The sequence below is a fragment of the Eulemur rufifrons genome, chromosome 30 (assembly GCF_041146395.1).
Source record: "Eulemur rufifrons isolate Redbay chromosome 30, OSU_ERuf_1, whole genome shotgun sequence".
Taxonomy (NCBI): Eukaryota; Metazoa; Chordata; class Mammalia; order Primates; family Lemuridae; genus Eulemur; species Eulemur rufifrons.
The window spans coordinates 134000018-134288375 of NC_091012.1; the positions used below are offsets into that span (position 1 = coordinate 134000018).

A 288358-nucleotide genomic window follows, 5' to 3' on the forward strand; every position below is an offset into this window, starting at 1 on the left:
AAATTGGACTTTATGAAAATTAAAAACTTTTGAACTGTAATACAAAGGACACCATTAAGAAAGTGAACAGACAACCCACAGAATGGAAGAAAATATTTAAAAATCATGTCTAAGGGACTTGCATCCAAGATATATTTTTTAAAAAACTTACAACTCAATAATAAAAAGATAACCCAAAATACAAAGATAAAGGATTTAATAGGCATTTCTCCAAGAAAGGTATACAAATGTCCAATAAGCACATGAAAAGATGTTTAACATCATTGGCCATTAGGGGAATGCAAATCAAAACCACAGTGAGATACTACTTCATAACCCCTAGGGTGACTAGAATCACAAAGACAGAAAATAAATGTTAGTGAGGATGTGGAGAAATCAAAACCCTCACATGCTACTGGTGGAATGTAAAATAATATAGCTTCTTTGGAAAACAGTATGGCAGTTCCTCAAATGGTTAAACATAGGATTACCATATGACCTAGCAAATCTGCTCTTAGGTATGTACCCAAGACAAATGAAAACTTATGTCCACACAAAAACTTGTACATGAATGTTCATAGTAGTAGTAGTAGTCATAGTAGCCCAAAACTGGAAACAACCCAAATGGCCATCAACTGATGAGTGGATAAAAAAAATGTGCCACATCCTACAATGTAATGTGATTCAGCAATAACAGGAAAGGAAATATGCTACAGCATGGATGGCCCCTAAAAATATTATGCTAAGTAAAAAGATTCCAGTCACAAAGGGCTACATATTGATATGTCCAGAAAAGGCAGATTTATAGAGAAAGTAGATTAGAGGTTGCTTATGACCAGAGTTGGGGGGTGAGGTAGGGTAGGGAGGAATGGGGGTTGACTGCTTTCTTATAGGGGGACCAAAATGTTCAAAATTAAATTGTGTTAACAGTTGCAACCACATAATTTGGACAAGTTGAAGGGGAGGATATACTAAAAAAAATTGAATTGTCTACTTTAAATGGGTGAATTATATGGTATGTCAATGATATCTCAAAGCTTTTTTAAAAAAAAATGTGTTCAGCTTTATCATATTTCATAACCACTGAAGGAAATATGTTGAGTAAATGTTAATACATTATTTTATGCTGTGTCCATTGACTCATATTTTAGTCTGGGAATTATGCACCTCCAGTTACTGCCATTGTGTGCCTAAGGCTGATGTGTTCGGGTAGATCTTTTTGCCCATGGAAATAGTTGTTCTTTAATCGGGTCAATAAAACAATTACTGCTGGCAGATGAATGTGCCTCCTGTTCAACATCGAGGTCATTTTGGGCCTGTAGGCTTCACAAGCCATAGGTAGAAAATTAAAACTGCTTAGTGTTTGCATGCATTGGGCCCTACCAATGTGTAGTGTATTAGATGTGTAAATTTGCATTTCATCATATACTTTGCCAAATTTTCCCTCCCCGGTAATGAAGTGCTGTTTCCTTAACAATTTCTTCAAAGAGATCGTACTATATGATCCATTTTTATTTATGATCGAAAAATTATACCCTTATTTTAGAAGCCAAAGGCCATAAGCATTGCAGATGTTCTAGTAATTAGGTTTTGTGAAAAGTCAGTTTTCCCTGAATGTGAGCACATTTTTCTTGACCTAGGCTGGTTGCTATGGCATGGCACCAGAGAAGTAACATATATGGTTCCTTCTTATCACAGATCAAAGTCTTTTTGGAATGTAAGACTTAGACACATGGATGTTTTGCAGAAAAACATAGAATGTCAAACTGTGGTAAACTGGGGGGACCTAGACCTGAGATGTGAGAATGAAATCATTGGGAGAGTTTCCCACAAGCTGTAGCCCTTGAGTTGTGCCTTGAAAATGAATAGAATGAGGACAAGTGGGAAGGGAGGAAGGGGAGAAGGAAACTGGTGGAAGAAGCAGAGGCAAGATGGTACACGGGGGTAGCTGAGAGGAGTGTCGTGGGCGAACATGGCCCTTGGCTTGGCGGAGAGCAGGGTGACCTAGTAGGCAGGGGTTCCATGGTAGGCTGAGGAGCAACTCTATGAAAGTGCTAATTTTAGACACATGAGCTTTGGCTTGAGATTTGAGAAGGGAGAATGTAGAGGTAGGAAACCAGGTGCCACCCAAGCCTGAGGCCGGGTGAGGTTGAGAAAAGGGGCAAGGATGGATTCGACCTACTAAGCCCCACCACACACACATGTGTTAATATTTGGTGACTAATCAAATGTGGGGAAGTCATAGCTAGCTAGTATGTATTTTATAGCAAGAGAGCATGTGTACAGTGTATAGAAAGGGGTTTTGTACACTGAATGGCTGTTCCAGACTATATAGTGATGTTGGGATATATTATTGTGACCATTATACAGATGTCTGGAGGGGTAGAACTTAGATCACTTCCCATAGTGAGATAGCTGGCCAATGGCAGGGCTGGAATTCCAAAGTCCAGAAACAAAGAAGCTGGAAGGGTAGTAATGCCTTTGACAGGAAGGGGAGCCTTGGGAAGAATGAAGGAGACATCTCATGGAGACCGGGAAGATGAATTCAATTTAGCAGATTGAGTTTAGAAAGACGTGAGATACTTAAGTGAAAGTATGTGTATGTATGGATACGTGTGTATGTGTGTGTATACATATATACATGCATGCACCCCTGTATGTGTACTACATATTTGTGCAGGTGTGGGTGCATGTGTGTGTGCTCATGTATGTGTATGTTTATCTGTATATGAATATATGAACATATATATTAAGTATGTTTATGTATGCATATATGTATTTATGAGACATGCAAGTACACAAATGCATGCATATAAACATCTGCATACTTTCACTTAAATATTTTACATCCTCCTAAATTCAAAATATTCTAACTGAATTCATCATCCCTGTCTGCATCAGATATCTCCTTCATCCTTCCCTCCATGTGTATATGTACATATGTGTGAATGTCTGTGTACACATATATACATGCACACAGACACATATGGAAATGAGCCACTGGAACTTAGAAAGGAAATTGTGGCCTTAAATTTAGAATTGAGAGTTTTGGACCAGGAGGAATCATCTGCATGTATTAGAAAGGGTGACTTCCTGAGAGAAGAGCGTTTTAACCATTCACAGCTGGATCACAGGGAGACTAGGAGGTGTGGAAGACGGGCCAGGGAGGTAGAATTCCTTCTTACTTGGGTGATTGCTCTAAGCAGTGCTTGACTCCAAGTAGGAGCCCAACAAATGTCATCTCAACATTTGTCAATTTTTTTTTTTAATATTAATGCTATGCACCAGGCAATAAGTGAGGGCATAGGGACAGCAGGAAATCCCAGGCATGGTGCCAGCCCTCCCAGAGCCCTCAGGCAGGTGGGGAGATCATGTCTAAACCACTAGCTTAACACACTGAGCTGAGGGGGAGAGGAAGTGCTATGGCCATCCAGTGCAGGGCTGCTCAGGTGACCGTGGGTGGCCAGCTGGCAAGAGGGGACATCAGCGCTGAGCAGAGGGTTGGGTGGCACAATGCTAAGCCAGGTATTCCTCCCAGAAGGCAGTACTCCAGCCCTTCTTTGGCCTTGTCCAGAATGTGGTATTTCACATAAATTCCTTAGCTAAATGAAACAGATGTCTTTAAAACTTTTAAACCAAATATTACATGCCTTCTTAAGCTATCATTTTGAATAAGGTCCGCCTTAGCAATTGTTTTCATGTGTGGATTGTGCTTTTGGTGTTGTAGCTAAACACTCACCACCAAACCCAAGGTCTCTCAGATTTTCTCCGACATTTTCCTCTAGGAATTTTATAGTTTTGCATTTTATATTTCAATCTACGATCTGTCTCATTGATATTTGTGTGAGGTTTGTGTCTAAGTTCTTTTTTTGCATATGGACATACAATTCTAGCATCATTTGTCAGAAAGACTAACCTTTCTCCAACAAATGACCTCTGTCAAAAGTCAGCTGTATTTACGTGGGTCTATTTCAGGGCTCTCTTCTGTTCTATAAATCCACGTGTGTCCTTCCGTCAATACTGCACTGCCTTGATTAACACAGCTTTATAGTGAATCTTGAAATCTGGTAATGTGAGTCCTCCAGCTGCTGTTTTTTTGGAATAATTGTGGCTATCCTACTTCCTTTGCTTTTCTCTAAGAACTTTAGAATCGGCTTGTCAATATCTACAAAAAGATTTGCCAGGATTTTGACTTCATTGCATTGAATCTAGATGAAGTTAGGGAGAATGAAATCATTGTTTTGAACAGCAGTTTTTAAGTTGGGTTTTAATACCTAGAAGACCTGGAATTAGGAGAGGCCCAAACTGAGAGATGATCCAGGCCAGTGAAACATCAATTAACAGGGAAAGAGGGGCCGAGTGTGTGCTGTAGATGAGAAAGCAAGGTGGAGGTTGGAACCTAGGGTTTGGGGGTAAATTAGAAAAAACAGAAAGGTAGGGGCTGAGCCAGGATCAGTAACTGGAGACTGGATTCCACAGAGATGGACGTTGGTCCCAATGTGGTGGCCGGGCAGAGCTGAGCACCTGGCCTGGGGAGGGGAGACAATGTCTAGGCATCCAGTAAAGGCAGGAGGCTATACGACAGCTCTGCTAGGGCATGGGTAGGCTGCAGACCCTTCACTGTCACATTCAGCTTCCTCCTCCTCTTCCTCCCTTTGGGCCAGGGGGAAGGCAGGAGTGCATGGGCCTTCCAGAGCCAAGCTTAGCCCCAGCTGGTGCCTGGCTCCATCTTGGCCCCTAGGAGAGCTGTGACACTGAACCTCCCTGGCCTTGTCTCAGGAGCCTTGCAAACCATTGAGCCTGGGTGATAATTAAGGAACTGGAGCTTGTGTGAAGGGAAGGTGCCATTTTGAGTGTCCTTGGTGGTTCTGAGTTGCCATTAAAGGGCTCAGAGCCCTTTCAAAGAATTCATTATGAGCCAGGTAAATCTTGATTTCTCCCCCCTTGAATTGAGGTGGAATCCTTTGGAGAATTAATATTTAGTGGCATGGAACACAAATCATTTCTTTTGCCAGCCTCTTAGAGATTTACTAGATTGATGTTGTTTTTATGACCTTTCAAATGTTCCAATGTGGTTTGCTAGCCCGAGCCTGTTGCAGTTTTGGGACTCTCCTTTAGCAAAGACAAAGGTGTGACAGGCACAGCCTTTGAGAAAGGTGAGCACGAAGTCATTGCCCGCAGCCCGTAGTCTCAGGATTATCAAAGCGTCCTTGTTGCTTTTCACTCTTTTATCCCCCCTTTTTATTAGTGGTGATGGGAAACATAAATAAGCATGGCAGGGGTGTCCCCTGAGGATTGCCACTTAAAAGGATTTACAATAACTAGATTTCCTCATTTTGTCAATTTCTCCAGGAGGAAGGGAGATGTCATGCTCCATAGCAGCATGGGAGGAAGGGTTTAGGGTTTGTAATTATTTTGTTAATCAAAGAATTTCATTGCAACTTAATGACAAGAGGGAGGATGTTTATTACATGGTGGTCCAATAAATACTTTCTAATAAGTTTTTAAACCCATTTGAGAGGAGGCTTGCTTGAAGAAAATTGAAAAACAGGCAAGCGGCTTTGAGGGAGGCAAATCCTTGAATTTCAGACACTGTTGCTAAGAGCAGCCTCGCTTGCCCCTCCCCCCCCTTGCTTTTAAAAAGCAGAAGCTTAAAAGCCTCTATTGTGCGGAGGGGGGAAATATGCTAATTCGCAGCACATTTCCCATCAGAGCCTTTTTTAGGCCTGTCATAGCTGAGATATGAATGATGATAAAGAGAGGAGAAGGCGACATTATGAGAGTTCTGCGGTTTGTTATTGTGCAGGGAGAAAAGGGATGAATAGGGTGGCAGCTCCAGTCACCCGTGAAGCCCCTCGGGTCTGTGGGCTGTCCGGAGTTGAGTGGGTTCTCATGGGTATGCTCTGCCCTGCCCCCAGGCGCTGCCTCTTGTCATCTTCGCCAGACAGCCACATTCTACCAGGGACTCTGCTCGACCCCTGAAGAAGGCTGTGTGCTTAAAAGGAATAAATGCGCCAGGGTGGGGGAGTTCTGCAAGGGACTGCAGAGGACTGGGGAAGGGGGACTTCACCTCCTAGACAAAAAGAAATCAGTGTTTTGACATGGCAGTAACAACTTTATGATGCTAAAGTCGTGATTGAAGGGATGTCTAGACACATGTCCCTTCAAAGCCATGTCCTGTCATGGTTTAATGCAATTCAGATTGTGTTGATTTCCATCAAGTCTTCAGCTTATTCAGTTGGCTCTCACTGGATAACTAGTTATGTTGCTAAATTTTTATGTTTTAAACTTTGATTTTTATGAAGCAGATTTAGCCAGGATTTCTGTACAATGAGATGACACTATTGGATTCATACCCCTATGTTCAACAATAGGGAAAACATGTTTTCCTTCCTGCTCCAAGTGGCTGATTTTTATGCAGGAAAGTGCATTGATTTAATTCCTTGTGGGCACATTTTAGCTCAGTTAGTTTTTCAAATGTGTGAATTTTATAACTGAAGAATAATGTACGCATTAGTAAACAGCCACTAAGACCTGCAAAAGTGCCTCCAAATTGAAATTTCACATGACTCATTGGAGGCAACTTGTATATTAATATTTGTCATGTACGCATGTACAGTATTCTATGTAGTTCATGAAAGTGAATCATTTGAAGCTGGAAAAGGATGTTAATTGAATTCTAGGTTTGTGTTGAGTGCTTAGTTGTTACTGATTGGGAGTATGCTTTAGGTGTGAAACAAAAATATACGATGTCTTTATTGCAGTCATCTCTAATGTTTTGATTTCTTAAAAAATTAAACATTGCATCTTTTGCTTCCCTTGATTATAAATTCTGAACAGCTAAAGCATAATTAATCTGTGCCGTAAACATGGGACATTATACCCATGGAACGTCATTGGTTAGAGACCAGGGTTAAACTCATTCATTCACCTCTACAAAGAAAAGTAGCTCAGGTATCTGGATGCTCGAAGGGATTAAATGATTGAGCCTGAGTAGGTTCATTTCTTCCTTAAGTGAAGGTCTGGAATCTTCTCTTTGATGGGTCTGTTCACTGGTAAGCATGCTTTAGCATTAGAATCACACAGCCTGTTAACAGCTACCGTTGTTTTTTGATTGCAATTCTAGCAGGTCAACAGCGTCATAGTGAAGAAGCAGATCAGCCACCAGTGTTAGTCATTAACGCGTCAACTGCTGCTGGTTGCAAGCCCAAGACTTGTCTCATTTAAACTCTCAGAGATCACAAAGCTACGGTTTAATACACATTTTGTTTGTTAACCTCAACAGGTGATGTGAGGTCAGAGTTTAAGAGCCACATTGTTCTCAGTACCACCTTGCATCGGTTCCGAGTCAGCCTTGGCACACAAGCTGCTGGCCCTATTCATATCTCCAGAAGCTGGAAGCTAATACCTCATCCTGGGGAGCACATTTCACACCTAGCACTGATGGTGTGCGACATTGGACTATAAAATGCAAAAGTTGAATGAAGTTGGGAGTTAAGCAAACTCTGAAAATGAAACTTCTTGCCACTGATTTGAAACTCAGTGACGTTCTAGGTGCTTGTAGAGTTCTTGGTATTTTAGGCTGACCACTGATGGTGTTGTGACTGGAGAATATCTTGTTCAGTGACAGCTTTTAAAAAGGCTCATGGAAATGACTAGCTTTTATCTACACTCACACGTATTAAATACTTTACATAGCCAGGAACTCTTCTCACCTCTTTACTACATTTCCATTTAATCTTCCCAATCACTCTAAGGTGGGCAGACTAAATAGCCCCGCTCCACAGGTGAGGCTCTGAGGCATAGAGGAGTTAAGTAACTTGCTCCAGTGGTAGAGTTGGGGAAAATCTTAAACTCTTAGCTTTTACACTGGGGTCTAGAACTCCCAATAAAACTGTGTGAAATTCCTAAAAGTATCAGAGAGAGAGAGAGAGAGAGAGAGAGAGAGAGAGAACTCCTGCCCCATATGTCTCAAGTACCCATTCAAATAGTCTTTCTCCTATGAAGCCTTCTTGCCACACATCCTCTCCACCCCCCTTCCAGCCCCTGTCTGCCCTTCTTGCCGGCAGAGTTAAGCTTTGGGACATACTTGCCCCCCTGGCTCCACTCATCCTTCCATGGGCTCTGTGAGTTCTGGGAGGCTGAGGACCAGACGGCTCCTCCTGGCCATTCAGCAACACCAATTCCAGTTGCCCTGGGCTAGATGCATGGACCCAGCACTCGGGGACTGTCTAATCTGCTGAGATCCTCTGTGATCCCAGCTGCCATGCCAGTGCCCCCGGCCCTCCAACAAGGAAATAGGTAAACATCTGCCGAATAATAACTAAATGTTTGTGTCCTTCTGCTCCCATGAGCCCTTTAGCTCGGCCAATGAGAAATAATCTCCACTCTTTTCATACCCGCAGTACCAGCACATGGCTGGTACTTGATAAATATGCATTAAACAAGCAGATTAGTTATTAATAGTTGAAATGTTTAGGAGTGGTACATCTTAACAAGATGACAAGTATGCGTTTATTCCCATCATACACCTCTGTCAGTGCCTTGCACTTTGATATGCATTTCTGAGTGGGCAAGAATGAGTGGGATCTCATCTTGGGAGCTGGGAACTGCCCCTAATCCAAGGTTCTCTGCTGAGAGTGGGTGGAGCAGGTGACCATTATCCATCCATTATACTCTGGCCGGGCATGTTGACAAGCTCCATCCCAGAGCTTTATTGCCTTCGTGAAAAAGCCTTTCAAACCCCACTCTGGCCTCGCCTATTAATCATCACAACTGCTTTTTATTGAGTGTTCCTAGGTCTTGTGCAAAGCCCATGGCATGTATTAGCTCGCTTAATCCTATGGCGTGGTTTATCAGTGGCTTTTCATTAGAAAGATAAATTGACGTTAACAAGCATTGATTTCCAAAGATTTATGTTGTCTTCTCTGTTGTGCTTTGTCTTGGTCCAATAAGATTTTACTTTTAAAAGATATTTTGTAAAAATACATGAACATGTTTTTCCAAAGATATAGTGTATATTTTTAGGAGGAATTATCCCTGCCTAGCGTATACATTGTAGATTTGGCATTTGGGCCTTATCCTAACAGAATATTTCCTTTGCTAACGATGCACCAGGTGAAAACAAGAGCGTGTTTGGCTGTGAGTCAAGACAGTTGAATTCTTTAGTCCTGTCTTTCCCAATTACCGCCTGGAAAAGGAGAGAAGAACTAGATGGTTTTAAAATTTCCCTTCTGTTTTAGAATTCTGTGCACATAACATTTATTTTAAACAAAACCAGAAAATCAGAAGAATTAAACAAAATTCTTCTTGTTGTAGTTTCTGTGAAGAAATCCTAGGTTTTTTGATTCCAGTACCTTCATCTTAAATGCTTAGGTGGTAAAATGAAGGTACCTAGCCTGCCCTCTCAGGGACCTGGGTGACATTGCCATCTTCAGGGCGTGAATCAAGGATAAAGCCCAATGGCAGAGTACTAGAAACCTCCTCCTTTGAATTGACAGCCATCATTTAGACAGCCACTTTGAAAGCACATTAGCCCATTCTGATTGCACTTGAGTGCATGGCTAAGTGACCTCAAGTTTGTTGATTGAAAGCACAGAATGAATACAATTTTTAAAGTATACTGGTATATTGCCAGCATCTCTCTATCTTATCCCCAGATATATGGAGAGGGATTTTATCAAATGGCTTGTGAGGCCAATGTAGACAATAGCATTCACCTGATCTAGTAATCACACCCAAAAAAAAAAAATTTGTTTTAGCAAATCATTGATGTAGAAATTATGAATGTACAGTTACAGGAGAAACTATTAATAAAACTACCCAGCCCATCTGAAGTTACTGAGTTATTTGAGCGGGTACTTGTCATCTGCTGTACAAATCTCAGCATCATACACAGATTTTCAGGAAATGCTGAATGTCAGCTTAGAAAGAAGCAAAGATAATGGGCTCTGAGAAGCTGTTAGATGACTCAAAATGGTGCTCTAGAGATGACAAAGATTCTGATTAGTTAAATGAACAATGTCAAAGATGCAGAAGAATTCGAATAAAATTGATCTATAAATGCTCATGGGGAGAAAGCAATTTTTCTAATTTACTGTTATTTAAACATGTTAAGTTTACAAATTAAGTATTTAAATAGAAAAGGAATGCAGGTTAGTTTGGTGTTACTTATTACTAAAGAACCTATGCTGGCTTCTAGCTGTAAGTGTTCAGGAAGTTGTCTGTTGAAGAAAATCTCTCCTAGAGTTTTTCAGTGATCAGAGTTAGAAATTTAGGACTTTTTTTTTTTTTTTTATCTCGGTTCCCAGCATCACAGTTCCCGTCATTTTGTCTGGCCTCACAGTCATTGTAACAGCTGTGCAGTCACAGCTAAAAGTTCTTTCAGGATCCTGCTATATGTTGTTTTCCAGCAAAATCATAAACTTTCACATTTAGCCATGGCTAACATAACTACAGTCACAGACACAGCCGTGTGCACCCAGTAGGTGGTTGGCCTCGTTTCCCACATTCATTCCTGAGGTTGCAGACTCTACAGAGATCATTCCTTAGATTTTGACCTTTCCTGTGAGATGCACTGAATCTGCAGATTCTCCCACAGGAAGACATTGTGTGCGACTTAATGACTCACTCCAGTGAGATCACTAAGATTTACTCTTCATTGGTTGCCCTTTCTACCCAATAGGATGTTTTATGTCTGACTTGGCAGGGATTATTTTTTCAAGTTGTCCCAGTGGTTCCCAGTTTGCAAAGCCCACTGACTATTTCAGTGGAATGAAGGACCCTAAATTCCCTCATCCTGCTTCTCCTAATTTCCATCCCAGAAGACAAACAGATGAGACAATTTAACAAAAGATTGTATTTGAATAACGTGAATATATTTAAAAATGTGTGGTTGTATCTTTTTTAGTGTGGATTCTCATCAGCAATGGACCGAATGAAATAGCTCACGGTTTTGTGCAATTTGTGTTTTATACCAACCCTGGACCACCCAGTGGCTGACCCAACAAGGCCCTGGTTTTCTGTAGACTTTCATCTGAGGGCTGTTGAATTATGTATCTACAAATCCTGGGTGCTTTCCTGAACTAGCAAAAGCAAGCATTCTAACGTCAGAAAGTAAATTTCAAATGCTTCATCAAGCTACGTATTGGTAAATTACAAGTATTCTGTCTAACTGCATGTTGGATAATCACGTTCTTCTGTAAATCAGTGGTTTTTAGGCTTTGGTGTGTTTCAGAATCACCTGCCATGAGATTGCTCGGTCTGGGATGTTCATCTTCCTTCATCTGAGTAGGTAGCTTCAGGAAGGTCACACTCAGAGTAGAGGCAGAGAAAGGTGACAGCTACATGCTCACTCAGATCACCTGAATCCACCCTGGCAGTTAGAGGGCTGGCAAATACCATAGTCTTCCTAGCCTATCAATATCCTATTTTGCTTTAACTGTAAAAAGTACATAGATATATTGTTTCAATTGTATCTAAAATTATCCCCAGTCCATGAAAAGATCTTAATCAATCTTAAACTAAAACTCTAACGGATTCCAGTTTGGGGGAGAAGGGATACATTAGAATATAAAGTTTAATTTTTGAATTTTTATATATTCTATTGGATAGCACTAAATTTTATCCATTTTGTTTCTAAAATATATTTCTAAGCAGGTAACGGGGCCTAAGTTTGATTATAAAATCTCTTTGTAATGGTTTTACTGGCTTCCATGTTCTTTTTTGCTCTTAGCAATCTGAACATAACTGCAGTGTAACTGCTTTGAGAGATTAAAAAGCACAGGCTACTGAGGTCAAAGCTGAGAAAAATTTAATTGTACCACACACCTCCAAAGAAAGAGGTTCTGGCATCTTGCACCAAAGAATACCAGGAGCCTGGAGCTATTTATCCCAGCTTCGTTTACAGCCGTTGCAGAAACACAGCATAAACCTGTGGTCCCCAAGCCCTGGTCTATGGGTCCCCAGCCTGTTAGGGACTCGGCTGCAGAGCTCCACCCGCCGCCCTGCCAGGATACACCCCCCACCCCGACCATGGAAAGGCATGAAACCGGTCCCTGGTGCCAAAAAGGTTGGGGACTGCTGCTTAAGCCATTTCTCTCTCTCTCTCTCTCTCTCTCTCTCTCTCTCTCTCTCATCTCTCTGTGTTTTGTATTTTGTAGCTGGTATGTACATATGTATTTTATTCTAACCAGAACAGTGGAAATGCTGCACCAAACTAACTCAAGTGTTTTGGTTTTACTTCTTGACTTGTGCACCTTGTACCACCATTCCCTCCCTTTGGCTTGCTGATGAGTGAGAATTCCATCGCCTTCTTTCTGCATTTGAAGCAAGTTGTGGTTGGAACAAAGAGCATGACCTTTAGTACTGCCAGTGCTTACTCGATCATACATGGGAACATGCTTACCTTGTACTGACCTGGAGCCTTACTGACCTCCCCGTGCATCGTGAATGCACCGGAATTCTGGGCTTGTGGGGCACCGTGCAGCATTGTCCCATTGGACTTCACTTGCAAAACACAGGTTCAAAGATAAAATTATTGAGAATTTCAAGACAGTGGCACCAGAGGATCAAAGCAAGCTGAGGCCCTTCTGAGGGCAGGGCTCTGTGCACATCTGATGCCCGTGAAGCTGACTTCGCTTGCTCAATTCTCTGACATGAAGAAAGAAATCCCATTGCGATTTCTTTTTTTTTTTTAAATAAAAAAAAATTTTTTTAAATAAAAATCAGAGGCAAATCTAATTTGGTCTTGAATACCCAGGTGTTAGTAATATCCTCCAGATCCTAGAAACCAACTGTGTCCATTCGTGAAAGGGCAGCCTTGGAGGCACGTCTGTCTTCATCCCACTGCCTTACTCGTCTCAGTTCCATCTATTTTTTGCGACTTAGTGAAGCTCAGACATCACTTCCAAGCCAGACAGCCTCAGGGAGGGCTCTGGGACAATTTGAGAACAGAACACAGGGAGGTTTGGGGCGGGGTGGGAGTGGGGAGTGCCCTTAGAAATCCGGTCAGGCCAGGCGAGGGCACAGAAGTGAACCTCTCAGGGACAGGGAAAGATCTGGAAGGACATGAAATCACCAGCTAGTCCTTCCTCTCTCTCCCTCTCCCTCGGGCCTACATGAGGGTGGTGGGCACATGCAGAGCTTACAGAATAGAAAGAGCATTTTGTCAGCGCCGTGCGGGAGGCCTTGTGCCCAGCTGCGTGTGCAGTATTGCACGACCTGACGGCAGCCTGATGAGGGATGCTCGCTCCTGAGTCCTTTCAGTAGATGGGGAAGCGAGGGTAAGAAAATACTCCAGCCTCCGTGATTTCTGGTGAACCGCTCTGGAGACATGACCAGGATCCCAATAGCTGCAGTTTAGCAGCTAACAAAGAGAAGGGTTTGCAAGGCCGGCCCTTGCTGGTGTTGGCTGGTACATGCTGGGCAGACGAGTTAATTGGGAGCCCTCACAGGGAGAGCTCATTGATGATGTGCCACTCTTAATGAGAGGATCGGCGCTCCCCACGGGCCGTGATAATGACTCAGGAAGCGTGTTGTCAGTAGATCAGCTGTCTCCTGATGTATGCCTTGCATGCACAGGAAGAAGTGGAAACTTTCCTTTTTTAACCAAAACCACTTTAGAAACCCATCGCCTGGGCCTTGTGTCTCTTTCTAGCTTTGTTTGTTCAGTGCGGCCCCGTCATGTTGGGGTCCACCCCCGTGTGATGAGACATACGGTAAAGGTAGCGTTTGTCGTCTTCGCTCCACCTGCCCGGGGTCCCCGAACCACTGAAAGTTCAGCCCCACTCAGGTCCCCAAGCAGTCCCAGACTCCAGGCAATCTGCCTCCCTGGCTGAGACCAAGACCATCACACCTTCCACTCTGTCACCCATCCAGTGGGGCTGGTGACCTGATGCGCTCCCCCTCTGAGGGCTGTGACATGGACTAAATCAAGACACAAATGTACCCTGCTCAGTGCCGAATGGTTGCCCTTTTGACCTCCCTGTCACCACCACCTCTTCTAAGATGCAATTCCTTAAATCTTGGAGTTTGATAGACTCTTCCCTTTCCCTCTATTTCCTCTTTCCTCCCATTTCAGAGGGAGAAGTGTCCCATCTGGCCACCCACAGCTGGACCTCTGCCCCTCCTGTGATCACCAGTCATCGTTTGTCCACCTTCACCTGCCTCTTCTTAAATCTCTCTCTTTCAGTCGCCACTGCTACCGCCTTTTCAGCATGAGACGTTTTGGGGACTCTTCCTGTTTTTTTCCTTAAGCTGCCTGCATCCTTCTCTGGCCCTTCCCCTCACCACCAAATTTGTTTCTTGTTTTGTTTTACATTTAGAGATGGGATCTCGCTGTGTTGCCCAGGCTGGAGTGCAGTGGCTATTCGCAGGCATGATCATAGCTCACTGCAGCCTTGAAGTCCTGGGCCCAAGCGATCCTCCCACCTCAGCCTCCTGAGTAGCTGGGACTGCAGATGCTCACCACCATGCCTGGCTTCCTCACTACCAAATTTATTTAGAAAGCGGGCTGCCCCTGCCGCCGCCTCTTCACTTCCCAGTCCTCCCCTAACCCCTCTAAAAATTGATTTCCAGTCCAGTCTTTGTGCTGACACTAGCGAGGCAATTGGAATTTTCCATTTCAGCAGCCTTTGCCAAGTTTTCGCCTTCTGGCTGCCTTGCCTGTGGAACACCCTCTCCTTCTTAAAATTTCCTCCTCCTCTGTGACAGGGCCCTGTCCTGGATCTTCTCCAATGTCCTCTGCATCCTTTGAGGGTGGCTCTCCCGCTAGAGACCTCCTGAATTCGGTGGCACCTGCAAGGCTTTCTCCTCTGTAGTTTCCCCCTTGGCATCTCACCCGCCCCCAGGATGATAATCGGTTCCTCTCTGCTGATGACGCCCAAGTCTTCACTTCCAAACGCTGCTCACACTGAGCAGCTGCTCAGACACCGCCCACGTGGCTTCCAAACTTGATAGTCTCTTACTTTCCTCACCTGCTGTGGGTGGAAGTATGTCCCCCGCCCCACCAAATATGTTGAAATCCCAACCCCCGTACCTGTGGATGTGACCTTGTTTGGAAATAGGGCCTTTGTAGAGATAATCAAGTTAAGGTAAGGTCACAGTTGATTAGGATGGTCCCTAGTCCTTACAGGAAGAGACACAGACATACAGCACTATGTGCTGACAAAGGCAGAGATTGGCTGATGCAGTTACACGCCGAGAAATGTCAAGGATTCTTGGCCACCACCAGAAGCTGGAAGAGGTAAGGAAGGATGCTCCCCTAGAGCCTTCAGAGAAAACGTGTCCCTGCCCACACCTTGATTTCAGACTTCTGGCCTCCAGAACTGTGGGAGAATAACTTCTGTTGTTTAAAGCCACTCAGTTTGTGGTTCTGTTACAGCAGCCCCAGGAAACCGATACATCACCTGATCTCAGTTCCCTATGGCACTCGCCATCCGTTTAGGGATCTCAGCTGGGAGTCTCGGGATCAGCCCCCAGTGTCCCCCCCACCTTGATGGCCACTTTCTCATTTGTGCCTCAGCTGAGTGCAGAGTCTCCACCTCCTCCCCGGTCAAGTGCGGTCGCCCTGACTCCTGGCCTCTCCGGACTCCTATCCATCCATCCAACTGCCCTCTGGATAATTTTCCTAACACAGCTCCGATTGTGTGGCGGTCATGGTAGCACACATTGTGTGTGTCCCGCCTGCCTCCAGCAGTTGGCTGCGTATTGGAATTCCCTGGGAAGATTTGAAAGCTCTCATGCCCACCACACAGCCCCGACTGTCAAATCAGAATCTGGGGGTGGCGCCTGGCATCAGATTTTCTAAAATTCCCAGATGATTCTAGGGTTCAGCCAGGCCTGAGAACCATTTGCTGATAGAATATCACAATAGCCACAGGAAACTCAGGGGAGAGAAGATAGATCTAAGGCAGTGGTTCTCCACTGGGGGTGATTGTACCCTCCAGGAGACATTTGGCAGTGTTCAGAAACATTTTTGGTCATGAAAGCTGGGGCAGTGACACTGGCATCTAGTGGGTAGAGACCAAGGATGCTGCTCCGCATCCACAATACCCAGGGCAGCTCCCAAGGCAAAGAATGCTCCTGTCCCAATTGTCACTAGTGCTCAGGTGAAGCAACCCTGATTTAAGAGATAGGAGAGAAGCAGCAATGACGACCTTGACTTTGAGACAGACAGATGCAGTGGACACCAGAGAGGAGAATGCACGCGCACCGCCTTGTGCTGCAGTACTGCCTATGCTGTGCCCATTCGGCAGCCCGCTATGTTGAGACTTTTCATGCCACGCCTGTTTGCCTCATGTAAAACCTCAGCCTGCTGCTGCCAAACTTATTCTCTTGCTCGCCCTTTAAAAATGATGCGTGGTGGAATTTTTCTCCAGGAAAGAGAGGCTCATTGTACCCCAAGTTGGCTTTTGCCAAACACAGCAATCACTATTTCGGTGGCTCCCGAGGGTCTTAATGAGAGCACTGCCTGTCGTTAAATAAACGCCTGATTAGGTTGAGAAGAGATTGGCTCACAGAGGCTCCTGGTGTGCTAGTCGCCATCAGCATTAGTTTTCCGATGGTGGCCTGTCTGGGCACCAACTCTGCGGTTAAAGAGAAGCCCTACCCACGATGGCTTATACTTACTGAGCTTTACAATTTATAATCATCTTCCCATACATCATCCCATTTGATTTGTCATTTCAGCTCTTAGCTTTATGCAGTGTCATTTCCTATAAAGGAAAGTATAGCAAATATATAGGAGGTACTGAAGAAACACATGAGAAACGAGAATAATAAGAGTAAGGAATCAAAAGGCATTTTTTTAAAACCCACATTGGATGAAAAATTAGAAATTTAATCCTGGTAATGGAGGACAGAGGCCTTGCCAAACTGATACAGCTTTGCAAAAGTCTAATTATAGAAAGGACTCAGATCTAGACAATCGTATTCTAAATCTCTGGCTCTACACGACATGTCTAGCTTCTGTGGTTTTTAATTTATGTAGCACTTTAAACACAGCACAGAATTATCAATATTTTAAATATTATTACTACTTTATATAAAAGTATCTTTTCTGCCCGAAATTACTATGTAAGAATTCTTGCTGTATTTATAATTCTAGTCTCTCCAAGTACAGAGAAGGCCCAGATATTTGCCACTAGAACACATCTTTGATTTTTATCATGGGGAGTAATGTGAAAAATAGGAGTCACTTAACAAAAATTTCTTTTCAAACACAATTTATTTAAAATCCATTCAAGCAGGTGTGAGGGATTTTCGTACTAGAATGTGAAGTGGGGTTCCTTGGTTCTGGGATTGTTGCTCTGGGTATTGATTTCCTTCGAGTGACAATCAGGAAGGGGTATGTCTTGTGTACCATAAATGTTCCACGAAACACTGGGCTGGGCGCAGTGGCTCATGCCTATAATCCCAGCACTTTGGAAGGCTAGGGCGGGAGGATTGTTTGAGACCAGCCTGGCAACATAGCGAGACCCCATCTCTACTAAAAATAAGAAAATTAGCTGGGCCTGGTGGCACATGCCTGTAGTCCCAGCTACTTGGGAGGCTGAGGCAGGAGGATGGCTGGAGCCCAGGAGTTCGAGGTTGCAGTGAGCTATGATGATGCCACTGCACTCTAGCTTGGGTGACAGCGTGAAACCCTGTCTCAAAAAGAAAGAAAGAACAACAACAACAACAACAACCGATGAAACATGGCAGAGGAATAAGGAGAAGGAATTTAGAAACATTTTTGTTTTTTCCCATTTTTTAGATTTTTTTTATTTTTAATTATGGGTATATGATAGCTGTATATCTTTATAGGGTATGTGTAATGTTTTGATACAGGCATACAGTGTGGATTAATCAAATCATAGTAATAGGGGTTTCCATCACCTCAGGCATTTATCATTTCTTTGTATTAGGAACATTCCAATGTTCTTTTTTTTTTTTCTTTTTTTCTTACATCACTGAGTCAGGAACATCCAATGTTATTCTTTTAGTTATTTTAAAGTATATCCTAACTTATTGTTGATTATAGTCACTTTGTTGTGCTATCAAATATTATTCTACCTGAATATATTTTTGCACCAATTAACCATCCCCACTTTATTCCCTCTTCCCCACTGCCCTTCCCAGCCTCTGGTAACCACCATTCTACTCTGTTTCCATGAAATCAATATAAACATCCCTTCTTGGTGATTAATGACTACCCACTAAGCAGTCATTCTGAGGCCAGAAGAAACCTAAAATATAATTCCAGAAATTTGGAAGAAATAGGCATTTGACAAAATCGTTGATAGCTATGTGACTAGGATAAACATCTATAGGTAGATCATTGTGCGACTTAAAGAATTCTCCATTGGCTGAATGATCATATTTATATAGCATATAATGGTGATTCGATTTCTGGCATACAATAGGTGCTTAATGAATCTTGGTTGAATAAATGAATGAATGAGCAAATGAACAAATGAAACAGCTGACCAGGATGATGTCCATACTGGTCTACACTAGATTCTTTCACCTCGGTCTTATTGTGTTCAACATTTCTATCAATGATTTCAACCCAGACATATAAGATACATAAAGCATGTTTACTGCACTTGGAGAAAAAAACAAACCTAGCAAGATCATTAATAGGTCACAGGAGAAAAATTCAAAACTATCTTGCCAGGTTGGAAACTGGACCGGCATGTATAGCAAAAGGCATGAAGTCCCCTATGTATCAGCTTAAAATTTTAACTGGACCATGGAGGCTCCTGTTTTGAGGGCAATGATCATGAAAGAGACTTGGAAGTGTCACCTCTGTCCCCATCATCCAACCAAAATTCTTCTCAAGGAAGTTCCAATGGCTATTCAGTGGCAAAAGCTACTCTCTGCTTGTCACTCCTCATCATTTTTGCTCCTTTTACAGCATTTGACGCCATTTTACTTAACTCTATGCCCTTCACAGAACGTTTTTCTAATTCTGTAATCTCACTTTGGCCTTATTTCCCTGCTTTTCTAATTTTTCCTTCTTAGACTCCCTTACTCTCCTTTACCTTTATATTTAAAAGTCAATGTTCCCTAAGTTCTAGTCTTGGTGTGTTTGGAATCTGCATCTTTCCCTGGTCATTTGTTTACCATTCATTTAAAACATATTTGTAAAAGACCTACTATGTGCCAAGAACTGTTGTAGGAGCTGGTGATACAACAGAGAACACAGACAACAATGTCTGCCTTTAAGGCAGAGACAGTCAACAAGTAAGTGACCAGACAGAGCAGAGTTGGGTCATGACTAATGCTGTGATGACAAGCCCCGGTAAGGGACCCTGGAATGTCAGGTGTTATTTCAGACAAGAGAGTCAGGGAGAGTCTCCTGAGAAGGTGGCATTTGAGCAGAACTGGACTTCTCGTGCTCACAAGGCTGCCTCCACACTGAAGACTCCCAGGTGCTCATCTGTGGCTGGCCCCTCTCCTTCGGAGCCTCCTGGGTAGCACCTTAAACCACACTTGCTCCTCGCCCTGCCAGATGTCTCCCTCCTCTTTGCTTCACAGCGTGCCCATCTCCTCACTCATCCGAGCTAGAAACTCTAGATGCCATTTCAAGTCCTCCTCCCCTCCCCATGTATATACGTCCAATCAGATGGCATCGGGTCCTCACCCCTCCCGTGACATGGTTCAGGCCTGCACTGTCTCTTGCTTGTACTGTCTTGGGAGACTCCTGACTAGTTTGCCAGCCTCTGGGTTCACCCTGCCCCCCAACCCTGTCTTCCACACTACCAACAGAAGGACCTTTGTAAAGCACGGAGCAGATCTGCTTTCCCACCTTCCATCTCTACCCACTGCCTCCAGGATTAGCAAGGGCTTCAGCCTACCTGTTTCCCAGCCTACTGGTTCAGCCGTCTCCCAGCAGTCCCTTCTACACCCACCACATACACCCTCTGTTAGAAAAATCATTTTCCCTACCCTTTCACAACACCCTCCTTTTCCTTTCATGTGCTCTTCAATTTTTTCTGGAACACTCCTCCCCTTTCCTACCCTACCCTACCCAGCAGGTTTCTAACCGTACTGCAATAGCCAACTAACTCGATTCTGCAAAGCTTTTCCCAAATTGTCTTCCCCTCCACCCATTTTCTTTGTTGCGATGTCATAGTGCTTATAGCAGGTAGGAGCACCCTGGTTTCGAAGGTTCTCTAGTCTGTGGGTTACCTGGAGACAGGCACCATTGCGTGGGCACGTCTGTGCTGCTTGTAGATATTAGCACTTGAAGGGTTATTCCCTGCGTGGTTACTGAGCTAGCTGGAATTCTACAGAAAGGCTTTCAAATATGTAAGTTGAACCGTGTGAAACTGCTGTTCTTCTTCATATCAGCAATTTCATGTGGTTCAGTCTAATATCTCCATTTTGTGTCAGTATTTGTTATTCCTGTTTTGGCTTTCAGTATTCTTCCCTTCACCCAGACTGCCTGAGAGCATGGGGCTCAAAGAAATGTTTCCAGCTCATGGCCAAAAATAGGCTGCATACCTCAGAAAGGTTACAAGTATCTACTCTGTTTTCTCTCCTGCTGTTGGCAATTTTTCCATCATTTCTTTCCTGATTCAAGTGGTTTATCATGAACATCAGTGAGATTTTGAGGCTGTTTATAAAGTGGTACGATGGTAATTTCTAGAATTGCCATACATTGTCATCTGAATGAGAAGAAAATGATGAAGTTGTGAATAAGGCGAAAGCAATGAATTGTTCATTTACATGTAGTTTTTCGGGGTGAAAATAGATAATATCAACTGGAAGGTGTGAATGTTTTGTCTAATTTTGATTTCTGTCACTATGATACAGAATTAGAGTTGTCCTTACATCAAGAATGCCTTTCATACTCTGCCTTCCCACCTGTATCACTGTTAAACTAATATTCTTAAGCAACTGCCAAAAAATTATTCTACTCTGCCAGTTCTATAATTGAATGACTTTGTTAAACACATTTTAAAAACCAATAACATAGCTAATCACAATGTCCTCTTTTGTGCTGAATTAGATTTGGTTTTGGTTTTAATTCTCATTGGAACTGCTGAGGAGAAGCAGCTTGTCACACACCACTTGCCACCTTTCTGTCTGAATGTACCTAAGTAGTCTTTACAAGAAATGTTTAAGACTGTCTCAGTAGGACATGTCATAGGGTTTCCCATGGAGGTAGTTATGTCACGAACGGATCTTTTTTCCAAAGTCTATAGTTTTAGGCTTCCATGCTTCTAGGTCCCCTCAGCAGGAGACCATAAAATGGGCTGGGGCCTTAATTTAAGGGAATATGCATTTGATTGTGGGCGTGGTCTTCTAGGACAATGGGTAAAGGGAGAAGTGAGAAAGTAAGACATAAAATTAAAAGAATATGTTGAAACAGGCTAAACTGGTTTTCAAAATCTTTCCTAGTTTAACATGTTCAGAGGTATTAAATGTAAGAAGGTAAATGTAAGAAGGTTTGGGGGATTATTTAAAACCAAGGCATTAAAAGATCAGGTTGTTTGTTAGAGGATTTTGATTCAGGATCTTACAAAAAAATTTTTAAGGAGTTGAACAACAAACCTTCAAAACTTAGGAGAGTGTTTTTAGGAGGGGGTGGTCTCCAACCTGTCTTTGTTTGCTTCCAAGATGAGTGTTACAACTGGCAGACTGTTTCTAGTCAGGGGCTCCTTCACCCCGCGGTTATCAGTGGTCATGCCTGTATTTGACTGAATTTCTGTAATTTTGTTATAGGGACATCGAAGGTTAGTGGGTCAGCCAAATTTGTTAAAAAAAAAAAAAAAGGTGCAGAAATTAGCCATGCTTGGAAACATGTGGCTCACAATCATGATAAAGGCTTAAATGCTGAGATGGGTTGAGAACGTCAGCCCCATGTTATCTGGGTTTGCAAGACGACTTGTGAAACCAGCAATCAAAATCATTATTGGTCTCCTAGCCTTTATGCTAAATATTTGCTCTTGAAAACACCCCCTTTGACTTGGAGTGAGGGGTTCTAACAAATAAAACTTCATCTAGAAATGATCACATCCAATTTAAAAAAAAAGCCATTCTATTTTGATTTTCAAGAAACCCCCAAAATGTCAGCTAGATATACTTGTAAATGTGTTATGTTTATTTTTAAATAAGGAAGGGTGCCTTTTTATAAATTAGGCTTGGGATGAAGTTTCTTTTAACTATCCGATGCATTAACTATTGACAAGGGAGTGGGTTCTAATACCAAATTGCTACATTGCTATTGTTAAATCCATCTTTGGGTTTTCTTCTTATGCATTTTTCTCCCCTCTTTAATTTATATTTTTAAAGATCAGTCTATATATCTAGAAATTGTACGAAAGACAAATATTAAAGAGAGTAAAAAAAACAGAGACCGTGAGCACATGCTTTGCCAGGGTCAAGGAGGCAGATGAAATAAAACTGTAATGTGCTATACAGGGGCTGCATGAGAAAGAAAGCGTCATGCTTATGTGAAGACACGCGTCCACACACGTCCTCCTGAGAGACAACATATATTGTGGCCGAACAACTAGGTCACGTGGTGGGAGGGGGCTCTTTTCTTTCTCCTCCATGTCCCCTCCTCTGATGTCACAAATCTATTCTTTCCTGGGAGAATTAATTAGCATTCATTGGGTGTAGTTGGCTAGAAGAAAGGGGAGAGAGAGAGATCTCGAGAGATCAAGATCTTAAGAAAGACAGCAAGGAGGAAGAGCCAGTGGGGAGCAGGTCCTTCCCCCTGGAGCCGCATTGAGACTGGAGGTGCAATCGGGCACAGAATGGCTGTTTTATAACTGGGATCCTCGGTGACGTATGGCTGCCTGCTCCCTGGCAGCTGTCTTTATGGACCAGTAGGCAGAGCGAAATTGACGTTGACAAGACTTTTGCATCTTGGAAGGGACTGTGATCTACTGTAGCGCAGAACAGAGCCTCTCAATCAGACGGGTGTGAATAGGAGACGGAGGGGAGTCCAAAAGAAAAGGAAGAGGAGGAAAAAAAAAAAGCGTGTGTTGGGGGGAGCAGGGGAAAAGGCATTTTTGGTGGATGGTGTGAAGCCAGCCATGGAAACTGCAGCCGAGGAAAATACTGAACAAAGCCACGAGAGAAAAGGTACCCAGCCCTCCGACAATAGCCTGTTTAAAGCTTTTCACTGGGGGGTGCTTAAAAAGGGTTAGCTCAGTTTTGTCTCTCTTTTAAAACGGTGAGACAATCCTTATGGCACAGTCTTGTTTTTTCCTGTGGCTGATGTTAAATTAATAGAGCAGCCTCTCTTCATTCCTGTTCCAAATCTTCCTACCGAACACGATATTTCATAGAGGGATGTCCGTAGTTTGTTGCCTTGGGCAGATGGATGGGGGGAACTGTCTTTTTTTTTTTTATTAATATAATTAATCATAATTTATGTCCTATGTTCTGCATGTTATATTCTAGGGAAATGGAATGTGTTGTTTTTTTGCTTAATGCTAGCTAACGCTAATGCTAGAGGGGCATGCATATTGATTATGCTTTAGTTTCCGCTAATGCCATAGTGATTTGGACATTCTTAATGTTCTTACTCTAATATGATTGCTCTGTCCGTGTATCAGGCCCTGGCTACGACATTTAATAATCATTTCCAGTTGCAGCTTCAGAAAGGGGATGTCAGTTCTGTCACCTAGTGCTGATGGGAAGAGGGGGTCTCCTGCTAATTACGACTGGGAGACTCTGGGGAGAAAAATTGATAAAGGGTCCTGTTCCTTAAAGGGAACATACCATGATTTTGATATGCAGAATGGCCTTTTGGAGGAATAATTGTTTTTTGCAGTAAGAAAATGGCAGAAAATAGAAACTGAAATTAATCTTTTCCCTAAATAATGACTGATCTTGAGTTTGATGCCCCATCGGCTCAGCTCAGCCACAGTTAGTTTAATGGTATCTCACTGCATCGTGATTTATCTCCTTCACTCGAAGTTAAAGGCGCTGTCATAAATGCACAAAAACATATTCTGTAACTGCAGTGGCTCTAATATCAAAAGCCCTCACGCTGGGGTTATTTCTCACGGCCCTTGCATCCACTGACGGTCACTAAACAATAGTAATTCTCCAGGATGGAGGCACAACTTTGTTTTACTTATAAATATGTAGGTTGAACCATACGAAATTGCTGATAGTCAACCATTTTAAACCTTCAAAAACGGCAATTATATGTACTTCAACTTAACAGTATGCGGGCGTAAAGGCTGCTTGCTTTTATATACAATTTCATTTGTACACAATAACATTTTATCCTAAACAGAGAAATTTTGTTTTTTAAATCAATTTTCCTTAAGTATGATAAAATACACATAAAATTTGCCATTTTAACCATTTTTAAGTATGCAATTCAGTGACATTAAGTGCACAGCAATTTAATTTTAAAATTGGTAGTTTAATCTTTGCATCAAACCTACCTCCCCCCACCAAATACCCACCCCATCTTTTCCTGTATGCGTCTTTTTAAAAAAAAATCTTCATGAATGAACAATTAGCAATTAGAGAAGCTCTTGGGAATGTTCATCCAGTTGAGGAAGTGAGGTACAAGTTTAAAGATTCATTGCCATGGTGATTAGACACTAAGCTGATTGCGTGTTTTGAGGGGTATAGTAATATAATAGCATTGTCCCGAGGAAGCCCATCACTGTTTATAGCAGTTTTTCCCTAAAATAGATGATTTTGTTTAGTACATGCTTTTATTTTTATTAACGTGGTGTTTGCCTGTGGGAGATAAAACTGTTTTGGTCTCTGCGAGACATTTTAATCTCCGCAAAAACATACCTTTTGTTTTTTTCTCCAAAAGCAAGCAAGGGACGTACGACCAATATAAAACTCTTACTACACAATTGTGTATCTCATCATCTTTTAGTCTTACAAACTATTTTACATCAATTAAATATTATTTAATAACAGATCTACAGGTTGCCACTGCATCCCTGACAACTTGAATACAAAAGCTCATTAGCTATGGTTTTAGAGACGAAATTAGGAGCCAAGATAATTCCTGGTGGGACTTTTAAAATTACCTAAATTTAGAAACACTAGCTACTTGGTAAATAATTCAAAAATACCAAGCTACTGAAAGCTAGAGTCACACATATAGGACATGCTCGAATAAGAATATCGGCCAGGGAATTTATTTTTCCTGATCCGCAGCAACAGGGGTTGTGATCGTTATATGACCCACCATAAATGCTGATCTGGAAGGTGGCTTATCTACTAATCTGCATTTAGATGAACAAGTTCATATGCCAGCTGCACAAAGTCAAAACTCACACGACTGTCTTCTTTGTAGTTGCCCAGTTTGCTCGCCCGTGGTCATTAAGATACACGTAGACATAAAACGATAGCCACAAATGATTATGCGTGCTTGTCGCTCCACTGTGCCTTCAGATTGGATTTTAAGTTTATAACATAAATGTTTATTTCATTGAAATTAACATTTAGAAATTTGACCTAATTACTTATAGAATGTGTTATGTAATTCTTGAGCTGGTAGATGTGTTTTTCTTTCTTTTTAAGCCTTTCAGCAAGGGATTTTATTTACTAAATTTAATCCTATACATTTATCACTTTACACAGAGTTTTTTATGCACATATATTTTTTGCCCTCTGTTTCTCTTTTCCTATCTGTTTTCAATTATTGGTAATGGGGCAATGCCTGTCTCTTAATCTGGGGTATTATAACCCAATGGCTAGTACCCAATAGCTTTGAATGAATAACTGTGGATAATTATTAGAATGTCTATTAAAAATGTAAATTAAACTTAGATTTATAAATTGAACTCCATTTTCTAGTTGGGGTCTTTCCTAGGAGTTTCGACAGGACAACACATCCCAGCTACTGTGTTTCACTGACTCCTACAAAGACAGCTTTCTTTCAAATAAATCAAAATGACTTTGTTCCTACTTTTGACAAAAATAATCCATGTCCATGAAATAGGAAATCATTTGCGTTTTGGAAACAGTCTTAAAGCTTTTATCACAGAATACCAATATCATGGATGACCAAAATTCACCAGAATTGTTTAATAGATATTTAAGGATTTTTAAGGAAAGCAAGCAGGTTTTCCTAGACAGATATAAGAAATGCCAAATTATTCCAAATAACAGCTTTTAAATTAAAAGCATTAAATTAAATCAAAGTGTGAGGATTGAATAAGCAGATTCACTGAAATGGGATAAGTGGAGGAAATGAATAAGACAGAATCAGAGGAAATAGATCATGAGACCCAATAATAAAAAGATGGAGAGCAGGTTTCCATTGATTTCGGTGGAGTATTACTTGATGTCATTTCATTTGTGGAAACAAATGCATCTGGAATTGCTGGGCGCACTTAATCACTGGGTAGAAAAACAATTGAATCATAATAATTTTGTATGCTCTATTATGTGTAAAAAGTCTAAGTATGTGTTATGAAAATTTTTTTATATGTAGGAAATTGAAATCTGAAACAATTATCCAGAACTCCAGGGATCCTGACCACATAGGAAGAAAAATATAGTAAATGGGAACAAGGTGTAATTTAAAATAAATTATAGGATATAGTCAAAGTAAGAACTGAATTCAAATTATTGACTTTGTTTAAAAAATTAACACATCCATTTAAATCTTTTTGATCAAATAGATATGTCTTTTTTTTTTAATTTAGCAAAATGTGTGCTGCTTTGGCTCTCCTTTTTTGTTTAGGAAGAAAAGCACTCTTCTTTAATATAGTCGTAGAATATACGACTTATCTGCTAAAAACCCAAAGGGACACATTTAATAGGTTATACTATTCCTGATGATCTACAAATTATTGGATTTTGAGATTTTTTTATTGAAATTTTCTAACTTGATTACATGAATGTGGTGCAGAGAAAGTCTTAGATGCTGTTAATCTCTAAGAATTTGCCAAGGTAGACATCTGAAGAGATGGTGTCTGGGGAATAGGCTGTGGAGAAAAGTGCCTGGCCAGATGGTGCAGGACATATGTGGTAGGTATGATATGGCTTCCTTTGAATTTCTTTCTTTTTTTGGGGGGGGAGGGGAATTTAAGTGTGGAAAAAATCTCAGTGAGCCTTGATACCTCTTCCACTTTTACATTATCAATTCCATTAGGATGTTTTTCAAGATTTGGCCTTGCTATTTCATTAGAAAAAAAAAATTCTGGCCCATTTTTGGAAATTTAGATTTGCCTGCCTTGAAACTGAGTGTAAATCCTGAATTAAGATTATAATTTTTAAGATCACGTTTCTCTGTTGAAGTACAGGGTCAATTTGGAGTAAATGATCTTAATAAAATGACTGTCGGTCTTGATGTATCTAAGAACATGCAAAATAGCCAGTGTCCCCATGACTTAAGGTTACCCTTGCTGGGACTGGTGATGAATTAGATTGGTCCAAAGGTACTCTCTTGCTTTTTTCTCCTTTGGACCAAATATACATACATATGAAGTAGTTGGCCAGGAATAGGGATGGCTATAGGATAGAGGAAGAACATGACCATGCTGGCTTTTAAGACAGGGAGGTTATAATGCTAGCTTCGCAAATATGCTTTGTTGTTTATTCATTTGTCCATTTATTTAATAATGTTCTCCTTTGAAAGGTCATCCTTCCTCTATCCTCTCAGCTCACGTTATAGGAGTAGAAGGGCACTAAGTCATCTTAGGGACCATTAGGAATAGTATAATCTTGATTTTAATCATAATTTTGCTGATTGGTGGCAGATTAAATGCAGACAACAATTGTATAGAAGAGAATTTTGATCCTTAGCCAGCCCAGTGATAATTCTCTTCAGAGAGGGTATAAGAAGAGAAAATAATTTCCTATTTTATAGATTGATTTTTATTAATTGCATTAACTTCTTTATGTATTCAAGCCTTACTATACTATATTCGAAATCAGGGGTCAACATACTTTTTCCATAAGGGTCAGATAGTAAATATTTTAGGCTTTGTGGGCCACACGATCTCCATTGTAACTGCTCAGATCTGCCATTGTAGCATGAAAGCAGCCGTAGATAGTATGTAAAGAAATGGTAGATGTGACTATGTTCCAGTAAAACTTTATTTACAAAAACAGATGGCCATTATTTGCCAACCTTTACTATATTCTATAGTATTGTTGTGGCTTTCCTTTAATATTTAAATAATAGCTAAAAATGAAGGATGAAAAATATAGCCCTGAAAGACATTGCCCAGTGAATAGGGTCTGTCCAGGAAGCTCAGTATTTGTCACTCAGTTGCTTCTAGTAATAATTTCCTAGATGCTAAAAAGCATACCCGTCTGCAGTTCAGTTGTTCAGCCTTGTCACTAAATTACATTATCTAAGTAAATGGGGGAAAAGAAAGGAAAGAAGACATTGTTTTGCTTTCCTTTTTGCAGTTTCCCATTGTTTGTTTCCTGCCCACCTTGGGTGATGACTACTCACAGTCCTGTCTGTCTCCATGATCTGTCACCGTTCACCCCATCTCTGTCTCTACTCTCTAAGGGGGAACATTTTACAGTCTGCCCTCTGTAGGGCGTCAACCATTTTCCCATTTCTTGCTAGACACCCAGAATCAACAGGATGTTTAATATACCTTTTGAGCTGAGGCATCCTCTAGGAATCCTGTGACTCCCTTCTAGGTGTTGGGACCCTAACCTTGGGATTAAAATGTATACTGTGCTCTTTGAAATTTTATGAATAACTTGATATTTAATGCCTTTATTTAAATTTGGCTCAAAAATATAAAATAGGAGTGATTTTCTTTTCCTTCACATGTAAAGATTTGCTGTTAAGTATTAGTCTAGGGGGTTGGAAAACATCCATCTAGTTGCAGATCCCAGCTCCGCATCTGCTAGATTTAGTCATATTTTTATGCAGAATTAAGGGTCTCAGGCATGGCTGCCATGTTCTTCTTGGAAAACATATTAGCATTGGATAGTCCATGGTTTTGCATTGTTGTTGCCTGGCAGCCTGTGCCTGCTTGCCCGGATGTCTGAAGACTTCCCCATGCATGCGAGGTGGTGAGCACAGAGCATGGCTGAACCTCAGCAGAGATTCCCTGAATTGCGTGGCCTGTCTTGGGTGGGGGACCTTGAGGTCCCTTGCTTTCAACCACATATTTATTTAGCAAACATTTATTGGGAACCTACTGTGTTCTGGGCATATAGAGGTAAATTTTTTTAAAGGAGGATGAAAAATTTCAGATCCAAAGTGACAGAGCTGCTTAGGCTCCCTCCAGCAGGGGGTCTATGTGGAGGGCTCACAGCCACTTTGCCAAGAGGAAATCAGATCACACCATGAGGCGGCTTGACTGCCTTCTGGTTCTTTCCATCAGCCCCACTGAGTTTCCTTGTCTTCAGGGAATGTAACACACCTGTGTCTGAGAGAGAATCTCCTGATCAGTAAAGCTAAAATCTCAATCCAGGGAAGGCTGAGAGTTAAGAACTTTAAGAACCTTGAAATAACAGCAGCAGCTCAGGGCCTGAACCATTTCTTTAGGAGACGCAGAAACATAACTCGCTTCCAAATGGACCTCAGAAAAATGCTTGTTGAGCTAACTGCTGCTGGCAGAAGAGGAGAAAATTGCAGCAAATGCACAGGCCACAGGAGGATAATATGGTGGTTTCAAAAGTGTGTCCTCTGCAGTCAAATTGTCCCGGTTCACACGCAGGCTCCTCCACCCCTGGCTGAGCAATCCTGGGCAAGTGGTCATTACCTTCTCATTGCCCTCGGGTGCTTCATTTGTAAAGATGGAGTAATAATAGTATCTGTTTCATAGGGTGGTCGTGACAGATATAACTGGGCCCATGTGCTGAGCACGCTGACTAGCACATCATAAGCACTCCATAAATTAAAGCTATCATCATCTTTCCTGACAACAAAAACAGCAGCAAAAATGGTTTCATTGTGCAGTTCTGGTCTTATCCTGGCATCTTTTTCCCCCTTTAAACAAGACATTTTTACCTTACCTTGAAGTCAAAAGGGTTGGTTTTTTTTTTTTTTCTAAAATACCACCTAGAAAAGTATGTCTCTGCTTCCCAATCTGAAATATCTTGAGAATTTTCAGAGGTAGTGGAGAGTGCAGTTGGTTTTTTGTAAAAGCCTGTGAGGTTTGAGATGTCCCCGGTCAGAGCACGTGCTCGGCTGCCTCGCCACGCGGATCACATGCTGTGCTGCGTCCTTCTCCACAGTGGTCTGAGCTGCCAACTGGAGAATTAGAACATGATTTTTTGATGGAATAATTACCCCACATCAATGCCAGGATCATTATTTTAATCCTCAAGTATCAGTGATATCCCAGAGAATATGACCCCTTAGTGGGTTTTATGGGGTTCTCAGACATAAACTGGCCGTAGCTACCTTCTAGTCTCTTAGGGATTTCAAGATTCTAATTCAGCTAACAGTTTCCCAAAGCCTACTCCGTGCCAGGCAAATTGGTAGATATTTTTCTCTCCAATCCCCTAAGAAGTGGGAAATGTAGTCATATTACCAGATAGAGACTTGAGTCCTCCAGGGACTAGTTGTCACCCTGCATGTGAGTAGTGGTTTGAGTCCCCCAAGACCAGGAGCCCTTTCTCAATAACATGCTGGGAGATAAGTGGAACAGAATTTAATCCAGAACATTCTAGACTCTGACATGCTGAGTTTAAGATAAGGTGACAGAGAATACTGCAGATGTCAGGGGGAGGACAGGCATTTCATCTAAGATTCAGCAGGCCACGGGATTATTTGCCCGGTTTTCAGGACCAGAACTGGGTGCCATTATGGAGAGGGAGCCTGTGTTCACCTTTGCTTGTGCAGCTGGCAATAATTATAGTGCTCTGTTGGTCTGAAAAGGAAATGAACAGAAAGAAAAATATTATTGTGAGAAGCCAAATTTTCACTATAAATAGTATCTTCCCCAAATGAGCATTTTGGGGGGGGGGGGGCAGAGTAGAGAAGAGATAGAGAAAATAAAAAAAAAATAATTTGGGTGATTTGTGTAAACTTAAATTCAAAAATGGAGGAGGAGACTCCAACATTCTCAATTTATCACGCTGCATTGATAAGCTGGTACTGAAGGGTTGCATTTCCATAGCATATTTTTTAAACTCCCCATTTCTTTTATATGGTAAAAGAATACATTAAAATGCTGATATAGAATCTTTGCTGGAGATAGAGACACTGACTCTTTGCCACCTGAAATTGGCAGTGAACAGCAGAGCTGAAATGGAAATTGGCAGGTACCACTGGATGTACCCAGGCTCAAAGAACCACCAGTACCGTCCTGTGCCAACCCTGGGGGACAGGGCTAGCCACTTGAGCAGTCCAGGTAAATACAGCCTCGGGGTGAATTCTAATAGCAAGTCAACTGTTACCTGTGATATTACTTGTAATGGCTATTTCAGTTTGGTCATATTTTATGTTTTGCTTGATGCATTAATTTGTTCACATGGGCATGGGTGGAATTGGCCCTTTAAAGATTTTTAATCATCTTTCTTTTTCTCTCCCCCTCCCCATTCCACTCCATCTTTCTCTGCTTTCTTTTCCCTCTGTCCTCACTCTAACCTCCTCTTCCCAAAGGAAGCAGCGTACAGGGAGATATACCTTTGGGTTAACCATGAAATTTACAGTGTCTGAACTGATGATGGAGGAGGGGGCCCCCCCACGTGTCCCCCCCAGGGGGTCAACAACTGGGCCAGGGCCCTCCCTCGAGGAGCTTTGACTCTGAGTCCGACAAGTGTCCCCAAATGTCTTCCCAGCCCCACTGCTCGCACCACGCTGCCCTAACATCAATTAATGCTTTTGAGAAAGAAAAATTAAAGCCTGTGAATTAGGATCGTGTAACTGTGTCCCCAATTCCCGTCAGGTAGGTCCATGGGGTCTAGTTTCCATTATCCTTGCTGGTGAGGAACACTGGCCACTCAAAGCCCTAGGTGCTGGGCCTGGGTGAGATTTGGGGACCCAGGTGAGGGAGAATGCTGAGCAACGTGAGCATCCACCCTCACACATCCCCAAAGTCTGCACGTGTCTTAATGCTCAGCTCAGTTAGTACAAGCTTTGTGAGTCTGTCAATGTGGAACTGTAATTCAGACTACGTGAGACGTGGGCGTGAAGGGCTTGCGGTGGGTCAGATCAAGACAACAACGGGCTTAAAGTATCGCTGCCATTTTGCGTCAACCCATAACATCATTTCTGCCAAATGGTGGCTTACTTTTTCAGGAGTACGTGTAGCACGTACAACTCCAGAAAGAGCAATCCTGAGATACAATGTGAGATACCCATTAAATTACAAAGTCATAAAATCTATAATTAATTTACTGAAACTTTTTCTTTTTCCTTTAAAATCTAAATTGTGGTGTCACATTGATGAACATGAAATCTGACTTTGGATTTAGTTCTACATCTTGGGTTGTGCATTCCTTCATCCGACGTGTAGCTATCACTTGCTGGTTAGAAAAGGGTGGACATGGGGTGACATCAGGCATCCACTCTCACAGCTCCTGTAAAGACTACGGGGGGTTCTGGAATCCTGATAAAAACCTGCCCTTAGACATGATCCATCCATACAGTGGGATAGTAGTCAGCAATAAAAAGCAATGAGGTACTGCTATAAGCTACAACACAGCCAAACCTCAAAAACGTTATGCTAAGTAAAAGAAGCCGGACACAGGAGACCAAACGTTGTATGATTCCTTTTATATTAAATTTCCAAAATTGGCAAGTCCATAGAGACAGAAAGTAGATTAGTGGTTGCCAGAGGCTGGTGGGGGGGGGTGACTGCAGATGGGCACGAGGGAGCTTTTATGAGGTGATGAAAATGTTCTAAAATTAGATTGTGGTGGTGATCACTCTAAATTTACTCAAAACCATTGAATTGTACACTTAAAACAGGTGATACAATTTATGATATATAAATTGTAGCTCAATAAAGGTGTTTTTTTAAAAAGCCCCCCAACAAAACCGTTAGATGTGCACAATTCAAGGGCGGGGGAAGGTATTTGTTAACGTGACGAGAAACCCCCCAAGTTATCCATAAGTACTACTTGAGGGAGGATGGTCTTCGTTTTAGTAAGTGTTGGATGATACCAGGCCAGTCGAAAACCCAGAAAAAATTTGGTCTTTCCTGGATTTTAGTTTATTAAACTGTGTGGTAAAGAGTATTAGTAAAACTAACATCTTATTAGGGGGAAAAAAGACTTCTATCAATTGCTCTTGAAGAGTTTTCTCCACTTGTCGAGCAGTTCCCCATAAAAGCATTGGAATAAGACTTGTGTGCTTTTGGGCCGGGCGTGGTGGCTCATGCCTGTAATCCTAGCACTCTCGGAGGCCGAGGTGGGAGGATCGCTCGAGGTCAGGAGTTCGAGACCAGCCTGAGCAAGAGCGAGACCCCGTCTCTACTAAAAATAGAAAGAAATTATATGGACAGCTAAAAATATATATATAGAAAAAATTAGCTGGGCATGGTGGTGCATGCCTGTAGTCCCAGCTACTCGGGAGGCTGAGGCAGGAGGATCGCTTCAGCCGAGGAGTTTGAGGTTGCTGTGAGCTAGGCTGGCGCCACGGCACTCTAGGCTGGGCAACAGAGTGGGACTCTATCTCAAAAAATAAAAAAAAAAAAAAAAAAGGACTTGTGTGCTTTTGATTCTACAACCAGACACCGGAATTATGGGTATTCTAAGCAGAAGTAGCAGCTGAGAAAGAAGATACAATGCTTCCATTTCTTTTCTGAAGCAGATTTCTTCCAGAATTCCAAAGAGTTTGGATTTTCGAAAGGTCACAGTGCATACACCATATACTGCACCACACCACCAGCAAGGTCTGGGTGCTCCTGTGAATGCAACCCGTCAATCTTTCTGGAGAGCCCAAGTCAGATATAAGCAGCCCCTTGTCCATTCGGGTAGGTTTTGGCACCCAGGAAAGTGAAGTCAGAACAGGTCTTGCTGCCAGAGGAGTTAGAAAGAAAAAAAAAAAATCCTCAGTTTTGAGGTTTTTGGAATTCTGGAAGGGTGTGATAAAAGGCTGTGGAACTCTAATAGTATCAGGTTGCTGGGGATACTATACTGCAAGAGAGGATTCCACGAACTAGCAGGTCCTCACCTGAGAGGGAGAAAAAAACAAAATCACTGAACCAGATTTAAAGAACTATCTTTCAACCCAGATCCTAAAATGTCTACCCACACATAGTTTTAACCTTCTGTGTGCATTGACTGCAAGCATCAGAAGAAAAATGCTGCCGCCGTGGCACAAAACTTAGGGACCATTTGTGCCTGGAGCAGGCCGTAGAGTGAAGGGACCTAATTCAGCTATGTCATCACCTTCCCAGTTGCTTAGAGGTTTTTGTTGGCTCCTAATTTAATGCAGTTCCCATTCTGTACTTAGATCCCCAACCAGATGGTGTGAGGGGAAAAAATAGAGAATTCCATATGGCGCTCATGTCTTCCCCCCACCCCATCCCACCCCCGAGTTCTCAGCTTCTTTCCACGGGGAGAAGAGAGGTTTTGGTACAGGCTGACCAAGAAATCTTTGCTAAAGGGAAATGCCTCTCCCTCTCCCACCCGTGCAGTTGCCATAGTGGGGAATAAGGAAGTTGCAGGAAGAAGGTGGTCTCTCCTCTTTGGGAAGGCTGAGGTGGTTCCAGGGTGTCCTTTACCTTGACCTTTATGTGGGGTTTTTGGGGTTTTTTTGTTGGTGGTTTTTTTTTGTTTGTTTTTTTGTTTTGTTTGTTTGTTTTGTTTGTTTGTTTGTTTTTTTGCTGTAACTTCCCAGGTAGAATTACATTTTTAGGACTTGGATAGTTACTGTTTCACCACATTTCTTTTTTCTTTTCATTATTTAGCTTCTTTGTGTAGGTAGCGTGTACATCTTCTCTAGGTCTACAGGAGATCAAAGGAGGGATGGCCTCAGTGCCACCTTGGGGGCCCAGGCCTGAGACGAAGGTCTGAGATGTGGCAAATAGTGCAACTAGGAATAGTGAATGCTAAATCCGCATTCGATGGAGTATTGTGCTTGATGGGTAGGGAATATTTCCAGGCTGCCGTAGATTGTGTTACACAGGCTTCAGAGCATAGTCTGAGCACAAAGGGAGAAGACAGGAAGGAACCGAAGAAGTGAATTTACCCTCAAGAGATCTAAAAATCTTTATCTTTGGAAAAGCCAGAGAATCGCTGAAGGTAGTCATGCTTTTTTCTTTCCCTCTCTATTTACGGAGAGGAACGTTGTTACCAAGGGAGTCAATAATGTGCTGAGTCCTCGTTGGTTTGAAGGGCAGCGACCTTTGATTCTCTTACCTCCTCATCCGATGTAAGGGGTTGGGGAAGGGCAGTGAAGGTGGGAAAGGTTTGTTTCTTTGTGGCAAGGAGATAGAGAACAAAGTAGTTGATAGGAGCTTGAGAAAATCTCAAATGTCTCTCGTCTCCCTCTTTAATGTAATCCAATGACATGCCAGATGCTGTTACTTAATATAGGCTACACACTAATGGACCAAGAATGACCATTTGTACACTGATAAATCTGTAATTCACAATTCAATCTCAAGGAAGGAGTAGAATAACCACCTACTTTACCAATCACCAATTTCCCTCCTCCAAACTCCAAACTGCTCTGACGCTTGGGTTAAGATGGCCATAGAGAATGCCAGAAGTCCGAAGAACACACCCCTCACATGTGGACTATGGCAGAGAGCCGGGAGAAATGTTGGTGTTTCGCAAGAAGCCCAAGTGTTGGGATTTGCATTTCTGGGAATAGATCTCTGAGCAGCCATGGAGGGTGGAGGACTGAGAGGAGAGGACAAGCACTGCTGGGACTCAGGTCACACTGTTCCCATCTGTGCATCTGCCCAGGTGCAACCTCAGGCGGGCCCCGGGAACTATAGCATTTGTCCCCTGGGTCCTGCTAGGGCTGAGGCTGGGACTTGTCTCATGGATCCACTTTGTAAAGGGACACCTGTGGGTATGAGAGTCCTGGGAAATGCTACTGGATTTTTGTCATTTTTCTTCAATGTCACTCTTCCCTAACGTAAGGTTGTAACGCCACCAAGTTTGAGGTCTTTTCGAAGAATGCTTGAAATGTATATAAAGGGGGGAAAAAACCTTCAACTTTCTGCACGTGCTGTCTCTGGTAGGGTGTTGGCCATAACCACTGGGCCGGTCATGTGCAGGTTGTGATGGTGGTGCCCTCTGTTCCCAGAGTCTGGTTGCAGGAGCTTTCTTAGCTCATACGGCCTGAGCCACACGAAGCTGTCGGTCTGTCTGGTGGCTTCCAGTTAGTCAGGGTGTTTCTGGTTAAATGGAAGTATATGGTGAACACAGTGTATGCGGCTTGTAGCTCTGGTTCATGCTGTAAAGTTCCTGAGGTTTTTAAAGTTCTTCGCATTTTGTTTTCTGCTATGTACCAATGATTTCATTTTCAAATCACCTGCAGTTTTCACGAAAATGTGCCATGTTAGAGCACTTAACTATCTTATAGCTTATTTCCCAAAGACGACTATGTCAACCATGATATATACATATAAAGAATTTCTGGATTGTTTACAAACGTTGAATTTTTTTATCTGCTATGTTAGTGTATGATTAGCACTTGATTACGTAACAGTGACTTCCTGTGTCTTCGGTCTCATGTCTGTTCCCCGTCTGAGAGTAGGCAGACAAAGCAGAGATGAAAAGCAGACCGGTCAGTATTGAGTGCTAATCTAGAGCTTGCTGGCAGGCACGACATCTGCTTTTAGGGACACCCACTTGGATTATTCAAGACTGAGTACTTCTCGGTCTTCTAGAAGCAGTGACATCTGGTCTTTGCTGCCTTTAATATGTCCCTTGCATTGTATGTTTTCAGTTAGAGTCCTTTAAAATTAATATTTTTTTGAAATCTTTTGCTACCCTTAAATATACCTGGAGAGTTACTCTGAAGTAGCTGGAGTTGGCTCCTTGGGGCTTCCCACCTCCTCAGGCTATGTCCTTTTGGGTGCCGGAGCTCACTCTCAAATGAGCCACACACACCCAGAGTGTTTCCCTGTCTATGAAAATCTTATATACACTGGCTTTGGTACTGAGCGGAATGCTCTGGTTGTCAGTCACTTAGATGGGATGAGGTTTTCTCTAAAGATCATCATGCTTGCATTTTATCTGGAAATTTCCGCAAACTGTGTTTTCATCACAAGGAATGACTCTGGGGATAAAATGTCAGGCCGGTAGGTGAGATAATGGGATTGAAACAGGCCTTTCCATGTCTTGAAACAACCTTGTTTACGTTCATGTGTTGTTTAGCTAGGGGTAATAAATGGAGATTCCTGTGAGGACTTGACTTAGATCAATCAGGCTGGTCATGCCACCCACTGTGTTTCTGTGAATAAAGTCTTATTGGAAGCAGCCGTGCCCATTCGTTTGTCTGTGGCCGGTTTCATGCTCCAACAGCAGAGTTGAGAAGCTGCAACCATACACCCTGCAAAGCCAAATGTATTTACTATCTGGCCCTTTACAGAAAACAATTGCCAACCCCTGACTTAGAGTATTGCATTTTAGCACACTGCAATTTTTTTTTTTTTACACTTTGCAATTCTATCTATTTATGTTAGGCAACACCTGAAAACTTTGTTAGTCACTCACTTTCCTAAAATCTTCTCCATCAAACATCCTTCCCCGTCTGCCCTCTAGGCTGCAGAATCCTTGCTCCCTGTGGGCTATGGGGAGTCCTGCTCACGGGCTCTTAACTAAGACTCAGCCCTTCTTCAGAGGATCCCTTGGTTCCTTCTGGAAGCTCAGCCCCTCTGGCCTCTTCCAGGTCCTTCCCTGAGTTCCTATAAATAAATCAAGTCCTGTTAAACGGATGACATGAGCTACTTTCATCTAGTGTTCTCTTTAGTGTACTTTAGCAAGTTTTATTTTCTGTAATATATAAAAAATCATTTATGTTTCATTAAATGTAGTATTGGGGGTCATTTCTTTAATACATTAACTGCCATGTGAGTTGTATTTAACTCACGCTAGTTTTGAGCCCGGGGCCTCGTGAAGCAAAACCCTGCAGTTGGGTCGTGAAAATCTTACTTGATATGCTTATTTTCTTACAATTGATATTGACAAATTAATTCTAGAAACATGGATTAAATGAATAGAAGTCAATAAATTTCATTTTTCATTAAATTAGAAAGGATCTTTTTTTTAAGTTTTTATTCTATTTTAATAATAAAACACCATGGCCCCAAGGGAAAAAAATTTTTTTTTCTAGTGTGCCAATGTATTAAGTGATTTTTTTTTCTTTCTTTCTTTTTTTTTTTTTTTTGTAAAGTATGAGGCTCCAGTGCCCAGAATCAGAAAAATTTAGATTCCAGGTAGACACAGTGGCACACGCTACTCACTTGGGAGATCAAGGTGTGAGGATCGCCTGAGCCCAGGAGTTTGAGTCCAGCCAGGGCAACATAGTGAGACTCTGTCTCTGTTTAAAACATTCATATTCCCAGGCTTCACCCACCTTCTCTGGGATGGGTCCCAGGAATTTGGCCCATTTGAATAAGCCCCCCCCAGGCAATTCAGATGCATGCTAAAGTTTGACCACCACTGCTATATATATAGAGGATCATAACCTTGGTTAAGAAAGTAGCCCCTCATAACGTCTTTGGTAAAATGTGATTTCAATTCAAGATACCTTTCCAAACAATATACATTTGAAAGTCAAAGGCAACCTGTATATGCATTTATTATCAAGACACCTCTAGCCAAATGCCCACATCTTTGGCAAACAGTACTATTGAATTTGAAGCAAACTCCTCTTAACGTGATGTTTTTATATTGTCAGTGCATCTTTGTATATAAAAACAAATGCAAAAACATTCTATTGTAGAGCTGAGGTGGTGTGTTAGTTATCAATCATTGCATAACAAATTCTTCCAAATTTAGTGACTAGAAAAACACCACCCTATGTTATCTCGGTTTCCGTAGGTCAGGAGTCTGGGCTCAGACTGGCCATCTCGAGATCTCTAATGAGGTTGCAGTGAAAGTGTTGGCTGAGGCTGCAGTCTCATCTGAAGGCCTGACTGGGGAGAGATCCATTTCCAAACTCACTGATGTGGTTGTTAGCAGGACTTGGTTGCTCGGGGCTGACTGGACTCAGGGCCTCAATTCCTTATGAACTGTTGACCCGAAACCTCCCTTGATTCCTTGCCATGTGGGCCCTCCATAGCTATTTCATGACAAAGCAGCTGGCTTCATCAGAGCAAGTGAGCAGGTAAGGGAGCATGTTAGCCAGAGAGATAATGCTAGCAGGACAGAAGTCATGGTCTTTTGAAACCTAATCAGGGAAATGACATCCCACTACTTTTGCCATTTTCTAGTCCTAGAATAGACCCTCGTGAGGCATTAGACTCTAAGCTCTCTGTGAGCAGAAGTCCTCGTACCTTACTCTCTGCTTTGGCCTAGCTCAGTGCCTGGGACCATGAAAGCACTCATTCGTAGTGTGATCACTTTATTTTTAGCACTCAGGACATATGTGGCTTTATATGACATTGTACAAGTTTAGTGTCCATTGTGTACATGGCTGGTCTCCAGGGCCAGGCTGGTTAAGACCTTGCTCTCTGCAAGTTGCACAGGAGCTCAATAAGTATTTAAGTAAATTAAGACTGGACTGGCCGGGCACGGTGGCTCATGCCTGTTATCCTAGCACTCTGGGAGGCTGAGGCGGGAGGATCATTTGAGCTCAAGAGTTCGAGACCAGCCCGAGCAAGAGCGAGACCCCATCTCTACTAAAAATAGAAATAAATGATCTGGACAGCTAAAAATATATATAGAAAAAAAATTAGCCGAGCATGCTGGCACATGCCTGTAGTCCCAGCTACTCGGGAGGCTGAGGCAGAAGGATTGCTTAAGCCCAGGAGTTTGAGGTTGCTGTGAGCTTGATGCCACGGCACTCTAGCCCAGGCAACAGAGTGAGACTCTGTCTCAAAAACAAAAAAAAAAAAAAAAAAAAAAAGGACTGGACTGGCCAGTGATTCTAAATTAGGAAAAAGCACATAAAGAGGGTTAACTCTGTTGAATGAATGAATTTTCTCCAGTAAGAAGTTCTCAGCCTGGGCTTCACAGTAGAACCCCCTGGGGGAGGGGGTCTTTTTAAAATCCTGAGGCCACATCCAGACCAAGTCCTTCAGAATCTTGGGGCTGAGGCCCAGGCATCAGCATTCTTGAAAGCCCTCCCGGTCATCCCACGTGCAGCCAACGTTGAGAACCACTGCACTGGACCAGCGTTTCCCAATCAGGGGAGTTTTGCCTTTCAGGGGATATGCTCGGGATGTGCACGACTGAGGATGTGTTACAGGCATCTAGTGGGGAGAGGCCAGGGATGCTGCTCCCGTGCAAACGACAGCCCTCTCCACCAGCAAAGAATGATCCATGCCAACAGTGCCAAGAGTTGAGAAGCCCTGGGCTAGACCTACACTTGGAGTCAAGAAAGTGGCTCTCTAAGTGAAGTAGCAGATACTCCAGTGGAGTAGCTGTGTCCCAGATGTTAAGCTTATTGCAGGCACAGAGAGCTTGATCAGCCTGGAATATTATATACAATCTACTTATCAGTGCTTTCTAAAGAGAAGTACGTGCTTTTAAAAGACACAAGCACATAAATCAATACATTTAAACCTACAGATACATATTTATGCAACATATACCCCACACACCACACAGACACACGCATACATATAAGCATGTGCTCTGAACACCCTATGTGCATAGGCACATACAGGGGGCGTATGAGTGTGTTGCTGTGCTTAGAGGAACAGGTATGTTTTCATCATGCCCTTCACCTTTCTTTCCCTCGCTCGAGCCTCCTGTGCTCTGCTGCTTATCTAGTAGAGGTCCTCAGCCCTCGGTGCAGAGGATGCCTCTGCCTTGCCTTGCCTTGCTGCCTTCCGAAGGGCTTCTGTCACCCAGTGTGGGCAGCTGCAACCGCAGGATGTGTCCCCCAGCCCACCCAACCAGGCTAAGGTGGCTCCTGCCTTTCACCACCAATCCTTAGTTTCCCAAATGGCTTCACAACCCTTTTAAACTACTAGTGTCTTGTGTGAAAATCAAATTTAACAAACAAGTCTTTTCTTTCTTTCTTTCTTTCTTTTTTTTTTTTTTTTTTTGAGACAGAGTCTCGCTCTGTTGCCCAGGCTACAGTGAGTGCCGTGGCTTCAGCCTAGCTCACAGCAACCTCAAACTCCTGGGCTTAAGCAATCCTACTGCCTCCACCTCCTAAGTGGCTGGGACTACAGGCATGCGCCACCATGCCCAGCTAATTTTTTCTATATATATTTTTAGTTGTCCAGATAATTTCTTTCTATTTTTAGTAGAGACGGGGTCTCGCTCTTGCTCAGGCTGGTCTCGAACTCCTGATCTTGAGCGATCCACCCGCCTCGGCCTCCCAGAGTGCTAGGATTACAGGCGTGAGCCACCATGCCCGCCCTACAAACAAGTCTTTTCAAAAAACTTTCTTGAAGTATAATCAACATGCATACACTGCATCTCTTCAAAGTGTCTATGTGGTAAGTCTTAACGAACGAGTGTGCTCATGAGAACAGCACCACGCCAGGGTGGTGATGTGGCCGTCACTCCCTGCAGTTCCTGAGGCCCCTTGATAATCCCTCCCCACCCAAACTCATCTCTCTGGATTGGTTGGCATTTTCTAGAAGGGCCCTTATGAAGATTTGTTCACATAAATTCTCCCACCCTAGAAAAGGTTGTGTGATTGATTAATAGCTCCATGGCTTTGTACGATTCTTATCCTTCCTGTTTCCATTGAAGACACCCTGTCCCCCTTGAATAAAACTCAGAAAGACCCACTCTGCTACCACCTACGGCTGGAGAGTTGAGTTTGCACCCACTCCAATCCAGCCTACGCACTGGTGGCACGTTCATCCCTTGCAAGCACATCTCGGATCACATCACTCGCCTGCTCACAAGCCTTCCCTCTCTCCCCACAAAATGACGCGCGGAGGCTGCAGGCTGGCTTGGATGCCTCCCGTGGGTGGACGGGGAAACCTGCCTCTCTGGCTTCTCCCGACACAGCCCTGGCATCCTTGATAAACTCAGCCACCCCCCGGATCTCCCCACATCCCCCGCACCATGTTGGTCCTGCTCTCCTTCCCTCATGCTTTTCACGGGAACCCTTCTGTTCTTCAAGGCCTGTCCACCTCCTACCATCCGTAAACCCTTTCCTTGGCAACCCACGCTAACTGAGGAGACCTGCCCCTACCTCACTTCCCGTGTCCCTGTGTCACCTCTCTCTTTATTCTACTTTAGGGATATTTACGTGTCTATGTCTTGCCGTTCCCTCACCCACCCCAAGGATCAAAGCCAGGAGGGCACACCTGCGGCCCTCAGCACAGTGCCTCGCACGTGTGGCAGCCATTCCACAGACACTCATCGAATTGAATGGAATCCAGGAAAGCAGAGGTGCCGTCTGCTTCCAGATGGCCAAGGAAGCTCAGTGCTGCGAAAGTGCAACACTACAGATAGTTCTAGTTCTCAAATTTCTGGAGTATTCTCCAGATCTCCCTGCTCTTAAAATCTGTCGTCTGGACTTCGCGTGAGCTTCCTCTACTCCCCATCAACCCCTTCCATTCCTTGCTCCTCCACTTCACCAGGCTAAGAGCACACACGCAGCCTGTGGGAAAACCAAAGCCATTTCCCACAAAAGGCAAAGGCAGAGACTAACAAGTATCTGTTTCTTGAATTTGTTTATTCCCAGTCATGTAAGTGCATCTTTTTATATAATCATTTATCTTCTGCTCATGCCATATTGCAAATGTTGGAAGCCAATCTATTTTAAGACTTTCACGGTGTGCCACAAAAATGAAAATCCCTTATTAAATAGATCTTAGGACAAGCTTTTAAAAGGATCTCCCGAAAAGCAATTCCATTTCTATCATTAGAAATAGGTTCTGCATTCTTAGCATTGCATAGTTGAACTTTTATGTCTAGGACTGTAAGAAAGTCAAGAGAGAACTGAGAAGCAACCTATCATTTAAGTGATCTTGCACTTTGCTGTTGAATAGGGAGTCTCCTGTGAATTGACTTCATGATATCTTCTTAATGCACTGTATTAGTGGTTCACAGACTTTTGGGTATTTTTTTTTTTTTTTTTTGAGACAGAGTCTCACTCTGTTGCCCAGGCTAGAGTGAGTGCCGTGGCGTCAGCCTAGCTCACAGCAACCTCAAACTCCTGAGCTCAAGGGATCCTCCTGCCTCAGCCTCCCGAGTAGCTGGGAGTACAGGCATGCGCCACCATGCCCGGCTAATTTTTTCTATATATATTTTTAGCTGTCCATATAATTTCTTTCTGTTTTTAGTAGAGATGGGGTCTCGCTCTTGCTCAGGCTGGTCTTGAACTCCTGAGCTCAAACGATCCGCCCGCCTCGGCCTCCCAGAGTGCTAGGATTACAGGCGTGAGCCACCGCACCCGGCCTTTGGTGTTAAAAAGTCTTAAAAACAATTGAGGACCCCAGAAAGCTTTTGCTTTGGGTTATAGCTATAAATGTTTTATACATTAGAAATTATAACTGAGAAATTTATCATTTAATAATAAACTTATTTATTAAAAATAATAAACCCATTATATGTCAACCTAAATAATGTTTAGGAAAGATAACTATTTTCCAAAACAAAATACTTTAGTGAGAAGAGTAGTACTGTTTTATGTTTTTGCAAATCTCTTTGATATCTGGCTTAATATTAGACAGCTGGATTCTCACATCTGCATTCATTCAGAGGCATCTTGGAGTATCTTTCTTTGGTTGAAGTATATGAAGAAAACTTAGTCTATCACAGGTATGTAGTGGGAGAAGGGAGAGTATTTTAATGGCCTTCTCAGATAATTATAGAATTCTTGACACTACACCAAAATTCAGTACGTGATGGTTTCTTACAGACTACTTATAATGTGGAATCTGAAACTATATCGATCTTTTCGTACTCTGTTCCGTTAAAATTCATTACTCTGTCTCGCACTTTGGCTCTCATATTCAAGAATGATTTTATAACATTCCATATTAGTCATTTAGAAAATATTGGTCCTCTGAGTTGTGCAAATCTTTCAAATATTGACACATTTCATTAAACCACATCAAAAAATCCCACTTGTTAGTATCACCACCGATTTCATCGTGAAGTCTAAGATTGGGAAGCTGTCAGTCTCACTATGGCAGGTACAAGTTTTCCAAGTTGATTGGCAACAGATACTATCAGTTGTTTTCTTTGAAGTGACAGGCTGCTCACTTGGTTCATTTTTGAGAAAATTTCTGCCAAACACCCAAGTCTGAAAAACTATAGCTCATCAGGCATTCTTCCAAGGAAAAATGGTGTTCCACACACACACAAAAAAATGTGCTAGTTTGGCTCGTAACTCAATCATGCAAGAGCTCTTCTTCCAGACCACCGGCGTGTGTTGGTGTGCGGCAGAAGGCCTTTCCTTCCTCCCATTTCATCGCAAAATATTCAAAAGACATATACTTAGGGGTTGAGATTTAATACAGTTAATGATTTTTTTTTACTGCATCAAGGACCTTTTTAAGTGAAACTGGCTTTTTCTTTTTATTTCCTGCCCTGCGAGTGCGTGGTGGTGAAGAATGTGCTGCCTCTCAGTACACTGCGCTGCCACCGCCCGATTCGCGCTAAGGCATCAGCAGTTTCACTGTGCAAATGTCAACGCGGTGAAAAAAGTAAATAACATCTTGACTCTGTTATAAAAAGAGTTCTGACTTTGCAGACCTCCTGAAAGGGTCTCCCAGGGCTGCACAGACCATCTTTGAGAGCCCACTCCTGGCTCAGACTGGGGCTGGTGGTCGCAGGATAAAATCACACGGGGAGCTGGTGGGCAAAGCAGACCTGCCTATACAAAATCTGCATTTTAACAGGATTCCCCAGGGGATTGATATGCATGTTAAAGTTTGAGAACAACTGCCCTTCAAGGGGTCTACAATGAGCCTTTCCTGTAAAGGGCCTGATGGTAAATATCTGTGGCAACTATTCAATACTGCATGTGTGGCTTGAAAGTAGCCATAGCCCAGATATGAATGTATGCACGTGGCTGTGTGCCAATAAAACTTTATCGACACAAAAATTTGAATTTCATATACTTCTCAGATGTCACAAAATGTATTTCTTGATTTTTTTTAGAAATGTCAAAATCATTCTGAGTCTACAGGCCACACGGAGAGACGGATTTGGCCTGTGGGCCACAGTTTGCTGACCCCTGTGTTAGAACGTTGGTTCTCAAACTTCAGTGCTTATTGGAATCAGCTGGGGATCTTTAAAAAAAAAATAAGACAAAACTTTCTAATTCCTGAGTCCCACCCTTGGACATTCTGATGTAATTGGTGTGGGGTGAAGCATTAGGATTTTTAGATACTCTCCGGATGATTCTACTGTACAGGAAAAAATTGAGAACTTCTGTTCTATAATTTTTTTAAACAAAATTAATTTTTTAAAGGATTTCTTTTAAAATTTTAGAGCTTGGCAGTGTCACCAGATGTCTGAGACCGGAATTGTACATTGTAACCTTAGAGCAGGGTTTCTCACCTTGGCAGTATTGACATTTTGGGTCTGATCATTCTTTGTTGGGGGAGGTTGTCCTGTGCATTGTAGGATATTTTACAGCTTCCCTGGCTTCTCCCTACCACACAACCTCTGAGTTGTGTGACCAAAAATGTCTCCAGACATTGCCAAATGTCCCTGGCAGGCCAAATTGCCCTGGTTGAGAACCACTGGTCTAAACAATGTATACATTTTTTGCTTATGCTATCTCAGGGATTTTCCACCTTGATACTGTCGACATCTGGGGACAGATAATTTTTTGTTGTGGGGGATTGTCTTGTGCACTCTGGGATGTTTAGCAGCATCTCTGGCCTCCACTCACTAGATGCTGGAAGCATCTAATCCCCCAGCTGTGACAACCCAAAGTATCTCCAGACATTGCCATATGTCCCCTGAGGGGCACAGTCACCCCCTGTTGAGAACTGCTACTTAGCCAGCTCAGAATCTGGGAGGCTTCTGTCGTTGACATTCGCTTCTGCTTCTCTTAAGCAGGATTATATCTGCCTCCATTTTCCTGTTGCTTGAAAGTTGTGAAGCTTGGTTCCTGCGCCTTTTTAATTTTGTGATTCATTAGGAATCAGTAAGTAGCGAGGAAAGCCCTGAGTAGAGGGGTACGTGGGGTGGGGATGGGGCTGGGGGGCTGTGTGTGTGTGGTGTACATGTGTCTGTGGGTAGTGTGTATGCAACATTCATTCCCTGGGGAAGAATCCAAGTCCTTGTTCCTGCCGGCCCCCCCTCTGAGCTAGCATTAAATCTGCAGCCAAGATCACAGACAACTTGGGCCAATCACTTGGCCATTATGAACTCACAGCCATGGCAACGGCCATCCACAAGCCTGAGGACAAAAGGTGTTTTATTCTGTTGTTCCGCACAAAAGGTTCTAGGGTTCTATTTGGAGACAAAATAGCCATTGAGAGTTAGAAGCATTGATGTGTATTTTTTTTCCTCCCTACTATGTGGTGTCTATTTAAACTGTCTTAGGCCAATACACCCTGGAGTTTTTGTGTGAATCAAAACCTAAAATTCTTTTTAGCCAGAGACCAGCGAGGTGAAGGCTTACAATATTAGTCCAACAGAGGTTTCAGGGGTTTGGTGAGAGGTATTGAGAATTACTAGTAAAGTGTGCTAGAAAGCCTGACATTGATTTTTTTGCATGAGTAGATCAGTCCAAAAAAATGCTTCCCTTGCTTTTTCTGGTTCACGTTAACCAACGTTGTCATTGCTGGTTTGAAGTTTGGGAAAATTCAGTCTGTGGATTTATAGGGTGTCCAAGAAAAGCACTGGTCTTCCTTAGCTAGCATAAACTTTTACAGCGTGGGGCTCTGCTGGTACTTGGCACGACCTCCACATTTACAAACTTCAGTTTGCCTATGACCACTGGGGACAGCCTAAACCACAGATCCACCTCCTTTGTCTGTAGGCACTCCCGGCCCCATGGGGGCGGTGGGAGAGGGGTGTTTGAAAGTCTGCTCTCTCAGGTGACTATACACCTGTCTACTCAGGCCCTGTCTACGGCATGGCATTGCACTAAAGCATCCTTGAGGCAAAAAATTCCAAGGTTAACAGTACTTGCTTGGCTTAGAAAAAAGGCACTCTAGTTGCACCCTTTTCAGGACAGCTGGACGACTTGGAACATTTTGTTTTTCTTCATTGCAGCCCCTGGAACTTGCCATTTGATTTGCAAGTGGCTAGAGTGTTATGGCCAAACCTAGCGGGCCATGTCCTAGGGAGAAAGCACCACACACCATTTAACATGAAAGCAGGCATGTCACAGGGAACTCAGGATGCCACATCTAAGACTGGGAAGATGAGACTAGTGGCTAAAAATGGGCTTCTCAAACTTTCGTGTGCACACACATCACGCTGGGGGGTTGTTAAAATGCAGATTCTGATTCAGCTGGTCTGGTGTGGTGCCCAAGATTCCGCATTTCTCACAAGCTCCAAACTTCAAACCTTCCCTGTAATCTGGCTGTTCCCACCCCTGCCAGGGCTGACACCCTCACCCACGACTCTGCTTCTCTGACAACGTCAACTGCACAGACCTCTGGGAGACGCCAACACCAGAGATGATGGGAACAGCCAGGTTACAGGGAAGGTTTTCTTTTGTTTGAGGGCTGAGCTGTGCCTTCAAATGAACCTACGCTGACAGTCTTCTTAGTGAATCACAAATCATCTTACTTTGGTTCTTTGGTTCTGTTGAGTATTTCATAATTAACTGGATAGTTCTTCATAGCCCAATGTCTAATATCTTGAAGTTCATCGTTTCATATATTTCGCCTACTGTTATTTGAGATAGGAAGGTAAATCCGGTTTCTGTTCCTCCATCTTGGCCAGAAGCCGGGAATGGTTTTATGAGTTAGATTTTTACTGTAGTGCAGTTTGGCTGGCAGTGAAAGAAAACAGATGGAGCTGACATATTAAAGAGCTTGCATGATTCTTTAGGACGGTAGTTCTCAAATTTGACCATACACGAGAAGCACCCAACAGACCTCTTAAAACACAGATTACTGGGTCCACGCCCAGAGTTTCTGATTCAGTTGTTCTGGGGTGGAGGGGAGGCTAAAATTTGCATTTTTAATATGTTCCTACATGATGCTGATGCCGCTGGTCCAGGGACCACACTCTTGAGCACCAGCCAGTGCTTCCAGATATGGGTCTGCAAATGTTTTCTGTAAATAGTTATTAGATAAAGTAAATATATCCGACTTGTCAAGCCATGTAGTCTATTATAGCTACTCAGCTCTATCCTTGTAGGGCAAAAGACACAGACAATTTGTAAATGAATGGGTGTGGCCGTGTTCCAATAAAACTTTATTTACAAAAATACAGGCCATAGTTTGCCGACCTGTGGTTTAGGAGAGCTTTGAGCATTGACTATATGATGGATACTATGGTGGGGTAACTGCTACTCCCTTTCAGAGTGAAGGGGAAGTCATCAGTTCTCCTGTGGACACGTCTAGTTCCTTGACACAGAGTTTGATGGATTTTGCACTCAGAACAACATGGTAGACGAGGCCATGTCTACCTTTCTAGGCTGTGTTTCTATCCAACATTAGGAAATAAAACAGAATGCTGCTGTGTACATGTGAAGGGAAAAGACCCCCTCCCACATAAATATGCCCAAGACTAGTGACATAATTTTCAGCCTGGTATAAAATGAAAATGATGGCATCCTTGTTCAGAAATGATTAAGAATTTCAGGATGGCAATAGCAGAGCATTAAACCAAGCCCAGAGCCCTGTGTGACAGCGTAGATCGCACACCCATGAAGCAGGCCTGGAGACGTCACCATCATGGCCTCTGCCACATACAGATCTTATATGGATTTCAAGTCAGAAATGCTGTTTATGTGAAGGCACTGATAGCATCGATACCACTTTAGAAAACACATTTACCTTTTTCTTACTAACTTTGTGCAGCACTTTTGGTTCCTTTGGGATGAGTATGTGCTATGTAACCAAACTGCCCCGTATTTAAAGATATCTTGAACACTGTGGTTAGAGGTGGCTTCTAGACTGACATAGAAGGTATAGTGGAGAGTGATCCATTTATAGATGACTGGCTATCCACCACACATGCAGTTTTTACCCTGATGATAACTGGTCAGCCAAGCTTTAGGATAAGCTCTACATCCAGCTGTATTATTTCCTATACATTTTCCTCATGCCATATGTCACAAGCTTCTAGTCACATTGGCTGGCAGGATCTGTAAGAGTTTTATCTGTGTGAGGGGAACAAAGATGAGTAATATGGTGATTTTGGTTCTGAAGGAGCCAGGGTTCCTACAGCCACAAATAAAATCATCTACAAATGTAAGATCATTGGTATCTGCTGAAAGAGTACAATTTGTCGAGGTGATCCCCTAAGTTCTTGAATCCCTGGTTTTCTCTGCTATTAGAAAACTACATCCGCAGCATGGAATATATGGAGTCCTTGAGGGATATAAATTGGAGGGAAACTTTACCTTGATCTAGTGTTGAATTTAGGACTGGACAGCATCATTCTTCTAACCCCACTTGTCTTTTTGAGCCTGGGAGCAGTTGTGCTATTTCTTTTCAATGCTCTAACCCTTTGGATGAAAGATCGTTTGAAGTGGCAACTGTGGATTTGGAAGGATGAGTTCTGTCATTAACGGGCGAGTGAGTACACTACACTGTAACACCTAACCCTAACTCCAAATGATGAGAAAGGATGTGGGTTTGGTAAAAGTATATACACCAAAAATATTCAGAAATGAATGAGCATTTTGTCAGGTTACATATCAGTGTCACCATGTCCACTGTTGAAGTCTTCTGCATACTAGGCCTTTCTATAGAAAGCCTTTCCTGACCCCTCTCCAGTGTGAATCATGCTCCCTTCTGTCCTTCCCTCTCCCTCCCTTTCCACCCTCCATCCACTGGCTCTCTGGAGGTCTGGATCTTCAGCCTCATCATGCTGTACTAGAATAATTGTGTTACTTGTCTGCCTGCAGTATTTGATTTATCTTGAAGGCAAAAAAAAATGTCTCACTTCATATTATATTTGTATCCCCAGTGCCAAGCACTGTGCTTGGCGCCAGTAGGTCTTCAAAAAGTACTGAATTAATGAAACTCAAAGCAATCTATTATAGAAAATCAAATACCTGGTGAGTCAAAATATATCTTCCAAAGCAGTGTTGTGTGATGATGAAATGTCCCATATCTGTGCTGTCCAATATGGTAGCCACTAGTACACGTGGCTGTTGAGCATATGAAATGTGGTTAGTGCAACTGATGCCCTGAATTTTTCATTTTATCTAATTTTAAATAATTTATATAGCCACTATATTGAACCACACAGTTCCAAGGCTACACATCTCTGTTCGATGAGGATAAGACATAACTTTGTCAGCCAGGAAAGCTGTCTTGTTCTTAACATTGTCACAGAGACTGAGAATGGGGGGAGAGCATGAATGATCCAACACAACCAGGTCTGCTTTCTCTTTATATAATCGGACACATCAAAGCCAAGGATTTTGGTTTCTCTTGGTTTGGGAACCTGCAGAGAATTAGGACTTCTAGTTGCATTCCTCTCACCTCCGTCCCCAGAAAGTCATATGAGAAAATAAGATGGGGCTCTAACATCCCTGTTCACAAATCTCAAGTGTTTGAGAGATTACAGGACTGAATTGCTAGTGAACTTGAACCCTATTAGGCACTGGATTCCCATTTTATGTAGTTTATCAGCCTGTTTCAGGGAGGTTAGTCTTCCTGAAAACAGCTAGTCATTTTTTGAAATAGAAGGAAGCACAGCTTTCTTATGAGGCCCTCACATTTTTTATTTTCCCATGAACTATGGAGAGATCTGGTAATGAGGGTTCATAGTCACTTTCCGTGGTAGGTTTAAGCAAATGCTAGCGTTCAGTGGGATGCTCATCAAAATGGAAAAGTTCACCTCTGGTGTTTTATGCTGGGTTGTCAGTCCCTGACTAGTATGAAGATCATTTGGGGGAAAGAATTTAGCTGGCTTAATGTGCTTGCCCTGAAGTAATGGACTGGTCTTGATTGCTGTTAAACACCATAATGCAGTTAAAGTTCAATTTGCCCGATGAGCCATTTACTTAAGGGTCTGGATAATATAAACTGGGATGGGAGGTCAGGAGAGGTACTGACATTATCCTGAGGCCAACACTGCTTTAACTAAAGCATGAATGTCTCTGAACTGAAAATGTCACCTAGTTCTGCCCATTGGGGAGGTCTCTATGGACATCCCAAGTAAAAGCTTATTTAAAGAAAAGGAATAAAATCTAATCTTTTCAAGATTAAGAGTGACTTATGGTTCTCTCTCCTTCATTCCACCTCATAGATGCTCATTTTGTCTTTTTTTTTCCCCCTTCTGTTCCTTTTCCCCTCAACTACTTAAATCTCACACACCAGCCCTGGGTTCTGACTCTGAACATCAGGGGAAGGGGGCAGATGGAAGCTGGGGAGGAGGAGGAGGAGGAGGAGGACTGTGTATGAACTGCTTGTACTGCCTGGGCTGGCATTTTTATTAAAAGGTTGAGGTAATTTGGATATTGACTTAAATGAAACTTGAGTGGACCCACTTGAGTGGATCTCGGTGACTTTGTACTTCACTGAATTAGGGATCAAAATACCCATGACCTTTCCAAAATGATCACATTGATATTTTTCCAAACCTGGAGATAGCATACTTACTGTATTAGACTCTTCCAGTTGACCAGGAGGTCAAGGGCTCGGGGAAAGTCATTGGCTGCTACGGCAGTAGATGTACTTGAAACCTCAGAAGGTGGAGGTTGGAGAAAACCTATTGCTTTTCTTCATGGACCTGCAGCTTCACTGCTGTGCTCTTGTGACTTTGTTAGTGGAATGAGTGCTGCTTCTCATCACTTTAGCCAGGGGTCCCCCCACTGCCAGTCTTGCTCTAGAATTGGGACATACTCCATGATTATTTATCAGGTCACTGATCTGCCAATCACTACCCTTCCATACTTTGAGCAGATTAAGTTACATTCCCTTTTGGAGCCTCAGGGTCCTCACCACAGAATGTGAGACCCTGGTTACTACCCTACTGGCCCCTGGGATGTTGAAGTGTTACCATAGAGCATGATAGGGAAGAGGGAAAAGTAGAACCTTCTCTGCTAATATGTGGTATTCATGAAGACCAGAAGGTAGTCTTGCCCATAACGGCTGCATTTTCTCTCTTTTGGGTCTAGGCTGCTTCGAGTGTTGCATCAAGTGTCTGGGAGGAGTCCCCTATGCCTCCCTGGTGGCCACCATCCTCTGCTTCTCTGGAGTCGCCTTGTTCTGCGGCTGTGGACATGTGGCTCTCGCGGGCACCGTGGCGATTCTTGAGCAACACTTCTCCACCAACACCAGTGACCACGCCTTGCTGAGTGAAGTGTAAGTATCTGCTTCCCTTAAAAAATGTATTTAAGATGCAGCCACCTCACGACCTTTTCAGAAAGACTACAGTGTGCCCTCCTGGTAGAAAACTGCTGCTTTTAATAAGAGCTCACTATAGGCAGAGGGAAAAAGGTCCATGAGAGAAGGAAAAAAGAAAGGACCATGAATATGGTGGGTGTTTGGGCCCTGGGGTGGGATTTCACCTGGGAATGGCAAGGTGCACACATAGGACATTCCGTACATGGAGACTGTGACAAGGTGGTAGGTGGTAGGTGGTGATCTATCTGTCTCACCAGAGAGAATTAGCCTTGTTCCCCAGTAACAGACACTACTAGCTTTCTCCCAGGAAATGACCATCCCTAGAATGATAGGAACCCTGTTGAAGACTGACCCCAACTCAAAAAGTCTACAAGAGCAGCATTTTAATGTTAACTCTTCCGGCAGAAGAAATCTTTTTCTTTCCTTGAATCCCAAAGTTTCACAGTGTTTAGGTGTCTTGTGATTGTAAGAAACTTTTCCACCAGACTGAAAAAGGCATGGATGAATTTTTACAGAATAGTAATGGAATCATGTTGGAAGAGTCCTTAGGGAATGTTATTCTTTTTTGTCCCTTCATGCATGACATCCAAAAGAATGAGCAGAGGAGGTGCAGGAGGTTATAAGGAGGGATGGAGCAGGACAAGGAACTCAGTGAGTGCCAACTATGTAAAGAAGAACTGTTTCCCAGGATGGACCCTGGGAAAGCTGTACTGAGTTAATTAGCTAGTGATCTCAATCTCTGGCTCTCAAGCTTCTGAGAAGCTTTAAAACTCCCCAGGCCTAACCCCATACCAATTAAGTCATCATCTCTGGGGAAGGGATCCTGGTACCACCAGTATTTCCTAGCGCTTCCCAGGTGATTCCAATGGACAAAGGCCGAGGACCAGTCATCTGGGTCTTTGTCAGCTTTTGTAGGACAAATTTAGTTGTGAATTAACTTTCTGTACCCTAAACCTGCTTGACCTACTATCACTTGTGTGTTGGGACCCTCAATGCAAAGAACATCTGCCCAAGTTACTCCTCAAAGCAGCCCTGAGTGCTTACTTAGGGGTTTTATCAGAATAACATGAAGCACGAGGCCTGGCTGGGAGGCATTCTGATATGGCGGAAAGAACATGATGTCCATTGGACCAGGGTTCAAATGCTTGCTCTGCCACTAACTGTGTATCCTCGGATGAGTAGCATAACTCCCTGATGCCTGCGTTTACTTACATGCAAAATGAAGATTCTAACCCTCACCACACAGGACTTGGGTAAGTATTAAAAGATTACAACTAGGCCCGGCCCCTGACCAAAGGAAATTTTTCCCTTGCCTGGGAAGGTTGTCCATCTCAACTGCAACTGCGGGCCCACCTTGGAAGAGAGGCCCAGATTGCTGGGGGTTGGGCAGGGGTGTCTGTCCAGGACGCCTACCTAAGCCATCCATGGGGTGGGAGATGCCATCACAAGAATGTCTTCCTCAAGTCCTCTCTCCAGAGTCCAGAAACGTAGTCACCACCGCAGGGTGAATCGAACAGTTCGGGATCTCTTCTTTTCATAGGATACAACTGATGCAGTATGTCATCTATGGAATTGCATCCTTTTTCTTCTTGTATGGGATCATTCTGCTGGCAGAAGGCTTTTACACCACCAGTGCAGTGAAAGAACTGCACGGTGAGTTTAAGACAACCGCCTGTGGCCGCTGCATCAGTGGAATGGTGAGTGCGAACCTCTGGTAACTGATCGTCTGATAAACAGAGCCAAGCCCTTGTGTATTTCCTTGTATTGGGTAAGAACTAGCAGCTCTTTGAGAGTAGACAGTGGGTCGGGGACACAAGTATTGGTCTTACCAATTCAGAGTTAGGACTATGGATACCTTTAACATGATATTGATAATAAAATATATGGCTGGTAGACTTAAACGTTTCCCTTATCAGTGTACAGGTAATAAGGGTACTGAAGAGTTTTCAAATGTCAAGTTCCTACTATAGATAACTTTCATATTGTATCAATGCTCCCCTTTGTTTATCTTTAAAATATAGATCACAGCCATAAAAACATACATGTAATGTACTATGAGAAACAGTCGCAGTCCTGTCAATATTATACCAGCACCCTACGGTACCAAGTACCTAGCTGGACTCTGCTAACCAATAGAGGTGCAAAGATTAAAACACAGGCTCCTTCTTTAAGGACCTCATAGTCTTAAGATGGTGGTTAGCAAACTACGGCCTATGGGCCAAATTTGGCCTACTACATGATTTTGTACAGCTCAAGTGGTAAGAATGGTTTTTATATTTTTAAGTGGTTGGAAAAAAACAAATGAATAGTATTTCATGACACATGAAAATTATATAAAATTCAAGTTTTGAGGATCATAAAGTTTTATTGGCATATAGCCACACCTATTCTTTTGCATGCTGTCTATGGCAGCTTTCATGCTAGAAAGCATGAAGCAGAGTTGAGTAGTTGCAACATGTGGCCCGCAAAGTCTAAACCGTTTGCTAGCTGGCCCTTTATAGTAAGACAACATTGCTGGCCTCTGGTCTAGAAGATAACAAATCTTAAAAATAGCTGATTAAAAGCCAGAGTTAAAAATTGCTGCATCACAAAAGGAAACTCCATGGTTGAATTTGAGTGTATAAATTGAGTTTATGACAGCACATTGAAGTGGAAATGTCTCAGAGGCAGCTGGCTGCATTGGTCTAGCGTTTGAAAGAAAACAACTTGGGCATCAAGAGAAGCGCTAATGCTGAGGAGGAAACCCCAGGCTTTCCGATGAAGGCTGTTGGCCTCTCCCGAGGAAAACACACACTGCGCGGCAGGGGCCCAGGCTTGCTGGGCGCTGGCTGAGGTTTCTGCTCTGGCGAGGAAAGGACTCGGGGTCTGGCTTAAAGCACCAGGAGAGCCCACTGGTCAGAAAAATCCTCCTCAGAGAGGCATATGGATTGTCGTGGAATTCTCTGTGACCCAGGGACCAGAGCCTGTGTATGAAGGGTCTGTAGGGGTTTTATCAGAATAACATTAAGCACGAGGCCGTAAGTGTCTCAAGGAAAGTGTGACCCTACCTTGGGCAGATGTGCCACTGGCAGCTGCTGGTCCCAGGAGGAACCCTTGGGGCCTGGGGGGAGACTGTGCTGATGCTTGCTGGCCCTGCTGCTTGCGTGGCCGGCCCTTGGCTTCCATGTCCTTGGCTAAATGCCGGGGCTGAGCCCTGGAGATACGCGCACGCATGACCCGCAGCTGCACATGCGCTCAGGAAGGGCTTCGCGGCATGGAGTGGGGGAAACTGCTCACACGAGGCCTGGGGAAGAGGAAGCAGCATAAGCAGGGCAGGGGGGCCCAGAAAAGAGGGGGCTCCAGGCAGCCAGCTGTGTGCCCCGGCTGGGAGGGAAGGGCTGGGCGAGGCCAGTTAGAAACGACGCTGCTTGGAAGGGGACCAGGGACCAGATCTGGAAAGGCCCTGGATGCCAGGCTGGGAATAAAATCAACAAAGACTAGCAGCGACGCCTCCATGTGGGAGTAGTGTGGAGGATGGATCTGAGAGGGGAAGGTCAGCTTGTGGCGAGTGATGGTGCAGATGGGAGGTGGGCATGGCAGCGGGGTGGAGGACAGGGACAGGTCCAGACACTGGCAGGGGTGGGCTCTGGGCTGGGTGTGTAGGCATCAGGGTGAGAGGAGGGCTGAGCACCACGTCTCTGGCCTGGGTGACATGCCGAGGAGGCTGTGGAGAAGGGGAGAGGATGAGGAGGGTGGATGCAGCGGGACGACATTGATGTGACTTATGGAGTGCCACGTGGGGTTATCCACAGCGTCACATGGAGGCTTGGGGCTGGGGTGGCTGGAATTATCTGAGCAAGAGTGGTGGGCACGAGCCAGTTCACGCTGACAAGCTGTGTGGAAGGAGAGAGCCGCGGGGCGCACCAGCACCTCCTGGATAGGCCAAGGAAAAGGAGCCTTCACGGGGAACCAAGGGAGAATGGTGGCCAGAGACGAGGGTAGTGTCTTGGATGGAGCTCAAGGAGGGAGGAAGTGGCCAAGGAGATACCCCAAGGAGTCCAGATAATTTGATGTAACCTCAGGTCCCATCTGTGTGTCGCTCCTCCTGTCATGCCCACCTCACAGTCATCTGAGCCCATGCCCTGAAGGCCGGAGGGCAAGGGGCCCCTGGGCCGGGCTCTCTTCCCCAGGAATCTCTGCAGGTGGCCCCGCCCCTCAGGCAGCCTGCCTCCTGCTGTCTTGCGCCACCTCTGCCACCGCTGCGCCTCACGCCATTGCTCTCTCCTGTACCACTGTCCTGCACCAGGGGCTCAGCCAGTCCTTAGTCCCCCTAGCACAACTAAGACCAGGCCACAGATGTCAGGGTCTTTCTGAGGGCAGTGGGAAGGGCAGTGGGACTGCGAGAAGGGGACTGCGACGTGGACACCACTCCTGTTGGAGTCCACAGGCCCTGTTGCTCTCATGTCAGCAGAGGGCCCAACTCTCGTCTCTGCGTCCCATGCCACGTCCGCTCCTTTCAGGAGAAACAGCACCCACAGGGAGCAGACCAGCAGAACGTGACAAGCTTCAGGTTCTTCTGGAATGACACCATTTGTGGGATTTCAGAGGGGTCCAGCTGGGCTCAGGCTGTCTGGTGGGCCCCTTCCGGATCTCTGTTTACCTAATCTCCTGTGCACAGATGCTTGAGTAAGAACAGGCACGCACACCCCTCCCACAGACAGATAACAGTCGCCACAGATAGCGTCACTGGGTGATATTTCAGAAAACCATGTTCCTAAAAGAAACTACCTACTAGGATGAAACCCACCTTTCAGTTGCTGAACGATTTAATTCTTTGCTGATATGAACTCCCTCAATCCCCAATGTCAGGATTTGGGGTTTCACATTGGCTTTTTGAGGTTAAGTTCATAGAACAACAGAGTGAATGACTTTTAAAACTCTCAGGAATAAACCGTATCTCAATAAAGCTGTTATTTAAAAAAATACAAGGAAGAGACTGTGTAAGTCAGGGGAATGGTTACTTTTGGTGGGGAGGAGACAGCTGAAAAAAATGGGGAGCAGAAGGAAAATAGCCACAGAAAGTGGGAACTCCCCACAAAAACCTCCTGGTGGCTTTTAAATGACAGCTTTCCCCCTCACTTCTACCCATCAGATTTCAGAAATAAAGGGGTATGGGTTCTGCCAGGGAACAGCATTAAGTCAGCAATTGCCTGATGTTTAAGGTCTTTGGATCCTTCCAGCATTTGTCTGTATGTAGTAGGTGGAGAGTGCCAAGAGCTTGTACTTGAGCCAGTGGCACTTCACCCAGAGCCAGGGACACCACTGTTCTCATTGAGGAAGCCCGCTGCCCACGGCCCACCCAGCACAGCCTGCTTTTAGCTCTTGCGTGTGTCAGATTTTGTTTGAGAAAGATCTGTTGTAAGGATTTGTGCACTCAGTCCCTGGCCACTGGTGCCTCGTGTGCTCTGGTTTCCTCCGTCTGCTCAAGGGATCACAATGCTGACCTGCCTTGGAGCGTGTTAGGAAGACACAGGTGACAGGGCAGGGATCAGGACGGAAAGTTGTGTGAGGTGAAGGCAGATGAGCTCTGCCCACCAGCAGCCTTCCTGTCCTCTACCCTTTGTGGGAGGTTGTGCCCAGGAGCTGACTGGGGAAGCCGCCGGAATGCTGGGGGCCACCAAGACAGGGCTGGCCCCTAGGGCGGTCTCTCTTGGGGGTACTGGCCTCCCAGGGAGGGAAGGCTCACCAAAGCCAAGGACCCCCCCAGCCCCTTCCTGCTCAGGTCATTGTGGTGGTATTAGAAAGAAGGTAAAGTTTTGTTTCGAAGGGAAAAAAAGAAACCCTAGCCTGGTGCAGCTGGATCATAAGCACTGGGGAGGAAGGGGGGAGGTGACACTGCTGAAATCTGCTTTGAATATTTTTAGAAATGCAAATGTTCCTTGAAATAAAAGGAAGTGCCTTGTGTCTGCAGTTTCCTGGGGTGACCATCAAGAGGCGGCCTCACACCGCCCAGGTAGCTGCTGCCATGTGCAAACTTAGGAGGAGTCCGGGTCTCCATCATCAGCCAAAAAAAAAAATAAAAGCCAAATTAGGAGAACTCCAAATCCTTGCCCACTTGCTCTGTGGGTACACTTGAGAATAGAAATCCCACAACGTCTTTGAGGCAGCCTTTCAAAGCCCTCTGAAATTGGTCGGCAAGGCAGAAGGTTATGCAGAAAGTCAAGTGCTAGGATCATGTTCTTGCTGGAATCGCCCGTGGCAACGTGTGGGTGAACGTCAGGTAGCTTTTTCCCTAAGCCATTGCTCTGCTTGCAAAGCTGCTGTGAATCTTAGAGACCAATGAAAACTAGAGGAAAATGAGAATTTTATCAGAGTCACTGTGCATTAAGCTTGTGCTCATGACTATTTGAAACTTTTGATAAAGGTTCAAGGATCTGATGCTTTTAGTAATTTCACAGGATCAGGAAACTAGCAAAGTTCTTTTTGAGAGAGGCTTCCCTTTAGCAACTGCTATTCTACCAGCCCTCTGTTACATAAAAAAAAAATAATAATAATAATTTATGAGGAATTCCTATGAAGTTATAATTCAGTGGCCTATGAAAGCACCCTGAGAGTATCCCATGTTAAGTAGGATGGTGAGTTTTCAGAACTGATGTTTAGAAAGAATGTCTCATTGGGAGGCCCTGTCTATAGCTCTGGGGACCGTGGCCAGCTCTCGCTTCCCCTGCTCCCCCGGGGCCAAGCCTTTCCTTTCTGGCTGCCACAGCTGAGAGGTCCAAAGGCATCCCGCAGGCCCGTCAGGCCTTCCTCTCGGGATGTTCCTGCCCGTTTCAGTGCTGATTCTCCTTCCTCTTGTTTCGGCCTAGTTCGTTTTCCTCACCTACGTGCTTGGAGTGGCCTGGCTGGGCGTGTTTGGTTTCTCGGCGGTGCCCGTGTTTATGTTCTACAACATATGGTCAACTTGTGAAGTCATCAAGTCACCGCAGACCAACGGGACCACGGGTGTGGAGCAGATCTGTGTGGATATCCGGCAATATGGTACTTCCTTTTAACCCCCCTTTAATTCTTTATCCCCTCCTGCATTCGTCTGGACCTTAATTATTACATGGGTGTTTAATGTGATCTGTTCCATACTCTTGTGTTGGAATAGTTCATACTCTTTCCCTCAATATGCTCAGTTTTCTGGATGGAAACATCACTTGAGGGTTTTACTTCCTTGAAAAAGTCAATCAAGATTTTGTGATATTTTACAGTTAAATATGAACAAAAGATGCTTTTTATAATGTGAAAATACTTCATAATTCAGTTCAATCAAAGACTTCTGGATTAGCCACGATAAAAAGATTATCTATTTTTTCTTTAATTTCTTTTCAGTTTTATAACATCCAGCTTTCCATCCAAAATAATATTGAACACGCTATAATTCAACTAATTTATACATCCAGCTCTTCAAATCAAGTTTTTTAAGTGATCACTTGCTTAAACTTCATCTGTACTGAAAAATGTAACATAAAATCCAGATGTATTTTAAAGTCATTAGAATGTACTCTATAAAAGTATCGTCGGGACCAGCCTGAGCAAGAGCGAGACCCCGTCTCTATCAAAAAAATAGAAAGAAATTATCTGGACAACTAAAAATATATAGAAAAAATTAGCCGGGCATGGTGGCACGTCCCCGTAGTCCCAGCTACTTGGGAGGCTGAGGTAGTAGGATCGCTTGAGCCCAGGGGTTTTTGAGGCTGCTGTGAGCTAGGCTGACGCCACGGCACTCTAGCCCGGGCAACAGAGTGAGACTCTGTCTCAAAAAAAAAAAATAAAAATAAAAAAGTTTCATCCACGTCTGGAAGCTAGTTCAAACATATTGTCCTAATGAATGGGATCTTCACAATAGGGAACTGAGGTTGCTTGGTTGTGACAAGCCACAGAAGGGGCCATCGGCTTCTCCTGTCAGTTAATCTGGGGCTCAACTTAGAAGGCGGCATCCTAAGGAAGATGTCTAATTACTACTTCCAGCTAGGATGGTAGAAAATCTGTTCTTGGCAGAAACAACCAGCGAGGGAAAAGAGATTTCATTAGAATCAAAGGGGAAATACCTGTTCTAAAGCTTTTCTGGAGAAAGATAATTATTTCATTTTTGCTTCTCGTTTTTCTCACGTGGCTTATTCTCAACATCTTATCTTACAACATAATTTGAAACTTGCCTAAAACTGCCCATCAGGCTAATTTCTCCTCTCAAAGACCAGGGGCTCAACAACACTGTTCTCTTTATGATGGATTTGAAAACAGAGCCTAAAGTTGGTTTTTAAAGTATTCGTAAATGAGTATCTAAATGTGTATTGTTCCCCTCTTCTTTAAAAATAAGTATTTTTGCCACAAATTTTTGGTAATCTGTAATCATCTTTTTACATCCTCTGTATTTGCCCAACTAGTTATTCTCAAATTCACTGGTTTCGCTGACAATTTGGGGACTGGTCATTTCCCATTCTTCTGAGGCATAAAGATTTACTCTTGGCCCATCTCAAGGATGGAGAGAATAAGGACTTTTTCTTTTTCTTTTTTTAGATACTCTTTCCTTACCTCCTAGGAGAAGTGTAAACTGAGCTGTGTTTAATATTTAAGCACAAACCTATGCATCAAAGGGGAAGAAGAACAGTAGCCTAATGGACAGCTGTCACTGCAGAGGGGACTCAGGGTTACAGTGAGAGAGAATCCAAAGACTGTGCTTGACCCCGCCTCTGGTACTGGACTTCAGCATGATAAAATGCTTTACGAGGGGGTCATCCTGTGCTTGTCTACCTATAGTTAATAAATGCACTGTAGGGAAAGCTTACCTTGGAAAAATCAATTTTTACAAATATCAACTTCACTGAACAAAGCATAATTTATAGGGGAAAAAAATATCTGACTGTTTAAATCTTTTAAAAACTAGTTGACTTTGCTCTTGCCCTACTGTCCAAATGGGGCTTACTATTCCAAAATGCCTATTGTGCAGACAGCAGCTACATCAACTGTTGGTGAAGAACAAAGCCTACAATTACACTGTTACCGTCATCCAAAATGGTAAGGTCTAATAAGAACATGAGGCACTGTAGTTTGCACTAACGTTCCCTTGGGGTTCATTTTACAGGTATTATTCCTTGGAATGCTTTCCCAGGAAAAATATGTGGCTCTGCTCTAGAGAACATCTGCAACACCAATGAGGTAAACCTGGCATAGTTCAGTGGGCTCACATGGTCACCTTTTGTAATATTAGGCAGCTAGAAAGAGCAAGAGAGATGGTTAAAATGCTACTAAGGAAAGCTCTTTTTTGTAGACTCTTTAAGATTGAACTGTGTGTAACCATCAGTATTCAGCCAGTTTTGACCTACAAAAATAGCCACTTCATATGGTCCAACCCATTCGGTGAGGATCCTTAGGAGTTGGAGAACTTTTCCTTTGGGCAATAATTTAGGAATGATCCCAAACCTGTAAATCTGAAAATATACCTAGATTCTTCTCTTTCTCCTTTAGAAAGTTTTTCAAAGTATAACACTTGTCACAGAACAAATGTAAGTTAATTTTCATAGAAAAGATTCCACTGGGCTGGGCGCGGTGGCTCACGCCTGTAATCCTAGTACTCTGGGAGGCCGAGGCGGGTGGATCGCTCGAGGTCAGGAGTTCAAGACCAGCCTGAGCAAGAGCGAGACCCCGTCTCTACTAAAAAAAATAGAAAGAAATCATCTGGCCAACTAAAAATATGTATAGAAAAAATTAGCCGGGCATGGTGGCGCATGCCTGTAGTCCCAGCTACCCGGGAGGCTGAGGCGGTAGGATCACTTAAGCCCAGGAGTTTGAGGTTGCTGTGAGCTAGACTGATGCCACGGCACTCACTCTAGCCAGGGCAACAAAGCGAGACTCTGTCTCAAAAAAAAAAAAAAAAAAAAAATTCCACTGAATTTGTGTATATACCAAATTTTTAACAGATGATGCCATATTCAATCATTTATATTTCCAGAATGACTTGATATTATTTCTCTATCTCTCATTGATTCTTAATTGGCAGTATATCATAACACTTTGGTTTTAAACTCTCTCAGCCCTAGAATATTCTTCAGTCATTGGCCAACTGTTGATAAGGCAAAATTCTTAAATGCACTGGTGGAAGTTTGCATATTTAAGAACATCCTAACGTGCTGTTGAGTTACAGAAATAATCAGCCCTCACCCGATCTGGCTTGTCAACTTGTACATCCATAACAGGAAATGTCTCAAAGCAGGGGCTCCCAACCTTGGCTGCACATTGCAGTCCTCAAGGGAGCATTACAGTATCCTGATGGCTGAGACCCAGCCCCCAGCATTCGGATTTAATTGGTCTGGGGTGGGCAGCCTGGGCATCAGAAAGTTTTTAAAGCTCCCCAGGTGATTCCCATGTGCAGGCAGAGCTTGAAGGCAGCGCAGGCCTGCACTCAGCCTTGCAGAGAACAGCCGCAAGGAGAAAGATGAAGCCGCACCCCACAATGGTGTGGGCCATTTCATCCCACATCAAATGCTTACGTTGGTGCCCTGTTCTTTCCTAGTTCTACATGTCCTATCACCTGTTCATTGTGGCCTGTGCGGGAGCTGGCGCCACCGTCATTGCTCTGGTGAGTAACGGCCCCAGGACCACCCTAGTCTAGCCCCTCCCTCCAGCCCCTAAACGACAGATTTCCCTTCCAGTTTTTACCAGCCTACCAAAGCCAACGATGCTGGCAGTCAATCTTGGTAACTGGCACCTGTGGAAACCAACCACATGTCTAGTTTGCAGGAAGCACTAGTTGGCTGCCTTGGCACCAATTGTAGGTGATGCAATTTGGACTCTGGAAAGAGGCAAGGGTACCAACACCTGTTGACTAGGCCTAACATATTGCCTTGTTGCATTCAGCACTTAGCTTCATGACTTTAGACGCGGACAAATGCTCATGTGAGGCATTACCCATTTCTTTGCCAAGAAATCTTAACTTCCAAATGGAAATACGCACATATACATACATGAGTGTGTACATATTGAGCTCATCATACGTAGTAGTTATGTTCTATAAAGTCTCCTCAAACACTGAATTAGCGAATACTAAACCATTGCTCTTAGGGGAAATACAGGGTAGGGTTCCTGTGAGCCTCTGGTCACATCATTTTCATCAGCCTGTCAATATATAACCTTGTTTTATGTGTGTTTCTGTGTAAAGACACCTTATTCCATATACAGTTGATTCATTAATATTGAATTACAGACAACACTATCACTCATACCTGAACAGAGCTTATTGTAACACATTTTCTCCAGTAAGGCACATCGAAGCCTTCCTGTGTTAGGGACACTAGACGGTACTGCAACACTACGTTTGGGAACCATTTTAAGCAGCAGAATCACCAATAAAAATCATAAAAATGTGAAAAACATGGCCCTAAATATACTTTGAGAAGGACACCTGTTTACAGTCTGAGAGCAGAAACAAGGTAGTGGAGTGTCGTCATGTTCGACCTCAGTTGAGAATGTGTGCACTGGGTGACAGCTGTTTTACTGCTTTGTGCGCGTTCCCTAATAACTGAAGGTGCTTCAAATATCAATTTGGGGATTATAAATAAATTTTAGCAATTAGGCAAATTCTCAGAAATGGAATCTGTGAATTACGAAAATCAATACACACGTGTATGTATGTGTGTGTGTATATATGTGATTTTGGAGGGCTTGATTTATGATTTGAAGAAAACCAACTAAGATTGGTAGAACAAGGGGAAAAATCTCAGCTGCTCGAAAAAGGAGTCATTCCCAGTTTACCCATTAAGTCATTCCTTCCCATTATCAGCCCATGAAAGAAAGCCGGGGAGTCACGGTGGTGACCTGTGCTCCTGGCTGAGCAATAGGCGCAGGACAAGGACTAATTGCTGCTGAGAGGCAGCTGGGGAAGATGAGGGGGAAATGAGCATTTAGCTTCATCCTTCTCGTGCTGCTGACCCAGCTCCCTGTTATTCTTAAAACATGTCCAAGTCCTTTGAATAAATGTACTGAGGGCCGAACAAAGGACTATGAGAAAACGTTTATGTGTGCCAGATATGAAAATCATCTGTTGTGATTATAAGGGGGGGAAAAAGAAGCACCTTAGGCTAGGAGCGCGGGCACCATGCCCGCCCAAGTTTAGAAGTGTCATGGCATCGGCCTCACTGCCTGTATCTTACTGTCCTGTTTTGTTCTCTTCCACCAGCTGATCTACATGATGGCTACTACATATAACTATGCGGTTTTGAAGTTTAAGAGTCGGGAAGATTGCTGCACTAAATTCTAATTGCATAAGGCCAATAAGGAGCTTTAGAGAGCTATGCTCTGTAGCGTGAAATATCACTGACACTCCAGACTAAAGCAGAGTCTAGGTTTCTGCAGTTCTGTTACAGTAATTTGTAAATAGCTTTATGTAGTAAACTCATTTTGCATGGTAGATTAATAAGATGACTTACTGTACCTGAATTACAAAATAATGAGATCTGGCTATTTCCACATTTTGAAAAGGATTCAGTTATTTACTGACATTGGTGAGCATCCTTTGAAAAATAATTTTCTTGAACTTAAACTTTGAGCAGTATCTCTAAATGAAGTATTAACACTTTGGAATACCCACATTTTCCACTATTTGTTTGATAACCAATTTTAATGATGAAAACAAAAACAAATGTTGATGAAATGGAAGAGAACCAGTTTAATCTGGATTTTGTTTTGTCAGATCCTTTCTGGAAAATGTTACAAATATGTTCTAAATTTGATTTAAAACTTTTTTTCCTGATCACATGGTTCACTACCAAATGCCCCTCAAATAAGCCAGATAAAAATTTGAAGAAAAAAGTCACCCAATTGTTTTCTCTGATAAAAAGAATTTACATGTGGGTTTTTTTTTTTTTTTTTGCAAACACAATCATTCCTGTAGAGCCCACAAAACTGGTAACCTTAAATTGTTGTGTTTTGTTGAGTAATAACTGTTTCCTCATAGCTAGTTCTCAAACTGCACATAAGATTTTAACAGGAAGAGAAACTAGGCTGGATCTAAAGGTCTCAAATATGTTGAGAAGGAAGTATGAACTATAAGAACTTGAGATGTAGATTTACTTTGCAGGAGAAATGAGGAAAATAAACAGGAAAGAAGTGTTTGCCACATCAACTGTAAAGAATAATAAGGATTTTTACATTTTGTGAAATGAAATATTGGTATTTACAAAATGAAAAATGTAGTTTCTCTACTAAGAGTTTGTTAACACAGAGACTGCATGCTTTGCCTATAGTTCTTAATTTTGTTTTGACATTCATTTAATTTTTTCCATGTTAAATATGTAGTTTTTTAATTACTCAAAATAAACATTATTCACACTTTTAGGCCTTTGGGGGAATTGATTTTTATCCACAGGTAGAAAAGATCTTTGCGATACACTTAAAACAAATACGTGTGTTTCTGCCCTGCATTAGTCTTTAAAATTACTATCAGAATGGTAAAAAAGCACCCTCTTATATTTCATTTTTGCTTTTTCTTAACAATACCTTTGGCCATTTTTTTTCCAGTTCATTGTATACTAACTTTTCTTCAGCCTTTTAATGCGAAACCAATTAGAGTATGCTTTCAGTATCTGATAGCTCTGCTAGCAGAACAAGTATTAATACAGAATAACCCTCGCCCCCTTTAAAGTCAAGTCTGTCTAATCTGACTAGCACCTCGCTTTGCCTTCTCACATGCTCACTAGCCATCATGCTCACCCTTCTCTTCCAGATCCACTTCCTCATGATACTGTCTTCTAACTGGGCTTACTTAAAGGATGCGAGCAAAATGCAGGCTTACCAAGATATCAAAGCAAAGGAGGAACAGGAACTGCAAGATATCCAGTCTCGGTCAAAAGAGCAACTCAATTCTTACACATAAATGTTTGCCAGAGTGTTTCGGCCGACGCATTCACAGTTCTGACAAATCATCAGACAGCTGCTCTGCAGTACAGATGTGTATCCCACCAAACAAACTAACGTAGACATGTAAACACTTCACTGTTTCAAGCTGCTGGGATGTATCGCTAGGAAAACCTTCCAGTGGGTAAATCTTTTTTCTTTAGAACAAATATTGGAGGTTTCATGTTAGCCATTTTAAAAGGCAACACTTTGACAAAATGATTGTTCATTCTTTTGAAATTTGTGGCACGTTCACACTTACTGCTAGAGCAATTTTATCACGAAAAGCAGTGGAATACTTCTTACTTTTTCATAGGGACAAAGGATGTGACCATAAATTCACATATGACATCTGTCCTCAAATGTTATCTAAGGAGGAAATAAAATGGAATTGGTGTGAAGTTCTGTTTCTGAAAGCTGACATTTATTAAACTTTGGCTCAAAGGTAATGTGATTCTTACAACTGACTTTTTAAATTAGCTCTGCCCCAAGTCCAGGACCCATTAATTTCCTGAGCCAATCAAATTTTTCAATAATGCTAAAATGAGCTCTTGCAATTCTGCTTACCCTACTACTGAAGAAGCCGGATTCTGACTCATTGACGAGCTTTCCAGAATCAATTTATCATAGATTTCATTTTAACAAAATGATACTGATCCAGTTGTTATCATTCTTGGGAAATTTCGGCTCTGCCTTAATGAGTATTTGCTTTAAATTTCTAAGAATTTATAACCACAGACCCAAAAATCCTTCACAGAATTTGTTCCTTGTTTTTCTTAATTAGGAAGTGTTACCTTATTAAAATGACCACCATTCTAAACTATTTAAGTGGTCTGGATAGTGAGTTTACAGTTTCATACCAACTATCTAAAATCTAATTACAAACTGACCACAGACCTCTAGCCTCCTACTTTTATAGACTTGAATACTTAAGTAATTTAAATTAGGGTTGGTATTTCATTTTTTCTTATCTAAATCTGTTTCCTGGAATAATAAAGTTTGATGTTCAGCAAGAAAACTGCTTGAGTTTAAGCCATTTTCAAAAGAAACTTGCCTTCTAACATCATTGTGTTCCAGAACATTAAGTGACTATAGGTACTGGGTATTAGTGATGGTAAACTTTGTGTTGTTCTTTATGAAATAAATGATCCATATAACTGTTGGGTGCATCAGTGCTTTTCAAAGGGGCTGCTTACTATAGGGTTAACTATGTATATTCATGTTAAGAGTTAACTTGTGGTTTGGCTGTTTCCTGGATTTTAAAACATATACATGTGCAGAAATGTATTCAAATGAAAGGAAGCATACCTTTATCAAGATGCTATTAAAATTGAACAGCAAGTATATTTCATTTGGATTTTTTTTTTTTTGGTTAATGCCTAAAAATGCCTATTTGGATTTTTTTTTTTTTAATTGGGAGAAGCTCTCGTCTGTGTAGAACAGTTGTTCTGAAATAGCTTAGTGTTTTGTTTTCCTGTTGCATGACAGACTTAACTATTCTTTCCAGCAGTGGAGGTGCTGTCAGAGTCCAGTGTTCTAGAAAAGGCAGTGTCTAAAGCCTAATTTTACTTTTCTAATTCTGGTAGCTATTACCAGGAATTTTCAAAAGTTTTGTTTAAGTAGTCTAATATTTTTTATGTAAAGAGCATTAAATTTTGCTATGTATAAATTTTTGTAACCTAACAGTGAATCAATATTTTCTATCAGTGCCAAGGGCTTCCTGTAGTTCTATTCAAGTGTTACAATAAATATTTGTAGATAATAGTTAATACTTGTGTATGCTTATTTTAAATATCTATTTAGGTAGAAATAGTTGTGGATGTACTAAGAGTAATTAAATAAAATTATAGCTTCATTCACTTGCCTTTTTTACCATACATAAATCCTATCATCTTTCTTTGTCCTCAGTATGGTGTCAATTTTAAATAATATGCATAATCAAGATTTCACATTTGTATGGACATCAAGTCTGTGAGACTGCTACTTATTTCTGACAAAAATCTTTCAGCGAGAGCAATTTGAGAAAATACTGTAACAAACAAACAGGGCTGTATTTGACATAAAGTGCCACTAGCACTTTATACAGTTCTCTGTGAAAAGAATTTTTCTAACTAGCTTCAACAAATAAAGCTGTCAACCTATGGGATTAACACAAGGCTTAAGCTTGGACAAAGCAGAAACAATGGGGAGCCTTAATAAGGGTCCAGGTACCGTTCGCTGTTTTTAAAACCCAAGGCATAACAGTCTATTGAAAGATTTATTCAGGAATATAAAAAAAAAATCTAGTTCTAACAGTTATTCTCTAAAGCAGAACTAAATTTGTTACTTAGGATTTCATTTTATAATCTGTTTAAACTACTTATCTGTCAACATGATTATACATTTGGATTTTCTACATCTGACCTTTCTTAGTGAGGACTAGCCTTTGTCATTATTGACACACTGACATTTCTAAATGTGGAGCTGACTCTGGATCACCAACCTTCATTCACTCATGGCAGGATAACAATCAGGAGCCCAATTAGTGTGCTATTTGTCACACTACTTAGTATCTTCTGTTTAAATAGCTTTTTGTGCAATTAAGTCCCATGAGTCAACCGAGTAAACTAAATAATGGTTAGATCACAAGCAATATCTTAATTATCGACCATAATCCTGCCACAAAACATAGGACCTTCTAGACAGTAGAGATTTTTCCAATTATACCTTGTAAACTTTGACTTTTAAGAGATGAAAATGAAGTCAAACTTACAGGGGAGGGGCCTATTCATTTACAAACCACCAAACACTTTAAGTCCATTCATTAAATTATGAGTACCAAAGATTCTACAATAAAGATGTTATCTCAGTCTGTTCCTGCTGCTATAACAAAATACCTTAAAGCAGGTAATTTATAAAGAACAGAAATGTGTTTCTTACAGTTCTGGAGGCTGACAAGTTCAAGGTGCTGGCAGGTTTGGTGTCTGCTTCCAAAATGTTGCCTTGTTGCTGTGTCCTCAAATGGTGGAAAGGCAAAAAAGGGCCCTGCTAGTTCCCATGAGCCCTTTTATAAAGTTGGTAATCCCATTCATGAGGGCTCCACCCCCATGACTTAATCACCTCCTAAAGGCCCCACCTCTTAATACTATCACCCTGGGGTTTAAGTTCTAACATGAATTTGGGAGGGACATATACATTCAAACCATAGCTGATGTCAAAAGTAAAGACCAGAAGTGATTATCATACTATTTCTGGTGCCTAGAATGGAAAATAAGTTCAGACAGAGAGCAAGAGAGCATTAGAGAAGATGGCTTCCTGTTTTACAGGTGGTAGCCCAACTCTAGAGAGGGAGGAACACAGCTTAAACCTCCAAAATCTAGGCCTGTGGTTGATTGATAAGATAGGTTATACTCATTTAAAAATTTAAAACAAAAATAAAGAAGGAAAAAAAACCCAGTTCATTTTCGTGTAATGAATGAGAAATTCTATGGCTAGAGAAGGGGTTTCACTTGACTAAGATTATTCTTGGTTCATATACTACAGTACCAAATATAATTACAGAAAAATCAAATTGGATTATACAAACTTTTTATTGAGAATTTTGTCTGATTTCAGAGAAACACTTAGAAAGCACTCAATGTTGTATGACTTCTCATTGTACGTAAGAATCTGCACGGCAAACACAATTACCACGACTCTTCTGGGCCTTCAGGAGATAAGTGTGTGGAACTAAATTAGAGAAGACAAAAATTAAAAATATAAAAATTTAAAAATTCATGTCAAGTTTATTTGGGATCTTCATACTGTTCTCACTCCTTCCCTGTGGGGTTTCTACCCTTGTTTACAATTTGTATCAGGACCAATTTCACAAGTTAAAAAACAAGTGATTTATTTTTTTTAAGTCAGTCATTTTGACTGATTCAGTAATTTCTTACAGGCAACCTAAAATACCTGACCGTCTCCTTTGGCTGACAAAATGAGCAATAATGGTTCACGTATGGAACACAGTGTTCAGAGAAACCATACCTTTCCTCTTTTTCACTAGGTGGCAGCGTGTCCACTAGGGAGCCTTCTCCAACCATCTGTTTTGAACCCTTATACGAAGAGGAGGAAAGAAGAAATTTGAAATTAGATATGCATTAATTTTATGAAACATTTTGGTTACTCTAAGAACTGTTTTTGAAATATATGTTATTTAAGAGTCTAAAAAGTGACCTTTAAACATGAAATTTAGCAAGCACATCAAAATAAAACTATACAGCATGCATTTTCAATACCTATAATACTTCAGACTTAAATAATAAAAGGTCTATCATAATAAATGCATCAATACTGAGACATTATTTCTTGTTCTTAAAACAGTAAGAGATATCCCAACCTTTACAAACTCTGACAAATCAAAATCTCTTAAGTCTTTCACCTAAGCAAAAACTATGACATTTTGTCAGGAGTATAATGTATTTAAAAGACTTGAGGTTCCATTTGAACTCTGGATTTTGTATGCTTTTAATCTCTTTGTCCTTAGTGGAGAAGACAGATTCCTGTCCCAAGATGTTAAAAAAAAAAACCCACAAAAGCCTCGGGTGTCCCCACCCACAGACTGCCCTGTCCATGGCATCAGCACCTCATCTGCCAACTGCTGGTCTTGCCCCTGCTGGATGATTTTCATGTATTTCTCTAAAGTGCCCTCCTCAGGAACAGATGTGTCTTTTGTTTCTTGAATACTTATTTCTTTTTCCATTTCAATCTTCAATGATTCTTCAATCATTCTCTATAAAATAGATGGGCACCAAAATAGGAAAAACACAAATATGTTTTTAAAACTTTAAAGTATTTATAAAATGTACAATATAATCTTGATCCTTTAAGTACAGCCTGCATGCCAGAGAACTATATATATGAGCGCTGTCCGGAAAGTAACTGGACAACGCGCGCGCATGCGTGTGTGTGCATGTGTGCGTGTGTGTGTGTGTGTGTATTTAAAATTGAAGTCATTGCTACCAAAGGGAGACAGACATGTTATTTCAATGAAGGAAGGGATTAATTTGCCTAAAGTGTCCTGTGCTTTAGACCCAAATTAACCAGGAATCCAAGGAACGTTCATATGGAAGATTAAGTTAAGCAACACTTAGCAGTACTGTTAAGTGGCCAGAGTAATCCATCTGTTTAGGACCTGAATCAGGACACAGAAAGCAAGAAGAGAATTAGAAGAAGGAGAAAGGCCATTTTGTGCCTCTAGAAGCAACAGTGAACTTGGCTGCCACCCCCTCTCCCTTAGGTTTTTCTAGTCCCAGCTAGCTGACATTGGGAGCTGCCTCTTTAAACCCCGTTACCAAAGCAAAGTTCTGCAGGAAAGCATAGTACAGTCTACCTCCTTTATGGGCTTATTTTAAGGATCATATAAGAATACATGAATAGTGGTTTCAAAAACTATCCTTTACTATGAAATTCATAAGGTGTATATTCTGTGCAGCCTTTCTCACTTCGTGGAAGACAAGGAGAGGACAGGGATGCCTTTTAAGTCACTTGTCACTCCTCTGACTTCAGACACTGCTGACTCCCCTCCCTGAGCTCAAGGTACTTCCGGTGTAGGTGTACGATGGAGAAACTAGTACAGAGTTGAGTTGTACGCATTACCCTTTCTTGATCCAGTTTTTCCAGTTCTCTTCGTTCCCTTTCTAAAGCTTCCTGTCGGTCAATCTGCCTTCTTTCTTCTCTCTGCCTTCGTTCTTTTACTTGCTGTGCCCATATTTTATCTTCTTCCTTTTGTTCTTTAATTTGTTTCTGATCTACACCTAATAAGACAGAAAAACAAAGAGTGAGTAGCTTCCAGCATCAGATTGTTCAAACGAAGGCAAGACCAGTTTGCAGGAGCCCTTGCCAAGACTCAAGAAGATGCTGCTTGGTTTTGGGATGACTCCATCGACCTGCTTCAAGTCGCTGCTCCATTTCCATTGACTGCAAGCCCCAATCCCACTCCTTGCACCACACCCCAACCTTTCACTTCACTGAGACAAATACAAGTCATCCTTACCACGACTGACTCCATGTCATATTTTCTCTTCCTCTTCACCCATCTTCTCCCTTCTCACCAAGGAAAACCCTGTATTTCTGCCCCTCCCTCTGATTACAATCCCTCCCCCATCCTTAGGACCCTAACTGAGCCATGAGTCCTATTTCTGTACATAGCAGTTTCAGAACTTTCTTACTCCCATAAAAATGCTCAAGTCTCTCTCACCCTGAACAGACCCATGCTACCGCCCTCCCCTGGCAGCTCCAGCTATCTCGCCATTCATTCATTCCCCACATCCTTCGGGCTGATGGCGGCCTCTATATATACAGATCCTTCCCACATCTTTTCCTATATCCTGCTCTCTCCCCCTAGCCTCACATCCACATTGCTGGCGGTTCCCTGCCATAAGCACGTGGAAACTCCATGGCCCGCCTCATCCCCGCAGCGATTGTTTGGGCCTTGACATGCTGTTTCTATGCTCGTGCACTTGTCACCATGGTTTGTAGGTTTGCACTGCCCTCCTGCAGTTGCAGCAAGGGTCCTTCTCACCATCTCCCTGGACTACAGAATATTCGAGGCAAGGCCCTCCCTGCCCTCAATCTCTGCCTTCCAGCAACCTGTCCTCGTCGGCACCAGGCATTCCCTGAGGGGAAGATGTGGATTTGCTGTGCAAGGTCTCTGCTCTGGGCTCTGACAATCTGCCCTTTTCTTTCCAGATTCATTTCCTACAATCACCGCTAACTTCATACTGGAAATACTCTATCTGTACCAAGCCACTCACTGGGACCCGACCACAACTATACTGTCCTTGCTCTGTGTCTTTGCCTTCACTGTCTCCTCAGCCTGCGGCACTCCCTTCCTCGCACAGGGCCCCAAATGCTGAAATGTCATGTCCTCTGTGAGGCCCTCCTTATTCCTAACGTGACAACCACTTTAGCATCTATCTTACTTGCACGGTATCTTGTACTTGCTTTACCAGAAACCACATGTACTGTTTCTTCCACTTCTATTCCTTCTTCCGGGCAAGGCCTATGTTTTAATTACTTGACTGTTTCCTCTAGCTTTTGGTACAGGTTCCTATACCTCAAAGGTTTAATTAAATCTCAATCCCACAGACAATTATGTTGACCTTTCTCTTCCAGCTCTGACCCATAACCTACATTTTTCTTTTTTTACTCAAGCAATGCTAATAAGCAGAAAAATTCATAGTTTCACAAGAGGACTTTGAACCTTTTTGTTGTGCGCTGTTCTAAAGTCATCAGGAGGAACCGAGTTAGTTTTACTAATACGAGAAAAGTAACACAGTCTTCCCTCTCTCTTTCTCATGAAATTAAAATACCAGAGTAGGCAGTTAATCACTTCCAGAGGCAGAAATGCAACTTCCTCCTTGCAAAAGAAGGGTTACTCCTAAATAATATTGCTTTCTTATATAAAACAGCAATCTCAAAATAGGAGTATTGTTTAGGTGCCAATTTAAAAAAAAGAAAAAAGAGCTACTTCTCTGGTCAGGTATATTTTATAGCTGCAGGGTGGCATACAGAAACCTTTGGACATGACAGCAAAGAAAAGAAGCATGTCCACTGAGCACCTCAGAGATACTAAGTTTCAGCCTTTTTCCATTTTCCTCTCTGCCCAGATGAACAGGTGAAATGATGAATATAAGAGAATTTCTCAATAACCAAAATATTAACCATGCCGCTTAATAATTATTTGAAAAGCCATTATTATAATCTACATTCCATCTCAGAGGCAGAACACCTAGGTACTCAGTTGATTTCCCTTATCCTATCCTGTTATTTTTATTCCCTGATTCACTCAGGTCTGTGCCAAATGGCTGCCTATCAGATACTCTCGACCTGCAGCCACGGCCCCTACTCACCTACTCAGCTGTCGTAGCACCTCCCAGCTGGGAGAGCTTGCTAACCTCTGTGACAGCTTGCTAACCATGCGACTCCCCCACTAGAAGCTCCAGGAAGGTAGAGGGAGGCTTGGTTTGGTTCCCTGCTGTATGCTCAGTCCCTAGGAAAGTATCCAGCAGAGAGAAGGCTCCAGATTAAGTCTTATTCAGTGAGTGCTTTCCAAAGCAGATTTACTCTGGAATCCGCAAAATCAACCCTCTCAGAACCTCTTGCTTCCTTCAGTAATTTTTCATATTCCTGAGTACCATGACTTAAACCAAGAAATTGCTAACAAGAGGCTCTGGATGTGTTTTGGGGATGTTTCCCTAATGTTGGGAGGGACTAGGAGATAGCTTTACTTGAGAAATTTCCTTTCAAATTTGAGGATGAAACACTTTGGTCCAAGAAGAAAAGGACCTGGCCATGGGCCGAACCCTGCAATGAAGCACAAATCGCCCCAGAGCTCTCTTCCCTCTCCCTCCACCCCCAGCGAGGGAAGTGGCTGATCTGGAGGGAAGAGAAAGTGGCCAGACAAGAAAAGTCTGATGACCAGTTTTCCTCCAGTGATAAGTTAACAATGTTGTCAGCTTTTCTGAAGCTTGAAATACAAGGTTTTTCTGTCCTAATTTAAGACACAAAGGAAGCATGTAGGTGGAGGCAGGGGGACAAAAAAAAAAAAAAAAGCAAGTAGTTAGAAAAAGAAATAGTATTAAAATATTACAATCACATTAAAGATATATAATGGGAGTTAATCATTATTTCAATTTTTAACCATGATTTCCCAGGATGACAAGGCTCTCGTGGAATGGCTTTTGCAGAAGAGTCTTAGGGAAAAGCATAATTTCTCTGCCAGACTCTGAACAGTTAAAGAAAAAATTTTTTAAAAAGCAACTGGCCTGGGAAGACTAAATGAGAAGCCGTTCCTTCACAGTCTTCTCCTCAGCACTGTCTTTACATGTTCACACTGGGAGTCACTTTGGAAATGTCATTAACAATGATAATGCCCCAACCCCAAGACTTTGAAAAATCCACACCTACAGAAAGTCCTCTAATGATTCGTAAAATAATTTACAGAGCACGCAGATGGGTATTTGGTATGTGGCCATGCTGACCGTTAGTTAACAAAAAGACAGACTTACTGGGGCTGTGATACGAGATGGGTCTGGTGGGCACAGCAGCTGCGGCAGCGTCCACATGAGGCATATCACCAGCAGGATGAGGCCCAGCCACTTCAAACTGCCTTGGCACATTCCCTGCATCTGCACGAGGCACAAACAATTGTCCCATGAGGCCTCAATAATAACAGCAAGAGGAGGGCAGGGCAGGGTGGGGGTGATGACGGTAGAGCACGGGGACTGCAGCCAAAGCAGCTGGGCACACCCTTCCTTCACAGGATTCTAAGATGCTCACAACATAACCCCGTGCCAACAGAGTCGCTTCTCAAAGTGTTTTTATTTTTTTCCCCTCTCTCCCTGAGACAGGGTCTTGCTCTTTTGCCCTGGGCTAGAGTGCAGTGGCGTCATCATAGCTCACTGTCACCTCAAACTCCTGGGTTCAAATGATCCTCCTGCCTCAGCCTCCTGAGTAGCTGGAACTATAGGCGCATACCACTACGTCCAGCTTATTTTTTTTTATTTTTTGTAGAGATGGGGTCTTGCTCTTGCTCATGCTGGTCTCAGACTCCTGGCTTCAAGCAATCCTCGTGCCTTGGCCTCCCAAAGTGCTAGGATTACAGGCATGAGCCACTGTGCCTGGCCCTCAAAGTGAACGTTCTTATACTTGAAAGAATTAAATCTGTTTACAAAATTGTATTCATTACTCAACAGGAAAATCAATCCAGTGACAGGGAAGAATTCATTTGGTTTGCTGATAATCATGTGAATTCTATTTAAATATCAATGAATCAATAATTTAACTGACAAGTTTAAAACACTTCACAAAGTTTACTAGGCCTCTCATTTAACTGTTCAAAATATCACACTTTCAGATCTGAAGATGAAGTTTACAAGGCTAAACAATAGGTTATAAAAAGAACATCCAGATTTTTCAAGCTGGAAAGAACCTTAGAGATGATCAGCTCTCCATCCCTATTCTATTCTTATAAAGTGGGCTACAAAGTGACTCAGGCTAAGGCAAGGCCACACTGTCTGGACTCTTAATACTCTTTCACCTCATCCTTTCACTAAGAACAGTTTTCTAAATCCGAGGCAATCAACAGATTCAGTATAATTTAAACAAAAATAACATTTTTGTATTCCATAAAAAGGAAAAAAATAAATTGAGGAAGATCACTTATTTTAAATCTGATAAATTAAGAATTCATTTATGGGCTTTGCTCTAACTCTGAAATTATTAATCTAAAATTATTATTAGTTCAATAACTGAAATTATTAAAGAGGGAACTCAGATATACCCCTAAAAATCTTCACAATAGAAAAATCAGGTGACATATCTGTATTTGTAGTCATGTCACAAAATAAAAATGTCCCAATTTGTAACTGCTTTGCTTTTTACACCAATGGGTATGTTTTACCAAAACTAAGCTTTCTACGTTTTCAACTTATAAAAACTGGTACTTATATTTGAACTTACATTCAAAAGATTCAAATTCCTCATTATCCTTAAAAGGAAGCTTGTCCATATTTGAAGATTCACTTCTGTCTTGAAGTTCAGTTTGTCTCTGATAAAGACTGGATTAGAAGAATAAAATACATGAATGTGAAGTTTTAATAACGTAAAACCCAAGAGCACAGGGTGACAAAAAGCCTTTTGTGACCCAAGAAAATGTTCTACTAAGTTCCTTTTTCTTTGGCTTGTAAAGGATAGCTCCAACTCACTACACTCCAGGCACCATTCTCAGCAATGAGTACATGTTTGCTCATTTACTCCTCAGTAACCACCTCATGCTGGGAGGCAGGCACTATTATTGTTAACAAAGAATAATGTTGTCCTCTCAATGCCATTCCTAGGAGTTAAGTTTTTCAATTGCCACAAAACATTTTTGAAAAATCCAAATTCTGTGCACTGCCAGTATAAACCAGCTGACAACATGATACCATAACCGTGAGAGCACATCAAAATGCCCTAACTGGGCGGATGTGCGTGTCTGGTCTTTCCTTTTGCCTTTATCACAAGAGAGTACAATATAAAAAAAATTAAATGCTTTAGGACCATGACAGGTACATGTGGCAGTTTTCAACTCTGCACAAGAGAACTACATCAACATGCAGATGCCCAGGCTTGAGCCCAGAGCTAAGAGGTCAGTCATCTCTGCCGTGGAGCCCAGGTATGGGCAGGAGTCCACCCACGACTGGAATTGTAGCCCAGCTGACCCACTGGCCTAGTTTCTAAAAACATCCACTCCATACTGCTTCAATGATCATACTCTAAAGCTGCGGTCCCCAACCCCCAGGCCAGACTGGTACTGGTGTGTGGCCTGTTAGGAACTGGGCCGCAGAGCTCTGCCTGGCCCTACCCCGGCCCACTTCGCCCCTTTCATGGAAAAATTGTCTTACATGAAACTTAAGAAGTGGGGGAGAGTCACGCAGTAGTGGGCGATTGAGTGATCGAAATGTCATCTGTATTTACAGCCACTCCCCATCGCTTGCATAACCGCCTGAGCTCCGCCTCCAATTCCCCACCCAGTCAGTGGAAAAATTAGCCTCCATGAAACCTGTCCCTGGTGCCAAAAAGGTTGGGAACCGCTGCTCTAGCGCCCATTATCACTTTGGAATTTATTTCATTGGTACACACATCAGAACCATATCTGTTTATTTAAATGCCAAAGTAGTTTTTAAAAATGACTTTTTAATGATGTGTGAAATTGTTCCAACTTTTAAAATAACCTCAATTTGTTTGCTTTCACAGATTTTGCACATTTGTTTATCTTTACAAACTGAGTCTACTCAACAGAACTATGAAAATGCTTATTAATACCATATCATGTATTCTATATATCAAGTTTAGCAAATAGGTAGAAATTACTTATTTGCTAAAAGCAATCTTTTTTCCCTCAGGTAATTCAGATGATTCTCAAAGAAAACACATCATCTTGCAATCTGATTGCAAATTCTATACTGCCACATGATCTTTAATAACATCTAAAAAAAAAAAAAAAAAAACCAAACGAATGAGTCAAGGCTGAGAGCACAGCAGGTAACATGATTCAGTGTAGCTGACCAGAATGTGGTACTTACCCCACCTTCTGCTTGGGAGGGCTGGGAAAGGAAGGGTTGGAGGGGCTGTGCCTAGATTGGGCAGGTGATGGCTGGCACATTCTGTCAGAACAAGAACTGGGGGAAGCAATCTGTGATCTGCTCAAACCTAAGGGGCAGAAGGAACCAGGACAAAACTATTACAAATTGCATGGTTTCTAAACAACATGGTTTCTAAAGAGATCTACTAGTTTGAAAATAAACTGTTATCCTTGCAAATAGTCAGTGATGATGCATAAGATCTATAAACTTAACAATTTAAGCATGTAAATTAAATTGCAGTGGCAATAATAAAATGTATAAAACCAACCAGCTGCAAAGGAAAGGCCGTTGTTGCTCCCTGAACACCTCTGCGTGCCAAGCAAACACTAGACCTTTATGCTCTTTGTCCCACTGCCTCTCACAGCAACCCTGTGTGGTGGAGGAAACATCACCAGGAGCCCGCAGGCTTGGGGGAGGACACATCGCTCCAGCTGGGGCTCCCCAAGGCCTGACTACTGCACACTCTGCCCACCACTGCCTGTGGGCTTGGGCTGTGCTAACTCCAGTAAGAGGTCCTACAAGGCCCAGGGCTACCCACTCCAGAGCATCACACAAGCCTTTGTGTGGTGGCTTACCTTCCAGGTGCATTTCACTTTCAAGGCTTCTTTTTGCTTTTGGAAGGGGTGTGGAAGAGAGACGTCTGGAGGGAGCACCCCTGCGTAGTCGTGAGGCTGAGCTGCCCGTAAGCATTAAAGAGGCTTCGCTCTTTTCCTCTTTAAACGTGCCCACCTGAGGCTTCTCAGAGATAATTCTGTCCTCTGCAAAAATACATCTTTCCGGGGAACTGGAAGTGATGTTTTTGAGAGTTCCCGGCAAGTGCAGAGATGGCGGGCTCTTTGGTGGGAGTGGACTTTTGGAAGGGCTTTGAATGACTCTCTGACGGTAACTTCTAAAAGCATTTTCCAAGCGTTCGGCTTCTTGCTCCAGATCTTTGACCCTTGCTTTAGTACTGGCTACAAATTCAATGTCAGAATCGGATGAACTACCCTTCACCCCTGCATTTAGATACCTTGTGATCCTTGGTACAACTACATTTGCTATAATTTTTTCCTCATGAAGAGGACTGTTCAAGAAATGCCGGCTTATATCACCAATGTGAGGCACCATCTTGCCACCTATAAACCTGCTGACGGAACGATCAATCGTGGACTGCTTTGGATTGCGGAACACTTCATTCTCTAGGGCTGCAGATTACAAAAAGATAATTTGAGAAATGAGGGGAACGAGGCAGAGAATAAAACTAATATATTAGAGAATATTTTTTTGAACAATGAAAGTAAGAATAAGGACAAACTTGTACATTAAACAGTTTCTGAAGCCATGTAATAATAACCATTAACATTTATTGAGAACTTATATGTATCAGCTACAGCTTCATACATCTTTCTTTTGTAACACCATGATTTCAGAATTTCAGAATCTATTACATACAATTTTGAAATCCAAAAAGCTCTGAGAACTGAAAATTTATTCATAATTTATTTAGTAGCAAAGCCTAACCAGACTTGAACTCATTTGGTTGAAAGCTTGACATGAACTGCTGTGAAACCATTTACAATCTTTATTTATTCCAGCATGAATATTCATACATGTGACTGCAAAATAATTAATGTGTTTCACTATAGGATAACTTCCTAGAAGTCCCAGGGCTGTTGCAAAATGCACAGGGTATGGCCCGAGTTTCAGATAAGGAAATGAGGACCTGACATCACAACAACACCGTGGCCTAACAACTCTCACTGCTCCCATTTCACAGATGGGGGACTGAGGTTTACTGAGGCTGGGTCACACAGTGGCAGGTCCTAGAGCTACTGAGATTTCCTAATGCAAGGCCAGTGCACGTGCCCACTGCCCCTCTGCAGTGCCTCCTTGTGATGCTACAAGTCAGAAGCTTGCCATGGGCAGTGCAAATGTTCACAAGACTCCCATCCTTGTTGATCTATTTTTCATGATCAACGAGACTATGATTTCAGCTCTGGGCAGTTTGGCAAACAGAATTGTTGAGAGAAAATAAGGAATGGGAAAGAGTAGAAATGAGTAAACAGATAAAAATAAAACTAGTGCTGGTAAAAGGGAACAAGGAAAGAGCGCAAGTGGGAACTGAGGAAGGCACAGAACAAGAAAGTGCGAGAAACTAGTTGAACTGGTAACACATACACACTTCTTCAGCTTGAAAGCAGCTGAAGAAGAAAGTACCTGAGCTTCAATATCCTCAGGAAGTAGGAAGGGACAGATATGCATACACACTGAAGACACAGTTAATGAAACAAAGTCATCACTTCCCGAGTGTCTTTTATGTCCCAGGTGCTGGACTGAAATCCACCTCATTTCATAATACCCAGCAGGTACTATTATCCCCACTACAAATGAAGAAACTGAGGCCCAAGAAAGTTAAAGTGATGTATGCAAGGTCAAACTAACTTCAAAATTGAGGTCTAAAACAAAAACAGTTCCCTGATTCCAAGGGCAATGGTCTTTTCGCTAAGCCACCCTGCTTTCCCCATGTATTTATATATCTATCAAGGAATATGTAAATCTAATGAATAACCAATCAGTCTTATCAGAGTAACAAATAAAAAAGGAAAGCCCAGGATGAATTTGGGGACTTCTGTGTCACCACCATTCTTTCCTATTTGGGGCATGAGGCTCTCCCAAGCCACAGACTGGTTCACAGGTCATCTTGATGACCCAGTTGGTATTCCCAAAATGGATAGGGAGTTTTATTTCTAAGATGATATATATTTCTATGGCTTTTCCCCTAACATGAGAATTACTAAATATTCAATAAATTACAATTATATTTTCACAAACATCAGAAACTACACATACAAAGATATTTATGGGTTAAAAATATCTCTAACCTCTCTGAGTTTGCTTCAGTTGTAATTTTAAATCAGCAACTTGAATAGTTAACCTCTTTACAGAAGCATCGTAATCCAGTATTTGGGCCTTCAGCTTTGCAGACTGCTCAATCTGAAAAGATTCAGAGAAAGAAATCAATGCAAAACAAATCACAGCTCGCTTCAAGAAGAAAAATGCTCTTATTGCGCTTATTCTCTTTTTCTGTTTTGCCAATTCTGAGAAGCTTCACACCAATAAACGAGGTCCCTATTAAAAAAACAACAAACAGAACGCAGAAACAAGTTTTTCACTACCTTTTTCAGTCATATAAAAGAACAGCTACTCTAGGCCATGCAGGCAGAAATCAGGAAGTCACAGTGAATGTGTGTACTATTTCTCAGGGTGGGACTCAAGAGATAACAGTGGGAATTATTAGTCACTCAGAAAATTTTATGCTTAGGTGAGTTTGCTTTCCTCTCAATTTTATTACTATTATGAGCATAAAGTCATATAATCACTGGAGAATTTTCTCAGATGAGAAAGGAGTAATTTTTGTTAAAAGAAATGTGATTTACACTGGTGTGACTTGTGCCAAGTTTACATATCTACAAAGTAGACTGGTATAATACTGGAACCAGCGAAGAGCAATACTCACTTCAGTTTGCAGCTGTTTTTGCAGAGCTTGCCTGTGGCTTTCGAACTCCTTATGCTCAAACGCTATAGCAGTTTCTGCTTTCTTTAATTCTTTCTGAAAAACCACAAGCTCTGGAGCTGGCAGAGCTAAGCCTTAGGAGGTAAAAAAAAAAAAAAAAAAAAAAAATCCTGGTCATTATTAACCTTAACAAAAGCAGTTAAAGACATTTTAAATTGCTCCTTTTCTTTGTACCCATGTAATTAACATTATATTAATCCTATTAAATAAACTAAAAGCAATCCTGATTCACAAATTTCAGAACAAAAGAATTTAATGCATGTTATTATCAACTTCATTACTCTTGGAGTCCTACTCCAAGTAAAAGAACTCCTTCAGATCCTCAAATTTACTTGAAAGGCTGTCTCTCTCCTCTACCATGCACAGAGGGCGTAGAAGGAGCTTTCTACATGGTCTGCCTGTCCATGTCTGCCCTAAGATCCAATCTGATCTACGCAACTGTCAGCAGCAGTTGGGGTGCAGGCAGAAAGCAGATGGCATCATCAATGTGGGTCATATGAGGACCCTTTAATAAAGGGCAACTTATTCGGGGTACCCACAAAGGATGATGGACCATGCTAGTAGTACCCCTTGGGCCTAAAGGATCAAGGGAGGGAGAAATTCCCAGCAGAGAGAGGGAGCTGGTGCAGAGCACTGGTGAGAGGCACTGTGACCTCGCTTGGCTGAGAGACGCAGTGGCCTGTCTAGGGTCACTATATGTGGAGGCTGGGTTGGGGTGGGGATGACAGCAACCTCGACCTCCCTCTCCCCTTTCACGTGTTTGCTGGTGTCTCCCCTGGCCAAACCCAACGGGCAGTCAGAGGGCAAGGGGAGCCCAGATACATCCGCAGATGTACATTTAGAAAAATATTTCTTCTTTCTAAAGAGATGGGAAAAAGAATTTCTTACAGTGATACTATTAATTATGCAACAGCAAGCAAAAAGGAAGTAATTTCAATCCAAGAATCTTAATTTTTTTTTTTTTTTTTTGAGACAGAGTCTCACTCTGTTGCCCAGGCTAGAGTGAGTGCCGTGGCGTCAGCCTAGCTCACAGCAACCTCAAACTCCTGGGCTCAAGCGATCCTCCTGTCTCAGCCTCCCGAGTAGCTGGGACTACAGGCATGCACCACCATGCCCGGCTAATTTTTTCTATATATATTTTTAGCTGTCCATATAATTTCTTTCTATTTTTAGTAGAGATGGGGTCTTGCTCTTGCTCAGGCTGGTCTCGAACTCCTGAGCTCAAACGATCCGCCCACCTCGGCCTCCCAGAGTGCTAGGATTACAGGCGTGAGCCACCGCGCCCGGCCCAAGAATCTTAATTTTATAAAATCTTCCCAGTTTAAACCTCCTTTACAGGTACGGTTTTATAATACTGACTTAATATGAATTACTAGAACATGCAAATAAAAAAAAAAAAGACATACGGTTTAGGAGACGCCAGTTTTCATTTCTAGTTTCTTCCAGCTGTTGTTTAAGTAATTTGTTTTGTGCCTGAAGCTCCACTTTCTCTTCTTTTAGTAGTGAATAATCACTCATCTCTTTAACTTTTTCATTCAGCATGTGGTTTTGTTTTGTCATTGCCAAAGACTGGGCTTTGACAGACTCTAACTCAAGCTGAAATTGAAAAAGGAAAACTTACTTGTGAATGATGACTTTACAGTACTGCAAAAGTCAAAGGTGGCAAGCTGCTTTAAGCAGGAGTCATGATTTACTTACAGAATTTAGGTTCTTACTACAGCAATGAAAATTATCTTTTGCCCTCAAGTTGGGGCAGAAGTAGTTCTTCTAACTTGAATTCTATAGGCACCTGTCCTCTGAAGAAAGTATTTCTGATTAATCAACCCCATCTTCCAGATGCAATGAAAGACCCAGTAACAATCACACATTGTAGCAATATATGTTTTTAAAACAGAGAAAGGGTGAGATAGAAATGATCTCTGAAGTGCTTCCCTTTTCTTAATATATCTCATATTTGGGTACAGAAGCCTACAAAGTTCTCAAATAAGTCCTCACAGTTGCAAAAATAAATCTTACATATAAAAAATATTTTAAGTAGCTAAAGTTCCAGCTCTCTCCTTCAGACAACAAGCACACTAATAAACAGAAGTAACAGTGGCATGTGAAAAATGCATCTCATTTTGTTCTAATCTGTACGATAACAATATAATAGGAATTTTTACCTGCTGCTGATGGGAGGAGAGAAAATACTGAGGTAAAAATGTATTGGCTACCTGCTGTAAGTCAGCTCACTGAATTCCCTCAACGACCATATGATGTGGAAAATATCCCAGAGATTACAGATCAGGAATCCGTAGTCACAGAGCTCGCCCAAAGGCAAACAATCAGTAAGAGAGATGGACAGAATTCAAGCAGGACTCCAGGACCAAAGCTCTATCCACCCTTCCAACTACGTGACTTTGATAGAAATGAAGAAGTAATGCTCACGCCTGTAATCCTAGCACTCTGGGAGGCCGAGGTGGGCGGATCGTTTGAGCTCAGGAGTTCGAGACCAGCCTGAGCAAGAGCGAGACCCCATCTCTACTAAAAATAGAAAGAAATTATATGGACAGCTAAATATATATATATAGAAAAAAAATTAGCCGGGCATGGTGGTGCATGCCTGTAGTCCCAGCTACTTGGGAGGCTGAGACAGGAGGATCGCTTGAGCTCAGGAGTTTGAGGTTGCTGTGAGCTAGGCTGACGCCACGGCACTCACTCTAGCCTGGGCAACAGAGTGAGACTCTGTCTCAAAAAAAAAAAAAAAAGAAGTAATGAACTAACCTCAGCCACCACCTTCTTAGCCATATAATACAGTCTAAACATATCGAAAGAACGACTTAAGATAAATTATGTATGACTAAAATGGAAATTTCATATATTGCCTAAAATCTACTTCAAAAAACAACAAGATTAACAATTACCTCAAGTTCTTTCATACGATTTACAGATTGATTAAGTTCCTCCTGTTTTGAATTAATAGCTATGAGCTCCTCTTGCAAACGAATAGCTTTTTCTGAAAGAAAGAACCCACCAATTATAACCATTGTGTTTTTCTAGTGAATAAAAAAGCCATTTAATATTTATAGCCAGTATGTCAGTCCTAATGACCACTATTTCATAGTCTAAATAGCAGACGTAGGGGTCAAAAATTTCAGGGGCAAGTAAGGAATAAACACTATTACCCAACAAGTGATGTGAAGCTATAATTATCATATATGTGGTGAAATTCCACCTGCTGCACATACTAACCAGAGTTATACCATCTGCTCAGAGCACAGGGCCCTGATGCTAACAGCTCTTAACTTCCTTAAAGACAAAGATCTGTCTGTTATTATTTCATAGTTTCCACTTCAGCTACCACAAGCCTAACATAATTTGTTAAACACATGATGTATTAATCCATAAAAGAAGTATGAGTCTCCACAATATAGTAGCAAAAGGAACAGTCACACATTGGGTATCTGGTCAATGTCAAATATCCAGCCCTGGTTTACTCTCATAAATCTGATTGAAATTTCCACCAAAAGTTCAACTTCTTGTTACAGGTAATTTCCTAGAAATATATTGAAATGTAAAATATCTGAAGAATAAAAAATTATTCAACTTCTGTAGTCTCAAGCCAATGTATAAAAGAGTTTAGGAGGTTATATGTCAAGTAGAAATATTATGTAAAGCATAAAAATATATTAGAAGTAAGGCTGGATGTGGTGGCTCACACCGGTAATCCTAGCATTCTGAGAGGCCAAAGCAGGAGGATTGCTTGAGCTCAGGAGTTCGAGACCAGCCTGAGCAAGAGCGAGACCACATCTCTACTAAACACAGAAAAATTAGCTGAATGTTGTGGCTCACACCTGTAGTCCCAGCTACTTGGAAAGCTGAGGCAGGAGCACTTGAGCCAGGAGTTTGAGGTTACTGTGAGCTACAATGACGCCACTGCACCCTACTCTGGGTGACAGAGCGAGACTCTGTCTCAAATACACACACACACACACACACACACACACGCGCGCGCGCGCACACACAAAAAATAAGAAACTAGGTCACAGGAGACAGAGAAGTTAAAATTTTCCATAAGTAAAAAAAAGTCTCTCATGGTTAGGAGTAATATGTACCTGATGCCAATAAGTTACTGCACCTTCTTGACAACCACAGACTTATTTATCAAAATATATTGAAATAAAGTTGGGTAAAATACTGACAATAAAGCACTGGCTTTTATGACTATACAAAGTTTTAAACATGAAGGTCTCCAAAAAGGTAGTAAAAGACAATGATTATTTTAATTTTGTAAAATTGAAGTCACAAAAAATGTGTTACTTTGTAAGAATAATGAAGTGTAAGCTACATATTTTTTAATATATAGAACACACCAAACATCAGAACTGAAAAACATAGCTTTTTGTTTCCGCCCCTGAAGAATCACCTTTATTCTTCCTTTCATCTTCAATCAGTCTAGTGGTTCTAACGATATAGTCATCCTTCAGTTCCAGTTGATACCTAAGAATCAGAATAACTAAAAATGAGTTTTTCAGTTATTAAATATCTTCCTGGAAAGACTGCTACTAACACAGGAGTTTGGTACAGCACAGGGGCGCCTGAGGGCACTGAAAATGACAATGTGTAAACTTTCAAGTCTCTCAGTACTAAGGCCAGGGATTAGAATTCTAAACAGGAAAGGTCCAGTAAAATCCTGCCTCAATCCTGTACATTGGGTCCCAAAAACTCAGTCACACAAAATGAAGAGTCATGTTATCATGAGGTTACTGAAAGCAATCACTTTTCAGTTAGTCTCCACTGACAAAAAGGGGAAAGAGACAAATTAAGTTAAACTTAACACAGCACACAATAGACTAAATCCCAAATGATAACTTGGCAGTCACTTCCAGTCCACCTGTACCATCACCCCACTTGCAACCAAGATAAGTACTTTTGCCCTCAGGGGCTAAGCACAGTCTTGAGAACCAACTGCCAAGAGCATTATATCTGGATTAGCGATACCAAAAGGCACGTTTTCATGGAGTTTTACTTTCTCCTCCCCAGCTGTTACCAATTGCCCTTTTGGTTCTGAGATGGGAGAAAGGAAAGAGAAGTCTCCTGTAGTGAACATCCTCCCAGCTCCAACACTTGCCAAAGTCATATGAGGATCCCCAAAGGCAGACAGATGTCTTCTAGGATGTAGAAAATGTCACAATGATACCCAAAAAGTCCACTATCTCCATAACCATGTAAAATTAACATACACATTTTTATTCATTTACTCCTAAAATTTTAGCAACTATAGATACTTCAGTGTTTGCTACTTTAGTATAGGAGCTGACATAAAATGTGGCTAAAATGCATCATTTCAAAATCAATAGATGAAAAAGCTGCTGTATTTCTTTTTTTAATAGATTCGCTTAAAGAATAAACCCCAAGAAACCTTTGCTAAGTACTATATAACGGAGTATCAATGACAAATTATGGCCAAGGCAATAAAAAGGGGCCAAATAAAAAATGCCCAGAATACCTTAGTTGAGTCACCTCCTCATATGTATTTACTTAGCAAACATTAACTGAGCACTTTCATGTACCAGATGCTATACCACCCACTGAAGAGAAAAGTTGCTATATGGGCGTAATGTCTTTGCACTAGAATATTATTCACTGGGACACAAAACTCAACTACAGAAAAGCCAAAGTAACCATAGTTGTCCTTATTTTCCTTTCCTTATATTACTGCTTCACATAGTTAATTTTAGTTCTTTTCTTTTGATTCTGGCTTTGCAGAACCTTGAAGGAATACAAGGCACATGTTCATTGACAAATGGCATGACCACTAAGTATGATAATTTCTAAATTGTTAGATATCCCCATCTTAGTGGCAATATGAGTGGGGTGGGGTAGAGGAAAAGAGAAGTGATTATAATTCCAATTACAGCTTATCAACTGTGCAAGCTGAGCTTACAAGGTGCCCTAAAAATTAAAGTAAATCACAGGCCCTCAATAAATATTAGTGAAGCTATGAGTAAGAAGAGCAGAGGATGCAATTCTTTATGCAGTATCTTTTAAAAACTATCCTAATTCAAATAGTCATGGTGAAGGATTGACTTGATGAAAATATATATTTTTTTCAGACACTAAATTTTGCCATAAAATGTGAGTCAGAAAACTACTTCATCAGTTTTTGTCATGTTTCCACCAACTTAATTCAAACATATTACTTCTTTAAAAATGCCAAGCAATTACTTTAGAAGTTCATTCTTGAGCTTTTGGTCATAGGTCTCCTCAATACTCTTTAAATTCTGTTCCCGTCTCTTCAGTGCCTCAGTCATACTTTGATTTTTTTCTTCTTGGAGCTTCTGGGTCCTGAAATTAGCAAACATATACAGAGCAAATAAACTACAATATCTGAGGTAACAAACTTAGGAAAAAAATACCATGTGTTTTTAGTTCAATAGACTGAAACTGTTATGTGACTGTCACTACAAGGAAGTTAAAGGGAAGAACCCAAAGTCCTCCATGTGTTTTATGAACTGATCCAGGCACAGTGTATGGGCTCTAGCAGAGGGAGCCTGTGGTGGCAGCACCTGGCTGGGCGTGGTGGGAAAGAGGACCAAAGTGGTTTCTCCCAGAAGATAAATAACACTTCATGGTTGCAGGAGACAAATGGCCATAATCAATTCAGGGGTGAAACAGTAGTCACAATGTTATAAACAAAAGTTATTGTACCCATATGCTTGTCTCTTCTATAATACTGCTTCTAACTGCAGGATCTAATCGATTAGCCTACAGATATTAAGATTTGTTGTCATTTAATAATCTATCGATTGAATACTGAAGAGAATGCTAAAAGAGAGAACAAAAGATAGATGGCTCGACCAGCACTTCCAAATACCAAAGAATTGGCCAGGCACAGTGGCTCACGCCTATAATGCTAGCACTCTGGGAGGCTGAGGCAGAAGGATCGCTTGAGCCCAGCAGTTTGAAGTTGCTATGAGCTAGGCTGATGAAACGGCACTCTACTCAAGGCAACAGAGTGAGACTCTGTCTCAAGAAAAAAAAAACGAAAAAAAAAACAAAAACACCAAAGAACGGAATGGTCTTCACAGTGAGACTTTAAATCAACCACAGCACCAATTCCCAAGCCAAAGAGTCAGGTCACAGGTGCTGAGATCCTGCCAACCTGAGAAGCGCTGCAGAACTCTGACTAGTCCAAGAACAGGTAAAGGTGCTATGTATTAGCTCCCTCTGCTGGCTAATCTGGAAAGCCAGTAGCAGTAAGCCACATTTATTTCGCTTATGTGCTTAGAAGGCAGGAAGAGGAATAAAGGAAATGGAGGTAAAGAAGTGATTATATAATCACGAATTCTCTCTGCCCAAACTCTGTTCCTTTTCTTTTCTCTCTTGATCAATTTACCTCTTCAATATTGCCAAAAAGAGAGTACATAGAAGAAATCAAATGAATCTAGACAATAGAAGTGAGAAAACATTAATGAAGATGGAGACAAATTTTTTAATGAACTAAGTAAGATTCATGGAGTATCTCTGGGTGTCAATTAATAGCAAATTCCAAATGAGAAAGAAGGCTTATTGCACAAACTACACATGGGTGAGCTTGCTATCAATCCCAGGTAAGATTTGAAGGATGAAATATTTGTCAGCATTAAGAGTGAGTAACACACACACACACACACACACACCATGAGAAATGGTAAATGCTGCAGACCTGGATATATGTAATTCGGTTACTATACAATACACACCTGAAACTATCAGATCTGAATGAATGTAACTGCAAAACATACAATCTGTTCAAGCATTATTAACTTCTCCAAATTATCTGTCTGGTCTCACTGTGGCCTGATGATGGTATCTCATGCTGCTTTTCATCTTAAATGTCTAATATTTCAAAAGCAAAAGCCTAGTGTTTGTTTCTCTTAAGTTGTATCTTCTAATGCTAGGTCATACCACCTTTACAACCAAGAATTCTACATGGCAATTTAACATAAGAATATTTAGACATATATTTAGTAATTCTTTTTACTCTCATTCATTCTATATACAATATGAATATGTATTACTTACAATTCAAAAGCTTCAACTCTTTGCTTCAGCTCTGCTTCTCTGCGTCTTAGCAAATCCATATCTTTCAGTAGAAGCTGCCTTTGAGCATAAATTTCTTTTGTTTCAATCTGTATAGGAAATCATTAATTTTTAGCAAGTAAGCTAAAGAAAATAAAAACAGATTTGAACTGATACACTGCTTCCTAAATTCCAGAAAACAATCAAAGTACAGACATCTAGGGTAACAGTTTCACCTTCAAGAGATTCCAATTCAAGGTATACTTTTTGCCTATTCTAGTTGCACAAAAATTTCCTCCCTTGCGTAAAAAAATTACTCCTCCAACGACTGTTAAACTATATTACCCTATATTCCTACCACCCTTTGTCTAATTATTCTACTTAGTAAAATCTCTTAGTCCCTCAATTAAAATTTTAAGTTCTTTGGCAAGAAAAATTAAGCAATATGTGCATTCAGCAATAAAACTCCCAAAGACTAGAATCCCCAGTAGTACTGGTACTGGTAGTGTGTGAATGTTCCAGTTCATGGGTCATTCTGACTGAGTGTTAGCAAGCTCATATGAACTCCTAAACAAACAGGCCATCCTTCCATGTATGTGTTCCCTTCACAAAGAGTTACCCATCACATGTCAAGCAGCACATTAGGAGCAGGATATAAAAAGGCAGACAGTCCCCATCTTTAAGGCTCTCATAATTTAGTCAGGGAGAGAGAAACAATCACACTAGAATGTGATGATTTCATCACTAAAGTATATAAATACCACATGCAGGAATGAGGCCTGAATGAGTCACTCAAGGGGAGTCAGGGAAGGCATTACCGAGGTGATATTCAAGCTGAGTCTTGAAGGACAGAATAGTTTTGAGGGAGAAAAGGGGATGGACATTCCAGGTCAAGGAATAAAGACATGATGCTTTTTATGAGGATGACAATGCTTCTTCAAAGCCTTCAGATAATCAAAGTAAATGGGGTTCTAGGCAGCCACTTATCTTGAAAATAAAGTTGTTAGTCTAATGATCAAATCATCTCAAAGATCTGTGCTTCCAGCATTTTATTCCTATAGCTGAAATGAGCCCAATTCCCAGAAATGCTACACAAAATTGTAGAGGGAGTGCACTTAGCATTAAACAACCAGGTGTTATTGAGAAGGTGGACAATAGGAGGAAGTCCTCCTACTTTCAACATCTCCTGACAGCAGTAGTTCTCGAGGTACATTGGAAATAGTGCCACAAATCCAGTCTGATTTAAGACATGCCCTTAGGAAAGGAATATGTTTTCCCAAAGGAGCCCATTCAATCCCTCCTGCCAACATGGACTCCCTGCCACCTGTCCAGTCATCTTTCTGAGTGACAAGATCAAACGGCCATGTGGATGACACTCGCACCCCTAGGATCCTCTACCCCAGGGACCTTCACCCTTGCTCACTTCTGCAGCTTCCCCCAACGGCAGCACACTGCATTTTGTTTCCAGTCTCCACTTGAAGCCTCACCCTGCAACTCTGTACTCTTGGTTCCTATTTCCACCTGCCAATCTCTTCAGACCTCCTTGATCACTGAGACTGCCACATAACCCTCCCTTTTCCCCTAGATTAGGAGCCACCTGCCCTATCCTCTGGGACCCTTCACCACCCAGCAGAGGCCCAGCATCTCCAATTAAATAGGCTGCCTTTCTCAAGGCAAATAAATTAAGCTCTGCAAAGCTGTACTCCCCAAGCACCTCTATCTTTCTGCCCTCACTGAAAGGGGCCAAAAGAGCCACAAATTACAAATCCTCCCTAGAGCTAGAACAGAAAACTTACCTACAAGCAAATGGTTTATATTCCAGGCTCCCTCCATCACCTGGGCCCTCAACACAGTCCTCTCTGCCTTAAGGAGCTATTCTTCCCTGAGCACAGAAGCTGTTCCACACCTCCGAGCCACTCCTAAAACCCACTACCTGATCCTCTAATCTGCCTGAGAAGATGGAGCTTATTTAGTGTGAATTTCTTACAATTCCGCAGTGCACGTTCACCTCCACAGTTCTTTCCTTTCCACCAGTCTCAGGAAGGAAGTCTGCGTATCCTTTCCAAGGCCCACCCTTCCATTTGCACTCTTGGCCCAGTCCCTATTGCTCCTCTAGGGCCTTGTTCCATCATTTGTCCCACCTGTTCCTGGATCTTGAGCGAACCCACTAACAGCTGCAGGAAATAGCCACTCAATAAATTATCATACCTCCCGGTGCTTTTGAAGTCTCTCAAGGGTATTCTTTTCCCGAGAAATGAGGGCTTCAGATTTTACTTGACAAGCTTTCTCAAACTCATTCCGAAACTCAGCTAATTCCTTCTCATACTTTCTTTTCTCTTCCATTTTAATTTTTGCTATTTCAGTGTCTTTAAAATACTTCAGCTGCAAATAGATACCAAAAAATTCACCAATTACTAAAGAAATAGTAACAGCTGGGCATGGTGGCTCACGCCTGTAATCCTAGCACTCTGGGAGGCTGAGGCGGGCAGATTGAGCTCAGGAGTTCGAGACCAGCCTGAGTGAGATCCCTGTCTCTACTAAAAATAGAAAGAAATTATATGGACAGGCCGGGCGCGGTGGCTCACGCCTGTAATCCTAGCACTCTGGGAGGCCGAGGTGGGCGGATCGTTTGAGCTCAGGAGTTCGAGACCAGCCTGAGCAAGAGCGAGACCCTACCTCTACTAAAAATAGAAAGAAATTATATGGACAGCTAAAAATATATATAGAAAAAATTAGCCGGGCATGGTGGCGCATGCCTGTAGTCCCAGCTACTCGGGAGGCTGAGACAGGAGGATCGCTTGAGCTCAGGAGTTTGAGGTTGCTGTGAGCTAGGCTGACGCCACGGCACTCACTCTAGCCTGGGCAACAGAGTGAGACTCTGTCTCAAAAAAAAAAAAAAAAAAAAGAAATTATATGGACAGCTAAAAATATATATATATATATAGAAAAAATTAGCCGGGCATGGTGGCACACGCCTGTAGTCCCAGCTACTCGGGAGGCTGAGGCAGGAGGATTGCTCGAGCCCAGGAGTTTGAGGTTGCTGTGAGCTAGGCTGACCCCACGGCACTCTAGCCCGGGCAACAGAGTGATACTCTGTCTCAAAAAAAAAAAAAAGAAAGAAACAGTAACAAACTTCTCTCCATGGTTAGGTTTAATATTAATGTTCTGCCCAAACATGTTACATTTAGTTTAGTTCACCTTTAGTTTTATGTCATTCACTGTACCTGTAGGATTCATTCAAAGGCACAAACAAATGACATAATTGGAAATAAAAATAACATGCACACAGTACAGTATCCCATTCTTTAATAAAGGTTCTAGATATTTCCCATATACCTAAGATTAAGACATTAGAAGACAAGCAAAAATATCACTCTTGTTAACAGCAACAAGATAAAGCTTACCTTTTGACACATTTCATCCTGAAGTTGCTGTTCTATTTCTCTCTTATATTCATTTAACTTTATTTCTAAAGACTCTAACTTGGGACGCTGAGGGTAAGCACCCGCAAACTGATCATCAATAAGCTGAAGCTTCTCAGCTATTAAAAAAATAACAGATCAAATCAGGATATATAAACATAGTCAAGTGCACAAGAGGCCAGACCTCTGAACAAAAGAAAAGAGTATACTTAAGGGAAAGCATAAGGATGTCACAGTTTAAGTCAGAAAATACTGGAGTCCCCTCCCAGTCTCTAAGTGCCAAGGCAGAGAGTTCTTTCATTGAACTTTGATTAAAATTGACTTACATGTTCAAAACAATGACTTTAAAAGAATCAAAGACCATGTGTTTCAACCTCTCCACTTTGCAGATAAAAAAGTAAATGCTCATATAGTTTAAGTAACTGCCAGAGGATTAAGCAACTACGTAACAGCACAACTGGGACTAAAGTGAGATCTACTGACTCTCTTTCATGCCAGTGCTTTTTCCACCAGGCCAATGGCCCTTGAACCAACTGCGGGTCTGACTCAATCACGTAGTAGAGTGCAAATCTGAACCCGGAATACAATCTCAGCCACATGTAATATCCACCAAAAAAGTACGTGCAAGGAAAAAAAAAATCTGGCAGAAATAGATTAAAATATTGACAGTGTTTGTCTCTGGTAGGCATTACTTCAGATATGTTTTCCCATCTATTTTTCTGTATTTCCAAATGCTCTATAATTATGCTGTCCAATACAAGACTCTCTAGCCACTTGTGGCTATTGAGTGCTTGAAATATAGCCAGTCTGCATTGAGATGTGCTCTAAGTGCAAAAAACACAACAGATTTCAAAGACTTAGTACAAAAAATAAATATAAAATATCTCATTAATATTTTTTATATTGAGCACATGTTGAAATGATATTTTGGGTGTATTGGGTTAAATAAAATATATTATTAAAACAAATTTCACTTCTTTGAACTTTTTGTGGCTATTAGAAAATTTAAAATTACATATGTGGCTCACACTATTGCACAGCACTGCTTTATAATAAGCATGTAACATGTTTCTAATGCAATTAAACTTAAAGGCCTAGTCATACAATATAGTTTTTTACAAATTATGAACATATCTTCTTACAAGTTAAAAGCACTATTACTATTTAAGAGTAAGGGCTGCTGGACACAGTGGCTCATGTCTGTAATCCTAGGACTTTGGGAGGATTGCTTGAGGCCAGGAGTTCTAGACCAGCCTGAGCAAGAGCTAGACCCCCATCTCTACAAAAAACAGAAAAATTAGCCATGCATGGTGGCACATGCCTGTAGTCCCAGCTATTCAGGAGGCTGATGCAGGAGAATCACTTGAGCCTAGGAGTTTGAGGTTGCAATGAGCTACGATGATGCCACTACACTCACTCTACCTGGGGCAACAAAGCGAGACTGTCTCAAAAAATAAAAATAAAAAAGAGTAAGGGAAGTCCAAGAAATAGGTTAAGAACATCATTTTAAATAGCTGTTTCCCATCTCTACTGAGTACAAAACTAAAGGGCAGGATGATATTGTACAAAGGCTGCATAATGCAAAAAGCTCTAGATCATAGAACGGAAAACTTGAACTCTTAGTTCAGACCCAGATTGGGTGTTTCCAAGTTGCTCTTCTGTTCTTTGTGAAATTGCTGTCAAAAAGAAAAAAAAAAAAATGCAAGTTGCTCTTCCTCTGAGGACCTTGGCTTCCTCAACTATAAAACAGAGTCATGGGCCAATGACTTCTCTAGCTCTCCAAAAGCAAATAGTCTATAATCTTCCACTTAGTGGCTGTAAAATAAAGTTAGACGAGACACCAGGAAGAATCTCCCAGTTAAAAGAGGTCAAACCCAACCAACAAAGAAGAATGTGGGCCTTTGGATCTCTGCATAATGTGACCAACATAGCCCTGGCATCCTTGAAGATAGGGAATGACACTGGAGAGCAATTCCTGGTCCCTTCTAACAACATGATTCCAGAAGAAATGAATTCCCTTGCCACCTTCAGGTTACATATCTCCAGTTCAAGGAACCACCACATGATACGGTAAATCAGGTAATTTCCTTCATTCAAAAAGAAAATAGCAGAACTGGAATTAAGAAAGAAGGATATAATTACCAAGGGAGTCTTGGCCAGGAAATGTTGAACTTGTCTGAGTTTCTGTATCACAACTCTCTTTAGCCTGATGATGTTCTGCCAACTCTTTTAAAAAATACATAAGAAAACCTAAAAAACACAATAGTCATAGTTTTGTTTCAGAACTTTCATTCCACCATTGCTCAGTCACTGCTTATATAACCTTGGTTATATAATAATATCATTTTTACATTGTATCTTTTCTTTTAAGAATAATTTGAGGAAAGGCCTTTCCAAGTATGATACAAAGCCTGGAAGGAATAAGAAGAACTATTTATCAATCTAACCACATAAAAATTAAAAACATATAGGGCATAAAATAAAACCAAATGAAAAATGATACACTGGAAAAAAATGTTTATAATAATATGGAAACACGACCAATTTTCATAATATCAAAGAGCTCTTACAAATCAGTAAAATAGAAAAATGAGGAGAGACAGGGACAGTTCACAGAAAAAAGTCAAATTTCAAATATACATGAATTTTAAAACGTTGAATAAACATAAAATCATAAATAAAGCAAATACAATAGAGAGACCATATTTTCCCTATAATATCGCTTAGATTAAAACTTTGATAATACTAAGTGTTGGCAAGGGAGTGGAGATATGGTCATGTTCATTCACTTGGGAGGGAAAGCTGTCAGCATTCATGTGTATTCAAAATGCACATGCCCTTTAACCTAGTCATTCCACTTCTATGAATAAACACAGCTAAACTTTCACAAGGGCACAAAGGGTACACACGGCACACTGACTGCCTCTAATGATAAAAAGCAAACAATAAAACAACTAAATCTCCATCCACAGGGGCTTAAATACATTCTTTAAAAATAATGTCTAAACATACTGCTATAGAAAGATATACTGGTAGATAAAAAAACTACAAAACAGCATCTATATGATCCCATTTATGACTGTGTGCATGTTACTAATAATTACAAATACACAGACTCATACTCAAACAGAAAATCTAGAAGAACAAGAAACTATTAATTCTAGTTATCAGTGGAGAGCAAGACTAGAGAACATGGGCAGAAATTACTACCTTTCTTTCACTTCATACTCTTCTGAGTAGTTAAATCATGAGCATAAATTATTTTAGAAGTTTTTGGTTTCTTGAAATGTCTAAAATTAGTTAGGTTGGCACCTTTTTTCCCCACCTCCTTCGGTGAGGGGACTAGAGTTGGATTGTTTTGTCACAGTCTGCGTTCCATCCTACACCTGACCTCCTAATTTGCATACATTAAGGTTCTTTGTGCTGTAAAGTTCTATGGCTTTTGACAAATATATAGTGCCACATATCCACCATTGCAGTACCATACAAAGTACTCTCACCACCCTAAAACATTTCCTGTGCTGCTTCACCTATTCAACCTGCCCACTCTTTCTCTCCAAATCCCTAGCAACCACTGATTTATCATCTCTATAGGTTGCCTTTTCAGAATGTCATATATATGGAATCATATAATATGTAGCCTTTTCAGACTGGCTTCTTTCATGAACAATATGCATTTAAGATTCATTTATATTTTTGCATGGCTTGATAGTTCATTCCTGTGGGATGAATAGTATTCCACTGTTCGGATGTACCAGTTTATTTATCCATTCAACCTACTGAAGGATATCTTGGTCACTTCCAATTTGTGAAAGCTGCTAAAACATTCATGTGCAAGTGTCTGTGTGGACAAAAGTTTTCAGATCAGCTGGGAGCACGACTGCTGGAACATATGGTACAACTGTTTACCTTTGTATAAGAAACTACCAAACTGTCTCCCAAAGTGGTGGCACCATTTTGAAGCCTGATCAGCAATGAATGAGAGTTCCTCTTGCTCCACAGTCTCACCAGCATTTGGTATCGTGTTTAGGATGTTAACCATTCTAACAAGTGTGTAGTAGTATCTCACTGTTGTCTTATTTGCATTTTCCTAGTGACAAATGATAAAGAGCATCTTTTCTATGCTTACCTGCCATCTGTATACCTTCTTTAGTAAGATGTCTGTGCAGATCCCTTGTCTATTTTTTAGTTGGGTAATCTTTTTAGCGCTGAGTTTTGAGAGTTCTTTGTACATTGTGGATACAAGTCCTTTATCAGATATGTGTTTTGCAAATTTTTCTCCCAGTCTGTAATTTGTGTTTTCATCCTCTTAAGAGTGTCTTAACACAGAGATGTTTTTAATTTTAATAAAGTCTAACTGATCTTTTTTTTCTTTCATGTATCATGCTTTTAGTGTTATACCTCACCACGAAACCCCAAGGTCACATAGATTTTCTCCTATGCTTTCATCTAAAAGTTTTATAGTTTTGCATTTTACATTTAGGTCTATGGTTCATTTTGAATTAGTTTTTGTATAAGGTACAAGGTCTGTGTCTAGATTCATTTTTTATTTAAGTCACAGACTAATGGCTGGCAGAAAGGTCTCAAATGTTTGCTGAAAAAGTTCTGAATGAATGAATGTCCTAGTGGGGATGGCAGCAGTGCTGGCAACAGAAGAAATCCAAGAGGGTACCAACACAAGAGGACTGTTGTATAATGCCAAAGATTATTTAAAAGACCTAAAGAGTAACTATGCATCAAAGGCAAGTTGCTAGCTTATGTTCATGCTACAAAGCCCATCGTTAAGTCTAACTAATGGTCAGGCACCCATGATAGTTATAGACTCTATGAAAGGTTATTATCAAGGTCAAAATTAAGACAATTTATCAAGTCTACATAAACACTTAATAAGAAAATACATAACACATTACTGAACAGATATCTGATTCTTTAAGAAAATATTAATACTCTACACATTGTACTTGAGGGAGACACCTAGTATACAAAGACATCTGGCCTAAAAGTTATTAGTTTGTTGGGGGTTTTTGGGCAGAAATGTTCCAAACAGTGGGTATTTTTACAAAGAGTATCTTTCAGTCTATTTGTAGGGCCCTTGATACTATCTGAGGTTATTTTTTTTTTTAGTACCTAAGAGCTAATACAAGAATGGAGATATGGGGGAAATGACCTGCATTTGTCAGAACAACAGATGAACTGTTGTTTATTTAAAAGGGAAGGTATGGTCAGCAAGGAAAATCAAATGATTTAATGCAAATTAAATTTCCTACTCTTCCCCCTAAAAATTATTAGCTTCTTACTTTTATAGGAAAAAGTACATACAAAAATGCTGTATTCTCTACAAACATGAAGGCTCCTCCTACCTTTTTGGTTTTCTTTATCAAATCGTGTAATCTGTTAAAAGAAAATATTTAACCTTTATTCAACTATTCAGTTATAATTAACAAACCAAAGCAGGTTATAAAAACTAAGCAATCCTACCAGTGATTTGTAGAGACTGGAGGAAGGGTTGATTTTAATGAGTTGCAATAGATCCTGCATAGTAAATACCTTAAAAAAAAAAAAAGGTTACTAATTAGACACATTTTTACATCCATGTTTAAATGATAAATTAGGATATGTTTCTGAATATGAATATGAGATTAAGAAACATGCTTCAGATTAAATAAAAATAAGGTAACTATGCTAATGTAAAATTGAAACTCTTTCTCATACTTGTAAATAAGTTACAATAAACATGTTGAGGTCAAAAGCATAAAGTATCTTTCCCGATCATGTAATTAACCTCCAAGTAGTTCACATCAAAAATATATGCCTAACAGAAATGGCTAATGCCTTACAGATGACACTCAAATATCTGATGAACCAATGAATAAATGAGTTCCAGAGTCTTTCAATTATAGTTCATTTTTTAATATATTCATTGTTTAAAAATGTAAATAAACTAAATTTTTACTGTCTTTACTACTACAAATGACTAAAATATTCCTAAAATATTTTTAAACAGACATTTTGAGTAAGTATATATTTTTATTATAGTATACATCATTTTCTATGTCTACCCTGAGAACATTGATATAATTTGTTTTCAATTGGTTTTCCTTTAAAGAAAGTATTCTGGAGTCCACTTGCTCAAGGCTTCTTGGGCATAGCTCCATGTAAAAAAGAAAACAACAACAAGAAAATAAATCAAAAAAAAAAAAGAAAATATTCTCCATGGCATTTTATATTAGAAACCTTTAAGCGTATCAACTGGATTAATTCCTGTTATAATAATTATATAATTGACTGTTATTCACACAATAAGCAAAATTGTGAAATGTATTAGAAAGCTAGAGAATCGTGGACCAAAACTGAATTCCTAATATTGATAAAGAAAATTTCATTCAAATACTGTACTAACATTCTTACATCCTTAATACTTTGGAATATGAAACTTTGGGATAATTTTAGATAAAATAGGGTAAAAACATAGGAATATCACCAAGAGTAAACCCTAATGTAAACTATGGACTTTGGGTGATAATGACATGTCAATGTAGGTTCATCAATTATAGCAAATGCTCCACCTTGCGAAATGTTGATATTGGGGGAAGCTATACATGTGGGGGGGGGAGTATGGGAACTCTGTACTTTTCACTCAATTTTGCTGTGAACCCAAAACTGATCTGAAGAAATGAATATTAAACACACACACACAGGAAAAGTTTGCTATATCTGCCTTTAAAATAAAGTGGGACTATCATGTTCAATGGTAATGGTGAAGAATATATAGTTAAAATAATTAGAAGAGTGGTAAAACATAAGACATGTTTTAATATTTGAGAACTTTAGATTTGTAAAAAAATCACATATTCTCACTTCTCTTACGTTATCACAAAGAGAAATACCTGAAGAGACCATAACATAGTAAAAAGAGCACATTTTGGAGATCTAGATTTACGGCCCTGCATTGCCACTTACAAATTACATGACCTTGGACAAATCACTTCACCTCTCCTCATCTGTAACACATGAAACACCTGTAGTGTGCCTAACACAGTACCAAGCTCATAGCAGACATTCAACAGAAATGGCAGAGTTTCATCAGACTACACGGATAGTAAGATCAATTCTAGCTCCAAAACATTTAGTGATTCTACCTATCACTATTTTATAAATGACTGAGATACCAAGGAATTAAGAACAATCAAATTTAGCAGCCATTTGTTATATAACAAACACATTATGTGCAGATACGATATGATAAATGAGAAATGGACCAAGCTACTCAAGGAGCACTTAACTAACAAGCAGCACAACAAGCAGAGGAAGAAACTGTCAATAGAAAAATCAAAAACAAAAAAGGAAAGACTTTACCTTTTCTTTTGCCAAACCACTTTCTGGAAAGAAAACAGAAAGTGAATATTCATAGCCACATCTTTGTAAATAATCTGCCACCAGAGAGTGAGAGGCGCCTATTAAGAGCGAGCTTCCTTCTACTGAAACAGACCGAGGTTGCTGTTCTCCGCTCAGTACAGGGTGCATCAATTCATGAATTAGCTGGTTTCTGAGCTGCGTCTAGATCAACACAAGGGGAAAAAGTTTCAGCAGGATTGTTTCACTACAGATATACACAAATTTGTCACATTCACTGGAATCTTTCATTTCCAGAATAGTTCTAGATCCATGGCCGAAAGACGAGAGAGCAGCCCAGTGGGTTCTGGAAAAATCTTTATTTCCCCAGCTTCCAAGTGAACTGGCGGTGGTTAGCCAGACCGCTTAAGGACTCTTCACTTCACTTCCCTAGAAGCCCATTTCAGCTGCTTATGATCAGGATATCAAGGACAGGAAAAAATTTCACCACTTCCTCATAACTCTGTGGATTGCTGGAGGTATAACCTAAACATTCAACAACAGGGGACTGCTATATATATTATCCATACATCCAAAAATGTGCCTGCTGCCACTAAAAATGAGGATTTCAAGAAGCTTTTAAGGGGCCAGGCGAGGTGGCTCACGCCTGTAATCCTAGCACTATGGGAGGCCGAGGTGGGAGGATCGCTTGAGCTCAGGAGTTTGACACCAGCCTGAGCAAGAGCGAGACCCCGTCTCTATTAAAAATAGAAAGAAAGTATATGGACAGCTAAAAATATATATAGAAAAAATTAGCCAGGCATGGTGGCATGCGCCTGTAGTCCAGCTATCCATGAGGCTGAGGCAGGAGGATTGCTTGAACCCAGGAGTTTGAGGTTGCAGTGAGCTATGATGATGCCACTGTACTCTACCTGGCGCGAATGAGCGAGACTCTGTCTTGGGGGAAAAAAAGAAAGAAACTTTAAAGGCAACAGGGAAATGCTCATCATTATAATTTAAATTTAAAAAGGATATACACACACATACATTATTTCACTTAATGGCTGCATTAGAGATGATTTTTCTCTTGTACACTTTATCTGTATTTTCCAGAGGAGTTTGAAGTATTTTTATGAAGCTACAAAAGCAATGAGGAAGGGGCAGAGAAAAATCTAGCTCATTCTCCTTAATTTCCCATTTTAAATGTAAAATATGTTTTTGAAATGTATACCATAATGAAAACACGTTGAGCTAATCTGACTCCTGGCAGTTAATCCAAAGTATACTAATAAATATTTGCTGCCCAAATTAAATATTCATACGTCTCAATATATCTTAAAGAAGAAATTTTACATTCCCCAAACTAGTCTACATTAACCTTAATATTTTCTATGTGGTGTCGATGTCCTTCATCCAAACTTATTACAAAAGCACTTATTAATTTAGGAACCTATAAGCCAAATTTATAAAAAAGCCTAGTCTAACTAAAATGTGTTGTTCGTTATATAAATGTCACCCACTATCTTAATGTTAGTTCAATTAATTAAACATGCTCTTTTAAGAGGACTCAAACTCAACATTTTCTCGAACATTTTCCATAGATTATTTCAAGATAAAGAGTTACATAGGGATATAAAAATGTAATTCACCAACACAATCTATATATCATACTATTATTAAAACCCAAGCCCTTAATTAATTTAAATGTGGACCACTTGTTCCAGGTTCCAGTTGTAAAAGTTATGACACAGATATGCCAAAATCTGATACCTTGAGTGTGTCCAGTATACCCCGATCCTTAAATGTCTGGTATAGCTTTCTGCGCAGGTCATCTTGACTTAACACATCGCATTTGGGGGCCATGGTGGACTGGAAGACAAAACGGTTTACAAGTTAACTGGCCGGCAGAGGGGACGTAAATTTCTGAAAACAGACCGGTGGCCTCCGGGAAAGCCCTAAGAGGCCTAGCGGGGAAAGGAGCTTTAACGAACACAAACAAGAGACTTCATTTCCAGCAGTCCCCGAGGAGGCGCAGGTGTATCTACCTGAGCCATCGTCAGGCGTCAGCTTCCTTCCGAGCCCGCCCGGCCCTCCCCACTGTGGCTCGAGTTCGAGGCCCAGCTCGGGCTGCAGGCCCAAAACGACGGGGAATCCTTGCTCTCAGAGCCCTGCCGCTGTCCCGGGGGGTCGGGAGGAACAAGGGTGCTGAACTATTTGCCTCGAACTCCGAACTAGAAACTCTGGCAAGGAAGCGCAGTTACTTTCCCCGCGGTTCAGAGGGGTGGGCGGGGCCGTGACCCACGCGCGACACTCAACCGTGGCTGGACGGCGGAGACCGGCAGAGATACGGAACTAGAAGGCAAGGGAAGACCGCGTGTTTTCACCGCTGAGAACTCACCCCGCCCTTCCCGGAGGCCCGCCGAGCCGAGCAACCCGCGTCCCGAGCGTTACAGCGCATGCGCCCGGTTGCGCAGCGCCAAGCGGAAGCTTCACCTACATCTCGCGGGAGTGCATCCGCGAGGTCTCGCGAGGACTGCTTCGTAAGTCGCAGCTGAAGCTGCGGAGCCCGCGCTGGTCTCCGCCGTGGTTACGGACTGGGCGTTTCCGTCGTCGGAATCTTGCGGCAGGTAGGGGATGGAGCGAGTTGGGGGGGAGGCGGGGGGCGGCCGCTCCAGGTCCCTGGGGGATGTCCCAGCCGCTGCGTGACGTGGATGTTGGCCCTGTACCTCCACCCCTCCGCGGCGCTGGGACAGCCCGGCGGGACCCGGACAGCCCCAGCTAGCTAATCCACACTGCGTTTCGACCTGCAAACGCCCAGTGTCTCGGGGACTTTGCCTCTTTCGCCTTTCACTGGGCCATTCAGCTAACTCAGGGTTTCTTAACCACGGCACTAATGCCATTCGGAGCGGGAAGGTTCTTTGTTGTGGGAGGCGGTCTTGTGCGTCGTAGGAGGTTTAGCAGCATCCCTGGTCTCTACCAAGTGTCAGTAGCACACCCTTCCCCCAGGTGTGACACCAAAGATGTCTCCAGACACTGCCATATGCTCTCTGGGAGGCAAAAATCGCCCCTGGTTGAGAACCATAGAGCTAAACTTTATTTTAGAGTACCTACCATTGTGTGCTCTGGGGAAAGGTGAGCCGGCACCCGAGATGCTTAAGTCTAATTAGAAAGAAAAGGCACCAAATCTTTCAGAAGCAATAGTGAAAACATTACAGCCAAAGAATTGAACAAGAACTAAGATGCTTTGTAGACTGCGGAAAGAGTTTAGGTAAAGGAGAGGTGGTTGAAGATGGAAGTGATCAAGGTTATCTCTGTGGAAAAAGTGTGACTTTATCAGGGGCTTCACGGGTAGGATTTGGATGATGAGCAAAAAGGAGAACATCACAGGAGGGGGAAAAAATGAGCAAAAGAATTTTTAAAAAAAAGTCAGGACCCTCTTGGGGGCAATGAGGAATCTGACCTGACTCCGGAGTTGGGCGCTGGGGGTATAAGGTATCTAAGTACTATGAGGACAAAATTGGATCAGTGTCAGCTTCTGCACAGCACTAAAGAAGAGTGCAATGAGTAAGTATTTTAGAGGCAGCAAGAGTGACAGGATTATCATAGGAGGTGGAGAGCCTATAGGTTTTTGTTGGAAATCACTGTGGAGGAGGAGGGACTTAGTTGACTATAAAGGATGGGTAAGGGTTGCACACAGAATCAGGGGGAACATTCCAAGCATAAAGAGAAAAGTAAGAACAGTAACTCTGGAGTGGGTACAATCAAAGTGAGTTTGGGAGAAAAAAGTAAACCAGTCAACTCCAGCAGAAGTGGAAAAGGTTGAGAAAAGACATGTGGAGCAATGTGGGAATCATTTTGAATAGTAGTACATGGTCTGTTGCTGAGAAGCATTAAGGATTTTGAGCAGAAGAGTGAAATGATGCAGTGTTTAAGAAGATGTTGATATGTTGTAAATGCTGTTTAAAAGCAGAAGCATTTGACCACTGTTAAAAGAAAGCGTCTATGCCTGAAGACCCCCTCACTACTGCTCCCACCTTTGGTCCCGAAGTTGAATAGAATTAGATAAAATGTTCTCCAAAAGCCAACATAACCTCATTTAGGGGTAGGGGAATTACTTCTAATATTATTGGGAAAATGTCACATTAGAGACCTATCGATGGTATTCATACTCCTCCTCATTGCAATAGACATGTCCCATGCCACACCAGTTTACTCTTTCTTGCAGCCCCAGGTCTGTCGAACAACTGAAACCACTGCCGTTGGGAGCAAAAGGCAGCTTATCTAGAAGTTCCTCTGTAGAGGCTGTAAAAAGGTTTGCCAAAAAATGGGTGGCTTTGGAACTGGAGTCCTTGAGTGTTGTCTTTCATTTGACTACAACTTAAGATTCCATAGTTGGAAGGAACTTCTAAGTTCATTGAGTTCATCCTCCCACTCTGGCACTGGTGGTTTCTAGCTGCCCCTTACACATTTCTAGTTTCCTCCTAACTGCAAATGAGCAGCCCTGGGCTTGACCTATGGAGCAGTTTGGAATAAGTCTGTCTAGTCCAGAGTTAGCAAATTGGCCCTCATGTAGGCACTGCACTCCCCCAAACCCATATAGCCAACAGGGACAGTTGATCGCAGCATTCTTTCTTGCTGACAGCAGTTAGTCTGAGAATCTTTCTCAGCACCAGTTCCTGGCAGTCACTAACAGTTGATTGGAATTCACTGAGGAGAGGAAGCCTGTTTGCTACCCCTAGCCAAATCCCTTTTCCATTAGACAGCTTAGATAGTATTTTGCCAGACCCACTCCCTTTCCCCATCCCACCCCCTCAGTTTAAACATCCTCAGTTCTTTCAGTTGCTTTTATCATTTCCAGAACACTCCCTAGCCTAGAGCCTGCTCTTCCCCCAACACAAACACTTCAGTTATTGATCCTTTTACAATGTGATTCCCAGAACTGAGTACCTTCCCCAGAGATATTATCAGTAAAGAGGACATTGACATTTTTCTCGACCTTGCTTGGACATTGTCTTTCTCTTAATGCAGCCTAGAATTGCATTAACTTTTTTGACCATCATATCAGACTGCTGCCTCTTATTGAGTTTGCAGTAAATTAAAACTTTAGGGTTCATGTAGATGAACTGCTCTTAATCTAGGTTTCCTTTGTCTTATTGTTGTATAGTTAGGGTTTTTTTGTGTGTGTGAGAGACAGGGTCTTACTCTGTCACCCAGGCTGGAGTGCAGTGGTACAATCATAACTCACTGCAACCTCGGCACTCCTGGGCTCAGGCAATCCTCCTGCCTCAGCCTCCCAAGTAGCTGAGATACAGTCGCATGCCACCATGCCTGGCTTTTTTTTTTTTTTTTTTAATTTTTATTTTGTGTTAAGATGGGGTCTGGCTATGTTGCCCAGGCTGGTCTCACACTCCTGGCCTCAAGTGATCCTCCAGCCTCAGCCTCCCAAAGTTCTGGAATTACAGGTGAGAGCCACTATCCCCAGCCCAGAGAAGCTCCTCATATCACCAAGTTGATTTCTTTAGTTGTCTCCCTCTCAGAAAAAGCCAAGTTGCCCTAATCACCAGGGACAGCTGCTATTTTCACCACAAATGAGAGTCCTAGCTCCCTCTCATTAGCCACCAAGTCCAGTCCCTTGTCATGTCATAGGTGCCTTAACAGACTTCAGCAAATTCTCACAAAGGTGCTATGGACCACCTGAACACGGACTTCACAGGCCTCTAGGGCCTCAGGCACTGGAGCTTTCAGAAGATTCTCTGCAGTGTTGAGGCTGCTTAACACTGAAATCCTACCATGTCTCATCCTTGCATTCCAGCATCACCTGACAACACTTTCCAACCTACAACCTCCCTCCTTATTGTAGTTCCATTTGGTAATTATTGAGCACTTTCTGTGTATCAGGCTTTGTTGGGGATGCATGCTGGAAAAAACAGAGCCCCTGTTCTTTTCCACACTATCAGCCCCACATTGCTCCAGATATCTTCACCTTGACCGTCATTGTCTCCCTGCAACACCTTTTCCACAGTGCCTTGACCCCCATGCCCTGGGGTAAGTGAACTCCCTTTTGTCCTCAGTCTCTTCCTAGAATGCACCTTCTGCTCATTTGCTGGCTCTTCCTTGAGTATTTCCTTCCTTTTCTCTCATACCTGGGGGTTTTCCAGCTTTGACATGTGTGTTAGTTTCCTACTGCTGCTGTAACAAATTTGCTGCTACAAATTTAGTGGCTTAACACAACACAGATTTATCATCTTACGGTTCTGTAGCGTAGAAGTCCGACACAGGTCTCGCTGGGCTAAGATCAAGGTGTCTGTAGGGCTGCATTCCTTTTGGAGGCTGTAGGGGAGAATCTGTTTCCATGTGCTTTCCAGCTTTTAGAGGCTTCCTGCATTCCTTTGCTATGGCCCCTTCCTCCATTTTCAAAACCATCAACATCACCTCTCTCTGACCATCCTTCCATAGTTACACTTCCCCTGACTTTCCTCCTTTAATGTCCTTCTGCTTTTAAGGACCCTTGTAATTACATCAGGCCCACCTGGATGATCCAGGCTCATCTTCTATCTTAAGGTCAGCTGATGAGCAGCTTTATTCCATCTGCAACCTTAATTCCCCTTTGCCAATGAACCCTGATATATTCACAGGTTCCAGAGATTAGGGTGTGGACATCTTGGGAGAGGGGCCACTTATTCTGCTTGTTCACCCAGCCAGACATCTGGAAACCATCTTAGATTCTTCTCTTGTCCAAATTTCCTAGTTTAACCTATTCCAAATTCTGTGGCGCTACCTCCTGACCACCTCTAGACCAAGCCTTCTTTGGAGATACTTCAAGGGCGCCTATTTAAGGTAACAGGAAAATTGAGCAGACACATACACACTCAAACCAACACAGGCACTTCAATCACAGCGGTTGTTTTATTTGTATTATTTGTATTTGAATTCTAAGTAATTTATGGGTGGGGAGAAGGTGGAGGGGGTCCCAAACTTTTATAAAAAATTCGGAAACACTGATCTACAGCTTCACTGTCCAATACTATAACCACTAGCCGCATGTGTCTATTTATGTTTAAATTAATTAAAATTAAAAATCCAGTTCACGCTAGCCACATTTCAAATGCTCACTGGTTCCCATGTTGGACAGCACAGGTATAGAACATTTCCATCCTCACAGAAAGTTCCATATCTTGCACAAGGTGGAATTCTAGAGTTTGCCTCACCTTTGCCCATATCAAATATTTGCTAAGTGATTGCAGCCATTCCCTTCCTGAGACAATGGGGTCATTTTCTCCCAGGGTTTTCAGTTCCTCCACTTCACCTGTCAGTTTTTCCTTGGCAGAATTGAATGAAGAGTTATAGCCCGTCTTGCTTCTTCAGCTGTTTACCAAGTCAAGTCATTGGCAGCTCGAGTCAAGGACACAATGTATATAAAGAAAGCTCTGTCTCATCCTCTGCCCAGCTGGATAGTTTGTAACAGCACCGTTGTGCCGGCCGGTGGTTCTTTCAGTTCCCTTTCTGTCTGTCTGCCTGCAGCGCTTAGCACCGTGCTGCTCCCAATCATGGAGTTCAGGGTGGGGGGTGCAGTGCAGGTTATCTTCCTTATGCATATTCTTCCTTCTGCTGGTGCTTAAATGTTTGTGCTGAAGAAAGTAAGCCCTTCCCTTGGCACACTCCAGCTCTGAAAGCTAGTCCAGCAAGAATTCATGATATCATTGTTTACTTTGTTCAGATTTCCAGTCTCCATCTCTCATCCCCTCGGTTTCCCTGGAGAATTATTGCCAATTCTCCTAGTTTGCACAGTTTTTTTTTTTTTTTTTTTTAATCATTCCTGCTGGTCTTTGTTATCCACTTTTACTATTTGGGCCTTTTTCTCATCTTTCCCCTAAAACAGAGGCAAACTTTTTCTGTAAAGGGCCAGATAGTAAATATTTTTGGCTTTGTGGGCCACATGGTCTCTGTCGCAGCTGCTCAGCTGTGCCACTGAAGGGTGAAAGCAGCCTTAGATAGTAGTAAGAGAACGGGCCAGGCTGGATTTGGCCTGCAGTCTGTAGTATGCCATCCCCTGCCCCAAATAACATTTTAAAAAATCCTACTTCATTACACCGAGAATCTCCTATCTGCCTTTTCTTCCACGGTCACAGCCTTCCAGTTCCAGAGTTAAAAGTGCCAGCTATGCCCCAATTTCCTTTACAAAATGTGTCGTTCATTAGGAAATACATTTCAGATTTCTTCTGATTTCATTGCATATTCTGTGTGAATCAGCGGAGGCCCAGTGAGGCTTGATGAGTCTTGGGCTCTAACACACCTCAGATGTGTATTCCAGGGGACTGACCATACACTCCCGGTTAACTAGATTTCCACCCCACCTTGCAAAGTTTCTAGTCACCACATGCCAGTATGCGTGTGTTGATCTTCCACATCATTCTAGATAACATTTGTTGAGCACTTACTGTGAGCCAGACACTATGCCAGGTGCTTTACATGCATTAGATTGTATAATCCTCATAAGTACAACATAAGGAGCTACAGTGTTATCTCTGTTTCACAGATGAGAAAACCAACATCTGACTGCCTGTGGTCACATTTCCCGTAAGTGGCAGAGCTAGGCTTGAACCTAGCTTTGTCAGACTCCAAAGCCCTTGTGCTAAATAATACATACATGTGTAAATCCACCCGTCCCCCACCCATCTGTCATCCATTCTTCCGGATGTCTGTCCATCCATCCAGATTTCAATTATCTGTGCTAAAGCCATGGAATCACTGATACTTTCCCCCAGTTTCTCATTTCTTTAGCCAAACTATTAACCTTAGTTCCAAGACCTCTCACTTTCTCAGAACGTCTTCCTTTTGGGATTATTTCTTCCATCTTTTCTAGAATACAAAACTGTTTCTTCCTTTCTTAGAAGCTGATGTATAAGGAGGCATTTGTAGAGACCTGTATTTATAGCACACAGGTAGAAAGAGGACATATACAGCACACAGTCTGCAGATAAATGCAAGTTTCTCTCCTTTCGGTGTAGATGACATGAGGTAGAGTTGTTTTGAGCTTCCTCTGAAGGATGCCTCCTGGAAATTTCTAAGGCATTCACTTCCTTTGCCTTCTCACCACTGTCTATTATAGTTAACTTACAGGTATTCTCTATTAACTTTTCCTGGTGTCGGTGCTGGTGCTAACTGGTCCAGTCTAAGTTAAGCTCAACTTACTCCGCCAGACACACAGGAACCTTTGAGCTAAATGTTCCAAACTTTCAGATGGTGAGGATGTTGTCTTTATGGTTTCATCTTAAAGGTCTTCCAGTTTCCCTATGAAAATATAGTACATTAGATTCTACAGGACATACCACAGATATATAATTTATTTAGTCCAAAAGCCATATATCTATGGTAGTATACTGGAAAGCATGACAAGTTTAGTGGCATCCTCCTCTATAATGTCAGGTTTAAGTAAAAAAAAAAAAAAATTAATTCTAGACTTCCTGTTAGCCATTTTTGAATTTCAATGTTGAGTACTAAAAGTATATGTTATTTTTCATTTAACTAATTAGGAGCCGTATATTGAAGACAATGTCTGGAAGCTTCTATTTTGTAATTGTTGGCCACCATGATAATCCAGTTTTTGAAATGGAGTTTTTGCCAGCTGGGAAAGCAGAATCCAAAGTGCGTATGGAACCTTAAATTCTGTAAGAATTTTTTATGCTATCGTGATGATATGGTATAATATGATTTTAGCACTGGAAGAGATCTGGACAGATAAGGTCATTGAAATCTACCACAATTAAATGAGACTTGCTCTAGAGTCCCACAAACTGCTAAAAGCCATCCAGGGAATGTCCTTGGAGTTGTTTATTCATCCTTTAATTCAGCAGACACTTAGCACAGACTGGCCTGATGCTCTGGGTCTCTTTCCCATGATATTTTACTGTGTTACCCACCATGAAATGCTGCTTAAGCACATAGAAACATAGTCCATCTGTAGTGGGTCCGGAAGAACAGTCATGTTTCAGTGAATCACATTTTTCATCAGGACATACATAGTAGATCAATTATTACCGGAGAGGTTAAAAGAGACCCTTATTTCTGTATCCCTCTGCTGCCACTGGGTCTGCAGAACTTCCTGGTTGGGTGATGCCTGCGTGCTCTCCTCCCCAGTGACACCCTGGCTGCATGCAGGAAACGCTAAAGCAGCACCAGAGGCGATGCCACCTAGTTTCTTGTCAAGAAGAGTTCTAAAAACCAGGCTTGGTTCAAGAACATGTTGCCATTCAGAGTAAACAGACCTGTAGAGTCTTGAGATGAGAACAGCCCAGTCCCTTCCATCTTTTTGTACTAGTCCACGTAATAAATTGCTGACAGTTAATGCTATGTTTCTCCCGTGCTCCAAAAGTGGACTTTAATGTCCTTTAAGACAAGGAATTAATTTTTTAAATTAATTCTAATGCATAATGTTCAATATATGATGCTTTTCAACTATTCAGATCTTGCCACCAAAATATGATAGAAATTTAAGGTATTATCTACCAGGTGATGTTCCCACATGATTTTCCTACATTCTTACGAGAACAGTGCTCATTAAAACTTTGTTTTGAGGTAGTAATAGGTGCCCTGTGGGACACAGTTACTTACATAGAGTTTCTGTGTACTCCAGTGGCCTTGTGCAAATAAAAATACTTTGTCACACAACTTCATTTTAGTTCTTTCTCCTGCTAGCACTCACCTTCTTAAAGCATTTCTACAGTTTGCTCCTAATGTCTCAAGATTGATCATCAGTGTAAAGTAATGGAAAACACTACTGTGAGCCAGACACAAAATACATCCATTTCTCAAGGATTCAGTTAGTTTCGTCATGGCAACAGGAACGAAGTAAACATGATTTAGCTGTGCAAGGGATTCCAGGGCAACTGGCCTCCTTCCTCCAGCCCAGTTACGGGAACAACCTCCTCAGAAAGGAGGCTGTATTAGTTTCCTGTGGCTGTCGTAACAAAGTACCAAGAACTAAGTGGCTTAGAACAACAGATAATTTTATCTCATCGTTCTGGGAGCCAGAAGTCCAAGATCAAAATGTCTGCAGGGCCTTGCTCCCTCTGAAGGCTGTAGGGGAGGATCTGTCCAGGTCTCTCTCCTAGCTTCTGGGAGTTCTTTGGCTCGTGGCAGCGTTAACTCCAGTCTTCACATTGCATTCTCCGTGTGTGTGTGTGTGTGTGTGTGTGTGTGTGTGTGTCTCCAAATCTTCCCTTTTTATAAATTTACCAGTCACACTGGATTAGGGGCCCACTCTACTCTGGTATGACCTCATCTTAACTAACTACATCTGCAACTACCCTCTTTCCAAATAAGGCTGCATTCTGAGGTACTGGGGCTTAGGGACTTCAGCATAGGGATTTTGAGGGGATACAATCCAACAGAAGTATTCTTTGAAAAAATGTATTTTGAAAGAATTACATTGGAGTAAGACTGCATTCCAGGCTGTGAATTCCCTCTCCACATAATCATAGGACAGTTCCCCCTTCTCTCCAGTTAAGCCATTTCAGCCCACAAAAGGGACACTCCTAGCTCTGACAAGACCATCTCCTCCTGCTGGCACAGGTGACTTTTCACAGCTGGGGCTGAGCGTGGCCTCCCACCACTCCTGGGTCCCCCTGCCATGCAAACTCTGTCCACCTGAAAGAGGCCTATGGTGGCCATTATGAGTGTCACCTCCTGAGCCATCTCCCCTGCTCACCTGGTGCCACTGTGCAGGTAGCCCGGCCCTCCCAGCCTCCTCCCGGCCCTCAAGGCCTGGTGGAAATGGCACCCCTTCTACACCGCTCTCCTCCCGCCCGCTCAGACCCAGCCTACCGCAGGTGCTCTCCTTCAGGCACATCCATTTCCGTGCTTTTTGTATGTCTTTTTCCTCTGCTATGTGAGCTGCTTAAAAGCAGGATCTACCTTTTTTAAAACATAGCATCCTTTTGTCACATGCTTAAATGGTTATAGAATTTGGCAACTTCCTTCTTGCAACATTAAAAAAATAATTTTCTATAAAAAATAAGATTTTCAATAAAAATAATTTTGTATAAATAATTTCAGTTAGGTATAAGTAATAAAGGTACCTTACTAAATAATATATATAAACATGTCATTTATTACGTAATTAGCCGTTTCTGTGCTTTCTGTTGACACTGAGATTACAAATTTTAAAATAGAACATTATGTGAAAACACAGATCTTTTATAAGTCTCATGATAACAATAAGCAGCTTGCAGTTTGTTTTTCCCCCCAAGAAAACCATCTATAGAATTTACAGAATGAAATGTCAGTATTCTTGATGCCATAGGGAAATGTTAATCTGTCGCTGTTCACACTCTCATCTAGGACGACCACCGGCATCTGAACCAGTTCATAGCTCATGCTGCTCTCGACCTGGTAGATGAGAACATGTGGCTGTCAAACAACATGTACTTGAAAACTGTGGACAAGTTCAATGAGTGGTTTGTGTCAGCATTTGTCACCGCGGGGCATATCCTTATTTTTAGCAGATACCTAACTAAAGCTTGAGTTAACAAACTAGAACATGGAACATAGATGCCAGGCTCTGAGCGAGTAGACTTCAGAGTCAGTAAACATGTAAAAATTTCCATTTATGGGGCTACCTTTATTTTTTTAGGGAAGAAACATTTTGTTTATAGCTAATTTTAAAGCTAAGTCTCATACATAAAACTGAGGTTTATCTGAACCTATCAGAGGTGATTTTACTTTATTTTATAGTTATTTAAAAATTATCTTCTCTAAGATAAAACTAAGCTAACTTTAAACCCAGGTTATGTAATTCAACTTTTCCATTGCAAAACGAGCATGTGACTAATTTGGAGAATATTGTATCAACTGACTGCTTTCTGTTTTTCATTTCTAAGAAAGATTATACCTTAATTATTTCACATATGAGATTTATAATGCTTCATGACATAAGGCAAGAAGATGGAATAAAGAACTTCTTTACTGATGTCTATGATTTATATATAAAGGTATGGTATGTTCTGTAATTTTTAAAATCCGATTATAAAAAAGGATTCAAACCTTGACAGGAAACTGACCTGTTGAAATAACTCCCTTATGCTGCAGTTTTCCTTTCAGACTAGCTTTCCCCCAGTCAGAACTATCTCTGGCAACTCCCTCGGCAGGCAAGGTCACAGCCAAGTTAGTATGTATTAAGGAAAACAACTCATGGTAGCTATTTTCAAATGATTGTGAAAGTAAACTGGTTTCATTTTTTCCCCTTTTGGTGCATATTGTTGATTTTTTTTTTTTAGAGAACCCCAAAGAGAGCAAGGAAGCAGCCTACTTAAGGGAAAATTGCTTAATAATTTAAAATGTTTTCCATCTACTGTACAAATAAGTTACAGTGCAATGAATAGAGATCATAAACTGGCAGGAAATGATTCTTATATTATCAAATAGTCACTCAAGAAGAATGGTGCCATTCTTGATATTGAATTGAAAAATAAAATAGTAAGTAATAGGATGTCGTGGTTAAACTGCAGTTCTAACAAGAGTATGTTCTTAACAATTTCAGTATGTTCTGTATTCAGATAGGATTTCTTGCATATCAGCACAATAATAAAATTTAACAATATTCCTACTCAGAGGTAGCAAATAATATTTAACCCTTTTATAAAGATGGGTGCTACCAAGTGATTAAGGTATAAAAATTGGTAACACCTGCCCTCATTAGTGATTCCATTTAATATTAATAATTTTCTCTCACATTATATTTATTACTTAAGCTGAGAAGCTGATCATTTAGCCTTGTGTTAAAGGAGATTATTAAAAACATGATTGTTAGAAAATTACCACACAAGAGTAACTTTTAATAGTAGTGTGGTGTAACTTTTTAACTCTTGAGCATATGGTAGATTTTTCTTATTTTGTGCAGCCAAAGGGCTTTACAGATTAATCCATTTATTTATAATGAAAACAAGTATTTCACACATAGGGTGAGTCCCGAAAGTCAATTTAACTTACACGGGCAACATTTATCATACTGCTATTAGTTTTGTTCCAGGTTCTTCTCAAAACTAAAACACCAAAATAAAAATTTCCTTAGGGGGATGATTAGTATTTAACAATGCAGTGTTTTCAAGGAAACTTAAAAATGTGGTCCTCATGGCCAGATGAGGTGGCTCATCCCTGTCATCCTAGCACTCTGGGAGGCCGAGGCGGGAAGATCGCTTGAGGTCAGGAGTTCGAGACCAGCTTTGAGCAAGAGGGAGACCCCTTCTCTACTGAAAATAGGAAAAATTAGCTGGGTGTGGTGGTGTGCACCTGTAGTCCCAGCTGCTCGGGAGGCTAAGGCAGGAGGATTGCTTGAGCCCAGGAGTTGGAGGTTGCTGTGAGCTAGGCTGATGCTATGGCACTCTAGCCCGGGCAACAGAGCGAGACGACTCTGTGTTTAAAAAAAAAAAAAGTGGTCTTCAGACTTTTGAATGTCTTTGATGATTTTTAATTGAAAACTTTAATTTCCTTTTAGAGACCTATGATTTGTCAGCCTTTTTGCTTTGACAAGCTCACTAATACTTTTCTTCTTTCCTAGTTTGCAATGAATCCATTTTATGAACCCAATTCTCCTATTCGATCGAGCGCATTTGACAGAAAAGTTCAATTTCTTGGGAAGAAACACCTTTTAAGCTGAATGCAGAAAAATTCTGAAATAAACAGTGTTACAACAATGGGGTATACTCAGGAATGTGTACATTGTAAGTAACGTGATTAAATAGCCTGGAAGACTTTTACTTGTAGTCTCAATGTATCTAAACCTAATGAAATTTCTGTATATTTAAAAACAGTACATTCTGTTTCATGTCACTTATCAACAGATTAATATTTGCTTATAAACAATGGTATTGATAAAGAGCTCCTTATCAGCAATCTTGAAACATTTTTATTTTAAAAATTGAGAATAAGGTTTTGACTTTCTTAATTCAGACAGCTTGATCTTGATGTAACAGTCCAAAAACAAATGTCGTAATCAAGATTTGATAGATTTAAAACTAAAAAGATTCTGCAGTAAGGCATGAAATCGATGGCACATACATTGATTTATTTATCCATTTAGAGTCCTGGATCCATGTTTGGGAGACTGGGTCCAGTTACAGGCCACAGTGAACTGTCCCTCAGACAGTAAACTAAAGATTAAGTGAACCTGTTGGTATCTGTACTTGTAAAAAGTTGTAAGGCAATTTTATAATTGCTATCAAAGAAAAGCTTGGAGCACTCTTAGCCTTTTAGGCTGTACACCAGAGTGGGCTGGGAGTGGTCTCTTTAGTACTATGGTAAGTGTGATTTTCTAGCAAAATAGCAAATGTCCATTGAAAAACAAGTAATCAGGTATTTTCTTAATTGTGATAACTTGATGGATTTTGTTCCATTCTGAATTTGAGCAAGTAATTCTAAGCTTGGTCATGTATACTTGTGTGAAGTTGCTACCATCAGTTTTTACCTTATTTATTTGATTTCTTAAATAAAGATGTTTGTCCAAGATTGTGGTACTTTAATATTCAATTTTAAATTGCTGCCCACCACCACCACTGTTTTAGTCCTGTTTCCCTTATCGAGAGCTTGCAAACTAATATATCTTAACCCATTATACAGAGCTCACATTGACTAGGTGCCAGAGGTTTGGGAGCAGAAAAAAAGTACGTACTCATTTAGAAGTCTGGGAGTTGGCCGGGCGCGGTGGCTCACGCCTGTAATCCCAGCACTCTGGGAGGCCGAGGCGGGTGGATCGCTCGAGGTCAGGAGTTCGAGACCAGCCTGAGCAAGAGCGAGACCCCGTCTCTACAAAAAATAGAAAGAAATTATATGGACAACTAAAAATCTATATAGAAAAAATTAGCCGGGCATAGTGGCGCATGCCTGTAGTCCCAGCTACTCGGGAGACTGAGGCAGTAGGATCGCTTAAGCCCAGGAGTCTGAGGTTGCTGTGAGCTAAGCTGACGCCACGGCACTCACTCTAGCCTGGGCAACAAAGTGAGACTCTGTCTCAACAAAAAAAAAAAAAAGAAAGAAGTCTGGGAGTAACTTCAGCCATGCTAATAGGAGATACCCAAGCAGGTATTCATTGCATATGGTTTGCCCTGCCTTCAGTGAGCATATAATCCAGAAGGCTATAATGCAAGCCAGCCAGGAACTGCAGCATGATGGGGAACAGCAGGAAGTTGTGGCAGTGGGAAGACTTGAGTTCAGGCTCTGGCTCAGCTGTACAACACTGCTACCCTAACAAATAGCCATCCGTTTCTCCAGGATTTTGAGGGTGAGATGGAAACTGGTAACACATCCCGTGTGAGTATATTACCAAAGGAAAATGGCAAATTTCACATCTGACTGCTACTTCACACAAGTATACATGACTGCGTCTTTGAAGGAGCTCCAAGGGAAGTAGAGCAACAAGTGGGACCCCTGAGGTGGGCCGCACAGTAGAGCATCTCAGGCATGAAGGTGTGGAAAAGAGCACTGGGGCACTTGGGTAGGTAGGACAGGCAGCTGATAGGACGGAACCAGGACTGGCATCAGCAGAAAGCTGATCATTAGGAAAGCTAAGCTGGTAAAGCTTGGATCTGGCAGGTGATGTCCCTGTGTGTTCTGGAACACAAGAGCAATGGGGTGAAATCAGTCTTAAGAAAATCAGGTTTCACTGAGCACACAGATGTCAACACTAAGTTGGTTATTTATGTTAGTGCTCATCCAGATAAAATATACAAATCTAGTTTTGTCCTCTTTCTATATCTGGAAATTTCTGAGGATGCTTCATTAGGTGTCTGTGTTTCCCATGTACATAGATAATCTCTGCTCTGCCCATGCTACACCTGTGTTCTTTAACTTTTTGGTCACTTACCTACTTCCTGGTTGACAGTCCAGACTCCACCTCCACTGGGTACCCACACTGGTCCGTTTTTCTGTTTAACACTTTAATGCCCTACAAGACACTGACATTGTGAGAGAACTTGCATCATGTCATAATTTTAAAGGGAAACCTGAAGTTTGTATAGAAATGTAAAAAGGTTTTCTTTTAAGACAAGAAACATTTTGTGTGTTTTAACTTCATCTAGGGAACTTCAAAAGGGTGAAGAAAGTGACAAAAATATTAAGTAGTCCATTAATGGAATTGTAATTTTCTAGCTTCCACACAGCACATTGTAATTGCTGCATCAGATGTCAAATGCACGTTTTTCTGTCCTCCAAGTTCAGTAGTTTACCTTTTTCTTAAAACCGTATTGAACTCTTATCTCAAAAGGCCTTGTGTTCATAGATAGGCTTGAACCTAGCTGGAGGTATGACCATTACGACAGTAGTCAGATGCACACCATGTGGCGGGCAAGTCCGTACCGCCAGGGACCCTCCCTCCTGCGACTGTGGAGCATGATCTGTGTTGCTGCTTCTCTTCTGCTTTCTTCCCGGGAGGCTCAGCAGCTGTTTCTCATCACTGCTGCTGCCACAGTCACCACCTGCTTTGTTCCTCATCCATCTTCTATTTTTCCATAAAATTTTCCCATATGGCAAAATTGTCCCTTATGTTAGGAAATCGGACTTTCAAAAGCTCAACTTACTGTAATGTTTTCAGTGGTTCCCAATGGGTGGGGCCAGGGAGAGAAACGTATCAATCTAATTTTTTTAAATCTCCCCTCACCCAGCATGTCTCCTGATAACCCTGTTGCTCCACAGTTGAGGGTCTTGTCCACACCAACTGCAGTCTAGATTTTCGTTTGCCTCCGTATGATCAGATCACCATCAATGGCACAGCATATGAATTTGACCCATGAGAGACCACAGTTTGCCTTATCAAGTCTGGTCATTGCAGCAAGTCTTCTTTTTAGAACAAAAAAATCCCCTTGCGAGCAAATCACTAAACAACGTTCAGTGATAAAGACACTAAATACATGACCAAATAAAGATGTCTTCATTTACCCTCACAAAGTACAATTGTTCCTAGTATTTCCTCCAAGAGTGATAAAGTTAGCTTTTGTCTTGGGGGGGCGGGTTGGGGATGCATGTGTGGCACACAAATGACAAATAATTACTAGTGAGGTCAATTCTAATGATATGTGGAAAGAAAATATGAACAGTTAAATCATTTTAAAGAGAATGAAGTAATCAAGTAACAATGCATTGCAAATGCATTAGATTTTAATCTTTAATATCTAACATTGCTTTAGGAAAAGTTTTCCCCTGAACCAAGAATACAATGCTAATTACATAAAAATATACACACATAAAAAGTAGTTCTCCAATTTCCCACGAAAAAATCCAAGTATAACTTCTAGAATAGTCAAGTTTTTTGTTTTAATTATAATTAAAGTCTCGGTCATCTCATTTATTAGCTCTGTAACTTACATATTTAAATTAAAGAAACGTTATTAGACAACCATTACAATTTATAAATGTAAGGTGCCATTATTGAGTAAATAGATCCCTCCATGAGTGGATGTGTCCCTTCTCCCACCAACTAATGAAGCAGCAATATACGTTAGTTTAACTTTATTAGGTGATACACTGCTGCAAATGCTAATTCTCTCTCCTCCCCCATGTTTATCTTGTGTATACGTGTGAGTGGGTTAGAATGCCTCGACATTATCTGTAATAATCAACAACAAGATGAGCTAGGCTTGGGCTTTCGGTGAAGACTGATGGTGTCTGTCTGAATCAAGTGATCTGACCTATCTTCGGTAGCAAGAACTCTCCGAACCGCTTCCTCAAAGGCTGCTGCGACATTTGTGGCATCTTTTGCACTTGTTTCAAAATAAGGATAGTCACCGTTGTCCCTGCACCAGGCCTGGGCTTCTTCTGTAGACACCTGCCGTTCGCTTATGTCAATCTTGTTACCCAAAATCACAAAAGGAAAGCTTTCGGGCTCTTTCACATCTGCATAATATATGAATTCTTTCTTCCAGTTACTCAAGTTCTGGAAGCTTTGCGAATCATCGACACTAAAAGTAAGCAGGCAACAGTCAGAACCTCTGTAAAACGGTGTCCTCAGGCTTCGGAATCGCTCTTGACCCGCTGTGTCCCAAATCTGCATGGTAACGAAATGTCCATCCACCTCCAAATCTTTATTTAAAAATTCCACACCTATTGTATGGAAGAGCTGGGTATCAAACTTATTAGTTACATATCTGTTCATAAGAGAACTCTTCCCAACTCCACCATCTCCAAGGAGAATTACTTTAAAAAGCGATGATTTTCCTGCCATCATTAATCTCAAGAGCTTTGACTTCAGAACCCTGTAAAATAAAAAGGTACCATTACATTCTTTTATACCTGTGCGTTCTGCTACATGATTCTAGGAATATCAACATTTAAATGAAATAAAACATACAGCCCCAATTCCTTTTTGCAAAGGGAATACCTAATAACAAAAATTGTCATTTACTGAGCACTTAACCGATGTGCCAGCCACTACCCTACCATTATTCCCTAAAACAGCTGATAAGCGCTCCTTCTTCCTCTTTCTCAGGCCACAGCTGACTGCCAGGCTGACACTCGGAACCATCACTCTAGATAAGCCCCTCTCTGCTCACAACAAGCCCCACTACCATTTGTTAAAGATGCAGTTAGAGACCCAAGCCTGCAAGTTTCTTTCACAACTTCAAACAGCCCTTCAGTGCACAGCAATGGTGTTCACTGATGGCATCCCTCGTGCTGAGGATGTTCTGTCTTCAGATATAGGTGCTGTTAGCCAGGAAAGCCAAAGATAGAAGCTGAATGATCTGGCTGTGAAATAAAATAAACCAACTACTGTATAAATGGACTTTATTCTTGTCATTAGGAACACTATTTTGAGTTTTCGAAAATTAATGTCACCAGCAATGGAATTTTTACTTTAAAATCATAATCTAGTACATTCTACCCACAAGACTCATTTGTGCAGCTCCAACTCTTAGCAAATATGAGCCCGTGCTGTCACTTATGTGTTTTGAGATGGAATGAAATAAACCTTAAACAAAAAAGTGGTACTATACATGCTCTTTAGGAGAAGTCCTGCGGCAGGATTAAAAGTTTTCCAACACTGCAAGAGTCAGCCTATGGAGGGTAAGAGCTTCTGTTTTAATTTTCTTTTTTTTAAGAGATAAGGTCTCACTCTGTCACCCAGGCTGGAGTGCAGTGGCACAATCATAGCTCATTGTAGCCTGGAACTGGGCTCAAGCAATCCTGCTTCAGCGTCCCGAGTAGCTGGGACTACAGGCACACGCCACCATACCTGGCTAATTTTTAAATTTTTTTGTTGTCCAACAAAGAACTCCTTGCTTGATAAAAAAGAAAACAAAATTTTTTTATAGAGGTGGGGGGCCTCTCTATGTTGCCCAAGATGGTCTCAAACTCCTGGCCTCAAGTGATCCTCTCATCTCAGCCTCCCAAAGTGCTGGGATTATAGGCATGAGCTACCTCGACTGGCCTTGTTTTAATTTTTTATTATGGAAAATGTCAAACATACACAAAATTTCTGAATGAGAATAATACAATCAACTTCCAAGGACCCTAAACCCAGCTCTACCCATTATCAACTTATGGCAAATCCTATTTCCTCCTTTACCCCCCACTCTCCCTTCTCCCAGTTATTTTTTTGTTGTTTCTTTTTTTTTTTTTTTTTTTTTTTTGAGACACAGTCTCACTCTGTTGCTCAGGCTAGAGTGCCATGGTGTCAGCCTAGCTCACAGCAACCTCAAACTCCTGGGCTCAAGCAATCCTCCTGCCTCAGCCTCCCAAGTAGCTGGGACTAAGGCATGTGCCACCATGCCCGACTAATTTTTTTTTCTACATATATTTTTAGTTGTCCATATAATTTCTTTCTATTTTTAGTAGAGATGGGGTCTCGCTCTTGCTCAGGCTGGTCTCAAACTCCTGAGCTCAAACGATCCACCTGCCTCGGCCTCCCAGAGTGCTAGGATTACAGGCGTGAGCCACCGCGCCTAGCCTCCCCAGTTATTTTGAATCACATATCAACTGGTAAACATTTTGGTATTAAATGGCTTTTAAGTATATTAAGCTTTATAAGAAGATAATCTTAAGAGCAGCACTGTCCAACAGAATTTTATACAATGATGGAAATGTCCAGTATGGCAGCCACTAGCCTAATTTGGCTGCTGAGCACTTGACATGTGGCTGACGGGAGTGAGGAACTGAATTTTAAATTTTATTTAATTTGAACTAAATAGCCACATTTAAAGAATCAATAGCTGTATTGGACAGCACAGCTCTACAGCAAAACTAGCCATTAACCTTAACATGAAAGCAGGTATTGTGAATCGCTCAATGGGAAGGTAAGAAAGATATGAACAATAATTTTTATATTGACGGGGATGAACTGTAAAATCACTGCAGTAAACATTCTCTGGCTATCTCTTGGTCATATGCAAATGTGACCCATTATGATGTAATTGAACATATCCTATAACCTCTTAAGAATTCTGCATTTCTAACTACATGCTCTACTATTCTGGTAAAAACCTGTAGTAGTAAGCAATCAAGTTAATGGGAAAATATGATTAAAAAGTAAAGGAACATACCTTAGTTCCTACCTCTTACTGGTTCTTCAAATCACTATTATAGAAATTACTACTACAATTAATACAATTTAAACTGTCCAACAAAAGTATGAGGCAGTTAAGGTGTCCCTTGGGAGACCTATTAAATTTCAAAAGTATGGCTCTGTTCAATGCCCAGTCTAAATTAAAGTTAGAGAGGAGACCCAAATACCCTCAAGCCCATTACTTTCATGACTTAGGTAACAATGCGCTAAATCTGTTGTTTTAATTCTTGGAATCTTGCTTAAACAACTTTAACTTAAAAAGACTGACAAAACAAAACAAAAAAAGTAAACCAACTATTTTGACATAGGGGGAGCATCTATCTAATGTCCTCTCAGAATCCTTCAGTGGGTTGTTTCCAAGACTAAGGCCAACTCCTAAGACAAGATACCTGGCCCCTGCTCACCTGGCCAGCCTCCCTCTGGCCACCTCCCCCACCAACATTCTCTGCTTCAGACATTCTGAAAAGCACTGTCACGTGGAACTGAAATTCAATTCCACTCGCTCAGTGCACTGCACAATCTTGCCTTCGCCCTGGCATACACTGCTTCCTCTGCTCATGACCCCCCAACAAACACGGTGCCTTCAGACTGTTCAGCATGGTTGTCACTTCCACTGGCAAGCCCCCTCAATGCTGTTCCTTTAACACAATTTCCATGTTGTGTTATCAGAGTGTAGCAGACATAGTCTATCATTTATTCCAGTATTTTTTATTAAGTCTCTACAGATTTAACTGCCTTACCAGACACAAAGTTTTATTATATAGTGCTAAATTTTCAGAATCTTTAAAATCAAATTATAAGCTAGGTCATATAATCAAACAACCCCTACCAAATACCAGACTACTGGTTACACACATCTACCAAATTAAGTTTTATAAATTCCTTGAGATTTGTAATTTATAATTTTATCAGGTCACTTTCATAGTTCTTTTCTTTTCTCATAATAATGTGAGATTTCCTAGTTTGTGTCATTATTCTGACCAAGCAAATTTGGGGTATGCTAGACCCACACACCAGGAAATAGGGTACAATTTTTCATATTTCCCATCTACAGTTTCAGGCCTCCTAGGTATTCCTACTTGGGAATATATTGGCATTTGCTTAAATAACTAATATACACATGAACATCTCTCTAACTGTAGGGCTGTATATAAACATACATGGTGATATAAATAATTATTACAGACCATCTTATTTCCTGTTGACATCTAACAAAAGCCAGCTTCATTCAACATAATCTCAATCAGCTTATGGACATTAAAAATGTTCCTTTTCTCTTCTCTAAAAACAGTAACATCCTTTGAAACTTCTTTAGTATAAGTTAAATGAATAATGGTATCCCACTATACTATTTTCAAAATTTACCTAAAAATGTAATGTGGAATCTCTCATACTCCGGTTTGGAATCATGGTCCAAAGGCAATAACTTTCACCAAGGTTAAAACATTGCTTTAGTAATTCTGCTAAATTCAGCAAAGAAATCTGAATAAGAAAAGCACAGTACATAGGTTATAAATCTTACCTTAATTGTTCAATTCAAGCATCATTATCTGCAAAGAAAAAAATAGCTCATCTTAACATTTGTCTTCATAATTAAGAGTAAAAACAAGAATTAAAATGTGAAAGAAGTATAGTATCTGACTGCTACTGGCAGCCAGATTCTTAACTTAAAAGGAAAACCACACCTTAAAGATGCCCATCTTTCTCAGCCTAAAAAGACCTTGCAATCAAATATTCCACTTTAATCACTGTTTTTTCAAAAAGTTTTTCATCTGCCCCTCCTTCTTTTCTAAGTTTCACAGAGACAGCTATTAAGACAAAACATATTTCATTCATTCTTCACAACTTGTCCAAATTTGGAGTGGCTTAGAATACGTCATACTCCAGAGAATAAAATAAAGATAACACAAACAAGGAAAACAGAGGGCCATGCAAGGGAGGGGCACCAATATGCCACAGGAAAAGTCGGGCTAAAGCTAAAGGTAGCACAGTGTCTGAAGCTCTAAGCAGCCAAGGCAAAAATGAAAACTCTCTTGTTTCTGTGCGAATAAAAGCACACTGTCAGAAAGGAAAACTTGTTCCTGGTACCAAATGCCAGGAGCACAGTCCCATGAGTGAGCTAGTTAACATCCTGAAGCCTCATGGGAACAATGGTGACAACGGTACCTACCTCCTAGGGTTGTTGAGAAGATTCACTCAGACGATGAGGGAAAGTGTCTCATCACAATGCCAGGCTCCTTCCTTACAGAAGTACAGGAAGTTTCTGTGAATGAAAACATGAGGAAGTCTTTACTGGCAGTTTTACACACAAGTTCATTTTATGGCCATTTCTTACATCAAACTTTGGTAAGAACTATGGGCAGAACAAATCACAGGATTTTGCAGGCCTACATTAGGAAGCCAAAGGATGCTAGTCCTAAAGATCAAATTCAATTAGGTTTCCCAGCAATGACTATGTGGGACTGTGCTAAAGTACTAGCCTCTCTTGGTCTAAACCAATGGTTTCAAACCGCGCCCCCCTCTTTTTTTTAAAAGCAAAGGGCATTTTTGTGGGACTTAGCAGTCCTTAACCTATAAATTCAATCAATGAAAAAAAAAGACTCTTTAAAATCCCAACATTTGGGGTAAAGGATAAAACAACAACAATAACAATAGCAGCCAACATTGATTGAGCCCTGTATACGACTCACTCTGCGACACTGCTGTCTACTCCTCACAAGTCTCCTATTACCTTTGCATTACAGATGAGGATACTGACTCAGAGAGGTTCCACACCTAGTAAAAGGTGTGAGTAAGAGATGAATGTGGCAGACTGGCTCTACAGCCCAGGCACTTAACCCACTAGGCTACGTCAATCTCCACTGCCTTTGCATTTGTTTCTGAGGGTTTTCCTGTTGTTACAGGTGAAACGAAAATAAGCAGTTGCAAACAGTAACAATCTTTCACCTCCTTGCTTTATTTTAAGATCTGCACAAGAACAAGTTAACCCGACAGAACTCGTAGTCTCCAATCTGTTGATATGTGGTATAAAGCACCTTTGAATGTGCCTATGTTTAATTAGTTTTTTAAAACATGATTTAAATGTCAAATGTCTGCAGAACTCTGAAGCATCTCCACAGAAGCCTAGTGTTCCCGAGCACAAGTGGGAGTGCACTTTTTCAACAAGCATTTTTTGAGTGTCTACTATGTGCCAGACATTGAGGGTGCAAATCACACACACACACACACACACACACACACACAGTCCCTGCCTTATGGAGCTTGTCTTGGGTGAGAGTGACATCCACACAAACCCGTTTAAGTTATAACTGTGGCAAGTCCTACAAAATGAGAGGCAAATGGTACAGAGTACGACTATTCACACTCAGCCAAAACGCAAAGAAAAACCTAGAATAGTGCAGGGGATTCTGCCCCAATCTCCCTCAGTGAGTGAGAGGCACAATGTGTAAACCCTTATCTCATGGAGCTGCAGGGCGATCTGGCCGTCAGGGGGACTTAATTTGCATACAACATGATACTGTAACACAAGCCCACTATTTCACTTGCCCAGCTGCAGTTAAGGAAATAGCAGTAACTTCCAACACAGGAGGGAAACTGGGCTACACAGTGTTACACTGTGTTAATGAGACACTGTATGTGGGTTTCCAGTGTGGTCTGTTCTAAAGTAATGTCTCAATGATCATTTTAGCCACATGCTGGCCTTGCAACGCAACCCTCACCAAAGTCTGACTCCACTGAAGGGGGATATGACCAAGGGAAAGGAGATTTAACCTCAGGCTAAGCTCAGCAGGAGAAGGAAAAGACTAGGAGAAAAAAGAGGGAGCCAGAACTAGAAAGTGGGACCAACCCATGCCAAGGCTCTGCCAAGGAAGCCTGGCCTAGCAAGGCCTGGGAGAGCTCAAAGGAGGCCTGAGCCCCTCTGGAGGCTGGAGAGCAGACAGTGTGCTAGAAAGGTGGGGCTGCACGGAGAGGCCCTGCAGTGGACAGGGCTGTAGAAGCCAGGGGAAGAATTTCTGCCTGTACCCTAGGAATGATGGGGAGAAACTGAAATAGCTTCAGTAGTGGGTGACCCAATCAGATATACCCAATCAGACACGCAGTCCAGAAAGGCAACTGGCTGCAATGGAAGAACGGCTGCAGGAGAGCGGAGGAGGAAGGCCTCGGGTAGAGCCGGGATGGATGCAGTTATGATCCCTCTCTCCACTACCAATGGTGTCAGCTGGGCTTACGATTGAAAATTGAGGTGGTTGTGCCTCACATTTGATCCTCCAGTAAGATACGTACTATGTGACCTCATGCTTCACCTTGCCCCCCCTTATATCCCTCCTGTTACCTGGCTAACTCCTACTCACCCTTGTAGATGCAGCTAGACCTCATCTCCTCCCCAACACCTACCAGACATCTCTGACTGAACCCCCTCCTAACACACCCCGTGCATGCCTCTAGCATTTACCATCATGAATTCTATAATTGACAGGCCTACTACAGCTAATATTATAAAAATGAAACATGCTCTCTATAAAGATTCATATTACACAGGCACATATTATAGTTATAAAAATGCCCATACTTTTCTCCCGAGTTGTTAATTTTTTAGACTATACCAAAATATACATGCCCATACTATTCTAAAACCACCTCCCCCAAAAAAGAAAGAAAGTGAAGTTTTACAAAAATGTTCAGTTGGGCAAATGAAAATGATTTATTTGCCCAACTGGGGGATGCTGTGAACAACCTGAGAAGACATGGAAACATGGAACTGTAGAAATATACCATTAAGTGATAAAACCAAACAGCATGCACATTAGAATCACATCACATAAAAGCGTATAGATTTATGTTAAAGTCTGCAAGAAAACCTAGAATAATCAATATTGAGTTCAATCATCAAAGTTCTGATTTGGTTATGAAGTTATACTTTAATATCAAAAGTGTTTTTTAAAGTTTCATTTTAACTAAAAGCCTAGCTTTACCTAGTGCTACAATTAAAATGAAATGGAAATCATTTTCTTTTAAATTTTTAAATACTGGTACCAACCAGATCTCAAGGATAATCACTTTCTAAATTTTTCAGTAATTCAGATCATATTAAAAGTCAGATTCAATATGATACCAAAAGCACAAGCAACAAAAAATAGATTGAACTTCATCAAAATTAAAAATTTATGTGGGCCAGGCGTGGTGGCTCACGAGCTGGGGCGAGAGGATTGCTCAAGGTCAGGAGTTCGAGACCAGCCTGAGCAAGAGTGAGACCCCTATCTTTATTAAAAATAGAAAGAAATTAGCTGGACAACTAAAAATATATAGAAAAAATTAGCCGGGCATAGTGGCACATGCTTGTAGTCCCAGCTACTCGGGAGGCTGAGGCAGAAGGATTGTTTGAGCCCAGGAGTTTGAGGGTGCTGTGAGCTAGGCTGATGCCATGGCACTCTAGCCCAGGCAACAGAGAGAGACTCTGTCTCAAAAAAAAAAAAACAAAAAAACAAACAAAAAAAAAACTTATATGCTTTCAAAGGACACTGTCAAAAAAGTGTAAAGACAACCCACAAAATGGGAGAAAGCATTTGTAAATTGTGTGTTTGATAAGGGACTTATATCCAGAATATACAGTTGACTCTTGAACAACACAGATTTACACTGCACAGGTATGCTTATACATGGATTTTTTTTCCAACACATAAATTAGAAATTTTTTGAGATCTGCAACAATTTGAAAAAACTCACAAACTTCATGACTTAGAAATATTGAAAAAATTAAGAAAAAGGTATGTCATGAATGCATAAATATATGTATATACTAGTCTATTGTATTATTTGCTATCATAAAATATATACAAATCTATTATAAAAAGTTAGAATTTGTCAAAACTTACACATACAGACCGTACATGGCCCCATTTGCAGTTGAAAGAAACAAAGATGCAGTATTAAATCATAACTGCCCAAAATTAACTGTAGTACATACTATACTCAATAATTTTGTAGCCACCTCCTGTCACTACTGTGATGAGCTCGTGTTGCAAGTATGCCCTGTGACACTAATCATCTCTTCATGAATAGTTCATCACTCTGGTAAATTGCCTATTGCAGTAAAAATGATCTCTCTCATTATTTTTCATCATATTTAGTACAATACCATAAACTTTGATGAACACCATGGGACCCATACAAAGTGCCACTAATGATGCTGGAAGTGCTCACAAGAAGTAGAGAAAAGTCATGACATTACAAGAAAAAGTTGAATTGCTTGGTATGTACTATAGACTGAGGTCTGCAGCTGCAGTTGCCTGCCATTTCAGACAGATGATTCATCTTGTAAAGAGACGACATAAACTTACTGTATTGATAAATATGGTACAATACTGTAAATGCATTTTCTCTTCCATGATTTTCTTAATAACATTTTCTTTAGCTTACTTTATTGTAAGAATATAGTACATAATACACATAACATACAAAATACATGTTAATCAACTACTCATGTTATCATTATGGCTTGTCGTCAACAGTAGGCTATTTGTAATTAAGTTTCTTGGGAGGGGGGTCAAAAGTTATATGATTTTTTTTTTTACTGTGCAGGGGGTCCCCTCACCCCTGTGTTATTCGAGGGTCAACTGTATAAATAACTCTTACAACTAACTCATCAGTTTAAAAAAACCAACCTCAAATAACCCAATTTAAAAAATGGCCAAAAATGCTTAACATCATTAGCTGGTAGTAAAATGCAAATCAAAACTACAATGAAATACTACTTCATACCCTCTAGGATGGCTAGAATCAAAAAGACAGACAATAACAAGCATTGACAAGGATGGAGACAGTGGAATCCTCATACACTACTGATGGAATTACAAAATGGTGCAATGATAACAGAAAACAGTCTGGCAGTTCCTCAAAAAGGTAAACAGAGTTACCATATGGCCCAGCAATTCCTCTCCTAGGTATATACCCAAGAGAAACGAAAACATACATCCACGAAAAACTTGTACATGACTGTTCATAGATGCATTATTCATAATAATCAAAACATAGAAACCCAAATGTGTACCAACTGATGAACAAATAAACAAAATGTGGCATAGCCATACAATGCTCCAAGTGGATAAACCTCAAAAACATGCTTAGTGAAAGAAGCCAAACACAAAAGGCCACCTATTGTATGATTCCATTTATACAAAATGTTCAGAATAGGCACATCCATACAGACAGAAAGTAAGATTCCTGGTTGCCAGGAGCTGTGACAGGGGGAGGTAAATGAGGAATGACTGCAAATGAGTACAGAGTTTCTTTTTGGGGTGATGAAAATATTCTGGAATTAGATAGTGATTACAGCTGTACAACTTTGTGAATACACTAAAACCCACTGAATTGTATACTTTAAAAGAGTGAATTTTTTTTTTTTTTTTTTTTGAGACAGAGTCTCACTCTGTTGCCCAGGCTAGAGTGAGTGCCGTGGCGTCAGCCTAGCTCACAGCAACCTCAAACTCCTGAGCTCAAGCGATCCTCCTGTCTCAGCCTCCCAAGTAGCTGGGACTACAGGCATGCACCACCATGCCCGGCTAATTTTTTTTTTTTTCTATATATATTTTTAGCTGTCCATATAATTTCTTTCTATTTTTAGTAGAGATGGGGTCTTGCTCTTGCTCAGGCTGGTCTCGAACTCCTGAGCTCAAACAATCCGCCCACCTCGGCCTCCCAGAGTGCTAGGATTACAGGCGTGAGCCACCACGCCTGGCCTAAAAGAGTGAATTTTACAGTATGTGAAAAAATATATGTACCTCCTGAGAATTAGAAATATGACCCTAGAATTGTATTTATTAATACAACCAGTGCTGCAAATGATCTCCTCGTCCCTTCAGCAGCATCCCTTTAAATAAATCAGTTACACGCATACAATAGATACTGCTGCAGGATACAACAGCCCGTGCTGGCACCAACACATGCCATAGATGGCACACTGTAATCTGAACGAGAAGTTGGAGAAGCAGGTCACTGGCAGGAAAGAAAATGGGTTACATTTTCAGCACATACCTCAAAATTCAAAAGACAAAAGAAGAGCATTTCATATCAATCCTCTCCTTCCTATAACACTATTTTCTCAACTTTTCTATTGTATACTTTTATCTTGCACTATTGATTGTTTATGAACAGTTTATCAATAGTGTACCCTTTCCTCTGGCCTTCTCCAACCCCTTGCTGGCTTCCAAAGCTGTACACTGAACCAAGGGGGAGACTATAAAGCATCAAGATCCAAGCAAAGAATATAAATCTCTAATATGAAAGTCTGCATGGATTAGACATTTTTTTATTGGTCATGGATCTAATTGCCTCCATTCTTACAGATAACTAATCCCATTTATTTCTTCATTATTTTTATAAGATATTGAGCATGGCATGCAAAGAGCTACCCAACCTCACTTACAAGCCTGTCCCAATTATTAATATATCCCTACAACTCACTACCCCCAAATCTACCACTGGCATTTCCTGTCCACATCTTTGCTCAGCCTGTTACCTTGGCCTGGGTGGCGCCTCCCTACCTCCAAAGCTGTGAAAATCCTAGTCAACAGAGGCCTAGCTCAGATCACCTCATGCAAGAAGCCTTCTAAGGCCACCCTGCAAACTATTCTTTCTCTTATCTTTGCTCTCATCGTCCATCATTTACACCTCCATTACGGCTCTCATTTGCTTATGCTCTAATCACCTGTGGTGTATGTGTCTGATTCCGAATTACAATGTCAACTCCCTGGGAGGGATGCACAACACCCAGTGCCATTCATTCCTTTGTCCTTTGGGTCTGCCTCTTCCTGAATAATGTGCTACATGCAGTGAGGTGCAAATAAATGCTAAATTAAGAACAAAGAGTAAATTACTTCCTCCTTTATTCTTTTTATTCTATTATTATTCTACTTGTTGTTTTCTGTACTTACAATTCTTTGTTTCTCTGTCAGTTCTTCCCCCATTCTATTTTTGATGTCTATTAAAATATGTGGAACAGAACAAAAAAATTGATTCTTACTTGCAAGTCTGATGAGAAACCCACTTTAAAATAAGTACTATTGATTGACTGCAATAGAGAGCTGGCAAATGTTGAAAAACTACTATATTCCTTAATAAGCTTGCCAAAGGGAGAGTAGGCTCCATTTTGTAAACTGCCTTTCTCAAAACTACAGATTTTGAAACACATACTCTATAACCCCTTGACCAGTTCTCACTTCCAAAAACTTAAGTTGCATTTATCACACTTGGTTTAAATTTAGAAACATTTTTTTTTCTTGTCAAATTCACAAGTTCCCTGTGCATTCACCCTGCATGTCCTAGTTAGAGGCATACATACCACTTACCACTTCATTTCATTTCACAGCTTAGGAAACTGAAGTTCAAAGAAATTAACCAGGGAACCAAAGCATAGATAATCTCAAAAATTATTTCTATTTTCACTTGAGCTATATTTATTTCCTTATATCTTAATTTAGGTGTGTCTCACTTAACAGCCTAATTGGTTCCACTGTTTGTTTTTAAAGACTTCCTTGGTTGTCATGCTGAAATGTATAAGCAAGAAGCAAGTCAAGGAAAGTCATTAAGTCTAAATGGGTGTTAGCTCTATAGTAAGAAGTTGACCAAAAAAAAAAAAAAAAAAAAAAAGAATTAAGCAAAATATTGTGGGAAAATACCATAGGAATAGACCAACATGGAGGCAAGACTCGCCAGATGAAATAAATTACCTAGTCATATCTGGTCAACCACTGATTATTACCTCTGGGACAGAGGCAGCTAGAGAAGGAAAAGAACTGTGTAAATCAAACTACCCTATCACTATGTCAGAGTACCTCCCCTATTAAAGAACCCATTTTAATAAGTACTCTTTTTTAAAGATGAATCACCTAATTTAACTTTTAAGAAATATGTTAACATTTTTCTTAAAACAAGGCACCTCTGTAGTTAGGTATGCTAACTAATCATGAATAGTGGTAGGAGGAGTAGGAATGGGAAGGGAGGAAGTGGGGAGGGCAAAAAAAAAAAAAGACTTAGTCAAGGAACTAAATTTTCTTAAACCATCCTGAAAGCGTAACGCAGCAGGATCCAGCGGAGCTTTCTGTAATGATGGAAATGTTCTACTATCTGCACTGTCCAATACAGTGGCCACTAACCACATGTGGCTACTGAGCACTTGAAAGTATTAATAGATCACCTGGGGGACTGAATTTTCCATTTTATTTAATTTTAATTCGTTCAAATTAAAACTGCTACATGAGGCTAGCAATTAAACAATTAAAAATTGTTTGGACAGTGCTACTGTGGACAGTGCAGGCCTAGAGTGTAGCTAATTGGGAGTCCATGAATGAACTGCAGGGACAAAATGCACCCCTTAGAATCACATGTGAAATAAGAGTGAGAGTATGGACGGACGCTTGTGTGCTTGAGCTTTTTTCTGGGAAGAGTAAAAAAGGTTTCATCAGATTCTTCAAGGAGTTCAGACCCCAAGAAATGATCACTATATGTCTGTACCATCCATATATTACATGTGATCCATCTGTATAGCTCATAACACCTTCAAGACTTTTTGTCTTTACTTGGCATCACTATTTCCCCTTTCCCTCCCTCAACCATGAGACTTTATAAATATTACACTGTAACCATAAACTGTGATTGCTCAGTGAATAGCCTTACTCATGGGAAACTGCTAATCCTGGGAAGTGAGGATAATGTTTTGTTCTTTATCTAACTTTGTTTTGTTTAATTTTTAAGGACTAAGCACAAATCTTCCTGTAATAAGGCACTTATCTGGAAAAGGCACTTAAAATGCTTCTTGACAATTAAAAAAAGAGCGGAGACAGTTTAAGATTGCACTTTGAAGGACAGAATTAAAACACAAAGAAATGGATAATAGTCACAAGATAAGAATACTAGGAATTACAGCTGGGTATTTCAGGAAGATAAACTGTGAAAAGAATGAATTTGAGTATGTATGTTAGAAAAATATGTTAAAGCAGCAAAACACAAACCAAATATGATCTGCAATGTCCGGATGCCGCTCTTCCAGTCAGATAAGAAACCAGGTGTTTAATTTAGAGCAGACAGGGCTAGAGGCTGGTGAACAACTCCTACACAAACTCAGGGAAGGGCTAGTATACAAACACTGTCCACAAGGCTCAAAGCCACAGCAAATAACTTCAAGACTGTTAGAGAAGTTAAGTTAGAGTAGTGGGGATTTCCCAAGAAGACATATTTAAAGAGGGCAACTATAATGTCTGGTATATAGGACTCAACTTAGAGTCTCCCAAATACCATTCTGCAGGGAAGTTGTCACCAGCTCAAAATCAGAAAAAACCTTAAGAGCACTATAGGCAACTTTCATAAAGTTCAGTTTATCCCATGGAACTGTCACTTCTCTGTCAATGCCCCAGTTTGCCCTTACCAAAGTGTTGAAACTGACTCTTCTCGTGAAACGCTTTCCAAGCCCAGACTTCCTCTGCCCCTCACTACCCATGTCCCCATCTGCCTCCAAGCCCGATTAACCCTCCACTCAGCTTTTATTACACACACAGTCCCCAACCCCTCCACTTTTCTGAATGTCAGCAAAGTCACCAGAGACCTCTTAATGGCCAATCCAATGGCTTCTTCTCAGTCCTCATCTGAATGCCCTAAGGCACATGCAGCCCTAAAGTGAATACAGAGAAAAGTGCTTCTCTTAGGACTTCATTGTGTATGTTTCTAGAAAATACCCTCAAGTTTGACCCATATCTCCCCCTGAGGCCCAGCTAGTAGATATTGAATTCTCTAGGTGTAGCCATCTTTCTGGACACACATGACCTAAAATCTTAGAAGGTGACTCAGTCTTGAGAAGCCCAATTGGGAAGGTGTCTTCTATAGTATCACACATTTAGCAAGAGGCACTGGTGGGACCTTCAAGTCTCACTGCCCATTACCACCTCTATTCCGTCTAAAGAGCCTGACAGTGACTCTCCTGAAAATGTTTCTTACTTAATCATCCATAAAACGACTCTGACAATAGGTTCTGCTTTCTCTCCCCTCACCCCCTTATCTTTCTTCAACCTAGACAGCTCCCTTTCCTGACAAGCTCTTTTTTTTTTTTTTAAGACAGAGTCTCTCTCTGTTGCCTGTGCTAGAGTGCTGTGGCGTCAGCCTAGCTCACAGTAACCTCAAACTCCTGGGCTCAAGCAATCTTTCTGCCTCAGCCTCCCGAGTAGCTGGGACTACAGGCATGTGCCACCATGCCCGGCTAATTTTTTCTATTTTTAGTTGTTTGGCTAATTTCTTTCTATTTATAGTAGAGGTGGGGGGGGGGGTCTCGCCGCTCTTGCTCAAGTAATCTTCCTGCCTTGGCCTCCCAGAGGGCTAGGATTACAGGCGTGAGCCACCAGACCGGCCCTTGACAAGCTCTTAATGAAGGTATTTCACAAGGTTGAAGCCCTTACTTCTTCCCAAACAACATCTTCCTGGGCTATAAAAACCAGTAATTCCTAAAGTAAAGTCCACCTTCACCCTCTCACATGCTGGAGCCAGACAGTAAAATTACTTGTATAATATGTCCATCTGGTATCCTGATGGTAGTTCAAATTCAAATATCTAAAAACAAGCTAATTATTTTCCCCATTTCCAAAATCTCTTTCTTCTTTTCTCTTACCCACTTCATTTATCCACACAAGAAATGTGTCCACTTCCCTCCCTACCTATTGTCATTGTATTGTTTGCTCAAATAACAAATGCTGTCGCTGTAATAACATTAGCAGCCACTATTTACTGAATATCTAGTAGGTACCAGGCATATAACACCTTAAAAATCACCTGCAATTTGGACACCATCACCCATGTTTTTTATAGATCAATAAATGGAAGTTCACCAAGATTAAATAACTTCCCCGGGTCTAATTAAACAGGGCTGGTCAAACATGTGTTACCTTCATTACCACCATATGACAGAAAAAGACTAAGAAATGTACAAATCCAATAAAGGCACCAAGAAGGAACAATTGTAGATGCAAGACAGCAAGAAAATTTAGAAGACAGAAAGCAAATGGTCCAGTAGTGACAGGGTGGAGACAACAAAGCCCAATGCGGGGAGAAGCAGCCAATGATGAGAAAGCCAATTCCCACCACAGAGCTGAAAAAGAACTGAACAGCACATGGGCATTTCTGAGGCTTCTCGAGACAGCAGGGGCTGAAAGCTCGAGGGGGTCTCCAAAAGGCTATGGACCCCATGACCACCCACTTTTGCCACCAGAGTAGTAAACAGGGAGCAAACATTAAGAAAAGCCGGGATGGAGGGACAGAGTGCCTAGGAAACCTGAATTGTGGCTTCCTTCCTCTGCCCGTCCCTCCCCTCAGCGACCAAAAAGGTAGATCCCCAAACTGCAAGATTAGCTCTGGGGGAAATGAGGGGGCCAAGGGCAAAGCTTACAGGTACTGGAAGGGAGTAGAAAATTAAAAACTGACTTTGCGGCTGGGCGCGGTGGCTCACGCCTGTAAGCCTAGCACTCTGGGAGGCCGAGGTGGGTGGATCGCTCAAGGTCAGGAGTTCGAGACCAGCCTGAGCAAGAGCGAGACCCCGTTTCTACAAAAAATAGAAAGAAATTATCTGGCGAACTAAAATATATATATACAAAAAATTAGCCGGGCATGGTGGCACATGCCTGTAGTCCCAGCTACTCGGGAGGCTGAGGCAGTAGGATCGCTTAAGCCCAGGAGTTTGAGGTTGCTGTGAGCTAGGCTGACGCCAGGGCACTCACTCTAGCCTGGGCAACAAAGCGAGACTCTGTCTCAAAAAAAAAAAAAAAAAAAAACTGACTTTGATGTTTTGTCTCCTTACAGCTAACCCTTGCATTCCATAAACTGTTACCAAAAGCACCCATTTCTAATCCTGAGATTCCCAAACTGTGTGCTGAGGTGCCCCAGAGAATCATGGCAAATTCACAGGGCCAGGGCAGGCTATTTTCAATTTTTTAGAGAAACACAGATACTCAATATTTGTAGGGTACTACTGCCTGAGGGAGTTCACGGTTGCAACATTAGATCACACCACACGTACCACATTCCTTTCGATGACATCACATCTTTGTGAAGCTGGGTTTTCCAGGACTGCTGTGATAAAAATCAAGTACTGGACACAAATTAATGTGAATTATGAGGGTGGCAGCCATTTGCTTGGCAACAACTATTTTTAAAATTTTATTTAAGAATACTAGAACTCATTCCAAAGAACCCTGCATTCACCGACCTACCTATGGTCCTCAAGCAGCTCTACTCCGACTTCCAACTACATTACGTATGCGTTTTCAGGTATTTCATCCAAGCAAATACACAAGTGTGAAAGTACACAGACTAGAGCAGTCACCGAGCTGCATAAGTAGCCTAGTTGGTGATTTCTAACTTTTCCTGAACCTGTTAGAATCATTTAAACACTCCTATCTGTTACAGTTCTGCATAACAAGTTCCAGAAACAGAAGTCTATACGGCTTTTTTTCCTGGCTTCTCTAGCACTGATAACACAGCCACGCTTATGGGGACTAACCTTCTGGAAATTACCCTAGCTTCTAAACCCCAAAACCTAATCCAATTCACAATAACTGGGAATTAAAATACAGTAGTTAGTTCAGCTCCTTCATACTGTCCTGCTATCCCTCCCGCTTGGATAAAGAATGCAGGAATGGAATGAATGTATCAAGTTGTTCTACACCCTTTCTCCATCCCATCAAACAACAGCATACATTTGTGGCCCATCAGGCCTAAGACAAAAGTGGAGCCTGCATCCACAGACTCCAGAGATGGCAATGAGCTGGGTTCAGTGCAGCCCGACTGTGAAGCCTGGACTGCCTGCTTTACTTCTCTGTTTTTTCCAGAATACACACCCAGTCTCTCTGCACGCCATATGGATCTAGCTGTTACCGTACATTCATTTACATCCAGTGGTCTCTCTATGTCCATGATAAGCAACAGCATTCTAAAGCCTGAACTCATCATGGTCAAAAATTAACAAAAAGTAATGGGAAAATCCAGAATGTGGAACTACCCAGACCACACTTCACAACATGTACAGTATCAAAAGTCACGTGAGAAACAGAGATATCTCCTCTAAGTTATCTAACTAGCCTGGGCACCCCCAGGCTCCGGGGTGCTCCCTGGGACTGCCCCCGGCCTCACCTCCCTTCACCTACATACCTACATGGCTCCAGGTCTCCTCCCTCAGGTGTCCTGGCCTTCCATTTGCATCATAACTTTCCACCAAACTCCCGGAGGCATTTTGTGAGTTCATCCCCAAACCCCCCCCCCCAAAAAATTCCTTAATAAACACTCTCTGTTGATGACCTACTTAGTCATGAGTCCTATTTTCTTATGCTTGCTTCTGCCTAACAAATTTATTATCTAGATAGCTTTCAAGTTAGACGTGCTGCCTAAACACATACACTTCCATTTGGCTTATTTCCTCCTGCTGCTTAACCAACAAATTGGGCAGAACTACTTGGAAGCTAATAATTTGCTGTCTCTTCTTGGTATCATATAATCTCCTAGAGATTATAAAGTACAACCGTCTCATTTTACCAAGAAACAAATGTAGTGACCTAACTTGGCCAGAGGAGCGAGATGACTCTGGCACCAATTTCTATGGACCCTTCCCAGAATAAAACACATCATTTTTTGTTAGATCCCATGCACTAGCAATCATTTTGAGATACGCAATTCAGCATTCCCCTTACCCCATAGACAACTCCTCATAAGAGGCAGAGAAATCTATTCACACTAAGCATTGGCATGAGTCAAGAACCAAAGCTACCAACAAAAAGATGCCATGTTGACTGCATGAATAACACTTACACGGTGATGCCTAATAGAGATCCAGCCCATTTTGACTGCTCCTCTCAATCAGTCACACTCCCAGAGTTCACCTAACAGTTAATTCCGCCACCAGAATGAAGCAGCACATATTTTGAAAGGCCTGGTCTGAGACAGGCAAGGAGAAAACAGGCTGGAAAACACCAGAAAGAAAACTGTGCAAAAGCCATTTTTAAAAATTTCACCATTTCTCTGTTTCAATGACAAAATGCATGCATAACTATTGCCTAGTGAGGCTAAATTTAAGAAAGAATTTTATGCTCAACAAGAATGACTTCTCAATTTGATTCTTGTAAATATTCACACATAGTTAACCACACAAAACTACAAAGAACTCATCAAGTTTTCCCTATTTCATCTAAGTCTGCCCACAGTAATGCCATGACACTGATACTTCTGTGCGGGGTGCAGAGCTGTTCTGTTTTTTTAATGAACACCTCACCTGTCTTGGAGTAGCTCAGGCAATAAATTCTGTTCTAGGCTGATGTCAGAACCTGATCTTATGATTATGATTAAACTGTAAGCTTCAGGAAGATCGGGACTCCCTAGTGCCCTTCTCACCAGTACCTTTGTATCAGTGCTTGACAGGCTGCTCAGAGGACTGCAATATTTTTCTTTTCTTTTCTTTTCTTTTTTTTTTTTAGACAGAGTCTCACTCTGTTGCCTGGGCTAGAGTGCCGTGGCGTTAGCCTAGCTCACAGCAACCTCAAACTCCTGGGCTCAAGCAATCCTCCTGCCTCAGCCTCCCGAGTAGCTGGGACTACACGTGTGGGCCACCACGCCTGCCTAATTTTTTCTGTTTTTAGTAGAGATGGGGTTTTGCTCTTGCTCAGGCTGGTCTCGAACTCCTGACCTCAAGCCATCCTCCCGCCTCGCCTCAGCCTCCCGGAATGCTAGGATTACAGGCATGAGCCACCTTGCCTGGCCAGAGGATTAGAATAATGCAGAAACTAAACTCACTAAGTCCACTCCAATGGCTCTCAATAGGTCTCATGTTCTTTTTGTCATTTTTGCCTCACTCCTTAATCTTTCAAATGAATATATGCCTCTTAGTCAAGAGAATTTTCCCCCTGCTCACTCTTAAAATGATGAGATATCCTAAATAGGAAAACAACATTGTATTTAAAGAACTATAGAAGTAGTTCAAACATAAGCTCTGGAGTTACACAGACTGCTCTAATGCAAAGCTTCTCAATCATGACACTAGTGACATTTTGGGCCAGACAACTCTTTGTTGTGGGGGGCTGTCCTGTACATTATGGGATGTTTAGCAGCATCCCTGGCCTCTACCCACTAGATGCCAGCAGCACCACCCCTGTCCCCAGGTGTGAACCAAAAATGCCTCCAGATATTGTCAAATGTCCCTAGGAGGACAAAATTGTCCCCCAGTTGAGAACTATTCTAACATTACAGACTTGCTTTGAATCCAGGCTCCGCCTCCTCACTACCTGTGTGACCTTGGGAAAGAGACCCAACCTTCCTCTGCCCCAGCAAATTCCCTGCAGAAATGCTGAAAATTAAATGAAATGATGTATGCGCAGGATATAGACCCACAGAACATTCACTGTCAGAGTTAGTGCCCAATAAATGGTAAGAAATGAGGGCAGGTTAAAATAAAATAATTTCTAAAACCAAAGGAACTTATTTTCAGGCCCCCAGAGTACTCTAGATGGAAGAAGTGGTTGAGATAGATGAAAGAAACAAAAAAAAAAAAAAAAAAGGAGAGGGAGAGAGAGAGAGAGAAGTTGGAAAAGAGGGAATAGCATTAAGGTATTTCCCTTGTCTCCAAGAACCTGGTTTCTCAACCCCGAGTACTTACGACAAAAAAGAAAAAAAAAAAACAAAAACCTAGTTTGGAGTCAAGGCCAATAATGGTCTACTTAGCTTTTGCCCCTCTACTCTAACATTCCAAATAAACCGAAAATATCCCCAAATCACAAAAGTCTCCAAAATAAATAAGCCACCAAACCGGAAACATTTTAGTATAAGCACCAAGAATTTACTAAAATGTACACGAGAATACGGAAAATACCAGTCTGCCAGACCATTGTCTTAAATTTGGGAAATCTAAATAACATACTAAAGTCCTAGGCAAATAGTGATGATATAAGCTTCTAAAAGTAAGTTTCTAACTGAATAGTTCTGAGTTTCCTTCATTTCTAGTTTTGCTCCACTGGACAGCTTTTGAGATTACAGGCAATGTAGGGATTTTCCATTACAATGGTGCCAGAGAAGGAAAGACAAACACATTAAAAAAAAAAAAAAAAGCAATCAAATTCTGCCCAAAGATTTTATAAGGACGCAAAAACTCCATGAAAAGATTGCAGTCACGTGCCGATTTGGAAACCAGCAGAAGAGTTATTCCTCAAAAGAACTGTGGTCACGGGATGTGTCATTGCTTTAAAAAAAAAAAAGCCAAAAACAGGGCCGGGTGCGGGGGCTCACGCCTGTAACCCTACCACTCTGGGAGGCCGAGGTGGGAGGATCGCTTGAATTCCTGAGTTGGAGACCAGCCTGAGCAAGAGCGAGACCCCGTCTCTACTAAAAATAGAAAGATTAGTTGGGCTTCATGGCCGGCGCCCGTAGTCCCGTAGTCCCAGCTACTCGGGAGGCTGAGGCAGAAGGATCCCTTGAACCCAGGAGTTTGAGGTTGCTGTAAGCTATGATCACACTCTACCGGGGTCGACAGAGAGAGAGTCTGTCTCAACACACACGCACACGCACGCAACACAGTACTTCCACCAACTATTTGGTCAGCACTTAAAATACTCATCTTGCCTTTTTACTTAATAAGTTGGAAGAAAGGGCACGATTCTGAAACCCTAGCTAGTGTCTGAATCAGATAACGCCTCCAAACTGCCCGCAGCCCCTAGGATTGGCTTTACAGTCCAAACGCCTCACCGGAGTGGTCATAAGACTTTAAGCAAACGTTCAGCTAGCTAGGTAGAACTTCAGAGGGTCTTTGCTGTTCCTCCATTAATTATTCGCATATAGGGTCTGGTTTGGGATATGTGGACGTGGGTGTCCCCGAGTGGTTGGGGGAAAGTCTGGTGAATTATGTGTGTTCCCAGGTGACCGGGTGTATTTCTCCGTGTGTGCGTCTATGCGCGCGCGTGCTCTCTCCATCTCTCCCCCGAGTATCTCGGATTTTTTAATAACCCTCCCGGGGTGTTTTACGTATCTCTCTGCCCCCGATGTGTGTGTGTTTCTCCCGAGTGTTTGGGTGTGTGTCTGTCCCTCTCCCCGAGTCTGTGGGTGTGGGAACCCGTCTTTCTTCCTGCGTCAGTCAGTAGAAGGCAGGGGAAGAACAATCCGACCCCTCTCCCCGGGCGGCCCTGTGACCCGCGCTAGCCTGGCACGCAACCGGCCCCAGTGGCCGGAGGCCCGGGCCGCCCCGCATCAGACCCTGACGCCCGTGCACCCCGGCCCAGCCCTCGCCCGGCCCTGGCGAAAGTCCCGAGCCCCGCTCACCTCGTGGCCACACGGAAGACGCCCCGGGGACTCCGGGCTGGCCTATATGGGTGCAATGAGGACAGAAAGAGGGTCGCGGACCTGGCGGGCAGGAGGCGGCAGCGGTGGCGCTGCCGCGCTTCAGCTCCAGCTCCAGCTGCTCACATCCAGCGCAGAGGAAACAACATGGCGACGGGCCGGGGCGGGGCCCAGGGAGGCGGGGCGGGGCCTGGGACGAGACCCCGGGAGCAGAACCCGGGGGAGGCGGGGCCCGCGGGGCCGGTGCGCCGCCCTCACCCGTACCCTGACTGACGGTCCTGGCTGAGTCGCGGTTTGCCCTCGGGTCGGCGGCTTCTCGTGTCCAAGCACAACGTAATAGTTATTTTGAAAAGTTTGGGTAAGGTGGAAATAAACAGATCTCATGACCATGATCACAGGATGTCGTGATTACGGTGATGAAAAAAATGAATGTTCAACCGGACAAAGAACAAACAGGTAGATAAAAACGAAAACAGCTGTGACGTCGTGGAATAACGAGAATTTATAAATTAAGCTTTTAAAATTTCCTTTCAGTCTTGTTAAAATACTTCCTCTGTCCTCTCTAAATATAAAGCAGTAGTGGCTAGAGGTGATATTGGAGAAATTCTTAATTCCTCGCTTTATATATGCAGTTGGGCGCATGCGTCCTATGATATAGGCCTCTGGAGGCAGCAAGGACTCTAAGTGACCTTTCAGTACATCTGGTGGGGTAGATTTAGTTTGTTTATTTTCCAAGAGAAAGATCTCACTTTTATGATTTTGGGGCCCACAATAATTTTAATAATCTCTGGCTCTTTGGGGAGTCATTTTCAGGTAATGACTTTTCATTTAGCACTAGAAAGGTTATATTTGAGAGATTGTCTCACAAGTTACAAAAGACAATTTTAGAATACTTGTGAAAATAAGACACGTAATAAAGATTGCGTTCTAGTTGGAGCTTAAATGAATTTTCCTTATAAAAAGAAATCTATTAATATGTTTTACCTGCAGGTTATTTCCCCAAGGAAATATGGGTGAAGATTTATAAAATATAAATTGTTGAAAATAGGCAGGAGGAAGAGAGATTCATTATCTTGTTTTAAAACACATAATAGGTTTCTCTTCAGGTCATATAAATCTTTCACCTTTTAAAACACATAATAATTAAAACTACCCAATAAAGCATATATGAACATTACAGTTAATTTTCCAATAGAAAAAAATGGTGTCATGTACATTGGGCCAAATTACAACAAGCAATCCACAGCGTCATTAATGAAATGCCATCGGAAAAACTTGTCATAATCATAGTCAAGCACTGATGGAAAAAAAAAGAAAGAGAAATTTTTTAAAAAAGGAGTGATGGAACAGGAAGCTAGTACCAACCAGCTATTAACAAGTGCTCTTATGGAATTATTGTATCTTTTTTTGTTTACTCTTTTTTTAAATAAATTAAATACTTACAATTTCTTTTTACAGATTTAGAAGTGGTAGAATTACTGTATCTTAAAGTAAGCCTTGAGAAATCCAAGAGCTTTCAAAAAAAAAAGCTCTAAGAAGGTCCTGTAAGTGATTCTAGGCTGTTCCAAAATGTAAGGAGGCATTCGGAACATATTTGAATGTAGTTCACAGCACCTGAAGAAAGAATAGGAAAGTATTAATAACTTTTTCTGAAATAACTGTTACTTGGATACTAGCCAACCAACATTTAAGAATGCTAACATGTTCTGATCTCTTCCACTATTCACTTTTTCACCTAATTTATTTTTCAGTGCAAGAGTAGAGTGGGTCAAAAGATTTTTCTCTGCAGGGCAAGATTGGGGAATTTTTGTTGTTAGATGTGTGTGCATATCAAGCTGACATAAGTTGGATAAATGCTCTCTATCTCTCTTGCTCCATAAACGTGTTTATTGATGAAAACATTCAAGAACTGACCTAGTTTGACTCCCTTCATCTAATTAAGATTTTCATCTTTTTATTCTGTAAACACCAATGCATCACTCATGGAAAAGAAAAAGGTCAAGGTTGCTACACATTAATGATTCTTTTCTTTAAATCACAGCTACTTATTATGAGCACTAGAAGTTAATATCCCATTTCAGGCTGGAGTCTGAAAGAAACCACCTCTGGCACCTCTGATGAAAAGCTACACATAAGTGGCCCCCAGACTTGGGTACAACAAATACTGGTTATAATTGAATTGCTTATACTTTTCACATATAAGAAAAAATACAGAACTCAATGGTAGGCAATTTGACCATTAAATCACATATTTAAATAATCAAAAATTTGATATTTTTCCCAAGTCATTGGCCAAAATAACAGATTTGTTCACAATATCATATAGATGTTCTTATACTAAGGAGGGGGAGAAAAGCATAAAATATGTACAAAAGCAACTCAAAATCCATTATATTTGGCTTTAAAGAGTGAAAATAGATAACAACATATAATGTTAAGTGAAAAAGAATATTACCAAATAGTATATGGAAGAAAAGTCCCAATTTGGTTGAGGAAACATTTTTTATAATATAACTTTTGAATATATATTGAAATATTTAATAATGCATTTATTTAATATACTTACATATTTATATAATATATACATTTTTCAATATTTCAAACCAATGTCACACTTGTCTGGTTTGCCTAGAAACTAACTTCAGCATGTTTCTTGCACTAATATACACTAATATAGAACTTCTGATACTGATCCTTAAGTCAGATAAAATTTTAATATATGAGGAAATACCAGAAATCTGATTTCTTCACTGCTTGGCTTAAAAGGAGTTCCAAAGCAAAAAATGAATGGAAGCATCATCCTTAATCTACGTATCATCAGTGAGCAAAGTTCAGAATTTCCAGTCTCAGGTTGATGTGATCAAATGAAAATTCTGACCCTCAACCATGATAGACCATATATTCTTTCATGGGGCCCATGAATTCTATCCAATGGTTGATGTTGAATGGCAATCTGGGAGTCAAAAGCCACTGACATGCTTCCTTCCCTCAGCCTACCCACTGTCAGAAGGGAGGGGACACGGGAGTTAGGAGGTAACTAACACAACTCACACCTCCCAAACTTGTGAGTAACCACCACACACCAACCCAAACCCCTCCAATGCCTGTAGCATAGGCACACACTTACTCTCTTCCCTTGGGTGATTTTAAGATTTGCACGAAATGAAAAGTCAATTCATGTTAATGTTTATTCAGCAAAATCATAGAGTGTACACACTGTGCTAGGTACTGAGAAAACAGTGGTAAACAAGACACAGGAGGAATCCCTCTTCTCTGAGGACTACCACACTCCTCCACATTTTTGGTCCCATCTACCAGCTTTTTGTATATCATATGACCTTATATTGGTGAATAAAATAGATTCAGTCCGTTTCCTAAGGGAGCTTAGAGAAGAGTAGAGGAGACATTCAATAAGCAATGAAATGAACGTGTAGTTACAAACTGGATTCAAACCTGGAAGAAAACAAACAAGGTGCAGTAGGTGAGAAGACGGGGTGATGATACCAGAGAAAGAATGAGGAAGTAATGTGTGCTGAGCCCTAAGGATGATCAGGCAGCAATGGGGAGGGTTGTGGGAAGAGTGGTGTGAGATGAGTGAACAGAAGTTCACTAAGAATCTAGCACATAGCAGCTTTCAAGAAATCTTTCTAGGTAGAAAATGTGCAAACTAATACTAAATCTTCATAATTGGTGGAAAAACTGAAATTGTAATGGTTCTCTAGCCATAAGTAGATCTAACATATTCTCTTAAAAATAATATGTGCATGTTGAATAGTGCTACTTTTTCTCTGCCACACTCTAAACATAGCTTAACTCTGTTAATTAAAAATAGCAAAATGGGCCGGGCGCGGTGGCTCACGCCTGTAATCCTAGCTCTCTGGGAGGCCGAGGTGGGCGGATCGTTTGAGCTCAGGAGTTCGAGACCAGCCTGAGCAAGAGCGAGACCCCATCTCTACTAAAAATAGAAAGAAATTATATGGACAGCTAAAAATATATATAGAAAAAATTAGCCGGGCATGGTGGTGCATGCCTGTAGTCCCAGCTACTCGGGAGGCTGAGACAGGAGGATCGCTTGAGCTCAGGAGTTTGAGGTTGCTGTGAGCTAGGCTGACGCCACGGCACTCACTCTAGCCTGGGCAACAGAGTGAGACTCTGTCTCAAAAAAAAAAAAAAAAAAAAATAGCAAAATGGAACAAGCATTAAAATTCAGGAATGAAGTGAGGAATTTAATCCCTTTACTGATTTGTTGATGAATGTAAGTGATAAACAGAACTTAACTTTTTTTTTTTTTTTTTTTTTTTTGAGACAGAGTCTCACTTTGTTGCCCAGGCTAGAGTGAGTGCCGTGGCATCAGCCTAGCTCACAGCAACCTCAAACTCCTGGGCTTAAGCGATCCTACTGCCTCAGCCTCCCGAGTAGCTGGGACTACAGGAATGCACCACTATGCCCAGCTAATTTTTTCTATATATATTTTTAGTTGGCCAGATAATTTCTTTCTATTTTTAGTAGAGACGGGGTCTCCCTCTTGCTCAGGCCAGAACTTAACTTTTAAAGGCAATGGAAGGAAAATCACATACACGCTATGGTTACAGTTATGTAAAAGGTATATTTGTGTTTGTATGAGCATTTGTGCATATGAGTGTTTATAAACAAAAGAATGGAAAGCAGCAAGGAAAATCAAAACAATTGAATTATAGCAGTAGGATTCTGGGTAATTTTTATTTAAATTTTGAGTTCCTTGTTATAATATTCTTTTGAGCAATAAGTGTAAATTTTTTAATGAAGCAATTTTAAACAACTTTTAAAAGTCCTTCATAAGATCTCCCAATGTAATCTTTGCCTTAGGCTACAATGGTTAGTGCAAGACAAAAATCCAGTTCTCTTGGTAACTATTTCCTTCAGACATAAACCCTCCCTAATCCATACAGATACATTCAAAACCTTTGTGCGGCTCCTAGAAGTCAGGATAGTAATGCTGAGGTGTTCCTCTTCCAGCCTTCCCCTTGTCATGTGTCTGAATACCCAATGCCCATTCGCGGCTTTCTTTACTTTTTTGGTGGAAGAGCTGAGACCACTATTGCCCTCACATAACCAACTTCTTACCCTCTCATCTCACCCACCCTTCCCCCTGCCCCCCTCCACATAGGCATAAATAATCCAAGCTAGTGCAGGATCCTGGCCACAGCTGCAGCCAGACTCAGCCAAAACGAAATCTCTGATTGAATTAAAGTAATAAATCCTTCATCCTATCTCCCTAGTAGAGAAAAGGGGAACCCTCATTGGTGGAAGACATTATCTGAAGCATTTCTGTTTCATTTATATACAGTAAAAAATTGTTAGACATGCAAAAAGGCAGGAAAAAGTGACTAATAAGAGAAAACAAAACAAAACGATTTCATTTGTTGTTGGCAGATAAAGGTATGAAAGATTTCAGGCGTTTTGCAGGGCTTTGCCTTGAAGGAATATGTGAACCTGTTAGTTCAGAGATCAAAAGCTGCCTTGCCTCAGGAAGGCATCTCTCTGATCAGGAGCGTTTCGCAGGGCGATGCTCTCTCAGACCTGAAGGCTTGTGCCTGATGCTTCTGTAAAACAAGGCTCGGTATGGGGCCACAGGTTGAGAACTGATCAAAGAATGCCCACCTGGCAGTCACCTGCAGCTAGAGACAATTGGCCTCGGGGACCACTTGTCTCAACAAACAAGAAACTAGATAAGTAAATATATAGCCTGTATATTTGTATTTAGCCTTTCTGCTAATTGATAATTTTATCTTAGGACTTAGAAGTTTATCTTAGAAAAATTTTGTAACCGTTTGCTCAGGTAGATAGAATTAATTAAGGGATCTCTAGAAGCTTTTGGGGAGACTTAAAACCTAAACGATCTATTATTATGTAAATCTGTAACCACTGGCAACTAATCGCTGCACCAGTAAATACTGATGCGGGACTTCACTCAGGGCCTCACAGCTCATGGGAATGCTGGAGGACCCATCTTTTAAAACTATACTTTTGTCTCTGTGTCTCTTATTTCTCTATTCTCTATTATTTCTCTATTCCTATTATTTCCAAATCTCTTGCGACGATCCTGCCTAGGGACCTGTTTTTGCTGGGAGTGTAGCTAACTCCCAGCAATTTGTTATGAATAATTTGGATGTATCTCAGGAATGCAAGGCAGTTTAACATTAACAGTTTAAAGGAAAAAAAAAATGCAATGAACTCCACAGATGAAAAAAATGCATTCAGTTAAATTCAGCACCCATTCATGATAAGTAATCTCTTAGCAAACCAGGAATAGAAGGGAAGTTCCTTAATTTCATAAGGAATATCTACTAAAAACATATACCAAACATCATTCTTAATGGTTTTTTAAAAAAAAATTTTTAAACACTTTTTTTGAGATAGGGTCTGACTATGTTGCCCAGGCTGGTCTCAAACTCCTGGCTTCATACAATCCTCCCACTTTGGCTTCCCAAAATGCTGGGATTACAGGTGTGAGGCCACCACGCCCAATTTAAAGGTTAAAACCTATAAGTGTGCCCTTTAAAACAGGAAAAAGATCCAAATAACTCTATCAAAAATTTATGATTAAAAGAGTTTAACAAGGTAGCTAGATAAAGTGTTTCCAAAAATAAATTCCATTTATATAACCAACAAAACACAGGCAATTATCAATAAAAAGATACCAATTTTAGTAACACAATTATAAAATACTTAGGAATAAATCTAACACAAAAAATGTGAAGACCTTCATGGAGAAAATTAGGTACAGTGCCTGAATGGACTAGAACTGTGCTGTCCTATATGGTAGCCACTAGGCTCATGTGGCTATTTAAATTTCGATGTAAACCAATTAAAAGTAAATTGCATTCAGAATTCAGTTCCTTAGTCATTATTGGCCTCATTTCCACTGCTCAATAGGCACATGTGGCTAGTGGCTAACCTATTGGACAGTGTATAGACTATGTCCATCATCACAGAAAATTCTGTTGGACAGCACTGGACTAGTGTCACATAAACTTTCCATTAGAATGCAATCATTTATACTACACTGCTTATGTTATACCCTCATAAAGGGAAGCATGACTTAGTAAACAGTTATAAAGTTTGTTTATCTTCTAAGAGTTTGTAGGGGATATTTGTCTTTTTTAGGGGGCAGTGTTTGCTTAGCATCTGAAGATCCTTCTGATGTTTGGGGAATCAACTATTTTGTGAGTCTTTTGATTATAAAAGCCCCAAAGGACAAATACTTGCTTTTCCAGTATGCTGGCAACAAAAATAAAGACCCAAGACCCAAGACTAGCCAATCAGATACTCCCTTTGAAGATCTGAGTCTTGGACAAGCAACACAGAGATGCTGGATTAGCTCAGAGTTCATTCTGGCACAGGTAGTTGTGGCCTCTAGTATTTAGTGACCACCAATGGTGCCAATAGCAGTATCCAGTACCTAACAGTGACAGCATCTCGGGCCATTCATGGTCCAGCCTTGCCTTCTGGGTTCCCCTTGGTTCCCACCCACCATTCAAACTCAATACTCCAGGCTTGCCTCTAAGAGATACCCATTATCTCCCCAATAAATTCATTTTCTAAATTAGAATGAGTTGATGTCTTTATTCACAACTACAAACCCTGAATAATACAAGGTTAGAATGCATCTTATAGATTATCTAGTCCAAGCTTATTGTGATTGGACTAGATAATATAAATGCAGGTAAGTGGAATCACATCTCTCTTAACACAACATATCTGTCAGCTTAGGCTAAGCTACACTGTGGTAAAAAAAAAAAAAAAATCTAAGTGGCTTCAAAAACAAAGATTTATTTCTCACCTGGGTATCCAATATGGATCAACTGTGATTCCATTCCATGTCACCTTCCCTCTGGACCCAAGCTGATGAAGCTGAGCCTCTGTCTGGATCAGCCTCTGTCTGATATATTGTGAATCTCATATATTGAGAGAAAAGGAACCAAAATAAAACCCGTGCTGGCTCTTAAAGCTACCACACAGAAGTGACGTTCATTATTCCCTCTCATATGTCATTAACCAAAGGAAGTCACACATTGGGATGTATAATCCTATCGGGAGGGACACTGCAAATCATATGGCAAAGCCTGATCTGAGCGGTGTGGTGTCCTAGAATCCACCCACTGGGAGGGCATCTAATATTTGAACAATAAGTGATACAATCTAACACAACTCTTATGACTCAAGACTTTGTTTTATTAATCTGGTAAGTTTCAAATTCTATAGCATGAATGAAATACATTTATTTTGAATAAATTAATTTTCTGAAGATTGGGTTTGATCCCATTTATTAAGGGTAGATACAGTGCTTCTAAAGTGTGGGGTAGCTATGATAACGAAAATCCCCATCTATTAGCACAGCAGCCACCTGAGACCCCCACTCCTCACGGCAGACCCGCATCAGCATAATACTAACCTAACACCTGGCCCATCAACTAATCTATTACCTGGCGCATCAGCATAACACTAAACCTATTACCTGGCCCATCAACTAATCTATTACCTGGCACATCAGCATAACACTAAACCTGTTACCTGGTACATCAACATAATACTAACCTATTATCTGACACATCAACTAACCTATTACCTGACACACATTAGTCACCTGAGACCCCACCCCTTAGATCACCCCAACTGAATAAAAGTGGGAAAAATTGGGTAGACGGAGCTCAAAATTTGGTAACAAGACCCCTCTGAGCCCGCCAACAAATAAACCTTAATTCTCCGACTCTCCGTATGCCACTCGGTTTGTCCTCGGGACCACTCACTGTAACACTTGCTGTAACAGCTATACACACAGCTGAAACATGCTCATATTGAAATTCCACTCTAATTTTAAGTAAAAATCTATTTTGCAAAATTGGATTAAGCATCTACCAACCCCAGAGTTAAACCTTGGGGCTTTGAGGGATACAAACATAACTAGGACCTGCACAGGAACTTGATGGACAATTAAAGGGAAAAACATGTCCACAAATAATATAAAGCAGTGATAAGATAGAGGAGAGATAGAATAGAGACAGTTCATAGGATGGGCTAAGTATGGAATTCCCTAGCCTAGAGATATAACGGAATTGTGTAAGGAAGGAACTATTTTTCAACAAGCCATACAATTCAAATAATTTTATACCACATATTTTATACAATAATTTTATACCACCAGTATGTGTGTTTGGGAGGAGACATATAAGGGAGAAAAAATTGATCCAACTTGCTAAAAATTCCTAACTTTCGTCCTTATTAAACATGATGGCTTTAGTGATGAAATTTGATTGAACTCTTCTTTGTTAAATAAATTAAGAAACTAGGGGAAAATATTCTTACTTCCTTTTTCTTAAAAATAAAAATCTTGTGACCTTTTTATCTTGTAGCTATCAATGAGTATTTTGCTTCCAAAATGTCAAGCTTTGCATGTGATTAATCAAAAATAATTTTTGACACAAATGTTTGAAGGAGTATAATTGTGACAAGTATAAATGTCAAGTTATTTATGCAAATTCAGTTAAAGATGCACTTTAACTAAAGGTCAGTACAGTTTCTTTGGTTAGTAAAATATGCTTTACTTCTTGAGTTTAAAAAAAACAGTTCATGTGAAAGAAGCCAGACACAAAAGGCCACATACTGTATGATTCCATTTCTATGAAATGTCCAGGATAGGCAAATCCATAGGGACAGAAGGATTAGTGGATGGTAAGGGCTGGAGGGAGGGGGGAATGGAGAGTGACTGCTAACTGGTACCTGGTTTCTTCTTGGGGTAATGACAAATTCTAGAATTAGATAATGATAATAATTGAACAACTTCGTGAAAATACTAAAACCACTGAATTGTAACACAAAATAAATTCACATAAACTTGCAAGGAACAACTTGTAAGTTGCAAATAGTGTTTATGTATATGATTTGGGGGAAATTATTTCCAAAGGGCCACTTCTAGAATTACTGACATATAGGCAAGTACAGTCTGTAATACATGCTAATGGATAATTAAGTCAACAACAACAAAAACAATTTTAATAACCTCTTCTAACTGTATTTCTTATTAAATACTTGCAGGCTCTTCTGGCAAGTAAAACAATGAACAAATCGAATTTTATTTTTGATCTCTTTTTCTTTTTTTTCTTTATTTCTGTGACAATGCTATAGAACACTAAAATAGAAAATGACCCACAAGAAAGGGAAAGATTATAAGACAACTAGACAATTATCTTTATATTAGATTTGAGCATACATGGCCTAAGACTTTATAGTATATGTGACATTTACTCAAAGATACTGTGGATTATACATGAAGAAGAAAAGCTCCAAAATATTCTGGGAAAAAAATGCTCTCTTCTTTCCAATTCTCCATTCTTTCCACTCTCAAACTGTTGTGGTTGGTTTATTTGTTTGTTTGTTTGTTTGGGTTTTTTTGAGACAGAGTCTCACTCTGTTGCCCAGGCTAGAGTGCCATGGCGTCAGCCTAGCTCACAGCAACCTCAAACTCCTGGGTTCAAGCAATCCTTCTGCCTCAGCCTCCCGAGTAGCTGGGACTACAGGCATGTGCCACCATGCCCGGCTATTTTTTTTCTATATATATTTTTAGTTGTCCAGCTAATTTCTTTCTATTTTTAGTAGAGACGGGGTCTCGCTCTTGCTCAGGCTGGTCTCGAACTCCTGAGCTCAAGCAATCCTCCTGCCTCAGCCTCCCAGAGTGCTAGGATTACAGGCAAGAGCCACCGCGCCCGGCCTTCTCAAACTGTTTTGTCTGTCATAAACTACAATCACTTCCTCCAAACTTATTTTTTAATACTTTACATAAATATATGTGTGTATTGATATGTCAGATTCCTGGCTCTTCCAGTTTTCTTGGGTTCATTCATTCGAAAAATATTTGTTGAGGGCTTTCTGTGTGCCAGAAACTATTCTGGGGGTTGGAGATAAGCTGTTAACCAAAAAGACAAAAAAAATCTCTGACCCCGTGGAGTTTACATTTCAGTGAGAAGAGACAGACAACAAACAATATAAAAAAGCCATGCATTGTATTTCAGTGGTGAATAAGCTCTATTAAAAAAAAAACAAAACCAAACCAGAAAGGGTGCTTGGGAATGTAGGAAGTGGCTAGGGAAAGCCTCACTGCCCAAGGTGACATTTGAGCTAGGGCTGGAGGAGGTAAGTTAAGTCACTGGGAATCTGGGGTAAGAACATTCCAAGCAGAAGCAACAGCCAGTGCAAGGGCCCTGTGGCAGGAGTGTGCCTGGCATGGTCAAAGAGCAGCAAGGAGAACAGTGTGACTGAGCACAGTCTCTAGCAAGGGGGGACGTAATAGGCCAAGAGCTCAGAAAGGTAAGGCAGGGAGCAGATTAATGAGGCTTTAATGGCCACTGTAAGAACTTTGCCTTTCTCTGGGAGACAGGAGCCAACAGGGTTTTGAGCAGAGGGATGATGATCTTATTTGCATATTTCCCAGGATCACTCTGGCTGTTGTGTTGGAAATAGGAGGCAAGAGTGGAAGTCAGGCAACCACTTAGCAGTGGTATGTGTATGACAAATAGTCATCCAAGTGACAATTAGCTATCCAGGTAGGGATGCTGGCTTAGAACCAGGATGGTGGCAGAGAACATAATATGTGGTCTGATTCTGGATACTTTTGAACATTGTTATTGAGGTAGAGTTTACATACAGTAAAATTCACTTGTTTTAAGGGCACAATTCAATGATTTTTGAGATTTACAGAGTTGTTCTGCCATCATCACAATCCAATTTTAGAACATTTCCATCACCCCAATAGGATCTTCTCTTGTCCCCATCTGTAGTCGCTCCACTTTCCCACCACCAGCTCCATGTAACCATAAATCTACTTTCTGTCTCTATGGATTTGCCTATTCTGGACATTTTATATAAGTGGAGTCATACAATACGTGGTCTTTTATGACTGGCTTCTTTCAATTAGCAAATGTTTCCAAAGTTCATCCATGTTGTAACGTGTATCAGTACTTCATTCCTTTTTATTATGGAATAGTATTTTTTTGAATGGCTATACCATATCTTGTTTATCTATTCACCAGTTGATGGACATTTGGGTTGTTTCCATTTTTTGGCTATTATGAATAGGGTTGTTATGGATTTTCACATATGAGTCTGTGTGGACATACATTTTCATTTCTCTTGTGTACATACCAAGGTGTGGAATTGCTGAGTTGTATGGTAAATTTATGCTTAACTTCTTAATGACCTGCCAAACTGTTCCCCAAAGTCGCAGTGTTTTACATTCACACCAGTAATGTACAAAGACTGTAATTTCTGCACATCCTCACCAACACTCGTTATTTTCCATATTTTTTATTACTGCCATTCAAGTGGGCGTGACGTGGTATCTCGCAGTGGTTTTTTTTTTTTAATTTCAGAGTATTATGGGGTACAAACGTTTTGGTTACATAAATTGCTCTTGTACAGTTTGAGTCAAAGTTATAAGTGTGCTCATCACCCAGATAATGTGCATTGTACCTGTTAGGTGTGAATTTACTCATCCTCTCTTCCTCCCTCCCACCTGATTGGTTTCCAATGAGTTTTATTTCCATATATGCACAAAAGTGTTGTTCGATTAGTTCCAATTTATTTTTTTTTATTTTTTATTTTTTTTTTTTTTATTTATTTTTTTTTGTTGTTGAGACAGAGTCTCACTTTGTTGCCCAGGCTAGAGTGAGTGCCATGGCGTCAGCTTAGCTCACAGCAACCTCAAACTCCTGGGCTCAAGCGATCCTACTGCCTCAGCCTCCCGAGTAGCTGGGACTACAGGCATGTGCCACTATGCCCGGCTAATTTTTTCTATATAGATTTTTAGGTGTCCATATAATGTCTTTCTATTTTTAGTAGAGACGGGGTCTCGCTCAGGCTGGTCTCGAACTCCTGACCTTGAGCAATGCACCCGCCTCGGCCTCCCAGAGTGCTAGGATTACAGGCGTGAGCCACCGCGCCTGGCCGATTAGTTCCAATTTAATAGTGATCATGGCGGTTTTGATTTGCATTTCCCTAAGGACTAACCATGTTGAGCATCTTTTCATGTGCATGTTTCTGTGTCTTCTTTGGTGAAGTGTCTAATCAAATCTTTTGCCCATTTTTAAATTGCGCTTCTGGAAATATATTTGAAATAGAGCCAATAGGATTTGCTGATTGATTGGAAATGTGATGTGAGAGAAAGAGAGGAGTCAATGATAACTCCAAGGTTTTTAGCTTAAGGTACACAAATATGCAGTTCCCATTAAGTGGAGAAGCAGGTATTGGAGAGAAGATCGGGAGTTTGATTTTGAACATGTTAAATTTGGCCGGGCGTGGTGGCTCACGCCTGTAATCCCAGCACTCTGGGAGGCCGAGGCGGGAGGATCACTCGAGGTCAGGAGTTTGAGACCAGCCTGAGCAAGACCAAGACCCCGTCTCTACTAAAAAATAGAAAGAAATTAACCAGACAACTAATAACATATAGAAAAAGTTAGCCGGGCATGGTGGCACATGCCTGTAGTCCCAGCTACTCAGGAGGCTGAGGCAGAAGGATTGCTTGAGCCCAGGAGTTTGAGATTGCTGTGACCTAGGCTGACACCACGGCACCGTAGCCTGGGCGACAGAGTGAGACTCTGTCTCAAAAAATAAAACAAACAAAAAAAAAAACGTGTTTGAGACGCTTGTTAGACATCCAAGTAAGTTGTCAAGTTGGCTGTTAGATTTCTGGGTCTGGAATTCAGAGGAGAGTTTTAAGTCTCAAGATAAACAGGGGGGAGTCATTGGCATATAGATGGTGTAGAAAGCCATGGAACTAGAGACCACCGAAAGAGCAAGTATAGATAGATGGGGTCCAAGGACTACATTGTGGGACACTCCACAGTTAAAAGGTCAGGAAAGTAAAGAGGACCCAGCAAATAATACTGCGACAGAGTGGCCAGTAAGAGGGAAAACCAGGGTGAATGTAACCTACTGCGAGCCACGTGGAAAAGTGTTCTCAAGAAGGAAGCAAGCGTGTCAAATGCTGCAGATAGGGTTTGAGGCTGAGAATTGTTTCCTGAATTTAGCCATGTGGAGGGTGGAGGTCCTTGGTGAATGACACAAGTGGAGAGACAAATGTTAGCTAAAAACTTGGGCATTTCCTCACAGGTCCAGCTGCTGTGGACAGCATTTCCCAAACGTTAATATGCATAGGAATCACTGAGGACTTTGTGAAAATGTAGATTAGGATTCAATAGATCTGGGGTGGGGCCTGTGTTTCTATATTTGCTCCCAGGTGATGCTGATGCCACTGACTCGAGGGCCTCACTATGAGGAGCGACAGTGTAGGCTGATTTCATCCGCAGTTATTACAATTCTTTTCTGATTATAGATCTAACCGGGAACGTAAATGTCAACTGCTTGGGCTTGATTCTAGAGGATTTTCTATTTTCCTCTAGGTTTAGTATCATTGATAGTTCAGCTCAGATCTGTGGCTTGAGAAATGGGGAAGAAACATAAGGAACAATGATTGGGGATCCCTGCTTAGCCCTGTAAGCTGTGTGAATGCACGTTCTACGCAGAACCGCAAACGCCAGGGCCCAGGAAACTGCCCTGACAGCTTCAAAGGCACTGGGAGACTCCCTCTTTACCTGCTGGTGATCTGGCTGGGGCCTCCCCAAAGCCGCCTTTGAGGAAGACTGCCACTGTATGTATGAGTAAACTGGAACACTAAAGATTCAGAATGACTCACCAGGATAAATAACCACTAGAGGTCCTGTCTCCAATTGCCTCCCCCAGTTTGATAACTTAAATAATGAGTGACGGAAACAGAGAGTCATGCTCAAAGGAGGTTTATTAAGCCAAAGTCTAAGGACAAACCCAGGATAAGCACAGGTCACAAATGTGTCTGTGGCCTGAGGTCTCCTCTAGGGATTTGGAAACGGGGTATACAAAGGAGAAGGCTGTCCAGAAGACAAAGAGATGGGAGGGGTAGGCAATGAGGCACATAGTTACATTCTTGTGAGGCTTTAATTAGTGCTCAGTAAATCTACATTTTACATAAGATAAGGTGAACATTCCAAAAGGGAGTAGGGGAAAGAGAATCCATTATGTAGTCTTCTTCAGAGTAGGCAGAGGAGTGGCTGATCTCATCTGTCCTGGGTTCACATATGTGGAGATAAACTTGCAATTGACATCTCAGTGTGAAACTTCACAGAACTCAGGATCAAGGATTTATTTAGGTTGTAGCTCTAAGGTTATAATTGTCATGTGCATGTTTTATAAGGGCCTTAGACCCTTATAAAGGTTTAGGGCTAACTAGGCAATTCCTGTAAGCAATCTGTCAGGAGAGCCAACTGGACAGGCAAAGGACCTTTGTTGTTATGGGAACCTGGCTTCTGCATAAATCACAGCTGTTTGTTTTGGCGATAGGATGGCAGTGCTGTGGGATTCAGTTCTCGGGCTCAGTCTCCCTTCTGGCATTAGAGTTTTGGGGATCCCAAGATTTTATTTTTCCTTTATAAGTTCAATTTTCTGGTAACAGCTTTCTTGAGCTATAATTCACGTGCCATACAATTCACCCATTTAAAGTGTACAATTCAGTGGTGTTTAGCATATTCATACAGATGTGCATCCATCACCACCATCAATTTTAGAACATTTTTATCACCCCGTGCCCTTGAGCTGCTGTCTCATTTTTAAATGTTCGTAGACATCCACTAAATTGGAAACTTTCTGCTCAGCAATTTGTGAGATTTCACAAAGCTGGGGGACAAAAGTCCATCTGTTGAAAGAAAACAAAACTGTAGAAATAGAAATCCTCAGTCAGAAAAGACACTAAAGACAAGAAAAGACAAGACGGCCTGGTGGACTCATAAATGCCAACGTTGAACCTTCGAGTCCTTTTCTGTTAGACACGGATGAACGCTGACTTCAGCTTTTCCAATCGACACATAAATTCATGCACTGTGGGTAAGAGCTACGAAGGACAATGGCCTGGCTGGGCCGTGGTTGGGAAAAGAAAACTGAAACTGGCTTTGCAGCTTCTATGTCTTCAGTCATTCCCAGACAGGCAGGTTAGGTGGAATCCAGCCAGATGACTCAGGGCCTCACTCAGGGCACCTTGGAGATTTCTGAATTTTTTGTTTCAGTACACAGGGGAAATTTAGCAGGTTATGATACCATTGTGATAACTTAAAAGCAGCTGCGGGGGAGCTATCTATGTTCACGTTTACACACATTTCAAAAGTGAACACTATCTATTCCAAAAATAAAACGTAAAGTTTTTGAATGGGTGATATTTTAACTTGCCTAAATTAGATCTGTAACTTGTCCATGGCTGTTTTAGATTTTTGAAAAATATCTGTCATCATTTGAAAATGATTAATGACTACTTGGAACATATTCCAGTTTGTATCTTGTATACATTTTTATTTTTTATTTACTTTTTTGAGATGGAGTCTCGCTGTGTCACCCGGGCTAGAGTGCCGTGGAATCAGCCTAGCTCACAGCAACCTCAAACTCCTGGGCTCAAACAATTCTCCTGCCTCAGCCTCCTGAGTAGCTGGGACTTACAGGATTGTGCCACTGCACCCGGCTCATTTTTCTATTTTTAGTAGACACGGGGTCTGACTCTTGCTCAGGCTGGTCTCGAACTCCTGACCTGAAGTGATCCTCCCACCTCAGCCTCATGGAGTGCTAGGATTACAGGCAGAAGCCACTGTAACCGACTTTGTTTGCATTTTTTAAAAAGCAAGGATATGTCCAACAAATTTATTTTAATTCTATTTTTTTTTTACTCTCCATCCTGTAGGGAACTTATGATAATTTAACAAGGAATGTAGCATGGCTTGGCTATTTTTTCATGATTGACTGTTATTTCCCTAGGTCATACAGGCAGAACATGAAGATAGAAAGGCCCTCTATTTTGTAGGAAATAATATTTGAAACTACATTTATAAATTTATAGTCTTCAAATTCATAAAAAATATAAACATGTAAATGTCCCTTAAAAAGCTACATGTTCTTATATTTTAAAATTCCAGTATTTTCAAAATTACTCACTTTTTAGAAGGTCAGATAAACCACATGGATGCCGCAAGAAGGTTGGGGAAGTTTCCCGTGTCAGCAGAGCCAACAACCCATGCCAGGTGGTCCCGCCCACGTCCCTGTTACTGAAAGAACCACAGTTAAAAAACAGCTGCACCTTGCCTGGAATTAATGGGAAGCCCAGTGATGTTTCTGGAAGCAAACTGATAGGCAAAACAAACACCGCTCCCCCTCCAAGGAACCCACCTGCTTTATTATGAGGTGGTCCTGGCTTTGTCCCTGTGTACCCTTTGGCATGTAATTTGATCTCTGTCAGCTTCAGTTTCCTCACCTCTAAAATGCTATGTGGCAGGGTAGTTGTGAAGATTAAATGAGATGCTGTATATAAAGTGCAGAAATCTAGCAAATATGGCGCAGGAGTATACTTTCCACCTTCCTCTGCCTGGCCATCTTCCTCTCAAGATTTGCCCTAAGGGTCAAGGCTTTTAAAACTTTCCCTGACCCTCCCACAAGGGGTTAGTCTTCTTCTGGGGCCCTCTGCACCCCTGCCTCTCCAGTCTATGTTTCTCTCATAGCTCTTAAAATATAAAAGGATTGCTGGCTACATCGCATGGCACTTCCCCTGCATTTTGTGGCTCTTGAGGACTGGGACAGTGTCTTAATCATCTCTTTGCCCCCAGCACTGGGCAAAGTGTAAAACAATGTACAATCATAACTGCAGAGCATTTCTGACAACACATGGTAACATCTCTGGAGACCTAATTTTAAATAATAATGCAAATGGGATTATATAAGGTTGTCATCTGTTCTCCCTTCTGACTGTGTGGCTCTTCTGAAACCAAGAAGGCGCCTTCTATAATCTAGGCACTTACAGTAAGTACCTCTTAGAGATAAAAAGAATAACTATTTTAGCAAAATATTTTGCATTTACTGGGAAGTTATAAATAACAAAGCAATCTGACCCAGAAGATGACGGCCTAGCCCTTGCCAAGGCAGTGGAGCACTGCCAGCTGCAGGCTTCCTGGCTGGTATTGAGAAATGGCAACGGGGAATGAAAGGAGCTTCTCATCACAGGAAGTGCTCAGGGAAGAGACAGAGCTGCAATTGTATCCAGCGTTTTATCTAAAGAAAGTAACAGGGACAAAAGGAGAGTGATGTGGGAAAACCCATCAAGAGAGCCCTCCTACATTCAGGTATAACAACTGATGTTTATGCTCTATGCAGTGACTCTTGGTAACTATGGCAACGAGAATACAGGCTATGCTTGTTTTGTGCTGAATTTCTACACTGTTTTTTTTATTATGGGTTCCAGGTAGGGAATTTGGGGTTAGGTGTATTTTATGAAACATGCATTTGCAAAATTGCCAAGGACTTTGTAGACTATAAGGATTCAGGGAAATTAGTCTTTGTGTATTCTTACTTAAAGCCAGTTATGTGACAGTGGGCCCACTGCAACAGCCACCTAACTGGTGTTCCTGCATCCATCATTGCCTCCCTCCCCATGTAGCGCAATATAGCAGCCAGAGTGATCCTTCCTAAAAGGCATTCAAATCTCTTTACCACAAACTCCCCAGCTTCAGTGGCTTATCATTACGCTCTAGAAAAATCCAAAGTCCTTATCATGACCTACAAGGGCCCTCACGATGGCTTCTTTTTTTTTTTTTTTTTTTGAGACAGAGTCTCACTCTGTTGCCCAGGCTAGAGTGAGTGCCGTGGCATCAGCCTAGCTCACAGCAACCTCAAACTCCTGGGCTCAAGCGATCCTCCTGTCTCAGCCTCCCGAGTAGCTAGGACTACAGGCATGCACCACCATGCCCGGCTAATTTTTTCAATATATATTTTTAGCTGTCCATATAATTTCTTTCTATTTTTAGTAGAGATGGGGTCTCGCTCTTGCTCAGGCTGGTCTCGAACTCCTGAGCTCAAACGATCCGCCCACCTCGGCCTCCCAGAGTGCTAGGATTACAGGCGTGAGCCACCACGCCCGGCCTCGATGGCTTCTTTGACTTCCTTTCTCATCCTTCTTCCCCTTGCTTAGTGCACCTCAGCTGCGGTGGACTCTTGCTGTACCTTGGCTGTGTCAGGTACTCTCTGATCTTAGGGCCTTTGCACTTGCTGTTTCTGTAAAAGTGATTGATTATTTATTTATTTATTATTTAGACACAGAGTCTCACTCTGTTGCCCTGGCTAGAGTGCAGTGGTGTCATCATAGCTCATTGTAACCTCCAAACCTGGGCTCAAGTGATTCTCCTGCCTCAGCCTCCCTAGTAGCTGGGACCATAGGTGTGTGCCACCATGCCCAGCTATTTTTTTCTATTTTTAGTAGAGATGGGGTCTCGTTCTTGCTCAGGCTGGTCTTGAACTTTTTTTTTTTTTTTTTTGAGACAGAGTCTCACTCTGTTGCCCGGGCTAGAGTGCCATAGCGTCAGCCTAGCTCACAGCAACCTCCTGCTCCTGGGCTCAAGCAATCCTTCTGCCTCAGCCTCCCGAGTAGCTGGAACTACAGGCATGTGCCACCATGCCTGGCTAATTTTTTTCTATATATATTTTTAGTTGTCCAGATAATTTCTTTGTATTTTTAGTAGAGACGGGGTCTCGCTCTTCCTCAGGCTGGTCTCGAACTCCTGAGCTCAAATGATCCTCCCGCCTCAGCCTCCCAGAGTGCTAGGATTACAGGCATGAGCCACCATGCCCGGCCTGGTCTCAAACTCTTGAGCTCAAGTGTTCCTCCCACCTTGGCCTCCCAGAGTGCTAGCATTACGGGCCTGAGCCACTGCACCCGGCCTATAAAAGTGATTTTAAATTAAAGACTCTTTACCCCACAAGCAATTTTAAAGAAAAACCCTTTCTTTTTAGGGGATAAGACATAGGATGTGAAAAAATGATTATCTATAATTAGAAAATGTAATGCTGTCTCACTGACCAAAAGAAAAAGACCCATATTACTATTTTCCCATTTCTAGTTGCAAAAACTCACTGACACAGTTGATACGAAATGAGGAAGACCATATAGATTTTTATATCTTGGAGAGTAAGGGACTTTCCATTTCAAGTGCTTTTATTTATCTGCAAATTTAGTTTCCAAAATTCCAGTATGAAAACTATACACTACACACAGAACTCCAAAATCAAAATGCAAACAGTGACTTAAATTAATCAAACTTGGTTTTCGTGTGCTGTGCCCTTTCAAAACCACTGAACAGTTGATCATTCCAAGTCATATGAAACCACATTTTGTGAAACTTTAAGTTTTAGATGACTTTGCAAATTACTCTTTAAAGCACTAACATGTTTGTGTCACAATAAACAGCCCTGAGACGCCACAGGGAGAAAAGACATTAAAATAGAATTCACACTTGATGGTCTCAAGCCAATTTGTTCAAAATCATTTGAAAACACAAATATATTTTAGTTTCATGTACCTTTTAGGGAATTCGGTCATGTGGCCAGTAAAATATACATATGGTTAGGACTTCGGAGATCCAATAAAGGAAGTTAGGAGAGTTAGGAGAAAAGAACTGGTGAAAAAGTAAAAATGTGTAGGTTTGTAGATAACTCAGAGGTAAATTTTTTAAAACTATAAAAACAATGAACCTTCTATGATTTTTTTAAAGAAAAAATTAGCCATAATTACATAAAAGCCTTGTGTTTAAACAATTATATAAATTGGTTAAACACTGTTTGCAACGGCCTTAAAGAAGTAATTTCCTCTTCAATTCATTTATTAAACATTGGTAGATTCAAACGCTGAGGTGATGGACTTTTTCTGACAGATTAATGCCCATTTTCACATAAGCAGAATTTGAACTTCAGACCTAACACACATGCCCTTGAGAACATGAAGGCTCCTAACAACGGAAACTAAATGTCATAGTTAAAGAGTTTATATACCCTGAAGAACTTGTGCAAAGAAAAAAAAAATACACAACTACTTCAACTAAGCAAAAGGGCTCTCAAAAAAATTCTAACTGTGGGATGAGGTACAGGGTAACTTTCATGGATGAAGGTAGACCTATAAAGTGTGGAAAGAGATGGGAAAAGAATGCTCTACCCAGTTTTAGAGCCTAAAGATAACTATTCATTCAGTCCCCCCATCTCCAGGAGGACATTTCTCAGAAGTCAATATTGAGCCAGTCTTGGACAGTGAATTTAGAGGAAGAAAATCTGGGATTTGTTTGAGTTATTTACGGTTGTATAGCTTGGGCAAGTCACCCCACCTCTGTGAAGTATCCAGAATGGTGCTCTTGTCTCAGACCTGTAAAAAGGATCAAACGAGAGCCTATTTATGAGTAGTTCTCAACTCGGACTGCACCTTAAAATAACTTCAGGAATGAAAATAGCAATGTTGGGCCAGGCAGGCGCGGTGGCCATGCCTGTAATCCTAGCACTCTGGGAGGCCAAGGTGGGCGGATTGTTTGAGCTCAGGGGTTCGAGACCAGCCTGAGCAAGAGTGAGACCCTGTCTCTACTAAAAATAGAAAGAAATTATATGGACAGCTAAAAAATATATATATAGAAAAAATTAGCCAGGCATGGTGGCACATGCTTGTAGTCCCAGCTACTTGGGAGGCTGAGGCAGGAGGATCGCTTGAGCCCAGGAGTTTGAGGTTGCTGTGAGCTAGGGTGACGCCACAGCACGCTAGCCCGGGTAACAGAGTGAGACTCTGTCTCAAAAAAAAAAAAAGAAAAAAGCAATGTTGATGCCTGGGTCCTATCCCATAGGTTCTGACTGAATTGTTCTAAGGTGGGCCCTCAGCACCAGTGGGTTTCAAAGCTCCCCAGATGACTCTAATATACAGCCACTGCTGAGAACCACAGGCCTATTGCTAAAGCAGTGCTTCTTGGACTATTCTGAAGGATCACCTGGGGATCCTGCCAAAATTCAGATTCCAATTCAGTGGTGTGGGGCCTGAGAATCTGTGTTTCTCAGGGCTCCTAGTTTTGTTGAGGTGTTCTCAACCACACTCTGAGTACAGCAAGATACTAAATGGCCACAAAGCACTATGAAAATAGTTAACCACTCTCCCCCCAAACTGTAACTTTTAGTGATGGTGGTGTGAGCATCGGCTAATGACTTTCTTTCCTTCTTCTGTTTTAAGATTAGTGCACATAAGATTTTAAAAACAAGCACAGAAGGTTTATACAAATAAAAGGTATCACTCTGCTCTGTGCGGTGGTTCACACCTGTAATCCTAACACTCTGGGAGGCTGAGGTGGGAGGATTGCTTGAGCTCAGGAGTTCAAGACCAGCCTGAGCAAGAGTGAGACCCCGTCTCTACTAAAAATAGAAAAAATTAGCTGGGTGTGGTGGTGCGTGCCTGTAGTCCCGCCTACTCAAGAGGCTGAGGCAGGAGGATCACTTGAGCCCTGGAGTTTGAGGCTGCTGTGAGCTAGGCTGACACCACTGCACTCTAGCCTGGACAACAACAGGGCAAGACTGTCTCCAAAAAACAAAAACAGACAAGAAAAAAATGTATCACTCAAGTTATCTGCTGTTAAGATAACATTTATGGCTGGGCACGGTGGCTCATGCCTGTAATCCTAGCACTCTGGGAGGCCAAGGTGGGTGGATTGTCTGAGCTCAAGAGTTCAAGACCGGCCTGAGCAAGAACGAGACCCCCGTCTCTACTAAAAATAGAAAGAAATTATCTGGACAACTAAAAATATATAGAAAAAATTAGCCGGGCATGGTGGCACATGCCTGTAGTCCCAGCTACTCGGGAGGCTGAGGCAGAAGGATTGTTTGAGCCCCGGAGTTTGAGGTTGCTGTGAGCTTGGCTGATGCCATGGCACTCTAGCCCGGGCAACAAAGACTCTGTCTCAAGAAAAAGATAACATTTATTTACAATTACAAGCACACCCACTTGCTATGGTACCACTGTTCCCCACATTCATTACAAATTACATAGGTCATCATTTGTTCATCTGGGTTTGAATTCCGCACCCAACTTGGAAGAAAAAGTGTTCCTCTGGAGATTACAGTGACCTTGCAATTGTATTTCTCACAGCGCCTGCATTTTATTTTGTTTGTCTGTGTGCCATCCATCACTTGGGGAAGGTAATGTTCCTGGATACAAGATTCCGTGTAGGAAGCTCTCAGCTGCTTCAGTTCCTTGTTTGCCATCTCCATGACGGTCATTTCAGCAAACTCTCTTGGAGACATGGTCCCAGAGAGCAAGTTTTGTTGTAAATGAGAATTTCTGGGGTTCTTCAAATTGGCAACTTTGCTTCTGATACAAATTTTATATTTTTTGATGTTCTTTGAATAAAGGGTAAAAACATGCTCTTCGATTTCCCTTGCAAAGTTTTGCCACAAATCAGCTTTTGTCTGGTCTGTGGAAGAACTAGTTAAAGCTGCATAGAGAAGCTCCATGCATTTAGTTCTCACAGATGTTGTGGGACCCAGCAACTCTCTTGATCCTTTGCCAGTGGATTTAGGGTCACCACCCCCGAAATGCTCTTCCTTAGGTTCCACTCGAATAGCACTATTTTCAGGCACAATAATTTTACTGAATTTTGCAACCTCTTGGGACGATGACACAGAATCAGAATTGCAGGCACCCAGTATCTCATCCTGACTTGGGTCATAAGAAAGTCCTGAATTTTCTTCTTTACTACCACTCGTAGGGAATAATTTAGGGCTGTTCCTTGGTTTGAAGTGAGTATCTTTATAAAGAGCTTTCCACTTTGACAACAAACACTTGGCTTTCTTTTTCAAAGCCACTGAGGGGCAGTTTTTGAGGATTCTGTACACAGCTCTGACCACATCTGTCTCCTGGAGATGCTCCTTAGTCACATAAATCGTTTCTAGCTCAGTAAGGTGGTTGCCAAGATCTTCAAAATTCCTTTTAGACATCAGTTGCTCAATAAGGGAAGCTCTGGCAGCTATCTGGCTCATGTCAGACATATTTACAGCTGCAAACAAAAATAGGTTTCAGTTTTCTTAAGCTTGCCTTTGCTAGTTGCAGCTTCTAGATAGTAAAATAGCACTTTCTGCCAGTTACCTACACGATGTTTTCTGAAGGAGTTATGCAATATCAATGTGTACGACATGTTAGAAAATGGACTTTGCAAGGTGGTATGGTTTAAAGTCTTATTCTTAGTAGTTAAAAAAAGTGGCATTGCAAAGAGCTTCTGCATAACATCTGCTTAAAAGAGGTTTGCTGGAGGATCTGCTATATGTTTTCTGCCTCCAATTTTAAAATGAATGATCTTTCTAGATCAAGATTTATCAATTCATTTGGGTAGAATTTGGTGATCCTGTTGGGGATGAAATTACACCGGTGTCAGCATCAATATAGTAATGCTGAGCAATGCTGGACTACATTTTCCCCATATTCAGCTATATAACTGAACTACTTGCTGATTTTGTAATATAAAAGAATAAGAAACAGGACAAAAAAGGGTTTGCTAATGACTTAAGCAGTCTAAAGAAATTGTGAGATAGCACAGGTTGAGACCCAGCCAGAGCTAGGTCTGGCGGGTCTCCCAAAAGTCAGCAGGCCGCACTGTGCTGCCGTCTGAGTCTTCTGAACAAGGTAAAGGTTCAGATTCAACGATTCAGATGATATATGACTTTGGACTAACTAGATGCTACAGAGTTTGGTTTCATTAATTTTTTAAAAACTTTTAAGTGTAAAAAGTTGCCAGATGATTATGTCTGTGTGAATCTCATCCTAGGAAGCAAATGTTTACTTTATGTAACAAGTCTATTTTTCTCTCACATAATGTACGTAACCTTGCCTACATAATATCCTTGGATCTATATTTGTCTGTCTGGTCTAAATGTCTAAATGTGAACATAAGCATCTTGATGGCAGGGGCCCCGTCTTTTCAAAAATCCGTGGGCTCCGTTTTACAGCATTTGGTATTAAATAATCACTGAATATCCACAGGCTAACAACACTGAAGAGATTACAGAGAGAATTAATGCCATCTTCCTAGAAACCACCTGACAAGTGTCATAAAACATAATGTCCTTTTAGTCAGTAATTCTACCTCTATAAATTTACTTTAAGGAAACGAGAGATGTGGAGACTGTATATGTAAGAACTTTCTTCAGACTTAGAAGAAAATGGAAGGCTCCCAAACAGGAGAATGGTTAAAAAAAATATGGCACACTCCTGGTATGATACAATAATAAACCATTTAAGATCATGTTTTTAGAGAATATTTAACAACATGGGAAAATAGTCATAACATTAGGTGAAAACAAATCACAATGTAAAACTCTGTTAACTAAAGATTAAATGTAATTAGCATATGATCCAGCAGATCTACCCAAGAGAAATAAAAACATATGTCTGCACAAAAACTTGTACACAAATGTTCATAGCAGTATTATTCACTCATAATAGCCAAAAAGTAGAAAAACCCCAAATGTCCATCAACTCATGAATGGATAAATAAAATGTGGTCTATCCATATAATAGACTATTATTCAGCCATAAAAAGGAATGAAGTACTAATACATACTACAATATCGATGAACCTGGAAGACATTATGCTAAGTGAAAGAAGCCAGACATAGAAGACCACATATTGTATGATTTCATTTATATAAAATGTCCAGAGTAGGCAAATCTATAGACACAGAAAATACATTAGGGGCTGCCTAGGTTGGGCTGGGGAAAGAACAATGGAATGAAGGAAAAGAGGAGTGGCTGCTAACAGGTGCAGGGTTCTTCTTGGGGTTTGGTGGCGAAATTCTTCTAAAGTTGATTGTGGTGATGGGTTGCACAAATGTGAATATACTATTAATAAAAACCACTGAATTCTACACTTTAAATAGGTGTATTTTATGGTATGTGAATTACACCTGAATAAAGCTGTTATTGAAATCTGATCCAAATTTTGTTTTAAAATTCCATGTGAAAAGGCTAAAAAGACATACACAACATTTTACAGTGGCATTTTCTGAATGGTAAGATTTTAGGTGATTCTTATTTGTTCTTTTACTCTTTTCTGAATTTTCTGTGATGAACATGTATTGTTCTCATAATCAGAAAAGTTATTAGTCTAATAAAAATTCATGATAAACTATATGCATTTAAGATACATGCCTACTGAAAAACGGTATGAGAAATGGATCCTTCTACCTTCTTGCTACCTTCCCTCTGGAATGAGAGTATTATCTCTTAAAGGTGGCTACACATTTAGATGAGCATTCATAATTTCCTCAGAAATTGCTGAATCTCAAACAGCTGCATCTCCCCTCAAACTGTATCTCAAAAATGAGGTTCCCACTGGTGTTTCCCTGCAGGGATGGCTCAAAGATGACCGAGTCTTGCATTTTTACCACCAGAGGGAATATAGAAAACCTGTTTTGTTTTGTTTTTTTAAAGCCAGTTTAACACTCAGTTACTCAGTGGGCCCATCAATTCAGAATCTTCAGTAATTAAGGATCTTAAGATAATTTTCCTAATTATTGAGAACCAGTACTTAAAAGATAATTCTTTTCCTTTTTTAAAATTCTACGTTTAGAGACTGAAAATAGTAAAAGAGGTCTTCCTAAGACTCAAAGACTCAATAAAGAACAGGCAAGATAGCACAGAAAACTAAGACTTGCTGAACATTTCTCTCAGAATTGTCTATTTCAGATCTTGAGGAAGTCATACAGTTATGTCACAATAACAAAGTTTCAAGCTGCTCAATACACTTGAGCCCTCCCCCACTTGCTGGAAAATTTCTTAAAAAAGAAGAAACATTCATTCTGCCTGCATTCCATATATATTACTACTGCAGAAATCAGGATTAAGTTTTGCCAGATGTCCAAAAACGTGGTTAATAAGAGGCCTAGAGTTAACAAAAAGGTTAAGCAATATTTGACTTAGGTCAGAATTTCTCAGCTGAAGGTCTGAGTTTCAAGGAGATTCTGAAGGGGAATTTTAACTGTAGCTTCAGGGTTTCAGTGAGGTGAGAGCAGCAGTTTGTACTGCCAGCAAAACTTTTTCTTTACTTGTATAAATCTATAGAAGTTAACGTATTCATGTGTAAACATCCAAAAAGCATGTTGCTCTTCATTTCATGCTCTTTTATTTACTTCTCCTTCATATTTGTTTTTAGATTTTTAATTTTAGTGAAACATAAAAAACAAAGTTCACCATCTTAACCATTTTAAGTGTACAGTTCAGTAGTGTTAAGTACATACACATTGCTGTGTATCCATGTCCAGAACTTCTCCATCTTCTCAAACTGAAACTCTGTACCCATTAGACAACTCCCCATTCCTTCCTCTCCCCCACCCCTGGCAACCACCATTTCACCTTCTGTCTCTGTGGATCGGACTATTCTAGTATCTCATAGAAGTGGAATCATACAGTTTTATCCTTTTGCGTCTGGTTTATTTCACTTAGCATAATGTCCTCAAGGTTCATCCATGTTGTAGCATGTGTCAGCATTTCTGTTCTTTTTAAGGCTGAATAATATTCCATTGTCTGAATATACCACATCTTGTTTATCTGTTCATCTGTGGATGGACACCTAGGTTGCCTCCACCTTTTGGCTATTGTGAATAATGCTGCTATGAACATAGGTGTGCAAATATCTCTTTGAGACTCTGCTTTCAATTCTTTTGAGTATATACCCAGAAGTGGAATTGCTGGATCATACAGTAATTCTACTTTTAATTTTTTGAGGAACCACCATACTGTTTTCCATTCTCCTTCATACGTAAATCCTGTCACCCTTTCTATTCCCCTGTAGGACAATCGTGGATATAAAGCATTCATTGCCCTAGGAGGGTACAATGTTGAAGCCACTGGGATACAAAATTTTGAGAATTGCCATAAAAAGACAAAAATAAGCTGTGTGTCCAGTTTAGAGTTCTACATAGTTCATTCCAAATATTTATTTTGATCTAGCATGTGCTAGATACTGAGCCTAAAGAGATAGTCTCTGCCTTGAAGGAGCTGACAGCCTAGTAGAAGGAATACAGACAAGAAACTGGCCAATTACAACACACGTGGTATTTCCACATAGACAGGTACCAGTTGCTAGGGCAAATGCACAGAGGGCACCAAACCCTATCTGGGCTCTCTATCATCTGGCTAGCAACAATTACTTTTTCCACTGTCTTCACTCTGATTTGTGGCACTTTGTTAGAAGGATCATCCTCTAATAGAGATCTCAGCAAGATATTCCTTCATTTTCCTGCTTAAAGATCTTTTTTTTTTTTTTTTTTTTTTTTTGAGACAGAGTCTCACTTTGTTGCCCAGGCTAGAGTGAGTGCCGTGGCGTCAGCCTAGCTTACAGCAACCTCAAACTCCTGGGCTCAAGCGATCCTCCTGCCTCAGCCTCCCGAGTAGCTGGGACTACAGGCATGCGCCACTATGCCTGGCTAATTTTTCTATATATATATTTTTAGTTGTCCATATAATTTTTTTCTATTTTTAGTAGAGACGGGGTCTCGTTCTTGCTCAGGCTGGTCTCGAACTCCTGACCTTGAGCGATCCGCCCGCCTCGGCCTCCCAGAGTGCTAGGATTACAGGCGTGAGCCACCGTGCCCGGCCACCTGCTTAAAGATCTTCAGAAGCTCCCCTCTGCTCTGAGGATGGAGCCCAAGCTCCTTGGCCAGGTGATGAGAAGCACCTCCCTGGCCTCCCCCTTGACTACTCTCAACCACAAAGGACACAGCTCTATGCCTCTGCTCTAGCAGCTCCCTAAGCCTGGCTGATCTCTCACCACTGGTGGTTCTCAACACTGGCTGCATATTAGAATCTGGGGAAACTAAACAACAAAAAACAAAAACAAACAATGCCAGAGCCTCATCGCAGACAGAATGAATTAAAATCCCTGCAGGTAGGACCTGTGTATTGGTTCACCTCTCCAGGTGATTCTGATTTAAATGACACACAGGCACCCCCGCCCTCCCCAGCAGTACCTCCCAGTGAGGCTGCCATCAGCCCCAAAGACAGCTCTGGTCCTGCTCCTGGACTGAATGCACAGAACCTCTCTGACTTTGGATTCTGCTAGATGAAGCCTCTTAAATCAGAAAATATTAAAAACACCTGCTGTGTATAATGCCCCCAAGAATCTTTTCTACCAATGACAACTGGTGACTGTAATGTGTTAAGTGTCACGATGCACGAAATTCCCAACACTCCCACCCTCACTTACCTCTTCACGGGAAGGTAACAGACATTCATTGAGCAACTGTCCGTGCCATGCACACTCCTTTCACCTCAGTCAACACAATAATCCCGAAATACAGATACGGCTTATCTTCACCTTACAGGTGAAGAAACCTGTTAAAAACATCAAATAATTTGCACGTTGTGTTTATTCACAGTGTTTATCACATTTAGAAAACATTTTTATTATCTGCCTCCCCCATAAGATCCCAAGAGAAGAACCAAATCTGTTTTAGTCACCTATACACACCTGGCAAATGCCTGGCCAGTGCTTACTATTCAACAAGTTTTTGTTATTAAATAAATGAAAAGCACCCAGGGTACTCTTTCTCCTGTGTGTGAGCTGCATTTCTTTTCACTACAGACCAGCTTGATTGTACCCATTGCACCTGAGTACAGTGCCCCTTGGCTTCTTCCCTGGGAGACCAAGCCCATCTCCATTCTAGTTAAAAAAAAAATCATTCAAAAAATTCTAGCTCAAAAAAAACCTACGGTGCCCACGGTGGGCTAATCAAGTGGATCTGAAGAGTCAAGCCATATGGATAAGGAGGGTCGAGAAGGTATAGTTCCCAGAAGCAAGGGGTGTTGAGCAAGTTGGGTAAGTTTCCTGACCACTTTGTGCCTCGATTTCCTCATCTACAAAATGGGAGAAACCCAACATCCTAGGATTAATATGAGCATTAAATGAGATAGTCTTTATAAAGTGCTTAGAACTATGCCTGTCATGCAGTAAGCCTGACTGACAATTATCTGGGTCTACAATTAAAAGGTTTAAAAATATCTACCAAACCACGCATTGTTCTAGAGCAAGGAGTCAGCAAACTTTTTCTGTCAAAGGTCAGAAAGTACATATTTTAGGCTTTGCAGGCCATACAATCTCTATATGGATTACACAACTCTGCTGCTCTTGTAGCAGGAACAGCAGACAAAAAATACATAAATAAATGTGCATGACTTTGTTCCAATGACACTTGTTTACAAAACCAGGCAGGCTGGATTTGGCTGCAGGCAATAGTTTGTTGACCCCTTTCTAGAGCAGTGCTGGCCAACAGAAATATAATGCAAGCCATAGATATAATTAAAAATTTTCTAGTAGCCATGTTAAATAATAAAAATAGGTGAAATTATAATACATTTTCTTTAATCCAGTGTATCCAAAATATTATCATTTCAACATGTAATTGATATAAACAAATCGAAATATTTTGCATTCTCTTTTTCATATTCATTCTCCAAAATTCGCTGTTTTACGCTTACAGCACATCTCAGTTCATACTAGTCACATTTCAAGAGCTGAAGCCTTGCATAACTAGTGGCTACCACACTGGACAGCACAGTTCTAGAACACATGCTAATGTGAATAATGCCCAGATACACACCTATACTTTCAGCGTCTGAACACAGATCAAAAAGTTTATACGGTGCCAGCAAGAACAGGCACTAATATTTGACTGGATGTACATAAAAGCTTGTAAATATTAGGCAAGGCGCACATATCTGCACTAAAATTGCCTAAACCCTGAGAAGTATAGAAAGACCATGGCAAAAACCTCCAGACGCTGGTAACAAATCAGTAGGAATCTAAATCTGTTTTGATCTTTACATCTCTTTAAAATCTAAAAAGCAATGTTAACTTTCTAGCCCTAACCCAAGTACAACCCTCCAGCTTCACAGGGCGCCCCTTCCTCTAGGGAGAGAAACGGTGCCAAATGTTGGCAGGGGAGTCGCAGTTTCTGAACAGCCACTTAGCACTGCGCTAGGACCCTTTTCCGTTAATGATGACCCCTAGTAAAGGTGCAGCGAGCGGGAGGGACCAGTCCCTGGGTCCGGTCTGGCCCGGGTTTGGGTTCCGGTGGGTGGGGCCACGCGACAAGCAAAGCCAGTTGCTAACCATCCCGGGTGACAGCCCAGCACCCAGCACACACGTAGCGGCGGCCCCAAGGGTTCTGGCAACGTCGGCTGAAGGAGAGAAAGGGGAGGGGGCACCTTAGGGCCTACCCGGCCCAGGGCGCACCGGAGAGCCTCCTCGAGCGGGGGTGACCTCCCACCAGAAACAACCGCTCGCCCTCTGCCGGGCACAGGCCCTGACGAACCTGAAGCGCGGCTCAATGAGAAGCGCAGGCGGAGCCGGGGAGACGTCAGCAGCCCCAGCGTCCACAGAAATCTTCCGGTCTCCGGAGCTGGGACGACGACGGCTCAACCAATCCAAGCCCACAAACCAGCCACGCAAGCCTGGGACCTCGCGCGTGCGTGTTAGGGAAATGGCGCCTGCGCAGAGCAATCTGCAGCCGTGGGAGTTTCTCCACGGTTTCCTGGAGGAGGAGCTATGACCCCGCCGCGGGCTTGAATTGAAAGAAACCTTACTAATGTTTTTTTCTTTCTCTTTTTTTAGCAGCGACCTTTGCTAAACTTACTCTACAACTTACCCATTCTGCTTCTAATCAAGGCGGTCAAGACATTGCTCAGTTAGATGTTGACAGTAATTTAACACAGTAATTAATTCTACAAGTATTTATTTGCACCCTAGCATGCATCCATTGATTTGAAAGTAGTAAATGTTCATTAAGTGGTCATGTGCATCCTGGACTTCTCACTCGTGCACAAAGATCCAGTAAAACCACAGTGATGGTTGAACTAGAGAATGTGGCAGCCTCCTTTACTGATCCCCTATTCTAAGGTAATTTGGGGAAAGGTTCAAGGAAGCAAAGTATCCAATCCAATACCCTGGATTGGATGCTGCCGGGAAGCAGGATGATTCTATGATTAAGTAACGTAATAAATCTTACCTAGAAGAAGGGAACACAAGACCAGTGACTCACTGGCCAGGATAGGGGATGTTTGGTCATTATTGTGGTTTGGACAGTGTTTATATTTTTGTCAGCATTCCAACATGATTGAGAAGGAGTCTTATTTTTGGCTTGATTGATCACATCAGAGAGTAGCCATACCTGATGTTGGTGTTCTGTGAAATTATTTATGTTCCACAGAACACAAAGGCCCAGCTGTGAGTGCTCAGCCAGCTCAGAGCTTCAGGAGTTGCTTTTGTCTTTCTCTCTAGCCTTTAAACTATTACAGGGCTAAAATGTTCGCTATAGTAAATTTTAATGCAATGTTCACTTAAGGATTATATCTTGTTAAAGAAAAAATTATTTAATGTCACTTGTTAAAACATGGTAAGGAAGACTTTATGCAGGACCATTGAGACAGGTACAGGGACCACTACAGGGTCTTCCAGTGAAGGAGAGAGATTGTGCTCAACTTCAAATATAGCCCGGGAAAGTGGGAATTTATAGCCAAGGAGCAGGGTGGAAGTCAGTGGATAGAAAATTACTAAGAGGAAACATTAGGGATAAGAGGGATTCTGGCTAAACCAACCTAGCAGGATTCTTGCTGAAGACAGGCCAGGTGATCAAATGTCAGCTGGGGGATGGTGGAGGATGAGGAACCTGGTCAGATACTGAGAGTGATCAGATATTGAGGGTGAGTGCTTCTTGCTACACTGACTTAGCAGGGCTCTTTGCTAAAACTGGATTTTACAAGGAAGTACACAGATAGGCCTAGGAGAAGGCTCAGGGGCCTGACTAAAGTTTGGTCAAGCAAAACATCTTTGTCAATCTTTTGCCTGTTAAAAGAAAAACTTTAGACAATTTAAATCAGAATTTATTGGAGCAAAGAATGATTCATGAATTGGGCAACATTCAGAACCAGAAGAGGTTCAGAGAGCTGCATGGACAGTGAGTTTTTATAGACAGAGAAAGGAAGTAAAATACAGAAATAGACTGATTGGTTGCAGCTCGGCCTTTGCTGTATTTGGACATGATCTGATCAGTTGGCAGCCTGTGATTGGGTGAAGCTTTTGGCTGTGATTTGGCTGTTTATTATACTCTTAGGTTAAGTTTTCAGTTTATTCACATGCTAAGTTAGATTGCAGTTCATTGCATAGGAACTCAAAGTACAGAGACAGCCTTAGGTTAATGGCTTCTTGCTTATTAAATTTAACATGCCTTAATGATATTTCTCTTGTCTTCCTTTGTTAATTTTTTGGTTCATTTTCTGAATACTCTTGCCTTTGGAAATACTCATTTAAAAATACGAAGCACTATAGGCCTCCAGAACAACAATCTCTAGTTTTAAACAGTGACCTAGGAAGAATACTTTCTTTGTGATCAGATTTGTAACATTCAATTCTTAAAATATCTAATATTTGTCAAAACAATTAAGCTATGAAAGACTCAACCTGAAGGAGTTAGTTTAGAAACTAGAAGTTATTTCAGAAACTCTGTCAGTAGAGCATTTAGGGTTTTTATAACCAATTTCTCATGAACTATGTCCTGAAGAAAAAAATAGAAATTAGCCAAAAGTCTAAAAACAAAAACAAAAACAAAAACAACCCAAGCTTTTCTCTGGTGTGAAAAAGAAAACTATTATTTCAACTAACAGGCAAGCTAATGCAGTCCTGCGTTGTCCACTATAGTAACCACATGTGGCGATTTAGACAAAATTTGAAATTCAGTTCCTCAGTTACACACTAGGTAAATGTCAAGTTCTAAATAGCCACCTGTGGCTAGTGCGTACCATATTGGATAGCATAGACATAGAACATGACCGTTGCTGCAGAAAGTTCTGTTGAACAATGCTGGCTGAATTCATCTGGAATAAATCCACAATAGGGCTGCCAATGGATTCTAAAAAGGTTGCTGAGAAGTTAGTTCTTTGGGGCAATTTTTAAGTAGAATATCTATAAAAGCACTCCCTTCTATGATAATTTATCATATGTAGTTTTCAGGCCTTTGTTTTAAGATCATCTTTCAGCTGCTTTCAGACTCTGGAATTCTCTCTGATAAATTTCCCTTGGTGCAGTGGAACTAACTTTTCAATCCTTATTAAGTCTCTGAGTGGCAATATAGATATTCTGAGTTCACACAGACAGCCCTTTCCTGCAAATTCCCAAAGAACAGAGGGAAAATCCTTTATGAGTCCTCTCTTGGAGGTTAGTGTTACACATTACTCAGGGAACGGTTACAGATGTTTTCCATGGAATGAGGTCAGAGAGACCGCATCTTTCTGGGTTCTAAGGTGCTGGCTGGTGTTCATTTCCTGATAAAACACCAGGACCAGACACAGGGATTAACTGGGGACATTCTTGTAAATCACAGAACATAATGCATAGGATTAAAATGATGAATAGTTTCCTTGAAATCTCAGGAGTCACAGAATGTCAGAAAATAGAACAAAAAGGCATAGATTATAGAAACAGAAACCTCCTGTTTAAGTTCTGCAACATATTCCTTAAACTTATACAGATGACATAACAGAGATGCAGGGAACAGAGTATCTCCGATGAAAATTCCCAGAGGCTGCGAAGAGCTAGTTGTAGCCTGAGTCAGGCAGTGTCTGGCTGGTGGGCTATTGATTGATTAAACCAGTGATTCTCAACCAGGGGTGGGGGAGCTTTTGTCAAGCACATTAGCCAGACTGTCTCCAAGCTGGGAAGGAGAAAGGGTGGGGAGGGAGGGTGCACTTCTGGTGTAAAACCGTTTTTCCTCCCTAAATGAAAGATTCTTCATGTTTAAAAATTGCATAAGAACTTCCTTCATTAGTATAGCCTTTTCAACTTAATTGCTATAAATAGATGCTTGAATTGTGTTTTTCTTTCTTTTTTTTAAATCAAGGAATAACTTACAGTAAAGTGCACAAATCTTAAAATTACAGCTTGATCAAATTATAGCATATACCTAGCTAATCATCACCTAGATTAAGATATAAAACATTTCCCTTAGTGGGCTCCAATCTCCATGAATTAGTTTTACCTGAACTTCATCAAAATGGACCCATATTGTATATATTCATTTGAATCTAGCTTTTTTTTTTTGAATCTAGCTTCTTTTACTCAATATTATATCTATGGAATTCTCCCATGATGTGGTTTTCATTCTGTATGGTATTGGATTGTATGCATCTACCACAATTTATCCACTTTACTGTTGATGAACATTTGGGTTGTTTTCTGTTTTGGACTATTACTTAATAAAGTTGTTATGAACATTTTATTCATGTCTTTTGGTGGACATAAGCCCTTATTTCTCTTGAGTGTATAACCCAGAAGTGGAATTGTTGGGCCATAGGGTAGGTGTATATTAGTTTTAGTTGACACTGCCAAACAATTTTCCAAAGTGGTTGGTCCGATTGATACTCCCACCAGCAATGTATGAGAGTTCTAGTTGCTTCACATCCTCACCAACACTTGGATTGTCAGTCCTTTTAATTTTAGCCATTGTAGGGGGACCTTTGTAGATCAATGGTTCGCAACCTTTGCTACATGTTAGAATTACCTGGTGAACGTTTAAAACTCCCAGCAGCCAGGTGGTACCTTAGGCCAATAAATCTTTTGGATCAGGACCCAGTTATCAGTGTATTTTAAAGCCCCTGGGCCGATTGCACACCCCTCCTCAGAATGTGAATTTTAAGCAGAGTGATGTGCAGACAACATGGTGAGAGATTGCTCGGGCAAGGTGGCGTCCTTATCAGACCATTCCTGCAGTGGCTCCTTTCCCACTGCGATCTGCTTCTAGCTCTGCAGCCCATTTCCAAGCTGGGTCTCTGGTCTTTCCATCCACCTCGCACTCCTGCTATCCTTGCTATAACTTTCCTCTGCTGGATCTGTTTCTGTTACTCATTACCAGCAAACTCTGACACAGCCTGTCTTAATGTGGCTGTGTGATTTCAGGGACATCAGAAGAGAATCCCTGATCTTATCGTGGTACTGGAATTTCCTTTGGAAGGAAATTAAGACATTGGAAACTGCTATTATAAAAGAGCAAGTATCACTTAGGAAGGGTTACACGTGAAGCTCTTTATTCTCTATGCCTGAGTTGTCATGTAAGGGTAGTCTCCTTTCACTTGTCAGAGACCAGTGGAATGGGACATAGGACGAGGAAGCGGTGATTGGGGTGGATTGGAGAGAATGAAAGGTCTGCAAGATTGGATTCCTCAAGGTCTCAAGGGTGACTGAATTGGAAGGCTCTGGGTACCCAGAGAGAAGCACGAGGTCCCAAGATGCCAGGGAAGGGAAGAAATGGAGCGAAGAGGGAGCAGGAGATGTTGAAGACAGCTCTCTGCTGTTTGCCTGGTGGCAGCCACACACATGCACCCAGACAGCCGCAAGGGGGCACTGCGGGAACGCTGAGAGAGGATTTAAACACATGAGTGATGCAAGTGCAAAATGTCTCCTGTTGAGCAGGAGAGCTGTGCGACTGTCATCTTAGAAGGAAAAGGAGTTTTAAAAGGAGTAACGGGGATAGAAAAGAAGGGGGATGTAGACATTTCTACCACCGTCCAGAAAGACTAATAGATGTGGGGTTGGTGAGGGTTCCTCCCAGGCTCCTAAGCAGCAGGAATATTTCCCCAGGCGGTAGCCTCTGGGCCTGTTGGACCACCTCTCCAGATTTGATGCCATTCACCTCCAGCAGCCTGCTGATGTCCGGGGTCCATTGGTAGCCTGGATGGCAGGATAGGGAACGTCCCCAATGTAAGAGTCATTGGTGGCTGGATTACACATGAGTCTGTGTGACTTCAGTCACAACCTGCCTGACACTGAGAGGTGAATTCACTCTAGGTGTCCCAAGTCATTTGGCACAATGTCAGCTAGATGAGGTTCATCTTAAAGGAGAGTATACTTTTTGAAATAAATTCTTATTGAAGTATAACACATTTATAGAAAAGTCAGTGTGCAGATCATAAGTGTATTGCTTTCACACTCAACATGCTCCTTCAAAAAGCATCAAGAAACAAAACTACTGGCCAGTGGCTCACACCTGTAATCCTAGCACTCTGGGAGGCTGAGGCAGGAGGATCACTCAAGGTCAGGAGTTTGAGACCAGCCTGAGCGAGACCCTGTCTCTACTAAAAATAGAAAAAATTATCCAGACAACTAAAAATATATAGAAAAAATTAGGCTGAGGCAGGAGGATTGCTTGAGCCCAGGAGTTTGAGGTTGCTGTGAGCTAGGCCGACGCCACGCTACTCTAGCCCGGGCAACAGAGTGAGACTCTGTCAAAAACAAACAAACAAACAAACAAAAAACCAAAAAAAACCAAAACTACCAGCTGCTCAGAAGTTCTCCCCCTTGTGTTCCCTTCCAGCAGCCCCGCACAAGGATAGATACAATCCCAACTTATCCACCATTGATTAATTTTGCCTGATTTTTGTTTTTTTGAGACAGAGTCTCACTCGGTTGCCCTGAGTAGACTGCCGTGGCATCAGCCTAGCTCACAGCAACCTCAAACTCCTGGGCTCAAGCAATCGTACTGCCTCAGCCTCCCAAGTAGCTGGGACTACAGGTGTGCACCACCATACCCAGCTAATTTTTTCTATTTTTGGTAGACACGGGGTCTCACTCTTGCTCAGGCTGGTCTTCAACTCCCGACCTCGAGCGATCCTCCAGCCTTAGCCTCCCAGAGTGCTAGGATTACAGGCATGAGCCACCGGGCTGGGCCCTGATTTTTGAAACATATAAATAGAAGCATATAGTATGTACTTTCTGGCTTCTTTTGATCAATAACATATTTTTAAAATTTATCTGTGCTGTGGGTAGCATTGGGTTGTTCATTCTCATTTCTTTATATTATTTCATCGAATGAATATGCCACCATTTATTTATCTATTCTACTCACATTGGATATTATGGATATTCAGGTTATTGCATTGGGACTATTAAAAATAGTGCTACTGTGCGTTTCTGTTTGGTATATACCTAGCAGTGGACTTCTGGGTTGGTCATACTGTTTTTGGTCATACATGAGGCATAACCATAAATTGACAATACCAAGTCTCTTATATGATACTCTGTACCTGAAAAAGGCAATTCCAAATGTGTTTTGAGCAACATTGTCAGTGAGATAAATATATAGGCTTCTCAAAGAAATTACTGAGAAGGAAAGGGTAATTAGTTCTTGCCCGTTTACATTTAATCCAGTATTCTTGTTATAGAGTAGGGGAAACCAAACCAACCAACCAAACACATGAACAAAACAACAACCTAGAAATGGAAAACAACTTATATGATACTCCCAAATTGGTTAAAGGTATACACAAGATAAATGTTTGGGTCAAAAATATGTGTATGTAACCTTTCTATGTTAAGGCCAGTTAGGGGCAGCCTTTCTTGGCCCCAGGCCAGACTCTTACCACCATATAGTAATGCTGCTCCCCAAGACATAAGACTACTTAGAAATCATCTTACATAGTTTTTATGTACATATTGATGCCAGAAGTTTCATGAAGCACAGATATGATGTTTAAAAATGTAAGAATTCCAAAATGCTATTCCATAAATAACTACTCCAATCTGCAACCCTATTCTCCACATGAAAAAAGACCCCTTGTTTGTACACATTTACAAAAATCCAAAAGTCCATGGTACCTTGCCATTCTCTGCCAGACAGAATTAAGCCGTGTCCACACAGCACCCGGACAACGCTTTGATCAGAGACAGAACACAGCTATTGGCATTTGCAGTCATGGTCTGACTGAATTAAAAAGAAAAAAGGTTGAATTCATTTACATTGGCTTTTTAGATGTTTACCCAGTCTAACCCTTCTTGACATTTTTGGAGAGCCTCAGACTTGTCAAAGGAGAAAAAAAAACTCACTTAAAATCATTGTACTGAGATAAATTCACCAACATTCAATAGAAGCCATTTAAATAGAAGCTATTTAAAAATAGAAACATGTGTCTAACCACTATTCCCTGTTCCTTCTTGGGGGAGTGCTTTGGGCTGTCAGTCTGATAGTTTTCCACTTTCCACAAGAACTGCATTTACTCAAAATGATGCTAAATAGTCATTATCCAATTCACCCTGTCAAGTTTCCAAAACACTATAAATGTTCTAAAAGGCAAGACTATTTGACTCAAGAACAAATAACCACTTTTGGAGGAGAGTATCAAATTATAACATGTCCCCAAGCTGTAATAGTTTTTCCTCAAAACGTGCAATGATTTCAGTCCATGTTTGTTTATTTTGCAGAAATTAAATTACCTAACTGATATCTTATGGCCTGATTGGAACAGGATTTTAAACAGCAGTCCTGGAAAAGTAAATTCCAGAAAGCAGTAGTTCCCTTCACTCAGAGAAGGTGAACTGGACCTGTATCAAGGATGAGGATGATATTCACAATGTTAGGGGCTTGAAAAGGGCCACCATTCCTATCCCGTCTTTCTGTCATCTCATCCGATGAATTCCAGAAAGCTGAGTCTGATGTTGGGAAGTGATTCTCCGTGGGTCTCCTATGTTTCTGCCCATCTTTTGCACAAAGGCATTAGCAATTTTTGCTCTGTACTTTTTTTTTTTTATGTTTTAAGGTAGTTTAGTGATAACTTCATTGTTCAAGTACTATCTTTTCAAGGATGTTTGTATAGTGAACAGCCTGGGAGAATAGAGATAGTGTCTTCTTCCAGAGGGCAGATTTGGTTCCTGACCAAGACGATTAAAAGTATTGTCTCCTTTCAGGACAAAGTTTGAGAAGGTTTGCTCTCAGCCCTCTCATAAGATTTAGGCTTTCCCAAACTCGGGGTTCCTCAGCTGTGGCACAAGCCCACTATGTACACTGCATCCGGGACCCGCCACTGCACTGCCCACCCTCTGTGAGACTTGGGGTGGGGCCGAGAGCCGGTGCTACCGGCTGTGATGTGCCTGGTACAGTCTTTCATCTCTTACTCAGGAGCATTATGTTTTCTACCAATATCCATGAAACCACAACAGGCCAACATGTGAGCTTGTAGTTCAGGTAAAATGTCAGACCTTTTCATAGTTCCCGACATCTGAAAACATCCCCAGGTAAAAAATATTCCATAGTCATCCACAGGTATTCTGTGCTTTCGAGAAAAAGAGTACAAAAAAAAAAATGCAGGCTCCCTCAGGCCAGGTCGGAGGTTAGTGCAGTCTCAGGGAGGCATCAAGTGCCTGAGAAGAGGGGGCGAGGGGTCGCTCAAGTCCTAGCTGTCATCTTACAGACGACGTGGCCCTCCACGAAGGGTCTGAGGTCCCCCGAGATCTGTAAGGGAGGGACAGGAGAGACCTTCCTGGTCACAAGGAGTCTTTTTTGAGCCCCCAGAGCCAATGGTGGACATCCGAAGGGACCCACATGCTGGGCAGAGGCCTGACAGGCTGGGTCAGGAAAACGGAGGCTGCAAGGAAGAGCCAGGACTGGGCTTCAGAACACTGGTGGTGACACAAGGATAAAAGACATGAGTCACAAAGTGGAAGTACAAACAGCCAATGGACCTGGTGAGATGCTTAATCTCACCTGAAATCAGAGAGGTGTACATGAAAACAGCAAGGAGCCAGCATTTGCCCCCAGTTAGATTGTCTGCAGTGGTTTGCTAATATGAAGTGTTGGCAGGAGGTGAGGAAATACTCACTCTCATTCCCCTGCTAGTGGGCCTGTGAATGGTAGAACCACATCGGAGGGGAACCTGGCAGTATCTACTGCAATGAAAACATATGTGCATACCCTATGCGGCAAAATTCGGGCTGATGTTCAGTCAACAACCTCGGAAGGCATGTGTTTTCCCCTTGCCAATGGACGGGGGAGCAAGAGAAGCACGTGAGATGGCATCTGCATAGGAATAGCTGACATGTCCAGGCCTGATGGTGCCACGGGGTGTTTTACCTGGTTTGAGGTAGACTTCAGTCTTGCTATCCTTATTTCAGGAAGTCTGAGGCAGAGAGAGGGTAGGTAATACCCCCAGGCATTCTTTTTTTTTTTTTTTTTTTTTTGAGACAGAGTCTCGCTCTGTTGTCCGGGCTAGAATGAGTGCCGTGGCGTCAGCCTAGCTCACAGCAACCTCAAACTCCTGGGCTTAAGCGATCCTCCTGCCTCAGCCTCCCGAGTAGCTGGGACTACAGGCATGTGCCACCATGCCTGGCTAATTTTTTCTATATATATTTTTAGTTGTCCATATAATTTCTTTCTATTTTTTTAGTAGAGACGGGGGTCTCGCTCTTGCTCAGGCTGGTCTCGAACTCCTGACCTTGAGCGATCCGCCCACCTCGGCCTCCCAGAGTGCTAGGATTACAGGCGTGAGCCACCACGCCCGGCCACCCCCAGGCATTCTGATTGAGGTCTGTCATGTGTGGGAGGGAGTGGAGGGGAGGCCACGCTCTCGTCAGAGACATAAAGTGACCCTCCCATAGATGGATGCCTCATATAGGTAGTGAGCCTGAGCCCCCGAACCTGCCCAGAACTGGGCAGCTGTGGTAGCAATGCCGCTCTGGAACCTACTGCTCCTGGCCCCATTTTGGTTTTGAAGGGCAAGAGCAGTCCCGTGGTATATTGATTCTCTGAATTGCTACAGGACTACTAGAACATTTTACACACTTCTGAAGATTTAATGCATCAAGCTCCAACTGGTTTTTTTAAGCATTTGTGATGATAATCTTTTTAAAAAAATATATGGTCAATTGCCTTTTTTTTTTTTTTTAACATTGTGTTGTGGAGGATTTCAAGCATATAAAAAAGCAGACCAGTTTGTATTATGAAATCCCATATACTCATCACTCACTTTCAGCAGGTACAACTCACGGCTCATCTTGTTTCCCCTAGACCAGGAGTCGGCAAACTATTGATACAACCTATGGGCCAAATCTAGCCAGCTGCATGTTTTAAAACAAAGTTTTATTAGAACACAGCCAGTCTCATTCGTTTAGTACTGTCCATGGCTGCTTTTGTGCTACAATGGCAGAGCTGAGTAGTGGTGACAGAGATGTCTAGCCAACAAAGCCTGAAATATTTACTATATAGCTCCTCCAGGAAAAGTTTATCATTTCCTGTTCTAGACACCCCCATTGACTTCTCTCTCCCCCATGTTACTTTTTATTTATTTATTTATTTATTTTTGAGACAGAGTCTCGCTCTGTTGTCCGGGCTAGAATGAGTGCTGTGGCGTCAGCCTAGCTCACAGCAACCTCAAACTCCCGGGCTTAAGCGATCCTACTGCCTCAGCCTCCCGAGTAGCTGGGACTACAGGCATGCACCACCATGCCCGGCTAATTTTTTCTCTATATATTTTTAGTTGTCCAGATAATTTCTTTCTATTTTTAGTAAAGACGGGGTCTCGCTCTTGCTCAGGCTGGTCTCGAACTCCTGACCTCGAGCGATCCACCCGCCTCGGCCTCCCAGAGTGCTAGGATTACAGGCATGAGCCACCACACCCGGCCCTCCCCCATGTTATTTTGAAGCAAATCCCAGACATCATGTCATTTCACCTGTAAATATTTTAGTGTGTATCTCTAAAGGAAAAAATTCTTTCTTTTAGAAAAGCAGAATCACAGTACCATTATCACACCAAAAAATATTGCTTACTATTGTCAAGCATCCAGCAAGTGTTCAAATTTCCAAGTGATTCCTTGTTTTCTTAAACAGTAGATAATTGAGGACTCCGGATGGGGCCAGTGCTCTAGTATCACCTTCTCACTTTACTCTTCAGAGATAATGGAAGGACACTGAAGGGTGTTTTCTCTTTTTTTTAGATATGACAAAGTTCTGAGACCAGTGTTAAGATTATAGCAACATGACTCAGGGTTCTTTGTTCCAGGAGCGAGTTACCTAACCAAAGGCCCAAGCCTCCCAGGGTTTTCTGCTCGGGACAGCTTTGGGTCATTTCCTTGGCCACTTCCTTGGCATTCAGTCTGGGGAAGACTGGAGAGGTGGTGTTCTGAGGAGGGAGTAGTAGCCCTCCTCCTTGGTCACATGGCTGGACACCACCGCCCCCTTGTGAACTATTAGAAGAGGATCCTTGCAGGCCAAGGACCACATAGCCTGAAACAGTGAGGCCTGTTCTCCTAGTTTATTTTTTTCTCTCCTCCAGAGGTAGGGAGCAGTACAGCCTGTGGAACAGGAAGGGAGAGAGTCATGCCGCATGGGTCACATCTGCTGACAGGTGCCTACCTCCTTGCTTTTGAGAACCCCAAACAGCATCATTCAGTCCCCCTCCTTGCCATGATAAAGGCCCAGATGCAGTCTCAGAATCTTCAACTCAGGGCTTTAGTCAGCCACTGACATTTAGCCTTAGAGGGAAGGCAAAAATGGGGGCTTGTGCCATTATTTCAATATGTGAGTATAAACCCATAAGGCTGGGGGATATGGGGACATGCTGGTGAATGTCATCTAGTGTATTCAAGCAAACAGGCAAACACTACTCAGTGGGAAGTATTAATAACTTGGGCAGCACTAAGGTTCGTAGAAGGTTGGAGATCATGGTTTCCTTGAAGGTCCAGTCTGCATAGTTGTGTGATTTTCTCTAACTCTGTTTAGCAGCCTGGAGAGACGACAGAGCAAAGAAGGCAGCTGGGTTGATGGGGGTCTCTCCCTGGTGGTGGTGGAAGGACATAAGAACCTGGGCCTCGAGGGGCATTGACGAGTGTCTTTAAAGAGATGATGGGTTTTAGAGTCTAGATTACATTTTATTAGAGAAGAAAGTCAAGCCAGGAGGAAGCCAAGACATGGGGAGAAAATGGAGATGTCAAGGGAATGGGGGTTTCAAAGGGGCCAAAGAGTAAGTGTAGGAGGAGTAAGAAGAGGAACAAGGCAGGCAGCCCAGTGGGATGCTGTAATTCAAGATTTCAGAGGCAATGATCAAGTCCAGGGTGGCCATGGTGTGGTGACTGAGGAGGAGGTGACAGTGACTGGGGTAGAGGAGGTCAAGAACTGTGAGGCTAGGATCTTGGGTGGGCATTTGCATAGATATTACCACTCTGGTTGATGACAATGGCTAGGAAAGACGTAGGGCTGTAGAATATTTAACCACATCTCCACAGAACAGCGGCTTTTACATTGAAGTAGAGAAACAAGACTGTGAATAAGAGTGGATTGGAGCCAGGAGAATGCCCACCTCAACTCCAGACCCTGCCATGTGTGGCGTATGGGAAGAAGAGCTGCTCTCACTTGCTAAGGCTGCAGGGGGAGAGGCGTCGCTGGGAGAGAGCCCAGTTTCAGCTAAGCTTGATAGATGGAGGAAGAGACCTTTGGCATGAATGAAGATGGAGGGGGGTTGTTTACCAGACAATGGAATATGTATTAATATGATGGGGGGACTGAAATAATGGGGGTTGGCATCAAGAGGAGGGAGCTGAACAGTGTGGGGATGAGGGAGGGAGATGGTGGGTGACAAGAGGGGTTCACATGTTGAGTGGTGGCTGGGGACAACAGATATGGGAGTCATGGCTAAATTAGCTGCCTTTGGGTTCTGCAAAGGAATCCAAGTATGATTCAGCGCCCGTGCAGGCTAGAGCCCCGTGACACTATAGGCTATTGATTGGAATTCACAACAATATGTTGGTATTTAAGGGTCCAAGAAGTTAGTCCCCAAGACTATGGTCTTGTGGTGGAAATGGCAGAGGCAGGTGCCAGGGATCCAGGTGGGTGATCACCTGGGTCTGAACTGTGCTCTGTTTGCAATCCTAGATAGGCCAAGGGAGGGCTTATTTTTCTCTCACTTAATAAAATCTCCAGCAGTGACCAGTCTGGGACAGGATAGAGACTCCACAACATCACCAGGGCCCAGGCTTCCTCTCGTTGTCTACTTCTCCACAGAATGTGGGCCTTGCCCTCCTGATCACGAGGTGGCTCACAGAGCTCCTGCCTTTACAACCGTATTGCAAGCAGGATGAAGGAGGAAGAGAAACGGCAGAGGGGGCCTGCCAGCTGCAAGATTCCTTTAAGGATCCTTCTTGGAAGCCCCACCAATGACTTCAGCTCACATCTCAGGGTGCCCCCCACCGCCCCCGCCGATCTGGAAGGAGGCTGGGAAATGCAGTGTTCTAGCTGAGCACATGGTCCACCCCCTAAAAATATATTTATATGTGCTTATACCAGGAAGGAAAAAGGTGAGAAGAGATATTGGGTAGGCAACTGGCAGTTTCCACTTCAGATATTACAGAAACATGAAATATTATTATTCAACTTAACTTTGTGCATTTCCTGTCTATATGTAGCATGATTCTTAGGCCTCCTTATTTCATTTCTGGTTCAACATTCCTTCCTTTAACCTGGATTACTGGAGCACTGTCCTTCACTGTAAGGTCTCCCCTCTATCTTCCTTTATTCTAAGCCACAGCTGTGCTCTCAAATGTCCTTAGTCACAGAAGACACAGGGAGTCTTTTTCAACTTCTACCACAGCATTAGAAATGACCTGTATCAGTTAGCTTTTGCTGTGTAACAAAGCATCCCAGCATTTAGTGGCTTAAAATAACCATTTTATTATCTCTTATGATTCTGTGGGCTGATTTGCCTTAGCTGGGCAGTCCTTCATCTGGTCTCACCAGGAACACTATTTTGGGGGTTTCTAGAACTAGCAGCTTCCCTAACAGATACCTCTACAGTCCTGTACAGACTTTGTACGCCAAAATTCCCTCATACTAGAGGAAAATGTGGAACCCCCCCATCTTAAAATATTGTGGATGTTGGTTTTTATTAAAGAGAATGTTGTTGAAGAAGGATTACTGAGGGTTTCAGCATTTAAAAAACCCTTCAAGAGTGAGGCCATAAATTTTTTTTTTTTTTTTGAGACAGAGTCTCACTCTGTTGCCCAGGCTAGAGTGAGTGCCGTGGCGTTAGCCTAGCTCACAGCAACCTCAAACTCCTGAGCTCAAGCGATCCTCCTGTCTCAGCCTCCCGAGTAGCTGGGACTACAGGCATGCACCACCATGCCCGGCTAATTTTTTCTATATATATTTTTAGCTGTCCATATAATTTCTTTCTATTTTTAGTAGAGATGGGGTCTCACTCTTGCTCAGGCTGGTCTCGAACTCCTGAGCTCAAACGATCCGCCCACCTCGGCCTCCCAGAGTGCTAGGATTACAGGCGTGAGCCACCGCGCCCGGCCCATAAATTTTAAATATTAGCAAGTGGACCACCTTCTCTCTCTCCTTCCTCCCATGGCTCAACGCCTAATTGCTTTAAGGAGCAAATATTTGCGGAACCTTCTGTTTGGGAGCTGTCTTGGATCTGTTTCTGACTCAGAATCTTAAGCAGAATATAATTTCATCCTCAAGGAATACACTCAGGATTCCCACACAAAGCTCTTTTCGAATTTGGAAAGAAAAAGATATAGAAAAGAAGTCATCAGTCTTTGTCTGAGTCCTTCAACCTGCTAATTTGGTTTTAGGTAGTTCTCTGGGGCCTTTAGTTCAACAATATGCTAACTTGCATTGCCTTTATGAGGCCCAATAAAGTAGTCATATTTTCCCATGCTAGCAAGTACTTTTAAGAATTTTTAAGAATGTAAAGTATTTCCAAAGAGAAAAGAATAAAAACTACATTTTTCAGAACAGCAAATAATCATACACAGAAGTAAACATAGAATCAACAACATATCTTCTTACTTAGGAAAATTAAACCATGACACAAGGCAATTATTTGGATATTATTATTACAAAGAATTTAAACATACAAGCTTGGCTATGACAGATCAGGCTAAGTCACTTAAGCAAAAGTCTATCTTTGATGTCATAGTTTCCAAGAAGTGTCATAAAAGTCAAACAGTTAAACATTTCTCTTTGCTTTTTTTTTTGTTATTCTAGAAATGTTATATAGAGAAGCTCATCAATTCACGTAGGCAAAGCAGATATACTGGGGAGGAAAGATGAAGTGGCATTTCCACATTTTATAATATGGAAAAAATCAGATATGAATGAGAAGACACAGTGGTACTATATTTAAAGCAAATATTGGCACATTTTATAAAAGAAAGGCATCTTACAATAATATTTCTGTTGGTACATTACAACTTTGCAGCTTGTATTAATATTTCTAAAATGGGGGGGTCCTATGATGCAATATCAAAAAACAGGGAACTGACATAAAAAGCCAAATATAAAGATAATAACATTCAATTGACCACAGATAAAAGGCCATCTGGACATAAGCCTGAAACGAGCCAGACGCCATCCACTGCAATTTCGCCGGTTTTGCCCTTGCCACGTTCTGCTTCAAAAATGATCTAATAATGGAGAGGAAATAAAAAATTACTTCAAAGTATTGAAAACAGTGATATAATCAAACTATTCAATAGCTATTAACAAAGACTAAATTCATGTGTCCCTACTGCATAGAAACCAGCTTTGACATTGAATATATAGTAATATATTGTTTTCCAGATACCAAGTGCCCACACTGAGACAGTTATGTTCAGAGAAAACAGGGTCACAGGAACACCTAACGGATTCTGAAAAGCCCCATAAGTCTGAGAAGAGTAAGGTTTAAAAGTAAACTTTGGAATTCCCATTCAAAGAAAAGAAAAGCAAAACCAAAAAAATTATATGGTTTTATTTATAAAAACCAAGTTAGAAGAAATTTAATATTCCCCATGAACATATAATACAGAACTATATAGTCAGAAGGGGATTATTTTGATATATTTAAATTTTGGCAGTTTGTAGTAGTATAACTACTTTTCTTAAAATATCAGTTTATGTATTTGGAAATCATCTGGAATGTCATTGTTTTCACGTGTTGAAAAATGTTTCATAATATGCTATGATCATTTTTATCTAAGAAATTTACTAATAATTAAAAGAGAAACAAGCTTCCTTGTATATTAGAAATTTCTAATGTATAAAGAATATAGGATGAATACTAAAAAAATTATCTTCAAGTTGGACACAAAATGACAGGGGACTCATTTAACAAAATTAAGGATATACAGTGACCATTTTATATTCATCCACTTAACCAAACATATTTTAAAATAAATATGATTAAGATAAATATTTTCTGAATGAATGTTCATACATTTTTTCAATATTATAATATTTAAAAATATTAAATAGTTCATTTTCATTCTATAGTCAGAAGAAAACACCAAAAACATTTTTAAAATTCAATAATTATGAAAATAATAATAGCTACAACTTATGGAGCACCTATCCAATAACATTCACTATAAGAAGTATGTTTTCAGGCCGGGCACGGTGGCTCACGCCTGTAATCCTAGCACTCTGGGAGGCTGAGGCAGGAGGATCGCTCAAGGTCAGGAGTTTGAGACCAGCCTGAGCAACAGCGAGACCCCGTCTCTACTAAAAATAGAAAGAAATTAGCTGGACAATTAATAATATATATAGAAAAAATAATTAGCCGGGCATGGTGGCACATGCCTGTAGTCCCAGCTACTCGGGAGGCTGAGGCAGGAGGATCGCTTGAGCCCAGGAGTTTGAGGTTGCTGTGAGCTAGGCTGATGCCACGGCACTCTAGCCCGGGCAACAGAGCGAGACTGTGTCTCAAAAAAAAAAAAAAAAATTAAAAAAAAAAAAAGAAGTTTGTTTTCCATATCACTCATATGTATCCCATAAAGGGGGGAAAAGGCCTAGTGGGTTCTATGGTTCTCAGTATCAGAAACAAGCAGATTTAGAGGATAGCAAAAATGATTCTGATTCAAAGATTCTTAAGGTTACCTTGGAACAAAAATTTTAGAGAGAAAAGAATATTTAATTTGGAACATGTTATTCTTTAAAATGACACACATGCATATTCTATCAAAATGAAATTCAACAATACTCTATGCATACTGTGGTTATAAACAGATTAAAATATGTATTCATGTGGAAAGTAAAATGTAAAATAGGAACGCATGTATGTTACTGTGGTGTGATTAGGAATCTTTACTATTTTTCAATAAAGTAAGTTCTCCCTGTTTTTTTTTTAACTTTTTTTATAAATTCAAAATGATATAAATTGACATTTTAAAGAAAGATCCCTTAAGAATCATACTCACAACGATGGCATCACACAACGATTCACCATCCCCAATAACATCTCTTTTTTGCTTTATTTATTTATTTATTTTTGAGACAGAGTTTCACTCTGTTCTCCGGGCTAGAGTGCCGTGGCATCAGCCTAGCTCACAGCAACCTCAAACTCCCGGGCTCAAGCGATCCTACTGCCTCAGCCTCCAGAGTAGCTGGGACTACAGGCATGTGCCACCATGCCCGGCTATTTTTTCTATATGTATTTTTAGCTGTCCATATAATTTCTTTCTATTTTTAGTAGAGACGGGGTCTCGCTCTTGCTCAGGCTGGTCTTGAACTCCTGAGCTCAAATGATCCGCCCACCTCGGCTTCCCAGAGTGCTAAGATTACAGGCATGAGCCACCGCGCCCGCCCTCTTTTTTGCTTTATAAATAATCACAGAATAGTTTTCAAAACTATAGAGATGAAGCAACTTTAAGCTTGCTGTCATCATTGTATCCAGCTTTCTCTGGTCCTCCAAAGAGAAGAAAGGAAACCTCAGGGGAAAAATGGGGATGACAAGAGCCTGTGACTGCCCACTGTTGGGCTATTCTCCTTGGCTTTGAAGCTAGGAACATATTCTTTTTAAAAATTTTTTTATTGATACATAATAATTGTACTCCATATCCATGGAGTACATGTTATATTTTGATATAAGCATATAACATATAATGATCAAATCAGGGTAATTGGGACATGATTCACCTGAAACATTTATTATTGCTTTATGTTGGCAACATTTGAAAACTTCTAGCTATTCTGAAATATAATAAATTATTGTTAACTATAGTTGCCCTATTGCACCATTGAACACTAGAACGTTTTCCTTCTATTTAACAGAATTACCCCTTCACCAACACCTCTTCATTACCCCTTCCCACCACCCTTATCAACCTCTAGTAGCCACCATTCTATTCACTACCTCCATGAGATCAATTTTTTTTAGGTCCCATATATGAGTGTGAAAATGCAATATTTGTCTTTCTGTGCCTGGTCTATTTCACTTAAAATAATGTCCTCCAGATCCATCCATATTTCTTCAAAGGACAAAAATTTCCTTCTTTTTCATGGCTAAATAATATTCCATTGTGTACATATACCACATTTTTTTATCCATTCGTCCCTTGATAAACACTTAAACTGATTCCACATTTTAGCCATTGTGATTATTGCTGCAATAAACACAGAAGTACAAATATCTTCTGGTTACATTTATGTCTTTGTCTCACCCAAGCGAGGTTTAGAGGCATGCCCTTCCCCTCTACAATGCTCACCGTGTCTGTGACCATTACTTGTGAGTTTACCCCCGCAACCCCTTAATCCCTGGATATTACTACCGTGTGATGAAGCTAGGAACATATTCTTGAGAACTGTTGCAGACAAGCTGTTACTAAGCAGCCAGTGATAGCACAGCTGGGTACAGAAGTTTCTTCTTCCTCTAATCTCTTCTCAGGAGGGAACTACTTTCAGGAAGATGTTCCCTTTGGGTATTTTTAAAAAAGTAGAAGTGAGCCCAGAAGACCCCTCACAGCAGCTGCCATGGGGGAGATATTGAGGGTGGATGTGTCTACACCTTGGGATATGGTGGCTTTTCTATCACTGAGATCCCTGACTGATACCTGCTGGGTAACTACAAATAAATGTCAGGATAATTAACTGACATGCTAATTTGTGTTTGTTTTTCACTGTATTTTGCCTACTCTGGTCCAAAAACATGAGGCAGATTTTAATGTTCTCTTTTATCAAGAGGATTTGAAACATAACAATCAAAAGCAGACTTTTCTGGAAGACAAGACCCTTCTTGATGTTTGTTCCCCACAAGCTTAACCTCCTTGAGGAGGCTATGCTAGTCGGAGGTGGAAGGCCAGAAGGAGAAGCAGTGGGAGGAGAAGTGAGATTCTCCAGGACTAGGAAGCCACACCACTGCCGCTCACTGGCAGAGCTCCTACTGAGGCTGGATTCTCAGCAACAAGACTCCAGCCTCAGTAAAGGTTTCTGTGTCCTGGCCTGGCATGGAAGTTGAAGAGATGAGTGACTTCAAGGGCCACCTAGGTACAGAAAATATGGGAATCCATGGCCCCCATGATGAAATGAAGATGTACTCCCCTTTCTTAATATCTGGGTCACTTTTAGCCTTCCAGAAGCTCAGGCTACCTTAGAGAGGGGGCCCCTCCCCCCAACCCTGAATGAGAAAATAGCTGAGACTGAATTTCTCTCCAGCCTAATGAAGCTTTGGATGGGATGAGGCTTTGGATTCAGATATAATTTGATTTAATGTGACTTATCGTCTATGTCTAAGTTTGTGGAGCAAGAGTTGCATCTGTCACAAATATCCAGGGACAATATGACATTGCTAAACTGGAATATATGCTTTAGTCCGGAATAGTCAGCCTCCCCACCTCCAATATCCCCATCAAGGTTTCTCCTAGGACTGAAGAATTCAGGGCCTGGGTCTGAGCATCCCTCTTCACATACCACTGTTAGGTTATAGTGTGATTGCTGGCGAGGCTCTTTGGGAGCATGTTTTTAAAACTGTGCGTTTTAATTAATCACTGTTTTGGTAGTATACCCTCTCCACAAGCTACCATGTTATATAACAAATATTCCCCAGCACATGAATTCAGTCAACATGGGAGTGATTATGAGTTCTGTGCAGAGGCATATTTCAATTCTTGACAGGGCATGTCATCCATATATAGCATGGCTCAGTGCCACAGTCCCCAAACCATGCCACAAATACAAGGTAAACATGTGGATTGGATTTGAATCTATTTAAATGCACTGCAGTGAGAATAAATCTGAATTAACACATGTATCAATCCTAAACAAGCACTGGTTGCTTTTACTATAGGGGGAAGTGTGGTCAGGAAATTCGTTAACTGGCATCCAACATTTACTTTTATTTACAATCAAGTCTTAAATAAGATGTTCTGCTTTAACTGAAGTGTGACAAATAAATAAAAAGATGTTAAATTTAATGTGTGACTCTAGGGACTAGGCTTTCTAGTTTGATGCCTATTACCAAGAAATAGGATTTTACTCACATTAATCATCACTTTTCCCAAGCAAAGTATAAATAGAATTCCAATTCATGGATCTACGAATTGTTCTTCCTATTATCACCTCGTCATGTACATCACTCTAGATTTCACCCTATCTTTTGCCTTCCCACCTTCACCAACCTTTTCACAAGGGGCCACAGTGGCTGCCTCCAGGCTCTGATCCCTTCTCTCTTTATCTTTTCATAATGTGACCTTTGGCCCTTTCCCTCCAAAGAAACAACTCCTGTAAAGCTCACCAGCCACCTTTCTGATGGTCAAATTCAATAGACACTTTGTCATTCTTATCCTATTTGTTCTTTCTCCATGTTTCATCCCATTGACCAACTTTCTCTTAAAACTCTGTTTCCTATTCTTTTATTAAACCCACTGTGCAATAAAGAATTAACTCAGCAGGTCTGCATTAACCAAACCCTGCATATTCCAAAGGAAGGTTTGGTTCTTAACTGGTTCCTAGGAGATAACCTCTAAACCCTTGGAATATCCTACCTGCCTACAAGTGTTTTTGTTTACCTGAGGCCTTGGGCCATGCCAGATAGCTTATGCCAGTAATATGATTTATGATAACGGTTTGGGTCATATAGTATCAACCTGACCTCTGGAGAGGCTGGAGACTGGATAAGTCAGCCACACAAGTGGGCATGTGGGCAGACTGACCCCCAACAAAAACCTTAGACACCAAGGCGTGAGTGAGCTTCCTGGGGGCAATATTTTGTGAATGTTGTCATACACAGTTGCTGGGAGAATTAAGAGCTACCCCTATGACTCTACCAGAAGAGGAAAACTACAAGCTTGTGCCTGGTCTCTGCTGGATTCTGCCCCATGTGCCTTTTCCCTTTGCTGAGTTTAATCTATATAAACCATAATTGTGAATATAACAGCTTTTCTTAGTTCTGTAAGTCCTTCTTTTACATATTAAGGAATATATAGCCTGGTTTGGGAGGAAGTTGGTGCAAGAAGCCTGACACAAACAGGTCATTTCCACAGAACCTGACAGGCATGCACCCGACGAGTTTCCTCATTAGTTGTGCTGATTAATCTCCTCGCCTATTTCGCTCCAGCATGTAGTCTCTTTAAGTGTAGGGAAAAAGTTTTGTTCATCTTTGTATCCCCAATGCCTAGGTACTTCAGTAAGTGTTTTGTTTTAAGTCATTGAAAAAGAATGTAAATATCGAGTTTAATAATTGTTCTCCACTTACACTTTTGGTAGTATCAGTTACTTGATACAACTGAATTTTCCCCGTCTTCCACCTTCCATCCTCACTTCTGGTCTCCTCCCATGCCAGGGCATCGTTACTGTTTTTCAGAAACACTCGAAGTTTCCCTACTTTGTCTCCAGCCAGCCGGTAATCAAAGAGCAAACAGAAGTTGCTTTGGCGCTGCATGTCGGGGAGGAGAAGTTTCAATCGGCCAATGTCTTTCTTGTGACCCCCCAAGGCTGAAACTGCCATATAATAGCCAACAGCTTTAAAAGAAGGAAAAAAAAATGCACAGTTAATGAGGCCATCATAAAGGGTTTGGCTATAATGTACAATATAGCTATAAAAAAGAGAACAATAGTTTTCTACAGGGAAAGCTGAAGTCTTTCATTTCAAACATAGGAACAAAATTTTCATGCTAAAATGTATTTCAGGGATCACACAGGTGAAATTCTTTGTTATATAGAGAATTAAACGGACGGTCAGAGAAACTGAGGAATTTGTCCACATTCACAAAGCTGAGTAGTAGCAGATAGGATGTAAGAATTGAATTAAATAATCCCTTCAGCACTGCAGGTAATCTGCAGCTGATGGATAACTTTTGTTCCAGAACTTCATTTCCATCTTGGTTTGAACCTTGGAATGCATTTCCCCACTGAATCAATGACAGGAATGATGGATGGCCAGCTCATTAGGTGGATCCATAGGGTGGTGTTTAATCCACAACACATCTATTTGCCTTTATACCAGTAGTTTCATGAAGCTCAACTACCATGTGTAATATATCACTCCAAGTTCTGATTTAGGATGACAGGAACACATCTCCTACTCCTGCAAATCTTCTAAGTATCTCTTAACCTGTGGTAGTGAACTTTTGCTCGTCTCCAATCTTCTGGTTGTGGCTTTGATGAACTTGGATAAAAACTCTCACGGAGTAGGGTCTGAAGAAGTCAATAAGAAGGAGGAATTCCCATAGAAGCCAGGAGAAAGACACCTGGGAATGGGTGGAGTCTTCTGCTAGTGCAATTCCTGGAGACACTTGCAGAACCCAGCCTGACATTGCTTTAGTTTTTACTGGAGAGAGAGACCAGAGACTGTCTGCTCTTCCTCCCCAGCTGGTAGGGTAGCCAGATTTGGCAAATAAAAATACAGGATTCCCAGTGGAGTTTGGATTTCAGAGAAGCAACATGTCTAAGAATACTAAAAAGTATTTATTGCTTATCTGAAATGTAGGCATTGTATACTTTATCTGGTAACTCTATCAGCTACACTCACTCTTCTGTGATCCACTGTGACAGGTTTCTCCTTCTCTCCCAGATAAAGCCCACTTTGAGCTATCTCTGAGGTTTTATCCCTCTAATAATGCTAACTTATCCCATGTTTCTTTTTTATATTTAACTCTGTAGGGAGAGACAAGCCCACCTAGAGATCTGGTGGAGGTACAGGAGGAGAGGGGTGCAATTTGAATGATGCAGAAGCTGCAAACCCTGGGGTCATTTGTGATTTGGGTGTTTGTAAATAGGGGACTTCCCATTGATGGAAAACTCAGTGTAAGACATTGCTGAGTGACTATGTGAGCTGTCAAGATCCTGGAATAACCCAGGAGCTCCCAATGTGGTATAGTCTTGTAGACACAAATTTAGAGATGCCATGATGGAAGAAAGGAGAAACTCAGGTTAGTTATTAACAAGATAGCTTCTCCAAAGATGCATTGTCTCCGGCCTGGTTAAACTTGCCCCGTACTTGCCCCGAATCTTTAGCGATAGTCCCACTCACACAATTGTTGTGCGAGACGTATCCCCTCTACCCTGTTCTAAAAGGAATTCTTGTTAGGGGATATCCAGGTTTCCTGCTTGCATGTGAGGGCTTGAAAGGAAAGATCTGGGAGAGAAATTTGTCTAGAGGAAGGTTCTAGAAGAAGGATCTTTTAACTAAGGGTAGAGCCTGTATATCCCCAAAGAAATAATTTGGTTGGTAAGGAACTGGAGTCCCTGAAGGTGTAACAGTTGTCTTTAATTATATAGTCAGCCTTCAGGAGACAGGGATTCAATTTGTGTTCCAAAAGGAATGTGCAAGCCAAATGCTCTATGGGGCAAAGCTAGGGGCCTTCGATAGTGTTTAAGCTGGCAATGGAAAGGGCAGGGAATCTGCAGCTCAGAGCTGAGGGTGAGAAAAATCCAAGGTCAAGTGGCTGGAAAGAAATCTTCAAGCAACAGAAGAAAAAGGTCAGTCCAGGAATTCAGGTCATTGACTTAATGCTCATTATGGTTTTGATGCTTTTGTAACCGACTCTATGAACAAATTTCAATGACCCATATATATGCTTTTCATAATCCTCTCCCTCCCATGTTTTTGATCTGCAGGCCAGTAGGGCATGATGACCAGAACCTTCAAACTTTTAACTAACTACTTGAATTTTCTGAGTTGTTTCCCAGAAATGGTGGAATTTCTGCAAGACAAGGAGTGAGATTCTGAAGGCCCCTAAGGCAGACTTCCTGATGCCAAGACTTGCTATTCCCAACAACCTGCCCCAATATACGCAGCTCCTCCTTAAAAAGCCCATACTCTCCGTTAGTTGGGGAGAGGGATTTGAGGCTGATTCCCTGTTCTCCTGACAGACATCTTTCATATTAAAAAATTCCTTCCTTTCCTGGCAATCTTCATTGTCTCAATAATTAGCTGTTTGTGTGGCAAGCAGATGGACCTAGGCCAAAACCTCCTTGCAGTTTTGATAACACCTTGAAGGGTGACATTACTAAAACTCTATGTTTAGGTGGAGGTCATATTTCCTTTCAAGATTTATATCCTCCCCAAAACAAAACAAAAACTACAGAATGCCGTGCCTGGTAAACTGGAAAAAGGGAACAACTTCTTTTTACCTTTTCCCAACACTCCCAAACTTCACACACATCTCAGCATCTCTCTCCCAGCAGCAGGAGAGTGAGTATGGAAGAGGTTTGCTGGCGTATCCTTTGTCGGGGTGTGTCTGAGGGAGAGGGATTCAGGAGGAGAATGTATGCTGGGCCAAGTTAGTCATTCATCGGGGGAGATAGATCTCAGAAGGTGTAAGGTGACAAACAACCCTGATCTAACCAGTAACAGGAATAACAACCCTCCATCACCAGAGAGCCTTCTGTGCCTTCACTGTGTTGTAGAACATGAAATAATCAAATTGAAATATTACTACCATTAACTCGATCAGCAGGAATCCAGTCAAAATCATCTTCTCTATCCTGTTTCCAGTCACAGATCCCATGATCAAAGCTGCAGTCAACTGAGATATTCAAATCTGGTAAAAAGAAAAGAAAAGAAAAGAGTGCATTTGTTAACCACTAAGAGCATTAGGAAGATGTCTACATTTGGAGCTTTGGAAGGCAATACCATGTTTTCAATTGCACAGAGTACAGACTATGGCAACTAAAATGCCCCTAGGGATGGTGTCAAACCAGATACCCCGTGTCCAGTTAAATCTGTGAAGCTATTCTGAACAAATTCTGTTATGACCTTAAAAAACAAGAACACTATTTTTTTCAAAAAACAAGTAATGGGCAAGATCCCCATGTACAAAATGGAACAGGGAATATAAGTAATTGTTTATAAAATTCAGGCCAGAAAATAAAGTCTCTCCTACCCAAATGAACTAGTGAAGACCTTGCCAGAACTTTCTAGATGCTTTGTGGAATATGAAGTTTCATGTAGTCCATGACCTACCAACAATCATTTAGTACATAAGGGTATTAACCATATTTGCTGTATTTTATGATGTTTTGACAGCTTGGGGGGCTTTCCAGACTCAGGGAGGGACTGCCCCCTCCCAGGGCTGGCTAATTCCTAGAGGCAGGAAACAACTCACCTGGAAGCATGCCTCTCATATGTAAGCCAGCCACCGCCTTCATCTAATTCTCACACACCAAGCCAATATGCCCCCTGCCCTAAATCAACTCAGGACCAAGTACCAAACAGTTAGGGACAGCTCCTATGCTCCAAAGCATGCCAGAATCATTCAAAACATCCAGTGCTAAGCTGTTAGCCCTGTCCTGCCTTGCTTTCCTGCAAGAACTCCTATAAAGGCTACAGCCTAGGCTTACCCCTCACTCCTGCTTCTGCCTCCTGACCCAAACCTGCCACTTCTTCCCCCAAGGCCCTGTGTGGCATGAAGTGGTGTGCCCTTTTTCTTGGGAAATGCCAGCAATAAATTCTTCTTTCAATGGCATTCGCCTCTCCATGTTGTCACTCAGTCACCGTCATAAATTAGAATCCCGCAGGTACAAGTGAGATAACAAGTGACAAAACTTCCTTTATTTCATGATTCCAATATTCCAGGTAGAAATTTGCCACCAGTATATTGGATCAAATAAGCTGACCTGCTGCCAGTTTCTAAATGGCTCGTGACTGCCTTGTTTCGATGTGTCGGAGATATATGAGTTGATTCAGCTGGTGTAAGTTTTGAACCAGTGCCTCTGGTTACTTTTACAGCAAACTAACATCTTGGCCCACTGCCTGTTTTTATAAAGTTTTATTGAAAAACACCATGCCCAATCATTCACATGTCATCTATGGCTGCGTTTGAGCTACAGTGACAGAGTTGATTAGTTGTGAAAGCGACTGTATGGCCCACAAAACCTGCAATATTTACTATCTGGCCCCTTACAGAAAAAGTTTGCTGACCCCTGATGCAGATATTAATGACAAAAAATACCACTGTGAAAGAGGCGGAATCGGGAGATTTCTGATTTATAACTAAGGCTAGCCTCTGCCCTGATGTTGCTTTAGCTCTTACACGGAGGAATAAAGAAATGGCCAAGGAAAGGGACAAAGCTAAAAAGGAAGGTGGCAGAAGCTGATTCAGACACATTTCAATTTGCCAAATATTTTCACATACTTTATGTCATTTGATGTGATTGTCCAAAAAAGTCTATCATCAGACTCATTTTCCGGAAAGTAAAACTGAGGCTCCTAAGTGATTTGTCCAAGTTTTGCAGACAGTGAGTGCTAGGGTTGGACCTGAATCCCAAATCACACTGCAGTCCGGGGCTGTCCGTCCTGCACGTATCCTGGGCCGGCATGAACACACTGCCCCTTTCCCCACTTTCCTTTCTTCTTAACTCCCTATTTTCCTCTATGTCAGCAAAGATATTTTATTTCTAGTCTGAGTTTTAAAATGAAAAGATACCAAGTAATATTTGCTTCCCGACTTCAATATTCTTTCATGAGTGTGATTACTAGTTTGAGAAGTTGATGCTAGCATCCCACAAGTAGTGTAACATCAATTTTTCAATTGGTTTATAACTGTGGTGGCACATTTGGCCCAAACTCCCCCATCTTCCTCAACATGTGGGAGATGGGCCATGTAAACTGGGACAATGGAATCGTATACGGCAAACTACTCCATAAACAGAAAAAACTCAAGGCTTTGGGTCTCATGAGCACAGGATTTCATTTGCATAACACTTTATGGTTTATAAAGTGCTTTCATTTGTTTTTCATTTTTTTATAAAGGTGGGGAGTGAGGAGGGGGGTTCAATTTCCTTTTTTTTGGAGACAGAGTCTCACTCTGTTGCCCTGGGCAGAGCGTCCAAGCTTGGACTAGCCTGTTGGAGGAAGAGAGACCACATGGAGGAGAGCTGAGTGAGTCCAAGTATCCCAACTGAGGCCCCAGGCATGTGAGAGCACAGCTAAGATCAGCAAAGTTCCAAAGCAGGCCGTTAGCTGACTGCAGACGCATGCGAGAACCCAGCCAGCCCAGCTCAGACAGGCAGAACCGCCCAGCCAACGCACAGACTGAGAAACATTAGGCCACTGAGGGTTTGTGGTTGTTTGTTACAAACACTTTGAGCCAGATTTTAGAACATGGTGATTTTCAGGTTGTGCGTTCTCAGACATTGGAGTTGAAGCAAATGTGTCATTTTCTCCCATCTCCACGCATCCAGTCTGCCTCAACCTTTCATTCTCAGTGTCAGGTGGGCGTGGCAGAGAGCAGAAGACTTACTATGTTGTAATCCTTGGTACTAATCACACAAGGACCTACTGTTTTAATACTAGCACTGTGTATTATGACGTAACAGTTTTTCCCTTGGGAGTTTATGAATGAAGCAGCAATTTATAAACAATCGTCTTGTCCTATGAAGAAATGAAAATGACATGGGACACTGCGAGAGAGCATATACCTGGGAGAAAAGCATTATTTACCTTTGCGTTCCAGTTTGGAAGTCGATGCTTTTCCTTGGACCAGACCCAGACCAAATTCACCTGCTTCATTCACCTTAGGGGCTAATAAAGAACATTTGATCAGTTAAGAAAAAAAATCTAAACCCCCACATGCTCAAAAGATATGAATCAAATGACTGAACAAACAAGGCTTTATCACGTATTCTAATTAGAGAATACCTTCGAGTAGTGCTTCCCAATCATTGACATTGGTTCCAGTTTCCTCATCTAGAATATCTTTTCCAGATGTTCCCTTAGGTAAACTAAGCCTCCATATCACTGATACGTCCCTTCTCACCAGGTTTTGGAAATATGCTTTCTTGAGATTTACTCTCTATTGAGGGAGATGATGTCATTTGTAAGCTAGGTCTTCGATGGGTGGGCTTGTATCTCTATTTCCTTTGGTTGAACCCAGCTGGCATTTGCATGCATGATCACCGGTCAGAGCCAAGAACAGGCAAGGGAAAATATAGAGAGAGCAACAAATGCCCAGCAAAAATAAATTAGAAAGTCTCAGTGGGGGGCTCTAGGGTGGGTTAATACGGAAACCGTCCCCAAAGCGCTGAGCCTTGTGGTGGGTTCTGCAAGCAACCAGTGAAAAGGGGGATATGGCAGTTCTCTAGTTCACACAGAAAACTTAAGCTCTACTACAGAATTTTTCCCCTACAATTGTCTCTTTTGGCTTTTCAAATCATAACCACAGAACTAACTGTGGGTTTTCCTGGAGAGGGGCTGTGAAAAGTGCCTTTGAGAAGTGAAAAAAGTAGAGCTTGCTAGATTCATGTGGTGAGAGTCCCTCTGATTTGGGGGTGTACCATGTGAAGAGCTCAGCCGCTAGACAACTGTACTTGCAGGACAGGCAGGCTTCCTCAGCTGGGAGTGGGAAGAGAGGGCGTGTGTTGAATAGGAACCGCCCAGGACTTCCCCTCCTCAGTCCCCAGAGTAGCAGGTTTGATTGGGTATCTATGGGAAGAGTTAGCTTTTTTATTTTTTTATTTTTTCTTTATTTTTTAGAGACAGGGTCTCGGTCTTGCTCAGGCTGGTCTTGAACTCCTGAGCTCAAACGATCCCAATCCACTCGCCTCGGCCTCCAGAGAGCTAGGATTATAGGCATGAGCCACCGGAGTTAGCTTTCAGACCTTGCAGAGACTGCTGCTTCTTAGGACTTAAGGCCCAACCCATTTTACTTAAGGCATGTCGCTGGCTTTTCATCTTTTCATTTGTCAGCAGACATCGCAATTCATTTTCCATAAAAAGTATAAAATAACAAAAGTGACACTCACAAAACACATCTCCTCGAAGCCTTCGCTCCTGCTCCACGTCGTTCTTCAGGGCTTTCTCTTCACTTTTCTCTTCCTCAAACTTCTCTTTCATTCTCTCCTCATGCCCTTGTTTTCCTCTAGGAGAGTGCCCATCTTTGGAAACACTCTCTTCATAGTTGAAGGCCTGCAAGTTAACCTTAGGGGCGGAAGTCCCAGCGGGTTCTGGGGTGACATTTTTAACTTTTACCTTCTTTTTCATGCTTTTTTTGTGAACAAACAACTTTTTGAGTCTGTCTTTGATGGTACCAGGTGTTCTGGAGACTTCCTTCACAGAATTTTCAGGGATAGCTAAAACGAACAATAACAGGCAAAAGGTTCCAGATTGGCTGATAATTAGATCACTCACAAAAATGGAGCATTTTATAAGTGCTAAAGTACAGTAAGTGAATGCTTCCGGAATGAACCCATATGAGGCTCTACTATTTGATATTTTAGGAAGAACTATATTTGCATCTGTTTTAAGTAGTTCTGATGTTATGGTAGTTACCTACCTTTTGTTAGAGGATACACTTTTGTTTTTGCTTCAGAGGTTACTTCAGTGAAATACTTACTACTACCCAGTTGGGCTACAGATCCCAAAGTGATGGAGCTGCCAAGGGTCCTCTAATATTTCTGCTTTCATACTGCTATTCCCCCAAACTGGTATTGTCCAGGTAGCCCTATAGATTTGTTGACATTTGATATTCAAAGATTACAGCTATGGCATTAGGTTGAACCACATACATTTCTAATAATGGGCCCTTTGTGACCTACAAAAATGATGACTTATGGCTCAATGTACACAAATCTTATTTTCCTTCCTCTTTTCCTCTCCCCTTTGAATTTCTTCACCTCAATCACTGTCTAAAGCTAAATGATTTTATTTATTGAATATTTTTTTAGAGAGACTTCTATATTTAATTTAAAGTAAATTGCTTTTAAAAATATACCTCTAGATTGATTCTTCCTATACCCCAGTGGATCTATGACCCTTGGGGGGAAAATGACAGTTAAAGAATTCAAGAGGTAGAAAAAAGATCATTTAGCCCAATACTGTTGTCTTGTAGATGGGGCAACTGGGTGTTGTTGAGTGACTTTCCCAAAGTCACTCAGCTGGCTAAAGATAGAGCTAGGATTTGAGGGCACAGCATATGAATGACTCTTTTTCTAGTCCTGTTTCCATGATAGGTCTATTCCTGCTTTAAGGTTAAGAGCTACTTTTTTCTAGACTGGTTCAAATTCCTTGAGATCTATAATCCAAAGATACACACCCCTTTCCAGGGATATATTCATAATAATTAGGAATATTCAACTGATGTAAAAAAGTAATTAATTAAAAAATTAAACATACTGATCTTTAAAACTAAAATATATTGTCCTATTGTAAGCTATCTAGGTATGTGTTGGTCCAAGCATAAGCAAGAAAAGCTCTAATAACACTTGAATGAGTTCACTCAATTTTATTACTTGGATATAGTTTAGAAGGAAATGAAATAAGGGAGCAGACATTAATTTTGATGCCTAAAAAGAATACTATAAAAAGAAATTGGAATGGGATTTGATTGGAATATTGTTCCTGGCAATGTTTTAACCTCTTCTCCTGCTTTGTTCCTTCATCATTTGGCTGATTCAATCTGTATCAAAGTAGTAGAAAAATAAACAAGGAGAATTCCACAATATTTTGGGTAATCAAAAGGGGAAATAATGCTTTGAAAATATATATGCTCCTAATTAATCCATTGTTTTTACTTTGAAATCAATTTAAGGCTGGTATGACAAAAAAGCAACATTTCTCATTTCAATGAAACATTCTAGTTATTTATCACTGTGACAGCCTGTAGATATAGATATGAAACCAACTAGTACTAATACAGGTAACGCATCATTACTCATTCTCCTGACCTTCAGATGGCCTGTTTCAGCTCCTTTGCCAGAGGTTGCATGTTAAGTCTTGATTGTAATGTGCAAATCACACATAGACCTTCCTCTGGAGGCCCCATTGTGTAATTCTGTCCATGGTTACCTGAATCTTTTCCCAGTACCCAGCAAGAAAAATTAACCAGAAACCTGTAAATTTCCTTTATGCAATCAGTAACATAAAACTAAGGACCTTTAATAAATAAGAAGGACAGGGTTTCAACCCACACCATGCAAACCTAAACGTCTGCTTTCAGTTTCTGCTCTAAAGTTTCAAACTTTCTTCTTGAAAAGAAAAAAAAAAAAAACTGAACCATCATAATCTTGGTAGTGTTGACAATTTCACTCCCTTCATATATAAAGAGAAAAAGCTGGGCAAGGATGAAGATGCAGTCTGAAGACATGCATGTGCATAGCTAGATTTGGTTTTATCTAGGTATTGCTGTTTCATATTTGACATTACTGATGATCGCTTTCTCCTAAAAATTTCTTGATTATTGCATCATCTTTTGAGAATATAAAAATGTGGGAGGAATTTGCAGTAGTGGGGTCTTTGGCACGTTTGAGGTACTCAGACATAAAAATAGGGAATTCCAAAGTCTTCAGGTTCACAGGCCAATCTTTTGTAGATGAAGTTGACAATTTCTCTTAGGAGGGACTTGAGATTTCTCTAAATATCCACTTTGTCAAAAACTTCCACCTGCCTGAAAATCCTAATTCTAGTTTCATATTGTTGGGATAAGACTTTATTTATAGAAGATCAATATTAGGTAAGAATATTTGACCGCAGAGGAATATGACTTTGACATTTAGTCACCTGTGCTTAGTTCATCAGATGATCTATCATCTGGGAGGAGAAATGCTCTACTAATCTGAGCTTTGGACACAGTCCTGGGAAGTGAAGGTTAACCAGGCATGAGGAATGTATTGCACCGTGGGACCCAGGAAACAGGAAGGGGCTAGGAGGGAACAAAAGCTGAGCCAGGAGAGTTCCCCATCACAGAGGACTAGTGCTCAATCATGAACCCACCTATCCTGTGGTTGAGCACACAGTCCTGGAGCCCTTTCCTGGGTCTCACTCCTGGCTCCCACATCTTCTAGCCGTATGTTCTCATGTCAATAATTAACTTCTGTTTGCCTCAGTCTCCCCACTTACAAAATTGGGATAACAACAGGATTTTTGTGATGTTTAAATGAGTGAATAAATACATATCAATTACTAAGATTAGTGCTTGGCACATACTTGGCATGTGTTTGCTATTATTTTTAGAATTCATTACCAGAATGTTTAAAATCTTTTATGGAGTTAAAAAAAATTCCCAGGCCATTCCTCCAAATTTCCAATGTTGATGTTATAATTGAAGAAAAAACAATTGAGATGGCCTGGTTGTACCAAAATCCGTTTCCTTAAATATGCTCTATGTAAACTGAATTAAGCCATAAGCATATTTTTAATGACTAAAGAAGCTGCTTTTCAAGGGGAACAACTAAACTTTGGTAAAGAAGCCTTTGCCACTATTATTCCTACTGCTAGTGCATAATTATCGAGCGTTTAATATATTCTGGGCTGGAGGGGTGGGGAATGTGTGGCCTCAAGGCCATATGTGGCCCTCCAGATCCCCAAGTGCAGCCCCTCAACCAAAAGGCCACACTCAAGGATCCCGAAGGCCACATGTGGTCCCAAGGCCGCAGGTTCCCCACTCCTGATGCAGATGTGGAAACTGAGGCACTGAAAAGTTAAATAACTTGTTTTCAGTCCATGGGTAGTAGGCTATGGAGCTGGGAATGAAGCTAAGGCAATCTGATTTCAGAAGCTGTGCTCCTGGTTAGTCAATGACAGTTTCTTTCCTAAATTGACTGTTACTCGCTGAATTAGCTATTATCTAGGTTGCGATTTTCTTAGTATGAGGTATAGCTGTTGTCAAATCAAGACCAAATTATCTGGCGGCATACTATTAATACTCAGATATGTTAGAATGGTAAAAAATACACACATCTACATTTAGGGTGCTTCTTCCTTTGGGTACAGATGGTGTGTAAGGATAATCTACTAACTCTTTTTCCACACTGCAAGGTAGAGGCTGAACTTTTCAAAACAATGAACTCAAAAGTTGCTATATCAATGTTCGATATTATACAATAGCAATTCATGTGCATATGAATGTATTTTGCAATATCATATTTTATAATGCTGAATGCTAACTGGATGTGATTCTCTCACTTTTGTTTTTATGACTTTTCCATGTATATAAGGGTGGATATTTTGGCCATCCTTAAGCAACAGGTGCTAAGACTTCATTAAGATCAATATTCAACAGAAACATGGCTGTTTATTTTACAGAGAGTTAAAGCAAAATGAAAAGAGCTGGACAAGTAACATAGTGAATGACCCAAAGACAGTTTTCTCCTTTAAATAAACATTCCAATGAAAGACTAAAGAAATAATTCAGCTGCAGAATGGATAACAAAATGCATAATTTTCAGATAGCAAATAGAACAGTGAGATGAGTTTGAGGTTTCAAAGAATAAAGAACAATTTGTTTTACTCTAAAATATACTTAAAGTTAGATGGTCAAAGACAAACAGAAGTTTTCTTGACATAAGAAATGTTTATGTTAAGGTAGGATTTATAATTTCAAAGCATTGGGTTACAATATAAAAAACACAGGCTACGAACAACTACCCAATTGCATGCTTAAAGATGTTGCCTTCATTGGACATTAACAACACATTGTGGTTTCAAGGAGATCAAATGATGAGGAAGGAAAATGACTCCAGGTTTACTCTGGGCCTTCAATTCTTAGGCCTAGGGGGTAGAAGGGTGGGTATGAGGTGAGTTGCCCACTTATACTGAAACAGGTGTTTTCCTGAGGTTTCATTTTTGTATGCACAGCATTTTTACATTTACCTTTACAAAATTTCAGAGTAGAGAGTAGCTGGCCCTAACAGCTGACTGAAACGATGCTAAAACAATAACAGCCACAGCTAACTTTATTGAGCATCTACTATGTGCCCAGCTGAACTTAATTCTCTACCTAGATTCCCTCATTTAAGCATCATCATGAACCTCTGAGAGAGGTATTTGTCTTAGTGTGGCAAGGCCTGAGACATGGGTTTGGGTGAAGGTGGTTTGTTTGGGACATGATTCCAGGAGGCGGAAGTGGGGGAGAGGGGCCAGTGAGACAGGAAGAGAGAAGTGCCAAAGACGGTGCCATGATGGGCAGGTAGTCACTGTGGGCAACTGGGGCTGTGTCCCACTGGGGACATCTGGAAACCAATGCAGAACACACACACCTCAGAACTGTCCCACCCTGTGAAGGGGAAGCTGGGGTATTTATCTAGACACTCCTGTCCTCCACCCACAGAAAGCCCTGAGGCCACAATGCAGAGTCCACTGCACTGGGGCTAGGGATGTGCATGGAATCATCCACCCTGCCTCACTGGAATTGAGCTCCAAGGGACTGTGGCCTGGCCTAGTACAAGCACCCACCATAGGACTACCATGAGCCCCATTTTGGATAGGAGAAAACTGACCTTAGAGAGGTTAAGAAACTTGCTAGAGGTCATAGCCAGTATGGGGCAAAGCTAAGATTTAAATTCAGGCCTTCCCAACTTGGAATGTACACGTTCAATTTTGGTGGTCTGAAGGAGCACTGGGCATGTGTCCCTTGAGCACACATCCAATAAGGAAAGCTGATTCATTCAAGGGGATCAAATGATTCGTCCCTCCCTTGAAATCATCCATGCACAGCCAATCTCCTTCTCTCTCTGAGTAAAGTTTCAAAAAGGACAACATTGGATAAGAAACCATAGCACCGAGTTGCTGGAGACTGAGTGGTCATTTAATCCCATCTCAGCCCAACGCAGGAAACCCACCCAGAGCAAGCCTGGGGCAGTGGGATGTCCCTGCTCTGTGAGGTTCCTGCTCCACTCTTAGATACCTACCTAGCAGTCATTTTTAAAAATTAAAGAAAAAGAGAAAGAGAGAATGTAACCACCACTGGACTTAGTCTGCTTGGGGAAGCCACATTTCTTAAAATATTTACAAGCACACTTTATGCTTTTCCATGCTCTCTCTCTCTTTTTTTTTTAATCCAGACTAAATGCTGCCCTGTTCTTTTGGTGGTTATTCATAGAATTTGATTTCCAAACTCATTTTCTTTGGTTATATTCTTTTGTACACATTCTTGTTCAGTGGTGCTCAACCACAGTCCACTGGGGTACCATGAACCTTTTATGCCACTAAATGTCTATCATGGTACCTACAGTTTAGTTTTGCATGGCTGAGTGGACACTCTTACAGCCATTTGTGTCACCAGTAGCACTGGCCACATGGGGGCATGGAATGTGATGTAGGTCAGGGCACAACTTGCAGCCATATTTCTTGAACGTGTGGGGACTCTGCTAAGCGGTATGAGTGAGCTGAGTCGGGGCAGTCAGCAGGTCTAGTCACGTGATGGACCACCTAAAAGGGACATGACCAGAGGTATAAACCTGGATGACTTTAAACATTGTAAGACACTATTTACCAGGGGAGTGACTGTACTGTAATCATAGCTGACTTGCCTTGGCAGCCATTCTAGATGTTCACCGAGATTTCTAGTTTATTTCTACTTTGGGGCACACAGCAGGATCATTATTATTATTTTTTGCCCCCTGAAGTTAGACACTTCCAAGCTGACTTAAGTAAGAGCTGGTACATGACTGTCCATTCTCCCTTCCCTGCTGTGACAAACCCTAAGGTGTGGGGTTGATACCGTGGTACCAAAAGATGGTGGGGCCTCTGTCAGCCTTTGTCCTTGAGTGACTATACTGAGAAGAAACCCCCTGAAAACTCTCTTTGGACATAGCATGAACGAGAAACCTTTATTGTTGTAGTTGTTAATAGCAGTGACATTTTATTTTTATACATCTGGTTTACAAATTTAAAGTTTCAACACGTAAGCACTAAAGAATTCACCAGCAAGAACAATGGGACTCTTTGCTACACATTAAACCAAGTGAATCCAGGCTTGAGGAGGACAGATACAGCGAGGTCAGTGTCATCATACTTTGTTTCAGTTGTGTGCTCTGGAAAAGGTCCTGATTCACATGGCTAAACACCTTTGTGGTTTTAAGGCACTGACATTTTAGGATTGCTTATTGAGGCACCATAACCTAGTCTATCCTGACAGATATATTTGCTCAGTGTCTTTTGACTTGAACTCTTATTGTCAGTATTTGAAATTTAGTTGTGACCAGAAAAATATTAAGTACTCTTGTTGTTCTTTAAGTTCAGTGCCTACAACTTCAGGCAGTACTGGTGATGTGGTCCAATTAGCAAAGAAGACAAGGCTGGGGCAGAGTTCATTTCAAACACTGCACACACCCAGAGCGAGAGTGAGAGCGAGCAGGAGAGCAAGAAAGAGAGAAATAAAGGGAGGAAAGCCATATGGAGAGAATGTTTTATTGGGAATAGCTATGACACCATGACCAAATGCTACTTACCAGAACACTGCAGTCCGTTGCCTTTATATCCATGCTTGCATTGACACTTGAAGGATCCTTGGGTGTTGAGGCAATTGGCGTGGAAGCTGCATACATGGGTTTTCACAGCACATTCATTTATATCTAAAAAATATGAACATGCCAGTGAACAACTTTGTGGTGAGAGAGCTTGCTGAAAGACCATTGCTTACACCTGAGCAACTCGAGGGCCAACCGCTCAATGCTCCCAACAAACCAAGTGTTGCCTGAGAGCTGAGAGGTGTTCAAGACTCCAGGCACACTGGCGGAGGCCCTGGCTTTGCCTGACGACTGGTACCTAGGGAGTGTGTCTGCAGCTCCCCTTCTCCCAACAGCAAGTTCATTATCAATGCTACGGAACTCTATAAGATGTTCAGGTTTTTTCCTTCACTTTTTCATCTGCCTACTTTAGAACTAAATAACAACATCAGAAGATCAATTCACTATTTGGAAGGGCTTGAAACTCAACAAACAAAAGACAAGATCAGCCAGGAACTACTGACATCATCTGGACTTATAGGCATGGACACTGTGTTCAAAGACCGCCAGGAAAAAGGGTCAGGCAGGTCTGAGCTCCTCTGCTGGATTTAGAGGAGGAAAAGTTGCCAAAATCCACCCAAGTAAGAGGTTTGTTTGCCCTATTCTCCATCCCATTTTCTATCTATGCATTTGTAGACATATGCACACAAAATAGCCTGTTGTTTTTAATTTAGCTCAGATGCTAATCTTAATCACTCTTTGAAGCTTTCCATGGGAATTCCACCCTGTCCTGTGAAACAGGATTATACGCTGTAACACAGCATCATTGGACTACAGGGCTGGATGGGTCTGCAGGAGGACATGGGGTCCAAGCACATGAGAAACATGGGCTTTATGAGCCTATCTAGAATGATCTTTTTGTTTGAGATTTGGGGGAAGAGCTGTGGAGGTTTCAAAAGATGGTTCAAAGCCCAGTAATTGAGTGTTGCCCCCAACATGATTACACAACATAGGTCCTGGCAAGCCCCAAGTGTAGGGTTGAAAGAAAGAAATCCTATTTTCCCCCCAAGTGTTAGCTTTCCATGCCATGCACACACCTTTGTTACACATGTTATGTGAATAGGAATCTATAGGGTGCCTGAATTTCTCTTCTCTATAGGACAGGCTCCATCCTACATTATATCATGGGTGATGGGAATACACCCAAGGGCTCCCCAAATACCCCACCCACTTGCTCATTGAGACTTGGAATGCCTTCACTAGGCAATAAAATATTTTATCTCATACAGATTAGGCCAATAGCTGACTGGTACTAGAATCTTAACAGAGAGTGATTTTGGTGATCATGGAAGAGAACGTTTTATTTGGACCTTGAACTATAAAAGTGCTAAGGAGGAAAGAGTATGTGCCTTCATCACCTTCATACATTTTTCTAAAGCCACCCCTGATGGAAACCGTTATGAACAGACCACTGAGATCAAGATTAGATAGGCCTTGTTATTCTTCCTTTTATCAAATATAAATACTGCTTTATTATTCCCATTTCCAGATGTGTACCTGGAGATAAAACCAAAAATATAAACAAAACAAAAACCAACCAAATTAAAAAAAAACACACACAAAAATCATCCCGAGATATTCCTCTCCATAATAGAGCCATATTCCTTACTTTAAATCGTTATTGACCTGGCTTCATAATTGATGTCACTGGAGTTCCCTACATGCCAGAGACTTTAAAAAAAAACAAAAACTTTTCTGTGTTGTTAAGCTGGTCAGTTTAGCAGATTGTTCAACTAATAGATTGAATTGACACCAAAATATCTGCAGAGAAAACCCATAGGTTTGCTGGGGAGAGGAAAAAAAGGACAAGATACCACCGAAGCTTACCTACACAGTCATATCGGCCATTGACATATTGCAGTTCAAAACCAATGTGACATTTGCAGTAGTAGCTTCCAAATGTGTTCACACATCTTCGATTGTAGGGACACACGGCTTTACCAGAGACGCATTCATCAATATCTAGGGTGCACAACCAGAAGGTGTTGGTGACAGCAAGAAAAGTAGCCACCTACATGCATGCACCATGCAGTATGCATGCACATGCACAGTTTCTTTACCTGGAAAATGGATTACATTATACTGGCACCAACACCATATCCTCTGGGAAGTGTTCTAGATCTGCCCGCCCAGGCCCACACACAGCATTTCCCTTTATGTATTTATATCATTTTGTACCATTTTTTTTAAGAGGCATTACCTTGTTGCAATGTCACTACTTATATTCACATCTTCTCTCCTGTTAGGCCCTGGCCCTTCTGGGGTGGAAAGTGTATGTATGTCTAGCACTTGGCACCTGTATGTTACTTGTGTGCTGAGTGAATACTTTTCCCAGCTATGTACACTGTATAACACACAACTTTTAAAAATAGATTCAGATAGGTGTATTTTTAAGCAAACCAAATACACAGACATTTAAAATTTGCATTTTACAAAAGAATTATTTCATTAGTAAGATCCTCCCAGGCTTCTGCAATATTGACTCAAATCACAGAAATGTGGTTGTGTAGGGGTACACTTATGCATATGTTGTGGGTCAGGTGTAGTTACATAATGACAACATTTTAGCCAATGATAGGTGTGTTCCTTTTCTACCATTCCAAGTCAGGGTACAGAGGGGCTGACAACTATGCTGACCAATCCACCGAGACTCAGGCTTTGCTTTAACTTTCAGATGTCAAATCAAATAGATGTTATGTTGTTCTTTTGGACCTGTGCTTAAACATGCAAGTTGGTGCTGGCTTATTGTTCCTATTTCATTCTTAAAATAATAAATAAGTGTTGGGTTGGCTGAAATTATTTTTCAATGATTGCTTTCATGTACATCATCTTTCCCTTCCAATAAAAATGGCACCCAACGAATCAAAGAGGTGGATGGAAATTTGGATTCAGTTTGGTCAAGAATTAGCCTTGTCATATAAATCTTATTATACTAAAGAGTACTAAACCCTGTGAACCTAATTAAATCTTCAAATACTCTCAAAGAGTAGAAACAAAATTTTAAGTTACATGTGTATTTTTAAATAAGTGTTTAATTCACTTCAGACCTATTTGGCTGAGCTTCTAAATGCAGTTTATGACGTTGTATACATTTAGGATAAATAAACATCCAGCACCTTGACTGAAAAATATTTGTATTGTAGTGAAGATTATGGAATCATACTGACATTTTCTTATTTAAATCAAAGAAGATTAAAAACTCTCTCTACATTCCAATTTGGTTTGACTTCCCTTATTAATGCTATGTGCTCACTTGCTCTAAATATTATATGTATTTTATGCAACATAATTGTTATGAGTATATACAATTTGGTGGTTGAACATAGTTCAGATCCACAAAGGAAACAAAGCACAAAGTGAATGAAGTGTTGTTGAAGCCACTGAGGGTGCATCAGTGGGGTCCCCACCCACAGACCCTCAGCACTCGAAGTTTCCATACCTGCCGAAGGCTGCTTGCTGCCCCTGCGACATTCTGCTCTGATCCCTGCTCAGGCCAGGGTGGGAGTGCTGGGGAGTCATGTCCCAGAGCAGCTCCCATCAATGAAGGGCAGGATCTGGTAGATAAACACCCAGCACCCTTGTCCCGGAGGGAAAATCCAAAGGCGGCTTCCCCTAGTCTCCCAGAGGTGCCCCCAGCTCATTTAATCTACTCTCTACTCATTGCATTCACCCAGCACTGGCACCTTCCTTTCCTTGGGTTACTTCCCTGCTCCTCAACCAGTGTTTCCTGGGGTCACTTCCCCAATTAACTACTTGCTCAGAATTGGCCTCTGTGGAACCCGAAACTAAGAAACAAAATAAGCCGAGGGAGAGCAAGAGAGCAAAAGTTCTAAGCCAATGAAGTTGACTAAATTCAGAGTTATAAATAAAGGCTTTATGTGTTCCTTTAACTAATAGTATTGATTTAATCTGCTCATTTTCTCCAATCAGAATTAATTATGGAATACTCAGTTCATATAATTTAGAGCAAGTTTTAAAAACAACATGAAATTGGTTACAGGCTAATTTAATGCAGAAGTATATACTATTTTCAATAATGTTATATCTAAAAATAAGTAAATATTATTTTTGTTGGGAAAATATTAGCTATAATCCAGAATAAAGCCCAATGGCCCTTAAAATCCTACTCATTAAATGACAACATATAAGTAGTGCAGCTTCTACTAGACAGTAATTGAAGTAAAATGTTTAAGGTAAATATACTAATATAAATTTATCCTTTTTCCACTATGGCATTAGGTAATCCAAAATAATAGAGAAATGTTCTTTTTAGCATCCCAAAGTATGTCTAGAGCATATGTGGCTAAAAACATCATCTCAGAAATGGGCATAGATCTGCACTGTTAGAAGTTTGCAATGTCTGGTCAACAAACTGATTGTGATGAATGAAAAAAGGAGTTCAGTAAAGTGGAGTCATGGGGGAACAAGGGGGAGGAGGGGGAAGAAGAGGGGGAAGAAGAGGAGGAGGGGGAGGAGGGGGAGGAGGGGGAGTGGTGGAGGCGATTCCCGCTGTTCTACCTAGACAGACTCTCCCATTTGGGGCCAAGTGGAGTCCCAGGGATGGACACAGACACTGTGGCCCGTCCTCTGTGTCTTCACAGCCGTACTGGCAGTTTGTCGTGGCACATGTCCTAGAGTCTGAAAAAGGAGACATGGATTAGCCTTTCCCTCCAGAAATGATAAAAAGTGCTAAGAAACTATCTCTGAATTCTGGGACATTAAATAGAATAGGTAGAATGGCATTACAGGACAAGTTTCATTATCTGAGTCCCAAATGGAGAGCCAAAAGGAATCTGGGCTGGGGTGGCGTCTTGATGGCCCCTGGGCTGAATCCCACCCATGGTCTGTTTTGTGGACCACCACATTGAAGTCGATTGTCTTGGGTAGGGCATGCACCCCTCACAGACTGTATCTCTCTCTCCTCTTGTGTGTGCTCTAGTCATTCCTTTATGTCACCTGGCTGGCCTCTATAGGCTGAAATGCAACCCCTGATGTAGATTAACAACCTGAGTAATTAGGGTAAAATAATCCATTCTAGAGATATTTCCATGCATATACTAGCCTCAGTGATAATCACTTGAGTCACGAGACTTGGTCTTTTAAGTGTCTGTACTGAAACATATGGCAGATATAGCTAATCAGCTGCCAAAGGCCATTCTGATCCTCCTTTTCTCTTGCCATTCCCACCATTGAGGCTGGAAGGCCAGATACATGTCTTTTTCCCAGCCTCCCTTGCATCAAGGAGAAGCTATGTGACCCAGTGTGGCCAAAGAAATATAAAGACAAGTCCACCGGAAGGAATAGGGCTTCTGGAAAAGATGTTGCTGACAAAAAGGGTCAGGTGTGAAAGAGGCATTGGTTCATTGGTATCACCCCTACCCCCTTAGTTTTGTCTACTTTCCATGTGTATGTGACATCTGGAGCTGGGGCAGCCATATTGTGACTATGAGCCTACAAGCACGAGAATAATGATGCCTCAATAAATGACGGCAGAGATCGAGTCTTTCTTGAGTTGCTTTGGAACTACTTGCCTTCAGCTTTTTTTTAATAAATAAGAAAATTTAGTTGGATTTTCCTGTCACTTGTTGCTAAACATACCTTATCTTACAAAAATACATTTCCTTTGCAGGGGTCCAGTATGTGTGGATCATAATATGCGTGGGGGTAAGAAACTCATATGGTTCTAGCCCAATGTTCACAACAGGGGAGACGGTGGATATACTCCCTCCCTCTGCCCCCTCCACAACATGCCAGTCACCCAGCTGGACAAAGAGACCCAAGGGGCCAGGTGGAATCAAATCAGACCCAGGAGAGGGGTCTAGGCTACCTGGACAATTTGAGGTATAAACAGGGAGGCACAGGCAACCCCTAGATATATAGAACTAGAAAAAGGGTGTAGGGATAAAAGACCCAGTGTAATGTAACAAACCCCTACCCATGGTTGTATCACTCCTTTCTTCTTTTCTCTTTAGTTGTCTTCTTTTAAAATTAATCTTCAAAATTAACCTAGTTCTATCTTTGTATTTGAGGAAAGATATCTTTTTTGGCACGGATTGGGCTTTCATGGAATGTTTCAGAAACATCCATTAGAGTCTATCTTTTGAAAAACTTGAAGTGATTACTATAAAAGCCTAGATAGAGGGTCCCTTTAGGGAGGGGTGGTGGGGAGGAGGTTCTCACAAAGTTCTATTTGGTGGCGGTTACAAGGGTGCTTGACTTATAAGAATTCATTAAATTATGCCTTGGTTTCATGTGGGTTTCTGTTTAATTTATAATAATTAGGATTTTTTTAAAAAGACCCTCAAAAGCCTGCTTTATCTCTAGGCTTGCTTGCTAATAGAAGATCTAAATGACTAGTGGTGTTGGGGCACTTGGCCAGGGAGGGGACAGGACAAGGAAAAGCCCGAGGAGCAGTGAGCCATGCCCCAGGCGAGATGTTATAACCTTGGGAAAGCGGAGGATGGGCTAGGGAATCCACGCGACCCCACAAGCACTGGAAGCTGGCTGAAGGTACAGGCTCCAGGTTTGTCAGGGGCTGCAGGGCGGAGGAAAGAGAGATGAGGAGGGAAGAGGGGAGGAGGGAAGGCAGGCAGGGAGGATGGGTTTGCCTTTCAGCGGCAACATAAAACCTGAAAAGCCTTCCTTCTCAATCAATGAATGGATGTAGACTCTCACCCTCCCACAGGACATGAGTATTTATTTATCACAGAAGCGCTTTTCTTTTCAGGAATGTGAATGAGTCGGAATATATTTCCAACAAGCGTCCCTAATCTTTGGGAGTGGGGCAAGGGGCATGAGAAAGGTAGCTGGTGGGAAGAACTGATGTCCCGAGATGGAATTTAAATGTATCACCTCCCTAAAACAATACGCTTATTTTGTTCAACATGCTTATTTTCATGAAGAAACCCAACACGTCCCTGCATATGTAGAGATGCGGATACAGATAATTTATTTTCCTCCAAGCTATTCTTTTTATTTATAAAGTAAGTGTCCAGAACAGGCAAACCCACGGAGACAGAAAGTAGATTAGTGGTCGCCAGGGGCTGGAGGAAGGGGAGTGGGAAGTGACTGCTAATGGGTCTGGTTTCCTTTTGGGAGGATGAAGATGCTCTGGAACTTGATAGTGGCGAGGGTTGTGCAACATTGCGAATGTGCTAAATGACACTGAATTGTATACTTTAAAATGGTAAAGATGGTGAATTTCATATTATATGTATCGTACCGTATTTTTTTTTTAAAAAAAGTAAATGCCCAAAGATGTTTTAGCTTGGGGCAATATTAGAGACTTTTTTTTTTTTTTTTTTGAGACAGAGTCTCACTCTGTTGCCCAGGCTAGAGTGAGTGCCGTGGCGTCAGCCTAGCTCACAGCAACCTCAAACTCCTGAGCTCAAGGGATCCTCCTGTCTCAGCCTCCCGAGTAGCTGGGACTACAGGCATGTGCCACCATGCCCGGCTAATTTTTTCTATATATATTTTTAGCTGTCCATATAATTTCTTTCTATTTTTAGTAGAGATGGGGTCTCGCTCTTGCTCAGGCTGGTCTCGAACTCCTGAGCTCAAACGATCCGCCCACCTCGGCCTCCCAGAGTGCTAGGATTACAGGCGTGAGCCACCACGCTCGGCCTTTTTTTTTTTTTTTAAAAAAAAAATCACTTGAGCCAGCTTTTCCCCAAGCATCAAACTGCAAAAGCCAAGCCTCATACATTGACCGAGAGCAGCCTAGATGTTGAAACTTACTCGCACATGTGGCATCTGGCATGAGCATGTGGCCACTGAGGCAGAGGCACTTGTAGCTGCCGTGGGTGTTGACACATCTGTGCTGGCACGGCCGGGGCTTCAGTCCACACTCGTTTATGTCTGCAGGGGCGGTCAGAAAGCGGGCAAAGGTTAACTGAGTTGGGAAACACCAGAGGGGCAGTATCAGACCCCGATCTTGGGAAGGACAACTGGTTTGGCGTTCCTAGACCCCACCACTTACTTGCCTCCTCTCTGACCCTAAAATTCTGTGTTGAAGGACTGGTGAGAACAGAGAGCAAACAGAATAATCATATACCATGGGAGGATGTAAATTGGCACAAACATTTTGGAAAACTGCTCGGCTGAATTTGTCAAAGCTACATATAGACATGCCCATGACCTAACAATTCCAGTCCTGGGTATATACCCAACAGAAACATGGATTTGTGCTCACACACATGCACACACACACACAAAGAAAACCCCAAAACACATACTAAAACGATCATAATAGGACTAATCTTAATAACCCCAAACTGGAATTAACCCAAATACCTCCTAACAGAAGGATAGAGAAACGACTTGTATATTCACACAATGGAATACTATACTGCCACGAGACTGAACAAACTACAACTTCAGGCAACAACGGATGCATCTCACAATGAGGATATTGAGTGGCAGAAACTGGACACAAGCAAGTACACACTGTGTGAGCCCATTTAGACAAAGCTAAAAAACAGGCACAGCTAGTCTGTGATATAAGAAGTCAAGGTGTGGTTCTTTTGTTGGGGGTGGGAGTGGATACAAAGGGCATGAGGGGTCTTGGGGGGCTAAGTTTCTGTCTTTTGATCTGGGTACCGGTTAATCGGTGCTTGGGAAAATTCATTGAGCTATATATTTTTTATATATGCAAAATTTTATGTGTAATTGAACAAAAGGTTAGAAATAGACAATGTTATCCCAAGCAGCCTATGGCAGATGCCACCAGCATGGCCTCCTTTCAATTGTTATTATTTCGAGTGGTCCCTGCCCTGGCCATGTTGCCTTGGCTCACATCCTTCCAGAGGGAGCTCTGTCAGGCAGGTATTGGTGGTGAAGATGGAGGACAATATTTAATCCCATGTAAAGATGTTTGTGGGATGTTGTTAAGTGATAAAAGTTTACAAAACTATGTAACAGATTGATCAAAAACTTATAAAAAAAAGTTGCATAGAAAAAAAAGCCCAGGAAGATATTCTTGAAATGGTTATCTTCAGGTTGTGAGCTCAAGGATGACTTTCTTCTCTGTGCTTTTCAGTATTTTCTTAAAAAAAAAAAATCATTAAGAATAAATAACAGGCCGGGCGCTGTGGCTCACGCCTGTAATCCTAGCACTCTGGGAGGCCGAGGCGGGTGGATTGCTCAAGCTCAGGAGTTCGAGACCAGCCTGAGCAAGAGTGAGACCCCCGTCTCTATTAAAAATAGAAAGAAATTATATGGACAACTAAAAATATATAGAAAAAATTAGCCGGGCATGGTGGTGCATGCCTGTAGTCCCAGCTACTCAGGAGGCTGAAGCAGGAGGATCACTTGAGCCCAGGAGTTTGAGGTTGCTGTGAGCTAGGCTGACGCCATGACACTCTAGCCCAGGCAACAGAGTGAGACTCTGTCTCAAAATAAATAAATAAATAAATAACATTATTATGAAAATAGAAAATGATACAGAAGGAAAATAAAACTTTAAAAGGGATGGTGGATTGAGAATCTTGTCTGTGGAAATGTGGTCACGTGGGAGCCTCCTATCTGAACTCCCCCAGTGAAGACACAGAGAGGAGAAAACCACCAAATTCCATGTAAGAGGAAAATTCAGCATGGCAATGCTCTTGAAAACAAGAAGTGGCTGCTTTCGCCTCTGAAAAGATCCTTATATGGGGATTTTCCAAGGTCTTAGCTGGACCCTTGAAACCCTCCATCTATTGCCTGTCCCCTCTACCCTGCCATCTCCCTCACAGATCCTGATGGCTTCAAAGGGGGCAACTGAGAAATGCTGATTGGACATAATGGGACACCCAGGAATACCCCATCCCTTGGCTCTAACTCAGCGGTGACTCACTCGTCTCCTGGAAGGAGCATTTTGGGAAAGATAACAGTTGTGGGCTGAGGCCTATTGCCATCAGTGGATATATGTGGACTTTGATCAGGCTGCCACGGGGCAGGGAGGCTGTGGGGGGAAGACAGACAGCCCCCAAACTCGAGCCAACTGGATCACTCCCTCAATGTTAATTATTTTACTGGGACTTGAAAACTAGCATGAAAAATATCGTCTCTATTCTAAATCTCTTGAGTAGGTATCTTGGTACAAAATCCAAAACATAGAAAAACAAGCTTTCTGGTGTAAAACCTCTTTTAAGGGATACAGCTGAATTATTACTTATGAGAGCATGATTCTTGACACTCCTCTCTCAAGTAGTTGGATGCAGTTCTAAGAAGCACCTCTGGGGCCTTTGCCCCTATGTTGGTGGTAGGACATACGAGATTCAGATACTCCCCAAGATGGCAGGGCTGGCAGTTCAAAGAATGGCTATTTCAGCATATGGGACTAACCTCTGGGCTTGGCAGCAAGGGCTAGGAATGGCAGAGTGGAGTGGGTGTCTGGCCTTCTCTGAAACTTCACTCTCCCCTTCCTGGCAGCCTTTCTTAAGGGCAGCTGAAATGGATTTCCTGCTCTGTGCTCAATTTCATTATAGGACTGGGGACCCTTTCTTAATTATTGCAGGTTTCTTCATGCCAGGGTTTCTCAACCTCTGTTGATATCTTGGGCCAGATCATTATTTGTTGTGGGAGCTGTTCTGTGCATTGTAGGGTATTTAGCAACACCCTTGGGATCCATCCACTAGATGCCAGTAGGACCTCCCACACCCAGTTGTGACAACCAAAATTGTCTACAGATATTGCCAAGTGTCCCCTGGGTGACAAAATCACCCTTGTACCAATGAGGTATTTTTATTCACTATATTTAGAGCAGGGTTTCTCAACCTCAGTACTAGTGATGTTTGGTGCTGGAACATTCTTTGTTTGGGGGGCTGTCTTGTGCACTGTAGGATGTTTAGCAGCATCCCTGGTCTCTGTCCACTAGACATCAGTAGCACACCCCGCAAATGTCCTGAGATACTGCCAGATGTCCCCTGGGGTAAGGCTCTCACATTTGGCAAATAAAAATACAAGATTCCCAGTTAAATTTGAAGTTCAGATAAATGACTAATACTTTTAAAGTCCCACGCAATATTTGGAACATATGTATACTATAAAATTATTTGTTGTTTATCTGAAATTTATTTTTTTTTTTTTTTTTTTTTTTTGAGACAGAGTCTCACTCTGTTGCCCAGGCTAGAGTGAGTGCCGTGGCGTCAGCCTAGCTCACAGCAACCTCAAACTCCTGAGCTCAAGCGATCCTCCTGTCTCAGCCTCCCGAGTAGCTGGGACTACAGGCATGCGCCACCATGCCCGGCTAATTTTTTCTATATATATTTTTAGCTGTCCATATAATTTCTTTCTATTTTTTTTAGTAGAGGTGGGGTCTCGCTCTTGCTCAGGCTGGTCTCGAACTCCTGAGCTCAAACGATCCGCCCACCTCGGCCTCCCAGAGTGCTAGGATTACAGGCGTGAGCCACCGCGCCCGGCCTGAAATTTAAATTTAACTGGGCATTTGTATTTTATTTGGCAACTCTTCCTGGGGGTCAAAATCACCTATGTTGAGAACCACTGTTCTAGATATTATAAATAAATTCCTTAATGTCTTCTGATAAATAGTCTATGACAAAAGTCATAAATTATCTTTTAAAATATATCAATTTCGGCCGGGCGCGGTGGCTCACGCCTGTAATCCTAGCACTCTGGGAGGCCGAGGTGGGCGGATCGTTTGAGCTCAGGAGTTCGAGACCAGCCTGAGCAAGAGCGAGACCCCATCTCTACTAAAAATAGAAAGAAATTATATGGACAGCTAAAAATATATATAGAAAAAATTAGCCGGGCATGGTGGCACATGCCTGTAGTCCCAGCTACTCGGGAGGCTGAGACAGGAGGATCGCTTGAGCTCAGGAGTTTGAGGTTGCTGTGAGCTAGGCTGACGCCACGGCACTCACTCTAGCCTGGGCAACAGAGTGAGACTCTGTCTCAAAAAAAAAAAAAATATCAATTTCAATAAAAATATACTTATTATTCAATCCAACAATTATATTTTTAGATATTTATCCTAAAAAAATACTCAAGAGTGCGAGGATATTCCTAGAATGATGTTTGATTTAGCTCTGTTTGTAATGGCAAAAAATTGGAGACAATATAAACAATAACAGTTAAATAAAGCATTTTTTGCATAAAGGATAAAAGTATTCACACTAGGGACTAGGATAAGCCTTATAAGTATAGGGTGGCCCTGTGTGTGCTGACATATAAAGATGCCTGTGAGAAACACTTACGTTTGTACCATCATAGAAAAGGACTTTGAAGATCTAGGACAAACTTAACTATAGTAAGGATTAAGGGTGGAGACTCACTTTTTAATTTATATTCTTTTGCACTGTTGGGTTTTCTAAAATAAAAATATTATTACTTAGGTAGTTTATAAAAAACATAATAAAATCATGTGTTTGGGAAAAAAGGCCTTTGGGCATCTTGACAAAAACATCAGAATTTTTACATATTTTAAGGAGAAGAGATTGAAAAATCTTGCCCTGAAACCATCTTCATTTGAAGATTTGACTTTAAAAACCCTAAGAAATCCTGCGCACCATGTTGTGTCACCAGCACCGCTGCAATGATCTAACTTGTACTATGACCCTGGGCTGTTGTACAGACCTTGGCTGCATGTCTTCCCGGTGTATCCTGGAAAGCATCTGCATTTGTTGGGTCCCACACATTCCCCAAACTTGCATCCAGGCTCACATGTAGCTGTGAAAGGAAAAGACGTCTTGATGATAAAAGAACAGGAGCAGTCAGCTCAGTGAAATGCATGCACGTCAACTGTAGTCACCTTCTGTATGGCAGAGAACTGCATGGGGATGCACAGAGGATGATCTGCCTCCTCTTTAGTCTGTATTCAACTTTTAAGACACCAGAAATTATTTTGTTTGTGAACAAGATCACCCCGCCCTCTGCACCCACCGCACGCAAGTTTGTTATGACTTTGCTTAGCACCGCCACACCTCTAGTGGGATTCAAACAAATATAACGCTTCCCACACTGCAGTCAGCCAGTTGTACATGTAAACACAAAACATTTAATAAAAGCATAATGTTTGAACTGGAAGAGGCTCCAGAGTAAGCCTGGGGCAAGTGCCCAGGACCCTCCCCTTCTTTCTGTCTCTTGCCTCTTTGTGTCTCCTCCACATTTTCTCTATTTTCCTTTTAGATGATCAAAACCTTTTTAATGCTGTGCATTATCAGTCAGACTCAACAACCCACAGATTGGAGGTGGGAAGGTGCTACCTCTAGCCCTAAGGATGGGGACTAAAAGCATGATGATGATGATGATGATGATGGAGGCGTGAGAAAACATGACAAAAGGCAGGATTTGTTTTTCGGTTTTGTTCACTTCTGCATTCCAACACCTGACACAAAGTTGGCACTGGATAAATATTTTTTTGATGAATAAAGTGGTGGGAGAAACAACAGGGATAGGAGGTTGAAGCTGATTGAGTTGGGGGCAAGAAAAAAATAGTCAAAGATGATGGACAGTTTGAGTTCAGCTCACAGGGAGGAGATAAAGAGGAAAAAGCAGTAGATAGGAAAAAAAGAAAAATGGGAAAACCCTAAGAGAAGAAGAGGAAAGGGGAAAAAAATAACAAATGAGAGAGAAAGGAGGCTTTCAGGGTATTGAGGACTCTCAGAAGTTTCTAGATCCAGGAGGAGCTCAGGAAATAGCCATAGAATGAAAGAAGGACTCAGCAACTGCCCAGCAATGCTGCTTACTTACCCATCTGTCTATTCCTCTGGCTCATACTAGGGCCACCTCTAAGCAAGCCGGTTCCCAAAGATCCCAACATCTTGCCCTACAACCCCAGACCCTATTTTTTGTTAATGTCACCATTCCTCTCCCAGTTACCTGGACTCAAAATCCCAGTCATCTCTATTTTTTCTTATTTCCAAACCAGTCACTTACAGCATCCTATATCTGTTTCTACCACTAATTCATTCATTGAACAAATATTTATCTAGCTAATGGGAACTGCCTTGCTCACAGATACCTGGGCAACTATGCCAAACCCTCCCTCTCCGGGCTTTCCCCACCACGGCCTGTGATGGTGCCCCACTGGTGCAGGGGTCTAACAGCCTAGTGCCTTGTTTCTTGGCAGGACTAACTCTATGGTGTAATCAATGCCCCAGAGGTCCCCGTGGAATCAGGCCGAAGCTGGACTTCTCTTGAAAGCACGTGTCTGCCTAGTTTCTTTTTCTGCAGCTCCACTCCCTTACAGATGTCTCCGAAGACCACCCCTGATGGAATATTTGTACAAGAATCCCCCTTTCAGGCTCTGCTTCTAGGAAACCTGATGTCAGATATGACATCAAACTGATATTCCAAAAGCATAGCTCTGATCACGCCACACCTTGCATGGAGGTCATCAGATAATCTTTGTTGCCTCCTGAATACAGTACAGGTATCATAACCAATCTAAACTCAACACGATCTGGCCTCCACCTTCTTTTCCAGCCTCCTTACACATAGGCAACACTGTGGCCAAAATAGGCCGCTTGCTGTTCTCTGGACCTACCCTTTGCTTTCTGCCTCTTCCTACCTGTTGTTACTCGGGTGCCCTGGTGACTCTCCTCCCCATTCTTCAAGAACTACCTTGTATGACCTTTTCTTCTAGAAGCCTTCACAGATTTTTTTCCAGCCTCCTGTGAACTTACGCTCAACTTTGAGAACTCCACAGTACTTTGGTGGGCTTCTCCTGTGAAATTTATCAGTTTTTGCCATATTAAATAATTAGGCATAATTTGGCTATCCTTGACTTCTACCTACTCCTTGCTTCCAAGTGCCTTTGGGACAGGGACTTAAACATTCATCATTGTTTCTCCTACAACACTAAATATAGCGTTATAAACATGTTAGATATTCAAATACTTTTGAATAATGAATACATTAATAGGTGTAGACTTTTAATAGGGGAATGTTTTATGGCCCTGAACAAATCACAGGGGAAAAATGCTTCCCAATAAGGATATTTTATTTTTATAGACAAAAGGGATAGAATTTAATTTCCAGTGTCTTTTTTGTTATGGATATATACTTGGAGATGCAGCTTTAAATTCAGATGTTAGAAAAATAAATCTTTTATTTATTTTTTAAGCTCTGAAGACCTCTGGTTGTTCCCTGGAAACTGATTTCCAATGTGATCCAGACAGGAAGGCCTGGATAAAAGCCAAATAGAACATAGGAGAAATGGTGAATAATACCCTGGCTATACAGTCAAAGCTTCAGAAAGATGTTTTCAATTTATAGTAACTTTGGATCTGTGACTTGAACAGCCAATCCACAGGAAAGGGAAACTCAGTTTGTGTCTAAAATGGCCTGAGATTGAGGCGTGTTTTATACAAAGTAAAAATCTCTTGTTCAGTTCTCCCTTAACCCCTCCATCTGCAGCTCTTCATTCAGGATGCATTCGTGGACAACTCTTTATTCCATCTTGCTAAAGTAATATACATTTTAACGTTAATGATATTGAGTTGATCAGACCCTGTCCTGGGAGCAGATTTAGGCAGGGTAGAGGCTGAGAGATAGAAAGCTCTAGTATGCATAGATGTAGGCTCAAGAGGAATGAAGGATGAATAGATGGACAGAGAGGAAGGCCTGGGCAGACTAGGACCTCACAGCCTGAAGTCTGGCTCCGCTTGTTCAGGAGGCTGACGTGCATTCTCATTTCCATGCAGCCCACGCTCTGGCATAGAAATCAGAAACCCAGCAATCAGGGACCAACTACATATAACTTTAATTGCCAAGAAGGACTATGTAAGTGGGATAAAATAGGATATACATTTTAGACATAAAAATCATTGCAATTTAAAACCTGAATGTTTGACTAGGGCAGCAGGGGTGTGAGCAATCTCTTTAGCTTGCAAAACTCACATAGTGAGCATTTTCCTTGAACTCTCTGCACTTGCCCTTTTAACATCTTACTTTAAATTCTTTCATGCCTGTGGTATCATATAGTCCACAAAAGCACCAAGAATGTGATTGGCTGCTGTTATCCAGTTATAGAACAGTCCTTCCAGAAAGCTACAGATTGCCCTCATTTATTCACCAGCGACATGTTGGGTCTCACAAGTTTTATGGCAGGTGCCGAAGTTCGTGTGACCGTAAGAGAGATTCCAAATCATGGGTTTCACGTGGTTTGTGCCCCTTTCCACCTCACTGAGTTCAAATAAAAATGTGTTATGTTGTGTCTAGAAAAAGAATAAAACCACATTTAATCCCCCCATCACCTGGTACTTTAACAGACAGAAGTCTGAGGCAATGGAGCGTTATTGGCCATTTCCAAAGCAGTGGTAATTTATGAGGTATTTACTATGCGTGCCAAGTAATGAGCACACCCTTTAATGCTTACACTCCTTACCCTCGGAGGTGGGTGTTACTCTCTCCATGCTGCAGAGAAGGAAACAGAGTCGTAGCTAGCTTACTGATCTTGTCCAAGGTCACCCACATCAGTCTGGTTCTCAACGCCCTTGATCATGACATATCAATGCAATCAGGAGGGGATCTACTGTTTTAATCAACACAGGTCCCAGGGGGATGTTCTAACTGTCTTTATCTAAGTGGACAATGAGATCTTCATTTTTTTCTAGCATCTTCATGCTCTTCCCATCTCTTTACAACAAAACTATGATGGCAGAAGGTTTTGCATAATGTGGAACACGTGGGAGCAATATCAACATCTTCCATTGTTTCATGGATTTTGGATATTATCAAGTTCTGTCCCCACCTATGGTCAATCCAGATATTTTTGAAACAGCTAGAGTAGAGGAGGTTGGGGCAGGAACATACCAGCAAAAAGAAGGTAGTATGGGTATTCCTAAAAATAGCTAACATGTTAGTGCTTTTATGGGACCCGCAGTTGTATTATTATCAGGCATATTGTAGGCACTGGGACGCAGGGTCAGTGAGACCAGATTCCTGCCCTAAATCCCTGGTCAGTGAGCTAAGAGGAATGCAGATTTGATTCCTCTACACTACAAGTGTTGGCCATTAGGAAAAATCATATAAGAAACAAAACAAGGCAAAACTCTATGCTCGTCTCTGCCCTCCCCAACCCGCTTGAAATTATCAGAGGCTTCTCTTAGAGCTCCTAACACATGGTCTGAGAGACAATGTCCAAGGCAATATGTCCAAAAGATCAGAAAAATCCTTAAAATCTTTATATATATGCAGGTGTTCCTTGAGATCATTTAAAAACTGACACTAAGTAAAAGGCTTACTTTGTTGTGGCTGAAGCCTACTGGTTGGGTGATTAATAATTAAAAAGTGCATTTCATTAGAAATCAGGTGGAAAAACTACAATTAGAAGGAGGAATTTATTGGCCTGTTTTGCCCATCTCAGTTTTTCCAGACTAAAAACAGAAACAAACAACCCAGTCATACTAAGATAGTAACAGAAATAACTGACAAAAGTAAACCATGTCTAATGTGTCAGCCACATTTTGGCTGGGAAGGGATCTCTCACAGGAACCTAGACCTTGGGTATTGGTAGTTATCCATGTCCCTACCCTGTGGAATCCACTGGCAATTTTGTGACAGCTTATGGTGTCACAGATACAAACCTAAGGATCCTGACCCAAGTGCAGGGTCTGAGTTTTAAAAAAAAATTACCTTCACAGACTCCTTTGCTGTTCCTTCTCCAGCCGTAGCAGCAGGCCAGTTTAGTTCCATACTGACAGACCCCAGACTGGCGTGCCAATGCTGACAACCCAAGATCCCTTGGACTGCAGATAAAGAACCACATGTTAGTATCCAGAAAACAGAAAAGGCAACAGAGACTCTTTCCTGCCAATAAAGGAACCTGAGAGGTGTCAATTACCTGGTTAATTTCAACAAGCTTGCAATAAGCGCTAAATTAGATTTTAAAAGCCTGAATTTTGGGGTTGCCAGCCTTCCCCAATAATTAGTTTAATCATTTCCTTCTCCTCCAGGGTTAAAAGAATTGGGTTACATTGTTTATAAAACAAAGGCACATGAAAGTGTCCAAAAATGTGTGTTTTTGAATCTCGTAGAGTGCCACTTTTCAAATCTGCTCTGTATAGGCACAGTGGCTAGCCTGTTCTGCGTCTGTTTCAGTGCTGAGAGTGGTAATGTGACTCCTGGCCCTGTGGCTTTGTTACAGACAAGAGCTCTGTGCTTTTACCCCATTGGCCACTTGGGAACCACTGAACTGACTGGAATCACCACACACTGCAGACGTGTAGGGCTCTAGGGGTCCTTCAGTGAAGCCCTCTCATGTTACAGAGGAAACTCCAGCCCAGTGGACTGGAGTCACATCCCCAGCAGAGCCAGGTGTGGAGGATTCTAGCCCAGGGCTCGTTCTCATTCCACACGGCCCCCCGGAAACACAATTCGCTAAACTCTTTTACTGTAGAGCAGAGATCAGCCAATGTTTTCTGTAAAGGGCCAGATGGTGAGTATTTTAGGTTTTGTGGGCCATAAGGTCTCTGTCCAAGCACAAAGCAGCCATAGGAAATAGTAAACAGATGAGGGTGACTGTGTTCCAATAAAACTTTATTTATGGACACTGAAATTTGAATAGCATATACTTTTCATGTACCGCAACATAGTATTCTCTTTTTGATTCATCATCAACCATTTAAAAATGTAAAAACTATTCTTAGCTCATGAGCTGTGTACAAACAGGTTTGTACCAAACCCAGCCTTGGCCTTCCAGCTGTAGCCTGCCAACCCCTGATATAGATGCCTGAAAGAGTGAGGCCCCTTGCCTCCCACTAAGTGCCCCCAAGTGTGCACACACGCCCTCATGAGACTTAAGACTGACAGGGGTCAACCACATGGAGGAGTAAAAGAATGTTACAGGCAGAGGGAACAGAAGAAGTGTAGACTAAGAGGTAAGAGACGCCAGGCTTGTGCTTGAGGAACAGATAGAAGACCAGAGGATTGAAGTAAAGGGAGGGAGGAGTCAGCTGGTGAGAGATGAGCCTCAAGAAGTAGGCAGAGGCTACATTGCAGAAGGTCTTGTGAGTCAAGTTAGAGCTTTGGGGTTTTAGGCAAATATGATAACCACTACATTATAGAAATAGCCATAAGGCTTTGGGGTTTTATATCCCAATGGCAATAGGACAACACTGAAGGGTTTTTTCCCCCCCTTTTTTTTCTTCCAAAATCTCTTCTGGAAAGCATTGAAGGGTTTTAAGTAGGAAACTTATTTGAGAAGATTTTCCTTTTGAAAAACATTATCATGGAAGCAGTCTGGAAAACAGACTAGAAGCAGGCAGAATAGAAGAAAGGATACCAGTTGGCTTGGAAGATAGATTCTGGTTGCTTGGGCTTGAGCAGTAGCAGTGGAGGTGGGGAGAAATGAATGGAATCAATACAGAACCAAAACACTTGGTCATTCCTTATTTATTCGCTCAACAAGTATTCATTGAGCACCTACAATGTATCAGGCACTTGGTTATTTTCCAGAGTTCATCAGCAACCAAGAAGGAAATAAAATCTCTGCCTTCATGGAGCTTATATTCTAGTCAACTGCATGTGGAGTGTGAGAGGGATGCACCATCAGGTAGAAGACAGTGCCATATTTCTGGAATGAGGAATATGGATGGAAGAACATGTTGAGCAACAGGGTAAATGATGAGCTCTCTTTGGCACATGCTGATTTTGAGTGATCACTAGACAGACAACCTAGAGGAGATATTGAGTAGAAGCTGGAAATTTGGGCAAGAAGTCCAGGAAGCAGGACTAGATTTGGGAATCATCTGCAGATGATGGTTATTAAATCTACAGGAGTGGCTGTAGTATAAAAAGAGAAGGAGACTTAGAGCAGAGCCCCAAGGAAACCAGCATGTAAGAGGTGGGCCAAGAAGCAGAAAGGTTCAGAAAGAGACCCAGGCAATGCTCAGAGATATACCAGTTTAGTACAATGTCAAGAAAGCCAAACGGGGAGAGTTTTTCTGGTAAGAGAGTAGGATTAACTCTGGATGTTGAGAGGCTGTATAACATGGTGGTTAGGACTATGGTCTCCTTCCTGGGTCTGAATTCTGTCTCTACTAAATATTTACTCTCTGACCTTCAGCAAGTTACTTCACCTTTCTATGCCTCAGTTATCTCATTTGTAAAATGGAGAAAACAAAAGTTTTTACCTTAAGGATATCTGTGATAATGAAAGGGCTTTGAATAGTGGCAAACACAGTAAATCCTCCCTAATTGATTGCTTTTATTAGCAGCAGTAGTAGGATTAATATTATTAGATGTGTCCATCTTCAGCGGAGAGCCATGTTTCCCACAAACGGGACCGCCTTAGCATCCTTGCCATGCTTGGTCATTGGTGGGAGTAGCCTGTGGGAGTTGTGGCCTCACTTAAAAGTGGTGATGGATTTCCAAGAGCAGAGTAGTTGGGGCCCTTGGTCAATTACACTCCCTGCAGTTGGAGGTGTGCAAGGCACATTCTCATAGCTGCCACAGTTTCCATGGGACTTTACTTTTTTATGTTTGTAGGAATGAATTTTCACTGGAAGGGGAGATGATCATAGAATTTCACCTTAAGGAAAGTGACTTTAGATGTCATTCAGTTCCAACCTATCATTGTACAAATGAACACACTAAGGCCAAGAAAAACTAAGTATTTCATTGATATTAGAAGCCAGAGAGAAACACACTTCACCAAACTATTCACCCATCCATCTATCCACTTATCTACCCAAAATTTATTAGGTAACTGCACATATCAGGTACTGCACTAGGCACTGAGACTATACGAGGTATAGAGAGTAGCCCCTGTCCACAAAGAACTTATAGTCTAGGGGCGAATGGGCAAATAAACAGATAATTATACACTAATATATGACCCCTACCAGAGGGGTAAGTCCTCAGGAGCTAAGGGAAGATATAGGAGTTATTAGGTTAGGATGGGTGAGTGAAAGGTTTCCTGGAGAATGTGGGGCCCAATATGAATTCTGATGACTGGTGGAACTTACCCAGGTGAAGTAGGAGGAGGCTGTATGGTGGGGAAGGTGTTCCAGGTGGAGAAAATAGCCTGTGCCAAGGATGGAGCTACTAAGAACATGGGAAGTTGGTGGCCTGCAAATTTGAGCGCAGACAGTGGTGTGTGTTAGGAGCAAGGGAACGAGAGGGCAGCAGAGGTAATGGTGGGGTGGAGAGGGGGCAAGGAGATGAGCAGGGGCCACAAAGAAGGGGCCTGTGCTCATGGGAAACATTTTGTCCATCCTGCGGGCTCCAGAGAGTTATAGCAGGATTTCAAGCCATTGGAAGTATCAAGGCTTTTGCAATACACAAAACAACCTCCATAGAAATAGGGTGAGCTCACTAAACTCCAACAAGATTTGGGAAAGAGTTAGATGTGAAATCACACAACAACAAATTGAAATTTGTTGAAATCTAATATTTTCTAAAAGCCTAATTAGAAACCAGCCCAGGGTCCTTGGTACAGGTGGCCAAACCAATTTCATATGTACCAGTCAAAGTCAATTACTTTGGATTGTAAGGTAACCCGCCTGGGGTTAACTAACACGAGAAAGTTATCAGAAGATGAAATTCATATACTGTTTGCACATTACCACAGCTCTCCAGAGACATCCTCTTTTTCTTGAGGTTTATTGATTTCACATGCCTGCTTTCAGGTGAAAAGGTGAAACTGAGAAATCTGAGGTGTATTAATTTCTCCCAAGTCATCGTTTTTGACGTTGTATAAAGTGCCATTTATAAAACTCTCTAAAATGTTAATGACTAACACTTGGGCCATCAAAAATTTGTTAATAAAGTAAGATTTCTTATCCATTGTAAGGAATTCCTTTCCCAATCACAAAAGCATCCTAGTATTACAGCTATGTTGGAAGATATCAGAAATTTGTCATCAGATCTAGCCGTACTGTCATTTGTTTAAAAACTGTAAGCAACAGTTGTTTGAGAATCAACTCAACTCATGATTGAGAACTATAAGATGGATTCTGATATTCAGACAACTACACAAATCAGAAAACACCATTCAGCCTCCAGCTGCTCCATGAATGCTACAACATGTTCTGTGTATATTTCCTAAAGTAGACCAAGCAGCTCGAAATGACACTGTAGGAACAACCATCAGAGAAATATGTGAGTCCAAAAATGAGCAACATGCTTTTTAATTAATGGGTGTGAGGCTCATGTATTCATCCAGTTTTGAGAGAGAATTTCAAACTGGGATTTTACTGGTTTAATCATCAAATTTTACATCTGGTCATGAAAATGGAAAAATAGTTTAAAGAGGAAAAATTATTAGTAGATTGAATTGCTAATTATTAACTTGCTGATTTCTAGATGCCAGAGGAAATAGATTTAGTCCGCCAAGAATGCAGTTCTGTATTCTATGCTCATCAATTTTTTCAAAAATGCACATACGCAGGTATTGAAAATTACGGGTAAAAAGAAAATTATTAAAATATACATGTTTCAGTTGAAATAACATGATCCAGGGGAAGAAAGGAATCCACTACAGCCAAGCATGATAATAGCACATTATCTTGTAACAATTTTTAAAAACTACTAAAAAAAAAAAAAAAGGTTTAACCTTTAGTTTCTACCCAGTTCTCGAACAACATCCCAAGTCAATGTTAGCAAATGATTCAGATTACTTTCCCAGGATCCTCTCCTTCTACCTGCCCTTTGCTCTAATTCCATGCCCCCTCACTAGCTTTCCCATCACTAATTCAATAATTCTTTTACTTTAATATTTGGTTGTGAGTACTCTGGATAAGGGACATAAACTATTAGGCTAAACCATATGAAATTGCCATTTTTATAAGTTAAAAATGACCAAATAGCTGTGATTTCATGTGTTGCAATTTAACTATTGTGGAAAAGAAGGTTAAGTGCCCACTAAATCCGTTTCTATGTCTCCTGGGCACAAAACTACGTTACATTTCCCGGCTGCCATTTATGTGACTGGTTTTGGCCAATGGAATATATGTGGACAGGATGTGGGCAACCTCCAAGCCTGGCTCACAAAGCCTCCCAGAGGATCCTTGATATGCTCCTTTCCCATCAGCCCTTGAATAAGAGTATTCATACCTGGAGGGAGAAGTTGACATCTCAAGATAGATGGAGGCTGGCTCCACATGAAGGCACGCGGCACAGTCTCTCAAATATGCCTTGGACTATGAGGCAGGCAAAGAAATAAACTTTCACTGTGTTTGGTCACTGAGATTTCGAGATGGTCTGATGCAGCAGCCTATCCTGATCAACACAGTAGTATTTCAAGAGCCATTTCTTTTTCTAAAGTCTAGTATACATTGTTTTTTTTTCCTTATATGTGAATCCATTTATACAAAAAAATCTTAAACAGCTATATATGAATTGCATTTAGTTTCACATTTGTGAAGCATGTATTTGTTTAAATGTATAAAGTTGGGCCAGTACATTCTGGAATATCAAAGATGAATGGTTGAGGCATAGTATTATATTAATTATTGGAACATAATAGATATCATATCATATAAATGAGCTTTTATGCATTTGGCTAGACTGACCCAGCCCCATGGAACCTGATAAAAACTAGAGTGATAAAGAGAAATTTATCAACCTAGAAAGAGAATTTTGGACTGAACTGATCGCACCAGTATCCTCTGCCACCTTGGAAGGTCTAGATGGTCTGTCCAGCTTCTCTCTCTCTCATCTCTCAGATGTCTTATCCTAAACAATGTTTGGCACATATGAGGTCCAGGGAACCCAGTCTTGAGGCAGGGAGGTGTCAATGTAGGTGATCAAGTCTCTGTGGAGAGGTGGCCCTGAACTGTGGGAGTCTGAGCTAAACGCTGAATTGCCCTAAGTTTGTTTACTGTATTATACAGCTTGCTGTCTACATTGATCAAATTAATCAGAAAATCGCCGTCTCCACAGCTGAAGTTAATTTAAAAACATTCCAAGGATTGTGTAAGTAGTGTAGTATTTCTTCATAGGATTCCTTATTTTCTGCAAAAATATACTGTGCCAGAATTCTTAGTATGCTTGTTTATGGTCAGGTTCCAGGAAACTTCATGATATTCTCCAAGACAAATTGAGAAGTTAAACCTTTTTTGCTGATGTTTAAATAAATTTAAATATTGCCATACAAATGAAAAAAAAAAAGTTTGCTAAATAGGGATAACAAGGTCCAGCCATGAAGGTTTTGTTGTTGTTGTTTTTGATTTTTGTTTTGTTCTGTTTTTTCATAGCTCCTAGGATGGCCAGTTCGTTGTACCTAGCCAGTTAAAATTAATTCTGGGTTCCCACCTATCTTCAAGAAACAGATTCCAAGTCCAACAGGCCCAGGGATACCCCAAAACATCTAATCTTCCCAGATGTGTAGGGGTGTAAGAGATGAGTAAAATACTGGCCCAGGTTATCAAGCTCCCCAATACCAGAGTGTATTGCTGTGTCTCCAAATTTCCCATGCCATGACTGGTAGGGATAGTAGTAACCTCAGGCAAAACTTGTAATTTCCCATTGATTCCTCTATTTCTCTCACTTATCTTCCAAGCTCAGGAGTTATATGGTGATTGGAGATGGGGAGTGTCTTAGTTTGGGCTCTCCCAGAAGCAGACCGTGAGACAAGGATTTGAGTGCAAGTGGTTTATTTAGGAGGTAGAGGGAACATTGATGAAGGAGTGGGGAAATGAGATGAGGAAGGCAGTCAATAAAGCAAGTGTTATCAAGACAGCTACATTTATTCTCTGTCTCATTCATTCATTCACAAGTAAGAGTGAGGTAGAATGATACAAGACGGAGTTAGAGAAGTAGGCAAAGGCTAGATCAAGCAAGGCCTTTTATACCATTTTAAGGAGAATAGATTTTATCCTTAATCTGGTAGAAAGTCACTGAAAGGTTTCAATAAGAGGGCTTACATGGTCTGATTTAAATTTTAAGAGGAACACTTTGGGGCGTGAACTGGAGGCGGCAAGAGAAAAAGCAAAAGGAAGCTATTGTGGTGGTTCAGGTGAGAGACGATGATGGTACATCTGGGTGGTTGCAGATGGACTTGAGAAGTGGTTTGTAACAGGACTTAGTACCAGACTGAATACATGTGGGGAGAAAGAGCCCCACTTGTCAGGAATGATGCCCAGGTTTTTGGCTTGAGCCAGTTTGGATGCTGTTTGTCCTGGGATGGGGGAAAGGGGTGAGGTTGGGGGAAGCCACTTCTGGAGAGATGAGCAAGAGTTCAGTCTCAGATGTCTTAAACTCAGGGAGACATCCCAATGGAAAAGTCAAGAATGCAGCAGAAAGAGCCTGGGGCTTGTAGATTCACATTTTGAAGTCATCTACATATAGATGGCATTGAAAGTGCTAGGACTGGAAAGATCACCTAGAGAGAGTGTATATAAGGAAGAAAACAGAGTCAAAGACTAATCTCTGTGAAAATCCTGCACTTTAAATCCTGTGGAAGAAGAGAGGCTGGTAAAGGAGGCTGAGAAGGAGTAATCAGTGTGGGAGAAGGCAAACCGGAATGTGTGGTGTGGTGGTTTTAAAAAATGTGCACAAATTCTTTGATACTCCTCTTTTCAAAAGGTAAAGCTTAATTCCCCTTTCCTTATGTGGGGCTGTACATAGTGACTGGCACCCAACAAACAGAATACTGTGGGAGTGATCGGGGGTAACTTTCAAGATTAGGACACAGGAGGCATTGTAGCTTCCTCCTTGTTCTGTCTCTTGGGTTAGTCACTGTAGGGGAAGTCAGCTAACATGTGAGGACACTCAAGCAGCCCTATGGAGAGGTCCAGGTGGAGAGGGGCTGAGGCCTCCTGCACAAAGCCCTGTGAGTGCGCCATCTTGGAAGTAGATACTCCAAACACAGTTAAGCCTTCAGATGACTGTAGCACTCCCAACAACTTGACTGTCACCTTGTGAAAAACTCCAAGCCCTTTTACTGTGAACCTAAAACTGCTCTAAAAAATGTCTTAAAAAAGAAAACCCAGTCCCATCCAGCTAAGCTACTCCTGAATTTCTGATTCATAGAATATGTGTGAGATGATAAATGTTGTCTTAAGCCACTAAATTTTGAAGTATTCTGTTGCACAGCAATAGATAACTAATATATGTGATGCCCAGAAACCAATCAAAGGGAATACTGAAGAGTAAGGTGATGATCTTTGTTGAGATTTGTAGCTTTGGTATTTTGAATTTTAATTTTACACTTTTATTCATCAAATCTGAGATACCATGGATCATAAGCACACGATTATTATGTACACTAGAAAAGGAAAAATGCTGCCATGGCTCACTACCTTGATGATAATTCTGCATAACTGTGTCATAATTCTGTACATAAGAACACAGAGCCTGCTTTGCTCTCTATTGCTCTCAGAACAAAGTCCAAGCTCCTTGGCTCGACACACCAGGCTCCTCACATCCTGGTTCCAGCCTGCTTTCTTTGCCTTTTGGCAGCCACTGGGCTCATGACCTAAGGTGCTGGCCAGTCCACTCTGTTTCTTGGGGTGATGCCTTCCTTATGCATTCTTTTTGCAGGTATTTATATATCCATCCACTCTTTTGCTCCTAGGCAATACTGATTAGGAATTAAGCACTGGAATACTTGCTTTCTCCTTTCTGTTTTATATTAGGTGGACCCACATCCACTCCATAAGGACAGTTTAAATGTCATCCTATCTTTAGTTCTCCTGATTCTCTCATGCAGACTCAATTTCTCTCATCTGTATTCTATGGAATGTTTTGTGTTTATATATCACCCTATAATATATCAACTTATAGTTCTATATGTTTATATATACACATAAACATATACAATATATACATATTCTTTGAATGCTATCTGTGTATATATTATAAATACATATATTATTTATATATAAATAACATTATTTGCCTTTCCACCCCCCTTCCTTGGTCATTCATTTATTCACCAAACTTTTTATTGAACACCTACTATGAGCCAGGCAACTGGTCTAGAAGCTGGACTTATATCCCTCCCCCATGGACTCTCTGAACAAAAAAGAAAGACATTTTGCTGGCTCTTTCAGCTCTTCCTGAAGAGCTGACCAGTTGACATTTCCAAGCATGTTGAGCAGATAATAAACACACCAGCTCATGAACCTGATACTGTGTAAAGAAACCACGGTTCACATCTTGAAAACTGCAGAATTGCAGAATCCTGACAGGGATTCTTCAGTTTAATATTCTTTGGTTTATCTGGAGGCTTTTTGGCTTCTAATTTAATTTGGTGGCACTTTGAAAGTGAAGCTCCTGGAGGTTGGTTTGCTGGCCGCTAAAGAAACTATTAATCTCATCTCCAAACAGCACTCGGTCTTTCTTAAGTGGGCTTTTTAGCAATACAAGAACGTCCAACATTCAAGCAAAATGTGATTATGTGCAAATTGCATCTGCTTACATTTTTATCATGAAAAGGAAATTGAAACTTGCGATCATACATTCTAAGAACCTGGTTTGAGGTTTGTTCTGTTTGAACTGCAAAATCCCTTAATATCATTGCTGACTCTGATGAAAGATATTTTCCTGTAAGACAAACAAAGATAGGCACACCTATTCAAACCAAGGCTTTTATCCTGCTCTCCCTAGAAATCATCACTGAAAAAATTCTGTAGTGCAGTGGTCTCAGCTGGGGGCGATTCTGCCCTCCAGGGGGGCTTGGTGGATATCTGAGACCTTTTTACATTGTCACAACTTGGGGGGGGGGGCGGTCAGGGTTGCTACTTGCATCTGGTGAGCCAGGGATGCTGCCAAACATCCTACAGTGCACAGGACAGCCCACACCCCACACCCCAACAAATAATTATCCAGTCCCGCCCAAAAGGTCAACAATGCTGCAGTGCAAAAAACCTGCTGTAGTGGACACCTAAGGAAGAAGCAAGACATCACAGCCTGGGAACCAGGAAACCTTTCCCAGTGGGTGTTTCCCAAAAGGCTGCCCTAATGCGCCAGTGAGGAACAGTGAGTGCACTGGTGGGCCTGACCGCCTGGGTTCGGATCCCAGCTCCATCGCTTACTGGCTGTGCCTCCTTGGGCAAGTTACTCCACCTCTCTGTGCTGTGTTTTTCTCTTTTACAACACAGAGATGATAATAATAGTACAGTCCACACAGTGTAGTTATGGGCTTTAGATGGGCTAATAGTCCTAAAGTGCTTACAACAGTGCCAGATCTACAGTAAGCACCATGGAAGCGCATTTAGTAAGGCGCTTTGCGGATCTCTGGAAAAATAAGTTTCAGGTCTCCCCAAAACCTAAGGGCTTCAGATTCTGCATGACCGTAGCAAGAATGAGAATGGCTGTCATCTGACAACCGCGCGTCCTTTCTTTCCAGTTCATCAACTCTGATCAGAGGCAGCCAGGAAAGGAGCCAGCAGCGCAGCTGGCTCAGCCCAAGAACATTAAAGGCTCGCTCTGTGGCGTCCTCAGTTTTTCCCCCCTTTCCCAGCAAAACTAGCGACTGACAACCAGTTGGTGCCCTTGGGATAGCGTGGAAAACATAAACCTGTACAGCCATAGAACCCATCCACCGACACACACACGGACGCTCGCGCACCCGCCCCTACGGAGATGCCAGCTGACCACCAAGCCAGCCCGCGCGCAGAGCCTCCCACCTCCCGCAACGCGCCGGGCGCAGCCAGGTGTGGCGCAGCTGATGCGAAGGGCACTAATGGGCTCAAAGCCCAGGCCAAGGGGCGCGGGAAGGAAAGCCCATGGGTGCTCTGGGCCCGGCATCCTGGTAAAACCCCGTCTCAGCGCGCACTGGCACACGTGCACACTCACACCCACACACGCGGGGGTGCCTGGAGGGACAGTAGGCAGAGAAGGGGCCTACAGGGAGAGCTGAGGCCAGGGGCCGATAGCCAGCCGACACTCACCTGGCCGCGTTCCCTAATCCACCTGCCACCCAGGGGAGCAGCAGCAGGAGCGCGAGGCCCCGGGGCAGCGGCATGTTTGCGCCGGGCCTCCCTCCTCCTCTTGTGTCCCCTCGGGAGGGCGCCGGCCAGGACCCGGGGCGCAGCGGGGCCGCCGCCGCCTCCTCTCTCCTTGGCCGCTCGGGGCCTCTGCTCCTCGCGCAGCTCCCGGGCGCCGTCCCCGCGGGCGGGGAGGAGAGGCTGGGCACACGGCCGGGGCGCTCGCGGCCTCGGGCGGGGCTGGGGGCGTCCTGGAGAGGCGCACTGAGTCTCCTCTGCGGGCGAAGCGGCCGGGCGAGCGAGGGAGGGCGGGGCGGGCCGTGAGCATCTGGCTGGGACCCGCCTCCAGCACGACCCGCTCATCCTCCACGCTCACGGTTCACCCAGAAACTTCCCCCAGACTCAGTTCACTTCAGGCTTGTCAGAGTCACCACCTACTGCCATCTTGTCAGGCATGGGCCAGGTTTCGGTGATACCTGCGCTTGAGGATTTAAGAACTTAGTGGAGAAGTCAAGGCAGGACCCAAGGATGCAGGTTCATGAGACACGCTGTCTCACTTCTGTTTAGGTTTTCATATTCTGCCAGGTTTTCTTCTACAAACTGTAAAGCATGGGATGCTAGAGCTGGAAGGTCACCAAGTGACCTTCCTGGGCAACCCCGTCATTTGGCAAGTGATCTCTCAGGCCCATTTGCAACAACTTACATGAGATCCCAGATGATGCTGTAATAGAGTAATCACTGAAGAAACATGAATGTTATATGAGTTTGGAGAATTCTTTCTGAGTACTGACAACTTGTTACAGCAGAATGAATGATTGGTCCCTTCTTCCCACATGCACACCCTTTGGCTTCAGGGTGGGCAGAGCCTACGACCCCACACCTTGGCTTTGGACTTGGCTATGTAACTTGTTTGGTCAATGGTACAAGGGCAGAAGTTGCAATGTGTCAGTTCCAAGTCTAGGTCTTAAAACACCTGAGCCTCTGTCATGGACATGAGAAGACCTTGCACCATCTAGCCTGCTGGTCTAAGGAGGATGAGGAACAGATGGAACAGAGCTACCTCATCAACCTGCAGATCCATAGCTTGAAGCAGAGCTACTCAGTGGAGCCCAGTGAATATCGGCCAACCCAGAGATACATGAACGAGCTCAACTAACGGCAGCAGCACCAGCCAAGCTGCTGAGGCTTACTGTGATCACTTGTTACACAACCATGACTCTCTGACACCCCTGTGATGCAGCGTGAGAAGTAAAAGAAGAATATGGACAAAGAGAAGGTGGAAGCTTGATTCATGGTTTTATGGGCATATGCCTTAATTCTAGCCAATGAAATGTGAGAAGTAGGCGTGAGGAAGATTCTTGCTACAAAGTATTGCTTTACACCGTAATAGACATTCTTATTGACAAAAGCCATGTTTAATTCAATCTTCTGTTTTATGGCTGATGGCATCCCTGTGGATTCAGTGTCCTTGGTTAGTAAGAACATCAGTTAGATCATTGATATGTTCATAACTAATAGTGCCAGGCATTTTTCTAAACACTTAACACACATTATCTGATTGAGCATCCACAACTCTTTAGATGGGGACCATTATTTCCCCCATTTTTGAAGTGTCAAGAAACTGAGAGTCAGAGAGGTTAAGCAGCTTGCCCGAGGTCATACAGCTAACAAGTGCGGAACCAGAATTGGAAACCAGGACTCTTCCCCGCTGGGCTCTGCTGCTGTTACAGAAATCTCTTTTCTCATCTTCTTACTCTTTGGCAGAGTCACACCTCAAATGAGTCTCATAAATAAGGTCATAAGATAATCTCTTCAAGGCTCTTATCAAAAATACTTTGAACTCTTCATACCATAACTTATTTACTGAAAATATCAAAATTGAAAGAAAAGAATATAAGGTATGAACTCTATACCTGTGAATATCTTAAACAAAATGGAATATAAAATTTATCTTGGTGTGGGTTTCCCCCCAAGCAGACCCTGAGGCAAGGATTGGAGTGGAAGTAGTTAACTCGGGAGATACAGCAAACTCAGGTAGGTGAGTGAGGGAGTGAAGCAGGGAAGAAGACAATATCAAGCATATATTAAGTTATCATTGTGGGCAACTGGAGCTTCATGCTGCTGGAGGTCTCCCAGAGCCAGCATAAAACATGCATCCCCAGGTGATCTTACCCAGAAGGTGAGGGAGCTGGGGTCTTTATACACCACCTCCATTCAGTCATTGCTTGAAGGCTTCTACCAGGGTACTGATCCTAGGACTTTGGCTTTCTGTGCTTAGGGCAGAGTGGGGGCTTCCAGTCAAAGAAAGCCCTTAGGCAAAGGGCTGTAGATATTGAGCATTGAAAGTCCTACCAAAATGTGGGGCCTGAGGGGATATGGGCAGTGCACCACATTGGCAGCTACCTAATATCTGAAAATTGAATTGTATTGAAAATTATGAGTTTTTGCCCAGCCACTTCTCCCTAAACATTCAGATACAAATCACTACCTCCTCTAAATAAACCATCATTCAAAAAAGTCCTAACTCAGCATGATTGGCCTGAAATGTGGGGGTCATCCTTCCTTCTTAGGCCTGAGTTATTAGAGGTCAGAATAGCATCTTGTGTGGATATTTATCTGTGGCTTTCTAGCTTTAGTTTCAGCATTTTGATGCTGTTTCTGCTTTTTGTTTTTCAGAGCCAGATTCTCTTCTGTGGGCTTAAACGAGGTGGTGGACATTACAACAGGAAACTTTGGGGGAGGTCAAACCCTCCTCAGCCAACCCACCTAGTATTTCATGGGGGGAGCTGTGGACAAAGGAGTTGTCAGGTAGTATGAGCAACAGAGAAGGAACCTGGAAATGCTGTGTTGCCAGGTGAGAAGATGTTGGATACAAATTGCCACATGGAGGCAGGTGTTTTTAATAACTTCACTGGCGCTGCTGACTTTGAAGAGGAACTTGGCAACTGCTCTTCAGGGGCCTCTACTTCATCATTCTACAAAGGGTGAACAATCTTTGATCAGAATCTCATAAAATCGTTCATGCCTTTTGCAGGTCTACATTTTTTTCAATCTATTTCCACTTAATCCCCTGTGTGGAACAGGTGTGATGGGATATTTTTGTGTTTTCTGAATATATATACATGACACACATATAAAACTTTTAACACTTACAATGTGCATGGCACTGAGATCCAAAAATTATTAAAATATCAGCACCAAAAGCTAAGCATTGTTGGAAGAAAGAGCTGGGCAGAAAAGTGTCTGGGCCAGTGCTTTGAAACTTTAATGCCAGTACAGATTACCTGCGGATCTTGTTAAAATGCAGATTTTGTGTGTATAGATCTGGAGTATGGTGTGAGAATCTTGAATACTAAAAAGACCTCAGGCGATGCCCATGCTGCTTGTCTGAGGACCATGCTTAGTGTAGTGAGGGTCTGGAGATCACCTGGACCAGTAGTTCTCAAGTTCACCTACACATTGGGATCACCTGGGAATCTTTGACATTACTGATGCCCTGGCCTCACCTCCAAAGGTTCTAATGTCTGAGCTATAGCTAGGGCATGAGGACTTTCAGAAACTCCCGTGGTGATTCTAATAAACTGCCAATGCTGAGAACCACTACTATGAACCAACTCCCACATTTTACAGATGGAAAAACTCAGCTCCAGTCTGTGAAGAGACTTGCCTGATGTCCTACATAGGATGAGTTAATGTCCCTATGCTTCTACCACACAGTTCTCCCCCTCAAACTTCATGACATTTTCATGGTCACGATTCCTACTGAAGACAAAAATGGCACCTCTTAATTCTTAACCTTCTATGTTAATTGTAGCTCAGCACCATGTTCTAGAAATTGATGTGTTTTCTCAGTCTGTTTCGTTCCATTTCTTCTTATTCAATGAAAGGAGTCAATGAAGAAGTGTGTGACTCTCAATGCAGACACTGCTAAATTCTGTATGCGATGGTGGATCTTGAGATATATTAATACACTGGTTTTCTTCATCCTGTACTTGTCAAGAACCCTGTTCTTGGAGCTCTATGGTAGAAGAAAAAAATACCAATCACTTTCAACCTTCACTTTCAGCCTTCCTTTCCTTCTTTTTTTCCTCCTCCCTCCTTCCCTCTCTTCTTTCCCTCCCTCCTTGTTCAAACATTTATTGGGGCCCTACAAAGCACCAGGCCCTATGCTAGGCAGTGAGGACCGCTTGGTAGAAATGTGCCCACCGGGCAGTTCCTGTTTCTTTTGTCTCCTTGATGAAATGGGCTAAACAGCTAACACGTGGTTCTTAGAATGTCTAGTCTTTAACAGTCTGATTCTCACCTCTCACAGAGCAGAAAGAACTAAGGCAAGATTAAAAGAGAAAAAAAATGACACCTTGATTCATTTTCCCTTCCAATTTTGCTAGCTCCTAGAACTGTCCACTTAGTAATAGAGGGAGAGGAAGAAATTGATATTTGTGGACTGATTATTGTATTCTAGACATTTTACAGAATAATTATTTAATCTTGACAACACCTGTTTAAGATAGGTATTATTTCCCCATCTTCCAGATGTGGAATGTGAAGTTTAGAGCAGTTAAATACCTTGTCTAAGATTACCTAGCAACATAATGGAAAGAACATGGGTTTTGAAGTCAGACCTCATGGGAGATTAATTTTGCCACCAGATTTCATTCTTCATAGCAGGGATTCGTAACCTGGTGATGGTGGGGTAGGGTCAACCACCACCAGAAATAGTGACTGATATTTTATTTGTCAGGGAGTGCGCTCTGGTGAAGGGCAACATGGCTTTCACCTGATTTTTAAAGGGATCCATGACCCTTTAAACGTCACTACAAAGTAGAAAAATCCCCTTGCTGGCGAGTGAAACCTCATTGCCTGGGTGTTACCTCCCTTGACTGTTAAGCAAATTCATAAATTTCCGACTGAAGGCACTCAATCATCAGGGGCTTTTCTTTTTGCTTAGGGCAGGGAGGATTGCAGCTTGAGTCCATCCTGTCTACTTCCTTCCTGGTCTGTGTATAAATATTCTTCGCTATTTTCCTGTTCACAATTGAATGTTATAATAACTTGGCATACCCCTGCAAGGCTTGTCTATTTATTTTTTCCTACATAAATCCTATATAATGATTTGCGAGAGCTAAACCTAGGGCAACTCCGTTTAGATAAGCCTTAAAAGTAAAGACTTACTCAAAGTCACTCTACCTTGATTTGAAATGTTTGGTAGAGAAGTGTCCCATGGACTGTAAAATTGAAAGTGTATTTGTGATCCCTGTTTTTAAAAAAGAATAAAAATAGAAAAAATTGCTAAAACAAAATTCATTTCTTTCTTTTTTTGTAAATATACATACCTCCCTATTTTCAAAAAGTTCTCATCTATGGTTTATAGGCTTGTTCATTCCTTTAATAAACATTGATTGTCCCCTCACCAATCTGTACTGGACACTGTTTGGTTGGGATATAAAGATGAATAAGACATAATCCCTTGCCCTGGGTGACAGAAATGTAAGCATATTATTAGAATTAATGACGTAAGTGTTAGCAGAAGCACTTCAGGGTGCTGCAGGCACAAGGAAGGAAGCAGCTCAATTCTTCATATTCTAGACATATAACCATTTATCCCTGTTCTATCCCCTACTTTCATGAATCATTTTATAAAATAATTTTTAGATGGCAAGATTTTTACAAAATAGGAAATCTGGAAAATTGTGTTCTCTCAGAAAATAACTTGCTGTAAAACACGTTGTCCTGACAACAGGAGTTCTGCTGCTCTTGAGTGAGGCAGCATTGTTTGGTAAAAGAGCCCAGGACATGAAATGAGGAGAATGAGGATTTAGTTCAGGGTTCTACCAACTAATTTCCTCAATTTGGACAAGACAGCTCACCTCTTTGGGCCTCATTTTCTATATCTCTGTATAGGCATATCTCATTTTATTGTACTTCACTTTATTGTGCTTTGCTAATATTGTGTTTTTTATAAATTGAAGGTTTGTGGCGACCTTGCATAGAGCAAGTCTGTTGACACCATTTTTTTTTCCAACAGCATGTGCTTACTTTGTGTCTCTGTGACACACTTCAGTAATCCTCTCAATATTTCAAGCTTTTTCATTGTTGTTGTATCTGTTATGGTGATCTTTGATCAGTAATGTTTGATGTTACTATTGTAATTATTTGGGGATGCCATGAAGATGGCAAATTTAATCGATAAACGTTATGTGTGTTCTAATTGCTCCACTGACTGGCCATTTCCCTATCTCTCTCCCTCTCCTTGGGCCTCCCTATTCCCTGAGACACAAAAGTATTGAAATTAGGCCAATTACTAACCCTACAATGGCCTCTACGTGTTCAAATGAAAGAGTCACATATCTCTTATGTTAAACTAAAAGCTAGAAATGATCAAGCTTAGTGAGGAAGGCATGTTGAAAGCTGAGATAGGCCAAAAGCTAGGCCTATTGCACCAAAAAGTTAGCCAAGTTGTGAATGCAAAGGAAAAGCTCCTGAAGCAAAGTAAAAGTGCTACTCCAGTGAATACGTGAATGATAAGAAACCAAAACAGCCTTATTGCTGATATGGAGAAAGTTTGCGTGGTCTAGATAGAAGATCAAACCAACCACAATATCCCTTTAAGCCAAAGCCTAATCCGGAACAAGGCCCTAACTCCCTTCAATTCTGTGAAGGCTGAGAGAGGTGAGGAAGGTGCAGAAGAAAAGTTGGAAGCCAGCAGAGGTTGGTTTATGTGGTTTAAGGAAAAAAGCTCTTTTCATAACAGAAAAGTACAAGGTGAAGCAGCAAGTGCTGATGTAGAAGCTTCAGCAAGTTATCCAGAAGATCTATCTAAGATAACTGATGAAGGTAGCTACACTAACTAAACAAATTTTCAGTGTAGATGAAACAACCTTCTATTAGAAGAAGATGCCATCTAAGACTTTCATAGCTACAGAGGAGAAATCAATGCCTGGTTTCAAAGCTTCCAAGGACAGGCTCTCTTGTTTGAGCCTAAAGCAGCTGGTGACTTTAAGTTGAAGTCAATGTTCATTTACCATTCCAAAAAACCCAGGGCCCTTAAAAATTATGCTAAATCTACTCTGATGTGCTCTATAAATGGAAAGACAAAACCTAGATGACAGCATGTCTATTTACAGCATGGTTTACTGAATATTTTAAGCCCACTGTAGAGACCTACTGCTTAGGAAAAAAGATTCCTTTCAAAATGTCACTGCTCATTGACAAGTCACCTGGTCACCAAAGAGCTCTGATGGAGATGTACAAGGAGAATAATGTTGTTTTCATGCCTGCTAACACAACATGCATTCTGCAGCCCATAGATCAAGAAGTAATTTTTACTTTTAAGTCTTATTATTTAAGAAATACATTTTATAAAGCTAAAGCTGCCACAGAGGGTGATTCTTCTGACGGATCTGGGCAAAGTAAATCAAAAACCTTCTGGAAAGGATTCGCCATTCTAGATGCCATCAAGAACATTCATAATTCATGGGAGGGGATCAAAATATCAACATTAACAGGTGTTTGGAAGAAGCTGATTTTAACCCTCATGGGTGACTTTGAGGGTTTCCAGACTTCAGTGGAAGTAGTCACTGCAGATGTGGTGAAAATAGCAAGAGAACCAGAATTAGAAGTGGAGCCTGAAGATGGGACTGAATTGCTGCAGTCTCATCAAACTTGAATGGATAAGGAGTTGCTTCTTATGGATGAGGAAAGAAAGTGATTTCTTGAGATGTTAACATTGTGGAAATGACAACAAAGGGTTTAGAATATTACATCAACTTAGTTGATAAAGCAGCAGTAGGGTTTGAGAGGATTGACTCCAATTTTGAAAGAAGTTCTAGTGTGGGTAAAATGCTGCCAAACAGCATCACATGCTACAGAGAAATCTTTTGTAAAATGAAGAGTCCTTCAATGCAGCAAACTTCACTGATACCATGAGCAAAAAGGTTATGACTTGCTGAAGGTTCAGATTATCATTAGCATTTTTTAGCAATAAAGTATTTTTAAGTTAATGTACATTTTTTAGACATAATGCTGTTGCACTTAATAGACTACAGTGTAGTGTAAACATAACTTTTAGATGCACTGGGAAACTCCAAAATTTGTGCGACTAGCTTTATTGCAGTGTTATGGAACAGAATCTGCAATACCTTTGAAGTATGACTGTATTGGCAAAGGATTATAGATCCTTAAATGTCTTCCCCCAAAGTTCTGTGATTCTAACATTTTCTTTGGCAGGAAGGTTGAAAAAAATCAGCTATGATCCCAAAACATTGTATTTGAAATAGCAAAGTTGGGTTGATTTTAGCAAAGAAGGAATGCTGATCCAATGAATGACCTCCCTCTGCCCCCTGCTTTTGTTAACTGGTTCCTAAATCCTACTGAAGCAGTGGGTTTAAATGGTGGTTTGTTCCATATGACTCACCTGTCCTAGGCCACAGCCAATTGGACCAGAGTGGATATAAAAACCATATTGGTCCTCTCCAGGAACATGGATTGGGACACTGAGGACTATAGTCAGGCAGTGGTGGGAGCAAGAGAGTTGTGGCAGGACAAGTCAAAGGCATGTCCAAGCTGAAGTTAGGGCAGGGGACTGATGGGGGACCAGGAGGAGCAAGATCAGTGAGTCAGAAGGAAATGCTCAGGAACTGGGTGGCCCCGGATATATCTATGTCTATATGTACATATACATCTATACACATAGATATTCATATATCTATCTACATGTCTATAACTCTATGTCTATAATTATATCTCTGTAACTATATCCATATTTATATCTATAAATCTTTAACTATATATCTATCACTATCAGTCTATCCATATATGCATAATTATTTCTTTTTATAACTATCTCTCTATATCCCTAACTATATCTTTCTGTGTCTCTGTCACTATATGTGTATCTATCTACATGTCTATAACTCTACCTCTATCAATATATCTATATTGCTGTATGTGTAATTATATCTCTATCTGTATATCTTAGTTATCTATATCCCTATATCATTATCACTGCATTTTATACCTGCATATCTATAATTATATCGGTATTGCTATAACTACATCTCTCTATATATATCATTCTCTATTTCTCTGTTATGTGAAAGGGCTATGTATTTATGCACAGTGACCCCCAAATGTTGAAGGACCTGAGAAACCAAAGAAGGAGGCAGACAAATCTAGTGTGTCAGTAGAGATGATTTCTCAGTGGGACTTACAGACAGAAGTGTGGTCTTGAGTGGCTGCAAGACAGGTAGTTCTCTGCATCACAATCCCCCAGACCCAGGGTTTAATATCTGGGAGAAAATGTATACATGCTCTGGAAGGAATGTGTGGGTGGCTAAGAACATGCTGCTGGCATCACAGTGCATCAGCATCAAGGGTTGTTTTGGAGGAAAGGTGAAACTTACAGTGAATAGGTTTTCCCACAGAAAGAGTAATACATCAGCTAGACATTTTGGAGGCACTCTAGGACTCAGGGTTACGCGGATTAGCATTTAGAAATAAGCCACTCTTGTCTCCACATTCTCTATCACTGTGTCTATGTCTATCACTGTATGTATCACTATCACTATCTTTCTATCATTATTTCAACACTAGTTTTATGATTCTTCTGTTCCATTAAGGCCTGGATCTACTTGCTGCCCTCCGTCTCCATAGGAGTCTCTAGATCCTTTTAATATACTTCCTTTGAACTCGAGCTAGTTTCAATGAATTTCTCTTTCCTGCATCCAGAGGAGTCCTGACCAAAATACTGTTCCATTCTACCTCCTACCTTTTTGCATACACTGGCCAGCCTGCACTAACCATTCAGGTAAAGAAAGGAAGAGGTCCAATTGCATCAAACATAGAATTTTAAGATGGAAAAAATGCTTGAGACCATGTGGTTCAGGCCTCTCATTTTACAAATGAGAAAACAGATGCAGAGAGGTCCCAGCTCCAGCCTGGAGTTGGCCTTAAAATACAAAGGGGCCAGGCACAGTGGCTCACACCTACAATCCCAATGCTTTGGGAGGCCAAGGCGGGAGGTTTGCTTGAGGCCAGGAGTTTGAGACCAGCCTGAACAACATAGTGAGATCCTATCTCTACATAAAAATAAAATAAAAGATTAGCCAGCCAGCCATGGTGGCATACACCTTTAGTCCTAGCTACTTGGGAGGCTGAGGCGGGAGGATTGCTTGAGCCCAGGAGTTTGAGGTTGCAGTGAGCAATGATGATGCCACTGCACTCTAGCCTGGGTGACAGAGCAAGATCCTGTCTCTAAAAAAAAAAAATAAAATAAAAATAAATAAATAAATGCTAAGGTAGTAAGATATGGAAATGGGGATAAAAAGAGGGCACCTGAGTAGTGTTATTCCTGACAGCCCAGTTTATGTTCCTCAGGCAAATGATATGCAGACACAGTTTCATACAAATGAACTTTTAAAACCTGTCATAGCAAGATATTGGTGCCTCACCCATATCTTTTTGGCATCTTCGCCAATTGCCAAGTGCTGACCTTGAACACGTGTAACTCTTTGTCTGAGGGTTTTTTAGTCACTGATGGCAGCCCTAAACCAATGGCAGACAGGGATTTGGAGATAAAACATCCCACCCACCTTGCCCTTTGGTTGGGAGAATTGTGAGGCATGTTGTGCATAGGCTCTCAGAGGTCCCCAGTGGGAATGAGTTCCAGGTGCCCACAGTGGAAACTTGCTTCATAATTCCCCCTTTATGGGGCTTCCTTCCCTTCCCATTCCCCCTTGGCCTTTCCTGGGATCACCTTCCAAATAACCTACTGGCACTCACCTCCTCACCTCCAGGAAACCCCAAACGAGACACCTATATTCTGGTAAAAATAATTTCCATGCAAACTTTAAATTACATCTTATAGCAGATTTGGAAAGGGAATCCCCTTTTAAGTCCATTTAACCTAAATTCAAATGTATGTGTGATTTCTGAGGTTCCCCATGGCCAATCTGAGAAAAGCTGGGTACTTTGCTCCTCTTTAGATGGATAATTGGTCATTTCAATATGATGTATCCATTTATTCTAGAATGACCGTAACCAAGGGGATAAAACTCAGGAGTCCAATCTTAGCTCATTGCTTGGCCCCACACCTTTCATTTTACTGAACTTGTAAACATGTGGTGTTTTTTTTTTTTTTTTGTAGGTGTGAAATTTGTATGGTGTGAAAATGAAGAAAACACATCTTTTAAATTTTGTTCCCAGCAATTTTTTCAACAAAGTACACCATAAATTCCCTAAATGACAGATTTATGATGTATGTAAATTCTAGTATTTCCTTCTTTTGTCAAATGCATTGTACTGCTGGGATGCCAAGGACGCGAATTTATATAACTGGGAGCTTACTGTAGAAACACAATATGTTAATAATTATATATTTCCTAGATACATTATCTTTGCCAAACAGAAAAAAGAATACTGAATAGTATTTTGTTGATGTTAGATAGTCTTTAGATTATGGAAATAAAAGACCCTATGTTTGTTACTGGGCTCCATTAACATCACAAAATGTTTTACATGGTTGCATATATTCAGTAATTAAGAATACAAAAATGCTATTGAGGTGCAAGCCCAGTTCTGACCTTATCACCTTAAATTTTGCATGATCTATTTTTCTGTAACTAGAGTGTCCCAAGCATGTATTTATAAGATCAAATATAGCTGGATTTGTAAGACTAAGAAACCAAGTGATTTATCTAAAACTGCTACCAATTCTTCGTAAAGGTGAATCATTTAATGATGTAGTTCTTCACCAGTCTCAGAGGGTCAATGAAGATATTTTTAGGATATAAGACGTTTGGAAAGTTTGCATTCTGATTTGAATGTAAGTGAAAATAGACTAGAGGCACCACTTTTAGAGGAGATGGGTCAAAACCTGCTGCTCATGGTATTATGCCATAATTCTCTTCTGTTGCCTTTCCCTTTCTGTTCAACTCAAATTTATTCAAAGCCAACCAAGAACTCTGGTTCCCATTCTTATTTGTAAAGGTTATGGGCATAAGAAATGACGAATTATCTGACAAGTTTTGAAAAACAAGCCTCTAAAGAAGTTGATCCCCTTTTATCTGGTATCTTCCATCTTTATTTTTGTTTTGACTTTCTTTGTTTTATGACGTAAAATTTTAGAGGTAGATGGGATCTTGTAAATGATCTGGGTCATTTTCAAAAATGTGGAATTAAGGTTCAAGTTCCACCTCTTACTAGCAGTATCATATGGGATGGCTTAAATTTCTGTTTCTCACTTTCCTCAGCTGCGAAATAGGAATAAGATACCTCTCAGTGTCATTGTGAAGTTAAATGAGCTAATATATACCCAGCCCTTATAATGGCACCTGGTACAAGGTAAGCATCCACTAAGCATTAGATATTTTGGGGGTAAGAGTCATTATTTATGAGCTTTACCAAGGCCCTATGACAAGAGAGTGGCAGAATTGAAATAGCAACCAGGGCTTCAGACTCTCGGTCCAGTGCTTTTTTCGCAACACCACATTCTGACCCACCTTCAAAATAACATTAGTTTTGGAATTTGGGGGTCAAATAGAAGTTAATCTCCCAGCTATATTGATGATTAGCATACTAAAGAGATATGCATTTTGAAAGGCTTCATTTTTTGCATGATGACAAATATAAAGTCAGTGTTTATTACAAGAATTCCACTAATGATTTCTAACATAAAAAAAGCTTATTAAAAAGACATGTCACATCTATCCTCTTGTGTTCTATAATAAACCCTCTAAGGCTTTGTTCCATAGCTACATAAGGTCCCCAACACTCACAACCATGCCAATGGGAAAACTCATTTAAAAACATGTTTTATTGTATGGTGGTGTAGGGAGACATTTGTGCTTTAATGAAAAGCAATGTCTTGCTTAGATCACATCCTTCCTGGTTTTCTGATTCTAGCCTTTCATTGTTGTTGAACTATTTTACAACTCTGCAAGTTATAGGTGACTGGTAGCAATGCAAAATTATTTTTAATCTATAGACATGTACATCCTGTTCTCTGGAGGTTCAAGTGACTTCGCCCTCCCACTGTGGGAGAGGTCAGTTTTACCTCTACTTGCACATTCATTTCAGTATTCCTAATCTATGTATGTATCTCTTCTTTGGTTTCTCCTTTGAACTAGTTGTAATATCTTACTAATTCCCTCAGTAATAAATTAAGTCAAATCTTTAACACATATTCATCTTATATCTTTATGAGAGTCATGATTTTGCCTTTTTTGGAAAATTATCCTTTAACAGCAAAAAAAGATCAGAGCTAACTGATACACAGTTTAAATGTTTGAAATATATAATGTAAATATGTATAGTACAAAATGTATCTCAACAATAATGTTTTTCTTTATTTGTGCAGCACTGGTTTAATAAGTAAAACATCCCCGGTTGCGATTGTTCTAGTCTTTATTACTTTCATCAACCTGGATTCCAAATCAATTATTTGGTCATAATTTACTTCCACTTATCTGCAATAGAGTTCTTAAAATTGAACAAACAAAATATCTCCCCCACCCAATTTTATTCAAATAAAAATAATGAAATTTAATTTAAAAATGAATATATCAGGAACACCCATGTTGACAGGGAAGGGCTATTAAAAAATTACATGGCAATGACAGTGGTAGATTGATTTTTCATCAGAAAAGCTAGACACAACTAAGATGATATGTCTAGCAGTTATTCTTACTACCATTTTATATCCCTGTGGACAAAGTCAAGGCAATTTCATAGGTAATTGAGACCAAGATTACTTTCTTTGGAGGTGGGTGTGGAGGGCTTGGGTTTGATTACATAATATGACCAACTGGTCTCAAGTTTTCTGAGACTTTTTGGTTTAGCACTGAAAGTCTCCTGTCCTAGGAAACCCCTTAGTCAGAGGCAGACGGGGATGGCTGGTCACCTCAGGTTTGAATTACTGAGTTACTAAAAAAGGCTAATGATATTGAATATAATCATATTAACTTTTCAGTGATCTTTGTATTATAATAAAAAGCACATGGCCTTTGGAATATGACTTGGGCTGAAATTCTGGCCCCGCTTCTTACCAGCTGTGTGGCCTTGGGCTAATTACTTAACCTCTCATGCTCAGGTTAATGAAGATGACACGACTTGACTCCCAAGATAGTTATGAGAATTACTGCATGGACGCCAAAGATGTTCATGCCTCAGCAAGCCTGCCATGCTACACCTCAGAGGAAGTTTCAGAGAGACACTTCTCTCCTTCCATTCTTGCTAAAGGAGCAAATAATAATCCTGGTGGCAGTGGGGTGGGAGGTGCAGGGTGCTGTGAAATGGCTAGCAACAATAATGCAGATAATAACACAACCACCAATAGCTGCAGCTCCTATTTGTGGAGTCCTATGGGGCAGGTACTGGTCTAAGTCCTTTGCCTGATTTAACTAATTTAATCCTCTTTCCTTGTAGCAACCCTAAGAGGTAGATACTGTTGTTCCCCATTTTGCAGATGAGGAAACTTAGGCACAGAGAAGTTAAGTGACTGGCCCAAAGTCTCACTGCTAATCAAGGGCAGAGCCAGGTTTCTGATCATGAGACTGGGGCCAGTTTAAATTGGAGGGGCTCTTGGAGTGTTTAACAGGCAGCTGGAAGTGCAAGTTGCAGGCTCTCAAGAGAGACTGGGGCTAGAACTCAGAGTCTGAAAGTGAGTTTCACAGAACAGCCATATCTTAGAGGGCAGGACAGGAAGAAGAATAGTGAGGGAGACTAAGTAGGAAGGATTGGGCAAGGAAAGAACATAACAAGAGAAGGAAAGGGACATCTTCTTGAAAGTGGCCAACCATGTCAACAAAGCCAATGAGACCAAAGATGATAAGAAAATGGTCATTGCTCTTGGCAGGCAGACCCTTGGAGGCTTTCTGGTGTAGTTCCAGGGGTTCAGGCAGTGGTCCTACATCCTGCCTATCCATTAGAACCGTCTGGAAAATGTTACCAAAATATGCGTTAGACTCTAGGACTTATCTCCAGAGATTCTGATTAAATTGGTTTGAGGTGAATCCCTGGCTTCCTGGTGTCAGTGTTTTACTAAAATCCCCAGAGGGGATTCTAACGTACTAATGTGTCACTTAGGTAAATCAAGGCAATGGGTGGGATAGAGGGAAGGCAGAGCTGCAAGTAACTCTGTGACTATATTCCAAGAAAGGAGAAAGACAACCCAAAGGATGACAACAGCAACTACTCACTATGCACTCTAACTGTGGGCCAAATTGTTACCAAAAGCTCAGCACATCAGAAGAACGAGGATAAGTGGTTTGAAGAGAAGGAAAGAGGAGCTTATTACTTTGTTGGGAAATGAGGAGGATGGAAACTCCTGTCTAAAATGCCATTGTCCTCATAATAAACAGAAATACAGAGCTTTTAAAGAGTGGGTTCTCAGCTTGAGGCAATTGCTGTTAAACTACAGTTGATGATTCTGATCATCCTGTCTCCATTCCATCTTCGCTGCCCCATCTCCACTTAAGACAATCTCATGACCTCTGCCCAGGACCTTCCTCCACCAGGTCCAGGTAGGCTGGTAGTTCCACTGAACCATCTCCTGTAGCACAAAGCACAAAAGACATTCCCCTGCCCCTCCTGACTGCTGGCCTGAGGCAGGGATGCAGGTAGGTTGTAGTTCTTCAAAAGCAATGGGGGATGGTTTAAAGAGACATAAAACATTTTTGCTGTTTTTTTCAGGCCATTTCCTCTGTACCATTATCTTCAAGCCCTTGGCAAACACCTTTGCATTTAATCATCATAACAGCCATGACATAGGGATTGTTATCATCCCCATTGGCCCATCAGGAAATGGAGGTCTAGGGAGATGCAGAAACTTGCTCAAGTCATTTCGCTGGAAAGCAAGGAAATCAGGGTCAAATGCCGGCAGCCTGATAAATATGAATTAAGTTATTTTTCAGGTTATCAGAGAGAGGTGCATGTTTATGGTCAGGAAGGAAGACATTCCTACCACCAATTTGCCAAGTATGACTTGTGTTGTTAATTTCCCCTTTACAGGTTTACATTGTTTATCCAGATAGATTATAGTTCCAAAGCTTACCTCCTCATTTCCCTCTGTACCTTCTTTTTGTAACAGACGGAAGGCCCTGAATAAAGCAGCAAAAATGTCTTCTGTCTCTTTATAAAAACATCCCCCACTCCTTTTGGAGAACTAGGACCTGCATCCCTACCTCAGGTCAGTGGTGGAAAGGGGCAGGGGAGTGTCCTTTGTTCTTCGTGCTACAAGGAATGGCTCAATAGAACTGTTGGGGCTGAGGTCCTGGACAGAGGTCACGCAGTTGTCTTCTGTGGAGATGGAACGATCAGAATCATTAATTGTAAATAAACAACAATAGCCTAGAACTAAAAACCCTCCCTTTAAAAACTATATTTCTGCTTAGTATTAGGACAGTGACATTTTTAGACAGGAGTCTCCATCTTCCTCATTTGCTGGCAAATTAACAACCTCCTCTTTCTTTCTCTTCAAACTACTTGTCCTCATTCTTCTAATGTGGCATTGGGGACAAGTGCTGAGTTTTTGGTAACACTCTCATTTCCAAAGAACAGACAGCATCTGTGAGCTGGTACGATGGTCTTAGGAGAGGAAAACCCCTCTTCTGGAGGATCAATGCGAATGCTATGCACCTGGCAGGCAGAGCTGGAATGGGATTTCCAGGATTCCAAGCTAGTGTCTGGGGGCCCCAAGGAAATATGAACCTTTTGTAAAAAGATCAGTTTGGACCAGTCTGCATGGTATAATTCAAAGCATGCAGCTCCTGTGTCAGAGGTGCTCTGGGTTTGAGAAGCCTGGGCTATTTCTTAGGGAGTCTTGAGAAACCCCAGAAAAGCTCTGTCTTGTATAAGCACTGGAGTAGCTAGCACCAGGTCCCTTGTCTGCCTGCACTTGGACTGTGACATAGCAAATAGAAAGTATTATCTAAGGAACATTTAATGAAGTGCTTTGAGAGAGGACTGCTCTGTTTCGGAAAACTTGATTTCTCAATTTTCAACATTTGTGAACATATAGCAGTATATAATGAAGCCCTGTGAACCCACCATTCAGCTTCGACTATTACTGTCATTCTACCATTAGCCCCCTTCATTTTTATTTTGCTGGAAGTTTTTAAAACAAATTGAAGGCATTATGTACTTTCACCAGTAAATACTTCAGTATATATCTTCTAGCTGATAAGAGCTTTAAAAGAACAGTAATTCAATTACCAGAGCCAACAAAATTAATAATCCTTCTTTTCCTTCTTCTTCTCCTTTTTTTTTTTTTTTTTTTTTTTTGAGACAAGCTCTTGCTCTGTTGCCCAGGCTGGAGCACAGTGGCATCATCATAGCTCACTGTAGCCTCAAACTCCTGGGCTTAAGTGATCCTCCTCCCAAGTAGCTGGGACTATGACACACCCACCACACCTGGCTAATTTTTGTATTTTTTGTGGAGATGGGGTCTCACCATTGCTCAGGGTGGTGTTGAACTCCTGGCCTCAAGTGGTCCCCTCATCTCAGCCTCCCAAAGTACTAGGATTACAGCTGTGAGCCACCATGCCTGGCCTAATAATCATTCTTAATATGGTTTATCAATCTGCATTTCAACATCCCCAATTGTCTCAAAAATGTCTTCTTGTAGTTGATTCCCAAGAAGATCCACATATTTCTTTTGTCTGCTATGCAAACTTTCTTTTAATCTACATAAACATTTCCTGTACAGAATATATTTCAGCATTACCAAATGGTGGATGAGGGAACATTTATAGACAAATCACAGCTAATAAATGCCAGAGTCATAGAATGAGATAATTGCTATTTCGAAACCCATAATGAAGTAACAGATCTAGGCAACGAGTATCAATAGATGCTAAAACCACTGATGCGAAATTAATGGGGATTTTATACTGGAGGGAAAAGGCTGACAACACTGGAGCCCATGACTCAATCTGGAAATCATTGAAGATGGGGCGAGCAGACCTCGTATGCTCCCACCTAGGGGGCGATAAGGAAGTACATTGCACCACCTATGAGGTTTTCCTGCCTCCTCTCAAAAAGAATGGAAGCTGAATGCAATCATGACTTGAGATCTAACTAGCAGTTTACAGGCAATATAGTGAAGAGAGGAAAATATTAAGCAACACCATAAGGATATGATCAGTCAGTCAAATCCAGAATGTGGGAAAAATGTGAGAAATCCTACAAAGCAGGATATAGTTTCTACAATGCAGGGGGAGTAGGAAGGGAGAGCTATTAAAACAAACAGCTACTCTAAGGCTGCCCAAAGGGTTTTTTCCTATTTAAGAGGAAAGAAAAATCTATCCCAAGTCTGTTACTCTGGGTAAAGCCATTTATATAGATCATTTGCGTTCTGTTTTGCAAGGAAGACGTTTGGGTCTTGGAGGAGCTAATCTGCTTTGTGCAGCATCTACACGGTTGTCTTCACAGGAGCCAAGTGGCCTCCCGGACAACCTGGTTGTGTTGACCCGGAAGCCCATGGCCGACTGCAAGTGAGGGTCCCCCCCAGGGGCTCCTGAGAAGGTTGAGGAGCCTGGCCCCTGGTTGGGGGTTAGTCACAGGCCATCGCAAAGGCGAGCTGATCCCTACTCCCCGTGGCTGACTGAGGGGAAGGAAGGAGACGAGTCTGAGGAAGCTTCCAGAAACTCCAGAAGCAACTCCATCTGGTCATCAGATTTTAAAATTTTCACCTTCTGTTTTATCGTTTCCTTCAGTGCTCTCTAATCTTTCAGTCAAGCTTTATTATTAATAAATACCAAGCAAGGCTTTGTTTAAGATCATTGTGAACTGCCCAATGTGTCCTGTGGCTGTGGCTTATTTGGCTGTTATATTGCTAAAACCACATGTTTAAACCAACATTAGAAAATCGGTAGAAATTTCTCTCCAAACCTGGTCCTTTGGCTTCTCTTTCAAAATCAGAAAATATGACAACCTGAGACCTGAACTGTACCATGGCACCAGTTGCCTAGGGCTGAATGGAGCCTGTGCCACTAGACCGGACACGTTTGCTGTATCTGCACCCTCACTGTGGGCTCTGTCATCTCCCCAACACAGGCTAAAGGCAGTTGTCACTTATCAATGAGTTTGCATTGCTGTTTTGCTTATAGAGGAGAAATATTTCTTCATATCCAGTTCGTTCCCAAAAGTAGGAAAACGAACGATAAAATCTCAGGCTGAAAGGTTTCAAGAAAAATGGGAGAGAACAAATGTCTATGTGAGGACCATTTCCACCTAATATGCAAACAGAGCCTCCTGCCACTCCTTACCTTATCTTTTTTTTAAAAAAAGAATGAAAATTCATTTATTTACTTATTTAACTGGCAAATAAAAATAATATACATTTATGGTGTACAACATGATGTTTTAAAATATGTACACACTGTGGAATGGCTAAATCAAGCTAACTAACATATCTATTACCTTACGTATCTTTTTTTGTGGCAATAGCACTTAGAATCTACTGTCTTAGCAATTTTCAAGTATAGAATATATCATTATTAACTATAGTTACAGTGTTGTACACTAGATCTCTTGAACTTATTTCTCCTGTCTGACATTTTGTGTCCTTGACCAACATCTCCCCAGCTCTCCCTCTTCTATCTTACCTTATCCTATCTATTTTATCACCTTATCTTATCTTGCCAATCTGACTCCAAAGGCAGTTGTATTTGGAAGGGTACAACTAAGGTCATGTTCCTATAAGCATCCCCTAAGGCAAGGGATTTCTTGGGAGGTGTTACCAGGGAAAGTCAGAAGGGAGGTGGGAAGAAGGACCAGGAAAGGGTGAAGCACAAGCAAGGATTCGAAATTCGGCAAAGTACTACCAAGGCTTCTGTGGCCCAGTCCCCTGGGAGAGCTCTGGAGACAGTGAGGGTCATGTCTCAGAGTTGTCCCACTCAGGGAGCAAGGGAGCTGGGGTTTTTATACCTCCTCACTCATCAGTTTTGGGTTGAAGGCTGTTCTCGGGCAATGCATACATTCCCATGTGCAGGTGAGGTGGGTTCAGGCAGCCGGAGGCTGGTCCACCCACAACAGGCACGGGTGCTGGCTATTGAGAGTGAATGCATGCTAGAAGGCACTGTGTCCCCGATGTAAAGGGCACCGAGGGCATGTGGGTTGAACACTGTCAGCAGCTGCTACTGTGTGGGAAGGGGACAAAGACTTGTCCATGATAGGGACAAAGGTGTGAAAAGGGCAGTAGCTTCATGGAGGATCCGAAAGTCAGAATGCAGGGGTGACAGCCGAGCAGAGCAGCCTGAAGCTGTGCTCCCCAAGCAAGAGAGTTGAGCAGTGGCCAGGACGGACTGCGGGAGCACGCAGATCTCCTTCGCATCTCCCATGACCCAGATTCACTGGGAAGGGCATCTGGTAAGGCCGAACTCTGCGCCATTCAAGAGGGCTGGGGATTTGCTCTTTGGTGATTTGGAAAGGGAAGAGTTGTCCCTGAATGCTGGAGAATCTGAGGACATCTGGGCTACAGAAACATACGTACATATCCTCCAACGGGCTAACTACAGCACCCTCCAGTCTCACCATGCTCACCCCATATTCCACAGCAAATGTTGCCCAATGTCACCATGCTGAAGGAGGATTCTGCCAACCAGCCTTCTGCCCATGTGAGCTTTACCCGGTGGTAGGCAGACCCTGCCCTCTGAAGACGCACATTATTCCAGAGAGCTTTTTATCACCCATGGGCTCAGCTAGGCTGCTTGTTGGGCCTAAAAAGACAATAGGATCACCAAACCTCCAAACCTGTGTCTTCCATGGCTGCCTGCCCCCACCCCGACCCCTCACCCTGGCAATTCTCTTGAGAGAAATGGAGTACTCAAGCATCTGAGGAAAAACCTATGCTTTATCTTTTTACCACTGCCTAGGGCTACCTCCTACTCTGCTCTAGGCTATATATAATCCTTGAGACCTCTTTCTGTCTAAGACCTATACTAATGCAGACCTACTCAATTTAACCTCCAACGGAAATGTGCTTTTTGCATCTTCTAAGATGGAGACAGCTCTGGACTCTGGCTACAGCCATTAAAAGAGAGAAAAAAGAGTAACTGAGAAGAAGATCCTGTGGGGCAAAGGTTGGCAAACTTGTCTGTAAAGTACCAGACAGTAAATATTTCAGACTCCAGACCACATGGTCTGTCACAGCTACTCAACTTTGCTGTTATAATGCAAAAGCAGTCACGGATGATACTTAAATCAGTGAGCATTGGCTGTGTTCCAATAAAACTTTTATTTGTGGACCTTGAAATTTCAATTTCATGTTTTTATGTGTCAAGAAATATTATTTTTTCTTTGTTTTTCAAACATTTAGAAATGTAAAAACCATTCCTAGCTCCCAGAGTGTACAAAAACAGGCTGCGGGCAGGATTTGGCCCATGGACCATATTTTGCTAACTCCTGATATAGAGAGAAGAGCAGTTCCCCCACCTGCTTATGTTTATACACTTTCTGTTTCTACTACTGCACGTTTCCATATCCTAGCAGACCAGCCTTGATGGGTGATCTGAAAACTCCATTTTGTTCTCAATAATGTTGAGTTTCTCTTTGTTGGAGGAAGAACTGGTAGAGCTTTAAAATCCCCTTGGACGTTAAATCGTGGGACCAAATTGGCCAACATTTGGTGGAATTTTAATTGAAAAATATAAACTGCAAACTGAAGGAAGATATTTCCAAAAGTTTAACGAAGCCATTCAAAATGTACACATTTTTTCCAACTTGAACCAGAACACAAACATATTCTGGAAATTGAAACTTCGCTGCATAAGCAAGCCATTTGGTCCCAGTTTTTAGAGAAAGAAGATACAGGAAATACCAAAACCATTTCACATTTACCTGTGGAAAGCCCTCGAAGACAAAGCACAGTAGTTGATCCAAAGTTGATCCAAACACTGAACTGAGTGTTAGGGGTCTCATCAGGATCACAGGCAATGTTTCGTTTCTTGTCAAAATGCCTCTCCCACTGCACATCCAGAATAGATGACTTTCATTTCAGTAAACAGTCCTTAGTGTACATGAAAAAAGAGAGTTATATTAAAGTGACTCTTAGTGTTACAGTGAGTTTTGTATGACATAAAAATTACAGTTACGGGTTTTGCAAACATCAGCCTCTAATATTATAAGTGCTGATGTTCAAAATCAATTAGTTAAGCAGTTGAAAGCAGTTCATAGGAACCACTGGAGTTTAAATTGCCAGAAAAAATACATTTGGAGAGAAACACAGTAGCAAGGTTATATTTCTAGACTTTAGGGAGTTTAAAAGGTTTTTTAGGGAGTTTGGCATTGGCTGAGACAGGACTGCTGTTTGAAATAAAATACTGGTTTAGACAGCAGCCCATCCTTTATATGTCATAAGGATGTTGTTTTTAGTTTAGAGCTATAAGCTGAGGAGATTTTTTCTGCATTTACTTATGGAGAAACACAGGACAGACCATTTCACCCTGAAGTCCACGAGACAATAATGGTTTTAAGAAGACCACATCAAAGTGTCCTGTTTACTCCCAGAATTAGAGTCCAGGGACTGTAGTTCATAGATATAGAGAGATTGGACTCATTAGAAAAATGCAGGATTTAGGGTTCTGGCAGCAGGAATTGAGGGGAAAAGATCAAAGGAGAAAAAACAACAACATTTGATAACAAAATGGATATAAATGATAATAGAAAGGGAACAAAAGCCAAAGGTGATTGATTCTAAGACTTTGGTAGCTTCCCACTGATAGAAAGCAAGCAGTTAGAAAAGGTCTCACGTTTGTAGAAAAAATATGAAGAGCTTAGTCTTAAATAGGTTCAGCTATAAATTAAAGAAACTTATTCAAAGAGCAGTGCCCTGTGTACATCAGAGGCATGAAACTGGGGTTCAGATAAGAAGCTGAGACTGATCCACATTAAAAGGTGGTTGTCCATAATCAAAGAGCATTCTTTGAATGATAAAGTGAATAAAAATCCATTTATTTTTTAGGAGTTTATGGAAAGAGAAGCTGAATTATCATTAAAAAACAAAAAAGATTAGCACTTATTGATTAGAAATGTTTCCTCTGAAGTTATTTTAAGGGTGTTGAAAATATTAAACAGGATGATAACCTTTGCCAATCTGTAATCTCATTGGCAATAAAGCCCTTTGAAGAAAAGTGGCATTTATTTTAGAGTGAGAGGTAGCTCAGGCCCTTGATATAGACATGATCCTTCTGAGTACAGATGTGAATCCTGGCAGATTCCACGACACACTGAGCCGTAAGAGGGTCCCCTGGCTGTGTCTTAGAAACTTACCTTTGTTCATTCAGGCCTCAGCAAAGACTGTGACATTCCTGGGCAGTGATGGCAGGGAGCCAAGTGAAGGTCTCCAGCCATAATTGGAGAGTGGTGAAGAGCGAAGTTGAGAAATGCAAGTTCTCCCTGTTGTCAGCTCAAATATTAAATAACTCTTCTTTTTTATTTTTTTTTTTGAGACAGAGTCTCACTCTGTTGCCCAGGCTGGAGTGCCATGGCGTCAGCCAAGCTCACAGCAACCTCAAACTCCTGGGCTTAAGCAATCCTCCTGCCTCAGCCTCCCGAGTAGCTGGGACTACAGGCATGTACCACCATGCCCAGCTAATTTTTTCCATATATATTTTTAGCTGTCCATATAATTTCTTTCTATTTTTAGTAGGGATGGGTTCTCGCTCTTGCTCAGGCTGATCTCGAACTCCTGAGCTCAAGCGATCCTCCTGCCTCGGCCTCCCAGAGTGTTAGGATTACAGGCGTGAGCCACCGTGCCCAGCCTAAATAACTCTTCTTTAAAAATCCTTCTATGGCTTCACATTTCACTTTGAAGAATTGTAGGAGAGAAGGGAGAATTGTGGGAGCAACATGGAATTATGGGAGCTATAGAGAAGTCATGGGAGACAGTAAGAAATATGAGAAAGTCAAGGAACTGTGGGAGAGAACAGAGAATTGTGGGAGCCACCTGGAATTGTGGGAGAGACAAGGAGTTGTGGAAGAGACAAATAATTGTGGAAAAGAATGTCCAGTATCCCGCCCCCATCCTAGGGGAGGGTACTCCAAGACCTGCCTGAAACCATAGAAAGCAGCAAGCCCTGTATATACTATGTTTTTTCCTATAGACACCACCTATGATAAAGTTTAATTTATAAATTAGGCACAATAAGAGATTGGTAATAACTAATAATAAAGTAGAATAATTATAACAATATACTGTGATAAAAGTTATGTGAATGTGGTCTCTCTTTTTCTCTCAAAATATCTTATTGTACTGTACTCACTCTTCTTGTGATGATGTGAAATGAGAAAACACCTACGTGTTGAGATGAAGTGAGGCGAATGATGTAAGCTTGGTGACATAACGTTAGGGTACTATTGATCTGACAGTATGTCAGAAGGAGAATCATCTGCTTCAAGTGATCCTGGATTATTAAGCCATGACGATGTCGATGATGGGACGTCAGGAGCAGATGATGGTTGGGATTCTCGATAGTTAAAGGTTTTTTTGCTGAAACCTTTTGGAAGAACACTATAATCAGAAGTTGTCTCTTTTCATTAAAATGTTGCCGCTGAGGTTGTAAGCCTTGGGTGATCATATGAGCACCTTTAATGCTGTGTTCTATCAAAGAATCATATTCCATAATTTTATCTTTTTTTTCTTTGAGAGAGAGGGTCTTGCTCTGTTGCCCAGGCTAGAGTGTAGTGGCATCGTCATCATAGCTCACTGCAACCTCAAACTCCTGGGCTCAAGCAATCTTCCCGCCTCAGCCTCCCAAAAAGCCAGCATTACAGGCCTGAACCACTGCAACTGGCCCGGTTCTATTCTTTAATGTTTGTGCAATCTGAAACCCTTCAGCAAATTTTCAGCATCCACATTGCTGATTCTGCATGCTAGCATGAATTTCTTTTTCCTTCCTCATAATTTCACTGATAGAAGACTCATTCTTATTATAGATTTTAGCAACCTCGGCATATGATTTTTTCCCCGTCTCCTTATTGAGTCGAGAACTTTCACCTTTTCACTTAAAGAAAGCACTTTACAGCTTCTGTTTGGCATATCCAACTGTCAGCATCACCGCCATTGTGCTGTGGGGCCATTATGAAGTCGAGTAAGTGTTACTTGAACATAAGCACCACCATACTGCCACACCGCGACACAGTGATAGTCTAATCGCAGAGACAACTACTGAGTGACTGCTGGGTGGGCAGCAGACACAGCATGGACATGCTGGACAAAGGGAGGGTTCAACTTCTGGGTGGGACAGAGCGGACAGTGTGAGATTTCATCATGTGACTCAGAACAGCACACAATTTAAAACTTTATGAATTTCTTATTTCTGGAATTTCCCATTTAATATTTTTGAACTGCGGTCAACCTTGGGTAACTCACCTGAAGAAAGCGAAACCACGGATGAAAGGGGACTACTGTAGCCCTTTGAGGGGAAAGAGAGAATCATGTGAGAGATGGGACATTATTGGAGGGGCAAGGGACTGCGTGAGGGACTTGAAATTGCGGAAAGGAACAGAGATTGTGGGAGAAATGGAACCATGGACACTCTGACAAATACAAAAGCAGCACTGATAAAAAAGATGAGGGACTGCAGGTTTGGAAAGGTGACTCATTTTACCAGGACCAGTTGTAAATTCAGTTCATAACTCCAAGAGAGCTGCTGATTTTTACTCTCTGCTGAAACCCTGGGTTCTGAGAGCAGCAGTTCCCGTCACATGACCGTGGACTGGTAACGTCACAGGCATTACCTCCTATGCTAGTTTCAAGGATTATTATTCCAGACTGTCTCCGTTCTCTCCCACAGGGCTTGCCCCGCCACAGTGCAGAAAGTTAGATGCTGGGGCTCGGTGGCTCTTCCCTTTGCTGTACCTGCGAGCCTACCCTTAGGAGCCCTGGAAATGAGGTCGAACTCAGGCAACTGTGAGACACTCATTTTTCAAGCCATTTTTGGTTGTCAGTTCAGGAAGAAAAGAAAAAAAGCAACAGATATGCTTTGCTGAGTGACATTTTCCCTCTTTGTCCTTTATTTCCCACTGAATGCTGGGAAGTCTTCTCATTCATAAGGAAAGGGACCGTTTATCATTTTCATGAATAAACATGATGAGAATGCTGGTTTCAGCTTGGAAGTATTATAAACATACATCACTGGCTTTGGAATGAAAAAAAATCTTTGCTCACCTCTGGCTCAGAGCTGAGGGCCTCATATTGCTGCATTTATACATTGGTAATTTAGTCTTTCATTTCATAAGTGTATATAATTATAACCAGCATGATCTCCTGGATGTAATTCAGGACTCTTTCACCTCTTGGTCAATAATACTTTCCATATGTTGCTTTGGAAATGTTGGACTTCTATCTTTTCTCCCCTTAAAAAGCCATCAGCTTTTAAAGACATTTAGGGATATTCTACTTTCTAAATGGGAAGAGCATTGTAAGGTTACAGATAGTTAATTTCTCTTTGAGGTACTTTTGTGCCAGTACATGCATGTGGACTCTCTAAAGACTTTGCTGTCTTTACTGAAAGCTAATAAATATTGGAGACAAAAATGGTTAAATGAATTACCCTTCCCTGGAGCCAATGAATAAAGGCAGAAAGTGAGAATTAGATTCTACATTATTGCAAAAAGAAAGGCATTGGGGGAGAGAAATGATGGTCAGTAAATGGAGTTAGAGGCCAAGCCCCAGGCCAAGCATAGGATTAAATCAACTCTAGGTAAAGCTAGACATCTAATAATTCAAGGAGAATCACATTTTCATTGTTTAATTGCTTGTCATGAGCTAAACCATTTCTGTGTTGTTTAAAAACTTGGAAAAAATCCTCAATACAAAATTCAAAAATTTCAAAGGTGGATAAGTGAAAAGTCAGCGTCCCCTTTGCTCCTGTCCCCTAGTCACTCAATCTCCCTTCCTGGAGACAATATTGTTATCAGTTTCCTCTGTAGAGGCCACATCTTTGCAATTGTGAATTGTGCCCCACCATTCTTAATACCTCATGATGTTTAAGGGTATATGAATATGAAAAGATGAGAGATAATGTCAGTAAGCAGTTGAACTGGAGTTATAAAATAGATTTGATTGTCACATAAGCTTCCATTTATAACATTTACTTAAAAGATTAAAATGCCCAAATCTTTCCATTTCCAGGGAGAAATTTCTATTTTGGTACTCTTTAATTATGTTCAGTACCTCAAACTCTAGTAATTCAGAGAAACAAATAGGTATCAATGTCTTCCCCAATGTTGTATTATATGGCCACAAACAGTGATCTTATTATTTTCCTCTACTGGGCTGGAGAAGTGATCGATGAAAATAAAAGCTGGTTGTGAACTTGGCAAGATGTTGCCCACGACCACCAGTCTGGAGATTTGCTACTGGAACCCTATCCTCTATGTGAGAGACAGAAACTTTCACTGACTTCATCATCCAAAGTATCAAAGTATTGCTTATTTTCTTCTCTCAGGACTTTTTTCATCTGCTCCTTCTCTTTTATCCTGGGAACCACTGCTCTTGTCCAGGGTTTTGTGATCTCTTTCTGTCACATATCATTGCAGTAGTCTACTATGGCAGACAGAGCTTACGATGCCCCCAAGGATCTCTGCTTCTAGGTATCCATGCTCATGTGTCACCCCCTCTCCTTGACTGTGGTTGAGACCTCTGATTCACTTCTAACCAATGGAAGGGGCACTGGGATGTCACTTCCCGGAATGGATTACATGAGATTGTAACACCAGCCTCGGAGCAGACTCTTGCCCCAGTTGACTGGATCAGAGCTGACAGGTGGAGGGAGAGAGCATATTAATAGTATGTAATGGCTATATGTCCTGACAAGGCAGATATGGTACAAATGTTTTTTAAAAAATGGGGGTGAGTGGGGAGAGCATTTATAATTTTTTTAATGTTTCAATAATCGCATTGCTGGTAGTGTTAGTACTGTTATCCTGAGACCATTTGATGTGTAATATGAGATAAAACAAACAATTAACTTTGGTATATTCTAATTCTATCATCTCCTATGTCTTTGAGAACCAAGATCCTTGGTGTGGGGGAAAGGAGATATAAATATAATAGAGAAGTGCTTAAGTGAAATCTCTGTATTATATTTGAATTGGAAATGTTATGTATACTCATGAGATTGTGTGTATGCGTGTATTCCTCCTTCACCACCCCCAGCCTTGGGACATTGAAATGGTCTAGAAATGAAGACTGACTCAGTGGCAATAAGCATCACCAGTGGCCAGACTGGTCTTAAAATATAATTTCTCGCTAAAAAACTCCAGGGCTTCTTGGAGAAATACTAATTCCAAATCTGGGCCAGGAAATGTACAAGATGAGCCTGGAGCATCTTATAATACCAGGTAGTAAGGACACTCTCAAAGGTAACTAGGATCATGTCAAAAGACTCAGGAACCAAGTTGATGAGGCTCCCACTGGCTAAATGTGGTACTATTTGAGCTTTAATAATGATAATAATTGCAATAGGTTGAAATTCATCAAGGACGTTAAAACCCATGAGTTCATAGTAATATTTAGAATGATGATGCTATTGATGATGGTGATAACTGGTCACCTTTAGAGAAGGATGGAGAACCAATTTGTTGTCTTGAAAACTGATAAAATGAATCAAACATTTATCCTACCTTTCCTTTATGAATTGCACCACTGGGTAATAAATAGTAGATGAGTGGAAGCATCTCTCTATGAAAGAGATACGCTTTCATAGAGAACTATGGCTAGCAATTTGGTGCTGGTGGTTGGTGGAAGCCCTCAGCTCCTGCCCATATGGGCCTCTTGAGCATCCTTGTGACATGGCAGCTGGCTTTCTCTGGTGAGCAATCCAAGAGAGAAAAACAGTGGCCACACGATGTCTTTCATGATAAAGTTTCAGAAGTTACACATCATAGCTTTAGCTATATTCTGTTGGTTACACAGACCAATCCCAATACCACATTGGCGGGGAGTACACAAGTGTATGAATAGCTGGAGGTGGTGATCGTTGGCCACCATCTGGAAATCTGGAAACCATAAGTATGGATTGGCAAACTCTACCCTGTGAAAGCTCTGCTGTTCAAATCGTTCAGGTTCTTCATCAGGCAAATTGTAAGGAAAAGAAAGGAATGGGCAGGGAATCTATAGATTCAAAGAGACTTAAAAGACATCTCAAATTTAAGAATATGGGCAAGACTATATCTATATCTATTTATGTCTATCTAGGGACACATATTTGGGTAATAAAACTATTTAAAAACACAAAGAAGTGATTACTAGAAAAGCCAGAATGATGGTTACTTATGGGGAGAGGGAGGGAAGGAACTGGGGTTGGCATTGGGCAGGTGGCAGGGGCTTCTGGAGTGGACAGAAAAATTCTTTCTTGACCTGGAGATGGTTACAAGGGTGCTTAACTTAGAATCTATGCCGTCAAGGCATATATTTGCATTATGTGATTTTCTGGATCTATGTCTTATTTTGCAATGAAAACACTTTTAAAAAATTAAAAATCCTAATCCTGAGGCACAAGGTTAAATCCTCCTAAGGATATTTGTTGGAGTTGGTGCAGAAGTCACCATTCTTTTGAAGACTATGAATTAGGGCCAGAGAATAGGTCTTCTTTGTCATATTTTTCAAAAGTATGGAATGAAATAAAATTAAATAAGTGCAGGCAACATATTTACAACTCTTTTATGGTTTCTTCTTTTACTACCTTCTTAAAGGTAGTAAAATAGGAATTTTGAATGATTTCTCATGATGAATATTAGCATACATACTCTCATTTTCCCCCAAACTAGCTTATTGTTTTTTAAATAGGAATAGGAAATTGAATGTGATGGAATGCCCTTCCATCCATCTTTCATCAAAGGAGTTTTTATTGCCTTTAGTGCCAGAATTCTGAGCCTGCCTCTTGCATGAAAGAATGAAACCCATCTCTTCCCACCATCTCTGTCAATAGGCTATCCCAAATATTAACAGAAAGAACCTCCCAGAAAAAGATGTAGGCCTTCAAATTTCCTTATAAACCTCTAGAGGAAGAAAAAAAAAGTTCCTCACCCTAATCCTAAGTAATTTCTGAGCTATGCAACTAGGCCCAAAATAAAATAAAAGTTTATCTTTTTCTTAAGTGAAAACTGTTTTGTAGTGGAAATCAGGGTTATTTCTACTGCTGGGTGACTGAGTGAATTGCCCTCATGGGGAATCTTTGAGCTTCCCACAAGCTCATACAAGTTGGGCGCTGCTCATTTTTGGTAGAGAGAAACCAGTTTCTGATCATCTTCCCATCAGCCAAAGCAGACTGCTCTCCAGCTCCCGGTTCATGCAATCCTCCCACCTCAGTCTCCCATAGCTGGGACTACAGGCATGCACCACCGCCTGGCTCAGGAATAATGTTTTCATGACTGAGTGGCAAGAAGGAAAGAAGAGCCTTAATAAAAGTATCTCTGGGATACTCAGAGGCTGTGCCAGACTGTGAAGTAGAAGAAATTTCTGGAGCTTTTTCATGCATCTGTCAGGAGAGATCCAAACCTATGTTGCCTCCACAACCACCACCTGAGGACTTTGTGGTCTTTCTTTTCTCCCCCTCCTCCTCTTTTTATATTGTAGAAATGAAAATTTATTATTTTGGGTTGGTTCAGGAATCTAGAGGCATGTGAAATGACCAGGGCCAGGTGGGTAGTTTCCCTATCTGTATTATCGGATAAGAGTGAATGCCACTCATATCATTATTATTATATTGTTACTATATATGCATTTAATTCAAATCAATTCAGTAAACGCCAAGACTATTTTATGTGTCAGATTATTTTTTAGACACCAAAGATACAACCTCATACGATATCTCCCCACCAAAGTCATTTTGAGCAGGGCTTACATGTTCAGAAGCAGCTTCTCAAACCACAGAGTACCTAAAAAGGTCAAAGACCTAAAGAAACAGATAGGATTTGGATTCTGACCAGTAGAATATTTTAGCTGTGTCTAGAGACACGTGGGTAGGCAGAGGAGGGAGACTGTCTGTTAGGAACGCCTCTTGTTGGCTGCCCCTACTTTAATCTGCAGCCGTGTCTGCCATGTTGGGGTGAGCTCACTGTTAAATGCATCACAGGGCTGATTAACTGGAAAGACAGAGTGACGCTCCAATGATGCTCATTGGAGATTATAATTTGGAATTTATTCCTTTTGAAAAATTTTCTTGAGGAAAATATTTAGGGAAGCTTGTCCATGGTCCATCCATTGCTCTAGGTTAGCGCTTCTCAAGGGAGTTTTGCATCAGGACCATCTGGTAACGGCATTAAGAATACATGTGCCATGCCCCCATTCGAGACACATTGATTCTTAGGTCTAGGGTGGTGTCTAGACAGGTGAACTTGGAGAAAGCTCCCTAAGTGGCTCTTATGCCTGCCCCTGGTTACCCTCTTACCAAAGCCTCCATTCTCCATGAGGTCCCCACCCTCACACACGTGAGGAATTCACTGCAGGCTCATTGTTAATACATGTGGGGACAAACATCCTGGACTTCTATTAACTTTCAGGGGAGGCTGGCAATGGGGAGGGGGTGGTGCTTATGTAGTTTGATAAAGCTCTCCAGTTGATTCAAATAGGCCCCTCATTTCCCTGCCTACACCAAGAATCACAGCTCTGCGATTTATCTCTGGACTAAACAATCCATCAGAAAGCTGCATAAGTGGGCAAAAATATATTGATCCCCAAGCCCTTTGCCTAAGAGTTGCTTTTTTAAACTTTCAGAGTTGCACATTTCCATTGGCCTTACTAGATGAACAAAGGTATCAAACTTGTCTGTTTTTCACAGGGTCACTGATGAGGTCCTTGTTCACTACTTTTACCCTGTTCTCTTTGCCAGGACTAGGAGAGAACAGAACTTCTCCCTAAGAATTAGTTTGTGCTTTATGGACACTGAATCATTTGACTGCCTGTGTTTCTCTCTTTGTGTTGGCTGCTTGAAAGCTCAGAATGACAATTGTGGCCACAGTATGCACATTGAGCAGTTCACTCATGGCTACTTCTTATTTTTCTTCTATTTTCCTTTGCCTAATTTCTTCACTTACTTTTTAATGTAACCTTATCTCTTTTTAAAAACATTGTTCCAATCAATACATTTAAAAGTACATTTGAGCCAGGGATGGCTCACGCCTATAATCTCAGCACTTTGGGAGCCTGAGGAGGGAGGATCACTTGAGGTCAGGAGTTTGAGATCAGCCTGGGCAACATAGTGAGACTCCATCGCTACAAAATTTTTTTTAAAGATTAGCTGTGCATGGTGGAGTGCACCTGTAGTCCTAGCTACTCCAGATGCTGAGGTAGGAGGATCGCTTGAGCCCAAGAGTTCAAAGCCACAGTGAGCGATGATCAGGCCACTGTACCTTAGCCTGGGCAACAGAGTGATACCCTGTCTCAGAAAAAAAAATACACTTGTAGCAATCAACACATTTGATACAATGTATAAAAAGCACACACATAGCAATTGATATATTTGTAATGATTGATAAATTTATAGCAATCGATGAATTTTAAAAGTATGCAATGTTTTATATTTGTCTTAGATCCATTCTTGGAAGATAGCCTGGTATGAACAAACAAAAGATGACAGATGGATACTACTGTTTTCTAGATGTACTGATGAAATACTTGGTAATTTAAAAAGAACATGGCTGACTGTTGGTGGGGGGAGTGCGGTTTGATATGCGTTTACTTTAGTCAGTGGTTTTTCCAAGTGGTTTTCATCTAGGGCTTCCCAAAAGAGGATCACTTGGGGAAGTGGGGCACCTTAATGCTTTTTAAATCTGAAGTAACTCAGATCTATCTGCTCAGCTGCATCCAAACTGACCATTCTTTGTAGATTTCCAGGGCTCTAGCTAAAGTCTGATTCATCATCGTCTCTAATGCCTTCTTGGTATTATAGGGAGCCCAGAAACAAACAAAAAGCTTACAAGTTTTGCATACACACACACACACACACACACACACGTATATGTTATATAAACTGTGTTTTAAGAAAAATGACATTAAAAAGGAGCCCTTCCTCTTTATCAATTCTTCATTCCTTCTCCTCACTCTTGACTGTACTCTGACTATGGTGATGGTGCACATACTTTCTTTAAAAATGGGAAAATGGCCACTTTAGGAAAATCTGCTTTGAATCTGGATTTATTTTCAATTCCACTCTGGGGAGATCCTTTATAATATGCTATAAAACGAGGCCTCAATTTCCTCAGCCTATAAAATATCCAGAGGTATTTAAAGCTGCCTTCAAAATGCTGGAAACTATACCATCTGAGATTCAGAGGAATGGTGTAAGCCTCACATCTGGGAAGGCTGTTAAAACCCCATCCCAGAAGTGTTTTCCTTCACTCTGGAAATCCTGCTTTCATTTGTGTGAAATGCATCCTGGTGGAAACAGCGTGAGTGAGACTGGTCAGGGCTGTGAGACCCTGCGAGCCCGTGGTGAAGGTGGTGGGGTGGGAGGGTCTGTTCTGCTGGAAATAACAGAACTTGAAAGTGATGATCTTACACAACAGGGTTTGCCTGCTTGGTTGTTTCCAGTTCCCTTCCCTTCCATTCAGAGAACCAGTCGTCGTCGTAGGCAAGGCCCCCACAGACGTTTGGAAAAATGATCAGAAAGAAGGCTCCAGGGGCACATCTAGTGATGAGGACAGAGCACAAAACACCACTCACTCTTAGACCAGGGCTATATGATAGAACATTCTACGATGTTCTTTATCTGCACTGTCCAATATGGTAGCCACTAGCCATATGTGGCTATTGAACACTCGAAATGTGGCTAGTGCAACAGAGGAACCAAATATTTAACTTTATTTCATTTTAATTAATTTAAATGTAAATCACCACATGAGGGTAGTAGCTACTGTGTTGGACAGTGCAGTCTTAGAAGACAATTTAATGAGGATAATAGAATGCGATTTGGCTCGCAAACATGTAAAGTGCTAGGCCTGCTTGGTAAGTATTTCTTAGCTACTTCCTATATGTCTAAGGCTGTGGTCCCTGCAGATTTGTATTACTCAAAATAAGCGTGTCTGTGCTTCAGCTTGTCTATCTCTGCCATTTTTGCTATACATTGCTCCTCTGCAAACAGACTTGTTTTCTTTCTTCCTGGCCTGCTTCTTGCACAGAACGCCAGCACTCTACCCTGCGGCTTAGCTCAGAGAGCATGAGGGCTAGTCCCCTGGGGAGGATTTGCTGAGGCATCTCTCCAGCGTCGAGGGCTGGGGCAGTCTGCCTTAACACGACTGCGACTGCGCTACCTTCTCCAAACAGAACGCCAGGTGAATGTAAATTAGTTACAGATGGGGAACGTAGGTCACTGGCAAAGCAAAGTCCTGAACAACTTGTGAGGGTGACAGCAGCTACTTCGAGTTTAACTCCAGCCGCAGCTATGTGACTGCTGAAAATCAAATGCAGGGCCCTAAATTTGAGTTTGCTCACTACGTCGCTTTAATGCTCTGCAAATGGCAACTCCGGTGGTCTTATGCCCAATTAGCAACTCGGCCCAGAACACAAGCTGTAGTAAACCATCATGACCACATTTTGCAGCCCTGGGCTGGATCACAGCATGGCCCCTAAACCCCAAAATCAGATGGTAGCAGCCCAAAACTAGACCCGCAGTGCATGACAGTGTGTATGCGTCAACACAGTGATTCATTAAAACCATGGATTAGGTGGTTGCTGTACACCAGGCCCTAAGCTGGGAGCTCGAGATGCAGAAAAGAATGAAACAAAACCTCTGTCTTCAAGTTCTCACCATCCAGTGGAAGAAATACCAGAAAAGACCCAAATATGGCAACAGACTGTGGTAAGACTATCATAATAGAGTCAATGGGACACTGTGATTGTGGAGCCTGGATTCAGCCTCGCATTTCACCAAGGGGGCTTCCTGGAGGAGGCAGCATGGGAGCTGGACCTGGAAGCAGAGAAGGAATTTCTCAGGTGGGCAAGGAAATTCTGGGCAGAAGTATTTGTTCAAAGGGATAGAAGCAGGAGAAGCTTCGTGTATTTGGAGCAGGCCAAGTGGTATATTCCGCCCCTCAGTATGTAGAGTATGCTTATTATAATGACTCAGAACCACACAGAGCTGTCTACTATAGAAAATCAAAAGAACCTGTTTGTCTCAAATCCCATGACCCAGAGACAATCACTGTTAGCTATTTGATGTATCCTCATAGACTGTATATATATTAATAGCTTTAAGAAATAGTGCTTTGCACATAGTAACTGCTCAATAAGGTTAGTTCAACAAATGTCGACCGTGTGTGCGTGTGTGAACACATACGTATGGAATAGCCGCAAAGTCCAGATCAGGCTTCCTCATTCTCCCCCCGAAGTGAACCCTCCATGTTCTCCTGGACGTCTCCCTTCATCCCAACGTCTAGAAATCATCAGAGAAAGCCTTGGCAGCTGGTTCGAGGTCTTTGTTGTGGGGACACAGTGTCCGGCATAGAGATTTTCTGGCCACTGGGTTGCTGGCTATGCTTTGTTGGGAGGCTGATTCTAGAACCTCCCACTCAAGAATCCTATCCCATGTATAGCTATGCCCCATTTGAGCCCTGGAGGGTCTCCCCCTAGTAAGGCTGCCTTGGAAGCCATAAACTGCCATTTTAAATCTATTTTGCTCTTATTAACTAGTGAGGTCCCTTGCTATTCAAAGGGTGTTACACGGATTAACAGGGTCAGACCTCCTGGGAGCTTGTTAGGAATGCAGAATCTCAGCTCTGACCCAGTCTCTCTTTCCCGGAGAGAAAGCCAAGTGTTAGCCCTTGGCCTCAGCTCAGCCAGCCCTTTCCTTTCTCCCTCACTTGCCCTGGCTTTTGAAAACATCTCCCCCCAAAAATGGCAAATTTCTGGAAGGTCTGTTGGGTATTTTCTTCTTGTGTTAGCTAGGAGCCCCTCATTCTCTTTCTGATCCTCCATATATCCCCAGAATTGCCCCTCTGGCCTTGAGTCTCTGCTGGTCCAGCTTGGTGGCTTCTGTCCTCTGCCTCTATCTTGCCTTTTTAACTATGCAGAAAGACCGCACAGGACAACTGCTGAGAGTGTGATCCATGGTGCTCACCTGCCAGGGTTCCAACCCCAGCCAGCTGTGTGGTTGCCTCATATGTAAAAATGGGGATACTGACAGCACCTGCCTTGGGGGGGTTGTTGCAGGGAGGATAAGTGAGTGAATAATTACAAAGTGCATAGCAAGCATAATATGTGGGAGCGCTTTGTGGCAGGGAATGCTAGCTGAACACCAGAGTCGCCATTTTTCCCCTTCTCTCTGGGCACATATTGAAACTTTAAATTTGGGCACATGGATACATTTTCCAGCTTTCTTTGCAGTTAGGTGTGGCCGTCAGGGTAAGTTTGAGCTATGGGAATGGGAGCAGAAGTGATGAACATTGCTTTCAGGCTTAGCCCATAACAGTTTCTCCATGTTCTTCCAGTTGGCTTGAATGGAGATGACCTCTAGGAAGGCCTTGGAAGCTACCTGTTGAAAATAGCACAGGCTGTGTAGCTGCTCACCCGTTCTGGACTATTGTAGGAAAAGACATACATTTTTGGTATGCTTGTACCATTATAATTTTTTTTTTTTTTTTTTTTTAGAGATAGGGTCTCACTTTGGGGCCCAGGCTGGAGTGTAGTGGCTTGATCATAGCTCAATGCAGTCTTGAACTTCTGGCCTCAAGTGATCCCCCTGCTTTGGCCTCCCAAAGTGCTGGGATTACAGGCATGAGCTACCATGCCCAGCCCATTGTACATATTTGAATCTATCTGTTACAGCAGCTAGCCTACACCAACTAAGACACCATTATCGTCTGTCCTTGTTAGCTGTCCTGCCTGCCCTGTCCTCCTGCACTCTCCTTGGATTTGGCACTGTTGGATTCCAGCTGCCTTCAATCCTTGTGTGGCTACCTTTATTGTTCACTCTTGGGCAGGGGCTGGCAAACAGGCCAGACAGTTTTGTTGCAATTACTCAACTTTTCCATTGTAGTGTGAAAGCAGCCATCGATATTAATCATATATAAATGAGTGAGCGTGGCTGTGTGTGAATAAACTTTATTTACCAAACAGGAAGCAGGCCAGATTTGGCCTGCGGGTCATAGTTTGCCAACCCCTGCTCTAAGTCCAGTTTTAGTTGAAACTGGCAGCACCTCAGAGAGTCATATTTGACTTAACTGATGGCCTTTAAAGAACTGCCTTAATAATCATATGTGCATTTTTTTTCCAGATCCAGAAAGTTTACACTTTAAATCCAGGTCAACGTGAACCAAAGAGCAGTTGTGCCCCTCCTGATAAACAAAGGCCCCCTCCAGTGTCTTTGAGATTAAGCCAACTGTCAAAACTGTGAATGGTCTGAGTTGCCACCCTATTCCAAGCCAACAAGATGGCCTGCCAGTTTCCTAGTGGTGGGCAGAATACGAAAACTCCTGAGTCGGAGACAGTGGACTCTGTTACAGCACGGCAGGCAGCATGAGCTTCCTGTCTGCATCAGTTTCTCTTGCAACCCTGAGCCTCATGGGGTGATGCAAAGGGGGGCCCAGGTAGATGCTGTGCATGTAGTGGAACCCAGGAACCCTGAGCTTAGGAAAACCCCAGTTGCAAGCAAACCTGTCCAATCTTTGCCCCAGAGGGAGACATTATCTTTTTTTTATTTTTTGAGACAGGGTCTTGCTCTGTCACCCAGGCTGAAGTGCAGAGGTGGGATCACAGCTCACAGCAGCCTCCAACTCCTGGGCTCAAGTGATCCTCCTGCCTCAGTCTCCCGAGTAGCTGGGACTACAGGTGTGTGCCCTCACACCCAGCTAGTTTGTCTATTATCTGTAGAGATGGGTCTTATTATGTTACCCAGGCTGGTATCCAACTCCTGAACTTGAGGGATCCTCCTGCCTCAGCCTCCCAAAGTGTTGGAATTGCAGGCGTGAGCCACCGCACCGAGCCGACATTATCTTCGGTATCCTGATCAGGAAATGAATCTACCTTCTGCCGGAGAGACACTATCTCTATCTCCCAAGACTGGTTGCTATGAAAACATCATTGGAAAGATAATATGGAGCAAAAGTTGTCAATGCCTTTGTCCAAAAGATGGACAGAAATGCAAAAGACCCATGGGGAATTGTCTCTTGACACTGCCATCTCCATCAGGTCTCTGCTTAGATGTTCCCTCTCTAGACTAACCCCTGATGCCACTTGCTACCCCTTCCTCTGCTTTATTTTTTCTGTATAGCACCTACCATGTCCTGATATCATATTACATAGTTATTTGTTTATTATATGTTTCATCCGCTAGAAAACAAACCCCGTAAGGGCGGGATATCATCTGTTTTGTCACTGCAGGCTTTAAAACAGTGCTTGGCACAAATAGGTGTTCAATAAATATTTACTAAATTAGTCAATAAATTAATGAATAAGCTGTCATTGACTATCTCCTTTGTCCTAGGCAGTACCATGTGTATCCGTACTTGTTGACTTTTCCCAAAAGAATTTCCCTAGATACTACTCAATAATGAGGAGCTCTTAGATCACGCATAACCCCCCAGCAAGCCCAGGATTCTTTCATCATCTCATATTTGGAAAGATCCTGCCAAGTTTGGATCCAAGCTCATGATATAAAGCAGAAGCCTCATTTCAGCCTTTTGGTGGTAATAGCACAGAAAGGGAAGGGATAGACTGCAGGACTCATCCCTTTGGAGAAAGTCAAAGGCCCTGGTAACCACATGCCCAGGGCTCCTTGCCATTAAAAACCTGAGGCTGGACATAAAATGTCTTGGGAAGTAATTTATGATGGTATGGAAAACGGACCACAGGCTCAAGAATTTAAACTGAGACATTGGCATTTCTAAGAACTTTATTGCAAAGGAAGAGGAGAACGCTCACTAGCAGGGACTTGAGCCACATGCTCTGGCTCCTTAGCACTCAAAATGATGAGCTGCTTTTTAGAGCTGAGCATACTCAGGACACCCATCACACCCCACCTCAATATTTAAGAATGACTTGATATTTATAAATGAGCTTCAAAAGATTAAATTGATACTTTCCATTGAAAACAAGGGAAATCACAAGTGTCTGTCCAGAAGAACAGAGGGAAGTGTGCCACTTATTAAGCTCTTGTCTCTTAGCCCCCAAATCACTCCTGTACATTTTTGCTTTGCCAGTTGCTCCTTGTTAGGCTCTGCTATGAAGGGACACTAGAGGGACGCAGGAAGACTGTAGGGAAGAGAAAGGTGTGTTCCTTCTTGTTCGTCGTGGTTTCTGTTATTGTCTCCCCAGGTAATGGCTCTCCCCAGCAGTTGGTTTCAATTTCTGCTTTTTCCCCTGCATCATTGAAACCAGCCTCATCCCACCCACTCAACCATATCAGAACCATCAGGGGGTTTCCTCACTCAGACAGAGCTCTGGGTGGCAGCTCCATGAAGACTCTCCTAGAACAACCAATCTAGGTTCACATGACTCCAACCTCTTTCCCCTGTTTCCACCAAGCCCTAGGGGTAGTGGCTGCTTCCCACAGTTAGGACCTCTGAGATGACTCAGGGTCCTCTTCACTTGTTTTCAGTCCTTCTCTCCCAGCTTAACCGATTCCTTATATTAAATTCACTCTGTTAAACTAACCGGTATGGGTTCTGTTTCCCTGATGGGACTCTGACTGAAATAGGGAGTGTGACATTGAAGATTGGTAAAAGGTCATGGTATTTGCTCATATGAGTAAGACATTAATGACCTCTTTGTTAGTTGATCTTTTTAGCTTTCAGAATAGGTGACATGAAGCTCTATTGACTATGGAGGGATTGACACCATTGCCAATGGTGGCAGCATTCCTTCATTATCCTGAGCTGTATTTTCCCTGCTTGTTTCATTGAATCCATGAAGAAGTGACCATTGGGTATTTTGTGCACTGTGGGCTGCAAGCTCAGAAACCTATGGTCTAATGATGATAGTTTCAGTGCATATGTCTTCCATTATAACAGCCCACGCATGTTTCATCATATCACAAAGAAGTGTGATCTGTGCCGATGTCACAATGCTCTATTTAGAGTTTTTCTGGATGAAAGGCATTTCCACACCACATATAAAACTAGTGGAAAAGGAAAATTTTCACAAGGCAAGGAGACATTTAGCACAATCGCAGGTTCACATCCCCAATCCTTTGTGCTCCAAGAAGCCTTCCTCAACAATGTTTTCTAGGTTTCCTCTGGGCAGGATTACCTAATCACAGCTGGTCTCCTCAGGGGTTGAGGATATGCTGTTTAAGTCAGCATTTCACACCTGAAAACAGACAGCATACATTTTTTCTTACAAAAATAGCTCAAGGAGCAATGAGATGTAATATGCCTCCTGAGGAAAGAACACAACACCACCTACAGACTTGCCAAAGTGATTGAACTTGAGTCCATTTAGACTGCTGGATCCAGGTGTCAGTGGGAAGAAAGAAAGAGGACAAAGGTCAGCGTTGAACTGCCCATGAATAGGAAATAGCAAAATCCAGATGTTGAGAAATTTTACAGGTCAAATAGCCTTGGTTTTTTTCAACAGATAAATTATAAGAAAAGAGAGAGATGGGGGGAAACCTATGGATTCAGAGAAGATTCCAATGATATATCAAGTTTTTAAAAATAGACCAGAGCAAACCCCAGTGTCTGGGGAGAGAGACTGTGTGACACAATGATAAAGAAACACAAGGAGGTGATGACTGTGGATGTCAGTGTAGTGGCTGCATTTGGGGCTGTGACTGAGACAGGACACCTGGGGGGCTTCTGTGATGGCTGGCAGAGCTCTATTTCTGGACCTGCATGGTGGTTACAAGGGTGTTTATCTCATAAAAATTCATTAGCTATGCCTTTGTTGTGTGTAGGTATTTGTGTCCGGATTTTATTTCATGGTAAAGATTGAGAAAGAGAAGAGCAGCCCCTGGGAGCCTGGCACTATCAGCTTGGCCTTGATGTTGCTAGAAGCTTAATGGTACTTGCAGTTGGGTCTTGATGTTTTTCTGTTGAAAAGAAATATTTTAAAAACCGTCAGCGTCAGATAAGGCCACTCTGTGACCGTGATGGCTAAAGACAAAAACAAGACTGTTCTGTAATCGTGTGTGACTACAGAAGACAAAACATGAGCATTGTAAGGTCATAAAAATGACCAAACGTGTCCTTCTTCTGGCTAACATAAGTGAATGCTGCTTCTACCAATTACAGCTTTTACCTCAATTTAGTAGTCCTTTTGCCTTATAAATAAGGTTTAAGATGCCCAATAGTAGAATTACCCCCACTTCTTAACAGTATCTATGCTAAAGCAAACCCCACTTCTTTAAACCTTCCCTCAAATCACCTAACACAGGCCCACAGCCTAAAATAAGTCCATTCTAAAATCCTCTTAATGAGATGCCCAGTGGTTCCCCAAGGTGCACGGTCTCCCTCGTTGCAAACAGCAATAAACCCAACATGTTCAACTGCAGGTGTGCTCCTGGTGGTCCTGGGTTGGGCGTCTTTGACAAGATAAAAAACAAAGAAAGAAAAATGAGAAAAGAAATCTCAAAGGCTAACAGTCCCAGTCTGTCTGAGAAAGAATGCTCCAAGCATCCAGAAATCTTCCCAAGTCAAGGTGCATGTTTGCTGAGACTGAGAGAATCCAACGCTGGACAACGAAATGTTTCTATTTCCTGATTCTTTTGGGAAATGAAAAAATACCATTGCACTTGAGTGCAAATTGGAAAGCATATTGAAAACATCTGGATGGAACTTCCAGAAATATCTGGCTTTTCTGCTAGTTTCATCCAGAGGGAGAAAGCCAGATTGCTTTGGACTAATCAGCAAGCCACTCTGACACCACCTGCCAGTTGTCCAATTTAGAAGCTGAATTAGTCAGAGACCCAGCACAGCCATCTCCTGAAATATTCACATTCATTTCAGATTGGGAAAGGTATGTGCACATGTCATAACCTTATATTTGTGAAGCTTTATAAATCTTAAAAGAGCTTTCATATCGCTTGTATTATGTTAACTTCAAAACAACCTTGAGAAAAACTGAAAATACATTGCCATTCTGATTCGAAAGATGGAGAAAACAGAAAAGTGAAGTGACAATCTCAAGTACATGTAACTAGCCTGGCAAAAGCCAGGCTTCTGAACCTCTTAACTTCTCACTTTGGAATATACTCAGTCAGAGCAAACCTTGATCCACTCAGGGTTGATTTGATTGCTCAAAAGAGTCACATTTCATTTCAACAAAGTCTAGTCAATGAAATGAGTGATATTTTTATGGTTAAGAAAATGGAGAAAGTGTTATTCTTAAGAATAAGGCTGTTTTTTTTTTTTTTTTTTTTTGGTATGATGGTTCCTTGGTCAATTCTCTTTTCAAAATATCACACAATCTCCAGGAGGACGGTTTAAGCTTTCTGCTTTGGGGTAAATGCAGTTCGAGGGAATGGAGGATTTACAGGGAAACATGTTTAACATATTATCGCTCCATTGCTCTTCAGGGATTTGTGAACATGAACCAATACAGTAAATTCTATGGAATAAATATGATGGTTCAATATTTGCTTCTGGAACTTTCTGTTCACCCACTCAAGAAATGTGGTATGACCAGGCCATAATAGAAGGCCCTTCATGTTCTGTGGTGACTGTGAGGCCCTTGGACAGGCCACATTACCTTGCCGAATCTCAGTTTCCTTGTCTGTAAAGTAAGAGGTAAGATTAGAGGCAGCCAGCGTGGCTTCCAGCTCAGCTTTGCCATACCTCAACCTCAACAAGATTCCACATCTCTCCTTGTTCATCTTTGATGGAGGACGTAACCTAGATGATCATTCTCCCTTCATGCCAAGACACACAGCTCAACAGCAGCTTTCTGCCTGATTGGACTTATACACTCTTTTTGTGTGTGTGATGGGGTCTTGCTATGCTGCCCAAGTTGGTCTTGAAGTCCTGGGCTCAAGTGATCCTGTCACCTCAGCTTCCCGAGTAGCTGGGATTATAGGCACAAGCCACCACACCCAGCCCATACCCTCTTTTTATAACAAATAGTTTATAGTGCCCACTTTCCTATTTTTACATGAAATTCATAAACAATATAAACTACCTTTATATACTTTTCCCCCAAAATTGGTATGATGCTCTAATAATAATACAAAAGGAATAAAATGAAAATAATTGATAATAAAATTTATTTCAACATGTAAACAGTCAAACGTGACAACACTAGAAGCATTCCCACTCTCTATCCACCAGGAAAAAAATTTTAAGAGCTCCATGATCACATAAATCTGGAAAGTTTTGCATTAAACACAGTCCAGAATTTTGCAGGACTTCTCAGAGACTTGAACATACTACTACTATCCATTGCCAAGTTATAAGGGAGAATTTGGTGTGATAGCATTTTCCCAAATCATAAGACCCTGCAAGCCATTCTTTAGGGATGTTTCACACAACTAGGGCTCTTGAGGACATGCTTTGAGAAACAGTTTCTGATGTCAGTCATGGGGTACATCCAATCATGAGTGACATCAAAGCCGTGTGAACTGGTCATTCTCAAGGCTGAGTATTATTGAGTCCAGGGACATTGAATTAGAACAGAAGCTCATTTGAACTATGGCCATGAGTTACAAATAGGTCCTGCAGGTTTCTCCTTGTTGCTGGGATACCCCTTTCCTCTCCCTCCTCTGGCTTCTGCTCTTGCGTCTGGCACACACTAAGCACCGCACTTCATTCTCAGTCCCTGCTTCTTCTTTCCTAGCACTCTCTATTTTCCTCCTTCTTCTGTTGTGGCTTGCCATTGGTGGGCCTGGTTGTTTATACTCAGGAAAAAACTGACTTCATCACATCACTAAAAAGAAGACAGTTCTCCTCCCCATCCAGCCACTCCAACTTCTCCAGGAAACCAAGTATGAATCTTAGCATCTGAATGGAATTTCAAGTAACACAATTTAACCTCCCTAGGTCCTTTTTCCTTAGAGGCTGGAAACTCACTCTGCTGTCTTGTGCTCCTTCTTGTTCCCTTCCCTGGACTGGGTCTACGCCGGGGGAGGGTGCTGCACAGGGATAATTCTCGTGTTGTTTCTCTTCTTCTTTGTGCTCACTGAGCTGGCCTCATTTTTCTCTGGTCTTCAGTCCTTGTACATTCCTGTCACTGCTCTTGTTTCCAACTTCAAGGCCTCTTGAGGTTCCTGGCTTGTGGTACCATGATCACACCCCTTTCTGGCACTGGGGAAATTCTGCCATTCTTGACAATCTCTGGTTTAACAGCTGGTACTCACTATCACACAGTCTGATGTTATTTATGCAATATTAAGCAAGCATTCCAAATTCAATTCTAGTAGCAATAAGAGTCTCCATTTCTGCCCCCAAGTGAAGCTAAAGATGATGCTGTCATAGGGAAATATCATTGAAAACAGACCAATAACTTTTCTAAAATAGTAGACTGAGTTTTTGTTCATTTACTATTTGCCTGGGTATGGAGAAGGTGGGAGGGCAGTGACTGTATTTGTGGGCCAGGATGTGATGGTATTTTTCGTTTGCTTATTACAGTTAAGTGCAGTTAGCACTCTCATGCTAAGAGTTTTAGCGGTCCCATTGGCCTGGGAAGGCATTCTTTCAGGTCTCGGCCCCTGGGATGGGACATAAAGATTTGTGGGATCTGGTTTGCTTATCATGCAAGCATATTTCATGCTTCTTGACCCAAGTTTGCAGCTTCTAGAACAAGGGTTCAGCAGGTGGTAGTTATATGGAATGTGATTTAACATAAGTTATTATCTTAAAAAGTTCCAATGAATCTCTGTCTTGCTGTGAAAGTTTGGAAGGGAAAGTGTGCCCATCACTTTCTTTTCATGACCCCAACGGCTTTCTGAGTAAAGGAGTCATTCATACAGTACTGAAGTGGTGCTTCACTCGGGTTTGGGGTTGAGGTCAGGACATGAAAAGCATGGCAGCAGTTGTTGGACCAAACAGTTGTCAGGGAGCTGATATGACCATAGCACTCCTACATCGTCCTCTACCGATGGGTGGAAAATCACTCGATGTCCAAGGGAAGCTGTGATGAAGTATGTTAGCTGTGGCCAAGGCAAAGAAGGAAAAAGGAGAGAGACGCCTGGGTCTCAAGAGTCCTATACTCGATGCTGCCACAAGTTTGAAAAGGAGATACAGCAAAATGGTCTTCCAGGCTGGTGCTTTTGTCCCCAACTCTCCCTCCCCCCAGTCTCCTGGTTGGCTATGCTACAGGCATCTGAAAAGTTCATATGTAAAGGGCCAGTTAGTAAACATTTGAGGCTGTGCAAACCAGACAGTCTCTGTTGCAACTATTCAGCTCTGCCATTGTAGGACAAAGGCAGCTATAGACAATATGTAAACAAATGATCATGACTGTGTTCCAATAAAACTTTATTATGAACACAGGTGGTGGGCCAGATTTGGTTACAGGCCATAGTTTGACTACTTCTGTGCTAGGCCATGTGTATGCTGCTCGGACTTCTTTTGCTCAGGCCGCAGACAGGCCTAAGGAATAATTTAAAACTACTTCCTTGGTCTCTTTTCTCTTGGCTGACATCCTAGATACATCCCTTTTGTTTGCCATAGTACTCTTTTGGTGAGCGATGGCAATCCACATGGAAGTTCTCCAAGAGAAAGAATGGTTTTCCCTGAGATTGGCAGTGTCTGGTCATGCTGTTCACCTCAGGCCCACACCTGGGTTTCTCCATGGATCTCAGGGAATAGAAGGCCCTGCCTCCTCTGCAATACTGGCTCCACAGGAGAAGAGAGACATCAATGACGGTGACTCCAAAGCAAAGAGTGAATCCAGAGGTTGGAGCCAATGAGATACCACAGCATTTGGAGAGTTGAACTTGTCACATTGATGACTCTAGTCCCAGCTTCACAGCCCCCAAATCCCCTAAAGGACACATTTTGTCCTTGACCACCCTCAGGTATGGAGAAAAAGAGTATAAGAAACATTGAGGTTCCCCTAGAGTGGTGGTCCCCCAACATTTTTGATCACTGCTTCATCTTATTATCTTAATATCTTCCTACTCATGGTACACCTCCTGCGACAATCCTACCTGTTATCATTCTAGGCATGTAGAGATTGGTAGTGAATTCTGTAGCAGGGTGACCAGCTAGAGATTGAACCTAGTTGAATAGATTAACTGGTATTTTAGTTCAGCCGGGGATATACCAGACAGCGCCCCCACTTCTCCCTGGGAGGGAAGTCGTGGGTGAAGAAGAAAAGATCCCCCTGCCAGGTTCCCCCACACCTGACATTTGGAGCACCCTCTGATTGCACGTCAAGCTGTTTTTGCAGAAAGTGAATGGCATCACCCCTCTGCTTCAAGAGCCTATGAGAGGGAGAAGTAATTGAGCTTCACTCAGTCAGCTCCACTCACCTCCCCACACATACACCAGATTGGAAAAGGAGACACTGGTTACATGTCCCCAGGATGGCATCACCTGAACCAGGCCTGGACAGTGGCTGCTCATGATGGCTCAAAGTAACAATCATCAGATCACATATCAAGTTAACTTCATAAAACTGAGAGGAAAATGAATGCAAATATCCTCTGAATAATTATAACCCACAGCTGAAAAGCTGGACCCCACCAGTTCTCACATGCTTGGGTGGTCTCCACTACAGCAGTTAAAAATCAAAGTGTTGGTTCCCTAACACATGTGAGATTATTTTGAACCACGAGGGGTTTGAGCTCTCTGTGTTTCCCACAGGAAGCAACATGCTGGTGAGAGCGGAGAACACACAAGGGCCTCGGACTCAGATCTGAAGCACATTAATCAGACATTACTACTAATATATATCTCTAAGGACAGAGAGAATTTTTTTCTTTAATTACCTAATTTCCCAAGATAGATGCAAAATTATTCTAATTCATACTGATCTGGATTTGACCTTCATGTGGCCAACAGATGTGTCAGTGGGTTACAAAACATATTTCCTAAAATAAAGTCATGAAATGGTAAAAGAAATTAAGAACTTCAACCCTACTGCAGCACCCTGACTCCCACCCCCAGCAAAACCTTCTCCATGCAGTTCTCTTCAGGCCTCAATTAAATATTAAGCAAGCCCTGCATGAATTGAATATAGACATTGGCAAAAATTTAGAAATGTAACATTCTTTTGGTGATTCAAATAAATCAGTTTCATGGGACTGTTGTCAGCCCTCCATTGGGAGTACTGCTTTTAGAACTTAGAAAAATCAGGACTGTGAGTCTTAAAACGCTTGGTATTGAAGTTTTGATAAACTGATGTGCGAAATATGGGTTGGCCCTGATGTTTGCCAGCAGACCACCTATGGTATGGAAACTACATGCCGAAAGAATGCACAGGCTTCTCCCTCTTGCCAGGGTCCACCCAGGCAATTTGCAGCATATGCTCCGAATTCTGCTCAGGAAAACTGCTTTATTTTGGAACACAGACTCAATTATTGAGAATTGATGTAGGAAGGCTGTTTCTCTGTTTTGACTCATAGACAAACTTCTCAATAAAAGTTCTTTCTCTCTCTCTCTCTCTTTTTTTTTTTTTTTTTTGATCATTCTCCATCTTTTTCACTGGCTTGTTTTCTTTTTTTCAACCTTTAAATGTTGGGATTCTTGGGCCCTCTGTTCTTTGCCTTCAATCTAGGTGACCTCATTGGAAAAAATAAATGGGATCATTTCTCTCTTCCACTTCAAATCCATCAATATTTTCTCACTGCACATTTAGTGAGCGCCAAGGTCCCTGACGCAGTCTACAGGGCCTTACATGATTCACTGCTCACCCTCCAGTTTTCTCTTGTGTTTTGCTGAAAAGACCCTCACTGCTATACACTCTTTGACCCAGAAATGCCATTTCTGGGAATTTATTCCAGAATTTATCCAGATAAATTCCTACACATGTGAAATTGGTAAATTCCAAGTTATATATTATAGCATTATTTGGAATAGCAAAGGATTTAAAACAATCTAAATTCATTGATTGATAAATAACTAGTTAATGAGCTATTGTACATTCATACAATGGAATACTACACATCTGTGAAAAAGAATGAAGCAGCTCTTTATATATCCATAAGGTAAGGACTCCAAGCTGTGGCCTCACCCCCACCTCCCCAGGACTGACATACTCATTCCTTCAGCTGCTGGAAATGTTGGCAAATGACACTTTATGGCTGAGTTCCCCTCTAGAGACTGTCCTTGACTAAAGAAAGCCACCTCTTCAAGTTCACAACCTCTTTCTTGGGTGACCTGCCTCTAATGACGGGTCAATGTGGGGGTATAAAGGCCTAGCTTCTTTGCCCCAATTTGAGACAACTTTTCAGGGCCCTCCCAGGTCCAGAATTCTCCTGGGAGTTCCTGAGTGTTTGTTTAACTATTCTGAAGCCCAAATCTTCCCTCTGCCCAGTCGTACTTCCTTTACTTTCCCAGATGTCTTGATCGTCAAGGCTCTTGCCAATGAACTTCCTGCACACAAATCTTCATCTAAAAGTAAGCAACCTGTGATGATGTTTAGATGCAAAAAGCAAGGTGTATGTCAGTGTGTACCACATGCTACCATTTGTATTAAAGAGGAAGGGGGAAAGGCTCTAATAACCTGTGTCAATGCTTTCACTTTCCTTCCTTTACACTTTGAGAGCCCATGAGGAGTCTATACATCCATCAAGATGTCAGTATTTTTTTTTATTCTTTTGAGAGTGCCTCTCCTTATCTTGAAAAGCAGCCTGTAATTCCAGAAAGTATGAGAAATCGAGTGCAAGCCAGAGTGACTCTTGTGTGGCTGGGCCCGTGAGAAGCATCCCAGGAGGTCCCCCTCCCAGCTTGCTGTGGAAAAGACCAGGAACCTACAGTCTCTCCTTAGAGGAGGACACCAATCCCAACCAATCCCAAAATCTCATGTTCAGACCTGTCCACTGAGAAGACAAATGATCCCCTAGCTCAGAGGTGCCTCTCATTTTGCTGCCAAATTTCTTTCTTGACCTCTGCCCAAAACTCAGTCTCCTTTCATGTATCATCTGCTTGCCCTCATCAAAGAATTCTTTGCATTAAATTCCTGGGGTCTCTTCTTTCCCTAACAAAATATTTCTGAGATTTACGTCGGAAGTGGTAAGATACATACCACATTTTCATCCACTTGTTCATACATTTGTTCATTAATTCAGCAGTTACTTATAACCTGTCCTAGGTACCATGCTCTGTGCTCAGATGTAAAAAGTTCAAGTCTCCCTCTTCTGGAAAAACTGTTCCATGCTGTTGCCTCCTTCTCAAGTTACTATCTTATCTCTCTTCTTCCATGTTCTGCCAGAAGACCAATCTCAAGCCAGTGTCTCAACTTCCTTGCCCCTCTTTTTACTTCTGAGCCCACAACAGTCTAGCTGCCATCTCCTCTGCTCTGTTAAAATTCCCCCCTGTCATGCCACTAGATTGGGGGACTAACAATAGCTGTGGTAACAAACAACCTCTAGTTCTCAGGGGCTTAACACAATAAATGTTTATTTCTTGCTCCTGTCCTAGTATAATGCAGGCTGAGTGGCACTCCTGGGCAGCTGTTTTCCAAGTGGTAACTCTAAGGATACAGGTTCCTTCCATTCTGTGTCCCTGTCACCCTAGGGCTCTCTCAAAGTTCTGTGCTGGATCCTTTGTACTCAGCCAGTCAACGAGCTCTGAGAGGCAGTATAGGATTGTTCAGGGAGTTTTATGACTTGGCATACGTCATTTCCTCCTGTCTCCCATTGGTCAGCAGCCAGTCACATGGCCCCAGTC

General features: G+C 41.6%; 6 protein-coding genes across 11 annotated transcripts; 2 read left to right on the plus strand and 4 right to left on the minus strand.

Annotated features, from left to right (window-relative positions):
• Positions 1-23006: 23006 nt before the first annotated feature.
• Positions 23007-66279, plus strand: GPM6B (glycoprotein M6B). The gene is made up of 8 exons (XM_069463783.1): positions 23007-23061; positions 31125-31244; positions 52160-52346; positions 53929-54085; positions 59234-59405; positions 61495-61568; positions 62923-62988; positions 66130-66279. Exons 1-8 carry the CDS (start codon positions 23013-23015, stop codon positions 66277-66279), a joined length of 975 nt encoding a protein of 324 aa, XP_069319884.1. The 5' UTR covers positions 23007-23012.
• A 3605-nt stretch (positions 66280-69884) lies between these two features.
• Positions 69885-102878, minus strand: OFD1 (OFD1 centriole and centriolar satellite protein). Its single transcript, XM_069462962.1, has 23 exons — positions 102841-102878; positions 102566-102664; positions 100820-101020; positions 98942-99010; positions 98824-98854; positions 95606-95713; positions 93446-93582; positions 92250-92423; positions 90045-90151; positions 88206-88325; positions 86404-86477; positions 84902-84993; positions 83405-83594; positions 81942-82072; positions 81307-81418; positions 79021-79629; positions 78386-78512; positions 76782-76879; positions 75329-75448; positions 71916-72073; positions 70903-71049; positions 70305-70372; positions 69885-70007 (listed from the first exon to the last, which is right to left on the minus strand). The coding sequence occupies exons 1-23, from the start codon at positions 102847-102849 to the stop codon at positions 69965-69967; spliced, it is 3024 nt and encodes a 1007-aa protein (XP_069319063.1). The 5' UTR covers positions 102850-102878; the 3' UTR covers positions 69885-69964.
• A 439-nt stretch (positions 102879-103317) lies between these two features.
• On the plus strand, positions 103318-116254 carry TRAPPC2 (trafficking protein particle complex subunit 2). Of its 2 annotated transcripts, XM_069463419.1 has the most exons (5): positions 103318-103422; positions 110329-110440; positions 113135-113279; positions 113699-113784; positions 115350-116254. In XM_069463419.1, the coding sequence occupies exons 2-5, from the start codon at positions 110348-110350 to the stop codon at positions 115446-115448; spliced, it is 423 nt and encodes a 140-aa protein (XP_069319520.1). In that variant the 5' UTR covers positions 103318-103422; positions 110329-110347; the 3' UTR covers positions 115449-116254. The 2 variants fall into 2 exon arrangements, with proteins under 2 accessions (XP_069319520.1, XP_069319521.1); XM_069463420.1 differs by lacking the exon at positions 103318-103422 and having other exon boundaries at positions 110323-110440.
• A 2536-nt stretch (positions 116255-118790) lies between these two features.
• RAB9A (RAB9A, member RAS oncogene family) lies at positions 118791-141830 on the minus strand. Of its 5 annotated transcripts, none has more exons than XM_069463470.1 (4): positions 141663-141829; positions 124510-124602; positions 123862-123889; positions 119007-120033 (listed from the first exon to the last, which is right to left on the minus strand). In XM_069463470.1, the coding sequence occupies exon 4, from the start codon at positions 120003-120005 to the stop codon at positions 119397-119399; it is 609 nt and encodes a 202-aa protein (XP_069319571.1). In that variant the 5' UTR covers positions 120006-120033; positions 123862-123889; positions 124510-124602; positions 141663-141829; the 3' UTR covers positions 119007-119396. The 5 variants fall into 5 exon arrangements, with proteins under 5 accessions (XP_069319576.1, XP_069319577.1, XP_069319571.1 ...); XM_069463471.1 differs by having other exon boundaries at positions 124506-124602; XM_069463475.1 differs by lacking the exon at positions 123862-123889 and having other exon boundaries at positions 118791-120033; positions 141663-141830.
• Positions 141831-164521: 22691 nt separating this feature from the next.
• TCEANC (transcription elongation factor A N-terminal and central domain containing) lies at positions 164522-172974 on the minus strand. Its single transcript, XM_069463813.1, has 3 exons — positions 172926-172974; positions 170819-170946; positions 164522-165616 (listed from the first exon to the last, which is right to left on the minus strand). Exon 3 carries the CDS (start codon positions 165606-165608, stop codon positions 164550-164552), a length of 1059 nt encoding a protein of 352 aa, XP_069319914.1. The 5' UTR covers positions 165609-165616; positions 170819-170946; positions 172926-172974; the 3' UTR covers positions 164522-164549.
• A 15268-nt stretch (positions 172975-188242) lies between these two features.
• Positions 188243-238957, minus strand: EGFL6 (EGF like domain multiple 6). Its single transcript, XM_069463660.1, has 12 exons — positions 238622-238957; positions 227418-227530; positions 222414-222506; positions 217578-217697; positions 214359-214478; positions 211668-211802; positions 209784-209906; positions 202362-202688; positions 201061-201141; positions 198059-198160; positions 194872-195137; positions 188243-188830 (listed from the first exon to the last, which is right to left on the minus strand). The coding sequence occupies exons 1-12, from the start codon at positions 238693-238695 to the stop codon at positions 188720-188722; spliced, it is 1665 nt and encodes a 554-aa protein (XP_069319761.1). The 5' UTR covers positions 238696-238957; the 3' UTR covers positions 188243-188719.
• Positions 238958-288358: the final 49401 nt, after the last annotated feature.

Coding starts and splice junctions, on each gene's coding strand:
- GPM6B (XM_069463783.1), top strand. CDS start 23,013: ATGGAAACTGCAGCCGAGGAAAATACTGAACAAAGCCACGAGAGAAAA. Junction 59,406..61,494: donor TGTGGATATCCGGCAATATG/GTACTTCCTTTT, acceptor TTCATTTTACAG/GTATTATTCCTTGGAATGCT. Junction 61,569..62,922: donor ACATCTGCAACACCAATGAG/GTAAACCTGGCA, acceptor GTTCTTTCCTAG/TTCTACATGTCCTATCACCT.
- OFD1 (XM_069462962.1), bottom strand. Junction 88,326..90,044: donor AGAGTTGAAGCTTTTGAATT/GTAAGTAATACA, acceptor TGCTAATTTCAG/GACCCAGAAGCTCCAAGAAG. Junction 86,478..88,205: donor CTCAAGAATGAACTTCTAAA/GTAATTGCTTGG, acceptor TCTGATTCTTAG/GTATCAACTGGAACTGAAGG.
- TRAPPC2 (XM_069463419.1), top strand. CDS start 110,348: ATGTCTGGAAGCTTCTATTTTGTAATTGTTGGCCACCATGATAATCCA. Junction 110,441..113,134: donor CTGGGAAAGCAGAATCCAAA/GTGCGTATGGAA, acceptor ACTCTCATCTAG/GACGACCACCGGCATCTGAA. Junction 113,785..115,349: donor TCTATGATTTATATATAAAG/GTATGGTATGTT, acceptor CTTCTTTCCTAG/TTTGCAATGAATCCATTTTA.
- RAB9A (XM_069463476.1), bottom strand. CDS start 120,005: ATGATGGCAGGAAAATCATCGCTTTTTAAAGTAATTCTCCTTGGAGAT.
- TCEANC (XM_069463813.1), bottom strand. CDS start 165,608: ATGTCTGACATGAGCCAGATAGCTGCCAGAGCTTCCCTTATTGAGCAA.
- EGFL6 (XM_069463660.1), bottom strand. CDS start 238,695: ATGCCGCTGCCCCGGGGCCTCGCGCTCCTGCTGCTGCTCCCCTGGGTG. Junction 227,531..238,621: donor GGATTAGGGAACGCGGCCAG/GTGAGTGTCGGC, acceptor CTTTATCTGCAG/TCCAAGGGATCTTGGGTTGT. Junction 222,507..227,417: donor CAGCAAAGGAGTCTGTGAAG/GTAATTTTTTTT, acceptor TTCCTTTCACAG/CTACATGTGAGCCTGGATGC.